At 46.4% G+C, this 224,537-nt stretch overlaps 1 protein-coding gene across 1 annotated transcript; it reads left to right on the top strand.

Annotated features, from left to right (window-relative positions):
- Positions 1-548: 548 nt before the first annotated feature.
- On the top strand, positions 549-121,559 carry LOC121272648 (tumor protein p63-regulated gene 1-like protein). The gene is made up of 5 exons (XM_041179352.1): positions 549-931; positions 13,163-13,254; positions 35,337-35,513; positions 113,507-113,660; positions 120,734-121,559. Exons 1-5 carry the CDS (start codon positions 671-673, stop codon positions 120,926-120,928), a joined length of 879 nt encoding a protein of 292 aa, XP_041035286.1. The 5' UTR covers positions 549-670; the 3' UTR covers positions 120,929-121,559.
- Positions 121,560-224,537: the final 102,978 nt, after the last annotated feature.

The following is a 224,537-nucleotide window of genomic DNA, read 5'->3' as shown; positions in this document are numbered from 1 at the left end:
CACCTGTCCAGACTCACCTGTCCAGACTCACCTGGAGCTCGGAAAGATTCACCTGCCCAGACTCACCTGTCCAGACTCACCTGGAGCGTGGAGAGACTCACCTGTCCAGACTCACCTGTCCAGACTCACCTGGAGCTCGGAGAGACTCACCTGTCCAGACTCACCTGTCCAGACTCACCTGGAGCTCGGAGAGACTCACCTGTCCAGACTCACCTGTCCAGACTCACCTGGAGCTCGGAAAGACTCACCTGTCCAGACTCACCTGCCCAGACTCACCTGCCCAGACTCACCTGGAGCTCGGAGAGATTCACCTGTCCAGACTCACCTGCCCAGACTCACCTGTCCAGACTCACCTGGAGCTCGGAGAGACTCACCTGTCCAGACTCACCTGTCCAGACTCACCTGTCCAGACTCACCTGGAGCTCGGAGAGACTCACCTGTCCAGACTCACCTGTCCAGACTCACCTGTCCAGACTCACCTGGAGCTCGGAGAGACTCACCTGCCCAGACTCACCTGTCGGTACCCGGAAGTGCTGCTCTGATTAGTGGGGACGTTCTCAGCTTTAGTGAAATATTTGCAGGAAGTTCTGCCAGAGCTTCTCCTCCTCCTCCTCCTCCTCCTCCTCCCTACACCTGCTCCCACTCCAGTCTCGGCTGGGAGTCCCTCCCGATGGCAGATTCCCGCGATCCCAGCCAGTTCCAGGCGGTGGATCTGAGCAGCGCGGCGGGGATTGACAGCGGAGTTGCGTGCGGCCCGGAGTTTCCAGCGGACCGAATGCTGAGCGCGGGGAGCTCGGCAGCGACTGGAGCTGGAGGAGGGAGCGACTCTCAAGCGGGTGGCCAGAGCCTGGCTGAGAAAGATGCTGAAGGGCCAGTTCCAGCATCCCCCTCCGTCACGGATTACAAACTGAGGAAATTCTTCGTGCTGAGGGTAAACTGCGCTTTTTGTCACCCTGACCTCCCCTTCGAACCTGAGCACCCTCCTGTTACAGCGAAGTCCGAGTGGACATCACAAGATAGTTCTCACACTCTGCTCCTCTCACTCTTGTTCTTTCTCGCTCCTTCCCTTACCCAGCTGTCATTGTTGTCCTCACTTCAATGAGAATAGGGGCGAACCTTTAATGTCAGTTGTGTGGGATTTACATAAGGCTTCTTGGTAAGTGCACAGTTTTAAAATCCTTGCCTTGATGTTGAGAAATACAACTTGTACACACTTAAGATGTGGGGCAGGAAAAGACCAGCTTGTCCTTCCCAGGATTTAGATGCGAACTTCGAGGGAAGCTTTCTAAATTACAATCAGTTTTCATGTACACGGGAACACTAATCATCCCGAGTTCCAAAGGAAGATGGAAGGGAACCAGTGTTAAAATGGTGGAATGGTCAAAGGTGGCAGAATTCAATGACAGTAAGTGTAAGATGATTAATTTTGGTTAAAGATAGGTTCATGTCTTGAGTCATTGACTCTCACAGAGGAGAAGGCCATTCATCCCATTCTTTTTCTGCCAGCCCTTTGAAAGAGCTGTCCAGTTAGTCACACTCCACCGTCCATAGCCCAAGGTGGGAGGTGATGTTTTATAGGGACCACTGCTGTTTATCACATGCATCAATGATTTGGACTCAGAAAATATTTTACCCTTTGCAGACTGCACCAGATTGGAGCGTGTGCTTAATGGAGAGGAGACTGACAAAATACAAGATATTTAACATGCAGAACCAGTGGCTAACTGGAAAAATAAAAAGCAGCAAGTTATGCTAAACATTTGTGGAACAGCTGGTTAGGCTTCAGCTGAAGGATTGTGTCCAGTTCTGGGCACCACACTTGAGGAAGAAAATACCATGAAAGTGGAAAGGGTGCAGAGGAGATTTACTGGGATGGGACCAGGGGTGAGGGACTTCACTTAATATGGAGAGACAGGAGAAGCTGGAATTGTTCTCCTTAGAGCTGAGAATTTTGAGGGGAGATTTAATAGGGGTCCTTAAAATCAAGTGTTTGGGAAAGTAAATAAGGAGAAACTGTCTCTGGTGACAGAAGTGCCTGTAACCAGAGTGCATAGATGTAAAATAATTGGCAAAAGAAACAGAAGCGACAATGAAGAGAAACTGTGTGCAGCAAGTTGTTATGATCTGGAATGCACTGCTCTAAAGGGAATTGAGTAACTACTTAATAAGGAAAACATTACCGAGCTATGGGGAAAGAGGGGTGGGGGGACTAACAAAGCATGATTTATTTTTAGATGAATACAATTGAAAACAGAGAGGTTATGTTGAACTTGTGTTGGACACGTGGAGTACTGTGTGCAGTTTTGGTCTCCATATTATTAAAAAGGATGCAGGAGTCACTGGAGAAGGTGGAAATCTGAAAGGGACCATTCTAGAAATGAAAGTTTATGACAATCATGGAAGACTGAACAGAGGGGTCCTCCTCTCGGGGAGGCTGAGGGGTGAGCTGATAAGTGTAATTAAAACTCGGCAATGGTTTGATAGGATAAATATGGAGAAGATGTTTCCACTTTTGGGGAAGTCCAAAACTAGGAGTCACTAATATAAAAATGGTCTCTAATAATCCAACCGGGAATTCAGGAGAAACGTCTTTAACCAGAGTATGGTGAGAATGTGGAACTCGCTACCACAGGTTGAAGTGAATGGCATCGATGGATTTAAGGGGAAGCTGGATAAACATATGAGGGAGAGAGGAATTGCATTCCTGCCCTTTGATCTCTCTATTGTCTCTTCAGAAATGCTTTCTTCCCAGAATTTATTAAACTCGTTTCGTTACCCTAGCTCTTAGACTTGTAAAAACAAACTTTCCCTATCTTTACCTTACTTACACCATTTACAACCTGCATGCATCCCCCTTTGAACTAAAACAACTCAATTGAAAAACAACTCCTGTTATTGCTTTATGTAAAACTCTGATTGAATTTCCTCTTGATTCATTAACATATCAAAACCATTTCTTACTTTTGGCTTTAGACTCTGGCTCTTACCCATTTACCTCAACTACTTGTTTTCCAATACATAAGAAAAATGACAGGGTTATTAACTGAAGAAGAATTTACAATTTCTTATTTTCTTGACATATAACCTTCCTTAGGTAAGGAGACCCAAGCTGTATGCAGTATTCTGGGTGTGGTCTCATCAATATCTTGCATAATTATAACTTCCTTATTCTTATATTTCAATCCCTTCGTAATAAAGACTAAGATACTATTTACATTTACAATTGCTTGCTGTACCTGCATGTTAACGTTTTATGATTCCCTCCGAGTACCAACATTTACTAGTCTCTCAGCTTTTAAAATCTATTCTGCTTTTCCATTTATTCCACTAAAGTGGATAATTTCACATTTGCCCACATTATACTCTTTCTGCCACCATCTGGCACAATCCCTTCACCTGTCTATACCACTTTGCAGCCTCTGTGTCCCCTGCACCACTTACTTTCCCACCTAACTTTGTATCAGCAGCAAACCTGGACACGTTACAATCAGTCACCTGCATTAAATTGTAAATAGCTGAAGACCAAACTTAGCCTTTAATACATTTGGATAACAAAAATCCATCAATATCAGATTTTGAATGTACATTTGATTTATCAACAGCTGATGTTTGCAGAACAGAAGTTAAAACTTCCATCACCTTTTGTGTGTAGAATTGTTTCCTAATTTCACTCTTGAAAGCTTTGGCTCTAATTTTCTAACTCTAGATTTTCCAACCAGTGGATGTGGGGTGGGATTTTCCAGTCCGTGTGGTGGTGGGTGGGAAAAGCGGTGTCTTTCCTGCCAGGTGCACTGGTGGGTTTTCTCATCACATTGTCCGCTTTCTGCCTCATTAATTATGTAACAACAGGAAATACGTTGGGTCGCAGGTGGGCAGCCTCTGATTCGTCCACCCTGCCATGACCTCAGCGCTCTGTGCTCCGAGCACCATATTTAACCTGCATCCACACACAGTCTCAATGTCCACAGGCCAGAATCCCCCCAGGCGCCGAATGGCAAGGAGAGTGTTGCTCCCAAATTTAATGACCCATTGCTGGGCCACCTGCAGGATGCTTTGGAGGCTCTCTAGGATGTCCTCTAACCCAGTAATGGGTGGAGGAGGTCAACTAATGGGAAGCGGTGTCTTTGGTGGTCAGTTCAAAGGAGGAGCAGGAAAGGTCTGCAATCTAGTGCATGAGGATGATGAAATGATCTCATCCAGTCCTGCAGGATTAAATCAACCATCTCATCACCCTCAACTCACACACTCACAAACCCATCAGGCATTAGTGGGATGACACCACAGGAATCCCACACAATGCTAGCTGAAGGCACTCACTCTCACACCTTCATATCTCCATCTGAGTTCATGTGCTGTGTAGATCGTGTCTTCATCTCATTCACTGTTCCACTCATCACTGACACAGGGCTGGCAACCTTATCCTCTGCCTTGGCATGTGTCTTGCTCACACTCTCTCCATTTGCCTTCATGCAGGACAAGCTTGCACACAATAGGAGGGAGAATGGCCAGACCAGGGACCAGGGGCCAAAATTAAGGCCCTCATTCCCTATGAAGAGTGTGTCGTCATGCTGGCTGGAGATGGCAGGGACTGTTCACATGGTGACAGTTAGCTGGGCAGTGCCCAGCCAAGTGAGGACCCTGCACCAGCTCAACACTCTGACAACCATACTGAGAGTCCATTCTGCTGAGGTGTCCATCCATCTCATCTGCATTATCGTAAGGTGAAGGTCTCATATCCATGGAGTGATGTGTAAATGCATGGAGAAGGGTCATATATCCTCACACTCCATTTACTCACTGTCATCTGGCAGGATTTTCAATCTCTGTGCCCTTACTCAGGACTGGTGTGTATGCTCCTGTCTGCCATGTGCATTGCTGGCTCTCCGAGTGTACATCTGCTAAGCTTAGTGAGGAGTGTGAGCACCATCCCAGCTTTAAGTGCCAGAGCTCTGACCCCCGGGGCCACTTCAACCTTACAACCTTCAGCCTTTCTCAGCTTGTAGTTGTCTGCATTGTAGCCACAAGGCTCTTGTCACAATATAGGGATGTGGAGCTGAGCCATGGGCCTTGAAAAGCGTCTCCTCACCTATACCCTCGCCGAGGTCATTGATGATAAATACGAATGGTGATGCGCTGTGGTCAGTGGAGCCTTGGAGTGTGCTTGATGTGGATATGGTAGCTTTTGACAATGTTGAGGGTAGCAATGGGATGCAACCCAGGATGTAATGAATCTGATGAGTGCTCTTTATTATCAACAACTCGTTACCTTGAGTGCTTCATGGTGTCTGCATTTTGCAGCTGGACAAGGGCCAGTACTGGCCATGAGGGCAGAGTGACTGTGTGAACTTTGTGATCCTCAGATGGTCCAAATCTATGGAAAGGTCAAGATGAACACTCGCCTGCACCCCTAACTGAGAGTGACATAGCTCAGTGTGATGGAGGAGAAGGTGGCAGAGAGGACCAGGTGATGTTGAAATGGAGTTCAACCTGCTTAACATCCTCCGCTGCCTCGGCCCAAACATAACTTTTCAGCTTCGCCATCGAGGGGACACAGAGTGCGCTGTTCCATTTTTGCAGATGGATCTCCTTGAGGAGCTTTGTCAGACTGAAGGCATACTGCTGCGAGTGCACTGTGGTAGAGCAGTTCCTGGCTCTACTAAGCTGCAGTAGCAATTGGAATGCTGTTGACATGCTGGAAAAGACAGTGCCTTCTGACGTGTGATGTCGGAACACTTTCCCCTAGGCTGCACCTCACCTCACCAAGGACACATGTTCCCAAGGCTTCACCATCCTTTAAAGGAACAGGGCAATGGTTCACAAAACGTGTGAGTGCTCACTCTCAGGTTGATGTGCATGGTTGCAATGGGAGGGAAAGCAACACTGGTGTTCACGTGGGCCCATGAGTGAGGACACTTGTCCAAAAGGATGCAGGCTACAACCCATCATCCTCCCCATGGAACCTGGTGGCTATGGGAGCCTCATGTGAAAGCCGGCCTCACTTGGCCCATGCCATTGCCTCTTCCCCTGCAGCCTCAACTTCATCGAACTTATCACCCTCATTCCTTTCAAGGTCCTCCTGATTGGTGATGTGCAGCCCCCCCCCCCCACCACCATGTCAGCATCTAGCAAGTCCTCCCCCCTTTGCAGCATCAAGTTGTGTAGCACCAGCAAGCCATGATGATCTGGGAGACCCTCTGCAGAGTATACTGGAGTGCTCCACCTAATCTGTCATCGAAACCACATCTTCAAGGTGCCAATACCACTGTTCAAGTAGCAATATGAGCATGGTTGTACCTTCTCTCTGCAGGATCCTGTGGCTGTCACATGGCCATGTTCAGCTAGGTCCATTGCAAGTATCCTTTATCACTGAGGAGCCAAATCCAGATTCTGTGTGGTCCCTCAAAGATGTCAGGGATCTGTGATCTACTCAAGATGTATGAGTTCTGGCAGCTTGCTGGGTATTTCATGCAAACTTGCATGAAATATTTCTCCTGGTCACAGGCCAGCTGAACATTGAATGAGTGGAATCCTTTCCTCTTGATGTATTGCAGTACTTGTTGCCAGGGAGCTTTTATGGCCACATGAGCACAGTCAATAGCACCTTGTACCTGTGGGAATGGGAATATTGCGGCAAAGCCCAGTGCTCTGGCCTGCTGGCTCTCTTGATCTCCTTCGAAGTTGATGTAATTGTGGGCCTTGGCGAAAAGGGAGTCTGTCACCTCATGAATGCATTTGTATGTGGAAGCTCGAGAGATCCCACACAGGTCCCAAATGGAGTCCTGGAAAAAGCCACTGGCGCAGAAGTTAGGAGCAGTGGTTACAATCAGAGCCACTGGCAATGGATGTCCTCCCAGTCCCCATGTTGCCAGTTCCTCGAGAATGTGGGAAATGTAAGTCAACAGATCCCTGGACATGCAGCGGCCTTGGTGACACTGTCTCTCGTTCACCTGCAGATAAGACTTGCATGTTCTGTCTTGAGAGCTGCCCACACAGATCATCCTCTGTGTCTAGAAGGGACCCTACTGCCCTGGCTCGAGGGTTTAGCTCCTCCCTTTGACTGGCCTGGCACTGCAATCGCCATCGTCTTCACCTTCCTTGCTGTCTGTTTGTGATAATGCAGGCAGCAATAAATCCAGCCTCCATCGTCCTCAAGTTCTCATCTCTGCAGCACCATTGAGAAAAAAAAAATGAGTCAGCATGAGCCTCCAATGCTCCAATTTCGGTGGATTACTATCACGTGACTCGGTTGAAGGTCTTGGATTCAGTGATGGCACCTGTTCACTACTGAAATCCTGGCCAGCGCATGGAACGTTTCAAGGTGCACCTTTCCACCCCTCCCCCACCCACCACCACCTTGACATGACCCACTGCTGTGAGATTGCTTTGACCAGATGCTGGGATCCTCAGTCACTGCAGTTATACTACTCTTTGTGATACTCATGATGTCCAATGTTCACGGAGGAAATGTAGTTATTGAGGGGCTCTGATACTTCTCACCTGTGAGCCTGCCAGTGCCAAGACTGTGATCTTGTTGGATCCAGTGCCCTGGTTTGTTGGGGCTAAAGGATCCGGGTTACACGCTTCTTTCAGGGTGACCCAGTTGGCACCATTGACAGAGATCTGTAGACCTTTCTTAGAAGAAACACATTCTGTTTATTTACAAAAGGAACTAAGCTACGTTTGTGTGCTTACAACTCAACACTCTGTCTTTACCCTTTAGACTCTAACTCAGGACTACAGAGGTAGCCCATGCTACTCTGCTATTGGGTACTAAGATCATGTGATCTTGCATTACAACATTTGTCTTAAAGGTGTATGACACATCAGATTACTGCAGATCTCCTGCTTTAAAGACGCATCTGGAGCTTGTCAAGTCACCAAAATGCGCTAGGCTTTGTTATTGCTCTGGGCAATTGGCACTCTAGCAAGGAATTCTATTATTGACTTGTCATTAATCTTGCGTGAATGCGCTTCATTGCTTCACTCTCCTGATTCTCTGCCTAATTATTGAAACATGCTCCTAACATGTCTCAGGCATGCATCTCTCCTCATTTGGCAATATACAGCCCAATTGGGTGCCTCTTTAACCAATCCACCCACTCTCCACCCCCCCCGACCCAGTGCAGTGTCACAGCCTCCAAACGGCCCCCTGAGCCTTCACAAGACAACTTATTCCCCAAATTCATTTTCAAAGGGCTGTTGATGGGCAAATTCCTCCTTGCCCTGTCACAACATTCACTGTGCTCCTCGTGGATGAATAATTAATGAGCTGAACAGTGGAAAACCGGGTCCACACTGCCCAGTGTGAATCACACCCACGTTCCCACCCACCACCACACTTAGACTCCAGGCCAGAAGATTCCATCCACTGAGTAATTATGAAATAATTATTTAAGTGTTTGCCTCTTTCAAATGTAACATGAAATTCTAATCTAAATAAAGGTACAGTTGAAACTCTGTAAGCAGTTAGGTTTCCTATTATAGGAAGTTTATTAAGGCAATTGAGACATTGAGCAACACAGTCACAAGGACTCTGGCTGGAATGAGGAAATACCAAAAAAAAAATCAAAAATTGGCTTAATTTGATTGCAGTGTTTAAACTGCTAAAGGAATGAGACAAGTGAACTGGAAGCAGATTTAGAGAGATTGAGGGGTTGTGAATGAAGGAATAGACATATATGATTAGATGTAAAAGATTGAGGCTAGAGCGTAGAAAAAATGTTCTTACACGCAGGATTGTGAGATGATGGAATTCATCACCAGAGTTAGTGATTGAAATAGAAACTGTGCCAACATTTAGGAGATGGATGGGGTGGTTTGAATGAGAGGGATTGGGGTGGGGATAAAGGGAAACGGGGACTGCGTGAGGAGGTGAGATGAGGACACTGCTCATGTGGTTGCATCAATCAGTCTGTGCTGAGTTAGCTGAGCTCACTTGGCAATTGAGTGAGTTCAGTTGGGCTCAGTGCCCTTACAGGGAGAAGATTCCAACTCCTGATCATTATCTTATGACCCCTGCTGCGAGAGTGAGGTATTGCACATAGGTTCCATCCCATCGTCCTCATCATCGAACTTCCGCCTTGACAATCACAGGACAGTAAAATCTATGTGGGTATTAATCCTGTAGGCTCTCTACATTAACCATGTCTTTTAAGTTGGTCAGACTATGCTTCCTGACAGCAATCCTTTTGTTTCCTGTGAATGGAGAACAAACAGTGAGGGATAATTTAAAAAGCGATAAGAGGAGAGTTGGGAGTTCAGTTTAAAACAGTGAGGAGAGAGCGAGAGTTCAGTTTAAAACAGCGAGGATAGAGCAGGAGTTCAGTTTAAAACAGCGAGGATAGAGCCGGGAGTTTAGTTTAAAACAGCGAGGAGAGAGCGGGAGTTCAGTATAAAACAGCGAGGATAGAGCCGGGAGTTTAGTTTAAAACAGCGAGGATAGAGCCGGGAGTTTAGTTTAAAACAGTGAGGAGAGAGCGGGAGTTTAGTTTAAAACAGCGAGGAGAGAGCGAGAGTTCAGTTTAAAAGAGCGAGGAGAGAGCGGGAGTTCAGTTTAAAACAGCGAGGATAGAGCCGGGAGTTTAGTTTAAAACAGCGAGGAGAGAGCGAGAGTTCAGTTTAAAAGAGCGAGGAGAGAGTGGGAGTTCAGTTTAAAACAGCGAGGATAGAGCCGGGAGTTTAGTTTAAAACAGCAAGGAGAGAGCGAGAGTTCAGTTTAAAAGAGCGAGGAGAGAGCGGGAGTTTAGTTTAAAACAGCGAGGATAGAGCCGGGAGTTTAGTTTAAAACAGCGAGGAGAGAGCGGGAGTTTAGTTTAAAACAGCGAGGAGAGAGCGTGAGTTCACTTTAAAAGAGCGAGGAGAGAGCGGGAGTTCAGTTTAAAACAGCGAGGATAGAGCCGGGAGTTTAGTTTAAAACAGCGAGGATAGAGCCGGGAGTTTAGTTTAAAACAGCGAGGAGAGAGCAAGAGTTCAGTTTAAAAGAGCGAGGAGAGAGCGGGAGTTCAGTTTAAAACAGCGAGGATAGAGCCGAGAGTTTAGTTTAAAACAGCAAGGAGAGAGCAAGAGTTCAGTTTAAAAGAGCGAGGAGAGAGCCGGGAGTTTAGTTTAAAACGGCGAGGAGAGAGCGGGAGTTCAGTTTAAAACAGCGAGGATAGAGCCGGGAGTTTAGTTTAAAACAGCGAGGAGAGAGCGGGAGTTCAGCTTAAAACAGCGAGGAGAGAGCCGGGAGTTTAGTTTAAAACAGCGAGGAGAGAGCGGGAGTTCAGCTTAAAACAGCGAGGAGAGAGAGAAACTTGGAGTGGGGGAGGGGAAGGATCCAGTTGTTAGGTCCACGTAGGTACCAATGACATAGGTAGACTAGGAAAGAGGTTCTGCTGAGGACTACGAACAGCTCGGGGCTAAATTAAATAGCAGAACTACAAAGGTAATAATCTCCAGATTACTACCTGAGCCATGTACAAATTGGTGTTGGGTAAGTAAAAATAGACAGGTAAATGTGTGGCTCAAAGATTGGTGTGGGAGAAATGTGTTCTGATTCATGGGGCACTGGCACCAGTAATGGGCAAGGAGAGAGCTGTTCTGTTGGGATGAGCTTCATCTGAACCATACTGGGACCAGTGTCCTGGCAAATCATATAACTAGGATTGTAGACAGGGATTTAAACTAATTAGTGGGGGGAGAGTTCAATTGAAGGGAAGTTTAAAAAATCAAAAAGAAACAAGAGAGCAGAGGTACAGGGTAGAGAAGAGGAAAACGATGATCAAAGTGTGACAGGAAGGGGTAGAACATATAAGCAGAAGAGTGCAGCAGAGATTAGAACCAGAATGAGTAATAATGATTAAAAAAATCAAAGCTTAAGGCTCTTTACCTGAATGCACACAGCATTTGTAACAAGATTGATGAGTTGACGACACAAATAGAAATAAATGAATATGACTTGATAGCTATTACAGAGACATGGTTACAGGGTGACCAAGACTGGGAACTCAATATTCAAGAGGATTCTCATTCCAGAAAAATAGGTAAAAAGGAAAAGGAGGTGGGGTAGCTTTGTTAGTAAAAGGAGGTATCAGTGCAGTGGTGAGTAATGATCTGGGTGCAATAGATCATGATGTGGAATCAGTTTGGATGGAAATAAAGAATAGCCAAGGGGAAGAAGTCACAGGTGGGAGTCGTCTATCAGCCCCCGAAGAGTTGCCTCACTGTAGGACAAAGTATAAACCAGGAAGTAATGGAGGTGTGTAATAAGGGTGCTACAATTGTCATGGGTGATTTTAATCTGCGTATTGACTGGACAAATCAGGTTGGCAGGGGTAACATGGAAAACGGATCTATAGAGTCCATCAGGGATGTTTGTTAGAGAAATACATTGCAGAACCTATCCGGGAGCAGGTAATTTTAGATCTAGTAATGTGTAATGAGGTGGGATTAATAAGAGATCTCATAGTTAAGGATCCTCAAGGGAATAGTGATCACAACATGGTAGAATTTCAAATTCAGTTTGAGTACAAGCAGCTTAAATAAGGGCAATTACCGAGGTTATGAAGAAAGACTTGTCTAAAATGGGCTGGGAAAATAGACTAAGGGGAAGGTCAGTGGATGAGCAGTGGCAGAAATTTAAACAGATATTTCATAACGCTCAGCAAAGATTTATCCTGGTCACAAAGAAGGACTCGATGAGAAGGATGAACCACCCGTGGTTAACAAAGGTGGTCAAGGAGAGTATCCAATCAAAAACTAAGGCATACAAAGTAGCAAGAGCTAGTGGTAGGCTAGGGGATTGGGAATTTTTTAGGAACCAGCAGCAGAGACTAAAAAGCTAATAAAGAGGGAGAAAATTGATTATGAAAGTAAATTGGCAAGAAAAATAATAACAAACAGAAAGATCATCTACGGGTATATAAAAAGAAAAAGAGTGGCTAAAGTGAGTGTGGGACCCTTGGAGGATGCGACTGGAGAATTGATAATGGGGAACAGGGAAATGGCAGACAATTTAAACCAATATTTTGCATCGGTCTTCACGGTGGAGAACACTATAAACGTCCCAAAGATATCAGAGAAGCAAGGAGCTAATTGGAGGAAAGATCTTGTTACAGCCTCTATCACAAGGGGGCAAAGTATTTGACAAACTAATGGGGCTAAAGGCAGACAAGTCTTCAGGACCTGATGACCTGCATCCAAGGGTTTTAAAGGAAGTGGATGCAGAGATAGTGGAGGCATTGGTCAAAATATTCCAGAACTCACTGGATTCCGGGAGGGTCCCAGCAGATTGGAAAACCACAAATGTGATGCCCCTGTTCAAGAAGGGAGAGACAAAAAGCAGGAAACTATAGGCCAGTCAGCCTAACATCTGTCATTGTAAAATGCTAGAGTCCATTATTAAGGAAGAAATAGCAGGACATTTGGGGAAACGTAATGCAATCAAACAGAGTCAACATGGTTTTGTAAAAGGGAAATCATGTCTGACAAATTTGCTAGAGCTCTTTGAGGATATAACAAGCAAGAGTTGATAAAGGGGAACCAGTAGATGTGGTGTATTTGGATTTCCAAAAGGCATTCGATAAGGTGCCACATAAAAGGCTATTGCGCAAGATAAGGGCTCACGGTATTGGAGGTAATGTATTAGCATGGAATGTCTGGAATTCTCCAGAGAGTTGTGGTGGCTTGATCACTGTAAGTATTTGATGAGGAGGTAGATAGATTTTTGAAATACCGGGGAGTTGAGGGCTATGAGGAGCTGGCGCAAAAGAGGAGCTGAGGCCTGGGGCAGATCAGCCATGATATTATTAAATGGTGGGGCAGTCTTGAGGGGCCAAATGGCCTCCTCCTGCTCCCATTTCATATGCTCTTATGTTCTAACCCAGTATCGCAGGACTTCGGTGCGAAGGTTGTGGATTCAGGAGCAGGTATTTAGCGATGCCCTCTCCTGGGCTACTAGTCAAAGAACAGCAGACAGATCCTCCATTGCACTGGACGCTGGCCACTACTGCCACTGCCAAGAAGCAGAGTAACCGGTCATGCATCCTATCACCACTAGTGGGATCTGTGTGATATAAATGGCAGTCATCCTCCAGGCAATTGATCGAGAACAGTTATTTTGAGTTGTGGAGGGCGAGTCCATGTAACAGTTACTAATCTCAATGTTATTTTAATGTCCCCACAGCCAGGAACATTTGACCAAGCATTGACAGATATTAAAACACAAATAAGCCAGAAAGACGATGGAGCTTTAAAAAGTACCTGGCTTCTGACTGAGTGAGTTTAAATACTTTGTCTGTCTTTGGAAACACTATCTCGACAACTACACTGGCAGGTTATGTTTAAGATTACAGTCCATCTTTTATAGGAAGTGGTTGGTGGACACCAGCACTGATCAGTGCTGCCTCACTGAATTCGCTACATTAAAAAATATATATATTTAGTTAATTATCTGAATCTAAGTGTCTCTGGCAAGGGCAGTATTTATTGCTTATCTCTAATTGCCCCTGAGAAGGTGGTGGTGAGCTGCCTTCTTGAACCACTGCAGTCCATGTGGTGTAGGTACACCCACAGTGCTGTTAGGGAGGGAGTTCCAGGATTTTGACCCAGTGACAGTGAAGGAGCGGCGATATATTTCCAAGCCAGGATGGTGAGTGGCTTGGAGGGGAACTTCCAGCTCATGGTTTTCCCATCTATCTGCTGCTCTTGTCCTTCTAGATGATAGAGCTTGTGGATTTGGAAGGTGCTGTTGAAGGAGCCTTGGTGAGTTGCTGCAGTGCATCTTGTAGATGATACACACACTGCTGTTACTGTGCGATAGTGGTGGTGGTGGATGCGGTGCCAATCAAGTGGGCTGCTTTGTCCTGGATGATGTTGATCTTCTTGAGTGTTGTGGGAGCTGCACTTATCCAGGCAAGTGGGGAGTATTCCATCACACTCCTGACTTGTGCCTTGTAGATGGTGGACAGGCTTTGGGGAGTAAGGAGGTGAGTTACTCATCACACAATTCGTAGCCTCTGCCCTGCTCTGGTAGCCACAGTATTTATATGGCTAGTCCAGTTCAGTTTCTGGTCAATGGCAACCCCCAGGATGTAGATAGTGGAGGATTCAGTGATGGTAATGCAATTGAACATCAAGGGGCGATGGTTAGATTTTGTTGGAGATGGTCATTGCCTGACACTTGTGTGGCGCGAATGTTACTTACCACTTATCAGCCCAAACCTGGATATTGACCAGGCCTTGCTGCGTATGGGTATGGGCTGCTTCACTATCTGAGGAGTTGCGAATGGTGCTGAACATTGTGCAATCATCAGCGAAATCCCCACTTCTGATGTTATAGTCATTGAAGAAGCAGCTGAAGATGACACAATCGTATAGTGCGTGCAACTGTAAGAATCCCAACCATGTATTGACCAGTGAAGGTAGGATGCGGTGACCGTGATAGAGAACCCCCGGCAGATTTCTCAACTACCACATTAAGGAAAGGGAGTTCATCCGACTGCTCCATTTTAAATCGGCAGCTGCAGGTAATAATTTCCTTGCATGTCTTACTGGACTCCATCCTGTGCTCAAATTCACCTTTGAAATGGAGCAGTCAATTCCACGCGCTATAAGATTGGTCTTATCAGCAAACTTGTAAATAGGGCCTGAGCCATTTGCTCACTGTGCAAACTTGATGTTGAAATAGGAGCATCAAAGGCATCCTGCAGGATAATGGCTACTCTGTTCAGATCATTTCACGCTGTATATCACACAAACTCATGAACTGACCCACGGCCATCACTTTTGGCCCTGAAAGGCACTTTGTCTACCTCAGGTTACCCTGGAAGGATAAAGTATCTCAAAAATGTGAGCAACAGGTGAGGCTAGCTGTTTCATGCTGCTACTATACAGTAACAACACAAGTGGTATTCTCCACTAACAGGATGCTGCCATCAAACCAAAAAGACATTCTGCCTATCATGCAAACGAGTAATGTGGTACATGAATTTCAGTGCCAGTGTGATGCCTGGCTCTTCGTCTCAAGGACTGGCGGATCGTATCAAACAGCATGTCCCAGCTACTGTTCGCAACAGGCAGGGGACAGACTGTAACCAACGAGCCCCTACTTGTAAAACTCAAAACACAGTGTCCAATTGTAGATGTAATTCCACGATTGGACATTTGTTAAATAATCATCAATGGGCTAAGAATAACTCTGACAACCAATTTAAGAATGTCAGCCAGGCTCGCAATGTGGTGCATTTGTGTGTACTGGAAGTTACAGATATTAATACACGGGGCCCTGTTCTTTGCAGACAGAAAGAACATGTACACACATTGCACCTGTTTCAGCTAAACAAAATGAGTGACAAAACAAAAACAGAATTACCTGGAAAAACTCAGCAGGTCTGGCAGCATCGGCGGAGAAGAAAAGAGTTGACGTTTCGAGTCCTCATGACCCTTCGACAGAACTGTTCTGTCGAAGGGTCATGAGGACTCGAAATGTCAACTCTTTTCTTCTCCGCCGATGCTGCCAGACCTGCTGAGTTTTTACAGGTAATTCTGTTTTTGTTTTGGATTTCCAGCATCCGCAGTATTTTTGTTATTAAAATAAGTGACAGCCATTCGCTGATTCATTACTTAGGGCTTGACCAACCGAGTTCAAGCTGCTTGGTTTAAATTTCAAACAATGCTTGGCAGTTAACAGTCAGTCACCATCAATTGATGTATTCTCCATGGCAACCAATCAGAGTCCACTTGCCAACCAATCAGCACTCTTTTCTCATACAGTACACATTTGTTGTTTCCCCTGATATTGGTATTTTCTTGCTAATTGTCCAGATGAGTGCAAGATGAAAAGCTTCAACAAAAAATGTCTCCCTTTTCAAAATTCTATCCAGTTGTAGCAAGAGTTTGGAATGTTTGTGCATTACAATCTTCATTTAATTACTCGCCTCCTGGGTTCTGCATTTCAAATTGCGATGTATCAGACTGAACTGGGTGTGGAGGAAGTTGAAATGTCATGACATGTAATTTGACAAGGAAGTATTCAATGAACGGCATGACACTAGGAAGTTCTGAGGAACAAAGGGACCTTGGCTTGTGTGTCCATAGATCTCTGAAGGCAGAGGGGCATGTTAGTGGGGTGGTGAAAAAGGCATATGGGACACTTGCCTTTATCAATTGAGGCATAGATTACAAAAGTAGGGAGGTGATGTTGGAGTTGTATAGAACCTTGGTGAGGTCACAGCTGGAGTACTGTGTGCAGTTCTGGTCGCCACATTATAGGAAGGATGTGATTGCACTGGAGGGGGTGCAGAGGAGATTCACCAGGATGTTGCCTGGAATGAAACATTTAAGTTATGAAGAGAGGTTGGATAGACTTGGGTTGTTTTTGTTGGACCAGAGGAGACTGAGGGGCGACGTGATTGAGGTGTGCAAGATTATGAGGGGCATGGACAGGGTGGATAGGGAGCAGCTGTTCCCCTTAGTTGAAGGGTCAGTCACGAGGGGACATAAGTTCAAGGCGAGGGGCAGGAGGTTTAGTGGGGATGTGAGGAAAAACATTTTTACCCAGAGGGTGGTGATGGTCTGGAATGCGCTGCCTGGGAGGGTGGTGGAGGCGGGTTGCCTCACATCCTTTAAAAAGTACCTGGATGAGCACTTGGCACATCATAACATTCAAGGCTATGGGCCAAGTGCTGGTAAATGGGATTAGGTAGAATTCCACAGGTTGACCACCCTCTGAGTGAAGAAATCTTTCCTCATCTGAGTCCTAAATAGCCTGCCCCATATCCTGAGACTGTGGCCCCTGGTTCTAGACTCTCCAACCAGGGGGAAACATCCTCCCTGCATCCAGTCTGTCTAGCCCTGTTAGAACTTTATACGTTTCAATCAGATCCCCTCTCATTCTTCTAAACTCTAGTGAATACAGGCCCAGTCGAACTAATCTCTCCTCATATGACAATCCTGCCTTCCCCGGTGTCAGCCTAATGAACTTTTGCTGCACTCCCTCTATGGCAAGTATATCCTTTCTTAGGCAGGGAGACTAAAACTGCATGCAGTACTCCAGGTGTGGGGCTTACCAAAGCCCTGTATAACTGCAGTAAGACATCCCTACTTGTGAACTCAAATCCTCTTGCAATGAAGGCCAACATACCATTTACCTTCCTAATTGTGCTGCACCTGCTTGTTTACTTTCATTGACTGGTGTACAAGGACACACAGATCCCTTTGTACATCCACATTTCCCAATATATCACCATTTAAATAATACTTTGCCTTTCTGTTTTTCACACTGAAGTGTGTTGAATGGCAGAACAGGCTCAAGGAGCTGAATGGCCTCCTTCTCCTATTTCTTATATTCTTCTAATCTGGAAAGCGCTGCCTGACAGGATGGTGGAAGCAAATTCAGTTATAACTCTCGAAAGATAGTTGGGTATGTGGTACTAAAGGAAAAACCTGCAGGGCTATGGGGAAAGGGCAGGGGAGTAGGGCCAATTGGTTAATACTGTCAAAGAGCCAGCAGAGGGACAATGGGCCAAATGGTCTTTGCTGTATCATTCTGTGATGACCCCCTACACCCCACCCCACCACCCACCCCCCCAACCCCCTCCACCGAGCTCCAGCCTCTTCATTCCTTCTCTTTCCTAGACAGACATTCTCAAAACTGATACAGCAGTGTTACAATTGGCCAGAGTTATGCCGTAAAAACCCATCTGGTTCACAAATGTCCTTTAGAGAAGGAAATCTGCCATCCTTACCTGGTCTCTACACGAGACTCCCACACCAACATGGCCGACTCTGAGCTCATTGGTATTTGCCTGTCCTGAATTCTGCTTCATGACACCGAGGGCAGGATGATCTTGCCCACCAGACAAAATGTAATCCCAGAGTTTCAATGGAGCATTGGCTGGAATATGTGAAAGTGAGGCCGTTCTGCTTTAACTGTACAGAGGCTTGGGCCTGAATTTTGTGGTTGTCGGGCAGACGCGTGCATGACCGGAACGAGCGTAAAATGACAGGTGATGACCTTGGGCGAGGGTCCCAACGTCATTGCGCACTCTCGTGATATTTCGGCTAGCGGGTGCGCATGCGAGTTGGCAGCTCTCCCACCAACAATGAGAAGGCCTAGTAAGGCCATTAAAGTAATAATTAAGTTCAATTTTTCGCTGTCTGTCCATACTTACAGTCGGCGGGTAGGCAAAAAGGCCAAGCGGCCTCTGGATTTTTTTAGGAAACCTCATCCTTGGACAGGGTGATATTTCCAACAGCAAATAAACATGAAATAAACATATTTAAATTTCATTCATCACACGTTCCTGCTCGTGTGACACAGCCACATGAGGGGGCATGTTTTTTAACATTTTAAAATTGTTTATTTTAATTTTTTAAATCCTCATCGCCCTGAGGCAGCTCTGTTCCTCGGGGAGATTTTCCTCTGTGTAACCGCGTACACATGCGGGAAGTTCCCCACTCACCCTCCTCTGCCCCCCCCTCACACAAGCAGTGCCCAGCGCTGCAGCACGTGTTTCATGCTGGGTGGGCATTCATAGCCCCCCCCCACCCCGGTGTGAAATCGCAGTAGCAGCTCGATCGCGGGCAGATGTTGGCTTCCCGAATGCTCGAGCAGGAGCAGGACACCCCACCCCCACCACCACCACCACTGCCAAGCCTGCCCGACAAGGGCAAAATTGTGGCCATTCTCAGGCCACATCTGGAGTCACTGTTCAGTTCTGAGCACTGCAGTTCAGGAAGGAGGTTTGATTTGGGAGAGGGTAATGCACAGATTCACCAGAATGTCACCAGGCTTAGAGGATTGTGAGTGTTGGAACACAGGAGTTAGACCACTCAGCCCCTCAAACTTGTACCTGCTATCTCTTCTGTTGGACCTGATGGTGGGAAAAAGCCTGGCCAGTCAGACTACCAGAACTCACCTTCCAGCTGCAAACAGCCCCTTATAGCCTCTTTGCCCCTGTGATCACTGTGACTCTCCTATTTGAATGCCCTTCATCATTTTAATAACGTCCATCAGTTTTCCTTCTTCCAGAGAAATTTGCTTCAACCTATTCAATCTTTTCTGATATTCACATCCTCTCAATTCTGCAAATATCTTTGTAAACCTTTTTTGTGCTTTCTCCAGTACTTCAGTGTCCTTTTTGTAATATGGACGCTGGTCCAACCACAATTCTACATCAATCTAAAATTGCCTCATTGTTTTTGTATTCTGTTCTAGAAATGAACCCTTGTTGTTTGCGCTCAGTGCTTCAGTGATTTCTGGGTCTGTATTCCCAGAACTGTTTGCTTTTTACCCAAAGTAGTTCTCCCCTTCCAAAGAATAACTGACCTCTATTATTCAGGAAGAAATATCAGGACATTTAGAAAGGTTTAACGCGATCAGACAGATTTTGCTGTCAGCGAGCTGGGGGTGGAACCCTGACATCATCCCGCCCCATTTAAATATTGAGGAAGGCGGAGGGCACAGTGAGATCAGCTGTCCCCCTGCCGACTTGTCAATGGCCAATTAAGGCCATTGACAGGGTAGTTAAGCCAATTAAAGACCTGCCCGTGCAACCTTAAGGCTGGCAGACTGGCCAGGAGCCCCAGTGGGCTTCTGAAAAATGATAAAACCTCATCCACCCGGCGGAATGAAGTTTCATGTTGGTTTTAAAAAACTTTAATAAAGGTAATGTTACATTTATTAACATGTCCCATCTCACATGAGGGGGACATGCTAATGATTTTTTTATTTTTCTACTTATAAAGTTTTGAAAACTTTCAGCAATCTCCCTGAGGCAGCACTCAGTCTCAGGGAGATTTACGATCTATCGTGCACATGTGCTGAAGATCGCACTCTCGGGTCTGGGGAACCCGACCCCCTCCCACCCACACAGGAAGCACATAGCGTTTCCCGTCGGCTGGCCGCTGGGCAGGTCCTAATTGGCCCACCCACTCAAAATGGCGGCGGGGCCCGTTTCGGCAGTGAGGATCGGCTGCCTGCCCATCAAAGACAAAATTCTGCCCCATGTTTGACAAATTTGCTGGCGTTCTTTGAGGATATAACAAGCAGAGTTGATAAAGGGGAACCGGTAGATGTGGTGTATTTGGATTTCCAGAAGGCATTCGATAAGGTGCCACATAAAAGGTTAGTATTGGGGGTAATGTATTAGCATGGATTGAAGATTGGTTAACGCACAGAAGACAGAGTCAAGATTAATAGGTTTTTCTCAGGATGGAGAGACGTAACTAGTAGAGTACCACAAGGATCAGTCCGAGGGCCTCAATTATTCACTATCTATATTAATGATTTGGAGGAGGGGCAGAGTGTAATGTATCCAAATTTGCTGACGATACAAAAATAGGTGGGAGGGCATGCTGTGATGAGGACATAAGGATTCTGCAAGGGGATATAGACAGGTTGAGTAAATGGACAAAAACTTGGCAGATGGAGTTTAATGTAGGAAAGTGTGAGGTCATGCATTTTTGCAGGAAGAATCAAAAGGCAGACTATTATTTAAATAGAGAGAGACTCCAAAAAAGTGCAACACAGAGCAATCTGGGTGTTCTTGTGCATGAAACACAAAACGTTAGCATGGAGGGGCAGCAAATCATTAAGAAGGCAAATGGAATTTTAGCCTGTATTGCTAGGGGGTTGGAGTTTAAAAATAGGGAAGTCTTGTTACAACTGTACAGGGTGTTGGTGAGGCTGCACCTGGAGTATTGTGTACAGTTTTAGTCTCCGTATTTAAGAAAGGATTTCCTGGAATTGGAGGCAATTCAAAAGAGATTCACTCAGCTGATTCCTGGGGTGAAGGGGTTGAATTATCATGAACTTCTAAACAGGTTAGGCCTTTATTCATTAGAGTTTAGAAGAATGAGGGGTGACCTTATTGAAACATATAAGATTCTGAGAGGGCTTGCCAGGGTAGATGTTGAGATGCTGTTTCCACTAGTGGGGTAATCTCAAACTCGGGGACATAGTTACAGAATAAGGAGACACTCATTTAAAACTGAGATGCGAAGAATTTCTTCTTTCAGAAGGTAGTGAATGTCTAGAATTCTCTACCCGAGAGAGTTGTGGAGGCTAGATCACTGAAAGTATTTAAAGAGGAGGTAGATAGATGTTTGAAACATTGGGGAGTTGAGGGCTATGAGGAGCTGGAATGAAAGAGGAGCTGAGGCCTAGGGCAGATCAGCCATGATCTTATTAAATGGCGGGGCAGGCTTGAGGGACAGAATGGCCTACTCCTGCTCCTATTTCTTAAGTTCTTATTTTCTTCTTCCTCCTCCCAAAAGAGCCCCTTCCATACTTTGCTACATTTAGTTTCATTTTCTATTTAGCTTGTTTTTCCTCCTGTACTGGAGTGATGAGAAACCTGCCCTGCTGTATTTGTACAGTGATGGTCATTGAGGGCTTATTGTGGAATTTAGCACTGTAGCCCAGAGAGAAAAGCGGTGAAGTAGATAAAAACAATTAATTGGCTTCAGACCAATGTTTCACAAAGTGTGGTCTGTAGTACTGCTGCTGGTCTGCAAGAGTCCACCAGGGGTGGTCTATGAAACTGCTGCTGATCCATGAGGGCCTTCCAGGGGTCTCTGACACTGCTGGTCTATGAGGATCCTCCAGGGGGGCTGTGTGCTGGTCCAAAATGCAAGTCGCTGATGCGCAGTACCACAGCTGAGGCTGGAACCCTCACCACCCACCACTCGTGTGGCACCACACAATCAGACTGGCTCCTATTGTATGATGTACATGCAGGCCAGTGTAATGTAAAGGCGCTCAACAGAACAAGGGTTAATGTGGGACTGGAGATTAGTACCGCCCACAGTGGGACTGGAGATTAGTACCGCCCACAGTATGATGTATAGAGCCACATGGTAATAGACTGAGAGAGCAGCCTAGAAATAACACTCTGGAACCAGCCTGGATGGAGCTAACAGCACCATGCATGACACTAATCTGGGATCTGTAAATAATTAAAGATTAATAATAAAGGATTCATGTTTAAACATACAAATCTGACGTTCTCATCATTGAGATATTTAAAGAAGCCATGCTACAACACCTCCAACAAGAACGGCAAGAGCTGTCTTAAGCACAAGCAACAACAATGTAATTTCATAAGCAAGATTTATGTCAGTGTAACAAAATACATCTGTATAGTTCACAGAAGGTTTACTAGAATAATACCAGGAATGAGTGGGTTGTCTTATGAGGAAAGGTTGGACAGGTTAGGCTTGTATCCACTGGAGTTTAGAAGAGTAAGAGGTGACTTGATTGAAACCTATAAGATCTGAGGGGTCTTGACAGGGTGGATGTGGAGAAGCCGTTTCCTCTTGTGGGTGAATCTAGAACTAGGGGTCATTGTTTAAAAATAAGGGGTCACTCATTTAAAACAGAGATGAGGAGAAACCTTTTCTCTCAAAGGGTTATGAGTCTTTGGAACTTTCTTCCTCAAAAGGCAGTGGAAGCAGGATCTTTGAATATTTTTAAGGCAGAGGAGATAGATTCTTGATTAACAAGGGGGTGAAAGGTTATCAGGAGGTTACAGTCAGGTCAGCCATAATCTTATTGAATGGTGGGGCAGGTTCAAGGGGCCGAGTGGCCTACTCCTGCTCCTAATTTGTGTGCACTTATGTAATTGGATGTTCAATATTTGTGGGGCTGAAAAGGAAAGGACAAGGAGTTGGCTGAACATGGAGCCTGGCATGAGCCTAACATCAGCTCTGAAGGAGGGTCATATAGACACAAAACATTAACTCTGTTTCTCTCTCCACAGATGCTGCCAGACATGCTGAGCTTTTCCAGCATTTTCTGTTTTTATTTCAGATTTCCGGCATCCGCAGCATTTCATTTTTATTGAATATGAGATTAAGGGCAGAATTTTGAGGTCATCAGGTGGGCAGTGGGTGGGTCCAGGAGCAGCCATGAAATGGTCCTCCACTCGCGATGGGTCCCCGATACGCAGGTGGGCCAATTAAGGCAAGGCCAGCGTGCAACGCCTCTCTTCACTGGTCAGCAAGCGGCGGTTGGGATCAGGGGCCTGTTGGCCCCTCTGCCCAATGACGACCTGCTGGCCAGTTTAAAACCAACACAGTCAGGCCCTAGATGGCTGCCGGTGATGAGGAGAACTCCGGTGTGTCAGCAGACGAGTGTACATTGTGGGGAGTAATGCAGCTGTATGCACCAGGCACCAAGCGGGAGGGCAGGCTGGGTGGGTGTTGTAGGGTGGCCGGTGGCCACGTTGTACTGTTAATGATAGAGTTGATTTGCAGACACTTCTTGGGTTGAAGCATTATGTTTATTTACAATATACTCAGCAGCAACTACATGTCTGCTTTCAACTCCAACTCTATCTCTACACTGACTGCTCAGGTCGCCTGTGTAACTCTACTATTGGTTACTACAGATCATGTGATCTTCCTTAACAAGTATTATTCTTAAACGTACATTACACACTAAATAAAACCATAATTACCACATACCTCCCTCTTTAGCTCGCCTACACATATTATATTTACAAGTACGTATTTTTGAAGACAACAAAATATTTACACTGGGTTGGGAATTTACAAGTTCAGTCATTCAGGTGGTTTCCTGGTGCGTGTGGAATGTCTCAGCTCCACAACTCCAGATTCTTTGTCAGGAAGCTACTTTTCCGGAGTTCCCTGATCTTCAGATGCTTTGATGGGCACGCGCAGTTCTGTATCCTCAACTCTTACAGGAACACCAGACGTGTCAGTCCAGAGTTAAGTATCCTCAACAGAAAGTGTTGGTCATGGTCACTGGTGGAACCAAATTCTGGTGATTTGTCTCTCTTACATGGTGCACACGTTTACAGATGATCTGACCTTCCACCTCCACGTGGTAAGGTAGAGGCCCAGTCACCGCATTTATTCCACCCGGTTACCACTTTAGTCCTCCCCTGAAGTTCTTCACATGTAACGTCTCTCCCACGGTAAATTTCCTCTCGCGACTATGCCAGTCATGTCTAGTTTTCTGGCTTCCCTGACTCTTTTCCACCTTCCCCTCCAAATTTGGCATTATTCAGCTCAATCTCACCCCAAGACAGCATTTCAACAATAACTCCGTAGGTGTAACACCTGTTGTTGTGTGAGGGGTGGTCCTATAATGAAAAAGAAAGTCTGCTAGTCTGATTGCTAAGGAATCACTAGTTGGCTTTTTCATGCCAGCCTTGAATGTTTGAACTGCCCTTTTGGCCAGTCTGTTTGAGGGAGGGTGGTACAGTGCAGTTTTCACATGAGGCTGATAAATTGGTGAAACTCAGCACTCGTAAATGTCGTGCTGTTATCGAAAACAACCACTTCTGGTAGTCCGTGAATGGTAAAACTCTGACCTAGTTTCTTAATTGTAGATGACGACGTTGGTGACTTCATCTCATATATGTCCATCTATTTTGATTGGGCATTGACAATGAGCAGAAATATTGTTCCCAGGAAAGGTCCAATGTGGTCAATGTGTAACTGTACCCTGGGTCTACCTGGCCACTCCCATGGGTGTAATGGAGCTGTCACTGGCAACTTTTGCACACTGGCAACTTTTGCTGACATTGCACACACTGCTTTACTAAACTCTCTATTTCGCCATCCATCCCTGGCCACCTTAGGTAACTGCGTGCTATGGTCTTCATTCGGGAAATTCCTGGATGGGCATTGTGGAGTTCAATTAAAAGTGGCTCCCTTCCCTTTGGAGGAACTATCACTCATGCACCCCACAATAAGATGCCATCCTGGCTGGTTATTTCATGTCTTCTGCTGAAGTACGGTTTCATTTCATCAGAAACGGGCTCCTGTGACCAACCATGTAGCACGTGATCTCATATTTGAGATAGGACTGGATCCCAACTTGTCCAGTCTCTGACCTGTTGAGCTCACACCGGTGAGGAATCGAAATGATTTTAACAGTAAAACAGTTTCTGTGGAACTAGGACTTGCTCATCATTTTCTTGTAAAGGCAAATAACTAAGGGCATCGGAATTTGTGATTTGATTGTCAGGTCTGTGTATGAAAGTGTACTCGTTTGCTGCCAGAATTAAAGCCTATCCTTGTATTCTTGCTGAGGCTATGGATGGTTTGGCCTTGCCCTCACTAAACAATCCTAGTAATGGTTTGTGGTCTGAAACGATTATAAAATGGCAGCCGTTTACATACTGGTGAAATTTCTTGACACCAAAGATGATGGACAGCTGCCTCAAGATCCTCTTCCTCCAGTGAGTCCCCCACTGCCAGTGCCAGATTGTGGAGAGCGCAGCATGTGACCACTGTCAGTGACACCCGCTCTGGGGGGGGGGGGTGGTATTGTAGTGCTCCCCCTGAATGGTCCAGGTATCGGAAGTGCATCTTCAGAAGACCTATAACACTGCCCTTGTGGAGGTGTGACTCGTATTGTAACACAGCTCTGCCTCTGCTCTAGGGTGGCGAAGAGGGGTCATAAGTCACCTTTTCAACAGATAGCCCTTGTCACCCAGCAGCCAATCATCCAGTCAGGTTGGAGCAGTGAAGAGCCTCAGCACCTGGGAGTATTTCAGGATGTAAGCGTCATGGGAGTTTGCAGAATCTGCATCCTGTGGTCACACACTATCTGCACCTTCATGGAGTGGAAGCCCTTCCTGTTGACGAAGGGACCGGGCTGACCCACTGGTGCCTTGATGGCCACATGTGTACAGTCTATAGCACCCTGGACACGGGGGATCCCAGCAATGGCCGTAAAGCCTCTGGCTCAGCCGGGCTGGCCTCGTCCATATGGTAAAGGTCAGTCCCCTCCTGAACAGAGCGTCTGTCACCAGCTTGACACAACTGTGGACAGCTGATTGGGAGACTCCACACAGATCCCCCACTGAACCCTGGAAAGAGCCAGAGGCATAGAGGTTGAGGGCCACTGTGACCTTCAGAGCCACTGGCATGGGGTGTCCACCCACACAGTTGGAGCTGATCTCAGGCCCAATCCTCTGACAAATGGAGACCACTGTCTCCCTGGAGAGACGAAGCCTCCTTCGGCATTGCACCTCAAACATATTGAGGTAGCTGCATCGCTGCCTGTAAACCCTGGCAGCAGGATTGTCTTCTGCAGCCCCTTAAGCCTTGGACTTCCTGCTGGCCCTGCCCCCCTTGTGCCTGCGCCTGTCCTCCCACAGGTCCCTCCCCTGGAAGGTGCATTGGGACACCCAACCTCCTCTCCCTTCTGCCCCTCTCTTCCTCCTCAGAGGAGGTGCCTCCAGCAGAGACCACAATCCCCATTCCCAGGGTAAGGGAAGGCTGTCTGATACCTGGAAGGGTCCACATGGTCTGAATCCTCCGGGAGCCTGGGAGACATTAAAAACCCTGAAATGAGGCTCGGAAATGCTAAGAATGAAGCCCTGATCAGAGATGAAGCTGCCAAGTACCAGTAAGTTACCAGCAACAAACTATCTCCAGAACTCCTCACTACTCACACTGGCAATGCTGCTGACCCTTTTATCCTGCTCTTGGATGAGGTTTTTGACATGGTCGTCTGCCCCGCCTGCCAATTTTGCTTGTGCGACGAGTCAGAAACTGCTCGGGCAACAAAAAATCACCTTCAATTGGCTTTTTAATGGCCTTAGGTGACCTCTTAACTAATGGCAGGTGGGGGTCAGGCACCTGCTTGCGCCTGCAGACTGAAATGTCGCGCAGGTGCGCGATGACGTTGGGATTCTTGCCCGAAGCCATCACTTGTGATTTTACACCTGTTTGAGTCGGGTGGGGACCCGCCTGAGGGAGGTAAAGTTCTGCCCCAACGTCCTCCAGCTCGGAAGCAGACAGCAGCACATCAGTGTCTGATCAAAAGCAGCATCATCCTTGTTATTCATTCCGATGATCTGTTTTTAAAGGTGATAAATGAAAGGATGTGGGGTCAGACTGGCAGATGGTTCACAGGGGCTTTTGCATCAGCCACGTGGCCTGTGGACAAAAAAGTTGGAAAACCATTGGCTTAGATGAGGTGAGTTAGGTCTTGTAGGCTTGGGGTCAGAGGTCAGAGACTAATATAACAGAGTGTGGGGAGTGACTGGTGAGTTCGAGGTCTATGGGTGAAGTGTGGCATTTTAGGTTCTGGATAAGTAAAGGCTGAGACTGAGCAGAGAGGTTAAAGATTTCATGGCTCTGGTGACTTCAAATTTTGGAAACCTCTCACCGGGTGAGACAGCATTGTCTATAGTAAAGGATCTTTAGGTAACAGTTTCTTTTGTGAGGTTCTCATTGTGAAAGGAATTAGCAACAGTGAGAGGAGTTAAACAGGAAGAATGCAGTCCCTTCAGTAAAGTTAAAGCGCTATTAATCCCAATATTAGATGGAGAAAACCAATAGCAAATCTATATTTTGGGAGAGCCAAGACCATCTGACAGATTCCCAGGCTGTTAATACAGCCAGGAGATATATTTAAAATATGATTTTAATTTCATTCAGTTTCTGTTTCTTATTTTCTATTTTTCACACAGAAAGAGCAAAGGGAAAACCTGATGAATCTTTTAAAAGATTCTTTCTTCCTCTCCAGTCTTAGAGCTGAGAGGCAACATCTATTTATCACATTCTTCCTTAACCGAGGTTTCCCTCAACTGTGTCCGGCCCAACTCCTGCGCATCCGCCCTCACACCTTCTCCTCCCTCACAGAAACATGATAGGGTCCCCCTTGTCCTCACTTATCACCCCACCAGCCTCCGCATTCAAAGGATCATCCTCCGCCATTTCCGCCAACTCCAGCATGATGCCACCACCAAACACATCTTCCCTTCACCCCCCCCCGGCAGCGTTCCGTAGGGAACGTTCCCTCTGGGACACCCTGGTCCACTCCTCCATCACCCCCTACACCTCAACCCCCTCCCACGGCACCTTCCCATGCAACCGCAGAAGGTACAACACCTGCCCCTTTACTTTACCTCTCCTCACCGTCCAAGGGCCCAAACACACCTTTCAAGTGAAGCAGCATTTCACTTGCACTTCCCTCAATTTAGTCTACTGCATTCATTGCTCCCAATGCGGTTTCCTCTACATTGGAGAGACCAAATGCAGACTGGGTGACCGCTTTGCAGAACACCTGCGGTCTGTCCGCAAGCATGACCCAGACCTCCCTGTCGCTTGCCATTTCAACACTCCACCCTGCTCTCATGCCCACATGTCTATCCTTGGCTTGCTGCAATGTTCCAGTGAAGCTCAATGCAAACTGGAGGAACAGCACCTCATCTTCCAACTAGGCACTTTACAGCCTTCCGGACTTAATATTGAGTTCAACAATTTTAGATCATGAACTTTCTCCTCTATCCTCACCCATTTTTTATCCCCTTTTTCAATGTTCATTTTCATTTTTTCATTTTAATTTTTAAATTTATTTTAGCCTCTTAGTTTACTTTTATTTATTTTCATTTTTATTAATTGTTTTATCCTATTTTCAATCTTTTTTCCACCACCATCCCCTCCCCCACACCCCACCCCCACTAGGACCATCTGTCACTAGTTCATGTTGCTCTTTCCAGAGTGCTTACCCTTGTCCTGCTATTATCACATTCTGCTTTCTGACCTTAATGCCACTATCAGCACCTCCTTTAGCCAGTATCACTACCATTAACATCCCTTTGTCCTTTTATCCATGACACCTTTGTCAATCTCTCCTTTGCCCCCACCTATCACTGGCCTTCTATCCAGCTTCACCTTTAAACAGTATAAATTTCATCACATTTTTACTTTAGCTCTGAAGAAGAGTCATACAGACTTGAAACATTAACTCTGTTTTTTCTCTCTCCACAGAGGCTGTCAGACCTGCTGAGTTTTTCCAGCATTTTCTGATTTTGTTTCAATATATGACAATTTCTTAATTAAGAAAGTGGCTGGAGTTTTCCGACAGTGCAGCTTCCTCACCTCCAGCATACTCATTGTGAAATGGAATGTTCCACCTGCTTCCACCTCTTTCTATTAGTGATTCAACTTTTCCAGATTTATCTTAATCCAGCTCCACCCTCTGCTAGCTCAGTCATGTTTGTTCAACAGTCTTGTCTGTGAGCCTGTTGTGCAACCTTCAGAACGACCTCCTTCGCTGCAGCATAGATTAACACAGTTCAACTCACTCGGTAGAAGCCGGTGAGCCTGCTGTAAAACAGTGACTCACACACCCAGTGCCGCTGCCCATCTGCACTCCTGCTGCTGCAGAAATTACTCAGTATCAGCAAGAAGATATCCAGAGAATGTTACAGCACAGAAGGAGGCCATTCAGCTTTTTGTGCTCATTCTGGCTCTTTGAAAGAGCAAGCCAACTCGTTTCACTTCCCCGCCCCCCTCCCAACCTCCATTGCTAGGCAATTACTTTTCCCTTTTCAGCATTTCTTCAATTCCCTTTTGAAAGTTCCTGTTGAACCTGCTTCCATTGTCCTTCCAGATCACAACAATTCATCATCAAAATATTTCTGCTCATCCAGCCCAGCTTCATAAATCTGTGTCCCTGTTCTACTGACGGACTGGGACATGTTGGTTTGAATGTTCTGTGACTGGGCCTCAAGCCCCCTTAAGGACATAGGATCGTAAGCTGAGTTGGATGAACCCCTCCATTATCCCTCATGACACCGCACTGTCTCAGAGAACTCTGACCTGTGGGGACACATCGGTTGCTGTTGGTTTAGGTAGAACCTGCTTTCTCCTGAGGCTCTGCATCTGTCTGCAGGGCTGTGTCTGTCCTCCACCCTCCACAGGCAACTGCCCCCAGCTGCCTTTGCCTCATCTCTCACCGCCTCCTGCTCTCTAGTGCCATCCTCTTCGCTCAGTGCCACACTTTCTAACCAGACACAAGGACCCACCAGTGTGACTGGGTCTGCCCTAGTGGACAGTGCATCTGTAAGATGTGATGGCTCTGATTTCAGCGCTTGTCCTCGTACAGACACAAAAACCTGTTCCCCTCAATGTCAGAACCTGTGCAGTGGGGCAGGGTGGGTGGGGGAGACCTGAAGAGATGAGAACTAGCCATAGAGAGCAAAGGTTTCTTCAGCGCTGATGTTGTCCAATACAAAGTGGAGCCTTTGACATGTCCAACAGGGAGGAGTGCACTGCACATTCTCCATCTACAGACTACAGTATGTTTTCACCCTCTTCCCCCAAGGATGCCCAACTCCCCTTCCCCAACTTGCTCAGGGGCAGCCACCAAGCCAATCTTCATGGCAGTGGTGATGCACAGATGGGGAACTCCTCCTCCTATCAGAGCCGGTCCTCGGGAATTCAGACCTTTCCGGCTGCAAGGACAGGAAAGAGAGAGAGAGTGTGATAAGACATTGGTGTCCTTAACAGCCTATACCAGAGGATCACTGACATAAGCTGTATGTCTTAGTGTTGGCAGTTCCTCAGCAGCACTAGGCGCCTAGCTGAGGGGGTCAGTAGATACCCTGGGTGCACATTGCTGCCAGGTTTAGGAGCAGCATTGACCCTCAGACTCCCCCAGCTGACATGTCTGCTAGCAAGTGAATACCCAGAGGCTGCATAGATTTTAAATGCTGTGGCCGAGTTAGGTTAGCTGATTTCTTGGATGCGGTCAGATGTAGAAGACATTGCAATTATTACAAGATCGTGGTTTGTCGGTAGGTTTCTGGTAGAGTTAGCTTCCCAAATCAGAGGGAGGCAGAGTAGCCCTCAGCCTGTTTCCTCTGCTAAAGACTTTCTTGACACCACCGGTGCCACTTGCAACCTCTCTCTAGTGGCCGGGCAGCCTTGCCTTGGAATTCTTCACCCATTGTGTATTCCCAAGAGGTTCTGGGCAGCCATTGTTTCAATATCCAGTACTTTGCATTTTTACTGTCTCTTCCTTACACAGTTACGAGTTTTGATGGGTGTTCAGATTATACAAAATGTCCCTCTCTTCACAATCCCCTGAGAATGATTTGTTGGTTTCTCACCTTCGCCCTGGAATTTGACCTTATCTTTTTAAGCAGTTTGCTCTGTCTCACTTCAAATTGTAAACATACAAACATATAAACATACAAACATATGAACAAGGAGCAGGATTAGGCCATTCAGCCCTTCTGCCCCTTAGTAAGACCATGGCTGATCTGATAGTAACTTCAAATCTCCATCACGCCTACCCTAATAACCTATCACCTTATCAAGAATCTATCCACCTCTGCCTTAAAAATATTCAGACTCTGCTCCCACCACCTTTTCAGGAAGGGAGTTCCAAAGACTCACAGCCCCCTGAGAGAAAACATTTCGTCTCATCGCTGTTCAAACGTGTGACCCCTTATTTTTAAACAGTGACCCCTAGTTCTAGATTTTCCCACAAGAGGAAACATCCTCCCCACATCCACCCTGTCAACACCCCTCAGGATCCTATATGTTTCAATATAGTCATCTCTTACTCTTCTAAACTCCAGTAGATACAAGCCTAACCTGTCCAACCTTTCCTCATAAGACAACCCACCCATTCCTGGTATAAGTCTGGTAAACTTCTGAACTGCTTCTAATGCATTAAATAAGCTGACCAATACTGTACACAGTACTCCAGATGTGGCCTCACTACTGCTCTGTATAACTGAAGCATAACCTCCCTACTTTTGTATTTAATTCCCCTCGCAATAAATGATAACATTCTATTAGCTTTCCTAATTACCTGCTGTACCTGCATACTAACCTTTTGTGATTCATGCACTAGGACACCCAGATCCCTCTGCATCTCAGAGCTCTGCAAACTCTCACCATTTAGATAATATGTTTCTCTTTTATTCTTCCATCAGCTGAAAGTTGAAAAATCATATGTTCAAAAATAACAGGGCATAGTCTTGTAACACCTACATCCACAAACATACACACTCATCCACCCTCACATCTCTTTTACTCTATGGGGTCTATCCGGTTCAGGTTCGAGTCATTATTCCAATGGGGGTTCTAAACGCTGGCAGAGCACCTGCAATCACAGTACTTATCCTTGCAATGTGCGTAATTTGTAAGTGATATAGTTGGAGGAACAAACTCCAATGAAATAGTCTCGTATTTTTTGTTTTAAATTTTTCCACACATGTTAAGGGATTGTGGCCCATATAAGATAGTGGTCTCTGAGCTGCTATTTCGGACATATATCTCAAAGTGTTTGAGAGGCAGTAATAATCCTAAGGTTTCTTTCTCCACAGTAGATTAGCATTTCTGGTGTTTGCTCAATTTCTTGGAGAAATACCTGATTGACCTCTCTATGCCTGTAGTAGCAGAGCCCCTATCCCGGGGACACAGGTGCAGCATTGATGGTTACTTTAAATGCTTTGCTGAAGTCTGGTGCTGGTTCATTTGTTAGAGTGGCCTCCAGCCCCTCAAAAGCTGTTTGGCACCTCTCTGTCCACTCCCTTTGCTTTTTTCAGTATAGGTCTGTCAGTGGGGCAGCTACAGTCCTGAAGTTAAGGACAAACTTGCAGTAGGAGCTGCACAGACCTAGGAACATGATTAGATTTTATTTGTTTTGGGAATGGGAAGATTGACCTCTGCCTGTACCTTCACAGCTCTGGGCATTGCTTGTCCCTGACCCACCGCATGCCCTAGGTAGGTCACTGAACCTTAGGAAACTTACATCTTGCAGGGTTGACCACTAGGTCAGCTGACTCTAACCTTCGGAAGAAGGTTTCCAGTTGTTCCAGGTGCCTTTCCCAGGTGTCACTATACATTAGTTGGTTATCTAGGCACACTACACAGTTGGGTAGGTCCATCACTACCTGGCTTATCAGCCTTTGGAAGGTGGCTGGAGCGTTTCTGATTTCAATGTTATGACGTGACACTGGAATAACCTAATTGGAGTTACAAAAGTGGAGATCTCCTTCACTCGAGTGGTCAAAGGAACCTGCCAGTATCCCTTTAATAAGTCTATCTTAGTGACCTAGGCTGCGTTACCTACTGTGTTTCTGCAATCCTCCTGGTGGGGAATTGGGTAGGAGTCAGCTCTGGTTACAGCATAACTCTTTTGGCAATCGGTGCAGAGCCTTGTAGAGCCATTTGGCTTAAGCACAGGCACAACTGGGGAACTCCAGCTGCTGTCACTGGGTGCGATGAGTTTGTGCTCCGATGTGTATTTGGTCTCCTCCTGGACCTGGGTCAATTTCTCTGGACCGAGACAGCAGGGATTCTGTTTAATGGGAGGGGTCTCTCCCGCATCAGGGAGAGTTAAAGTGCTGCCTCCTGACAGGTCTTTACAGATGTTGTTCAATGCAGTGAGCAGCCTTGCCAAGTCATTTCCTTGTTCTGCATTTAAATGGATGAATACGGTGTCTGATTTCTCTAAAATTTCTGTGTTTGCTAATCAGACGACAGGGACTTTGAGTTGGGCCCCGCCCAGGCCTCCCTCTAACCTGTCCTCACTGTCCCTTTCATCCTTCTGTTTATTTGCTATCTGACAGGCCATTACCCGCTTGCCAGTTTTTCGGACTGTCACTAGTCTCCCTGAGACAGCACTTAGCCTCAGGGAGCAGTGCGCACTTTAGCAGATGGGGAATCCCTCCCCTCCCCCCGCACAGGGAGCGCATAGCTCTTCCCGTCAGGCAGGCTGCTGGGTTGACCTTAATTGGCCCGCCCACTCAAAATGGCGGCAGGGCCCGTTTCGGCGGCAGAGTTCAGCTGCCCGCTCGCCGTCCGAGGGCAAAACTCTGCCCCAAGACAGATTCTTTTGAAACTATTTCCTGGGCTCACACAACGCTCCGGCCGGGATTTTTCCGGTCCCGTTGGAAGCCAATGGATTTTTCCCTGGAGCTGCAGTGTGTCTGGAAAATCCTGGCCGAGGTAAAACTCCACCACACACATTCACCTGGGCCCACACACGCACACAAGTAAAGCTGGCAGAGTAAGGGGACGGGCTTTAGGATTGTTATACTTCATGCAGGATAAAACAAAGGAGTATCTGGGTTAGCTGTTCTGCAGCTGGGCCCGATGCGGCAATCCAATGCTGCCACTGTTTTGTTCAGCTGCCCTCCTGGGTGTAGTTGCATGGAGAAGATCTCCACGGTCTTTGAAAAGATCACAGATCACAGTCGGTTTTTTCCTTCTCAGGATGGTCCCTTTGCAAACTGGGCACAGCATCTCCAAGAGAGAGAGAGAGGGCACAAAGCTCCATTAAGCCTGTCTTCAGTGCTGAATAGTCTTTTGTTCTCCCTCTCTTACTTGGTAAGGGGTCCTTGGAGTACCTCCCTGGCTGTATATTCCAAAGAAATTTCTATTAGTTCATGCCTGCTGCAGTTATTGTTTCAGAACAGGGTAACTGCATTCTGGTGCCTCATCTCAAAAACACTTGAAAGGTCTCAGGATGGCATGAATCAACAGGCGATGGGGTCTTTAATGTTCCACACGGGATTGAGTGTCCATCTTTATCCTACTTGGTGAAATGTGAAACTGTGTGTATTGCAGCATTCCAGGCAGTTTTGACATCGTCTATGGAGGGTCCCAGATTTTTTAACATCCAGCCAGGAAAAGGAAAAACATGGAAATTGTATTTTCCAAATTCACATCCTCGTAACAGGCTCCAGGGATAGAGCAGAAGAATGGGACTGATTGGATTGCTGTACAAAGAGCCAACATGGACTCAATGGGCTGAATAGCCTCCTTCTCTGCTGCAATGGGCCTATGACTCTATTACTGTCCTGTCAGAATTATCTCTTTTAGTTTTTCCCTTGATTTTAAAATTCTCATTCTTGTTTTCAAATCCCTCCACGACTTCGCCCCTCCCTATCTCTGTAACCTCCTCCTGCCTGACCACCCTCTGAGATATTGGCACTCCCTCAATTCTGGCCTCTTGAGTATCATGGATTTTAATTGTCCCACCATTGGCCACTCAGCCTTCAGCTGCCTGGGCCCCAAGCTCTGCAATTCTCTCCCTAACCCCTGTCTTTCTTTCTCTCACTCTCTCTCTCTCTCTTCATATTTAAAGGTCTCCTTAAGCCTACCTCATTGCTCAAGTTTTTATTCACCTACACTAATATCTCCTTATGTGTCTCAGTGCCCAATCCTGTTTGATAATGCTCCTGTGACATTTCATTATGATAAAGGTGTTAGATAAGTATAAATTCTTCTTGCCCACTCCCCACTTGTCCTGAGTCTATACTTGCTTAAATCCTGTTTTATCATTATCTTTTTCCAGTTGCAATGAAGATCTTCAACCTGAAACGTTAACTCTGTTTCTCTCTCCACAGATACCGCCCGACCTGCAGAGTATTTCCAGGATTATCTGGTTTTATTTCAGGTTTCCAGAACCTGCAGCATTTTGCTTTTGTAAGAGTGGTAAATGTTCCAGCGAGGCTGAGTGGGCTGAAGCACTAGCTGAACCCAGCTGCCCCTGGGCTTTGGTTTACATGTGAGTTCCCGCGTAGTGTGCGAGCGCTAAAGGTAGAATTTCTGTCCTATTGCAGGATCGATCACTGGAACAATGAGAAGGAACGTATTGTGCTGATCTGTGAGAAGTCCCTACTCATCTGCAAGTACGATTTCATGGTTCTCACATACCAGTACTGCCGGAGGGTCCCACTCAATTTCATCGACAGGATCTATTACGGAGAATTCACTTTTCCTGAACATTCCATCAGCAGGTAGGGATCTCCACTCTGATTATTTCCCAAGTTGCTGCTCTTTGCTCGGTACTGTCCCCGCTGTAAGTGTGTATCTGTTTTTTATTTCCGTTCATCCTTGAGATGTGGGTGTGGCTGGAGAAGCTGGTATTTATTGCCCATCCTGACCTGCCCGTGAGTTGGTGCAGCTGAGTGGCTTGCTAAGCAGAGGTTGGTGTGGATCTGGAGTCACATGTAGGCCCTGGTCATCATCACTGAGACTGTTTTTATTTCAGATTTATTTACTTCAGTTTAAATCTCCCAGCTACAATGGCAGGATTTAAACTCTCAGCCCTCAATAGTCAATGCTGTTGAATGCTAGTCCAGTATCCATGGTGTGGCTGCCCACGTCTTTACTGGTCCATCCTGAATGAATGTGACTGAGCTTGTTGTGAATGTAAATTCTCTCCAACTCCATTGAAGAATGAAAGAAAGACTTGCATTTATATAGCCCCTTTCACATCTGTCCCAGAACACCACAGCCAATGAGGTCCTTTTGAAGTGTAATCACTGTTGTAAAGTAGGAAATGCAGCACCAGTTTGTTCAAAACAAACTCTCACACAGACTGAGATAATGACCAGCTAATTTTGTTTTAACACTGTTAATATTAACGAATTCAGCAGGAAGAACTCCCCTGCCCTTCTTCAAATTGTATCCTGGAAAGTTTCACATCCAACTGAGAAGGCAGAAAGAACTAAAACAAAAACAGAATTACCTGGAAAAACTCAGCAGGTCTGGCAGCATCGGCGGAGAAGAAAAGAGTTGATGTTTCGAGTCCTCATGACCCTTCAGTAATTCTGTTTTTGTTTTGGATTTCCAGCATCCGCAGTTTTTTTTTCTCTTTGGCAGAAAGAACTGTTTAACGTCACATTCAAAAGAGAGCACTTGCGACAGTGCAGCTCTCCCTCAGTACTGACCCTACAACAGTACCACACTCCCTCAGTACTGACCCTCCGACAGTGTAGCACCCTCTCAGTACTGACCCTCTGACAGTGCAGCACTCCCTCAGTACTGACCCTCTGACAGTGCAGCACTCCCTCAGTACTGACCCTCTGACAGTGCGGCGCTCCCTCAGTACTGATCCTCCGACAGTGCAGCGCTCCCTCAGTACTGACCCTCCGACAGTGCAGCACTCCCTCAGTACGGACCCTCGGACAGTGCAGCACTCCCTCAGTACTGACCCTCTGACAGTGAGGCACTCCCTCAGTACTGACCCTCTGACAGTGCGGCATTCCCTCAGTACTGACCCTCGGACAGTGCGGCGCTCCTTCAGTACTGACCCTCCGACAGTGCGGCGCTCCCTCAGTACTGACCCTCTGACAGTGCGGCGCTCCCTCAGTACTGACCCTCCGACAGTGAAGCACTCCCTCAGTACTGACCCTCCGACAGTGCAGCACTCCCTCAGTACTGACCCTCCGACAGGGCAGCACTCCCTCAGTACTGACCCTCTGACAGGGCAACACTCCCTCAGTACTGACCCTCCGACAGGGCAGCGCTCCCTCAGTAATGACCCTCCGACAGTGCAGCGCTCCCTCAGTACTGACCCTCTGACAGTGCAGCTCTCCCACAGTACTGACACTCTGACAGTGCAGCTCTCCTTCAGTACTGACCCTCTGACAGTGCAGCACTCCCTCAGTACTGACCCTCTGACAGTGCAGCACTCACTCAGTAATGAACCTATAACAGGGCAGCATTCCCTCAGCACAGGACTTTGTGGAGGGTTGTAAGGTCATACTCTAGCTCATAGGGAGTGTGGGACTGACTATAAAACTGATACTTTGATGCTGTGCACAAGGAATACTAACATTTCAGCCTGATAGGAGACCACAAATGTAATGGTAACTGAAATGATATCTCACAACAGCACTGTAATGACATCTGTAATGATATCTCACAACAGGACGTTAATGATATCTGTATTGATATTTCGCAACAGGACTGTAATGGTATCTGTAATATTATCTCACAATAGAACTGTAATGATATTTCACAACAGAACTGTAATGATATCTGAATAGGTCTATAATGCAATCTCACAACAAGACTGTAATGATACCTGTAATGATATCTGAGCAGGACTGCAATGATATATGTAATAATATCTCACAACAGGACTGTAATGATACCTGTAATGATATGTATATATAGAATGATATCACAACAGGTCTGTAATGATATCTGAATAGGTCTGTAGCAATATCTCACAATAGGACTGTAATATCTGTAATGATATCTTGCAACAGGACTGTAATAATATCTCACAACAGGACTGTAATGATACCTGTAATGATATGTATATATAGAATGATATCACAACAGGTCTGTAATGATATCTGAATAGGTCTGTAGCAATATCTCACAATAGGACTGTAATATCTGTAATGATATCTCGCAACAGGACTGTAATGGTATCTCACAACAGGACTGCAATGATATATGTAATATCTCACAACAGGACTGTAATGATACCTGTAATGATATGTATATATAGAATGATATCACAACAGGTCTGTAATGATATCTGAATAGGTCTGTAGCAATATCTCACAATAGGACTGTAATATCTGTAATGATATCTCGCAACAGGACTGTAATGATATCTCACAACAGGACTGCAATGATATATATAATATCTCACAACAGGACTGTAATGATACCTGTAATGATATGTATATATAGAATGATATCACAACAGGTCTGTAATGATATCTGAATAGGTCTGTAGCAATATCTCACAATAGGACTGTAATATCTGTAATGATATCTTGCAACAGGACTGTAATGATATCTCACAACAGGACTGTAATAATATCTGAATAGATCTGTAATGATATCTCACAATAGGACTGTAATGATATCTCACAATAGGACTGTAATGATATCTCACAATAGGACTGTAATGATATCTGTTCCCGGTTTGGAACACAGTTTGTTTTGTTAGAAATGTTTCTATCAGATTCAAAAACAAGTCTGCAAAAAATGCAGTCTGTCAGGGGAGGCTGATTACATTGACTGGGGAATCATTCAGATTTGAATCCCTGCAGAGTAAAATTGAATCTTGTGTTGCTCTATGCGCTTTCTGCTGGACCTAAGCACCTTGATGTCGAGCTGCAGGAATAGAAAGATCCCAAAGAATGCTGACAGCGGCTTCAGTACAACAGGAGTTAATTGAATGCTGTTCTTGACTCAGGAAGTTGAATTAAAATATCTGAGGGATGCCTGTAGTTCTTTGACTAGCCAGCTGGGGTCAGCCTTGGACTACTTTTTGGGGAGTTGTTGCTGTTTGCTTTGTGTGTTCAGAATCAATGAGCAGCTGAGGTCCCACCTGAGGGACTGTCAGTGTGCCCCACGTTCATGGAAAAATGCAGCACCTCAGGAACAACTGTCACTGAGATTAGAAGGTGAACTCTGAACAACAAGTTGTTTTCGACTATTATTAATGCAGTAAAATATCGCAAAGGGCTTCACAGCAGAGATGTCAGACAGAGTTTGACACTGAGCCATGTGAAGAGAGATCAGGACGGGGTGACCTGGGTCAAAGAGGTGGTTTTTCTGGAATATCCCAGAGGCTAAAGTGGGCAGGTGGAGAGGTTCAGGGAGAAAATTCTGGAGTTCAGAGCCCAGGCAGCTGAAGGCACAGCCGCCAATGGTGGAGCCGTTTAAAATCAGGGATGCTCGAGAGGCCAGGTTAGAGGAACACAGAGATCTGGGAGAGATGTGAGGTGAAGGGGATGACAGAGACAGGAAGAGGGGAGATCTCCAGAGGGATTGGAAAGCCAGGGTGCAAATTTTAAATTTGGGGCATTGCTGGACTGAGATGCATTGTTAGGTCAGTGAGCACAGGGGTGATAGGAGACCTGGACTTGGTGCAAGATGAGATATGGGCAGCAGAGTTTTGGATGACCTCAAGTCTACAAGGTTAGAAGGTGGGAGAGCAGCTCGGAGTGAGCTGGAATATAGTCGAGTCTCGAGGTAATGGGTGAGGGTTTCAGGTGAATCTTTTTGCTCTCCACTTGTTTTAAGTGGATTAAAGCAATGGCTAATAGAGGTTAAGGACTGTCAGACTGTTAAACCTGCACAGGTATCGGTAGCAGAGATCGACTATCTCAGTCAATCAACCAAAATCAACCTGAGCCAGCCTCCAAATCATATTCCAGCCCCTACCCCCTACCTCACCTCCCTCCCCATGCCTGCCTCACCTCTGCCTCCGTCACTCACCCCAGCTCCCCTCACTCGCTCCCCCATCTCTCTCACTCACCCCGCCTCCCCTCACTCGACCCTTCCTCCCTCGCTTACCCCCAGTTCTCCTTGCTCACCCCTGCATCGTTCTACCCTACTTCTCTCTCTCTCTATCTCTCTCTATCTCTCTCTCTCTCTCTCTCTCTCTCTCTCCTGCTGTCATTACAAACTGGTTCCTTCATGTTGAGTTAATCTCTGATGTCACTAAACCCTGTTAAGTGTTGTTGCAGATATTTCCCAGTCAGCATCACTCCCTTTGGTGTTGCTTTAACCAGAATTCCAATGCCAAATTTCTTGATTTCTCCAGGCGCCAATTTTTAATCTGGTTGAGGTGACACGATCACAAAACCAATCCAGGTGTTTGGTTATGTTTTTAATTCCATCCCCCTCATTCTACAGAAATCCTGAATCAGCCCATTCCAATCCCTTGGTCAACACACCCTTGATCAGGAGCTGAAGCTGAAACTCTTCATGATTACATTTCCCTGAAAATCCTTTGAACAGATTCAGCCAGGCATGCTTGATACAAAGCTTGTTTGTCTAGTTACCGAATAAACAGGAAATCAGGATGGTAAAACCCAGTGAGGCAGTGAAAGGAAATCCTCTTGCTCCATAATCCAAAGTTGCTACTGGATGTAGCAGCCATTCCTTCATATCCCGTGGAGTGAGCTGAATTGGCCGGGGACCGGTATCTGTGATGCTGGGGACCTCCGGAGGAGGCCGAGATGGATCATTCACTCGGCCCTTCTGGCTGAAGATTGTTGCAAACTGTTCAGCCTTGTATTGTCACTGATATAACCCAGAGACCAGACAGCCAAGCCCACATCCCAGGAATGAATAGAAAAAATAAAAACCTGCTGGGCTCTCCCATCGTTGAGGATGGGGTATTATATTACTAGAAATTGTGGGATGAGATGCTTTTGCTGCCTGTTTAAGTTGTGTAGCTCACGGTGTGTGTGGTAATTGATGCGGAGGCTCTAGAATTGCCCCATGAGCTCTCTCACCAGCATCACCACCCACTGGCTTCCAAGAAGTCAGTTTGATGTTTCTGGAACTTTCTGATTGTGTTCCTCTTTTCCCTTGTGTTATGAGGTGGTAGGTAATGTGTATCGGGTGTACCAAATCCACAAGGGGATCTTGGTCGTGCTATCACCAAGGTTTCTCAATTTGCATTTATTACAAAATGTGTGAACAGAACTCAGAAGTAATGAGCCCACCAAGACTTTATCAAAAAATGCAAGTTCCCTGTACACCCTATATGCTAAGCTATGTTTACTCATTAGCATTTCGAGTACATTTCTACACCAAGCTTCTATTGATGATTTCAAGCTTACAGTCTGCTTCACTCCAAAGGTAATTAAATCACACAGACAGAACCACCTATACTTACACCCCTAAAACTACTTTACAATAACCAGAAAAAGATGAAAACTATTATACTTTAGTCACACTTGTCAGAAGGGCTGCTCTGTCAGAGGGTCAGTACTGAGGGAGTGCCGCACTGTCAGAGGGTCAGTACTGAGGGAGTGCTGCACTGTCAGAGGGTCAGTACTGAGGGAGTGCTGCACTGTCGGAGGGTCAGTACTGAGGGAGTGCTACACTGTCGGAGGGTCAGTACTGAGGGAGTGCTGCACTGTCAGAGGGTCAGTACTGAGGGAGTGCTGCACTGTCAGAGGGTCAGTAGTGAGGGAGTGCTGCACTGTCAGAGGGTCAGTACTGAGGGAGTGCCGCACTGTCAGAGGGTCAGTACTGAGGGAGTGCTGCACTGTCAGAGGGTCAGTACTGAGGGAGTGCTGCACTGTCGGAGTGTCAGTACTGACGGAGTGCTGCACTGTCGGAGGGTCAGTACTGACAGAGTGCTGCACTGTCAGAGGGTCAGTACTGAGGAAGTGCTGCACTGTCGGAGAGTCAGTACTGAGAGAGTGCTGCACTGTCAGAGGGTCAGTACTGAGGGAGTGCTGCACTGTCAGACGGTCAGTACTGAGGGAGTGCTGCACTGTCAGAGGGTCAGTACTGTGGGAGTGCTGCACTGTCAGAGGGTCAGCACTGTGGGAGTGCTGCACTGTCGGAGGGTCAGTACTGAGGGAGTGCTGCACTGTCAGAGGGTCAGTACTGAGGGAGTGCTGCACTGTCGGAGGGTCAGCACTCAGGGAGTGCTGCACTGTTGGAGAATCAGTACTGAGGGAGTGCCGCACTGTCAGAGGGTCAGTACTGAGGGAGTGCTGCACTGTCGGAGGGTCAGCACTCAGGGAGTGCTGCACTGTTGGAGAATCAGTACTGAGGGAGTGCTGCACTGTCAGAGGGTCAGTACTGAGGGAGTGCTGCACTGTCGGAGGGTCAGCACTCAGGGAGTGCTGCACTGTTGGAGAATCAGTGCTGAGGGAGTGCCGCACTGTTGGAGGTGGTTTGTTTGGTTGAGATCTTGAACAAACACCCATTTTCTCTCTCAGGCAAATGATCCCATTGCAGTCGTTCCAAAATGAGCAGGGAAACTTTGCCCAGTGAGCTGGGGCCAATATTACCCCCCAGGCAAATCACTGGAACAGATTAGCTGGTCATTATCACTTTGCTGTTTGAGGGAACTTGCTCTACAAAAAATGTCTGTCAGATTTCCTACATTGCAACAGTGGCTACACTTGAAAAAGTACTTCATGTAGATTAAAGGGTTAAGATCAAAGGCACATGATGCTCATGTAATGATGATGTAACATCACATGATTGAGTAACAGAGATCTGAATGGAGGAGAATTTCTAAACTCTTGCAGAATTCCCAACGTGTACAAAAAGGCTGTAAATAAAGAGAAATGCTTTTAACAAACTGAGTCTTGATCAGTTTACTTTGGGAGAATATACACAGCCCGAAAGAACCTTGTCTAGACCCCAAACATGGTGACAATGGACAGTGAGTAAAATACCCAAAAAAACTTTAAGAAGCATCTACAGACCTGGCAAAATCAAGAGATCATTGAAAGGAGGATGAAAGGAACAGATTCAAGACTCACCAAAAAGTCAGAGCATCGTGGGTGCAGCAAATGCAAGCTGAGACACAGGCCCAGAGTCCAGGCAGCAGTCAGCACAGGCCCAAAGCAACAGGCAGCACCAGGAATGCAGCAACAATGTTCAGTAGGAGCATGGAATCCACATTACCACTGCCAGAAGCATTTCCCAGCACTGAGGGCTTACAACAGCCCAGAATTAGGACAAGTGGAGAAAGAAGTTCATGAGATAGAGAACTGCTTCTGGCTTACAGAAAAAAAGAACAAAAGGACCAGGTCAGTGCACTACTTTATGCAGTTGGATCTATTGCTGATAATGTGACAGCAAGGCAAGGAAGTAATCAGGCTTTAACTTCTTACGAAGACATCCTGCACACAGTTGATTCATATTTCAGCATCCACAGAAACTTAATTATAGAAAGGGTTATATTTAACAAGAGAAAGCAAAGACTAGGCTGAGGCATGGATTCATTCATCAATGATCTATACAGGTTGGCAGGGAACTGCAATTATGGAATCTAACAGGATGAATTGGTTCATGAAATAATCTTACCAGAGTCCTAGACAAAGCGTTACCAGATCCCTTACTTACAAGAGAGGATTTAACACTCATCAAGACAGTACAAATTTGAGGCAAACTGAGCTTAGAAAACAAAATCAGACATTTGTACGCAGAGAGGGTGAGATCCTGTGGAAAAGATTGATTGAGACCATTCAATATGTAGGCCATAAGAGAGAAACTGTGCAAAACCCTTAGCCCACCAAAATTGGGGGAAAGTGCGCCAACCACCATCTTGAAATGGCTTTGGTGTGGCAGGTACAAACCACACCAATGAGAAGAATGTCCAGCAGGGGGAGCAGAGCTCCACAACTGTGGAGTAGCAGGGCCTCTTCAAACCTGTCTTTCAGGAGGCGGTGCCATAATGGTATTGTCACTGGGCTAGTAATCCAGAGACCCAGAGTAATGCTCTGGCAACCCAGATAGTGGCACGGCAGATAGTGGAATTGGAATTTAATAATAAAATCTGGAGTTAAAAGTCTGATGATGACCATGAAACTATTGTCAATTGTCATAAAAACCCATCTAGTTCACTAATACCCTTTAGGGAAGGAAATCTGCTGTCCTTACCTGGTCTGGCCTACATGTGACTCCAGACCCACAGCAATGTGGTTGACTCTTAACTGCCCTCTGAGCAAGGTCAGTTAGGGATGGGCAATAAATGCTGGCCCTGCCAGTGACGCCCACATCCCATGAACGAATAAAAAAAGAGGGAGAAATATTAAAGCAGAGCTGCATACAAGAAGTAGAAGAACCACAGAAAAAGGAACTAATCTTCCTAGTGAAGGTAAACGAAATGGAAAAGAAATACTGGAGTATTAAACCTGAGGTGGATGCACACCCCACAGAGTTTAAATTAGACACAGGAGCAGTTGTTTCAGTTTTATTAGACAAAGTAAAATGGCTCCTGTGGATTACACTGCAACCCTCATCTCTTAAATTACAGGGTCCGGGTGGGGCAATATCAAATGTCAAAGGCCAACTCATGGCAAAGTTGAAGTATAAAGATAGAGAAATCTTCAAACCTTCCTATGCCATTGAAAAGCCAGGTGTTGGCTGGAGGTTGTGCTTAAAATTGAAGCTAATCTTTAAAGTGGATGGAGTTGCTGTTGAGCATTACAGCAGTACATTCAGGAATGAGTTTCCAAAATTATTTACAGAGCCAGGGAGGTTAAAGACCGAGCACCATATCATTCTACGATCCCTTGCTCAATTTTGGGCAAAGGGCAAGGGTCAAATTGAAAAGATGCTACAGGAAGGCGTAATCTCACCAGTTACCATGCCAAGTTCACTAAACCTATGATCAAGTTTCTAGGTCACATGGTACAAGCCGCTGGAATCATGGTTAATCCACAACAAAACGAAAGTAATCGGAGAATTTGCACAACTCAGGAACATAACTGATCTTCAGCGATTCCTCAGAATCATGATCCAAGTAGGCAAGTTCCGACTAAATTTAGCAGAGACAGCTGTTGAGACAGGGTCAATAGTGAAGCTGGAACATGGATCAGCAAAACGCTTTTGAAAAGATTAAACCACTTTTAATCCCCTCTGAAACTTTGGCACATTATGACCGAGAACGACCCACCATAGGAGCACCAGATGCATCGTCTACAGGTCTGGGGGCTGCTTTATTTCAAGTATGCAAACCAGTTCACTATGCTTCAAGGTCATTACCAGAAATAGGACAAAGATACTGGACAATCAGAAAAGAAACACTGGCAACAATATGGACGGGTGAAAAATTCTCAGACTACATTATGGGATTGTGGTCCAAAATTGAAACAGGTCATAAGCCAGTAATCACTCTACTGAATATGAAAGAAATTGAAAAAATGCTACCCAGAATCCAGTAGTTCAGATTAATATTAATGAGATGTGACTCCATAACAGAGTATGTTCAAGGGAAGTATCAAACAACAGCAGACATACTCACGAATACCATCAGAAGAAACCAGACAAGGGGATTTACACTTCATCGAGTAGTTGGAAGCATATAGACCCCCGATTACTCACCATTTACCAGCTACTGCAAAAAGGTTGCAGAAAATAAAACAAGCACAGTAATGAGATATCTCTAAATCCAGGAATATTATCTGGAAGGAAGGCCAGACTATATCCTCAGTACCAGCTCAATACTTTGAACAGCAAGCAGCTCACAGTCATTGATGATTTACTGGTCTTTAATGAGAGAATAGTCATACCAAGAGCACTTCGGTTCAATATTCTTCGAAGACTTCACCATGGTCACTTAGGGATAGTGTCATAAAAGCTTTAATCACGTAACATGGTTAACCTTCAATGATTAAGGACATTCTGGAAGAATTTGTGTTTTTTAAAAGACACTGTCCCTTAAAGGGTTAATGCAGGGACTGTGGTGGCTGCTGTTACTGGAAAAGACAGCATTTTACAGGAAAAGGTAATTAAGCAGCTTTAAAGTAGCTGGAAACCTCTTGACCCCAGTGGCCTGTTTACAAAAGGGTCACATGGTGGTTTACAGCTTTGAGAAGCTGGTGAAGTTTTTGCTGGGAAAAAGAATCAACTCCTTGGGTAAATAAGACAAAAGCTGCTTAGAGACCAGACCCAGCCCAAAGCAGAAAGAGAATGGAAGCTGTTCCAATGTCATTCTAAGCTCTGAGATCGATTGCGCGCAAGCTTTCCTCAATATTCACCTGAAGTGTAGCGTGGGTGTCATTGTGTGTGTGTCTGTGTGTGTGTGTGTGTGTCTGTGTGTGTGTGTCTGTGTGTGTCTGTCTGTGTGTGTGTGTCTGTCTGTGTGTGTGTGTGTCTGTCTGTGTGTGTGTCTGTCTGTGTGCGTGTGTCTATCTGTGTGTGTCTGTCTGTGTGTGTGTGTGTGTGTGTGTGTAAAGTCATTATTATATTTTTATATTTCATACTGTATGTTAATAAGCTTTGCCTTTCTACTTGATAAGTCTGGTTTCATAATAAATTAATAATTTTGTTGTTTATTGAAGAAACCTGGGCATTGAGACTAATAGCTGGGAAAACCATTTAAATATATGTTGTGACCCGTGGAGTAGTGGAACTAGAGACAGACTGTGTACTCCTCCCAACCTGCTCATAATAATAGCAAAATGTTGTGTGAGAGCCCAGCGATCAGCCTGGTAGCCAGGCATTATTTGTTTTATCCAATAAATGATTTCTAATTGTCTTACGTGTGCAATAAACAGCCAAGAGCAAAAAGACCCACTTTCACCACCAACTTTTCCATCAAGGCCATGGGAACACCTGAAAATGGACATGTTTGATGTTAAAGGGAAAACGTTCCTTTATTCTCATTGCTAACTACTCAAAGTGGATTGAAGTGAGCAGATTGCACAGCATCGCAGCAGGAGCAGCGTTCAATCACTGATGAGGATTTATGTAACACGTACAATTTGCTAATTATTATTCCAATATTTTGCAAAGGAATACAAATCTGTACACATAACCAGTTCACCTGGTTTATCCTCAATGGACATGCGAATTGTCAAAGATTTGCTGAAGAGGAATGAAGACATTAATCCAGCTCTTCTAAGTTTCTGAACCTCACCACTCACCATCTGAGCTGTTGATGGGAAGAAGATTGAGAACATAAATTCCAGCTCTGACACAGGAACTTAAACGAAATATCACTACAAACAGCCATGAGAGGGCAAAACAGCGTGAGAAAGAACAGAGAAACAAACAGGCTGGTAACTTTAACCCCAGGCACAGAGCACATGTGTTACCAGTACTGAAACCCGGAGAGAGAGAGAGTGAGTCTGAGACCAACTGGGAAAAGGTTCAGTCATCAAAAGAACTCCACAACCAAGATCATACAGGATTGAGACAGACCAGGGTACCACAAGGAGAAATCCCAATGCCTTAATATCTGGAAAGAAAACTAATGAGAAACTGAGGCTTACTAATCCAATCCTGATGAAGCAAGAGAAATAATACATGCTCTCCAGCTACCCAGGAGAAGATCACTCCCACCGACAGAAGGGAGAGTATAGGAGACCAGAATGAGATCAGAGAGATTGGTCAAGGCACCTTGGAGACTAACCCTGTGAAACTTTGGGGGGATATTTAGGAAGATGTATATAATTGTGATAAAAACTTGAGGGGGGGATCTGGAGTAAATGGTTAACATCAGAAGCACATGATGCTGCTATAATGATGATGAAACATCACATGACTGAGCAACAGAGACCTGGAGCAAGGAGATAGTCCAACCTCATGCAGATTTCCCTATATGTACAGAGCTGATTCTCTGGTAAGTAAAGAGTAAATAAAGATTTTAACAAGTTACGGTTTCGAGCAGTTTACTTTGGGAGAATAGACAAACCCCAAAGAACCCCATCTAATCCTTAAACACACAACAAATCACTTTGTTGGCTATGAAGTGCTTTATAGAGTTAAGCTCCTCCTGTCACAGCAGACTTCCTTCCCTAAGGGACATAAATGAACCAGTTAGGTTTTTACAACAATCTTTGATCGTTTCATATGTTCATGTTCTTTTTGTTATGATGCTTCCTTGGTCAGTGTGTGAACAATGAGGTGAGAGATTCTCTGACCTTTGCATCCAGTGCACATCCAATCTAAAAATGTCAGAGTCCCTTAGAAGTAAAGAGGATTGAGGAGAGATTTGATAGAGGTGTACAAGATTCTGACAGGTTTAGATAAGGTAGATCATTGGCTGATGGTACAAGGACCAGGAGACACAGATTTACGATTTTGGGCAAGGGATACAGGGGAATGTGAGGAAGAATTGTTTTGACTTGAGTCCTGGAACTTGCAGCCCACAAGGGGTGGGTGGTGGGGTGGGTGGGGGGTGGAAGTGTAGACAATGAATGATAGGAAATTGGATGGACAGTTAAAGGAAATAAAGTTGCAGAGCTACGGGGACTGAGCAGGGGAGTGGATTGCTCTACAGAGAGCCAGCATGAACTCAATGGGCCGAATGGCCTCCTTTGGGGCCAGCAATTACTCTATGGGCAGGATTTTACCTGTCCCTGCCGGGCATGTTTTTGGCAGGGGGCACATAAAATAGGACTGGTGCCCAGTCCACCTTCCAGCTCACCCTCATAACACAGTGGGTGGGCAGACACTGAAATCAGCAGCCCACCCACCATGTTTAAATAAATAATCAAGGGTCAACTGAGCTTGTTAAAAAGCCAATTGCCCCCAATAAAACCCTGCCCACGCCATGATGTGGTTGACGTGGGCAGTTGGGCAGGAGTGGGCAGGAAGGAGGGGGTACTCAGTGGGGCTGGGGGGGGAGGGGAGTTGTCCTTTGCACAGCGAGGGTCAATCCCCTAAGCTATTATCCTCCCTTCCTACTCACCTGCTTGTTGAAACCCACCACCCCCCACTGCCCCCTCTCTAAACTGGCTGAACCCTGCCCGCCCAATACCCCGGACTTACCCAACTCCGGGATCCGATGCTGCCAGACCTGCTGAGTTTTTCCAGGTAATTCTGTTTTTGTCCGGGATCTATTGGGCTGTCTCCTTGAGACTGGTTGCAGTCCTGGCAGTGCCCACGACAGAGCCCTTGGTGCTATAGGGAATGCTGGAGGTGCCACTGGGAATGCTGGAGGTGTTACTAGGAATGCTGGAGGCGTTACTGGGAATGTTGGAGGCACTACTGGGAATGCTGGAGGCGTTACTGGGAATGCTGGAGGCGCTACTGGGAATGCTGGAGGCATTACTGGGAATGCTGGATGTGCTACTGGGATTGCTGGAGGTGCTACTGGGAATGCTGGAGGTGTTACTGGGAATGCTGGAGGAGTTACTGGGAATGCTGGAGGCGTTACTGGGATTGCTGGAGGCGCTACTGGGAATGCTGGAGGTGTTACTGGGAATGCTGGAGGCATTACTGGGAATGCTGGAGCTGCTACTGGGATTGCTGGAGGTGCTACTGGGAATGCTGGAGGCGTTACTGGGAATGCTGGAGGAGTTACTGGGAATGCTGGAGGTGCTACTGGAATTGCTGGAAGTGCTACTGGGAATGCTGGAGGTGTTACTGGGAATGCTGGAGGTGCTACTGGGAATGCTGGAGGTGCTACTGGGATTGCTGGAGGTGCTACCGGGATTGCTGGAGGCGCTGACCAACCAGAGTCTCAGAAACAACAGCAGAAGTAAAATGACAGAATGTGAGGTTGAAGGATGGCCCACAGGCATTAGGCTCTGATAGTGGGAAAAACTGCTCAGTGCAGAGAACCAACTTTCAGGGATGAAAGATGAACTTGCTAATGAATAGCGAGAATGGAGGAGAACGCCAGAGTGTCGCTCGCTGGAACTGGAACTTGGAGAAGAAGCTGAAAGATGAGATGCACACTACGGAAGAACAGATCCAGACTTTAGAAACAGAACTGGAAATAATGTAAGAAACAGATTGAGGATCTAACAAGTGAATTGAAAGAATCTAAGGAGCAGTAAGTGGCCATGGGGGAAAGATTCCGAAGGGAACTGAATGTCCTCAGAATTCCGCTGATAACTCTGAAACAAAGAGGATTGAATCACCAGAGTCGTTGCTGAGCTGAATGAAAAGATTCATAAGCTTAAAAGGAATTGGAAACTAAGACAGTAAACAAATATTTGGCTGAAACGAAGGTTCTATTTCCCAAACACCAACATCCAGGAAGGGGAGCCCAGTGGAAAGAGAAAATCCAAGTCCGCTCTGGGAATGAACGGAATGAACATTCCCTTCGGAAGGAATGTGACAAATCCACTGTGTCTGGACAAAGCAGATGGGTTGTCGATAAAGAGAAATTCAACTCAAAGGAATGCGAAAAGCAAATCAAATGGAGGCAGCCAAGTACCGGAAACACGGAGTACGACAATTTCAACACCAAACCAACAAAGTCAACCCAAAACAACTGAGACTACCATCCCTCCAAAGGCAACAGACCAAGATCTGGAAGAATTGTCAAGCCTCCAGACTATCTGAATTTATGAAATTTGAGACTTGAGGGGATGGGGTGGGCAGTGCTGCAGGCAGGGAGAAGGGGTTGCAAGTAAAGGTTGTATTATAAATAGATTTGGGTAAGGACTTGGGGGAGGTGTGATATAAGGGTGTTTGGGCAGAGTAAGGGTTAGTCTGGGCCTGCAGTACAGTACTGCCCATGTTATGATGTAGAGGGTCACATGATGGTAGACTGACTACAGTGTAGAGTCTAGCAGAAGCCAGCATGGACACAGCACCCATGTACCTTGGACATGTGCCTAGTTATGAGTTGTTAATAAGCAGTTTTTGTTCAAGTATACAAGCCTCCAGACCTCTTAGTGAGACATCAAACAACCTTACAACAACAACCACTGTCACCATGACTGCCATCATCACCACAACCACCACCAGCAGCAGCAGCAGCTACCTCTGCTCACCCACATGCCTCTGAACAGAGACTGGATCCAACTGGAAGTAGACTACCACCCCCAGCACAGGATCTACAGGCAGAGGACCAGCTCTCTTCACATGTCCGAACACCAATGCCTCAGGAGGTTCAGGTTCTTACAGCCGGTCACTGCTGACAGCTGCAGCCTCCAGGAACAAGACGTCCTTCCCAGTGCAGCAGGTGGACGTGCAGTTCCAGTGACCAACACTGTGCCTGTCGCCGAGGGGACATTTCCCCCCTTCCCTAGGTCTCTTGGCAAGTTGTGCACTCTCTTCTGTAAGGAGGGAAAGGAGAGAGGTATGAATGTTTGTCATGATTTGTGTAGGGAGAAGGAAAGGACATTTGTGGAGGGTGACTATCAGGCAATGGTGTGAGAGGGTGATAGGCAGAGGGTGCATGAGTGTTGGATGCTCAGATGGGAATGTGAAATATCTGGAGAGAGGTGTCTATTATTACGACCGAGATGGGAGGGATGCACAGTCTGTCTCTGGTTCCACTAGCCCACAGGTCACAACGTATATTGAAATGATTTTCGAGCTGTATATATAGGCAAATATATGCTTTACCTGTGAATCTCAGAATGACCTCTCAATGCTCAGGTTTCTTCAATAGACAACAAAATGATTAATTTATTATAAAACTAGTCTCATCAAGTAGAAGGCAAAGCTTATTAACATACAGTAAGAAATATGAAAGTATAATAATTACTCTTTCTAAATATGATGGCTCACACACAACCCCACCCCCCCCAAAAAAAAAATAAAATAGAGGAATTCTGCCCAAAGGTTAAAAGTCAATGGTTCCAGGGAAAAGGGTAAATGGTGGAATCCTTGAAATGGTGTCTGGGTTATACAATTGGTCTCTCAGCACTGGTGTGGTGAACAATCAATGACTCTTGCGCTGCTTTTCAGGTGGACTTCGAGGAAAACTTGCAGACACTCAATTTCAGAATGTAGAACAATTTCAAACATACGAATTAGGAGCAGGAATAGGCCACTCGGCCCCTCGAACCTGATCTGCCATTCAATAAGATGGTGGCTGATCTGTCTGTAACCTCCTGCATGCCCCCAACAGCCTTTCACCCACTTACTTATCAAGAATCTATCTAGCTCTACCTTAAAAATATTTAAAGACTCTTCCACTACCTTTTGAGGAAGTGAGTTCCAAAGACTCTCAGCCCTCAGAGAAAAAAAAATTCTCCTCATCTCTGTCTTGAATGAGTGACCCCTTATTTTAAAACAGTGGCCCTTAGTTCTAGATTCTCCCACGAGAGGAAACATCTTCTCCCCATCCACCTGGTCAAGACCCTTCAGGATCTTAAAGGTTTCAATCAAGTTGCCTCTTACTCTTCTAAACTCCAGTGGATAAAAGCCTAACCTGTCCAGCCTTTCCTCATAAGATAGTCCACCCAGTCCAGGTATTAGTCTTTCTCTGAACTGCTTCCAACGCATTTACATCCTTCCTTAAATAAGGAGACCAATACTGTACACAATACTCCAGCTTTGGTCTCACCAGTGCCCTGTACACCTGAAGCATAACGTCCCTACTTTTGTAATCAATTCCCCTCACAATAAATGATAACATTCTATTAGTTTTCCTAATTACCTGCTGTACCTGCATGCTCACCTTTTGTGATTCATGCACTAGGACACCCAGATCCCTCTGAATCTCACAGCTCTGCAATCTCTCACCATTTAGAAAATAAGCTTCTCTTTTATTCTTCCTGCTCAAGTGGACAATTTCATATTTGCCCACATTATACTCCATTTGCCAGGTTTTTTCCCATTCATTTAACCTATCTCTGTCCCTTTGTAGTCTCCTTATGTCCTCTTCACAATTTACTTTCCTACCTATCTTTGTGACATCAGCAAATTTAGCCACCATTCCTTTGGTCCCTTTATCCGAGTCACTTATATAAATTGTAAAAAGTTGAGGCCCCAGCACTGATTGGGAGGTAGAAGGGAGAGAGGAACTTGGTGAAATTACAATCAAGCAGGAAGAGGTAATGAACAAATTGATGGATCTGCGGGCTGACAAGTCCCTGGGTTCTGATGGAATTCATCCTAGGGTCTTAAAAGAGACGGCTAATGAGGTTAATTTTCCAAAATTCGCTACATTCTGGAAAGGTTCCATCAGATTGGAAAATAGCAAATATAACCCAGATTCAAGAAGGGAGGGAGGCAGAAGCAGGAATTTATAGGCCAGTTAGCTTGATGTTTCTCATGGGGAAGGTGTCAGAATTAATCATTAAGAAGGTTATAACTGGGCACTTAGAAAAACCGCAAGGGGCAGAATTTTTCCGTTGGTGAGTTGGAGGCGGGGCCCTCTCGCCGATGTGAAAATGATGCCGGATGACGTTGGGTGGAACTCCTGACGTCACCCCGCCCCATTTAAATATTCAGGAAGGCGGGGGCACAGCATGATCAGCTGATCACCCGCCAACCTGTCAACAGCCAACGGAGGCTATTAACAGGTTAATTAAATCAATGAAAGACCTGTCTGTCCAACCATAAGGTCACCGGGCAGGCCAGGAGCCCCAGGCTTCAGAGAAAACCTCAAACCTCATCCACCTGGCGGGATGAGGTCTCATAAGGGTTTTTAAAATTTTAATAAATGTAAGCTTTAAAGTGATGGACATGTCCCAACTCAGGGACAGTGTCACATGAGGGGAGATGTCAGGGAAATTTTATTTCACCATTTTTAAATTTGGTGCCGAACTACCTGAGGCAGCACTTAGCCTCAGGGAGATGAGTGTGCTCTCTCACGCGCATGTGGGAGGGAGCGAACTCTCGGCTAAGGGAACCCCCCCCAACCTGCACTGGGAGCACATTGCGCTTCCCGGCGGACATCACACTGGGTGGGCCAATTAAGGCCCGCCCACGTAAAATGGCAGCGCATCCCCGATTGGGGGCACTGATTGGAGTCACACCCTCCAGCGCCCACTCCTGCACTTCCCTCCCAATGGGGGGGAAATTCTTCCCCATGTTTAACCAATTTAATGGAGTTTTTTGAAGTAGTAACATGCACTGTGGATAAAGGGGAGTTTGTAGAAATACTGTACTTGGATTTCCAGAAGGCATTTGATAAGGTGCCACATCAAAGGTTATTATAGAAAATTAAAGCTCATATTATAGGGGGTAACATATTAGCATGAAGGAGTTTGGCTAGCTGGCAGAAAGCAGAGAGTATGCATAAATCAGTCTTTTTCAGATTGGCAGAATATGACGAGTGGAGTCCCACAGGGTCTGTACTGGACCTCAATTTTTTACAATTTATATCAATGACTTAGATGGGGGCAGGGAAGACATGGTAGCTAAATTTGCAGATGACACAAAGATAGGTAGGAAAGTATTTTGTGAAGAGGACATAAGGAGTTTCCAGATGGATATAGAAAGTTTGAGTGAGTGGGCAAAAATCTGGTAGGTGGACTATAATGTGGAAAAATGTGAAGTTGTTCACTTTGGCAGGAAGAACAAAAAAGCAGAATATTACTTAAATGGAGAATAACTGCAGAATTCTGAGGTGAAGAGGGATCTAACTGTTCTAGTGCATGATCACAAAAAGTTAGTATGCAGGTAACAGCAAGCTATCCTTTATTACGAGAGGGATTGAACATAAAAGTAAGGATGTTATGCTTCAGTTATACAGGGCATTGGTGAGACCATATCTCAAATACTGTGTGCAGATTCAATCTCATTTAAGAAAGGATATAAATGCGTTGGAGATGGTTCAGAGGGGGTTTACTAGATTGATACCTGGAATGAGTGGATTGTCTTATGAGGAAAGGTTGGACAGACTGGGCTTGTTTCCACTAGAGTTTAGAAGAGTGAGGGGTGACTTGATTGAAGTATAAAAGATCCTGAACAGCCTTGTCAAGGTGGATGTGGAAAGGATGTTTCCTTCTGTGGGTGAATCCAGAACTTGGGGGCAGTGCTTTAAAATTAGGGGCCACCCTTTTAGGACAGAGATGAGGAGAATTTTTTCTCTCAGAGGGTTGTGTGACTTTGGAATTCTCTGCCTGAGAAGGTGGCAGATGTGGAGCCATTGAATATTTTTAAGCCAGAGGTGGATAGATTCTTGCAGGGAAGGGATCAAAGGTTATCAGGGGTAAATGGGAATGTGGAATTCAAAACACAATCAGATCAGCCATGAATGGTGGAGCAGGCTCGAGGGGCTGAATGTCCTACTCCTGCTCCTGTTTTGTATGTTTGTATTTTTCCAATCTAATGCAACCTACCCCAGATCTAGGCAACTTTGGAAAATTGAAACCAATGCACCAACTATCTTACCAGCCACTTCTTTTAGGACCTTAGAATGAAGTCCATCAGGACCTGGGGCTTATCCAGCAATTTGTTCAGCACCGCTTCTCTGGTGATTGTAATTTTCCTGAGTTCCTCCCTCCCTTTCATTTCCTGATTTACAGCTAATTCTGGGATGTTACTTGTCTCCTCTATAGTGCAGGCTGATGCAAAGTACCTGTTCAATTCATCTGTCATCTCTTTATTTTCCATTAATAATCCCCCAGACTCACTTTCTTATTTAAATATCCATTGAAACTCTTACTATCTGTCTTTATATTTCTAGCTAGATTTCTCTTGTACTCTAATTTCTTCCTCCTTATTAATCTTTTGGTCATTCTTCATATGCTTCATATTCTGTCCAATCTTCTGACCTGCCACCCACCTCTGTGTAATTATACGCTTTTTCTTTAAGTTTGATACTGTCTTTAACTTTTTTAGTTACCACAGATGGTGGGTCCTCCCCTTGGAATTTTTCTATTCCATGTATCTATTCTGTGTATTCTGAAATATCCCTTTAAATGTCTGTCACTGCATCTCTACTGACCTATCCCTTAACCTCATTTTCAGTTCACTTTAGCCAGCTCTGCTTTCATACCCTCATAATTGCCCTTATTTAAGTTTAAAATAGTTGTACTGGACCTACTCTTCTCTCCTTAAAACTAAACATAAAATTAAATCATATTATGATAACTGCAACCTAAGACTGCCTTCACTATGAGGTTATCAATTAATCCTATCTCGCGTAACACCAGGTTTAGTGTAGCCTGCTTTCTGGTTGGCTCCAGAAGGCGTTGCTCTAAGAATCTATTCCAAAAACATTCTATGAACTCCTCATCTACACTACCTTTGTTCACCTGATTTTTCTAGTCTGTATGTAGATTAAAATCCCCCATAATTATTGCTGTCTCTTTATGATCTCTTTTACATTCTGTCCGACCATGTAGTTACAATTAGGGAGTTTGTACACCACTCCCACTAGTGATTTCTTGCCTTTATCATTTCTTATCTCAACCCAAACTGTTTCCACATCCTGGTTTCTTGAACTTGGGCCATCCCTCTCTAATGTGCTAATACCATCATTAATTAACAGAGCCACTCCTCCACCTTGTTCTAACTTCCTGTCTTTCCTAAATACCACGTCCCCTTCAATATCCAGGTCCCAATCCATGTCACCCTGTAGTCGTGTCTCTGTGATGACCATCACATCGTACTTATTTATTTCTATTTGCACAATCAGTTCATCTGTTTTTCAAATGCCACCTGAATTCAGATACAGAGTCTGTAGTTTTGTCCTTTTATTATTTCTGTAGTGTCTAGCTTTACCTGCTAATTCAGTCTTAGATTTGTACTCGTCCCTTCCTGTCATGGTCTGTTTATAATTTCTCATATTAGTACCTTTCTCTTTTGCCTTTCTTTACTGTTTGATTTACCCAAATTTAATCCCTTGCCCCTACTGTTTAGTTTAAAACCCTCTCTATTTCCCTAGTTATGCGGCTCACTAGATCACCAGCCCCGGCGCAGTTCAGGTGTAGACTATCGCAACTACAGCCCCGACTTTCCCCAGTACTGGAGCCAGTGCCCCATGAACCAAACCCACTTCCACACCAGCCTTTGAGCCACACATTCATCGCTCTAATCTAATTTACCCTATGCCAATTTGCACATGGGTCAAGTAATAATCCAGAAATTATTACCTTTGAGGTTCTGCTTCTTAATTTGGTGCCTAGCTCCTCAAACTGACTATGTAGAGCCTCCTTCCACATCCTGCCTATGCCTTTGGTACCTACATGGACCACAACAACTGGATCCGCTCCATCCCACTGCCAGTTCCTCTCTAGCCCTGAACATATATCCCGAACCCAGGCACACAACACAGCCATCTGGACTCTCACTCTTTGCTGCTGAGAACAGTGTCAAGCCCCCTCACTATATTGTCCCATACTACCACTACATTCCTTTTTGCTCTCCCCACTTGAATGGCTTCCTGAGCCATGGTCAGTTTGCTCATCCACCCTGCGGCCCCCACTCTCATCCAAAACAAGCTGAGAGAACCTCAAACCTATTGGACAATTGTAGAGACTCACACTCCTGCACTCCTGCCCTCTGGGCCCCGTTACCTACCTCAGCTGCAGTCAGACCCTCCTGGCCCTGACCATCTTTCAAATCAGAAGGCCCTATCCTAATGGGTGTGACCACCTCTTGGTGCAAAGCATCCAAGTAACTTTACCCTCCCCCCCACCGCTGTGTCGCAGTGTCTGCAGCTCAGCCTCCAGCTCAATGATTCTGAGCCGAAGCTCCTTGAGCCGCCAACACTTACTGCAGACATGTTTGTCCTGAATCACAATGTTATCTGGGAGTTCCCACATCCTGCAACCATGACACATCATCTTCTCTACCATCTTTATGTGTTTTAATTTATTACTTAATTGTTTTATTCCATTATTTCATTTTATTATTCTATTAATCTTACCACAAATTCCTGTACTATTTTAAATCTTAGGAATAGAAGAGACCTTAAACACTCACCAGATGCTTACCAGATACTCACTAAACATCAAGCTTCTTCCCCTGTGGTAGAGCAAGAACCAATCCCTACTGCATGAAAAAGTTAGGAAATGCAAAAGAGCACCACCCTCCCTCCCCTCCTCGCCGAACTCCCTCAACTCACCAAACTCCCAGCACTCTGTTGAGATCACATACCGGTGTTAGTTTGTACCGAGATGTCTGCAATTAAAGCTGAGCCTAGTTCTAGAGAAAAAAAAACAGTTCAAGCTAGTTTCCTTAATTAATTATCTACAGCTGATCCTCAGTGGATAGCTTCTATCTCCTTGCTAGGGCCCCTGGATGAGATTTAGAATTTAAATAGTGCTTGCTGTTAAATGTTAAATGCTAAAAACAAATATTCGGTTTTTAGAAAGAGACTTAAGATTCATTCAACTCACCAAATCCCAACACTCAGTGAGTCGGAGCAATTTCCAAATTCACTCTTTACTTTGGGATTGGGTCTGGAACTTCAGGAGCTGCTGTGTTCTGGATCCAAGTGGTTGATCTTTTACGTCTCCAAAGCAAAACTAAAACTAGCTTTTAAACACCGTTTTCCAGATATGGTTTTTTGCTTCAAAGCCATAAACCACATTGTGACCCTTTTGTAAACAGGCCACTGGGGTCAAGAGGTTTCCAGCTCCTTTAAAGCTGCTTAATTACCTTTTCCTGTAAAATGCTGTCTTTTCCAGGAACAGCAGCAACCACAGTCCCTGCATTAACCCTTTAAGGGACAGTGTCTTTTAAAAAACACTAATGCTTCCAGAATGTTCTTAATTCTTGAAGATGAATCATATTGTGTGACTAAAGCATTTATGACGATGCCATGTGTTGGCATGGGTGGTGTGAGGGGCCATTGGGGTGTGCTGTGGGCACGGGTTGACATGGAGGTGGCATGGGGACTGGATGGGGTGTGAGGGGTGAGGCCTAAAGGGCCTAAAATGTAAGCTAACAACTAGGACAAAGCCTTTTAAACAGCCCATCTCAGCACTCAGACACCTCTGTGGCTGCCCTCCACACCCTCGTAGCTGGAGCACCAATTGGGTCTGACGGGGCACTTTCCACTGAAGCTGGTCTGCCAAGTCGGGGAATTTCCTGACTATGGTTCAGGACTCCTCCGAGAAGCTGGTCCAACTCCATAACAATTGCAGGGGGTGGTGGGGAGGGGGCTGATTGTGCTGGCTGCCAGGGGGATGCCTACCTCTGGAATAGAGCTGGCCAGGTGAGGAGTGCCGGACGTGAGCTCGACACGTGCACCCTTGTCCCAGCCAAACTGGGGAGGCCCAGTGGGGTGGGAATCCTGGAATCGGGTGCTGACTGCATTCGTTAAATCCCCCACCTCTGTTCCAAAATAGCCGGAGGCATGAAAATCCGGTCCTTTGTGTCTGTCTTCATATTCAAAGACACAAAGGACACTTCATAGAGTGTGAGGAACTGAATCAGGAATGTTAAGCCATTAATATTCATAAAGAAAATGTGCAGGAGAAATTAATGGAACTAATAACTGACCAATCCCCAGCAACTGATGGCCGACATCATCGAGTTCCAAAAGGGGTAGCTATAGAGATAGTAAATGCACTGGTTACGAACTTCCAGTATTCCACAGATTCTGGAACATTCCCATGTGGATTGAAAGTTAATAAATGTAACTGTTATTGAAGAAAGGGAGGAGGGAGAAAACAGGAATACAGACCAGTTAACCCGACATCAGTCATCAGGAAAAGGTTCGAATCTTTTAAGCACGTGGAAACATTACACTTAGAAACTCGTAATATGGTTAGGCAGAATCAACATGACTTCATGAAAAAAGAATCATGTTTTGTTGATGGCATGTCCAGCAGGGTAGCTCAGGCGGAACCAGTGGATGTAGTATATTTGGATTTTCAAAGTGCACTAAATGTGATGAGGGTTTACGCCTCTACACCTCTTTTAGGCAGCGAGTTCCAGTGTCCCAGCATCCTCTTGGAGAAAAATATTTCCCCTTAAAATCTTCTGCCAATTGCTTTAAATCTCTGCCCCCTGGTTATTGGTATCCCCACTAAAGTAACCAGGTAACTATTCACTTTATTCAGGCCCCTCACAATTTTATACTCCTCAATTCAATTTCCCTTAAGTTTCTTCTGTTCCAAACAACCCCAGCTGTGAAATCCTGTAATGTGGTGGCCAGAACTGGATGCAGTTCTGTAGCTGCGGTCTAACTAGTGTTTTATACAGCTCCACCATAACCTGCCTGCTCTTATACTCAGCCTCGGCCAATAAAGGAAAGTGTCCCATATTCCTTCTTGACCACTTTATCTTCCTGTCCTGTTACTTTTAAGAATCTGTGGACAGTCATCCCAAGGTCCACCTGTTTCCCTACACTTCTCAGCACTCTCTATATTGTCGATCCCTCTGCCCTATTTACTCTCCCCAAATACATTACCTCACACTTCTCTGGATTGAATGCTATTTGCCAGCTTTCTGCCCCCTGCCCAGTCCATTGATACCCTCCTGCAGTCTGCTGGGTGTGTGAGAGCCCTCTGCAGAGCCCCACTGAGGTTCAGAGCCAGAACGGGAATGAGAGATTCAACACCGAGCAATGTATGAAAACAGCAATCTTTATTAGGCAACTATTAAACAATTATTAACGATTAAAAGAAAATGAAAGAAATAAATTTATTAAAAGGAAGAAAGACAACTTTACAAACAAGTACATGTTACAAATGCTAACCCCAAATTGATCGATCCATGACAGCTCCCCAAAATGGTGAAATTCCCCTTGGCTCATACTTCACCAAGTCTCCGAATAACCTTGCCTGAGTGTGGACACTCCGATCAGTCACTCCATCAATGACCTTTCCTCCCATGGTCTTGGGTGGTTGACTAACCCACTCTAGTTGCAGCTTTGAATGTTAGAGGCTGTGCCCCTTTCAGTCCAATTTCTGGTTCCAGTCCATCCTTTTGAGGCTTCAATGCAGACATTCTCAAAACAAAGCTTTGTTAGACATGAATCCTTGGCCCGGATTCTATGTGCCCACCCCCCCCACACCACCACCACCACCACCACCACCACGGCATTGGGCCTGTTCAGTGGCGTGAGTGGACAATGTGGCGCGATCGATTTCACAACGGCATGAAATCAGTTTACGATTGTCCATCAGACGTTGGGAATCTCATTGTAATACATCAGCACATCATTATTAGGCTTGCTCGCCAGAATCATCCTTCCCCTCCACCCCATCCGCTGGATTGTCTGCTCATGTTGGTGGGAAAACAGGCCGATGTGTTTCACAATAGCACGTAAGCAATGTGCACCTAATGGGCTGCACATCACACGGGACTTCAAGATTTGTTTGCCTACCTTGCTTCAGTCAGCACTCACAGTCACCAGCGCCAGGATTTGCAGACAGCACTACATCACTTTTGGGGGGGGGGGGGGGGGCTCTTGGGCAGGTCTCGATTCACAATATATATAAATGACTTGGATGAAGGAACCAAACGCAACATTTCCAAGTTTGCTGATGACACAAAACTGGGCGGCGTTGTGAGTTGTGAGGAGGATACAAGGAGGCTTCAGGGCAATTTAGACAAGTTGTGTGTGTGGGCAAATACATGGCAGATGCAGTATAACGTGGATAAATATGAAGTTACACGCTTCGGTATGAAAAACAGAAAGGCAGAGTATTATTTAAATGGTGATATATTGGGAAACATGGATGTACAAAGGCATCTGGATGTCCTTGTACACTAGTTCATGAAAGTAAATAGGCAGGTGCAGTAAGCAACTCAGAAGGCAAATCATATGTTGGCCTTCATTGCAAGAAGATTTGAGTTCACAAGTAGGGATGTCTTACTGCAGTTATACAGGGCCTTGGTAAGCCCCACACCTGGAGTATTGCGTGCAGTTTTAGTCTCCCTGCCTAAGAAAGGATATACTTGCCATAGAGGGAGTGTAGCAAAAGTTCATTAGGCTGACACCGGGGATGGCAGGATTGTCATATGAGGAGAGATTAGTTCGACTGGGCCTGTATTCACTAGAGTTTAGAAGAATGAGAAGGGATCTGATTGAAACGTATAAAGTTCTAACAGGGCTAGACAGACTGGATGCAGGGAGGATGTTTCCCCCTGGTTGGAGAGTCTAGAACCAGGGGCCACAGTCTCAAGATACGGGGCAGGCTATTTAGGACTGAGATGAGGAAAAACCTCTTCATTGAAGGTGATCAACCTGTGGAATTCTCTACCACAGAAGGCTGTGGAGGCTGGGTCACTGAGCATATTCAAGAAAGAAATTGATAAATTTTTGGATATTAGGGGCATCAAGGGGTATGGAGAGAAAGCGGCAAAATGGCATTGAGATAGAGGATCAGCCACGATCGTATTGAATGGCGGAGCAGGCTCAAAGGGCCAAATGGCCTACTCCTGCTCCTAGTTTCTATGTTTCTACCAGATCAGCCGTATGTCGGGGGCTTTTCAACAGCTGCAGGTCTAGGTCTTGCTTGGGGAAGGGGGAGAAGTGGCCTCAGGCAAGGGGAGAGGCTGCAGGGCCAGGGCTGTACTGGGGAAGGGGGGTATCCCAGGGTGTGTGTGGGGCAACTGTTCATCTGTGCAAGTGGCCTCAAGATGGTGAGGGCTGAGGAGGCAGCCTCCAGAGGAGATGAGGCCAGATGGAGATGTGAGGGTGTGTGTGTGTGAGAATGGGTGGTGATGTCCCTTGAGCTGGCAGTGAGTGAGATGCCAGTGAATGTGTGATCACAGAATCACAGAATTGTTACGGTGTAGAAGGAGGCCATTCAGCCCATCGTGTCTGCACCAGCTCTCTGAGCATTTTAACTTTGTGCCAATCTCCTGCCTTTTCCTCATAACCCTGCACATTGTTTCTTTTTAAATAATCATCTAATGCCCTATTGAATGCCTCAGTTGAACCTACCTCCACCACACTTCCAGACAGTGCATTCCAAACCCTAACCACTCGCTGTGTGAAAAAGTTTTTTCTCACTTCACGTTTGCTTCTTTTGCAAAACACTTTAAATCTGTGCCCTCTCGTTCTCGATCCGTTTATGAGTGGGAACAGCTTCTCCCTCTCTACTCTGTCCAGGCCCCTCATGACGTTGAAAACTTCTATCAAGTCTCCTCTTAGCCTTCTCCTCTCCAAGGAAAACAGTCCCAACTTCTCCAATCTTTCCTCATAACTGAAGTGTCTCATCCCTGGAACCCCTTGTAAACCTCGAGATAAAAACAAAAAAACTGCGGATGCTGGAAATCCAAAACAAAAACAGAATTACCTGGAAAAACTCAGCAGGTCTGGCAGCATCGGCGGAGAAGAAAAGAGTTGACGTTTCGAGTCCTCATGACCCTTCGACAGAACTTCGACAGTTCTGTCGAAGGGTCATGAGGACTCGAAACGTCAACTCTTTTCTTCTCCGCCGATGCTGCCAGACCTGCTGAGTTTTTCCAGGTAATTCTCCCTTGTAAACCTCATCTGCACTCTCTCCAATGTATTCACATCATTCCTATAATGTGGCACCCAGAACTGTACACAATACTCCAGCTGAGGTCTAACCAGTATCTTATATAAATTCATCATAACCTCCCTGTTCTTGTACTCTATGCCCCTATTAATGAAGCCTAGAATACTGTATGCTGTAGAAACAGCTCTCTCTACCTGTCCTGCCACCTTTAATGACTTATATACATATAAGTCTCTCTGCTTCTGCACACCCTTTAGAATAGCATCCTTTATTTTATTCTGTCTCTCCATCTTCTTTGTACCAAAATGCATCACCTCACACTTCTCCACATTGACCATCATCTAACCCCTATCTGCCCACTCCACCAATGTGTCAATGTCCTTTTGAAGTTCTACACTGTTCTCCTCACAGTTTACAATTCTCCCAAGTTTTGCGTCATCTGCAAACTTTGAAATTGTCCCCTGCACACCAAGATCTGGATCATTTATATATATCAGGAAAAGCAAGAGTCCCAATACTGACCCCTGGGGAACTTCACTACAAACATTTCTCCAGCCTGAAAAATACCCATTAAACATCACTCTCTGTTTCCTATCCCTCGGCCAATTTTGTATCCATGTTGCTACTCCCCCTTTTATTCCATGACCTATAACTTTCCTCACAAGTCTGTTGTGTGGCACTGTGATGGGTTTGTGTGTGTGAGTTTAGAGTGATGAGATGGTTGCCTTAACCTGGCTGCACAGATGAGATCATTCATCCTCTTATCTGCACTGGATGGCCAACCTCTTCTGTGCAACATTGGCACTGATCACCACTGCCACTGCCTCCCACGCCTCTCAATGCTACAACTGAGTCACAGCTGACACAGACCACAAAGAAAAAGTCTTGAATTGCATCACAGTATGTCAGAATGTCAAGGTCAAGAAGGCTAGATTAGCACAACTGACAAAAACTTTGTTAAGTGAGTTTTGGGAGGGCATAATGGAAGAAAAAGAGGTGGCGATACAGAGAGGTTGAGGGAGGGAACCCCGAGATCAGGCCGAGGCAATGGATAGCACACTCACTGGAGTTCCAGGGTGACCCGATTGTCAAAAATCAAAACTGGGAGATGTGGAATAGCTTTGGGAAAGTGGGACTCTGTGACAATGCACATGTTGGACGGCCAGTGACAGGAGTCTAGGGGAGGGGCAGGTAGGAGATCATGTGATGACATCTTCCGGAATATGTCCAGCCAAATTTGGCAACCCTAAAACACCCAATCATTGAAGTCAGCAATTGTGTACCACAGACTTTTATTTTAGTGACATTTTCTTAAAAAAAACTGAGCCAAAGATTTGTTTGTTACAAGCCCATAGCCAGAATCTTCTATTCTGCTCTAATGATAAGACCAATCTCCATTTCAAAGCCTTGTTTATTTTAATTTGCACACCAGGTTCTAACAATTAACCTTTCAGCCAGAGTTTGAAGTTTAAACTATCGAACGTTCCTCAAAAGTGGAAGATTTTGTTTGCACTCAGAACAACAAAAAAAGCACAAAACCTATTAATGAGAAATTTGGTTGAATGGCTCATGGCGCAACTGGACTTGCCCATCACCTTCCTCATCACTGATTGGTGGTTTACCGATGGGCGCCGTCCAACTGTAGCTTGCGATTGGCCGACCCTGCTGCCAATCTCCTGTTCTTCCCCCAGAGGTTGGTTCTTTCCCGGCTCCGGGTGCTGGTAAGAAAGGTTTCCACGCATCGAGGGAGACTGCTGGCACAGCCACTTACCGGCTGGTGAGCGGGCGGTATTCCAGTTCCCGGCTGCAGCTCAGCGCAAGAGCAGCTTTTTTGGATATGTCGACAATAAATGGAACGTGAGAGGCAGATTAAAAGGGTGGGGGCTCAGGGGCTGAAAGCTGCAGGGACGCCGGGATTTATAGTGACAAACAGGTACTGACCCGGCAAAACCCGGACATCCGACAACACAAGGAGCCCTGAGTGGAAAGCTCGGAGAGAGCTGTGTGGTTGCAGCATGGAGAGGAGGTGACAGGAAAATGCACGAGTGGGAACATGGAGGGATTTGAGCAGGTCACCTGAAGCTGTACCAGCCACTTTGTCTGAACTTCATGTAATCATTTCCTGAGTCTAGTTACAGCTTTTTAAATGGTCAGTAACATGTCTGTCGTATGTGGAAATATCCTTTAAAAAAGAGCTCAGGTTGGTTTCGGGAAGTCACTATCGGAGGGAACAATATTGTGCAATCTGGGGAGGATCAAGCTTATTCCTTGGCTGACAGCCTAACTGGTAACACATCAGACTGGCTGGTTGCTGAGGCCCAGGCTGATACTGAGCGGATATTTTAATTGCAATCCTGCAGCATTAGAGTCTTTCTGGGTTGTCTCTTTCTGCCTCAGGATGTTCTGGCTGAAACACAAACAATTCAAATTCACAGCTGGACCCTGAAAACAGGCTGAAAAATCATCACCTTTAAACTGATTCCCTAGCTTTGTCAGGTATATGTGTGTGTCTGAGAGAGAGCGAGAGGGAGAGTCAGAGTGGGAGAGCGAGAGGCAGAGACACACAGAAATTTGGATGGAGGAAGGAGACAAAGGGCACAGACAGAGGGATGGAGAGAGAGGGACAGATGCAGACAGGCAACCTTAATAATTCAGACACTGTATTTTGAGCAGGCAAATTGTGCCAGAGCTGTAAGTGGAATTTTAGAAACACTCCTATTGAATGCAGCCTGGTCTAACCAGCTGCTGGATCTAATCCCAATGCTTGGAATTTTGTGGTTTTGTTTGCTAGTTGTTGGAACAGTGAGTATAGAGCAGGCAATTCCACCTTTATCATTAACCTATTGTAAACCAATGTGTACAATATTAACAGGCACCCCGAGACCCCCTTCAAATATTAACAAACGCCCCGAGACCCCCTTCAAATATTAACAAACGCCCCGAGACCCCCTTCAAATATTAACACTCACCCCGAGACCCCTTTTAAATATTAACACTCACCCCAAGACCCCCTTCAAATATTAACAAACACCCCGAGACCCCCTTCAAACATTAACACTCACCCCAAGACCCCTTTTAAATATTAACACTCACCCCAAGACCCCCTTCAAATATTAACAAACACCCCGAGACCCCCTTCAAATATTAACACTCACCCCGAGACCCCTTTTAAATATTAATATTCACCCCAAAACTTCCTTCAAATATTAACACTCAGCCCAAGAGCCCCATCATTTGTGAACACACTTTCAGTGTATGTGATCCCAGGTGATGATGCTGAGATAACTTTTCTTTGAACAACACAAATTTCATTATAGTTGCATTTCTAACACAGTTAAGTACCCAAGGAGGTTGGGTCCCACATCATTGAAGGCATGGCCACAAATAATCCTCGTCCTCCTTCAGGTACCATGCTGTAAGAGGGTATTGGAAATCATAGACTTCCATTGGATTGGTCCTCCATTATGCTTGGCAGAGTACTGCAGTGTTTGGCCATTGCCTTCTGCAGTATGGCTGACCAGGAATCTCTCCCTCTCTACAGCCATCAGGCATTCTCGGAGGATTGGCAGGCTGAGAATCAACCTGTTTGACCACGTTGTGAATGCATCTTCAGTGGCCATCAAGTTCTGAAGTGGGACTTGAACCCAGAGCTTCTGTCTCCCTGCAGCACAAGGACCTCCTGCACAAAGAATAGAGTATTTCAGATTGGGAACAAGGAGGCCAGCATTAGAGGGGAGCAGATATCCTGGAAGGTTGTAGGTTGGAGGAGGTTGCAGAGATAGGGAGGGGTGAGGTCACGGAGGGACCTTAAAGCATTGATGAGAATTATAATTATCATTCATTTCTGGGCAGTGACTGGCAATAATTGTCCATCCCTAGTTGCCCTATGAAGGTTGTGGGAAGCCACTTTCTTGAACTAATGAGCAGTTGGACGCAATTGAGTGTTTTCTCCACCACTTCAGAGCACAGTTAAAATTCAGGAAAGCCAGAATGCACTTTCAGGATGAGGTGGCCATTTGGTGTGAAGTGACCATTTGGCCAGATACTGAAGGATGAAGAGGGCCCTTGGATTTGCCCCCATTCTGTGCATTGCTGAATTTGGTGGGGGGCGGTGGGGGGGAGTTGGGGGGGAAGAAACAAACCAGAGAGAACAAGAAGTTTGATTTCTCCATTAATGAAAGTGTTATTGAGATGGGATTCAGTTAGTGCAGTTACTCCTCCTCCAGCATCCATGCGCCCAGGAGGATATAAAACAAAATCTAATAGCGAGCCACAGGAGGAGATATTAGGACAGGTGACTGAACATTTGGTGAACATGATATCTTTTAAGAAGCATCTTAAAGGAGAACAATCAGGTTCAAAGCAGTGGAAACAGTCCACAAATTCTGCTAACTCAGATCTACGGTGAAAACCTGTCTCTTGATGAAGAGCTCAGCACAGGCATTGGAAAGGCAGCCAGCAACTTTGGCCGACTAACAAAATGGTCATGGAGAAACAACAAACTGACCCCAGGGCCAGGCTGCTTATCTATAAGGCCTGTATCCTCCGCAGATTGCTGCCTGCCCTGCACAGCCTAGACAACCCACACCTACCAAGAAAACAGACTCAATAACTTCCATCTCCAGTGTCTATGACACATACTTGGCATCACATGGAAAGAGAAAACACCAATGCCACAGGCTTTTGCCACCACCTTTCTTGGGCAAACGTGCCAAGCATTCTAGCGTTAATCAAACAAAGAAATCTTCACCGGTTTGGGCATGTGCACAGGGTGGAAGATGGGCACATCCCCAAGGATACGCTGCACGGGCAGGTAACCCATGCCAAGAGGCCAGCAGGGTGCCCAAAGCTCTGATCCAAGGATTCTGTCAACAGAGACGTGAAAGTTCTGAACCTGAACCACAACAAGTGGGAAACTCGAGCTGCCGACCGATGCAAATGGCATCACCAGCTCAGGACGGGACTTTGCCACCAGGGTTGCATGTGGCATCAGAAGCTACAAAACAGATGTCAACTCTGAAAAGAAGGTGTCAGCAGAGATCACCCTGCATCACTGGCAAAGGTTCAAAAGCTGCGAGATAGTGTTGGTGTCGTCAGTGTATATGTGGCTCCTGCCTCATGTCGATGAGAATTAGGAGAGAGCCAAGGATAGAACCCTGGGGCACACCAGAGGTAACGATCTGGGAGCAGGAGGAGAAGCCATTGCAGATGATACTCTGGCTACAATTCAATAGGTAAGAACAGAATAAAAACAGAAATTGCTGGAAATGCTCAGCAGCTCTGGCAGCATTTGTGGAGAGAGAAACAGAGTTAACGTTTCGAGTCCAATATTCTTAATACTCAAAACATTAACTCTGTGTCTCTCTCTCCACAGATGCTGCCAGACCTGCTGAGTTTCTTTTTCCAGCATTTTCTGTTTTTATTTCAGATCTCCGGCACCTGCAGTATTTTGCTTTTTTTTAGATAAGAATAGAACCACCCAGCGTAATGACAGTGGAGAGATGTTGGAGGAATATGGTGGGTCAACTGTGTCAGAGGCTGCAGACAGGTCAAGAAGGATAAGGAGAAAAAGTTTATAAAAACAAAAAAACTGCGGATGCTGGAAATCCAAAACAAAAACAGAATTACCTGGAAAAACTCAGCAGGTCTGGCAGCATCGGCGGAGAAGAAAAGAGTTGACGTTTCGAGTCCTCATGACCCTTCAGGGTCATGAGGACTCGAAACGTCAACTCTTTTCTTCTCCGCCGATGCTGCCAGAAAAAGTTTATCTTTGTCACAGGGTGAAGTACTGGGCCTAGAATTGATTTTGCTTTGCTGGTATCTGTCACATTGCTTCTCTGACATCCAGTACAGGATGAGCAGAAATTTCCTCCATTTAATATTGGGAAGACTGAAGCCATTGTTTTCATTCACAAACTACATTCCCTCACCATTGATTCCATCGTTCTCCCTGGCAACAGTCTCAGATGACAAAGATGATCGATGATGGAAGGGCAGTGGATGTTATATACGTGGATTTCAGTAAGGCCTTTGACAAGGTCCCTCATGGCAGACTGGTACAGAAGGTAAAGTCGCATGGGATCAGAGATGAGCTGGCAAGATGGATACAGAATTGGCTTGGTCATAGAAGACGGAGGGTAGCAGTGGAAGGGTGCTTTTCTGAATGGAGAGCTGTGACTAGTGGTATTCCGCAGGGATCAGTGCTGGGACCTTTGCTGTTTGTAGTATACGTAAATGATTTGGAGGAAAACGTAACTGGGCTAATTAGTAAGTTTGCAGATGACACTAAGGTTAGAGGAGTTGCAGATAGTGAAGAGGGTTGTCAAAGGATACAATAGGATATAGATCGGTTGGAGACTTGGGCGAAGAAATGGCAGATGGAGTTGAATCCAGACAAATGCGAGGTAATGCATTTTGGAAGGTCTCATACAGGCAGGAATTATACAGTAAATGGCAGAACCCTTAAGTGCATTGACGGGCAGAGGGATCTGGGTGTACAGGTCCACAGGTCACTGAAAGTGGCAACGAAGGTGGATAAGGTAGTCAGGAAGGCATATGGCATGCTTGTCTTCATTGGCAGGGGTATTGAGTATAAAAGCTGGGAAGTCATGCTGCAGCTGTATAGAACCTTGGTTAGGCCACACTTGGAATTCTGGTCACCACATTACCAGAAGGAGATGGAGGCATTGGAGAGGGTGCAGAGGAGGTTTACCAGGATGCTGCCTGGTCTGGAGGTTATTAGCTATGAGGAGAGGTTGGAGATACTCGGATTGTTCTCACTAGAGCGACGGAGATTGAGGGGCAACTTGATAGAAGTTTACAAAATTATGAGTGGCATGGACAGAGTAGATAGTCAGAAGCTTTTTCCCAGGGTGGAAGAGTCAATTACTAGGGGACATAGATTTAAGGTGAGAGGAGAAAACTATAGAGGAGATGTGCGGGGCAAGTTTTTTACACAGAGGGTAGTGAGTGTCTGGAATTCGCTGCCAGAGGAGGTGGTGGAAACAGGTATGATAGTGGTGTTTAAGAAGCAGCTTGACAAATACATGAATAGGATGGGAATAGAGGGATACGGATCCCGGAAGTGCAAAATGTTTTAGTTTGACGGGCAATATGATCGGCGTAGGCTTGGAGGGCTGAAGGGCCTGTTCCTGTGCTGTACTTTTCTTTGTTCTTTGTTCTTTGAGATTAAACTAGTCTTGTTGCAGCCTTGGGGCAAAATTTTACCGCCTGCTCACTGACACACAAAATGACGCAGGATGATGTTGGGCGGAATCCCCGATGTCATCCCAGTGGAGGAACACAATTTAAATTTTCAGGAAGGCGGGGGCTCAGCAAAATCAGCTGCGGGCCCGCCGACCTGTCAATGGCCAATTGAGGCCATTGACAGGATCATTTAACCAATTAAAGGACCCGCCCGTCCAACCTTAATGTTGGCTGGTCGGCCAGGAGCCCCGGTGGGGAGTAGAAAAAACACAAAACCTCATCCACCGGCGGGATTAGTTTTCATGTAGGGTTTTAAAAAGTTTAATAAAGTTATTATGTAAATTATGAACATGTCCCATCTCATGTTCACATTGTCACATGAGGGGGACATGTTAGGGAATTTTCTTTTTTCTGTTTTTAATCTTTTTCAAAGTGCAAGCGATCTGCCTGAGGCTGCACTTAGCCTCAGGGAGATGTGAGCTCTGTTGTGTGCATGCGGGAAAGAGCACACTCTCGCTTTTGGGGAATCCACTCCCCACCCACACAGGGAGCGCCTAGCACTTCCCACCGGATGTCACGCTGAGCGGGCCTTAATTGGCCGGCCCACTGAAAATGGTGGCAGGGCCCGCTTCTCCGGCTTCAATGGAGGCTTCTGCTGCAGTGAGGAATTTAATTTCTGCCTTCAGCTTCCAAGCCTTTCTTTGGATCTTTCCTGTGACCGTTTCCTTCCGCACCTCGAGCTTTTCTTCACGTTAGAATGCTCCTTTGATTTTTCCTTCAGTTTTCCAGGATTTTAATTTTCTTCTGCAGTCCCTGCAAGGTTTTGAATTGTTCCATTCACTGCCAGCATGTTGTAAAGTGTTCGGTGTTGAAAGCCTGATTAAACTCTCTGGTACCAGCAGTGTTTTCAAAACTCGAAGCCAGCAGAGACTTTTGGCAACTTCCCTGAGACAAAGAGTTCAGTTTGCTGACCACATTCATTACCGCCTTTGGTAGATCCTGCTTCAACCACCCGCTGTTTGGAATAATCTTGGCACTGGTAATATTTCAATGAACAAGGCCCAGAGGCTGTTATCTGCTGCTTGGATGATGTTTTGGTTCATGGCTCAACAGTGGAGGAACACAACAACAGGCTCACCGTGGTCCAGGAGCACCTGCGGGAAGCGGGGTTGACCCTGAATGAGAAATGTGAGTTCTCCAAAACATCAGTTCGGTCCCTGGGCCTCATCATCAGCAGGACCTAGACAAAACAAACGCTGTTAGTCAGCTCCCAACTCCACCCTCAATTCCAGAGCTCCAGAGATTCCTGAAGATGGTGAGCCAGTTGTCAACATTCTTACCAAATCTGGCAGCTTATGATGTGATGTGGCAGACGATGTGTACCAGGTGCACCAAATCCATGAGGGAAACCTGGTCATGCTATCACAAAGGTTTTGCAATTTGTTTTTATTTTGAGATGCATGCACTGAATTCAGATGTAACAAGTCTACCAAGACTTTTAGAGATTCTTTTAAAAAACTAAATTAAAATATTTATTAACAAAAGAAAAGATTTCAAGCACACACATAGAAGTACAAATTACTCTATAATAACTCCTAAAATTCCTAATTAACCAGGCTCCCACTTACACCCCCTTTAAGGCAATGGTCCAAAAATGGATTTTGAATGTTAAACAGATTCAGCAAGTTAACACAGTACCCTGGACAGTGGAATTCCAAATGACTTCTCCCCAGCTTGAGTTTCAGTAGATAGCAGGCTTATGCACAAATTCTGGAGACTTCATTAAGGCTACTTCACACACTTCTACTAGATCTCACAATGCTTTCTCCTGACACATAGCCTCATTCTCCTTTATATATGTTTCGCTCTTTTTAATATGTAAATTTGATTGTTTCATATGTCTTTGAAACTGTATCATCCTCACAATATAGAAACTTTCATGATGCCAATATTGCCAGTAACTTTTGGGAAAAATAAACCCATTCCTTAGCCTTGCTTATCTGGCTAGTTGTAAACAGACTAAAATCCCTTTGAAATCCAAATTCCCCTTCATCCATCTAGAAATGCAAATTCCCTTCATACCTTACATGCTAAACCAGCATTCATGTTTACTCATTAGCATGTCAAGCACCAAGCTTTTTAATAATGTAAAGCTTGCAGTCTACTTGAATAAAAAATGTAGTTAAATCGCACACAGACAGACCTAGCTATACTTACCCCCAAAAGTCTACTTTACAATAAACCAGAAAAATATGAAAATTATACTATACCTTCATGACACAAATTATGCTTTAGAGTGGTGGACTACTTTTCCAGATGAGTTGAAGTGATGGGCCTACCACAGAGGCAGTAATTAAGGTGCTGAAAGAGACATTCATGAGCCAAGGCACCCTGGATGCGACTGTGTCCAATAACGGACCCACAATTTTCAAACAAGCACCTTGCCCAATTTGCCATCACATCCCCAACTTCCACCGCATACCAGCTCCCCAAGTTACCCACAGTCAAACAGGGAGGCCGAAAGAGGGGTCCGCGCTGTAAAAGCCCTGCTAAAAAAGAACAAAGACTTTCAAACAGCACGGGTAACCCACAGGCCCACCCCGTTACAACGCAACCTAGCCCCTGTCCGAATTTCGACAGGCAGGAAACTCCGCACACAACTCCCAATCCTGCCAAAGAAACTAATCCCAGGGTTGGTAGCCAAGGATTACTAGGACATCCAGAACTGAGAGCAGCCCTACAGGCCGAAGCAGGCTTCTGTCCCCAACAAAGGGTACCATGCCAGACACTCGTCACAACTACAACAAGGATAACAAGTTCTGGATTAAAGACAGCAGGAGAGCTGGCACTACTATCAGGAAAGACAATGACCAGAGTTCTGTTGAAGGGTCATGAGGACTCGAAGCGTCAACTCTTTTCTTCTCCACCGATGCTGCCAGACCTGCTGAGTTTTTCCAGGTAATGCTGTAGTTGTTTAAGACAAAAACCAGCCCTGGTCAGACCTGGTTGGCACTCGAGGGTACAGTCAGGAGAAACAGGAGGAGCCTCCTCCTCATCCTTGAAGGATCCTTCCCACCATACAGCGGAGAAGAATTGAGGAAGACAGCCTGATGTCTGAACAACCTCCAATGCAACCAGGTTTACCTGCAGCAACAGAGCCTCCCACTCCTCCGACTGCAGTGTGAACAAGATAGGGAAGGGTTATAGGGGCCTTCATACCACCTGAACCTATGTACTCAGAGACTTGTGGTGGGGGGCAGGGGGAGTAGTAATGACATAAAACATGGGGATAAACTGGGATAACTTGTAAATATGTTGGATAAAGACATGGGGGAGGGTCTAGTACATAAAGGGTTAACATGGGACTGAGTACAGTGCCACCCACACACTAATGTAAGAGAACAAAGGTGTAAACAGACACTTGCCTTAATCAATCGAGGCATAGAACAAAGAACAAAGAAAAGTACAGCACAGAACAGGCCCTTCGGCCCTCCAAGCCTGTGCCGATCATATTGCCCGTCAACTAAAACATTTTGCACTTCCGGGGTCTGTATCTCTCTATTCCCATCCTATTCATGTATTTGTCAAGCTGCCTCTTAAACACCACTATTGTACCTGCTTCCATCACCTCCTCTGGCAGCGAATTCCAGACACTCACTACCCTCTGTGTAAAAAACTTGCCCCGCACATCTCCTCTATAGTTTTCTCCTCTCACCTTAAATCTATGTTCCCTAGTAATTGACTCTTCCACCCTGGGAAAAAGCTTCTGACTATCTACTCTGTCCATGCCACTCATAATTTTGTAAACTTCTATCAAGTTGCCCCTCAATCTCCGTCTCTCTAGTGAGAATAATCCAAGTTTCTCCAACCTCTCCTCATAGCTAATAACCTCCAGTCCAGGCAGCATCCTGGTAAACCTCCTCTGCACCCTCTCCAATGCCTCCATATCTTTCTAGTAATGTGGTGACCAGAATTGCACGCAATATTCCAAGTGTGGCCGAAGCAAGGTTCTATACAGCTGCAGCATGACTTCCCAGCTTTTATACTCAATACCCCTGCCGATGAAGGCAAGCATGTCATATGCCTTCCTGACTACCTTATCCACCTGCGTTGCCACTTTCAGTGACATGTGGACCTGTACACCCAGATCCCTCTGCCCGTCGATGCACTTAAGGGTTCTGCCATTTACTGTATAATTCCTGCCGTATTAGACCTTCCAAAATGGTCTGCATTTCGCATTTGTCCAGATTAAACTCCATCTGCCATTTCTCCGCCCAAGTCTCCAACCGATCTATATCCCGTTGTATTCTTTGACAATCCTCTTCACTATCTGCAACTCCTCCAACCTTAGTGTCGTCTGCAAACTTACTAATTAGCCCAGTTACATTTTCCTCCAAATCATTTACGTATACTACAAACAGCAAAGGTCCCAGCACTGATCCCTGCGGAACACCACTAGTCACAGCTCTGCAATCAGAAAAGCACCCTTCCACTGCTACCCTCTGTCTTCTATGACCAAGCCAATTCTGTATCCATCTTGCCAGCTCACCTCTGATCCCATGCAACTTTACCTTCTGTACCAGTTTGCCATGAGGGACCTTGTCAAAGGCCTTACTGAAATCCATGTAGATAACATCCATTGCCCTTCCATCGTCGATCATCTTTGTCACTTCGTCGAAAAGCTCAATCAAGTTAGTGAGATACGACTTCCCCTTCACAAAACCATGCTGCCTCTCACTAATACGCCCATTTGCTTCCAAATGGTAGTAAATCCTGTCACGAAGAATCTTCTCCAATAATTTCCCTACCACTGACATAAGGCTCACCAGCCTGTAATTTCCTGGATTATCCCTGCTACCCTTATTAAACAATGGAACAACATTGGCCATTCTCCAGTCCTCTGGGACCTCACCCATAGCCAGTGAGGATACAAAGATTTCTGTCAAGGCCCCAGCAATCTCCTCCCTTGCCTCCCTCAGTACTCCGGGGTAGATCCCATCTGGCCCTGGGGACTTATCCACCTTAATATCTAACACCTCCTCTTCTTTGATCTCAACATGATCCAGGCTATCGACACACTCTTCCCTAGACAAATCGACCGCTAAGTCCTTCTCTTTGGTGAATACTGATGGATAGATTACAAAAGTCGGGAGGTCATGTTGAAGTTGTATAGAACCTTGGTGAGGCCACAGCTGGAGTACTGTGTGCAGTTCTGGTCGCCACATTATAGGAAGGATGTGATTGCACTGGAGGGGGTGCAGAGGAGATTCACCAGGATGTTGCCTGGGATGAAACATTTAAGTTATGAAGAGAGGTTGGATAGACTTGGGTTGTTTTCGTTGGAACAGAGAAGACTGAGGGGCGACCTGATCGAGGCGTACAAGATTATGAGGCATCGACAGGGTGGATAGGGAGCAGCTGTTCCCCTTAGTTGAAGGGTCAGTCACAAGGGGGCATAAGTTCAAGGCGAGGGGCAGGAGGTTTAGGGGGGGATGTGAGGAAAAACTTTTTTACCCAGAGGGTGGTGACGGTCTGGAATGCGCTGCCTGGGAGGGTGGTGGAGGCGGGTTGCCTCACATCCTTTAAAAAGTACCTGGATGAGCACTTGGCACATCATAACATTCAAGGCCATGGGCCAAGTGCTGGTAAATGGGATTAGGTAGGTAGGTCAGGTGTTTCTTATGTGTTGGTGCAGACTCGATGGGCTGAAGGGCCTCTTCTGCTCTGTGTGATTCTGTGATTCTGTGATTCTGTGAACACATGACCCACACCTAGGGCTCAGTGTTGTGTTGGAAAGAGCTGTGTGTATAAGCAAGCACGTAGACAGCTTTACTGTAACTATGTATCTAGTTTCTAGTAGTTAATAAGTACTTACTGTTCAACTATCTGAGACTACCAATACCTTAATAAGACCCACCAAACTATGCCCAATAACTTACAACAGATGTTAAATTTGATCCCAAAATGAGCTTTTGATCACATATTCATGCCATCACTTCGATCATTTATTTCCACACACTTTAACAAGGCACAAATTCACCCCAGTCAGCTCATCCGCTGCTGAAACCCTCATCCCTGCCAATTCCAGATCCTGAACACCAATCTTAAAGCTGCTGAGCAAACCTGGACCCCATGTCGGGACAAGAAATTCCGAACGATGACTCCCTGAAAGCTGCTGTCTGACCCCAGTCCAGTACCTACCTTCTCTGATGCCTTCAGGAATGATAAATGATGTCAGTTTTGCCAACAATACACACATCCCAACAACAGCAACATTTAGAGCTGTGAACTTGGATCGTAACCAGTTCTTTTCAGCTCTGAGCTCCACACCCCATTCCCAGAAAAAGTGACAGCTTCAATCACGCCGTCATCTCTTTGTTTTAACAACTCACACAGGTTATGCTCAAATGATTCTGTTTGGAAGCAGCCTCAGTAATTGTGGGAAGCTGTGGAGTGGCAGCTCAGAAGGACAAGGAACAAATTGAGCAAAATGTTTACATCATAACAATAGGTTGAAGCACCGTCGGAGGGTCAGTACTGAGGGAGTGCTGCACTGTCAGAGGGTCAGTACTGAGGGAGTGCTGCACTGTCAGAGGGTCAGTACTGAGGGAGTGCCGCACTGTCAGTGGGTCAGTACTGAGGGAATGCTGCACTGTCAGAGGGTCAGTACTGAGGGAGAGCTGCACTGTCAGAGGGTCAGTACTGAGGGAGTGCTGCACCGTCGGAGGATCAGTACTGAGGGAGTGCTGCACCGTCGGAGGGTCAGTACTGAGGGAGTGCTGCACTGTCAGAGGGTCAGTACTGAGGGAGTGCTGCACTGTCAGAGGGTCAGTACTGAGGGAGTGCTGCACTGTCAGAGGGTCAGTACTGAGGGAGTGCTGCACTGTCAGAGGGTCAGTACTGAGGGAGTGCTGCACTGTCAGAGGGTCAGTACTGAGGGAGTGCTGCACTGTCAGAGGGTCAGTACTGAGGGAGTGCTGCACCGTCGGAGGGTCAGTTCTGAGGGAGTGCTGCACCGTCAGAGGGTCAGTACTGAGGGAGTGCTGCACTGTCAGAGGGTCAGTACTGAGGGAGTGCTGCACTGTCAGAGGGTCAGTACTGAGGGAGTGCTGCACTGTCAGAGGGTCGGTACTGAGGCAGTGCTGCACTGTCAGAGGGTCAGTACTGAGGGAGCACTGACTATCAGAGGGTCAGTACTGAGGGAGTGCTGCACTGTCAGAGGGTCAGTACTGAGGGAGCACTGACTATCAGAGGGTCAGTACTGAGGGAGCACTGACTATCAGAGGGTCAGTACTGAGGGAGCACTGACTATCAGAGGGTCAGTACTGAGGGAGTGCTGCACTGTCGGAGAGTCAGTACTGAGGGAGTGCTGCACTGTCAGAGGGTCAGTACTGAAGGAGTGCTGCACTGTCAGAGGGTCAGTACTGAGGGAGTGCTGCACTGTCGGAGGGTCAGTACTGAGGGAGTGCTGCACTGTCAGAGGGTCAGTACTGAGGGAGTGCTGCACTGTCAGAGGGTCAGTACTGAGGGAGTGCTGCACTGTTGGAGGGTCAGTACTGAGGGAGTGCTGCACTGTCAGAGGGTCAGTACTAAGGGAGTGCTGCACTGTCAGAGGGTCAGTACTGAGGGAGTGCCGCACTGTCAGTGGGTCAGTACTGAGGGAATGCTGCACTGTCAGAGGGTCAGTACTGAGGGAGAGCTGCACTGTCAGAGGGTCAGTACTGAGGGAGTGCTGCACTGTCGGAGGATCAGTACTGAGGGAGTGCTGCACCGTCGGAGGGTCAGTACTGAGGGAGTGCTGCACTGTCAGAGGGTCAGTACTGAGGGAGTGCTGCACTGTCAGAGGGTCAGTACTGAGGGAGTGCTGCACTGTCAGAGGGTCAGTACTGAGGGAGTGCTGCACTGTCAGAGGGTCAGTACTGAGGGAGTGCTGCACTGTCAGAGGGTCAGTACTGAGGGAGTGCTGCACTGTCAGAGGGTCAGTACTGAGGGAGTGCTGCACTGTCAGAGGGTCAGTACTGAGGGAGTGCTGCACCGTCGGAGGGTCAGTACTGAGGGAGTGCTGCACTGTCAGAGGGTCAGTACTGAGGGAGTGCTGCACTGTCAGAGGGTCAGTACTGAGGGAGTGCTGCACTGTCAGAGGGTCCGTACTGAGGGAGTGCTGCACTGTCAGAGGGTCGGTACTGAGGCAGTGCTGCACTGTCAGAGGGTCAGTACTGAGGGAGCACTGACTATCAGAGGGTCAGTACTGAGGGAGTGCTGCACTGTCAGAGGGTCAGTACTGAGGGAGCACTGACTATCAGAGGGTCAGTACTGAGGGAGCACTGACTATCAGAGGGTCAGTACTGAGGGAGCACTGACTATCAGAGGGTCAGTACTGAGGGAGTGCTGCACTGTCGGAGAGTCAGTACTGAGGGAGTGCTGCACTGTCAGAGGGTCAGTACTGAAGGAGTGCTGCACTGTCAGAGGGTCAGTACTGAGGGAGTGCTGCACTGTCGGAGGGTCAGTACTGAGGGAGTGCTGCACTGTCAGAGGGTCAGTACTGAGGGAGTGCTGCACTGTCAGAGGGTCAGTACTGAGGGAGTGCTGCACTGTCGGAGGGTCAGTACTGAGGGAGTGCTGCATTGTCAGAGGGTCAGTACTGAAGGAGTGCTGCACTGTCAGAGGGTCAGTACTGAGGGGGTGCTGCACTGTCAGAGGGTCAGTACTGAGGGAGTGCTGCACTGTCGGAGGGCCAGTACTGAAGGAGTGCTGCACTGTCAGAGGGTCAGTACTGACGGATTGCTGCACTGTCAGAGGGTCAGTACTGAAGGAGTGCTGCACTGTCAGAGGGTCAGTACTGAGGGAGTGCTGCACTGTCAGAGGGTCAGTACTGAAGGAGTGCTGCACTGTTGGAGGGTCGGTACTGAGGGGGTGCTGCACTGTCAGAGGGTCAGTACTGAAGGAGTGCTGCACTGTCAGAGGGTCAGTACTGAGGGAGTGCTGCTCATTTAGAGGGTCAGTACTGAGGGAGTGCTGCACTGTCAGAGGGTCAGTACTGAGGGAGTGCTGCTCATTTAGAGGGTCAGTACTGAGGGAGTGCTGCACTGTCAGAGGGTCAGTACTGAGGGAGTGCTGCTCATTTAGAGGGTCAGTACTGAGGGAGTGCTGCACTGTCAGAGGGTCAGTACTGAGGGAGTGCTGCTCATTTAGAGGGTCAGTACTGAGGGAGTGCTGCACTGTCAGAGGGTCAGTACTGAGGGAGTGCTGCTCATTTAGAGGGTCAGTACTGAGGGAGTGCTGCACTGTCAGAGGGTCATTACAGTTGGTTGTGAAATGTGTTGGTATCTCCGAGGATGTGAAAACTGCGATATATTTGCAAGTTTTAGTGATTTTCAAATTCTGGTTTGAGCCACTTTATGAACAGGTGCAGTACTGCTCGGCACCTCGTGGGGGTGCTGGTGTCCCATGACAGATCTCCATGCTCCGTGGTGCCACCATGAGGCGACCTGTAGTCCTGCAGCCCATCTCTAAATTGTTGATCCACTTGATGTGAGCGCATCATCTAGATCACACCCTCTCTGGTGTCTCATTTTAATCAGCACTTTGATATGGACATTAGTCAGCGCTATAGAGCACAGCACCTAGTTACTGGACTTAGCAGTCGACAGGTCATGAGTTTAAATCCCATGATGACAAATTGGAGTTAATGCTCTGAGGGCAGTTGTGTGATAAATGGAATCTTACCAGCGCCCAGGGTTTAGAATGGTCACAGCAGTCACAAGATTCGGAAAACAGCTAAATTTGCACAACAAATTCCCACAGGCCTGCATAGCCCCAGGGTGCAGCGAGGTGGGGGTGTTGGGGGGGTGTGGTGGGTGGGTGCGCCCACTCCAGGGCTGATACTCCCTTGAAACCTAATGTAGAACCACCGGGGGGATTTGTGATGGGGGCTGGGGATGGACTCCCTGGTCTCTGTACCACAGTGGGTGGCGCACTGACTCACCAAAGTGCATTATCTGTACTTTCTGATAAAAAAAGAAGTTATTGTTAATATGAAGCTGCCCCTGGGGTGGCTGACTGAACATTCCAGAGTGATTATTCAAACTGTGCCAGAGTGGATTATTACAGAAAGATAATATTCAACACATGAATCACAGAGTGAGGTAAACCACAGAATCCGCTCAACACCTGGGGAGTGTGTGAATTCAGGTAAAAAAATGTTGTGGTCTTTTAGTGTTCAGATTTTGATGGGAAAAGTACCGAACAGAACTAAACGACCCCAAGCAGGAGTTTGCTGGGGGGAACCGTTTATTGGGATCTGACAACGAGCCAGTGATTCCAGGGAAGCAGGCTGCGTTAAGGCCTGTTGGAAGTATTGAGCTTCCCAAATAGAGGATGTTAGAGTTGTGTTTGGCCAATCTCCTCCCTGTGTCTCAGGGGGAAGATGAGTGAGAGGCAGTTTGGGTGCTGAGTAACGTTGGTCCTGTGCCCATGGCTGGACACTTTGCAGAATCACAACCCATTCTTTAAACTGCTCTGTCACTTGGTTAGAGCTCAACCGGAAACCCTTTTCACTTCTTTATCCCCAAGTCCACCCACTGAAATAAATATTCTTTTCCCACAGTAACAATGTTGTGACCTTTGGAGAGTTTGAGCTGAGGAGCTGACCATTGCTCAACTAAATGGGAAAGAACTTGCACCCTGTAGCGTCTTTCACTGCATTAAGAATGGCCCAAAGCGCGTTACAGCCAATGAATGCGATAAGGTAGGAAATGCAGCAGGCCACTTTCACACAGCGAGATCCCACATACAGCAATGTGATAATGAGCAGATATTCTGTTTTGGTGATGTCTGTTGAGGGATAAATACTGGTCAGGACAGGAGCGATAACTCACCTGCTCTTCTTCAACCTAGTGCAATGGGATATTTTGCATCCACCTGAGAGGGTCCACCTCTTTCAGGTGATAGATGAGACTGTTTCCCATTAACCTGGGATGTGTTTTACTGCAAGTCCCTGGGATGAAAGAACAGTGAGCCAATCACTGAGCCCGAATCTCCAAGAGTGAGGGAAGATGCTGTTTATAGGAGCTCGTTTGAGCAGCGATGAAATGTTGCCTGCTTGTCCAGTCACTGGACTCAGTGATATGTTGTTTGTCAGCTCGGTGCCTGCAGTGTGAAAGATCCATAGAATACACAGCTGTCATAGTCACACGGGTCCCTCTGATATCACCTCCCAGAACGCTGACCTCTACCCATAACCCACCAACAAATGCAACAGCAATTCTGTTATTCGGGTCAAAGTTCATGAGGTCATTCCTAAAGCCCCATCTGAAAAATGAAGTAATCCTAAATCTGAAATTCCCTGAGGCTTGATATTTCATTGGAGAACACTTTTGATCACCATAAAAACCAGAGCACTCCCTGTCCAGCCCTTTGTAAACGATCTGAGTTATTCTGAAATATAAGTAGAATTTCGGAGGTAACCCAGGGGGAAAATCGAACGTTCAATGGGCTGAACAGGGTTTGAGAGATGTTGATGTGAATGGGGAAGTCATTGTGCTGCCATACTTGGGTTTAAAGCCTATTGATTGTTGAAGGACAAGGAATCTGAGGGAGGTGAGGAATCTGAGGGAGGTGAGGAATCTGAGGGAGGTGAGGAGGAGTCTGAGGGAGGTGAGGAATCTGAGGGAGGTGAGGAGGAGTCTGAGGGAGGTGAGGAATCTGAGGGAGGTAAGGAGGATTCTGAGGGAGGTGAGGAGGAGTCTGAGGGAGGTGAGGAATCTGAGGGAGATAAGGGCCGGGATTTTCCGTGCCCGCTGGTGTCAGGCGTGTTTGGTGGTGTGAATGGTCAGTATGGCGCCATCAGTTTCACAACGACTTGAAGCAATCGTCCGTTTAGCACACCGATGGGTCACCTTTCCCACCATCGGACCTCGGGAACCTCAGTGTAACACACCTGCATATCATTGTTAGGCTGCTCGCCACCCCCCACCCCACCCACCCCACCTACCCTCCCACCCCACCTACCCCCCCACCCCCCCACCCCACCCCACCTACCCCCCCACCCCACCCACCCCTCCCACCCCCCCACCCACCCCCCACCCCACCTACCCCACCTACCCCCCCACCCCACCCACCCCACCTACCCTCCCACCCCCCCACCCCACCCCACCTACCCTCCCACCCCACCTACCCTCCCACCCCCCACCCCACCCACCCCACCTACCCCCCACCCCTACCCCCACCCACCCACCCTCCCACCCCTCCACCCCACCTACCCCACCCACCCCACCCACCCCTCCCACCCCCCACCCAACCCCCACCCCACCCACCCCACCCACCCCACCTACCCCCCCACCCCCCCCACCCCACCTACCCCCCACTCACCCCCCACCCCCCCCACCCCCCCCACCCCTCCCACCCCACCTACCCTCCCACCCCACCTACCCCCCCACCCCCCCACCCCACCCCACCTACCCCCCCACCCCCACCCACCCCTCCCACCCCCCCACCCACCCCCCACCCCACCTACCCCACCTACCCCCCCACCCCACCCACCCCACCTACCCTCCCACCCCCCCACCCCACCCCACCTACCCACCCCACCCCACCTACCCTCCCACCCCCCCACCCCACCTACCCCACCTACCCCCCCACCCCACCCCCCCACCCACCCCCCACCCCACCCCCCCACCCACCCCCCACCCCACCCCCCCACCCACCCCACCTACCCCACCTACCCTCCCACCCCCCCACCTACCCCACCTACCCTCCCACCCCCCCACCCCACCCCACCTACCCTCCCACCCCCCCACCCCACCCCCCCACCCACCCCCCACCCCACCCCCCCACCCACCCCCCACCCCACCTACCCCCCCACCCCACCTACCCTCCCACCCCACCCACCCCTCCCACCCCTCACCCCACCCACCCCACCCCTCACCCCACCCACCCCCACCACCCCTCACCCCACCCCACCCCTCACCCCACCCACCCCTCACCCCACCCCACCCCTCACACCCACCCACCCCTCACCCCACCCCACCCCTCACCCCTCCACCCCCCCACCCCTCACCCCACCCCACCCCACCCACCCCACCCCACCCCTCACCCACCCACCCCACCCCTCACCCCTCCCACCCCCCCACCCCTCACCCCACCCACCCCACCCCTCACCCCTCCCACCCCACCCACCCCCCCACCCCTCACCCCTCCCACCCCCCCACCCCTCACCCCTCCCACCCCACCACCCCCACCCCACCCACCCCACCCACCCCCCCCACCCCTCACCCCACCCACCCCACCCACCCCTCACCCCACCCACCCCACCCCACCCCTCACCCCCCCACCCACCCCTCACCCCTCCCACCCCACCCACCCCCCCCACCCCTCACCCCTCCCACCCCCCCCACCCCTCACCCCACCCACCCCACCCACCCCCCCCCACCCCTCACCCCACCCACCCCACCCACCCCTCACCCCACCCACCCCACCCCACCCCTCACCCCACCCACCCCACCCACCCCACCCCACCCCTCACCCCTCCCACCCCACCCACCCCACCCCACCCCTCACCCCTCCCACCCCCCCCCACCCCTCACCCCACCCACCCCACCCACCCCCCCCCACCCCTCACCCCACCCACCCCACCCACCCCTCACCCCACCCCACCCCTCACCCCTCCCACCCCACCCCACCCCTCACCCCTCCCACCCCACCCACCCCTCACCCCACCCACCCCACCCACCCCCCCCACCCCTCACCCCACCCACCCCTCACCCCACCCACCCCACCCACCCCTCACCCCACCCACCCCTCACCCCCCCCACCCCACCCACCCCTCACCCCACCCACCCCTCACCCCACCCACCCCTCACCCCCCCCACCCCACCCACCCCTCCCACCCCCCCACCCCACCCCACACCACCTACCCCCCCACCCCACCTACCCCCCCACCCCGCCCACCCCACCTACCCCCCACCCCCACCCGTCTGGATGGTCTGCCCATGCCGATGGGAAAACACACCAACATGTTTCAAAACAGCACATTAGCGACGTGTACCTGGCGGGCTGCACTTCTCTCAGGACTTCGAGGTTTGTTTACCTACCTCGCTTCAGGCAGCACTCACAGTCATCAGCGCCAGGCTTCACAGACAGCACCACATCACTTTTAGGGGGGCTCATGGGCAGGTCTCTACCTACCAGATCAGCCATATGTGGGGGGCTTTCCAACAGCTGCAGGGTTAGGGCTGTACTGGGGAAGGGGGGTATCCCAGGGTGTGTGTGGAGCACATGTTGATCTGTGCAAGTGGCCTCAGGATGGTGAGGGCTGAGGAGGCAGCCTCCAGAGGAGATGAGGCCAGATGGAGATGTGAGGGTGTGTGTGTGTGAGAATGGGTGGTGATGCCCCTTGAGCTGGCAGTGAGTGAGATGCCAGTGAGTGTGTGATGGGCTTGAGTGTGTGAGTTTAGAGTGATGAGATGGTTGCCTTAACCTGGCAGCACAGATGAGATCATTCATCCTCTTTCTGCTCTGGATGGCCAACCTCTTCTGTGCAGCATTGGCACCGACCACCACTGCCACTGCCTCCCAAGCCTGGTTGGTCACGCTGCTGCCCACCCTGCGGCCAGGGCAGGGGCTGAGAACATCACGCTGAGCCTCCACAGCATCCAAAAAGCATTTCAGTGACGCATCAGTAAACCTAGGGCTGTGGTCCTTTTGCCTTTTGTGGACATCTTTCCTGCAGTAATCCTGGGCTGGAAGCACTGAGGTGTTTGCACACGGCTGTACTTTAAATATGGCGCTCGGCGTGATGAAGCGGTGAGGTGATAGCATGGCAGGTGAATGAGAGCCCACCCGCCATGGAAACGATGTGTTTCCTGGGGAGTGCATAACTAATGCAGCGGCCCTGGGACAATACAGGGTGAAAGCCCGCCATTGAGGCCGGCGGGTAATACGATGCACTTAGTGTAAACCTGGGACGATTCCACCCGAGAAGTTGGAGGGAGGTGAGGAGTCTGAGGGAGGTGAGGATTCTGAGGGAGGTGAGGATTCTGAGGGAGATGAGGATTCTGAGGGAGGTGAGGATTCTGAGGGAGGTGAGGATTCTGAGGGAGGTGAGGATTCTGAGGGAGGTGAGATTCTGAGGGAGGTGAGGATTCTGAGGGAGGTGAGATTCTGAGGGAGATGAGGATTCTGAGGGAGGTGAGGATTCTGAGGGAGATGAGGATTCTGAGGGAGGTGAGGATTCTGAGGGAGATGAGGATTCTGAGGGAGGTGAGGATTCTGAGGGAGGTGAGGATTCTGAGGGAGATGAGGATTCTGAGGAATCCTGCAGGTTTGAGGTCTCGGAGTGAGTTGGAGTAGGAGACAGTAAATCTTCACTTCAACACAGTGAGGGAGGAGGGAACGTTTTATAACTAAGTTTGGAGGGGACCCTAAGAGTGAAGGTGCGGTGAGCTGTGTGGATAGAAGCAGGAATTTGTAGAGGGGCACAATCAGATTATATGAGTCAGCAAAGAAACGGCCAACAGGAGAAATGTGAGGTTCTAAAAAAGGAGCATCTCAATGTATTATTAACGATGAGAGACCAGGAGCTGTGAGGGAGCTAAGGGATTTAGGTGTTCGTGTACACACATTATTAAAAGCTGGTACACAGATACGAAAAAAAATCAAAACAGTGAAAAGAAAATTGACCTTTACCTGAAGGTGCTTGGGGTACAGAAATGAGGAAGCGATGGTCATTTGTCCAGTTTTGGGCCTGGATTTTCATGTCTCCATCTATGGTCACAACGGAAGTATGGGGTTTGCGGTTTACAATGGTAGGAGGGACCCAGTTCCAGGATTCCCACCCCCATTCTGAGACTGTGGGATTGTTATAGCCCCAGGATAATGGTGTGGTTAACGAGTCTATGCTCAGAAATCCCAGCTTCCCCATTCCACTCTTGGGGTGGGCATTTTAGACAACCCACTATCTTCATGGAACCCGACAGGTTTTGTTGGGAAAAGTGGTTCATGGGCCTTTCAGAGAACCTTGGGGGAAACCCCAGGCCCAAGTGGGGAAACAAAAGACAAGTCACCTGCTCTGGGATTTCTGTCATTGACAGGCTTTAGAATACTAAAAAAATGTCCTTTCAGTTTCAGTAGTTAGATGCTGTATTGTACGGTACCTTCCCATTCGGAAAAGTCATAGTCATAGAGTTATACAGCACAGAAACAGGCCCTTCGGCCCATCGTGTCCGTGCCAGCCATCAAGCCCCTATCTATTATAATCCCATTTTCCTGCACTTGGCCTGTAGCCCTGTATGCTGAGGTGTTTCAGGTGCTCATCTAAATACTTATTAAATGTTGTGAGGGTTCCTGCCTCTATCACCCCCTCAGGCAGCGAGTTCCAGATTCCAACCACCCTCTAGGTGAAAAAATCCCTCCTCAAAACCCCCTCTAAACCTCCTGCCCCTCACCTTAAATCTAAGCCCCCTGGTTATTGACACCTCCACTAAGTGAAAAGTTTCTTCCTATCTACCCTATCTGTGCCCCTCATAATTTTGTTTACCTCTATCAGCTCCCCCCTCAGCCTTCTCTGCTCTAAAACAACCCCAGCCTATCCAGTCTCTCTTCATAGCTGAAGCGCTCCAGCCCAGGCAGCATCCTGGTGAATCTCCTCTGCACCCTCTCCAGTGTATTCACATCCTTCCTATAGTGCAGTGACCAGAACTGCACACAATACTCCAGCTGTGGCCTGACTAGCATTTTATACAGTTCCAGCATAATCTCCCTGCTGTTAAATTCTATGCCTCGACTAATAAAGGCAAGTATCCCATAAGCCTTCTTAACCACCTTATCTACCTGTGTTGCTGCCTTCGGTGATCTATGGACATGTACACCAAGGTACCTCCGATCCTCTGTACTTCCTGGCGCCCTACCATTCATTGTGTATTCCCTTGCTGTGTTAATCCTCCCAAAATGCATCACCTCACACTTGGATTAAATTCCATTTGCCACTGTTCTGCCCATCTTACCAGTCTGACTATATTGTCCTGTAATCTAAGGCTTTCGTCCTCACTATTTATGACACCATCAGTTTTCATGTCATCTGTGAACTTACTGATCATTCCTCTTATATTTATATTTAAATCATTAATGTACACTACAAACAGAAAGGGTCCCAGCACCAATCCCTGTGGTACACCACTCATCACAGGCGTCCAATCACAAAAACAACCTTCAACCATCACCCTCTGCCTCCGAAACCAATTTTGGATCCAATTTGTCAAATTGTCCTGGATCTTATGGGCTGTTACCTTCTTGACCAGTCACCCATGCGGAACCTTGTCAAAAGCCTTACTGAAGTCCATGTACATCACTACATCAACTGCATTTCCCTCATCTACACACCTAGTCACCTCCATGAAAAACTCAATCAAATTTTTTAGAAATTATCTCCCCCTGACAAAGCCATGCTGACTATCCCTGAATAATCCCTGTCCCTCCAAGTGGAGATTAATCCTGTCCCTCAGAACTTTTTCCAATTGTTTCCCTACCACTGATGTTAGACTCACTGGCCTGTAATTACCTGGTTTATCCCTACCACCCTTCTTGAATAATGGTACCACATTCACTGTCCTCCAGTCCTCTGGCACCTCCCCTGTGTCAGGATCAGTGTCAGAGCCCCTGCTATCTCCTCCCTTGTCTCACACAGCAGCCTGGGATACATCTCCTCTGGGCCTGGGGATTCATCCACTTTTAAGCCAGTTTAAAACATTCATACCTCCTCCCTTTCAATGCTAATTTGTTCAAGTATATACAGTACCCTTCCCTGATTTCTACACCTACATTGTCCTTCTCCATGATGAACACAGCCGAAATGTAATCATTTAAAACCTCACCTATGACCTCTGGCTCCACACAGATTGCCACTTTGGCCCCTAATGGACCCTACTCTTTCCCTGGTTATCCTCTTGCCCTTAATATATAAACTGCCTTGGGGTTTTCATTTATCTTGCCCACCGGTGTTTTTTATGCCCCCTCTTCACTCTCTTAATTATTTTTTTAAGTACTTCCCTACACTTTCTATACTCCTCCAGGGCTTCTGCTGTTTTCAGCCCTCTGTACCTGCCATAAGCCTCCATTTTTTTCCTTACCCAATCCTCTATATCCCTTGACATCCAGGGTTCCCTGGATTTGTTGATCCCACCCTTCACCTTAATGGGGACATATTGGCCCTGAACTCTCACTATTTCCTTTTTGAGTGACTCCCACTGTCTGATGTAGAATTTCCTACAAGTATCCACCCCCAGTCCACTTTGACCAGATCCTGCCTTATCATATTGAAATTGGCCTTCCTCCAATTCAGGACCTTTATTTCTGGTCCATCTTTGCCCTTTTCCGAAACTACCTTAAATCTTACAGAGTTATGGTCACTATCCCCAAGATGCTCCCCCACTGACACTTCTACCACTTGCCCGACTTCATTCCCTAAGACTAGGTCCAGTGCCGCCCCTTCTCTTGCAGGACTTTCTACATGTTGGCTCAAAAACCCTCCTGGATACATTTTAAGAAGTCTGCCCCCTCTAAGCCTTTCACACTAAGACTACTCCAGTTAATATTGGAGTAGTTGAAATCCCCGACTATTATTACCCTATTATTTTTACACTTCTCTGAGATTTGCCTACCAATCTGATCCTCTATCTCCCACTGATTGTTTGGAGGCTAATAGGACACTCCCAGCAAAGTGACTGCCCCCTTTTTGTTTTCAAGTTCTACCCACATGGCCTCATTTGAAGAACCTTCTAAGATACCATCCCTCCTTCCTGCAGTAATTGACTCCTTGATCAATAGTGAAATGCAACCTCATCTTTTACACCTCCACTCCCAGCGAGGGGGCAGCACCAAGACGTAGCACCTGGAAACATAAACATAAGGCACTTTAGGCACACCACGGGCTTCTCACTGGTTCATTTGTGTTGGTCTGAGATGAGGTCTTTATGAGTTGGTGTGATTTTTAATACCTTTGTCATTTTGTTTCATTAAGTTTCTTTAGTTGTCATATTAAATTCAGACATGTCACCATGGCTGAGGGTGTCTCTTTTCTTCTGCAGTTGGATGGTTTCCAATAATGTAATGAGCATTTTGTGGGTCATTCAGCTTTATTAACAAGGCTGTTAGTTAATGTTCCTAACCAGGCAGGTTTTGCACTCAGGTATTGAATATGGAGCCCAGGCTTGTCCTGGAGGTCCATCTGTGGTGTGCTAGCTGAAGGTTCATTGGATTAAAACCTCCTGGATGTCCCTGCCTCCCTGGGGTGAGCCCAGGTCAGCGTCTAACCCCTCAGCATTTCCCTGTGTGTGCTCATCCTTAGACTCACTGCTGGACTCATCGTGTGCAGCCGCAACCACTGCATCTACACCTTCATCATCCACTGTGCCCCCCACTTTCCAGTGCCAGATTGTGGAGAGCGCAGCATGCAACCACTATCACCGAGACACACGATCTGGGGGGTACTGGAGTGCGCCCCCTGAGCGGTCCAGGCATCGGAAGCACATTTTGAGAAGATCGATGGTTCTCTCCACCACAGCCCTTGTGGTGCCGCGGCTCCTATTGTACCGCTGCTCAGCTTCTGTTCTTGGATGGTGGAGAGGCGTCGTGAGCCACCTTCTGAGGGGATAGCCCTTGTCACCCAGCAGCCATCCATCCAGCCGGGCTGGAGCACTGAAGAGCCCCGGCACCTGGGAGTGTCTGAGGATGTAGGTGTCGTGGGAGCTGCCTGGGTACCTTGCACAGACTTGTAGAATCAGCATCCTGTGGTCACACACTATCTGCACGTTCATGGAGTGGAAGCCCTTCCTGTTGGTGAAGGCACCAGGCTGACCCACTGGTGCCTTGATGGCCACATGTGTACAGTCTATAGCACCCTGGACATGGGGGAAGCCAGCAATGGCCGTGAAGCCTCTGGCTCGGTGTATCTGGCTTGCCTGGTCCCAGCGGAAGTGGATGAAGGTGGATACCCGTCTGAACAGAGCGTCTGTAACCTGCTTGACACAAGTGTGGACACCGTAAAGATCACCCACCAAGCCCTGGGAGGAGCCAGAGGCAAAGAAATTGAGGGCGGCCATGACCTTTAAGCTACTGGCATGGGGGGGCCACCCACACAGTTTGCGCAGATCTCAGGCCCAATCATCTGACAGATATAGTTGACTGTCTCCCTTGACAGTCGGAGCCTCCTTTGGCACTGCACCTCAGACATATTGAGGTAGCTGCTTTGCCGCCTGTAAACCCTGGCAGCAGGATAGTGGCATCTTCTGTGGCCCCTTCCACCTTGGACAACCTCTTGTCCCTGCGCCCCTTGTGCCTGCGCCTGGCCTCCCAAAGGTGGCTCCCCTGGAGTCTGAATGTGCACCGCTGGCCTCCTCCCCCTTCTAGCCCTCCCTTCCTCCTCAGAGGAGGTGCCTCCAGTAGAGAACATAACTCCCATTCTCAGGCTAAGGGAAGGCTTCCTGAAACCTGCAGGCCCAAAAAAGATTCCTCACTACAGAGTGCTAACCTGAAGGCAGTGACCAGGCAGCTGGGATGCGTTTTGAAGTATTGAGGATCACACAGGCAAGTATCAGCAACGTTCAAACATTAATATTTGACAGAGCACACTCGTGACCCCACTGAGCCCTCTTATCCTGCCCGTGGATGAGGTTAATAAATGTCTCCTACCCGCCTGCCCATTGTGCCCGTGCACCAACCCGAAGATCACATGGGCGCCAAAAAAATCGCCATCGATTGGCACCTCAAGGGCCTTAAGTGGCCCATTAATTAATGGCGGGCACGCATCTGAGATCATCACACACCCACCCAACGAAATATCGCAATGGCGCGTGGTGACATCTGGACGCTCACCCAACATCACAGCCCATCATTTTATGCGCAGGTGTGAGGGTCCTGTCCCCTCACAGCAACAAGAAAATCCTGGCCATAGTTTCTGAGGTTAGCTCGTTGTGGATATTGAGTGAAAATGGGGGAGATGTGGGGGCACAGAGGAGGCAAGGGAATAGGATGGGGCATGGAGCTGGCAAGGGGAATAGGGGAGTTGTAGAGTGCGAGGGGAATATGATGGGAAGTGCAAGGAGGGTGGGGGTTGAGAGTTGAGGGTTTGAGCGTCAGATGTTCATCATTAAAACAGGGCCAATGTCCCAGTAAATGGAGGCGGGTGGTCTAGCCTGCCAGTCTAGTCATGTGCCCACCTCCATTGCTACCTCAGCTGGCCTCCAGAGGTGGTGTGGGCCTTATTCCGTCCTACCCCCACCTCGCTGACAGGTCATGTGGGTCAGGATGTTTCCCAACTCGATCACCCCACCTCCTCCAGGAAAATCTGGCCTAACTGTGTTCAGTCTGGACACTGTACCTCAGGAAGGATATATCAGCTCATGACGGTGTGCAGATTCACCAGAATGATATCAGGGCTTAAAGAGTTAAACTATGAAGACAGGTTGTATAAACTTTGCTTGCATTCCCTTGAATTTAGAAGGTTGGGGTGATTTAATTGAATTGGTTAAAATATATTTTTAAAAAACAGACAGGTAGATAGGAGAAGCAATTTGCTGGGATGGAGAAATGAAGGGGAAAAACTAGAACCAGGCTGTTTAGGGGCGATGTCAGGAAACACTTACAAGAAGTGGAAGGGAAATCTGGAACTCCCTCCCTCAAAAGGCTGTGGATGCTGGGAGCTAATTGGGGTTTTCAGAGATTGAGATTGATTGTTGGGTATGGGAGGGATATGGAGAAAAGGCAGGTAAATCGAGTTAAGATACAGATCAGCCAAGATCCAAGTAAGCAGACTCAGGAGATTTACATTGGATTACGTAGGATTACATTACAGCACAGAAACAGACCATTCAGCCCAACCAGTCCATGCTGGTGTTTATGCTCCACTCGAGCCACCTCCCATCTTTCCTCATCTAAATCTACCACCATAACCCTCTATTCCCTTCTGCCTCATCTGCTTGTCTCCGTTTCCCTTGAATGCATCAATACTATTCACTTCAACCACTCCCTGTGTGAGTCAGCTCCACATTCTCACCACTTCCCACCAGGTGAAGAAGTTTCTCCTGAATTCTCTATTGGATTTCTTGGTGACTATCTTATATTGATGGCCTCTACTTCTGCTCTTCCCCACAAGATTAAACATTCTCTCTGTATCCAGTTGGTCAAAACCTTTCAGAATTTCAAAGACATTTATTAGGTCACCCATCAGCTGTCTTTATTCAGGAAAGAAGAGCTCAGCCTGTCAATCCTTTCCTGATATGTAAACCCAAAAACTCCTGCGATCACGCTTGTAAATCTTCACTGCATCCTCGCTAGTGTCTCTATATCCTTTTTATAATATTGCGAGCAGAACTACACACAGCACTGTAAGTGATTTATCTTCTCTTGTTGTTAATATGTCAGGAGGTCACAATGGATACCTGTGAGTTCTGCTGTTAAGTATTTGAAAAGTACAGCGGAGTCTAGTCATGAGCTACTTTGGTAAGAGACGAGTTAAACTGGCTTGATAAATGATGTTGTTCATCACTGAAGAGAGCAGCTGCCTATGGCTCTGCGATTGCCTGAGGTCATGCAGAATTGTAGACACATAGCGGAGTGTCTGACACTGTGCCAGTGTCACTCCTCCTCATTATAGAGCGTATAAATCTGGGGTCAGTCACTCAGCATGATACCTACTCCCCTCAGCAGCTGTTTTTGGGGCTCCTTCCCTATTGTAAATTGACAATGAATAAACTCTGTTCGGAGGAATTTGAAGCAAGAAATTAACAAACAAATGGATTTAGCTCTTTGATTTCTTTTTCCCAGGTAGCTGTAGGATTGTTTTGGAGTTGGGCTGGGAAAGTTACTGTACAGTGAGTTTGTACATAAACATCCCCGCCCAGGATTTAATTGGTGAGATTTATGTGTATGCTTTCTCATCAGTCACACACACCTGCTCCAGGCAGAATCTCAGCTGTGTTTTACGCTGAAAATTGAGCTGATTGCCAACAGGCAGATAACAATGCTCCGTGCTTTCAGTAAATCGCCTCTCTCTTTTAAAAAAGACTTCACCTCCCAGTTCGATCTGAGCGAGAGTATTTAAGATGGAGCAGGAACTGAGAGCAGTGACCAGCCTATTTCCTTTACAGCACCAGCCACAATTGGTTAAGATGCATACAAATGTTTCATCTCAACTACTGTGGCTGCACACCCTGACAGCAAAGACATAGAAAAAGACACGGCAGGGCTTAAAGGGTTAAATTGCAAGGGCAGGTTGAGGTAATCATTTCAGTTACGTACCACCATTGATTAAATCACAGAATGTTCCATAGGGAACAGAGAGAGAAAGCATTTTCTGAAAATAGCTCCCATAAAAATATTTAGTCTTTTATATCCCATCCAGTCTAATCCCACTCTCCCCCTCACTCCCCGCACCCTTTAATATCCCACCCAGTCTAATCCCACTCTCCCCCTCACTCCCCACACCCTTTAATATCCCACCCAGTCTAATCCCACTCTCCCCCTCACTCCCCGCACCCTTTAATATCCCACCCAGTCTAATCCCACTCTCCCCCTCACTCCCCGCACCCTTTAATATCCCACCCAGTCTAATCCCACTTTCCCCCTCACTCCCTGCGCCGTTTAATATCCCACCCAGTCTAACCTCACTCTGAAGCCACCTTTATGCTTGGTCAAGTGTAACTTTAAGAGTAAAATAAATATTAGTTGAGTAATGACAACCTTGGCTTCACTCAGCATTCACCGGTGAATAACCTGACCCCAGGGGTGTGTGTTGCTTTGGTCATCAGTGCCTCTTGGTTCTCAGGGCATCTGCTCCTTCTCAATATCCAGTTAGGCCTGGTGAAAGAGGTGTTTGGTTTTGGGAATCGGGGCCAGAGTGTGGGCAGGCCCGAACCATGTTGAGTGACTTGTAACACTAACTAACAATGAGTGTGAGGTGTAGGAGAGTGACTCTTCCCCAGTGAGCAGTGAACACCATCAGCTCACAGAGTGGCTGAATTAAGCCCCGGAGAAAACCAGGCCATTTTGTTAGAATGACAAGCGCAGAAGGAGGCCATTCGGCCCATCATGCCTGTGTCAGCTCTTTGGCAGAACTAACCAGTCAGTGTCACTCAACTGCTCTTCCCTGAAATTTCCTAAAGCCCTGAAATATTTATTTTGCAAGCATTTCTCCAATTTCCCATTTTGAAAGTTCTGATTGAATCTGCTTCCACCGCCCTTTCAGGCAGCGCCTTCCAGATCACAACAACTCGCTGCGTATTTTACACTCAATCTGTGTCCTCTGGTCACCAACCTCCCATCACTGGAAATTTTCTCCTTGTTTATTCTATCAAATACCTCCATCATTTTGAACACTTTGATGAAAACTCTCCTTGACCTTCACTGCCCTAAGAGGAAACAAGCCCGTCTTCCACAGATTATCAGTGTATTTGCTGCCGTTGTGTTTAATGCCTTGCTATTTCAGACTGGGGTAAACTGATTTGTACCCAAGCTGTAATGTGACACTTAACCAGTACAGCAGGTAAATGTACTACACACCCGGGGAACGCGTGCTGTGAGCTGAGAGCTTTATTTTGTTTTGCCTCAAGCTTTCTTTTGGTACAAAGGTTGAAATCAAATTTCATTTTGTTTATGCAACACCGATCTTTCTGTGAGGGAAGTCTCAAATGATGTCATGCACAGCACCACAGCAATTCCTTTATACATGGGGCCCCTGCCCATCACTGTAAAAAGCAATGCCCAGTTTAGATCCACGCACACACATCGAGCAGCAAGATCCCATGACGACTGCGTTAATTAATCTCAGCTCAGGAGTTAAGGACCACAAAGCAGAACCATCCACATTGGCTCAATGGAGCCAGGAGATAATCATTTAATGCATGTGTGAGAGACATTCACTCATTGTGTTCCTTCTGACCTTCTCTCTCCCTGTCTGTCTGTTTCCCACCCTCTCTGTCTGTCTTGCTTATGTGTGTCTGTCACTCTCTGTCCCTCCGACACTGCAGCACTCCCTCAGTACTGACCCTCCGACAATGCAGCACTCCCTCAGTACTGACCCTCTGACAGTGCAGCACTCCCTCAGTACTGACCCTCTGACAATGCAGCACTCCCTCAATACTGACCCTCTGACAGTGCAGCACTCCCTCAGTACTGACCCTCTGACAGTGCAGCACTCCCTCAGTACAGACCCTCTGACAGAGCAGCACTCCCTCAGTACTGACCCTCTGACAGTGCAGCACTCCCTCAGTACTGACCCTCTGACAGTGCAGCACTCCCTCAGTACAGACCCTCTGACAGTGCAGCACTCCCTCAGTACTGACCCTCTGACAGTGCAGCACTCCCTCAGTACTGACCCTCTGACAGTGCAGCACTCCCTCAGTACTGACCCTCTGACAGTGCAGCACTCCCTCAGTACTGACCCTCTGACAGTGCAGCACTCCCTCAGTACTGACCCTCTGACAGTGCAGCACTCCCTCAGTAATGACCCTCTGACAGTGCAACACTCCCTCAGTACTGACCCTCTGACAGTGCAGCACTCCCTCAGTACTGACCCTCTGACAGTGCAGCATTCCCTCAGTACTGAGCCTCTGACAGTGCAGCACTCCCTCAGTACTGACCCTCTGACAGTGCAGCACTCCCTCAGTACTGACCCTCTGACAGTGCAGCACTCCCTCAGTACTGACCCTCTGACAGTGCAGCACTCCCTCAGTAATGACCCTCTGACAGTGCAACACTCCCTCAGTACTGACCCTCTGACAGTGCAGCACTCCCTCAGTACTGACCCTCTGACAGTGCAGCACTCCCTCAGTAATGACCCTCTGACAGTGCAGCACTCCCTCAGTACTGACCCTCTGACAGTGCAGCACTCCCTCAGTAATGACCCTCTGACAGTGCAGCACTCCCTCAGTACTGACCCTCTGACAGTGCAGCACTCCCTCAGTACTGACCCTCTGACAGTGCGGCACTCACTCAGTACTGACTTTCTGACAGTGCAGCACTCCCTCAGTACTGACCCTCTGACAGTGCAGCACTCCCTCAGTACTGACCCTCTGACAGTGCAGCACTCCCTCAGTACTGACCCTCTGACAGTGCAGCACTCCCTCAGTACTGACCCTCTGACAGTGCAGCACTCCCTCAAGAATGGGAGTTTCATCTTAGATAATGGATTCAAATCTCTGGTGCTTAATTTTATGCTGTAAGGGGATGGGGAATGAGGAAGTTGGCCACCATAGCAACAGCACCGCACCCACTGTCTGCCTGCCCTCAGGTATCTTACCAATAGCATGGGGGGCAGCGAGTGTCATGTTCCATGGTTGGCCAATTATGACCTTTGACCCTTAATGGTCTCCTGCTGCTGCCACTGAGGTTTTACCCAGGACACAGAGGCCAGGGCTAAGTACCCAGGCTGCCTAGTAAAAGTTGGTGAGCCTTGTGGGCTAGTTCGGGCGGGTGCCTCCTGTTTGGGAAAGCTGCTCCCCCCTTTCCAAGGTATTCTTCACCCTCATGCCTGCATTCTCTCCACCACTGCCACCACCATCACCCCCGCCCCCTCCCCAATCACCCCCCCGCCCCCTCCACAATCACCCCCCCTCCCCAATCACCCCCCCGCCCCCTCCACAATCACCCCCCCTCCCCAATCACCCCCCCTCCCCAATCACCCCCCCCCCTCCCCAATCACCCCCCCCCTCCCCAATCACCCCCCCCCTCCCCAATCACCCCCCCCTCCCCAATCACCCCCCCGCCCCCTCCACAATCACCCCCCCTCCCCAATCACCCCCCCGCCCCCTCCACAATCACCCCCCCTCCCCAATCACCCCCCCTCCCCAATCACCCCCCCTCCCCAATCACCCCCCCTCCCCAATCACCCCCCCTCCCCAATCACCCCCCCCCTCCCCAATCACCCCCCCCTCCCCAATCACCCCCCCTCCCCAATCACCCCCCCCTCCCCAATCACCCCCCCTCCCCAATCACCCCCCCCCTCCCCAATCACCCCCCCCTCCCCAATCACCCCCCCTCCCCAATCACCCCCCCTCCCCAATCACCCCCCCCTCCCCAATCACCCCCCCCGCCCCCTCCCCAATCACCCCACCCCCCCTCCCCAATCACCCCCCTCCCCAATCACCCCCCCGCCCCCTCCACAATCACCCCCCCCTCCCCAATCACCCCCCCTCCCCAATCACCCCCCCCTCCCCAATCACCCCCCCCTCCCCAATCACCCCCCCTCCCCAATCACCCCCCCCCTCCCCAATCACCCCCCCCCTCCCCAATCACCCCCCCCCTCCCCAATCACCCCCCCCCCTCCCCAATCACCCCCCCCCTCCCCAATCACCCCCCCTCCCCAATCACCCCCCTCCCCAATCACCCCACCCCCCCTCCCCAATCACCCCACCCCCCCTCCCCAATCACCCCCCCTCCCCAATCACCCCCCTCCCCAATCACCCCCCCGCCCCCTCCCCAATCACCCCCCCTCCCCCTCCCCAATCACCCCCCTCCCCAATCACCCCCCCCTCCCCAATCACCCCCCCTCCCCAATCACCCCCCCGCCCCCTCCCCAATCACCCCACCCCCCCCTCCCCAATCACCCCCCCCTCCCCAATCACCCCACCCCCCCCTCCCCAATCACCCCCCCTCCCCAATCACCCCACCCCCCCCTCCCCAATCACCCCCCCCTCCCCAATCAACCCCCCTCCCCAATCACCCCCCCCTCCCCAATCACCCCCCCGCCCTCCCCAATCACCCCCCCTCCCCAATCACCCCCCCGCCCCCTCCACAATCACCCCCCCTCCACAATCACCCCCCCTCCCCAATCACCCCCCCCTCCCCAATCACCCCACCCCCCCCTCCCCAATCACCTCCCCCTCCCCAATCACCCCCCCCCTCCCCAATCACCCCACCCCCCCCTCCCCCCCTTCCCCAATCACCCCACCCCCCCCCTCCCCAATCACCCCCCCCCTCCCCAATCACCCCCCCTCCCCAATCACCCCCCCCCCTCCCCAATCACCCCACCCCCCCCTCCCCCCCTTCCCCAATCACCCCACCCCCCCCTCCCCAATCACCCCCCCGCCCCCCCTCCCGCCCCTCCCCAATCACCCCACCCCCCCTCCCCAATCACCCCCCCCTCCCCAATCACCCCCCCTCCCCAATCACCCCTCCCCCGCCCCCCCCCCCTCCCCCCCCCCTCCCCAATCACCCCTCCCCCGCCCCCCTCCCCCCTCCCCAATCACCCCCCCCTCCCCATCACCCCCCCTCCCCAATCACCCCACCCCCCCTCCCCAATCACCCCCACCCCCCCCCCTCCCCAATCACCCCCCCCCTCCCCAATCACCCCCCCCCTCCCCAATCACCCCACCCCCCCTCCCCAATCACCCCACCCCCCCCTCCCCAATCACCCCCCCCTCCCCAATCACCCCCCCACCTCCCCAATCACCCCACCCCCCCCTCCCGCCCCTCCCCAATCACCCCCCCTCCCCAATCACCCCCCCCTCCCCAATCACCCCCCCTCCCCCCCTCCCCAATCACCCCCCCCTCCCCAATCACCCCCCCTTCCCCAATCACCCCCCTCCCCAATCACACCCCCTCCCCAATCACCCCACCCCCCCCTCCCCAATCACCCCACCCCCCCCTTCCCCAATCACACCCCCTCCCCAATCACCCCACCCCCCCCTCCCCAATCACCCCACCCCCCCCTCCCCAATCACCCCACCCCCCCCTTCCCCAATCACCCCCCTCCCCAATCACCCCACCCCCCCCTTCCCCAATCACCCCCCTCCCCAATCACCCCCTCTCTCTTGGTTGACCCAGGCGAGACGCCGGACTTACCGATGTTCGTGTTCTTCATTTTTGGGGGCTGCTGGCGTTGCTGGGACAGTAGATAAAAGACCGGGGGCTCTTGGAGACAGGATGTCCTCCCTGAGTGGGGGGCTGGAAATCCCGCCTCGAGTCAGTTAAAGGCCTGAGGGCCATTAAATAGCTGCAAGGCTTGGTGGCCAAGTGCAGGCAGAGTCAGCCCCAACGTTTATACCTGAGACCGGTGACCTGACCCCCGGGGAGAATTCAGTGTTTGGAGTGGGACTTCATTCCTGACCTTCTGACTCAGAAACCAGTGCAGTCACTGACCCCAGGTGGACATATAAGAGAAGAGAAGTGGAGATTGGTGAGAATAGGAAACTTTACCCACCATCACCACAAGGGAAACTCTCAGCCCCTCCCTTGCTGCCTCATAGACATGGCCAAAGGGCACAGATACTGACAGTTAATTGCCCTTTCCATTTTCTTGGAGAGCAACATGGCACCTAGGTCATCATAATCTACATGTAGGTTGGGTAAATCAGACTGGCAAAGCTAGCCTGGAAAATGAGCTCATAGGGTGTATTTGGGGGAATTTCTTATGGTACATTCCAGACCCAAACAGGGAACAGGCTGTTCTAGACCTGACAATGTACAATGATACAGAATTAATCATTATTCTCAAGGGAAAGCAGCCTCCAAAGGACAGCAATCTTAACATAATAGAATTTCACGTTCAGTTTGAAGGAGAGAAGTGTGGGTCTAAGACTAGTGTTTTAAACCTAAATAAAGGTAATTATAAGAGTATGAAGGCAGAGCTTAGCTAAAGTGAACTGGGAAGTTAGTGTAAAAAGTAGGACTGCAGACCATTAAGGAGATATTTAATAACTCTCGGCAAAGATTTATCCCAGTGAGAAAGGAAAGAATCATGCATCATCCATGGTTAAATAAGGAAGTTAAGGATAGTAACAAATTGAATTAACACTGCACAAATCTGCAAAGATTAGTTGTGGGTCAGACGATCGGACAGATTCTAAGAACCAGCAAAGAATTACTAAAAAAAATGAAGAGGGAGAAGGTGGAGCATGAGAGAAAGCTGGTGAGTAACATAATGATAGTAAGTATTCAAATAGGAAAAGAGTAAATAAAGCTAATGTTGGTCCACTAGAGAGTGAGTCTGGGGAATTGATAATGGAAAACAAGGAAATGGTGGAGGCCATTTTTTTACACAGTGAGTTGTTGTGATCTGGAATGTGCTGCCTGAGAGGATGGTGGGAGCAGATTCAATGGGAACTTTCAAAGGGAAATGGATAAACATTTGAAGAAACATTTGCAGGACAATGGGAAAAGAGCAGGGAGAGTGGGATTAATAGCTCCAATGGCCTCCTTCTGTACTGTATGATTTTATGATTCTAAGACAAAGCTATTTGCATTCCTGTAGCTGGTTATCATATCTCTTGGAAATATTTCAAAATTCCACCACAGAAGGATTTGCCATGTGGCAAACATTGGCAGCTTCCACTCGATAATGAATGACCAATCCACCTGTTTAGATTGGTTGAGGCCACCGGATTGCTTTTGTTCCAATAATGCTATGGGAACATTAACATCCACCTGAACAGTCGGGACAGTAAGGTTCTCAGACTAAGGGGAGCTGGTGACATAATGGTATTGTCACTGGACTGGTAATCCAGTGACCCAGGTTTATTCTCTGGGGACCTGGGTTCAAATCCCACCACAGCAGGATGGTGAAATTTGAATTCATTTGAATGATGACCATGAAACAATTGTTGTAAAAAAATCTGGTTCACTAATGCCCTTCAGGGAAGGAAATATGTGACTCCTCACCCACAGTGGTTGACTCCTAAATGCAATGAGGGATGGGCAATAAATGCTGGCCTAGCCAGTGATGCCCACATCCCATGAATGAATTTTTAAAAAAACCTCAATCCTGAAGTGTCTGGCCAGCTTACATGGTGTCTCTGTCAACACTCCTCTCTCAGTTAGCAGTGCCAGAATGCAGTTTGGTTTATGACTTAATGAAAAGCTTCATTAGGTCATTAGGAAAAAGTACTCCATTTATAAAAGGCCCATACACTCATGTTCCTCCCTAAGTTATTTCAGATATTTGTCTCGTGTTCTAAACTCTTTTTACTTTCATAACTCCTTCAGGGCTCTGCAGTCACCTGCTCAGACTTCTAACAGAGATTGTTTTCCATCAGGTGAGGTGTGTAGATTTCTATGGAAACCTCGACTACACTCAGAGTAGAGGGAATGAGCTGTGGCTGTGCCTCGATTGGCTCAGTATTCATGGAAATTGACTTGCATGTAAAGCTGCATGAATGGGCTAGGGAAGCAGATTCTGTAACTTTCAAAAAGGGATAGATACTTGAAAAAGAAAAAAATTGCAAGGCTAAGGGAAAAGAGCAGGGGAATGAGATCAATCGGATAGCTGTAACAAAGAGCCAGCACAGCTATGAAGGGCTGAATGGCCTCCTGTGTTGTATCATTCAGTGATTAACATGGTCTGGGTTGCTAGGGCAACAGCAGAGCCATTACACAAATATACAGACACTTGGCTGCAGCACTGCATCTCAAACTGATCAGCAATTTCCTTGAGATGGGGCAGGAATCCATGTTATCACTTGGCCAGGACATTACCTCATGTCATCAGGTCTCCTCACTCACTTCCGGGGAGCCACTGTTCAGAGTGTTTCCTCCCTGTCCCAGCAGCAGCTTCATTTGGATCCGTCTCTGGATCAGGAGAGTTGCCAGGAGAAACCTGTGTTGGGAAAGGTTCAAACTGTTAACTCCCTCCCTGTAATATTTCCTCTTTCCAAACCATCGTTCTCATCAGGTACATATAAATCAAATTCCTGTGGGAACGGACTTTTCATTGTTATTGCAGTGGGGTTCATTCAGGAATAGAGGCTGTTTTTAGCAGCAATTCCCCCTCCCCCACCCCCACCTCCAACCCCACCTCCAACCCCACCTCCAACCCCCTTTATTCTCCTCCTCAACTAATCCTCCTTCTCATCCTCGCCACCAATTTACTCCCCCTACCCACCCCACCCCCTCACCCCACTCCCCAACCCTCATTTCCCCTCCTCTTCCCCCTCCCCACCCCTTCACTCCCCCTCCTCACTCTTTATTTCCTCTCCCCTTCCCCCTCACCACAAATTCACTCCTCTTTCTCCCACCTCCTCATTCCCTCACTCCCCCTTCACCCTGCCTGACCTCCTCCACACCCTCACTACCCCCCCCTTCACCCTGCCTGCCCTCCTCCACACCCTCACTACCCCCCACTCACTACCCCCCTCACCCTGCCTGACCTCCTCCACACCCTCACTACCCTCCCTCACCCTGCCTGACCTCCTGCACACCCTCACTACCCTCCCTCACCCTGCCTGACCTCCTCCACACCCTCACTACCCCCCCTCACCCTGCCTGACCTCCTCCACACCCTCACTACCCCCCCCTCACTACCCCCCTCACTACCCCCCTCACTACCCCCCTCACCCTGCCTGACCTCCTCCACACCCTCACTACCCCCCCTCACCCTGCCTGACCTCCTCCACACCCTCACTACCCCCCCTCACTACCCCCCCTCACTACCCCCCCTCACTACCCCCCTCACCCTGCCTGACCTCCTCCACACCCTCACTACCCCCCCTCACCCTGCCTGACCTCCTCCACACCCTCACTACCCCCCCTCACTACCCCCCTCACCCTGCCTGACCTCCTCCACACCCTCACTACCCCCCCTCACTACCCTCCCCTCACCCTGCCTGACCTGCTCCACACCCTCACTACCCCCCCTCACCCTGCCTGACCTGCTCCACACCCTCACTACCCCCCCTCACCCTGCCTGACCTCCTCCACACCCTCACTACCCTCCCTCACCCTGCCTGACCTCCTCCACACCCTCACTACCCTCCCCTCACCCTGCCTGACCTCCTCCACACCCTCACTACCCTCCCTCACTACCCCCCTCACCCTGCCTGACCTGCTCCACACCCTCACTACCCCCCCTCACTACCCCCCCTCACTACCCCCCCTCACCCTGCCTGACCTCCTCCACACCCTCACTACCCCCCCTCACTACCCCCCTCACTACCCCCCCTCACCCTGCCTGACCTCCTCCACACCCTCACTACCCTCCCTCACCCTGCCTGACCTCCTCCACACCCTCACTACCCCCCCTCACCCTGCCTGACCTCCTCCACACCCTCACTACCCCCCCTCACTACCCTCCCTCACCCTGCCTGACCTCCTCCACACCCTCACTACCCCCCCTCACTACCCTCCCTCACCCTGCCTGACCTCCTCCACACCCTCACTACCCTCCCTCACCCTGCCTGACCTCCTCCACACTCTCACTACCCCCCCTCACTACCCTCCCTCACCCTGCCTGACCTCCTCCACACACTCACTACCCTCCCTCACCCTGCCTGACCTCCTCCACACCCTCACTACGCCCCCCTCACTACCCTCCCTCACCCTGCCTGACCTGCTCCACACCCTCACTACCCTCCCTCACCCTGCCTGACCTCCTCCACACCCTCACTACCCCCCTCACCCTGCCTGACCTCCTCCACACCCTCACTACCCCCCCTCACCCTGCCTGACCTCCTCCACACCCTCACTACCTCCCCCTCACTACCCCCCCTCACCCTGCCTGACCTCCTCCACACCCTCACTACCCTCCCTCACCCTGCCTGACCTCCTCCACACCCTCACTACCTCCCCCTCACTACCCCCCCTCACCCTGCCTGACCTCCTCCACACCCTCACTACCCCCCCTCATCCTGCCTGACCTGCTCCACACCCTCACTACCCCCCCCTCACTACCCCCCTCACCCTGCCTGACCTCCTCCACACCCTCACTACCCCCCCTCACTACCCCCCTCACCCTGCCTGACCTCCTCCACACCCTCACTACCCCCCCTCACTACCCCCCCTCACCCTGCCTGACCTGCTCCACACCCTCACTCCGTCCCCTCCTCCCCTCACCCTGCCTGACCTCCTCCACACCCTCACTACCCTCCCTCACCCTGCCTGACCTCCTCCACACCCTCACTACCCCCCCTCACTACCCCCCCTCACCCTGCCTGACCTCCTCCACACCCTCACTCCCTCAGCTTCCCGCCGGGGGTCTCAGTCTCAGTCTCAGTCCTGCTGTTACATTGACTGAGGGCAGAATGAGACAAGCTGGTGGCCGTAATCCAGCAATGTCTATTCAGCAGCAGCATTGAGGAACTGGATCAACTTTCCAATAGGTTTGGGGCAAAATGAGGTCCAGAGAAATTGGAATAATCCACCTCACGAAAGCAGACGTGCATCTCATCCCATTAAATTTGGCCACACGTTTCAGCTGTTCTTACAGTAACAGTAAAATCCAGGATCACTGCTTGTTGTGTTTCTCTATGGATACTACATGAGGAATCAGTGAAGCGGTCCATTGAATGGTTTTATATGAATCATTCCCAGGCAGTGGTTAACACAGAGCTGGAATGAGCAAGCTCAGATGGAAAGTACATAGTTTCACAGCATGTTGAGACCTATTCAGCCCTCGATATTCGCCTCGTGTAGATTCTGTTCACTCCTTTCTGGTAAATGTTTGCAAAACCCTGTACATTCAATCAAAGCAATGTTGGATTAGGAAGTGAGTTTACTCTGTAGCCAGAAACAATACGAGCTACTGCACTTCACTCAGACAGACAAGGCAATAAAATAACAGATTCTTTGATTCAAATCCAAGATGGGAACTGTCGACACATTCCACATTTTCGCCCTGAATTTACCAGTGAAGGTGGACAAACAACTGACCTGTCCGAGTGGGTCACCAACAATCATTAAATATTAAGATAAAAACAAAAAACTGTGGATGCATTAAATATTTCCAGCTGACTTCAGAAAGATGGAAAGACCATTAGGCCCAGTAAGACCCTCCCTCCACCCCCTCCCTTGACACCCTCACCCCCTCCCTTGATCCCCTCACACACTCTCTCTATCCTCTCATACCTTTCTTTGACACACATCCCCTCTCTCGATCCCCTCGCGCACTCTCTCTATCCCCTCACACCCTCCTTTGACACACTAATCCCCTCTCTCGATCCCCTCACGCACTCTCTCGATGCTGCCACTCCCTCCCTCGATCCCCTCATTGCCTCCCTCGATCATCTCACACCCTTCCTTGATCCCCTCACACCACCCCCCCGATACCCTTACCCCCTCCCTTGATCCACACTTCCACTCCTTCAATCCACTCATCCCTTCCCTCGAACCCCTCAACCCCCTTGATCCATGCATTCCCTCCCTTGATCCCATCACTCCCTCCCTCAATCCCCTCAGTCACTTCCTCAATCCCCTCATCCCCTCCCTCAAACCCTTCATCCACCTCCCACAATCCCCTCATCCATCTCCGTCAACCCCCTCACCCCCTCCCTGGATCCATTCACATTGCTCTCAATCCCTTCTCCCACCCTTGATCCCTCAATCACTCACCCTGTCCTCCAGCCCTCGAGGGGTGCAATTGTATCACGGTGGTGTTGTTGGATTAGTAATCCAGAGGCCTGGACTGTAGATCCAGAGACATGAGTTCAATCCCAAATCAGCTGAGGAATTTAACCAATTAAATAAAATCGGGATTATAAAGCTCGTCTGAGTGATTGTGGCTGAACAGGAGGAGGTTACTAGGCCCCACAAGCCAGTTCTGTCATTTAATGAGATCATAGCTGACCTGTGACCTAACTCCATAAACCTGGCTTTGCCTGATATCACCTTTGGTGAACAAAAATCTATCAATCTCAGATGTAAAGTTGACAATGTAGTGAGCATCAATTACTGTTTGTGCAAGAGAGTTCCAAATTTCTATCACCCTTTAGGCTGCATTCAATGGAATTGATGGGGATCTCTCCCACCAAAGGAGAGGTGAGTCATGTCTTTTTGGGAAGGCCCACTACATGAGGAGCCACTCAGGCCACTAAAGTGGATGGTGGGGTGGTGGTGGGACGAGGGGGTGCCTGGATCAAGGGTCCCAGATCTAAGTCCTGCCCGCCGAGAGTTGCCAGCCAATCAGAGGCTGGCAGCTCTTCTGTACTCAGCATTGCCACTGGGGAGGTCGTGGCTACTGCTGGTACTACAGCCATCCCAGGCCTCAGATCAAGAAGGGTCCCAAGCACAGGTGAGTGATGGGGGGATCGCAAGTAGAAAGGTCAGCTGCAAGGGCAGGGGGTTAGCTTTCAGCAGGCTCCCCCTTCCTGATGCTGGGTGCCTCGATCAGGCACTGAGTGGCTTTGACTGAGGGACCACCACAGGAGCCCACAGCATACATGCCAATGTTTGCTTGTGCTGTCTGCATGGCAAGGCTCCCACTCGCCACTGGGTTACTACCATCCACAGCAGGATGAGGCTTTTAAGTGGGCATCAATTCCTGGCCGTTCACAGTCCTTCCCACATGGACACAATCGAGGTGGAGGCAGGAAGGGAGCAAGATTGCCAGCCTCCTGCCTGACTAAATGACCCCTCTCCCCACCACCAAATTCGCCAAGGGGGAGGGTACATGATTCCAGCCTGTGTGTTCAGGAGTGTTTCCTAATTTCACTCCTGAAAAGTCCAGCCCTAATTTTTAGTCTCTGTCGTTGAGCCCTGGATTCTCCAGCTAGCTGAAATGGTTTCTTGCCACTTACCCTATCTGTTCATCTTCATGTGTCAAAAATGTTAATCTTCCAAATTCTAAGTTCCAGGGACCAAAACCCTAATTTGTGTAATCTTTCCACGTAATTTAACTCTTGGAGTTCATAATGGTAAATGCTGCACTCCCTTCACGGCTAATCTGTCCATCCTAAGCAGTGCCCACAACAGCTCACAGGAAGTCCAATGAGATCTAACTTGGGCTTTGTATAGCGGATACAATCAGATTGTTGTAAAAAACCATCCAGTTGCCTAATCTCTGTTAGGGAAGGAAATCTGGCATCTTTACCCAGTCTAACCCTGGTCCTTAATCCTCTCATCTAAGCCCATTATTGTATCCCTCGGTCCATCAAACCTTCAGCGTGTCCCTCAATTCCTTAATTCGCAGACCCTGGGCCTTGCTGGCTGGGTCAGCATTTATTGCCCATCCCTAATTGCTCCTTGAGAAGGTGGTGGTGAGCTGCCTTCTTACACCATTGCAGTCCATGTGGTGTAAGTACATCCACAGTGCTGTTAGGAATTGAGTTCCAGGATTTTGACCCAGTGACAGTGAAGGAACAGCGATATATTTCCAAGTCAGGATGGTGAGTGACTTGGAGGGGAACTTCCAGGTGGTGGTGCTCCCATCTATCTGCTGCCCTTGTCCTTCTAGGTGGTAGTGGTCATGGGTTTGGAAGGTGCTGTCGAAGGAGCCTTGGTGAGTTCCTGCAGTGCATCTTGTAGATGGTGCACACTGCTGCTACTGTGCATTGGTGGTGGAGGGAGTGAATGTTTATGGATGTGGTGCCAATCAAGTGGGCTGCTTTGTCCTGGACAGTGTCAGGTTTCTTGAGTGTTGTGGGAGCTGCACTCATCCAGGCAAGTGGGGAGTATTCCACCACACTCCTGACTTGTGCCTTGTAGATAGTGGACAGTTTTGGGGAGTCAGGAGCTGAGTTACTCGTCACAGGATTCCTAGCCTCTGACCTGCTCTTGTAGCCGCAGTATTTATATGCTGTTCCAGTTCAGTTTCTGGTCAATGGTGATAGTGGAGGATTCAGAGATGGTAATACCATTGAACATCAAGGGGCGATGGTTGAATTCTCTCTTGTTGGAGATGGTCATAACTTGGCACTTGTGTAAAGCAAACATTACTTGCCACTTGCCAGCCCAAGCCTGGATGTTGTCCAGGTCTTATTGCATTTGGACATGGGCTGCTTCAGTATCTGAGGATTCGCAAATGGTGCTGAAAGTTGTGCAATCATCAGTGAACATCCCCACTTCTGACCTTATGATGGAAGGAAGGTCATTGATGAAGCAGCTGAAGATGGTTGGGCCGAGGACACTACCCTGAGGAACTCCTGCAGTGATGTCCTGGAGCTGAGATGACTGACCCCCAACAACCACAACCATTTTCCTTTGTGCTAGGTATGACTCCAACCAGTGGAGAGTTTTCTCCTGATTCCCATTGACTCTAGTTTTGCTAGTGCTCCTTGATGCCACACTCGGTCAAATGCTGCCTTGATGTCAAGGGCAGTCACTCTCACCTCACCTCAGGAGTTCAGCTCTTTTGTCCATGTTTGAACCAAGGCTGTACTGAGGTCAGGAGCTGAGCGGTCCTGGCGGAGCCCAAACTGGGCATCAGTGAGCAGGTTATTGCTAAGCAAGTTCGCTTGATAGCACTGTTGAGACCCCATCCATTACTTTACTGATAATCGAGAGTAGGCTGATGGGGCGGTTATTGGCTGAGTTGGATTTGTCCTGCTTTTTGTGTACAGGATATACCTGGGCAATTTTCCACATAGCCGGGTAGATGCCAGTGTTGTAGCTGTACTGGAACAGCTTGGCTAGAGGTTCTGCAAGTTCTGGAGCACAAGTCTTCAGCACTATTGCCAGAATATTATCAGGTCCCATAGCCTTTGCAGTATCCAGTGCCTTCAGCCATTTCTTGACATCATGTGGAGTGAATTGAATTGGCTAAAGACTGGCATCTGTGATGCTGGGGACCTCATGAGGAGTTGAGATGGATCATCCACTCGGCACTTCTGGCTGAAGATTGTAGCAAATGTGTCAGCCTTATCTTTTGCACTGATGTGCTGGGCTCCCCCATTAATGAGGATGGGGATATTTGTGGAGCCTCCTCCTCCATTGAGTTGTTTAATTGCACCACCATCAATGATGTTGGGCTCATGCAGCGAGGCAATATGGGTAGAGCTCCGGAAAAGGAAGAGTGCAGTCACAATGTTGGGGGTTTACTATAGGCCTCCCAATTGCCGGTGGGAGACTGGGGAACAGTTATGTAGGCAGATTGTGGAAAGATGTAAGAGCAATAGGGTTGTTGTGGTAGGTGGTTTTAACTTTCCCTATATTGACTGGGAATCACTTAGTGCTAGGGATTTGGATGGTGCAGAATTTGTAAGGTGTATCCAGGAGGGCTTCCTGAGACAATATGTAGATAGTCCAACTAGGGAAGGGGCAATACTGGACCTGGTATTAGGGAATGAACCCGGCCAGGTGGTCGAAGTTTCAGTAGGGGAGCATTTCAGGAAAAGTGACCACAATTTAGTAAGTTTCAAGGTACTGGTGGATAAGGATAACAGGAGTCCTCGGGTTAAGGTGCTTAATTGGGGGAAGGCTAATTATAACAATATTAGACAGGAACTGAGGAATCTAGACTGGAGGCGGATGTTTGAGGGCAAATCAACAACTGACATGTGGGGGGCTTTCAAACGTCAGTTGATAAGAATTCAGGACTGGCATGTTCCTGCTAGGATGAAGGATAAGCATGGCAAGTTTCAGGAACCTTGGATAACCAAGGATATTGTGAGATTAGTCAAAAAGGGAAGCATTCGTAAGGGCTAGAAGGCTGGGAACAGATGAAGCCCGTGGAGAGTATAAAGAAAGTAGGAGGAACTTAAGCAAGGAGTCAGGAGGGCTAAAAGGGGTCATGAAAAGTCACTGGCAACCAGGATTAAGGAAAATCCCAAGGCCTTTTATACATATGTAAAAAGCAAGAGGGTAGCCAGGGAAAGGGTAGGCCCACTCAAGGACAGGGGTGGGAATCTGTGTGTGGAGCCAGAAGAAATGGGAGAGATACTAAATGAATACTTCTCATCAGTATTCACCAAAGAGAAGGACTCAGCGGTTGATTTGTCTCGGGAAGAGTGTGTAGATAGCCTGGATCATGTTGAGATCAAAAAAAAGGAGGTGTTAGGCATCCTGAAGAATATTAAGGTGGATAAGTCCCCAGGGCCAGATGGGATCTACCCCAGAGAACTGAGGGAGGCAAGGGCGGAGATTTCTGGGGCCTTGACAGAAATCTTTGTATCCTCACTGGCTACAGTTGAGGTCCCAGAAGACTGGAGAATTTAAGAAGGGTAGCAGGGATAATCCAGGAAACTACAGGCTGGTGAGCCTTACATCAGTGGTAGGGAATTTATTGGAGAAGATTCTTTGTGACAGGATTTACTACCATTTGGAAGCAAATGGGCATATTAGTGAGAGGCAGCATGGTTTTGTGAAGGGGAGGTCGTGTCTCACTAACTTGATCGAGTTTTTCGAGGAAGTGACAAAGATGATCGACGATGGAAGGGCAGTGGATGTTATATACGTGGATTTCAGTAAGGCCTTTGACAAGGTCCCTCATGACAGACTGGTACAGAAGGTAAAGTCGCACGGGATCAGAGGTGAGCTGGCAGGATGGATACAGAATTGGCTTGGTCATAGAAGACGGAGGGTAGCAGTGGAAGGGTGCTTTTCTGAATGGAGAGCTGTGACTAGTGGAGTTTCGCAGGGATCAGTGCTGGGACCTTTGCTGTTTGTGGTATACATAAATGATTTGGAGGAAAATGTAACTGGGCTAATTAGTAAGTTTGCAGACAACACTAAGGTTGGAGGAGTTGCAGATAGTGAAGAGGATTGTCAAAGGATACAATGGGATATAGATCGGTTGGAGACTTGGGCAGATAAATGGCAGATGGAGTTTAATCCGATCAAATGCGAGGTAATGCATTTTGGAAGGTCTAATACAGGCAGGAATTATACAGTAAATGGCAGAACCCTTAAGTGCATCGACGGGCAGAGGGATCTGGGTGTACAGGTCCACATGTCACTGAAAATGGCAACGCAGGTGGATAAGGTAGTCAGGAAGGCATATGGGATGCTTGCCTTCATTGGCATGGGTATTGAGTATAAAAGCTGGGAAGTCATGCTGCAGCTGTATAGAACCTTGGTTAGGCCACACTTGGAATATTGCGTGCAATTCTGGTCACCACATTACCAGAAGGATATGGAGGCATTGGAGAGGGTGCAGAGGAGGTTTACCAGGATGCTGCCTGGTCTGGAGGTTATTAGCTATGAGGAGAGGTTGGAGAAACTCAGATTGTTCTCACTAGAGCGACAGAGATTGAGGGGCGACTTGATAGAAGTTTACAAAATTATGAGTGGCATGGACAGAGTAGATAGTCAGAAGCTTTTTCCCAGGGTGGAAGAGTCAATTACTAGGGGACATAGATTTAAGGTGAGAGGAGAAAACTATAGAGATGTGCAGGGCAAGTTTTTTACACAGAGGGTAGTGAGTGTCTGGAATTCGCTGCCAGAGGAGGTGGTGGAAGCAGGTACGATAGTGGGGTTTAAGAGGCAGCTTGACAAATACATGAATAGGATGGGAATAGAGGGATACGGACCCCAGAAGTGCAAAATGTTTTAGTTGACGGGCAATATGATCAGCGCAGGCTTGGAGGGCCGAAGGGCCTGTTCCTGTGCTGTACTTTTCTTTGTTCTTTTCTTTGAATGTGGCAGGATTGCAGTGCTTAGATCTGATCTGTTTGTTGTGGGATCGCTTAATCCTGTCTATCACTTGCTGCTTAAGCTGTTTGCCATGCAGTAGTCCTGTGTTATAGCTTCACCAGGTTGGCACCTCATTTTTAGGTATGCCTGGTGCTGCTCCTGGCATGCCCTCCTGCACTCTTCACTGAACCAGGGTTGATTCTCTGGCTTGATGATAATGGTAGAGTGGGGGATATGCTGGGCCATGAGGTTACAGATTGTGTTTGAGTACAATTCTGCTGCTGCTGATGGCCCACAGCACCTCATGGATGCCTAGTATTGAGTTGCTAGATCTGTTCGAAATCTATCCCATTTAGCATGGTGGTAGTGCCACACAACACAATGGAGGGTATCCTCAATGTGAAGGTGGGACTTTGTCTCAACAAGGACAGTGCAGTGGTCACTCCTACAGACAGACGGATCTGCGGCTGGCAGGTTGGTGAGGATGAGGTCAAGTATGATTTTCCCTCTTGTTGGTTCCCTCACCACCTGCTGCAGACCCAGTCTAGCAGCTATGTCCTTTAGGACTTGGCCAGCCCGGTCAGTAGTGGTGCTACCGAGCCACTCTTGGTGATGGACATTGAAGTCCCCCACCCAGAGTACATTCTATACCCTTGCCACCCTCAGTGCTTCCTCCAAGTGATGTTCAACATGGAGGAGCACTGATTCATCAGCTGAGGGAGGGTGGTACAAGGTAATTAGCAGGAGGTTTCCTTGCCCATGTTTGACCTGATGCCATGAGACTTCATGGAGTCTGGAGTTGATGTTGAGGATTCCCAGGGCAACTCTCTCCCGACTGTATACCACTGTGCCCCCACCTCTGCTGGGTCTGTCCTGCTGATGGGACAGGACATTCCCAGGGATGGTGATGGTGGTGTCTGGGACATTATCTGTAAGGTATGATTCCATGAATGTGACTATGTCAGGCTGCTGCTTAACTTTTGTGTGAGACAGCTCTCCCAGTTTTGGCACCAGCCCCGATGTTAGTAAGGATGTCAGTAATCATCAGCAGACTGAACTGGTTTCACAGGTAATAGTGTCACAGCTCTATGACAACTTCATGCAGACTTTATCCTTTCAGAATCAGTTTGTTCAGCCATCAAAAGAAATGCAAATGATCTCATCTGACCTTACCAAAGTTCTGACGCTGCATCCCCATCACCTCTCACAGATGGAAGATGCCAATCAGTGTGCCCAGCTCAGAGCTACACTTTATTGTTACAGCCTCTGCTTTTCTATTGCATAAATAAACCAGAAACATGTGTGTGACATTCAAAGCTATCTTGAACACGTCGCTTTCTCCCTCAGTCCGTTGATCCCATCACCAGTCCCTTGATTCCCTCTGCCATTCAGATCAGATAACCTGAGCCCATGTCTCTCATCTCAGGTTTTTAACAGAACCCATGACACTTTTTGAAGAAGAATAATGAGGTCTTCCGGTGTCCTGCCAATATTCCTCCCTCAACAAACGCCATAACATGGATTATCTGGCCAGTCATCCATTTGCTGTTGCTGGGATCTTGATGTGTTGTGTTTGGCTACATTTTAAGAGTAATTGTTGGCTGTCAAACACGTTGGGATATTCTGAGACTGTCTTGTCCTAGTCCTTTATTTTGACGCAATTTGAGCTAATAAGTAACATACCTGCTCCCTATACCAATCTAATTATTCATCTATCCACAATCACAGAATTGTTACAATGCAGAAGGAGGCCATTCGGCCCATCGTATCTGCACCAGCTCTTTGAACAAGCAATTCACCTAGTGTCAATCCCCCACCTTCTCCCCGTAACCCTGCACATTCTTCCTTTTCAGATAACTATCTCATTCTCCTCTGAATGCTTCAATTGAACCTGCCTCCACCACAGTCTCAGGCAGAGCATTCCAGACCCGAACCCCTCGCTGTGTGAAACGGTTTCTCCTCATATCACTTTTGCTTCTTTTTCCAATTACTTTAAGTCTGTGCCCAGCTGTCGGTTCAATTGCCTGCGATGCTGTTTGTTTCTGTAGGAGAGACGGTAAAGGAGTTCGTCTTCAGTGGGACAAGCTGCGGGAGGCATCCTTCATTTCCCGCTGGAATCCTTGGAGTGACGAGATTCCATACACAACCTTCGCTGAACATCCAGCCATAGCTGCCAATGAAAGGTTCACCAGCCTTTGTAAGGTAACAGTGAATTTGGAAGTGAGGGAAGAGTTGTATTTTCTTGTTCTAAGTTTTGAAGATTGCCAATGTGCCTTTTCAGCCGGCGTCTGTGAGGAACTCGAGGCCAGACAGACTCTGTTCACCAGCTCTTGGAATGACTGCATGCCTTGGCTGGTATGGTACTGAGCACAACACCACAGGATGATCCCACAGTCTTTCCTTCCAGCCAGTCACTCCGCGGTCTGCTCCTGATGTACGGAAGTTGTATGTAGAGAGAATCACTTTCTCCTCAACCCAGTGACACTCTCAGTTCAAACCAACACCTGAACATTGTCCACTTGGGTGAGAAGTCCAATAGCCAATCAGTGCTGCACAGAACCAACTCTCAGAAAGAGGCCATGATAAACAATCTGCTCTCAGGATCCCAAAGCTGCATTCATCAAATCAATACACAGGCAATTTATTAATCGTATTCCCTGACTCTGGCTCCCAACCCCTGTGTATTCTCACTCCCTCTGAGTCCCCACAGAAAATGCCATTTCATTCCTACTCTCTGGAACCCCCTTCCCCCACCTTGTCACCCCTCCCCTCACCTTGTCACCCCTCCCCCCACCTTGTCACCCCTCCCCTCACTATGTTATGCCTCTCTAAAGCCCCCCTCGATCCCTGTGCATCAGAGTTCTCTGTCTGGCCCCCTGTGCGCTGTTCTGTACCATGCTCTCCTCTGTCAAAGCTCTTGAGCCAGTTTGTCACCGTAAAGACACTGAATATGTATATTAATGTATGATATTGATTTTCCTTAACAAAGATATGGTGACTGTTCAATATCCAACCTGATTCATTTTATTATGTGACATCAGTGAGTGTGTGATATAAGCACCAATACCAAAACAAACTACACTGTCAATATTAGGGACTATTTCAGTGTGATTATCGAACTTAGTGCAAGTACTGAACCAACTGGGTCACAGAGATAATGATGTTGCCTCTGGCAGGAGGGTTGATAACCAAAGAAAACAGATTTAAGAGAGCCAGATGGAAGATAACAATCTTTATTTTCAGTGAGTTGTTGTGATCTAGAATTTGCCAAATGAAAGGGCGATGGAAGCAGATTCAATAGTAACTTTCAAAAGGGAATGACCATATTTGCTGAACCATAAAACACACTTTTTTTCTCTAGAAAAATGTTGCCTAAATTGTCTAGCATTCTATGGTCAGATTATTATACCAAAAATATTTCCTAAATATTCCCTTTTAAAACCTAATACATCATACAGTCCAGCAAAACTGGTACAAAAATACTTAAAAAGAGAAATTTGCAGGACCGTGAGGAAAGAGCAGGGAAGTGGGGCTAATTGGATCACTCTTACAAAGAGCCAACACAGGATCTCAATGGGCTGAATGTACACCTTCTTTGATCTGTGATTCTATGAGTTCTTTATTTAACATGGATAAATGGATAAAGCCTGTCCACCATCTACAAGGCACAAGTCAGGAGTGTGATGGAATACTCCCTACTTGCCTGGATGAGTGCAGCTCCCACAACACTCAAGAAGCTCGACACCATCCAGGACAAAGCAGCTCCGCTTCATTGTCACCACATCCACAAACATTCAATGTCTTCTCCCTCCACCTCCGACACACAGAAGCAGCAGTGTCTACCATCTACAAGATGCACTGCAGGAGCTCACCAAGGCTCCTTCAACAGCACCTTCCAAACCCCCAACCTCTACCAACTAGAAGGACAAGGGCAGCAGACACATGGGAACACCACCATCTGCAAGTTCCCCTCCAAGTTACTCATCATCCTGACTTGGAAATATATCACCATTCCTTCACTGTTACTGGGTCAAAATCCTGGAACTCCCTCCCTAACAGCACTGTGGGTGTACCTACACCACATGGACTGCAGCAGCTCAAGAAGGCAGCTCACCACCAACTTCTCAAGGGCAACTAGGGATGGGCAATAAATGCTGGCCCAGCCAGTGACACCCACATCCCATAAATGGGTAATAAAATGATGAGCTGATCAAACAAACCACAATTACTCTTTGTTGGCTGATCTCTGTTTGAAGAATTCAATAGAATTACGTGACTTGTTTTACTTTGTGGAGGATCTGACCCATGCTGAATTCTGCCATATAACCTATGGCCTACCTGGAGTTACTGACAAGGTCCAGCTGAGAGCATTCAGTGACCTCATGGATTCTGTTCTCCAACAAGACTGCACTAGGGAGAGCCGAAAGTGAATCAAGTGTAGCGCTCACAACTCACCCCCTTACCCTAACCATTCTCTCTTGTTGTGTCAGGTTATTATTGTCAATTTTCCAGGATAATTCTTCAGGAATTAAAGATTAATTGTTAGTGTCAATTACATTGTTGAGGTTTGTTAATGTCAATTACATTGTTATGGAAAATAAGTGGTGGGTATTTGAACACGTATTAATAGGGGATAGCTGGGACACTGGTATGATATGGAGAGTTAACACTGAACAAAATCAATAAACTCCCTCAGCAAGGAAATGCTCTGGGTCTTAGTTTTGACTTCACCGACTGGTATGGGTCCTATTAACATTAATATTCAGAACACTGTTGCCAACAAACCCAGGCTTCTTCCTTTTAGGAAGGAAATCTGCCAAACTTATCTGCTTTGTGACTCAGCCCTACACCAGTGTGGTTGACCCTTAACTGCCCTCTGAAATGGCCAAGCAAACCCATCAGTTGTAACACCATTTACTGGGGGCAACTGGACATGAGCAATAAATGTCAGCCATATCCCAAAAATGAATTTTTAACAGATGGTGTTAAAAAAAATCACTTAAAGTCTCCTGTTTTTTTCATTTTTCTAAATTTACTGATTCACTGGCCAGTGGAAATGTTTATTTTTTCTCAAAAAACTCTTCATAATTTTTAATACTTTCATCTAACTTTCACTTAACCTTCACTCTAATCACAGGAGCCTCATTTTCCCTGGTCTCTGTTGATAACTGAAACCTCTGATCCTTAGGATTATTTCAGTGACTCTCTCTTGTTGCATCTCCATGGCCCTTCATAAATGTTCAGCCTCTCACCGCTGACTGACCGATGCTTTGTACAGATTAGCCTTACCTCTGCATTAATACTCTGTCCTCTCACTTTTAAGGACTTATGTCCTTTTGAAGTTTTGCTATTTATTATTTATTCTCTCCTTCACTTCAGAATGTGTCCCCCCCATATGTATCCAGCACATTAAAGTCCATCCACCTCCCTGTTCTCCTGAGATCTCTTGCCGTCCTCTTCACAATTAGCCACTCTCCATTTTAGTCTTAACTCTGCACAAAACAGCAGTGTTCCTTAGCCTGAATTGTCATGTTCTACAGACACTTGACCAACAATAGTTTGTACAAACTGTCACCTCAAGAAGAGCCAAACCTTTATACTGATTACTTAGCTGTTAATTACTGTCGTTCCCACAATTTAAACCTGTGCTCACATTTCCCTCAGGCAGATAAACTTTAATGAAATGATGATGCTTAATCTCTGTCTTACGTTTTTATTGGTGTACAGTCACTAAACCAGATTTGGTTCTCACAACATTGAAAAGAACTGGCTCACTTTCCTTCAGTTCAGGCAATGCCCCGGGCCGTTAGTGTTTTAATAAGACACCTGTAGAAGAACAGACCCTTTCCATGTGAGTTCATCCCAATTAAACTCAATTATATCTCAGTCTTCAGAACTAGTGGGGGCATTGCTTATTTCATTCACCCTCTTCATGAAATCCTGGAATTTCCCCCTCCCCCAGCCAGTGAGCGCACCACCCCCAATTCTCATGGTTAATTACAATAACTAAAGCAAAGCCTAAGAACAGAGTAGGTGAATTCCAACTCTTTTCTTTTCCACTCATGCGATGTGGGCATCACTGGCACCTTATTGTCCAATTCTAATTCCCCCTGAGTCAACTGAGTCACTTGGCTCTGCCAATTCAGTGGTCAGTTAAGAGTCAACCACATATAAACCAGACCAGGTAAAGGTGGCAGATTTCCTTCCCAAAAGGACATTAATGAACCACATGGGTTCTTACAACAATCCAACAGATTCATGGTCATCATTACTGAGACTAGCTTTCAATTCAAAGAAACATAGAAACTAGGAGCAGGAGGAGGCCATTCGGCCCTTCGAGCCTGCTCCACCATTCAATATGATCATGGCTGATCCTTTATCTCAATACCATACTCACGATGCCTCCCCATTCCCCTAGATGCCTTCAGTGCCTAGAAATCTATCTATTTCCTTCTTAAATATATTCAGTGACTTGGTCTGCACAGAATTCCACAGGTTCACCAACCTCTGAGTGAAGAGCTTTCTCCTCATCCCAGTCCTAAATGGTCTACCCCATATCCTGAGATTGTGACCCCTTGTTCTAGACCCCACAGCCAGAGGAAACATCATCCCTGCATCCAATCTGTCCAGCCCTGTCAGAATTTTATATGTTTCAATGAGTTCTCCTCTCATTCTTCTAAACTCCATGGAATACAGGCCTAGTTGGCCCAATCTTTCCTCATACAACAATCCTGCCATCCCAGGAATCAGTCTGGTGAACTTTCGCTGCACTCCCTCTATGACAAGTATATCCTTTCTTAGGTAAGACGACCAAAACTGCACATAATACTCCAGGTGTGGTCTCACCAAGGCCCTGTACAGCTGCAGTAAGACATCCTTGCTCCTGTACTCAAGTCCTCTCACAATGAAGGCCAACATACCATTTGCCTTCTTAACTGCTTGCTGCACCTGCATGCTTGCTTTCAGTGACTGGTGTATAAGGACATCCAGGTCCCTTTGTATAACAACATTTCCCAATCTATCACCATTTAAATAATACTCTGCTATTCTGTTTCTCCTACTAAAGTGGATAACTTCACAATTATCCACGTTATACTGCATCTGCCTTGTATTCGCCCACTCACTCAACCTGTCTAAATCACCTTGAAGCCTCTTAACACCCTCCTCACCACTCACATTCCCACCAAGTTTTGCGTCATCAGCAAACTTGGAAATATTACATTTGGTTCCCTCATCCAAATCATTGACATATATTGTGAATAGCACTGATCCCTGCGGTACCCCACTAGTCACCACCTGCCACTCCCAAAAAGACCCATTTGTTCCTACTCTCTGTTTCTCTCTGGTAACCAATTCTCAATCCATGCCAATATATTACCCCAATCCCACATGCTTTAATTTTTCACACTAACCTCTTATGTGAGACTTTATCAAAAGCTTTCTTAAAGTCCAAATGCAGCACATCTACTGGTTCTCCCTTATCTATTCTGCTAGATATGTCCTCAAAAAACTCCATTAGGTTTATCAAACACGATTTCCCTTTCATAAATCCATGTTGACTCTCTCTAAGCCCTTTGATACTTTATAAGTGTCCTGTTATCACATCCTTTATAATAGACTCTAGCATTTTCCCTACTACTGATGTTAAGCTAACCAGTCGGTAATTCATAGAACTCCCTCAGTACTGACCCCTTGACAGTGTAGTGCTCCATCAGTACCGCCTCCTCTGACAGTGCAGCACTCCCTCAGTACTGACCGTGCAATAGTGCAGCACTCCCTCAGGACTCACCCTCTGACAAAGCAGTACCCTTTAGGAGTATAGGATAGTCTTTGCTGGTGGGCTAAGGTGCAGAGTGTAGCTGTCATGAGTGTAAACAATCAGTACTGTCATTAAGCAGGAAGAGAAGCCAAGTTTTGCGTAATGTTAATGTTTGGTCAGTAACCTGATCAAAGCTTCCTTCAGTTTTTAAAGGGTGTTTTCCTCAGAAGAAAATAATTATTGGCTAAAAATCAGCTTTGCTTGTTTGGGCTAGGGTGGATTTGTGTTTCACGTACAAGTGACAAACCCTTCAGTCCAGCTTTCATGGTTTGTCTTGTGTTTGCCAACTCTTAGGGGTGAATTTACACTTTTACTTTTGAGTTGAACTGAAATGAAAATCGGATTAGAAATGAATCAGGGGATTCACTGCAGGTAAACTTGAATTGATTGGGGTCCAGGGTGGGGTGAATCTGGGAGTCGATTGTTGACTGAAAGTTGAGGAGCTTCCTGTTGGAATCCTATTGGGCTAGAATGCTGACATGGATTTCTCATGGTTTTACACTGGACCTTGGTTGAGATTCTTCTATTTGGAGATTCTGGAAGGCTGAAAATTGTCAGGTTTTTAGTCCATTGATTGAACTGGACAGTAAATATGTCAGCTGGTCACTTCTGGTCAGCATCTGCTACCAGCCTGGTTTCACTTGGTACAAACTGGTAGCATGCTGTTGGTGTTCAATAGAATCCTGGAGATGTTTTCTTGATGTTTAATAAAACCTTGTACATGTGGCATACTTGCTGTAGTGGGACCTTGTACACACTTGGTGTACAATGGGAACATGTTGGTCTTGGTCAGTGGTATCCTGTCGAATATCTTCATTCATTCAGTGGATGTGAGTGTCACTGGCAAGGCCAGCATTCACTGTCCATCTTTAATTGCCCTTGAGAATATACCACCTTCTTAAACCACTGCAATTGTTGTGATTCTGATACAACCTGGTGTCTTGCTCGGCCATTTCAGAGGGCAGTTGAGAGCCAATCACATTGCTGTGACCTGGAGTCACATGTAGGCCAGATGGGTAAGGATGGCAGATTTCTTGCCCTGAAGGACATTAGTGAAGCAGATGGATTTTTACAACAATGGTCACCAGCACTAATACTAACTCTTAATTTCTGACTTATTTAATGAATTGAACTTAAATTCCCCAGCTACTGTGGTGAGATTTAAATCAGTGTCTCCAGATATTAATCTAGGCTTCTATATTCCTAGTCCAGTAACATAACTACAAGTATAATAAAAACAGAAAATGCTGGAAATAATCAGCAGGTCTGGCAGCATCTGTGGAGAGAGAAACAGAGTTAATGTTTCATGTCAATGATCATTCATCAGAAACAACATAAACACTGTATTATCGCACCCTTTTTTCAATATCTGTTCCTGATCAGTGGAGGTTTATACATGTATGTTCTCAATGATTTGTTCTCCTGGCTAATCTTTTCTCAAATCTCTTTTTTGCAGCTTGAAAGCTTCAAAGCAGAGCTTGCTCTGGCTGTCCAAAGAGCCTATCAAATGGAGCCAGTTCCTGGCAGGGCTAATGGAGCGCTTGTATTGGATTATCCAATCCCCATTGATAGTTATGTTGGGGTTGTGTCTCTCATCAGCAACCAGAACAAGCTGGGGTATTCACTGGCTCGGGGCTCTGTGGGTTTCTAGTCTGATTGTATTTCCTTTTGTGTGTGTATTTAATTTTGAAGGTTTCCTTTTCATCTTGTGATTGTTTCTTCATTCTGATCTGGTTTATAATTAAATTGGTTGAAATTTTGAGAACACATATCAAAGCCCCAAAACCACTGACATCATGGCACATGAAGTTCTTATCGAAACAATCATTAAAACTACCGATTTTACTCTATAAAGTGAGTGCGGAATCCTATCGAATCACACAATTCTATAAATAGGAGATGATTGAGAATATTAGACAGACAAATACAGATGTCCTAAGACAGTAACACGACACAAGAGTTAAAATAACATTGATAAAGAGCTGAGCCATTTCTTGTGGTTTATTATTTTATGTTGCTTTATTCCTGGGTGTATTAGTGTGTCAGTACCAAGACATTTACAAAAGCTTCTGTTAAAACAACGTACTGTGGATACATTTCTTGTATGATTCTCTTAACTCTGCCTGAATCCCTAAAGGATTTTTTTACAGCAGTCCTTCATGTCTCAACCATCTGATTCTTAATTTATTGTCAGTGTGCTGTCTCTGTAGGTTGTGACTTTTTAATGTCTTTGACTAATGAATGTATTTCTGGACAGGGCTGAATAAAAGAGGAATCTATGATCTTGCCTGCGTGTTTCACATTGTCACAGGCTCAGTTTTTGAGGAACTGGGGGTTAACAAATCGCCGAGGGGAAAATCCTGGCCCTTGTTTGTTATCTCTTTAAAAGTAACACTGATCTCCCTGAGGCAGCACTTTGCCTCAGGGAGATCTGTGCGCTCTTCCGCGTGCATGCATGAAAGAGCACTGGCCCCAAATCTCTCTCCTCCCCCTGCCCACTCCCGCCGAGCCCACCCACCAACTGAAAAGATCAGGCCAAAAGTTCCCATTTTCATTCTGAATTATCACTACTCTTGGCAGCTTTAGAGCAGTATTAAAGAATGCCTGACTATAGGTGAATGGTCCAGGTTTTTAAGACAACAAAAACGGAAAATGCTAGAAAAACTCAGCAGGTCCAACAGCATCTGTGGAGGGAAAAAAAACAAAGTTAACTTTTTGAGTCCATATGACTCTTCTTCATATTTCCAACATCCACAGTATTTTGCTTTTATCTTAGATACTTAAGGTGTTGTTATTGGCTTAGTGGATAGCACTATCTCCTCTGAGTTAGAAGTTTAAATCCCATTCCAAAGAATGAAGCACAGAACTTAGGCTAAAATTTCCAGGGCAGCACTAAAAGAGAGAACAGATTGCATTTGTATAGTGCCTTGCAGGATATCCCAAAACACCTTACAACCAGTTAAGTTCTTTTGAATGTGAGGAAGAGCCAGACTGTAACTGTGGCAATCCAAGTCAGACTATCACCCACAAACTGAACTCCCACCCTGAGAGATAACCTTCCCGGTGGCATCACAACCATTCACCCTGTGAGATGCTTTGTTAACCTCGACATCAAGCTATAACAGCTTCATCAGACATATAGATAAGAACTTGCAGCAACATAGGAAACTCGAGGGAGTGCTTGGAGGTTGCCACCTTTCAGATGAGATGGTACACCAAGGCACTGTCCATCCTTTCAGATGAGTGGAAAAGATCCCATGACGCTAGTTAAAGAAGAGTGGGAGAGTTATTTTCCATGTCCTGGTCATGTTTAGCTCACACCCAAAATGATTAAGCAGACAACCCAGTCATTTTCCTATTGCTCTTTGTGGAAACCTGCTGTGAACAAATTGGCTGCCACGTTCTCCACATTACAACAAAGACTAAACTTCAAAAACCACATCATTTGGCCTAAAGCATTTTTAGGTATCCTAAAGTTGGGAAACGTGCTATAGAAATGAAGTTATTTCTTTCTTCTTTAAAGTTGAGAGTAATCCAAGGTGGATGCTTACTGCTGGGTGCACATAGTTCAGAGAATGGGATAGCTTAGCATAGCCTGAGTCCCCAGGCTGCTGAGTGTAGGCAGCCTTTTCCAGTGAAACCCGTTCTAGCGTTCAGCCTGACTTGGCCCTAATGTCACACATGATGCAACATCACGTAAACCGGTCTCTTTTTTTGCTTACTGAACACTCACCCATCACAGCAACAGGAAATTCTACGTCACACTGCTACTATGCAGTGGATGAGTGGGTGGTATTTTCCACAAACAGGAGTCTGCTGGGTCAGTCCAGGAAGACGTTCAGCCTACCCACGCAACTGAGCAGCGTTGAGTATGAATTTCAGTGCCAGGGCGATGCCAGGCATGTAGGCCATAGGTCTCAGTGATTGGCTGATCAAATCAAACAGCATGTTCCTTTTCACAGAGATAACACTGCGGATGCTGGAAATCCAAAACAAAAACGGAAACAGAAATACCTGGAAAAACTCAGCAGGTCTGGCAGCATCTGCGGAGAAGAGCACAGTTGTCGTTTCGAGTCCTCATGACCCTTCAACAGAACTAAGTAAAAATAGGAAAGGGGTGAAATATACGAAAATCCTGATGGAGAGTAGAACAAAACTTGTCCCTTTTCACCCCTTTTTGATCTTTTTTCAAATATTGATTTTTAAATTTATATATATATATATATATATATACTCCCCCTTATTTCTATTATTATTATTTTAAAAACTTATTTCCATTCATTGTTTTATCCTGACCTTTTGGTTTATTTCGAGCTGTTCTCCCACATCGTCCCCTCCCCCCACCCCACCCCCACTAGGACCATCTGTCACGTGCTCACCCTGTTTTCTACTCTTAATGTCAGCATTAGCACCTCCTTTAGCCAGTATCACCACCATCAACACCCCTTCAACCTTTTGTTTATGACATCTTTGTCAATCTCTCCTTTGCCTCCACCTATCACTAGCCTTCTATGCAGCTCCACCTGTCCCACCCCGCTTAAACAGTATATATTTCACCACATTTATATTTCTCTTTAGCTCTGAAGAGTCATATGGACTCGAAACATTAACTCTTTCTTTCTCTCCACAGATGCCGTCAGACCTGCTGAGCTTTTACGGCAATTTTTGGTTTTTGTTTCAGATTTCCAGCATCCGCAGTATTTTGCTTTTATCTCAGCATGTTCTTTTGGTTGTTCATAATAGGCAGATTACAGATCATTCTCAACCAGCTCATGCTTGCAAAACCCATAACAAAACCTCTACTATTAGATGTGATTCCGCAATTGGGCAGCACTTGCTGAACAATCCTGAGTGCGCTAATAGCTACACTAACAACCAATTTAAGATAATCAGTTGAACTCGAGACACAGCTCATTTATGCTTGCTAGAAGCAACATACATTTATGCACATGCACCCGTTCTCGGCTAACAGTAGGAATATGTTCAAGCCTTGCAATTTTTTTAATTACCTGGGAACTTGGGAAGCCTATAGCCGGTTTGAAATTTGGCATTCTTGCATTTGTCCTGATGAGTACCAGATGGAAAGCTTTGGCAACACATATCTTTTCAGTACTATTCCAATTCAACACAAGCAAGTGTGTGATTTGGTTTTTGTTTAGAGGGCAGTGTTCAGTCAGTTTGAGAAGATTCAGGATGGAGCTGTTCTTGTTCCTCACTAAATAGGGCAGTTTTTATTTTCTATTTGTTCTTGGGATATAAATGTCACTGGCAAGGCCTCATTGGTTTGTCCTTAGTTTCTCAGAGATTTTAAGAGTCAACCACCTAAGTCATATGCAGCCCAGAGTAGGGGAGGAGGAGGAGTATGTTTGGGTATGTATGTGCATCCTATACCAGGCCTGCTCGATTCTTTAATGACTGGCCTAGACTGGCATCCAGTCTCCCTCAAATTGAAAAGATACATATTAATGCTTAAATCACTCCATGGCCTCATCTCTCCCTATCCCTGTAACCTCCTCCAGTCCCTGAAACCTCCCTTTCTATAGTCTCCTCCAGCCCCTAAAACTCTGCCTATGTGTGTAACCTCCCCCAGCCCCTACATGGATTGTCCATTCCTCTGACGCTGGTTTTTGGCTCCCTCCTCCCACCATTGCAAGCTGTGCCTTCAGCTGCCTGAACCTCTATTCACTTTCTAAACCTCTCTGTCAATCCTCTTCCCCTCTTTTCCTTAATGATCTGTTTAAAAGCTATTTCTTTGACCATGCTATGTAGCTGTCTTTGCTGATGAGTGTGACCCTGTGGATGTGAGCATGAGTTTACAAGAATTAAAAACTAATCATCAGGACACAGTTGCCAGGGAATCTGGGAGGTAAATCATAGGGTATTTTAGAAAATGTTTTATTCACATTCTTTGGACACTCTTTAAAATTATTTGAAAGGGGGAATGACTAGAACCATTTAATGAGACAACCTCTGTTCCCTTTCCAGTTGTGTGGGGAGGTCGAACACAGTGATAATAAACATGTCAGACAACCAATGACGCTTGGAGATAAGTGGTCATGTAATAATGTTCAGCAAGATTTGGGATTCGTAATGCCAGATGAGAACAATGCGCTCGGCTCTGATGCAACCACCTGCCCCCGCCCCAAAATTAATTGCCCCAAAACACTAACTGCCCCAGTTGAGATGTGAGGAATGGCCTCATAGAGGATGGTGCCAGAGGGACAGTCGGTATTGTGGAGTCAAACCTGAGCAAGAGTCAGTGCTATCAGTGGAGGAGGGCAGAAAGTATTTATACACAGCAATTCACCAGAACGTAGACTGAGAAAATGGGTTTGATGGCAAATAAAGCAGGAGAGCAATGAATTTCCTGGAATCAGTGGAAGGAGTCAAACCAGAACCTGAGCCATTTACCTCGAGGCTTCAGCTACATCGCTTACATTAATCAAAGGATCTTACAAACCTTCTTGGGAAACAAATATAATTATCATATGGACCCAAGCCAAAAGGGCCTACTATTTGGTGGGCTCAACATGACACCACATGACTGAAAGAGGTTTAAAGTGACATCATTTATTTTGCCTGTGGCCATCATAAGTTCTGCAAATGTGAAGTTCAGGCTTCAGGTGAAAAGCAGAATAAGCAGGTGGCAAAGTTTGAATTCAAATTGGAAGAGGTTACTTTGTTGGGATAGGCACACCTGGTAACCAGTGTTTGCTTATTTAGCAGTGAAGCCAATCCTGGGAGCTGCCATGTGCATTTATAATTACCCAGTGCTGAAAGGTTCACTTTGGCCTTTATTCCTCAGGTGTGGCTGATAATTTCTCTGACCCGCATAAATCCAGCATCATTTTTTAACACGGGTGACTGATTATCTCGTGCGTTTGCAGAATTCATCTAAAAAAAATCACACCTGGCGATTGACAGGTGCAATACGTGTAGATAAAAGTCAGACATCCGGGCTGCTTCTTTCAGTTATGCAGAGAGGACACTAAGCCCTGTATCCCACCAAGAGGAGATATCGCTGCTGATGTTCAGCTCTGTATGCAGACATTACAGGAGGTGGGCACAGTGGAATTTGGGCTTATACACTTAAAGCAATACCCACCCCATAAGAATGTCTGAAGCAAGCTGAGTTATCTTATTCCAGTGAGAGGTCAGTGATGATTAAGCTACCCAATAAACTTGGAGGTGGCTGTGGTCTCCCACAGAATGACAGGCAGCACACAGTACACCGTGAGACATGAACTCTGTTGTTAAATGTGCCTCCTTGAAAAAACACTCATGCTTAGTCCCACACCCCCCAGCTTAAGACCATGGTCCTAGTTTTGTTCTGTAGTAGGGGTTTAGACAGGGTTTGGGGATTATCTAGTCTCCTAAAAGTATGCTGCTCGAGTCCATAGCCTTTTTAACCAAAACTATTTATCTACAGCAAGTATTGACACATTTGGACCTCCACCTGAAGTAAGAGTTTCTGCTCTCTTCAACATGTCGCTTACTTCTCAGTCATGTGATCTGATATCATTATTACATCAGCATCATGGATGCCTCTGATATTAACCCTTTGCACTCCTGTAGGTTCATCATTCTCAAGCCCCTGGCCAACTCTCTTCTCCAATGCTTTATGGATTCAGCTTCCACCAGCTTCTCAGGTCAAGAGTTCTAGACCCCGATAACTCTGAGCGAAAAATTCTCCTCATGTTCCTCTAGATCTTTTACCAATAATTTGTAATCAGTAAACTCTGGTTATTGACTCACTCACCAGAGGGAACATCCTTTCTCTACCTATTCAATCAAAACCTCTCATTATCCTGAAAACCTCCATGAGGTCACCTCTTAACCTTTTCTGTTCCGAGTCGGAAATTTTCCAACCTCTCCTCATAACTGGAATTCCTCATTCCTGGTAACATCCTGGTAAACTTCCTCTCGAACCATTCTAAGACCTTCATATTTCTCCTGAAGTGCAGAGCCCAGAATTATCCATAGCCTCCCAACTGAAACCTAACTCGGGAACTTTATAAAGTTCTAGAATGATCTCTTTGTTTTTATATCCTATTCCTGTATAAAAAAGCAAGTAACTTGTGATATTTAGCTACTTGACCTGCCTATGTACATGAATATTAAGGTCTCTGCATCTACACTTTACAAAAGTGTGCTATTTATAGGATATTATTTTTCCGTATTAACCCTTCCAATGTGTATCAAACTCTCCATTTTGAATTGCTATCTGTCCTGCTTCTGCCCCTTTCTACATCCTGAGTAAGTCATCCTGAAGCCTATAACCAGGCCCATCACTACCGATTACAATGTCAAGTTTCATATCATCTGCAAAGTTTATAATGCTCTCCCTATGACTGAATCTAGATCGTTCATAAAAATTGAAGAGAAATGGACCCAAAACTGATCCTTGGGGAACACCACAGCAAAGCACCTTCCAGCCTGAAAAACATCTGTCCACAACTCCCTTTGCTTCCTGTCACTGGTCCAACTGTGTATCCATACCACCATTTCCCCCTTAATTCTGTGGGCTTCCGTCTTAATTTATCTTCTTAAGCCTCTGATGTGGTACACGTCAAATGCCTTCGAAAACCTTTCATTTTATCCATTCAAAGGATGAGGCACTGCTATTATGGCCTTCATTTATTGCCCATAATAGCATTTGAGATGGTGCTGGTGAGTTGCCTTCTTGAATACAACTGAGTGGCTTATTAGGCCATTTCAGAGCACAGGTAAGAGTAAATCTTTGTTGTGCTGCACTCCCTCAGTACTGACCCTCTGACAGTGCAGCACTCCCTCAGTACTGACCCTCTGACAGTGCAGCACTCCCTCAGTACTGACCCTCTGACAGTGCAGCACTCCCTCAGTACTGACCCTCTGACAATGCAGTACCCACTCAGTACTGACCCTCTGACAGTGTAGCGCTCCCTTAGTACTGACCATCCGACAATGCAGTACTCCCTCAGTACTCACCCTCCGACTGTGCAGTATTCCTTCAGTACTGACTCTCCGACAATGCAGTACTCCCTCAGTATTGACCCTCTGATAGTGCAGCACTCCCTCAGTACTGAACCTCTGACAGTGCAGCACTCCCTCAATACTGATCCTCCGACAGTACGGTGCTCCCTCAGTACTGAACCTCTGACAGTGCAGCACTCCCACAGTACTGACCCTTTGTACCGCACTGGGAAAGTCAGCTTGTATTATGAGCTACAATTCTCTGAATCGGGGGAGAGTATGACCCACTGAGCCACACTGACACTTTCACAATACTGCTCAGGCATTGGCCTCAGCTCTTGAGCTGTAATTTTTGGCTTTCATTCACTCAAGTTTCACTTTGCTGTTGCAGAGCCAAGCTTTTACAAAAACATGTCAGTCAGTGAGCATTCCCATGTGAGACTGGATGAGGGAGTTTAGTAGTGGCTGGGTACATGCCAGGGAGAGATGACAATACCAGCATCCACTTTTTTCGATAGCATTTGCAGTCAAACATGACCCTCTGTGGTTGAGTGTTTAATCCTGTTATTTACTACGCCACATTGTATTACAGGTTTAGCACTGCTGAGATTTGCAGTTAATCAGCAACACAAAAGAAGGAGAAAGAGAAATAGAGAGAGAGGGAGATAAAGAGATTGATAGAGAAGGAGAAAGCTTGAGGGGGATCGAGAGAGTGAGGCAGGGAGTGAGGATGGTGATGTAGTGGTAATGTCACTAGGCTAGTAATCCACAGGGGGACAGGGGTTTAAACCCCACTAATGCCCAGGGGAACAAGGGTTTAAACCCCACTAATGCCCAGGGGACAGGGGTTTAAACCCCACCATAGCAATTTAATTAATGAATTAATCTGGAATTGAAAGACAGGGGCCACATTTTCATCTTGGAGGTGGGAAGTGTGCTTAGGTATTTTCCAGGCTCAGGGTGCCAGCCTCTGGAGAAAGCACCAGCAAAAACAGGATTAATATTCCTGGGGGGGAGGGAGGGGGTCTGGCGGTGGTGCTACAGGAGTTGGGCCTGCTGCTCCCAGAAAGCGTTCGGAGGCAGTCACAGGAGCTGCCGAGTGCCCAGGCCGGCTGGTTAAAAGGTTCACCTCGGAACTCTGGGACTTCATCCCAATTGTAATAATGACAGCAAAACAAAGAACAACGGTTTCTGCTATTGATACTTTAAAGGACCTGGATGACTGATGCTTTTATAGGGCTATAGTGAAAGGAGTTTGATTTTAAGAAAGTGGAAAGTTATTAATGAATGACTTTTTTTTAACCTTATCACATCTTATTGTTGCTATAGGGTTTATTAGCTCTCTACAGAGTGGCTGAATGGGTATGGAGGTGCCATACTGGAATGGAGGGGGTGAGAGGCCGTTGGGGGAAATGTGGGCATAACTTGACATGGAGGGTATGAGGAGCTATGGGGGTTGGGTAAGGGGCAAAGCTTGGCATGGGAGCATGGGCAAGACCTTTTGAACTCATCTTTTAAAAGGCTCCCTCATCCAGACTGCAGTTCACAACAGCTCTGAGGCACCATGAACCATGAGTCCTACCAAAAGTGGCCTGATGCAGTGAACATTACAGAGGACAAGGAGATGCCTATCCCTGCCAGCCAGCTCCAGAGTGCAGCGTGCAGGTCTGCAACCTGCACCAGCCCGCAACCTTAAGCTGTTGAAAATTGGGGGCGCCGGGAATGGGGTGGGGAATCCTGGACTCGGGTCCCGACCACCAGTTTTGCATCTCAGTAACGGTGACCATGGAGCTATCACCTTTTGTTGCAAAAACCCACCTGCTAATGCCCTTTAGGGAAGGAAATCTGCCATCCTGACCCGATCTGGCCTACACATGACTCCAAACCAACAGCAAAGTGGTTGACTCTCAACTGACCTCTGAAATGGCTGAGCAAGACAGTCCATTATCGCAAACAACCACAGAAAAGTTGAAACCATATGGAATGCATCGATTCAAGAAGGCAGCTCACCATCAAACATTTGGGGGGGGCGGGGCCACGATTCAGGTAGGGTGGGTGGGGGAAGTGGCCACGCATTCAGGAAACCTGTAGAAAGTAACTATTCTCTGCAGCTGAGACAGTTCAGGCGGAGCCACATTGATATGATTGGGGCTGGGCTCCTAGCTTATCTGCCCACTCAAGCAACGCAGAGGCATCAAAGTGCCACCAGGTTCTCCTGAGCCCCCCCCGCCACCTCTCCCCCCACCAGCACAGACTGCAAATTCATGAGTACTTTAGTGGACTGCAGAGCAGTTGGACTGTACATATTGTACAATCACCTCGCTAAAGCTGGCCATGGAGTAGTCACTAATGGAGGCGCTCTCAGCCCCTTACAATGTAAGCATCCCAGTTTGGACCAGTATCTCCCATGGTTCAAGCTAACAGGGCAGCCCATATAGCACACTCATCTCTGGCCATCTTACTGGTGGCCAGCACTCTCCAGGAAGTGTTAAGGGGCCTGCACACTTAACCAGGGCAGTTTCTTAGTACACCCATTCCAACCACGTGTCTGTCTCCTTCACCTTGCAGGAAGGGTACATCAGGATCATGGAGCCTGGTGAACTAGCTGTATGCCCGATGGCCTACAGAGCATGAAGAAAATGGAGGAGGGAGCGACTGAGGCTCCTGGCTGTACAGAGGCAGGAGCAGCAACCTGGAGGGGCAGCTGGGGCTCCCACATATGTCACCCAAGAGCCACAGTGAGCCATCGCAGGCCAGTGCCTGGCGACACCCAGAGTTTATAGACACCGGCTTTCATTCCTGAAGATGACCGACAACCAGTGTCGCCAAAGACTGTGCATGTCTAGGGAACTGGTCGCTCACATCTGCCGTGGGGATACAGAGGGCATCCAGTGCCAGTGGCTGTGAAAGTGACCGTGTCACTCAATTTCTATGTCAGTGACTCCTTTCAGGGCTCTGCAGGTGACCTCTGTGGGACCTCACAAGCCTCCACCCACAAATGTACCCATGAGGTCACAGATGCCATCTTCACGAGGACCACACAATTTTGTGCATTTTGCCCGATCGGCGGCCTCAGACTGCAGCAGAGCGACGCTATAATGAGGCTTGTGCTGCAACTTGCACCTTGGTGGTACAGCTCAACGGGATGTTGAAGATGAGGTTCCAGTGCCTGGACCGGTCTGGTGGAGCCCTGCAATATGGTCCCCAGAGGGTGTCACACATCATCGTCGTCTGCTGCGCCCTTTACACCCTGGCACCCCAACAGGGAGAGGAGCTGGCTGAGGAGGAGATGGAGGAGCTGCGTGTGTTCTCTGATGAGGACGGCGCTGACGGAGATGAGGGTGAAGGGGTCCTCGGAGGCAACGATGATTGGTATGAGGCCCTCACATTGGCTGGATGAGGCAGGCACACTCGGGAGGCCCTCATAGCTGCTAGATTTGTGGAGGATGTTGACAACATGCAATGAGGTGACCCCATAAATCCTCACGTCATATCTATGAACGTTTGACTCCAGTCTGGCTTATGGCAGCGTGAATACCCTCTGTGATAATGGTCCTGTCATAGAGATGCAGTGGAGGCCCTAATAGTCTCTCGATTGCAAGAGGATGATGACAACATGCAGTAAAGATACTCCATAAATCTTCACATAGCCTCTGAGAATGTCTGACTCCTGTCTGGTCGAGGGCAGCTCACTTATGCTTTGTGATCAGATCATTTCATAGCAAAGCAGCCATGAAACTTTAGATGTATCTCATCCTTTGTCAGTCTTCAATAGCTGAGCCTTCAGGAGCTGGTGCATGGCATCAGTGGTCACAGATGCTGAAGAGATGGGGGTCAGCCCTCCTTAAAGGTGCTGAGAGCACACAGAGAGAATGATGGAACTCTGTGACTCCTGCCCACTACATTCTGGCAGCAATGACCAGCACCACCGAGGTGCAGGCATCAGTAATGTCTCCAGGGAGTGTGAGGCTGGACCATCAGTTTGGTCTGAAGGCTGCACAGACACAGGGAAGAGGCCATGGACTGAGACACCTGCCTTTATCTTGTGCAGAAAGGATTCACATCTGAGTGACAAGAACACTGCTCATCAGAACAAGGAGCCACAGGCAGGGAGACATTCTTGGGAGTTTATTGACAATAGCAAACATTATGTACAAAGTGAATTCTCCTTAACCTTCCTAGCCCTGCCTCTATGTCTTGGTGCTCCCCAGACACCCACAGTGGAGGTGGAGGCAGCCTGCTGACTGCTACCCCCTGTCTGTGATGACCTTGGTGGGCATTCTCTGGGTGGCCCCAAGCCTGCTTTCAGGGGCCTGCCGTGAGGCAGTGGCACCCTCCTCGGCCTGTGGAGCTAGAGCTGCTGAGGTCACAGGAAAAGGGGTCGGATAGGCTGGACAGTCTCGGAATCATCTGGATTGGTGGGTCTGGAATTTGATCCTCCTCTCTATGGGAGTGACCGAGGGCCCCAACCTGACTCCTTGAGGAGCAGGGGTAGCTGCAGTGAGATCGACCTGCCTGCACCCCTCTTGCGTTAGAGGCCAATTATGGCTACAGCAATGGAGTTGAGCCCGTGCAGCAGTGCAGGGGTGAAGTCCTGGACCAAGGTCTCCATGGTGGCTGCCATCCTACCAGCATTGACCTCAGTGCATTGGCATGCTGACGCTATCACCTCAGCCTGAAGGTGGACGGACTCCTCCATCGTGCCTTGCAATCTGAGGAGTGCAGCGGACATCCCTTCCTGATGTTCCCCAGCCTGTCTTTGCAGGTCCAGCAACTGTGACATGACTGAGTCCAGAGGTTCATCATCCGACTCAGACTCAGCAACATTCTGGCCTCCAGCAGCTGCTCCGAGTGTCGGGGACCTGGGAAGTCCCTGCCTCCACCTGCTGTGGATCAGACAGTGCGATGTACTCACCAGATTGTGATCCTGAGGCTACTCTAAAGCTCGGTCCCACTGAAGTGCTCTGCACTGGTGCAGGGTGTGGGTGAGCACCGTGATGGGACTTCAGGGAGGGTGCCTCCAGATACCTCTTCAGAGGTTTCTTCGGGGCTTGATTGGAGGCCCTGGGTCATGGACTCTGTTGGCTGTTTCCCAGATGTGCCTGTGGAAGCAAGGGGAGATAATTAGTGCATGGCAGGGGCCTGTGAAACAGGACACGTCACTCACAGCATGGTGGTCTGATGGATGTTGTACTGCTGGATCCTCACCTGGTAGAGTAGCGCCAACCTAACTGTCATATTCTTGTGGCACTGGGTGGCTGTCCTCTTTTGAAAGGCATTGGCACTGACCACTGCTGCCACCACCTCCCAAGTCGGGTTAGTGCTGTTGCTGCTCATCCTGCAGCCAGAGCAGCGGTAGAGGACATCCTGGCAAGCCTCCATGGATCCAAAAGGGGCTCGAGAGACACGTGGCTGAACCTGGGGGCTGCTGTCTTCTTCAGTTTCAGGGCCATGCCTTGTGTGCAGCAGTGATGGTCTAGAAGCGCTGAGATGTGGGCTTGCGGCTGGACTGGTCTCCCTCCAGTCATATTTTTTAAAAAGACAGAAAGCTAAGGCCTGAGTACTCCTCCCTGGCTGTTGCCTGATGCTGTGCACCCCTCCTGCCCATGAACAGACTGATCCAATTTCACCGGTAATAGTGTCACAGCTCTATGGAAATTTCATGTAGGGCACTTTGGCAGACTTTATCCTTTCAGAATCAGTTTGTTCAGCCATCAAAAGAAATGCAGACGATCTCATCTGATTTTACCAAAGTTCTGACGCTGCATCCCCATCACCTCTCACAGATGGAAGGATGCCAATCAGTGTGCCCAGCTCAGAGCTACACCTTATTCTTACAGCCTCTGCTTTTCTATTGCATAAATAAACCAGAAACCTGTGTGTGACATTCAAAACTATCTTAATGTAGACAGATTAAAGGCTCACTTTGTATTTCATTATAGAATAAAAGGAAACTCTGAATACATAGAAATTATATATCATATGAGATCTTGCAATTTTATCCTACAATTACAAATTCATTTTTGTTATGCTTCCCTCTCCAAGACTCGTTGCAAATATTTAGTGTTGTGTTTATATTAAGCTTGATTCGAAAGGGATTTGTTCCTCAGAGAAAAATGTCAACCATTCCATAGGATCACGTTGCACAGGAGGCCGTTTAGCCCATCATGCCTGTGCTGGCTCTTTGGTAGAGTTATTCAATTGCTAATTCAATCCAATTCCCTACTCTTTCCACACAGGCTTGCAAATTCCAGGAGAAAATTGTTCTAGGGTGTTGGTTACTGTTCAGTAGGTCTGAAGATGTCTTCATAATTATGCACAGGTTAACTGTAAATTTTTATTGATTCTTAGAATAATTTACAAATATACAGTAAAGCGTCCAAGCTGGGAGCTGTCTCCAATCTTGCTGGTACACACAGCTCTGTCCAACGTTAGATTGACCCAGGGTATGGGTCATGTGCTCTCTTACATCACTGTATGGGCGATACTGTACTCAGTCCCACATTAACCGTATAAGTGCCAGACCCTTTATACTGCACCTCCCCCCAAGTCTTTATCCAATGTATTTTAAGTGATGATAGTTTATCTTATGTCATTACTAACATATGTTTATATTGTCATTACTACAGTATCACTACCCCATCTCACCTCTTGACTTCAAATGTTCAGGTGGTCTGGAGGCCTTTTAACCTCCCATATCTCATTCACAGAGGAATGGTAAGCTCTGTCACTGCTGCTTCTTCCTGGCTGTTTGGAGGTTGTTCTGGCATGTGGATATGTTTTCATCCTTCTCTTCCATTCTGTCATGTTGAACTGCACTTGGTACGGCTGTTGCACTGGTCAGTGGTTGCTGCGACCCTAACTCTTCTTGCAGGGTGGACGAACATTGTTGTTCATCTCCTTGTCATTTCTTTCACTTCTTCCGGTCATTGTGTAGGTCGTGATGGTGTCCTCTGTGGTGGAGGATGAGTATTCCTGTGACTAGAATGTGATTTGATGATACGCTCACCTCTGTGTTTTGCTGACTGCAATGAGTGGCTGCTACCAGGTTCCTGCATTTTTGTGGATTTGACATACTGGCTGGAAGTTGCAGCAGACATTTGGTGGTTGCAGAGTTGACCTGCTGTACTGTTGTCGGAGCCAGAGGATGAGACTCATCAGTCTGCTGGTCGCTCTCTTTTACATCCTCCACTGAAGGCATTATGGTTACCTCCTGGGTGGTTGGCTGGTCTGACTATTCAGGGTTTTCTGGGACCTGTAATGAGAACAAACCTGCTCTTCAAAGAGAGAAGAGAGTTCAGAGCTGAAGTCCCAAGCAGGATATTCCTTTTCCTTGAATACTCGGGAATGTGCAGGTCTGTCTGATTAACCATATTGATTGTCTTGACATCTTCTGTTGTTTTTGAGGAGATTCAGGGCTACACAGGCATCTCTGCTCAAGAGAGAGAAAGGCTGGTTATGGATGATTTACATCAGCTCAAAGATTTGTTTGCCACCGTACCTTAGTGGTTCCAGAATCATGCCAATAACTGAAAGTCAGATTTCTCTGGGCCCAGATAGTGGTGTGTCTGTTGTCCCAAGCTGAGCAGATGTCATGCTGGACGGGCCTCAATTGGCCCACCCACATAAAATGGCGGCCCTTCCCCAACTGGGGCCACTGATCGGGAACCCGCCCGCCCGTGCCTGCTCCTGCACACCCACCCCGATGGGGGGATAATGTTGCCCAGGCACTTACAAGCAGTTACCAGATGGGTTGCACCTAAATGGAGCCAGGACTGAGTTCCTTGCGGGGAGGTTTACTAGTGCTATTGGGATGGGTTTAAACTAACCTGCCAGTGGTATCGTAAGGTGAGTGCCAGTGTCCAAGCTGACCCGGGAACAGATGGCCCATCATGGGCTTTGTGTGTAGAAGCATTTCCTAATTTCACTCCTGAAATGTCTGTCTCTAATTTTTAGATTATACCCCCTAATGCTAGAATTCATAATCAGTGGACATAGGGTAGATTGGGAGAAACTATCTGTTCGCATTAAATGTTGAAAACTTCAATCAAATAACCTCAAAATATTTTAAATTCCAGGAAATAGTTTGTCATCTCTTCTCCTATCATTCTAGTAAATCTACTCTGCACTCTCTCTCTTAGACGAATAGATCCTTCTTAAGATGTGGTGCCCAGAATTGTTCACAATACTCCAGGTGTGGTCTATCTAGAGCTCTGCAAAGCTGCAGCATATGAAGCCTATAAATGCGGACATTAGTGAAGTAAACAAGAAGTTGATTCTGTTGGAGGGTGTTAGCTGCAAAATTAACACCGGTTTAGGCATTTCAAATCATAGAACCTCACAGTGCAGAAGGAGGCCATTCAGCCCATTGTTTCTGTGCCAGCCCTTTGAAAAAGCTACCTAATTAGTCCCACTCTGATCTTTCCCCATAGCCAATAAATGATTCCTCAAGTAATAATCCAATTCTCTTTTGAAAGTTATGACTGATTCTGCTTCCACCATACTATCAGGCAATGCATTCCAGATCAGAGCAACTCACTACACAAAGAGATGTCTCCTTACCAAACCCTGGATTTTTGTGTGCCAATTATCTTAAATCTGCGTCCTCTAGTTGCTGAACCACCTGCCAATGGAAACTGTTTCTCTCTATCTATCTATCTATCAAAACCCCTGATAATTTTGAACACTGCATTGAATCTCCCTCTCTGCTCTAAGGGGAGCAATCACAGCTCCTGCAGTTTCTCTTTGTGTAACTGATGTGTCTCATTCCTGGTACCATCCCAGTACCTCTCCCAGCATCCTCACTAAGGTCTTGACCTCCCTCCTAAAGTGTGGTGCCCAGAATTGAACACATTACTCTAGCTGAGGCCTAACCATTGATTTATGAATGTTTAGTATAACTGCTTTCCTTTTGTACTCTCTTCATCTGTTTATAAAGCCAAGGATCCCAAATGTTTCTCAACAGCTCTGTCAAGCTGCCACTTTAAGAGCCTATGTACACGCACCCCAATGCTCTCTGTTCTTGCACTTCCTTTAAAATTGTGCCAGTTCGGTTATATTGTCCCTTCATCCTCTAAGTGTGAAAACAAATCCAAACTAACAGTGGGCATGGGTTACAAAGTCCCGGTCAGCATAAGGAGCATGACAATTTGTGAAGTGGGATGTGATGTGAAAAGAGGAGCATTCTAATATATCAACCAAGATTTTCACTTCTGTATTTCACTCCTGTAGTATGACTAAAATAATAGTGCTGGAGAAATTAATGGGACTGAAAGCCAATTAATCCCCAGGGCCTGATAATCTGCACCCCAGGGAGGTGGCCATGGAAATAATGGATGTGTTGGTTGTCACTTTACAAAACTCGGTAGATTCTGGAACAGTCCCAGCAGATTGGAGGGAGGCAAGTGTAATCCTACTGTTTAAAAAAGGAGGGAGGAAGAAAACAGTGAATTACAGACCAGTTAGCCTAACATCAGTCGTAGGGAAAATGCCAGAGTCCATTATAAAGGATGTGATAACAGGACATTTAGAAAATATCAACAGGATTAGACAAAGTCAGCATGGATTTATGAAAGGGAAATCATGTTTGACAAACCTACTGGAGTTTGTTGAGGATGTAACTTGTAGAATAGATAAGGGAGAACCAGTGGATGTGGTGTATTTGGATTTTCAGAAAGCTTTTGATAAAGTCCCACATAAGAGGTTAGTGTGTAAAATTATGGTAGGGGTCATGCTTCACTTCACTGAGCACAGAGGGATGTTAGCATGAGAGGGAGTGCAAGGATGGGGATGAGTCACATAGGCAGCGCGAGCATGGTTAAGGCAATGACATGCACCAGAGTGTGCCTTCACTATGAGAAGGGCTATATCTAAATAAATCCTTTTGTGTCTCACACAGGTCCCAGCCCTGCTCCCTCACCTTCCTCACCACACACCCCTCCCCCCAGGCCAGATTATCCCTCAAGCAACAAGAGGAGGAAGAGATGTCCAAGGGGGCAGCATCACATCTGACTATCCCACCCTCAGTCAACTCAAATACGAGTGCATCAGACAGATGTAACATGTGTGGAGTCAGTGGCACAGGGTGAAAGTCATTGCACCAGAGTGCAGGAGGAGGTGTCAGAGTCAGAGACATCTGAGCACTGTCCCCTCTGAGGATGGAGGGAAGTCACGATGATTATTCAGTGGGCAGGAATGTGGAGCCTCAGGATTCACCTTTTAGGGCACAATATTTAACAGATAAACAGCAGACATGTGGATATCTGGTGGAGTTCCCTGTGGCAATGGCAGCTCTAGGACTGCGAATGCAAGAGTCCATCACCTTCATGAGCTCCACATTGTCCTGAGAGCTCAACATGAGCTCTGACCATGAGAGATTAGTCAATCTTACAGAGAGACACGTGCAGCAACACTCGGAGTGGATGCAGGAGCAGTGTCTCACCAGGGAAAGGTGTAGCCTTCCTCAGTAACCTGGATCAGTCCACTCAGAGTATGAGCACTAACATCCTCGAGACACATGAAGGGCTGAGTGCCTGTAACAGGACAGTCACACTGTTGGCACAGCGGCTACTGGAATGCACGAGCAGCCAGCCCCATCAACCCCATCTGAAGGCCGACCCAGGGCTGTGGAGGTCACTGAGGAGGAACAAAGGAACATGGGGAGGTGGCGGCATGTGGTATTGTCACTGAATTAGTAATCCAGACACCCAGGGTAATGCCCTGGGGACCCGAATTTGAATCCCACCATGGATGGACGTTGAATTCAATCAATAAAAGTCAAATGATGACCAAGAATCAATTGCCGTAAAAACCCACCTGATTCCCTAATGCCCTTTAGGGAAGGAAATCTGCCATCCTTACCCAGTCTGACCTACATGTGACTCCAATGTGGTTGACTCTTAAATGCCCTGTGAAATGCCCTAGCAAGACAGTCAGTTGCATTGAACCACAAGACAGTCAATGCAATGAGACCAGACAGACATCCTGGCATCGACCTAGGCACCGGAAACGACAGCAGCAAATTTAGCCCTGTTGACACTGCAAAGTCCTCCTTACTAACATCTGGGGAATTCTGCCAAAATTGGCAGAGCTGTCTGACAGACTAGTCAAGCAACAGCCTGACATAGTCATCCTCATGGAATCATATCTCTCAGGTAATGTCCCAGACACCACCACCACCACCACCACCATTGCCATGGCCATCGCCATCCCTGGGTATGTCCTGTCCCACTGGCAGAGATGGTGGCACAGTCATACAAGTGGCCTTTGGATTTTTTAGGTAACCACATCCATGGGCAGGATGAGGTTTCCGTAATTAAATTTAAAACAAAATTTAGGGGCAGAATTTTTCAAACATACATCTTAAGGTGAGTGAGTCCACTGTGTGTACATTTTTTCCGGATTTTTAAAGACTTTATTCATTGGTTAAAAATTCTTCAGCTCCCTGCCTTCAGGGAGCTTTCAGTGTGCACTCCCCAGCACATGTGCAAACTCCTCCTGCCCCCACCCGGTCATCAATATGGAAAAGGACAAAGATAGAACAGGAGTGAAAGTTTTAAATTGGGGGAAGACAAATTTTACAAAGCTGAGAGATGAACTGGCGAGAGTGGATTGGATACAGCTACTAGAAGAAAAAGCTGTGTCAAAGAAGCAGAAAAAGAAAGTTAATCACAAAAATCTTAATACTGTAGAAAGCCTAGAGGAGTATAGAGAGTACAGGGGTGAAATAAAAAATGAAATTAGGAAAGCAAAGAGAGGATATGAGAAAATATTGGCAGGTAAAATCAAAGAAAACCCAAAGATGTTTTACCAGTAAATTAAGAGCAAGAGGAAAACTAAGGAAAGGGTTGGGCCTATCAGAGATGTAGATGCTAACTTGTAGGTTGATGCTGCAGATGTTGGCAGGGTTCGCAATGAGTATTTTGTCTCTGTCTTCACTATGGAGAGGGATGATGCAGATATTCTAGTTAAAGAGGAGGAGTGTGAAATATTAGATACAATAAGCTTAATGAAAGAGGAAGAACTGGAGGGACTGACATCCTTGAAGGTGGATAAATCACCAGGGCCGGATGGATTATACCCCAGGCTGTTAAAGGAAGCCAGGGAAGAAATAGTGGTTGCTTTGAGAATAATTTTCCAATCCTCACTAGATATAGGCGAGGTCCCAGAGGATTGGAGGTCTGCGCATGGTGCACCATTATTTAAAAAGGGAGTGAGGGATAGGCTAGGAAATTATAGGCCGGTCAGTCTGACTTCAGTGGTCGGCAAATTATTGGGAACAATTCTGAGACTGAGGATAAACTGTCATTTAGAAAGGCACAGATGGATCAGCGATAGTCAGCATGGTTTTTTTAGGGGAAGATCATGTCTTGGTATCTTGAATGAATTTTTTGAAGAGGTAATGAGGGTTGATAAGGGTAGTGTAGTGGATGTTTCCTACATGGATTTGACAAGGACCCACATGGCAGACTGGTCAGAAAAGTGGGGTCCCATAGGATCAGGGGAAGGTGGCAAGTTGGATCCAAAATTGGTTCAGTGACAGGAAACAAAGGGTAATGGTTGATGGTTGATTTTACAAGTGGAAAGTGGTTTCCAGTGGTGTTCCACAGGGCTCAGTGTTCGGGCCCTTGCTGTTTGTTGCATATATTAATGATTTGGACGTAAATGTGAGAGGCATGATTCAGAAATTTGCAGATGACACAAAAATTGGCCGTGTAGTTAATAGTGAAGAGGATAGCTGTTGTCTCCAGAATGATATCAATGCTTTGGTTGATTGGGTGGAAAAAGTGGCAAATGGAATTCAAACCCGAGAAGTTTGAGGTAATGCATTTCAGGAGGGCAAACAAAGCAAGGGAACATTCAATGAATGGGAGCATATTGAGGGGGTAAAGGAAATGATAGACCTTGGAGTGCATGTTCACAGGTCCCTAAGGGTGGTAGGACAGGTGGACAAGATGATCAAGAAAGCATATGCAGTGCTTTCCTTTATTGTACAAGGTATTGAATACCAAAGCAGGGATGTAATGCTGGAACTGTATAAAACGTTGGCTAGGCCACAGCTGGAATTTTGTGTGCAGTTCTGGTCACCACATTACAGGAAGGACAGAATTTCCCTGGAGAGAGAACAGAGGAGATTTACAAGAATGTTGTCAGGATTTGAAAATTGCAGCTATGAGGAGAGATTGGACAGGCCAGGCGTGTTTTCCATAGAACACAGGAGGCTGAGGGGTGACCTAATTGAAGTGTTCAAAATTATGAGGGGCCTAGATAGAGTGGACAGGAAAAACTTGTTTCCCTTAGCTGAGGGGTCAATTGTCAGGGAGCATAGATTTAAGGTGATTGGCAGAAGGATTAGAGGGGACAAGGAAAAACTTTTTTACCCAAAGGGTAGTGGGCTTCTGGAATTCACTGTCTAAATCAGTGGTTGAGGCTGAAATGCTCAACTCATTTAAAAGGTACTTGGATCGGCATCTGGAACCTGCAAGCCTATGGATCAGGTGCTGGAAAGTGGGATTAAAAATGAGGCGGCTAATTTCTTTTCGCTCTTTTGATGGCTGGTGCAGACACTATGGGCTGAATGGCCTCTTTCTGCACTGTAACTTTTCTATGGTTCTTTAGCATTAAAACAGCCAAGATCCAGGACCATTCAATAAGTTGGAGAAAAAGAAACAGAAGTACCATTCTTGGGAAAAATCAGAGGATCAATTGGATACTATTGGAATGAAGACATTATGGTCAATGGATATAAAACAAGCTTTAAACTAGACACTGGAGCAGGAGTTTGAGTTCTCTCAGATACACATAAATGGTTAAAAGCAGATTTCTTTCAGCCGTTGACCATAAGTCTCCATGGTCCAGGAGGCATTCAGCTGAAAGGTAAGGGACAGTTAACTACTAAACGCCAACACAAAGGAAGACAACTCACAAAAACTTTGTATGTGATCCACAACCGAGAATGTTCACTGTTAGACTGAAATGTGTGCACAAATCTACAACTCATCTTTAAAGCAAACCTCGAGGAACCTGACAGAAGATTTCCCTAGAACAGTAGTTGAAGGAAACAGACGAATATGTCCAAGGCAAACAGCAAACATCAGCAGATGCATTGTCACGCATTCCTGTTGGTAAGTCTGAATAGGAGGACATCAATCTTGTGGAGGATATAGATTCACACAGCTCACTGACTATAACATTCCTACCACCAACCACTTGAGAGCTGAATGAAAAACATCAGGCACAGAAAGCAGATGAGGAATGGACTAAAATTAGAGAATACTGCAAAAATGGATGGCCAGAACATGTTCCAAACAATTTCATACTGCAACCAAACATCCAAACAATTTCATACTGCAACCATATATCGAGCAACTCAAACATCTCAGTATTGTTAAAAACATCTTAATGTATGATAAGAGATTGGTCATACCAAGAGTCCTCAGACTCAAGACCCTTCAAAGAATACACCAGGCACTCCTCGTGCTAGCGTAGGAAATTCAGGAATCTCAAAATCACTAGAAGACATGATTTTTAGCATTAATTGTGCTATCCATCACCAAGAGGAGAAAGAGCCATTGATGGTATCCTCAATATCCAGAACCTGGGAACATCTTAGAATGGACCTTTTTGAGCTCAAGGAGAAGACATTCCTCACAATTGGTGAATATTACTCCAGATGGATTGAGGTTAAATGTCTTTATGGTATTATCTTGGAAACAGTCATGAATTCACTAAAAAAAATTGTTGCTAAACATGTCATACCAGATCCTGTCATTTCAGACAATGGTCCACAGCTTGTCGATGAAAGGTTCAGAATGTTTACGGAAGGCTATGGCCGGATTTTTCCCAGGTCAGGTAGAGTCGTCGGGAGCAGGTGGGGTGGTCAGGAACCTGACTGCTGCCCGTGATCGGGTGCGCGCTGCCATTTTATGCCCGCAGGCCAGTTAATGCCCACCCAGTGTAATGCGCGTCTCCGGCATCACCGTAAAGGGGCGGGCGGGGACAGGAGCTCAATGCCCGCCGGGTCCAATGGCGACCCGACTGCCTATTCAAGAATGGTGCAGGCAGCTGTGCGAAGGCTGCCATTGAATTTGCAGGTGCCGTATGGATGCAGAACGTGGTTACGGAACAGGGCAGGTGGGAGGGCAGATCAACGGGGCAGTCAGCCCCGAGGTTTCCAGACAAGTGGAAAGAAGACTATGGACTCAACTTCCTGGAGGCTGAATAGGGACACCTGGCCTTCTCCCTGTTCTGGCCCTCTCTTCCTCCTCAGAGGAGGTGCCTCCAGCAGAGACCACAATCCCCATTCCCAGGGTAAGGGAAGGCTGTCTGATACCTGGAAGGCCCCAAGTGTTCTGACTCCTCCGGAGTCCTGAACTGAAGCCTATTATTTCTGTTAAAGCAGCTCTGAAGTGAAATGAAGTTGTCCTGTTCACACCAGCAAGTAGCAGTAAGTAATAATCTAAAGTTCTAACAACTCACATTAGCGTGCCCACTCATCCCTCTTATCCCGCCTGTGGATGAGGTTTTTGAAAATGGCCTACCCGCCTGCCCATTGTGCCTGTGTGATGCCCTGAAAATCATAAGGGCTGCGCAAAATTGAATTCAATTGGTGCCTCAAGGGCCTTAACTAGCCTGTTAATTAATGGCGGGCTTGCCTCCGTCCTCATAGTGTGCCCGCTTTCCGAAATATCACGATGGTGCAGTGACATTGGGACGCACGCCTGACATCATCGCGCATCATTTTATGTGCCAGCCCCCGCACTCCGACTGTAAAATTCTGGCCTATGGATTTGTCCACACGACAAGTTCACCCAGGCACCCACAAGTAAATGCTGAGTCCGACAGAGGGGTACAAATGGTAAAAGATTTGTATAAAAAGAATGACGATATCAATTTAGCCCTGTTAATCTACCATTCCAACCAATTCAAAATGGGTTGGCTCCGTCAGAACTTCTAATGGAAAGAAGACACCTTCCTGTTCTTTCACGTATGCTCATGCCATGTCTAAAAAACCTTTAACATCGAGAGGGCAAGGGAGAAGGAGGGTGAATATTGTGCAAATCAGACAAAAAATTAGAATCACCGCCATAGATTGCATGAGTTACCAGAACTCCAGCCAGGTGAATCAGTCTGGATTAGAGACTAGTATAGAGAAGGCCAAGTACTGGAAAAGACACAAAGTCCGAGATCTTATCTTGTAGGGACTGAGAATGGGGTAGTGAGAGGAAATAGAAGGGCACTCATACCTACAAGAAGAAAACCATCAATGGAATGAACTATCTACCCATATGATCAGGAAGACAATCTGAACAGAGAACCGATCGTTTCTGAAGATTCACGTGCTACTCTACAGAGTTCGAGAGAAAATAAGAGACCTTGAAACTTATGCAACCTCTGAGAGAGATGTGAAAAAGCTCATAGAGAATGGTTATCTCTGTAAACAAGAGATGAAAGCACAGATTTCGGGGGGGAGATGGAGCATAATATACATAGTATTTATTAGGGTCAGAGACTCGAGGGGAGATGTAGTATTAAAGGTTAATGTTAAATATGTAAATATATAGGCGATATCATCAGTGACTTAAGGTTACATGACAACAGAGCGTGGAGAGACATAACTCCATGTAGAGTCTTGTGCTGAATCTATGTTGTATATACTTAGTATAATTTTCAATAAATGGTAGAGTTTACCAACAGTCCAGCCTCCAGCATTGGCTGCAAGCCCAGATCCACGACTACCACATCTAAGACCCACACAACAAAACAGAAGTGCTGAGGAAGCGCTGCTCTCTTGAAGCAACAGTACCAAGGAATACTGCATTGTCCGAGGGTCTGTACTGAGGGAGTGCTGCACTGTCGGAGGGTCAGTACTGAGGGAGTGCTGCACTGTCAGAGGGTCAGTACTGGGGGAGTGCTGCATTATTGGGGGGTCAGTACTGAGGGAGTGCTGCATTGTCAGAGGGTCAATGCTGATTGAGTGCTGCACTGTCAGAGGGTCAGTACTAAGAGAATGCTGCACTGATGGAGGGTCAGTACTGAGGGATTGCTGCACTGTCTGAGGGTCAGTACTGAGGAAGTGCTGCACTGTCAGAGGGTCAGTACTGGGGGAGTGCTGCATTATTGGAGGGTCAATACTGGGGGAATGCTGCACTGTTGGAGGGTCAGTACTGAGGGAGCATTGTGCTGTCAGCGGGTTAGTACTGAGGGTGTACCACACTGTCAGAGGGTCAGTAGTGAGGGAGTGCTGCACTGTCAGAGGGCCAGCACTGAGGGAGGGCCACACTATCAGAGGGTCACTACTGAGGGAGCATTGAGCTGTCGGAGGATCAGTACTTGGGGGTGCCGCACTGTCAGGAGGTCAGTACTGACAGAGTGCTGCACTGTTGAAGGGTCAGTATTGAGAGTATGCTACATTACTGGAGGTGCCACTTTTTTCAATAATATGTTAATTGCGACCCTCTCAGATAGATATAAAAGATCCCAGAGACACTATTTGGTGAAAAGGCAGGAGGTTCTCCCCAGTGTCCTGGTCAATAATTATCCTTCAACCAAATAACTGATCATGAATTAATTTGCTCTTTTTGGGATCATTCTGTGCACCAACTGGTTACTGTAAAACTACGTATCAAAAGTGATTGCACTTCAAAAAGTGATCATTGCTTGTGCAATGCTTTGGAGTAGGCTGAGAATGGGATAAGAGAAATGCAAGATCATTCTTTCCTGGTTTGTTTCTTGCCTGAATATTTCCAACTGAGCAGAGGGCCCTGCATAGACCCATGGGAAGATTCATTGTGGGGTGTTCAAACTGAACCATCCAGATTAGGGAATTGTGAGGTTCTGTGCTCATCTGCAACCGGACGATGCTGGGAGTGTGACCATTAGCTGCAGCGCCACTGAACTAGAGAATGAAAACCAGAGGCTCTGAGATGTCACTCACTATATCTACTGGCTATATCTGCTGCTCTATAGCTGATTCTGGACAGATCCAAGTCTTGGCTGAAATGAGGATGTGACTATCTGAGAGAGAGAGAGAGAGAGAATGAATCATGACGACTCTCAGGGGTGGGCCAAGGTCCAACTCAAAGTTTGGAAGTTCACAAAGGCTAAAGTTTCAGATGAGAGTCCATTTGAAACATTACACAGGATATAAATGTAACCTGTTGCAATATCAGGAGAGCTTTGCTGGCAGACTGATAACAATGAGCTAATTATTTGAAACACACTGTCCCAGGGCAGAGATGCTCTAGATTACGTTGTTAGTGGTGTTGCTACGTTATTGGACACGACAAGAATGATATCTGGGCAGGTGTCGAGAGGAAGCCAGTCAGCCTTAGCATGAACACTACTGGGGACAGAATATCTCACGTTAAACCGTATTTTTTTAACATAATACCTGTATTCAGGAATGCTCATGTCAAAGCATTATTGGTATCTTTTGATTAGAAGGATGGATTTATACTCTTTGTATGCAGGATTAGTCTTTACTTGGACAAAGCAACAGAGGTTTTCAGATTTTAATGCAGAATAGTTTGTGTTCTGAAGATTGATCTCTCCTCTAGAATTGTCCCAGTAGCTGAGACATTGCTCGGACTCATCGTGGCAATGAGATGGTGCCTTTGCTCCACTGGGTGAGGGGATACGTATTGAGCTGCTCTTCATTTCCTCCTGTCTCCTGTTCACTTCCCAATCTCTGTTACGTCAACATCAGAAAGGATATTGTGTCGGCTGGGTGATTCCCCAGAGGAAAGGTTTTCCTTCCAGCCTCTCCCAGCTTCACAGAGGAGGCTGAGTAGAAGCAAAACCTGAGGAGTAAAACATCACGGAGAAGGTGAAGTAAAGGGGTAAGATATCCTTCAAAACAAAGAGTGAACTGATATCTTCCAGCCCATCCTATACTGCAGGTCTCATGGTTGCTGTTTGGTAAACGAGGCATTAAATATTATTCCTGGGAACAGGATGGCTTCATGTGTCAGTAAGTGTCTTCCATTAAATATTCGGAAAAGAGAATTCCACTTAGTTGTCCTGATCTCCAATCGTAATTTCGTGGGAGAATCAATGGAAATCCTGGAAAATTGCTGCCAGCAGCCATATTTTATTCCTTTTTCCGGAGGGTTCCATTGCCTTCCTGTGGTCAGAGCAGGAGATTCCAGGAATATCGACTGTAACTGAGTTAGAAACCCAGAAGCCCTAGTTAATAGAAAGGCTCACCACCACCTTCTCAGGGGTTGACAATAAATATCGGCCTTGCTAGCGACACCAACATCCCAAACGTTAACTTAGAAAGGTCTGATATCCTAACACAGCTGCTCAAGAACAGCAGTGACAATGCCTACAGTGTGGGAGATTCACATGCAGTAATTTCTGAAAGGTTCTACTTTATAAATTCATCATATTCCACATGTGCCTCAAAGTCATCGGCAATATCATAAATATGGCCTAACCAATAAACTCTGTGATTGATGCAGATTCACCAATTCTTTCAAAAGAGAACTGGACAATTGGTGAAAAAGTGAAATATTCAAGAAATGGTAAGTGAGTGAGAATGGGATTAGACTGGGTGGGATAATAAAGGGTAGGAGGAGTGAGTGAGAATGGGATTAGACTGGGTGGGATAATAAAGGGTAGGGGGAGTGAGTGAGAATGGGATTAGACTGAGTGGGATAATAAAGGGTAGGGGGAGTGAGTGAGAATGGGATTAGACTGGGTGGGATAATAAAGGGTAGGGGCAGTGAGTGAGAATGGGATTAGACAGGGTGGGATAATAAAGGGTAGGGGGAGTGAGTGAGAATGGGATTAGACTGGGTGGGATAATAAAGGGTAGGGGCAGTGAGTGAGAATGGGATTAGACTGGGTGGGATAATAAAGGGTAGGGGGAGTGAGTGAGAATGGGATTAGACTGGGTGGGATAATAAAGGGTAGGGGCAGTGAGTGAGAATGGGATTAGACTGGGTGGGATAATAAAGGGTAGGAGGAGTGAGTGAGAATGGGATTAGGCTGGGTGGGATAATAAAGGGTAGGGGGAGTGAGTGAGAATGGGATTAGACAGGGTGGGATATTAAAGGGTAGGGGGAGTGAGTGAGAATGGGATTAGACTGGGTGGGATAATAAAGGGTAGGGGGAGTGAGTGAGAATGGGATTAGACTGGGTGGCTCATGTTGAAGAAAACTTGTTTGTGCTAAATGACCAGTTTTTATGTGACTCCGGTTTATGACCAACTGCCTGGTTTCACTGCAGATGATCAGATTATTCACTTGCCTCACGAAGAGTAAAGCGACATTGATTGGATAAATTCCATGAATGTGAAGCCATTCTATGATTAGGGTGGAAGATCTACATGGCGATGATACACCCTCATCTGGGTTTTCTAGTGAAGACCCCAGGCTTTTTCTATTTCAGGGTCTTTCATTAGTTCAGCATTAGGTACCTTTGCTTAACAGGCTAATCTTGTTGGATATCTTAACCATATGATTTTTTAAAAATATCCTTTCATGGGATGTGGGCATCACTGGCTAGACCAGCATTCATTGCCCATCCCTAATTGCCCTTGAGAAGGTGGTGGTGAGTTGTGTCCCTGAACCGCTGCAGTCCATGTGGTGTAGGTACACCCATGGTTAGGAAGGAAGTTCCAGGATTTTGACCCAGTGACCCAGAGATTCCACGGTATGAGACTGATCTAACTTGATTTTATTGACTTATTCATTTTTATTTTTTGGTAAGTTTAAAACTCATTTTGCCAGTTATAAATTCCATTTTAACAGTATGCTTATTCTAAAGGTTAGCAGTGGATGGAGTGATATTACCCAATTATCCATGAGCCTGTAACCTAGGGACTTGAGGTCCTTGCGTCACTTAGCAGGGAAGTGTAGCCGAGATGGTTATCTTTCACTTCGTCTCCTCAGAGCACCTTGTCCTAGGTGGGCTGCAACCAAGGCTAGAGAGTCCTGCCTACCCTTTACGATCAGTGAGGGCCACCCACACCCATTGACCATGAGGATGCCTGCTGATTATCAACCCGGTATTCAGTGATGATGTTCCAGTCTCAAGTTGCTGGGGCAGACTTACTGTGGGAGCCCAGCAAGTTCTCCTGCAATATGGGCTTTTAGGAGAAATTCCTTCACACAGGTTATCAGAGAATTCTTTGCCACAAAAATGGGTAGAGGCAGAGACCAGCGCATCTTTCAATAGATTAATATGTAGAGCTGAGGAGCATGAAGGGGGAAAGATCAAAGCATTGGAATTAGTTTGAATTGTTCTAGCGGGCAAAGACATGATGGCCAAAGTGGGATCTTTCTGTGCTGTAAACTTGTCTGATTCTGTAATCTTACATTTTGCATGAGTATACTGTAATCTTTGGCTTCAGATGTTAATCTGTTATTAAGTGAAACCCAACAGATGTTGAGCGATACAATATGTTTATTGCTTTGCATCAGTGGTTTTCAATTCTGTTTAGTATCATTTAGTTTTACTGTAATCTCTGATAGCGAACCCTATGGTGGTACTATCAAATAGTACATCAAATGCGGTCAGATAAAATAACTCTAGTGATATGTCTGGCAAATGCTTTAATCCCTCAGGCAATTAAGAGTCAAGTTCATTTCCCTCAGTAGTTGGAGACAGATGCACCTTATTCATTTTTTGAATTGTTTTAGGTAGAACAGAGCAAAACAGGCAGCTTTTCACACAAAGACCAGTGGAAATTGGGTACTTTCTCCTCCAAAGGCCTTGGGTGATGGCAGGGTTAACAATTTCAGGATTGAGAACGACAGTGTTTTGTTAGGTAAGACACTGCAAAAGAGATTTCCATGGATTATACTAAAACTGAGAGGTTATATAGAAACATAGAAAATAGGAGCAGGAGTAGGTCATTCAGCACTTTGAGCCTGCTCCACCATTCAATATGATCAAGGCTGATCCTCTATCTCAATGCTGTACTCCCGCTCCCTCCCCAACCCCTTGGCACCTTTAGAGTCTAGAAAACTATCTATTTCCTTCTTAAATATATTCAGTGACTTGGCCTCCACAGCCTTTGTGGTAGAGGTTCACCTGAGTGAAGAAGTTTCCCCTCATCTCAGTTCTAAATGGCCTACCTCATATCCTGAGACTGGGACCCCTTGTTCTAGACCCCCAGCAAGAGGAAACATCATCCCTGCATCCAGTCTGTCCATCCCTGTCAGAATTTTATACATTTCAATGAGATCCCCTCTCATTCTTCTAAACTCCAGTGAATACAGGCCTAGTTAGCCCAATCTCTCCTCATACGACAATTCTGCCATCCCAGGAATCAGTCTGGTGAACCTTTGCTGCACTCCCGCTATGGCAAATATATCCTTTCTTAGGTAAGGAGACCAAAACTGCCCACAATACTCCAGGTGTGGTCTCACCAAGGCCCTGTACAGCTGCAGTAAGACATCCTTGCTCCTGTACTCAAGTCCTCTCGCAATGAAGGCCAACATACCATTTGCCTTCTTAACTGCTTGCTGCACCTGCATGCTTGCTTTCAGTGACTGGTGTATAAGGACATCCAGGTCCCTTTGTATATCGACATTTCCCAATCTATCACCATTTAAATAATACTCTGCCATTCTGTTTCTCCTACCGAAGTGGATAACCTCACACATATCCACATTATACTGCATCTGCCATTTATTTGCCCACGCACTCAACCTGTCTAAATCACCTTGAAGCCTCTTAACACCCTCCTAACCCTCACATTCCCACCAAGTTTCATGTCTCAGCAAACTTGGAAATATTACATTTGATTCCCTCATCCACATCATTGATTTATATACTTATCAGGAAAAGGTTCTTACCTGGTAGAAATGTTAAAAATTATGCAGCATTTTGATATGGTAGACTTCTCCACTTATGGAGGAGACCAGAACTAAAGGCCATAAAGATAGTCACGGATAAACCCAAGTGAAAATTCAGGAGAATATGTTTATCCAGAGAGCGGGGAGAATGTGGAACTCGCTACCACAAAGAGTGGCTGAGGTGAATGGTATAGATACATTTAAGGGGAAACAGAAAAAGTACATAAGGGAGAAAGGGATAGAGGGTTCATCCTGCTCCAGATCAAGCTCCCTCAACTCTTCAGACCTGCAACCAGATTTAAGGGGTGGCTGCTGCAGATAAAGGTGCTTCAAACTTGGCAGATGACATTCATCAGAAATGAACCCTTACCATGCTACAATGAATGCCAAATTACTGGAGAATCTCCAGAACAGTGCTGCATCCTGCACAACATTAAGGGTTTGAACCGCAAGAGGAACAAGGTGTATCACCTTGAATAACATTTCTGTCATTGACCAAAGAACCTAAACATCGCGATGTTGCATTTTCTCATCCATCAGTTGAAAACAATTGCGCAACTGACAAAGCTTTAACATGTCTTTTTCTCCAGCTTCTATCTGTTGCTTTTAGCAGAGTTAGCCAGTAAGAAAGAGCGACTCCATCAAACATCAGATGAGAGGCACCCTCTACATGGTCATACACCTACACCCAGCCACCTAAAGTCAAGGAAGAGCTTCATGAACAGTGTTGTTCCATTACAATCAACCACATCTGAAGTCCGCATCACCTTGTGGAAAGACTGGCTCGCCAGTCTCGAACAACCCCCAGCGATGGAAATTCTACCGGATGAAAGCCTTCCCCAGGAGCTAATTGCAACTGGGCAACCTGGAAGTGCCTTAACAGACTTAGAACTGGTGTAGGTCGTTCAAAGATGTCACTAAACAAATGGAGATATACAACCTGCCCGACAACTTGTGAATGTGGAACTGAGCCACAGACTATGCAACATCTCCTGCAATGCCTATCACTAGAGGAACCCTGCACTGTTACAGATCTTGCCGAATTCAACAACATGGCACAAAGATGAGTCCAGTTCTGGCTGGGCCATGTATAGACTGTCTGTGGACACGATAAGAAGAAAAAGCAGAGTTAGAGCCTCAGAGCCTGCTACCTCACATTCCTAATCTGACTGTTCACATTCCCAATCTGACTGTTCACATTCCTAATCTGACTGTTCACATTCCCAATCTGACTGATCACATTCCCATTCCGACTGCTCACATTCCCTCTCTGACTGCTCACATTCCCACTCTAACTCTCGCATTCCCTCTCTGACTGCTCACACTCCCAATCTGACTGCTCACATTCCCACTCTAAACTGTTCACATTCCCAATCTGACTGCTCACATTCCCATTCTAACTGTTCACATTCCCAATCTGACTGCTCACATTCCCATTCTAACTGTTCACATTCCCAATCTGACTGCTCACATTCCCATTCTAACTGTTCACATTCCCAATCTGACTGTTCACATTCCCAATCTGACTGTTCACATTCCCATTCTAACTGATCACATTCCCAATCTGACTGCTCACATTCCCTCCCTGATTGTTCACATTCCCACTCTAAACTGTTCACATTCCCACTCTAACTCTCACTTTCTCAAACTGACTGCTCACATTCCCATTCTGACTGATCACATTCCCACTCTGACTGATCACATTCCCACTCTGACTGATCACATTCCCACTCTGACTGCTCACATTCCCACTCTAACTCTCACATTCCCATTCTGACTGCTCACATTCCCATTCTGACTGCTCACATTCCCAATCTGACTGCTCACATTCCCACTCTAACTCTCACATTCCCTCTCTGACTGCTCACACTCCCAATCTGACTGCTCACATTCCCACTCTAAACTGTTCACATTCCCAATCTGACTGCTCACATTCCCATTCTAACTGTTCACATTCCCAATCTGACTGCTCACATTCCCATTCTAACTGTTCACATTCCCAATGTGACTGTTCACATTCCCATTCTAACTGTTCACATTCCCAATCTGACTGCTCACATTCCCATCCTGACTGATCACATTCCCACTCTGACTGATCACATTCCCTCCCTGATTGTTCACATTCCCACTCTAAACTGATCACATTCCGAATCTGACTGCTCACATTCCCACTCTAACTGCTCACATTCCCATCCTGACTGATCACATTCCCATCCTGACTGATCACATTCCCTCCCTGACTGTTCACATTCCCACTCTAACTCTCACATTCCCTCCCTGACTGTTCACATTCCCACTCTAACTCTCACATTCCCTCCCTGACTGTTCACATTCCCATTCTGACTGAGAATATTCCCAATCTGGCTCCTTACATTCCCAATTTGACTGCTGACATTCCTCTTCTGACACACACATTCCCAATCTGATTGCTCATAGCCCCACTTTGACTGATCACATTCCCAATCTAACTGCTTACATTCCCTATTTGACAACTCACATTCCCAGTCTGATTGCTCATATTCCCATTGAAACTGATGACATCCTATTTTAACTGCTCACATTCCCAACCTAGTGCTCATGTATCCACTCTAACTCTCACATTCCCATTCTGAGTGATCACATTCCCACTCTAACTCTCACATTCCCATTCTGAGTGATCACATTCCCACTCTAACTCTCACATTCCCATTCTGACTGATCTCATTCTGAATCATACTCTCAAATTCTCTTTCTGAGTGCCCAGATTCCCATTCTAAATGCTGACATTCACATTCTAACTATTCACATTCCTGCTCTAACTGCTCACAATCCCATTCTGGCTGCTCAGATGCTCTTGGCTGACATCCTCTGGGCTTTTGAGCCCCGTGGTGAGATCTCCATCAAAAGACTGCTCCTCCTGTACCTGTGCAGGGATGGACTCAGCCATTGGCACAGGAGGCAGCATGGGATGGGAACAACAGGTGAGAATTGGACTCACTTTGAGTCAAGCCTCACTTCCACGTCTCCTTTCGCCATGCTCCCTCTCATGGCTCTGCCACACTTCACTGCTGACACTATTGGAGAACACTTCGCTGTTGCTCTGTGGGGCTCTGTAGGACCAAGGAGAGGGATCTGTTGTGCTATTTAAGGTGGCAGATTTCATCTTTGAAGACTCTGTCAGTGATAAAAGATGTTAATTCGTTCCTGCAAGATAATGTCATGCCTGTGAATTATAGCCCCAAATTACTTATGGGCATATTGAACTTATTAAGAAAGACATGTGTTTTTTAAAAAGACATGCATGCAAAAATACTGAGCAAAAGATTGCTGAGAATGTAAAGTAACCATTTTCTGGGAAATTCCTAGGTGGATTATACTTGACTGACTAGCCCTGAGATAACATGAAATGTTGCACATAAAAAGGTGTCAAGGCCTATTTCGGGCAGAGACATTTGAAAGGAAGAAATGAAATGAAAAGGACTGAACTTTAATCCCCTGTTGTTACGGAGACAATAGAGGCTGATTTCCACATCTCAGCAGACACCCAAAACCATCTCCTGTTGAGTTGTATCTCAGAATGTGAAAATGATCTGAGTTGAAAGAAAATGGACTCCGGGCGAAAGGCATGTTTGTTTTTTCCCTCCCAGGGATACACAACGAAATGGGTTAAAAGCTAGGTGTGTGCTAGTGTGCTCTAGTACAAGAAGATCAACTAGGCATCCCTGCAGGTAAAACACTCACTATTTATTTTATTCATTCACAGGATGTGGGCTTTGCTGGCTGGACCAGCATTTATTGCCCATCCCTAGTTGCCCTTGAGAAGGTGAGTGGTGAGCTGCCTTCTTGAACTGCTGCAGTCCATGTGGCGTAAGTACACCCACAGTGGTGTGAGGGAAGGTTCCAATGCTTTGACCCAGTGAGGATGGTGTGTGGCTTGGAGGGAACTTGCAGGAGGTGTTGTTCCTACGTATCTGCTGCCCTTGTCCTTCTAGGTGGTATAGGTCATAGGTTTAGAAGGTGCTATTGAAGAAGGCTTGGTGAGTTGCTGCACTGCATCTTGTAGATGGCACACACTGCTGCCACTGTGCGTTGATAGTGAAGGGTGTGAATATTTAAGGTGATAGTTGGGGTGTCAATCAAGTGGGCTGCTTTGTCCTAGATGGTGTCGAGCTCCTTGAGTGTTGTGGGAGCTGCACTCATCCAGGCAAGTGGGGAGTGTTCCATCACATTCCTGACTTGTGCCTTGTAGATGGTGGACAGGCTTTGGGGAGTCAGGAGGTGAGTTACAGGCCACAGGATTCCTAGTCTCTGACCTGCTCTTCTAGCCACAGTATTTATATGATTAGTCCAGTTCAGCTCCCTCCCAGCCCATTTTGCACTCTCTTCCCCTGTAATGAGGGAAAGGACAAACATATGAGTGATTGTAGTGGCATGTGTTCATCCACTGGATGAACATGCAAACATATGAATATACAAACAAGAAGCAGGAGTCGACCATTTGGCCCCTCAAGCCAGGTCCGCCATTTAATAAGATCATGGCTGATCTGAAAGTAACCTCAAATCTGCATCCCGCCTATCCCCGATAACCTATCACCCCCTTGCTTACCAAGAATCCATCCACATCTGCCTTCAAAATATTCAAAGACTCTGCTTCCACAACTTTTTCAGGAAGAGAGTTCCAATGACTCACAACCCTCTGAGTGAAAAAAAACCACCTCATCTCTATTCTAAGTGGATGGCCCTTTATTTTTAAAAAGTGACACCTAGTTCTAGATTCTCCCACAACATCCACCCTGTCAAGACTCCTCAGGATCTTTTGCATTTCAATCAAGTCGCCTCTTGCACTTCTAAACTCCAGAGGATACAAGCCTAGTCTGCCAAGCTTTCCCCATAAGACAACTCACCCATTCCAGGTATTAGTCTGGTAAACCTTCTCTGAACTGCTTCCAATGCACTTACATCCTTCCTTAAAAAAGGAGACCAATTCTGTACACAATACTCCAGATGTGGTCTCACCAGTGCCCTGTACAGCTGAAGCATAGCCTCCCTACTTTTGCATTCAATTCCCCTCACAATAAATGATAACATTCTATTAGCTTTTCTAATTATTTGCTGTACCTACATACTAGCCTTTTGTGATTCATGCATTAGGACACCCAGGTCCCTCTGCATCTCAGAGCTCTGCAATCTCTCACCATTTAGATAATATGCTTATATTTCATTCTTCCTGCCAAAATGGACAATTGCACATTTTCCCGCATTACACTCCATTTGCCAGATCTTTGCCTACGCACTTAACCTCACAGAATCACAGAATTGTTACGGTGTAGAAGGAGGCCGTTCAGCCCACCATTTCTGAACTGGCTCTCTGAGCATTTTAACTTAGTGTCAATCTCCTGCCTTTTCCCCTTAATCGCACACATTGATTTTTTAAAAAAAAATCATCCATTGCGCTCTTGAATGTTTCAGTTGAACCTGCCTCCTCAACACTTCCATGCAGTGCATTCCAAACCCTAACCACTCGCTGTGTGAAAAAGTTTTTTCTCACTTTACATTTGCTTCTTTTGCAAAACACTTTAAAACTGTGCCCTCTCATTCTCGATCCATTTATGAGTGGGAACAGTTTCTCCCTCTCTACTCTGTCCAGGACACTCATGATTTTGAAAACTTCTATCAAGTCTCCTCTTAGCCTTCTTCTCTCCAAGGAAAACAGTCCCAACTTCTCCAATCTTTCCTCATAACTGAAGTGTCTCATCCCTGGAACCATTCTCGTAAACCTCTTCTGCACTCTCTCCAATGCATTCACATCCTTCCTATAGTGTGGCACCCAGAACTGTACACAATACTTCACCTGAGGTCTAACCAGTGTCTTATATAATTTCATCATAACCTCCCTGCTCTTGTACTCTATGTCCCTATTAATGAAGCCTAGAATACTGTATGCTTTAGAAATAGCTCTCTCTACCAGTCCTGCCATCTCTAATGATTTAGGTACATGTACCCCCCAGTCTCTCTGATCCTGCACATCCTTTAGAATAGTATCCTTTATTTTATACTATCTCTCCATGTTCTTTGTACCAAAGTGCATCACCTCACACTTCTCTGCACTGAACTTCATCTGCCACTTATCTGCCCACTCCACCAATGTGTCAATGTCCTTTTGAAGTTCTACACTGTTCTCCTCACAGTTTACAATTCTCCCAAGTTTTGTGTCATCTGCAAACTTTGAAACTGTCCCCTGCACTCCAAGATCTGGATCATTTATATATATCAGGAAAAGCAAGAGTCCCAATACCGACCCCTGGGGAACTCCACTACAAACATTCCTCCAACCTGAAAAATACCCATTAACCATTACTCTCTGTTTCCTATCCCTCAGCCAATTTTGTATCCACATTCCTGCTGTCCCTTTTATTCCACGACCTATAACTTTCCTCACAAGCCTGTTGTGTGTCACTGTATCAAACGCCTTTTGGAAGTCTCTATACACCACATCAACAGCCTTGCCCTCATCACCCATCTCTGTTACTTCTTAAAAAACTCCAGCAAATTAGTTAGACAGGATTTTCCTGTAACAAATCCATGCTGATTCTTCCAAATCAATCCAAATCTTTCCAAGTGACTGTTAATTCTATCCTGAATAATTGTTTCTAGAAGTTTCCCCACCACCGAAATTAAACTGACTGGTCTGTAATTGCAGGGCAGGTCTTTACATTATCTTTTTTGAACTAGGGCGTAATGTTTACAATTCTCCAGTACCCTGGCACCTCCCCCGAATCCAGGGAACATTGAAAGATTATTGCCAGTGCCTCTGTAATTTCCACTGTCACTTCCTTCAATATTCTTGGATGTATCTCATCCGGTCCCAGTGCCTTACCAGCTTTAAGTACCGAAAGCTTATCCAATACCTCTTCCTTATCAGCTTTAAACCCTTCTAGTGACTGAATTCCCTCCTCTGTCAACAAGGCCTGGGCAGCACCTGCCTCATTGGCAAAGACGGATGCAAAATATTCATTTAACACCTCAGCCATGCCTCTTGCCTCTATGTGTAAATCCCCTTTATGGTCCCTAATTGGCCCTACTCCTCCTTTTACCACTCTTTTACTATTGATATGCTTATGGAATACTTTGGGATTTCCTTTTATGTTAGCTGCCAGTCTTTTTTCATAATCCCTCTTTGCTTCTCATATTTGCTTTTCCACATCCCTTCTGAACCTTCTGTGTTCAGCTTGGTTCTCGATTGTATTTGCTACCTGACACACTTTTTCCTCTTTAAATTAATTTCTATCTATATCCTTTTGTAGCCTCCATATGTCCTCTTCACAACTTATTTTCCTACCTCACTTTGTGTCATCAGCAAATTTGGCAACCATCCCAACCCTCCCTTCATCCAAGTCATTTATATGAATTGTGAATAGTTGAGGTCCAGCACTGATCCCTATGGCACACCGCTCATTACATCGTACTGAAAAAGGCTCATTTATGCCCACTCTCTGTTTCCTGTTAGCTAGCCAATCTCCAATAAATTGGTAAAACATGATTTCCCTGTCACAAAACCATGTTGACTCTTCCTGATTACCTTGAGCTTATCCAAGTGCCCTGCTGTAGCTTCTTCAATAATAGCTTGTTACATTTTCCTAACTGGCCTATAGTTTCCTGCTTCCTATCTCCCTCCCTTTTTGAATAATGATGTTACATTTGCTATCTTCCAATCTAATGGAACCATCTCTGAATCTAGGGAGTTTTGGAAAATTAAAACCAATGCATCAACTATCCAGCGAGCTGCTTCTTTTAAGGCCCGAGGATAAAGCCCATCAGGAACCGGGCACTAGTCAGTTCGCAGCTCCAGCAATTTACTCAGTCCCACGTCTCTGCCGATTGTAATTTTCCTGAGCTCCTCCCTCCCTTCCATTTCCTGATTTATAGCTGTTTCTGGGATGCTATTCGTATCCTCCATAGTGAAAACTGATGCAAAATACCTGTTCAATTCATCTGCCATTTCCTTTTTTTCCATTATCAATTCTCCAGACTCTCTTTCTACAGGACCAATGTTCATTTTGTTAACTCGTTTCTTTTAAAAATATTTATAGAAGCTTTTAAGAAGTGTTTTTATATTTCTGGCTAGCTTTCTCTCATACTGTAACTTTTCCCTCCTTATTCATCTTTTAGACATCTTTTGCTGTTCTTTATATTCTGTCCAATCTTCTGGCTTTTCCCCTATCTATACACAATTATATACTTTTTCTTTAAGTTTGATGCTATCTTTAACCTTTCCAATCAACCACGGAAGGTGTTTTCGTCCATTGGATATTTTCTTACTCATTGGAATGTTTATATTCTGAGTATTCTGAAATGTCCCCTTAAATGTTTGCCACTGCATCTCTATTGACCTATCCCTTAACCTTATTTTCCAATTCACTTTAGCCAGCTCTGCTTTCATACCCTCATAATTGCCTATATTTAAGATTAAAAACATAGTGTCAGGCCCACTCCACTCTCCCTCAAACTGAATGTAAAATTCAATTACCTTATGGTCACTGCTACCTAGGGGTGCCTTCACTAGGGGCTAAATTAAAAAGCAGAACCAAAAAGGTAATAATGTCCGGAGTACTACCTGAGCCGTGAGCTAATTGGCACAGGGTCAATAAGATTAACGAGGTAAATACGTGGCTCAAAGATTGGTGTGGGAGAAGTGGGTTCGAATTCATGGGACATTGGCACCAATACTGGGGAAAGAGGGAGCTATTCCGTTCGGACGGGCTCCACGAATCAGGCTGGGACCAGTGTCCTGGCGAATCACATAACTAGGGCTGTAGATAGGGCTTTAAACTAAATAGTTGGGAGTTGGGGGGTGTTGGCGGTGGGGGGTTCAGTTGCATGGAAATATAAAAAATCAAAGTTTAAGGAGAGGGTAAGAGTGCAGGTTAATGACGAGGCTGATTGCTATCAAAAAGTGAAAGGAAGGGACATAGTGTGTGAACACCATATTGCACCAAAGAATCATATAAGAGTAGGGAAATTGACAATAGGGCAAACTTAAAGGCTTTGTATCTGAATATGCATAGTATTCGGAATAAAACTAATAAGGTAACAGCGCAAATAGAGATAAATAGGTATGATTTGGTGGCGATTACTGAGATGTGGTTACAGGGAGAACAGGTTTGGGAGTTGAATATCCAAGGATACTCAGTGTTTTGGAAGGATAGTCAGGAAAGAGAAGGAGGTGGTGTAGCTTTCTTAGTAAAGGAAGAGATCAGTGCTATAGTGAGGAATGATATAGACACTGGAGAGCAAGAGGTAGAGTCAGTCTAGGTAGAAATAAGAAATAGCAAGGGAAAGAAGTCCCTGATAGGAGTAATCTATAGGTCCCCAAACAGTAGTTTAGCAGTAGGGCACAGTATAAACCAGGAAATACTGAGAGTATGTAAGAAAGGCACAACAATAATCATGGTGATTTTAATATGCTTATAGACTGGACCAATCAAATTGGCAAGGGTAGCCTTGAGAGAGAGTTCATAGAGTGTATTAGAGATTGTTTCTTGGAGCAATATGTTGTGGAACCAACCAGGGAGCAGGCTATTCTGGATTTGGTTTTGTGTAATGATATGGGATTAATTAATGATCTCATAGCAAAGGATCCTCTAGGGGAGAGTGATCATAGCATGCTAGAATTTCAAGTTCAGTTTGAGAGCGAGAAACTTGAGTACCACACTAGTGTTCTGGAGTTAAACAAAGGTAACTACATAGTTAAGAGGGCAGGTTTGGCCCTAGTGGATTGGGCAGGAAGACTACAAGGTAGGAACAGTGGCAGATATTTAAGGAGATATTCAATTCCTCCCAAGTAAAATGTATCCCAATGAGGGAGAAAGATGTGAAAGAGGGAAAAAGCATCCATGGCTAAGCAAGGAAGTTAAAGATAACTTAAAGGCAAAAACTAAGACATACCAAATTGCAAAGGTCAGTGGCAGGCTGGAAGATTGGGAAACTTTTAAAGATCAACAAAGGGTTACTAAAAAAATAATAAAAAGAGCAAAGGTAAATTAAGAAAGAAAACTAGCACAAAATGTAAAAACTGATAGCAAAAGCTTCGACAAGTATATATAAGGAAGGAGAGTAGCTAAAGTGAAGTTGGTCCCTTGGAGGACGAGACTGGGGAGTTAATAATGGAGAACGCAGAAATGGCAGTGATGCTTAATCAATATTTTGCCTCCCTTTTCACAGTGGAGGACACTAGTACCACCCCAATAGTAACAGGTAGTGCAGAGGGTATAGAGAAGGCAGAACTTAGAACAATCATCATCATTAGAGAAACGATACTGAGCAAACTATTGGGATTAAAGGGTGACAAGTCCCCAGGACCTGATGGCCTACATCCCAGGGTCTTAAAGGAAATAGCAGCGGAGATAGTGGATGCATTGTTTATAATATTCCAAAATCCCTGGATTCTGGAAAGGTTCCAGTGGATTGGAAAAATGCTAATATAACGCCCTTATTCAAAAAGCGGGGGAGGCAGAAAGTAGTAAACTATAGACCAATTAGTTTAACGTCTGTTGTTGAGAAATTGTTGGAATCCATTATTAAGGAAATAGAAATGGGGCATTTGGAAAGTCAAAATGCAATCCATCAGAGTCAGCATGGTTTTATGAAAAGTAAATCATGTTTGACTAATTTGCTAGAGTTCTGTAAGGATGTGACAAGCAAAGTGGATAATGGGGATCCTGTAGATGTAGTATATCTGGACTTCCAGAAGGCCTTTGATAAGGTGCCGCACAAAATATTAATACATAAGATAAGATCACACAGAGTTAGGGGTAATATATTAGCTTGGATAGAGGATTGGCTAACCAACAGAAAGCAGAGGGTGGGGATAAATGGGTCTTTTTCTGGATGGCAAGCTGTAACTAGTGGGGTGCCACAGGGTTTGGTCCTTGGGACTCAACTATTTACAATCTATATTAATGACTGGAATTCAGGGATAGAAGGTACTATAGCTAAATTTGCAGATGACATCAAAATAGGTGGGAAAGTAAGTTGCAATGAAGAAATAAGAAATTTACAAATGGATATGGACAGTTTAGATGAATGGGCCAAAATTTGGCAGATGGAGTTTAACCTGGATAAGTGTGAGGTTATCCATCTTGGTCGGAAGAATAAAAAGGCGACTTATTATTTAAATGGAGAGAATCTTCAGAATGTTTCAGTGCAGAGGGATCTGGGTGTCCTTGTGCATGAATCGCTGAAAGCTAGTATGCAGGTACAGCAGGTAATAAGGAAGGTAAATGGAATTTTGGCATTTAGTGCTAAAGGAATAGAGTATAAAAATAGGTAAGTGTTGTTACAACTGTACACAGCATTGGTGAGACCGCACCTGGAGCACTGTGCACAGATTTGGTCCCCTTACTGAGGAAGGATGTAGTTGCATTGGAGGTGATTCAGAGGAGGTTCACTAGATTGATTCCAGAGATGCAGGGCTTGTCTTATGAGGAGAGATTGAGCAGTTTAGGCCTATACTCGCTAGAGTTTAGAAGCATGAGAGGAGATCTAATTGAGGTATATAAGATGCTAAAGGGGATGGACAAACTGGACGTGGAGTGGATGTTTCCCCTTGTGGGGCATTCTAGAATGAGAGGCCATAGTTTTAGACTAAGGGGTAGTAGATTTCAATCAGAGATGAGGAGGAATTACTTTTTTCAAAGGGTCGTGAATCTGTGGAATTCACTATCTCAGAGTGCTGTGGATGCTGGGACGCTGAATAAATTTAAGGAGGAAATAGACAGGTTTTTAATTAGTAATGGGGAAAGGGTGGGAAATTGGAGTTGAAGCCGAAATGAGATCAGCCATGATCGTAATGAATGGCGGGGCAGGCTCGAGGGGCTGAATTGCCTACTCCTGCTCTTAATTCTTATGTTCTTATGAGATCATTAATTAATCTCATCTCGTTGCACAATACCCAGTCTAGTTTAGCCTGCTCTCTGGTTGGTTCTAGAACATGCTGTTCTAAGAAGCTATCTTGGAAATGTTATATGAACTCTTCATCTAGGCTACCTTTGCCCATCTGACTTTTCCAGTCTAGATGTAGATTAAAATATCCCATGATTATCACTGTGCCTTTCTGACACACTCCCATTGTTTCTTCCTTTATGCTCCATCCTACCATGTGGTTACTATTAGGGGGCCTGTATAGAGAAACATAGAAAATAGGAGCAGGAGTAGGTCATTTGGCCCTTCGAACCTGCTCCACCATTCAATATGATCACGGTTGATACTCTATCTCAACGCTGTACTCTCATGGAACTCCCGCAACTCCCACAAGTGACTTCTTACCTTTACCATTTCTCATCTCTACCCAAACTGTTTCCACATCCTGGTTTCCTGAATTTAGGTCATCCCTCTCTATTATGCTAATACCATCATTAACAGAGTCACCCCTCCACCTTTCCCTCACTTCCTGTCCTTCCTAAATGTCCTGTACCCTTTAACATTCAGGTTCCAATTCATGTCCTCCTGCAGCCATGGCTCTGTAATAGCTATCAAATCGTACTTATTTATTTCTATCTGCGCTCTCAGTTCATCTGTCTTCTTTTGAATGCTTTGTTTGTTCAGATACAGAGGCTTTAGCCTTTTATGCCTTTTATAACCTCTAGTCTCATCTATTGATTTACTGCTAGATTTGTTCTCTCTATCCCTTTCTGTCACGGTCTATTTTTCATTTCTCATAATAATACTTTCTCTTTTGCCTTGTGTCTACTCTTTGATTTACATCTTCCCAAATTTGTACCCTTGCCCCCACTACTTAGTTTTGAACCCTCTCTACTTGTGGCTTGCATGAACACTGGTCCCAGTATGGTTCAGGTGTAGACCATCCCAATGGTACAGCCCCCACTTTCCACAGTACTGATGCCAGTGTCCCACAAACCGGAACCAACTTCTCCCACACCAGTCTTTGAGCCACACATTCATCTCCCTAATCTGATTGGTCCTATACAAATTTGCACGTGGCTCGGGTAATAATCCAGAGATTATGACCTTTGAGGTTCTTCTTAATTTGGTGCTTAACTCTTCATACTGACTATGCAGAGCTCCTTCTTTGTCCTGCCTATATCGTTGGTACGAACATGGACCATGGTAACTGGATCCACCCCCTCCCACTGCGAGTTCCTCTCCAGCCCCGAGCAGATGTCCGGAACCCGGGCACTGGGCAGGCTACGCAGCCGTCTGGACTCATGCTCTTTGCTGCAGAGAACAGTATCAATCCCCCTCACGAGACCATCCTCTATTACCTCTACATTCTTTGTAACTCCCCCAACTTGAATGGCTCCCTGTACCACGGGGCCACGGCCAGTTGACCCATCCACCCTACAGCCCCCACATAGTGAGGGCAGCTGCCAGGGAGAGGCATGAACTGATTGAGGGTGAGTGTAGCAGTGATGGCTGGATGGGGTTATGAGGGAGTTTTTTAATTCATTCGCGGGATGTGGGCTTCGCTGGCTGGGCCAGCATTTATTGCCCATCCCTTGTTGCCCTTGAGAAGGTGGTGGTGAGCTGCCTGCTTGAACCGCTGCAGTCCATGTGCTGTAGGTACACCCATAGTGCTGTTAGGGAGGGAGTTCCAGGATTTTGACCCAGTGACAGTGAAGGAACGGCGATATATTTCCAAGTCAGGAGGGGATCTTCCAGGTGGTGGTGTTCCCATCTATCTGCTGCCCTTGTCCTTCTAGGTGGTAGTGGTCATGGGTTTGGATGTCATGTTAAAATTGGGGCTTTAATTCCGTGGGGGTGTGGTCAATTTCTGACCGTCTCTTTGGTGAAAATGTTGGAAGCAGTTAAAATCGATCCATTCAAATGCAGGTTAAATAAATTTGTTTCAGAAAATACTATTTTTGGATCCAGTATAAAAATAATTTGAGGGGTGATGGGCAGTGCATATAGCGAGCTTGGGAGGAACAAATTACTTTGGACCCCTGGTTCCCAAATCTTTCCATCACTGGGGGTTTTCCTCACCTTGAGTGGAATTTTTGCAGTCCCGCGGAGTTGGATTAGGAGGTAGGATTGTGCACAGCCTTGCCATTGAACGTGGAATTCCGGAGGATGGATGTCTCCGATCGTCATGATCCAAATGAGATCCCAGCCACTCCACTGATACTGACGGTGACCTCAATGTTTCACTAGTGTTCCTGCTGCTTTGCCGTCAGCACCGATCCCACTGGTCACACAGAGCAGGCTGCTGCAAGCAGATTCACAACCTGGAAATGACCCCGACATCAGCTTCCCAATGCTCGGGGCAAAATTCAGCCCATCAGATGGACTGTGACTTTGTGTGATTGTGTAAAGTGACTGCTTGCGAGACACAGTGGCTCGTTTGAAATCCCTAGGTTACTGATTTCAATGGAAGTCAAAATGGAGAGAGATGTGAAACAGGCAGCTGACTCGCTAACAGTTATGTAACAGTGTTGCACAAAGATTCAACTCATTTAGAGACTGATCACTGTGATTAATTAACAACTTCATTATCATTGCATGATGGGATTAATTAGAATGGTTGGTGAGGAACCAGATGAAGTTTAGTCTTATATCATCCAGTAACTCTTAAATCGTATGGCCGAAATGAAAGCCGCTGGTGTAGTTGTGGAAAAGTACAAGATACTGGTTTTAGCAATAGGTGTGTATGTGTGTCAGATGCCTGTGATTAAAATAATAGAGTGAATGGTTGGCAGGTGGTAGCAGAACAATTTCACATGTACTCAGAAAAACTCCAGGCTTTGCATGTTGGCACATGTATAAATACTTCCAAGGATGCTGGATCAATGTTTACTCTCTCAGATTTGATCTTCTGGCATTGCAATGACAGAATGATTGAGGTGTGGATAATTTAATTGTGCTTTACATTTACTTTGTTTTCATTCTCCTGGCCTCCTCCCAACCCACTTGGAGTTACCTTCCATAATGTTGCCCAACTTGTATTATTTCTTGATGACAGTCGCTACTGCATCACCTGACAGGTGGCACACTTCTCTACCGGGAAGAGGTCAGAGAGACAATAGCAGATTTGCCCCCTGCCCCACCCCCCCACCCCCCACAAAGTAGAAAAGGCCATTTTGAGATATTCTTTGTCTATAACCACTTCTGACATGAGCTTTAGTGTCTTCAGCTGCTGTACACTGAGTCAAATGGCAAAGTTGCCCATTGACTGTACAATTCACAGCTTTTCGATGGGGAATCGAATCCTATTCCCCATGTTGTTAAAAACTGTTGGGTGATCTGGAGATTTCATTTAATTCTAAGTTTTAATTTAGTATTTTTTGGATGATGCCTTTACAGAATTCCGTACTAACCCTGCGGAACAAACCTGCAAGGTGAAATAATGGGAAAATGTTCAGGTCAGAGAATTGTTTGGTCTCGAATCAGAAATGGACAAATGGCATTCCTCCTGAATGGCTGGGACAGTAAGAGTCAGTGAGGTGCATGTCCTGGGAGGAATCATAGCCAACCGTGTTCTGTTTTCACCTGATGGCTGCACAGGGGTACTCTTACCTTCGGGTGAAGGGGTAGCGATTATGCACTTGCTGGATATCTCTGGCTCCAGGCCGTGGGCTGAATTTTTCCCTCCTTGGGCACACACAATCTGCAGGCCCAGGAATGGTCGGGAAATCAGACCCCGACTACGATTGGCCCCCGAAGGCAATTTCACGCTGGCTGGCCAATTAACATCCGCCCAGCGTGGAACGTGTTTTGCCAATGGTCAGGAAGGGCTGGCCGGGGGCGGGGCCTGTCAGGTGCCGGGTCCAATGGTGACCCGGTGTGTGCAGTGTAAAATCAGCAGAGGCAGCTCCCTGAAAGCTGCCAGGGGAGGATCTGTATTCGGTCCGGAGACTGGGGCAATGGCCTCACCAGCGGCAGCAAACGTCAGGCGGGAGGGCAGGTCAGTGGGCACTCGGCCCCCCTGTTTCTCGGACCAGTGTCTCATGGTTCTTGTGGAGGAGGTGGGAGTCAGGCAGGATCCCTGGTTCCCAGGGGTGGCAGGAGGAGGCCACCACACAAGATCAAAAAAGCCTGGAAGGAGGTGGCAGCCGAGGTCAGCGGCCACGACATTGTGCGGCGCACACGGGCGCAGAGCCACAAAAGGTTCATTGACCTGCTGCACTTGGCAAGGGTGAGCACCGTGTTGGCATGGATCAGTGTAGAGAAGTGTTAAGGGCTGGTCGTGCCCCCCACCCCGTGGAGCTCAGGGGTGTTAGAGTCTGAGGGCTAATGGTCAATGATGCCGGAGCTGGTCAAGGGGGTGAGCCTTGGCTGCTTGACCTGAGCACCTCGCGGCTCGAGGGCCACGACTCGGATGTGCCCTGTGAGGTGCTCCTCAGCTGGGGTTGGCCAGGCTGCAATGATGCTGCAGGTAGAGAGTGGACTAGTCAATGTTCCTCTGTCCTTTCAGGAGAAGAGGAACTAAAACACCATCGAGAGTCAAGGATGGGCAGAGGCCCCCCCCAAACCTCCTAATCACACCAAAGTTAGAAATGGACGTTTTGCAGCTGGAGAGTTTCCAACCACCTCAGTCAGCTGGTCGTGGAGAGGCTGGGGTGTCAGACGAAGGTAAGAGTGCAGTGCGCAGAGGTGAGAGTTTCAGATGGTGCAAACATTCTTGTGCAGTCTTATCATTAATGGGAGCCTCAAACCTGGAGTCCCCATTTTTCACTGAAAGACGATGGCATCATGATGCAGATCTCCATGGTCTCACCAGGGTGCCTGGCATACACAGTGACAATGTGATGACCTTAACTAATGACATGTCCTTTCTCTCCCTTAGATTTGCCAGCTCACACTCAAATGCAGGGACCACCCTTGACCCCAGAGGACTGCCAGGCTTCAGCTGCACCTGCATCACACCCAGTCTCTGAATCAAGCACCACTGCAGATACCAACACCTCGGTTGGCATTAGATCTTCAGCTAGAATGTCAGTGCGTAGCGGTGAGGGCACTTCATACTCACTTGAGGAGCAGGCGAAGGCAGAGAGTGCTCAGGGCGCCAGAGGCCAGGATGATGCTCAGTCGAAGGCAGATGTTGAGCCTCTGGAGTCCATTAGGTGGCAGATGCTGGATGCCCAGCGGGATGTGCAGGAGGATCTGGTGGAGATCCATGAGGGTACATGGTCTGTGTTATGGAGGAGTCCATGCAGAGCAAGAACACTGCATTGACCCTCATGGCCGAGTGCACTGCCTCCTCCATTGAGAGAGTGGTGACTCTCATGGAGAAGCAGCTCCAGGAACAGAATCAGAGCTTCCTGAGGTTGCGCTTGGACCTGCAGCCCTCACACAGGCAATGGCCTAAGGTGGTCAGTGTCAGTGTGGGAGATGGATGAGGCACCCAGTATCCCAGCTAGCTGCCCGTCCATCAAAGGCTCATCGAGTCTACACTGACACATGAGAAACACCTGACCTACCTACCTAATCCCATTTACCAGCACTTGGCCCATAGCCTTGAATGTTATGATGTGCTCATCCAGGTACTTTTTAAAGGATGTGAGGCAACCCGCCTCCACCACTCTCCCAGGCCGTGCATTCCAGACTGACATAATGTTGGCACGATCTGTTTGTTGTCTCTGCGGGCTCCTCTGGATGATGGCAGCAGCTGCTACACCCCTCAGCCAGTGACCGAGGCATCTGATGAGGCTGCGGTGACTGGGGAGGTGCCAGCTGTGACACTGGCCGCTCCGTCCCAGGCGGGGCCAGTACAGGCTCCACTGGCCAGAGGACGACCACCAAGGTTATCAAGGCCAACAGGACAGCAGAGTCAGCAGCTGTCTCCAATGCCAGTGCCAGCGAGGGGTGGGCACCAAGACTTGGCACTCGTAAATGTACATTGAAGGCACCGTGAGCACAACACGGACTGTTCATGGTTGATCTTCTGTTCTGCCATGTTTTCTTAATATATTTACTGGTGTAGCCATTAACACCAGAGATGATAATGTTCATTTGTTGTGAGTGTAAAAAGAGAAAAATTTTGTTTTTATCGTCATGGCCTGAGTATGCTTCACCTTTTTTTTGGTGCAGGGTACGCCCGTATGTAATACTGGGCGTGAGTGGCTTTAAAATTTGTTGCACGGGCACTGAGTGGACTTTGGGTTTAGATGAATGGGTCCTTTCAGACACCGGGGATGGAGGCGACAGGCCTGACTGCAGCTGAAGCTGATCTTTGGAAGTCTAGCTGAAGGAGCATTGGATCAAGGTGTCACTGCCTGCCTGAAGGATACAGAGGTCTGTCTCCACACCCTCAGAAATCGCCTCACTCTTCTCCTCTTCTGACTCACCACTGGAGCTGCCTCAAGATCCTCTTCCTCCAGTGGGTCCCCCACTGCCAGTGCCAGATTGTGGGCAGTGCAGCATGCAATCACTGTCGGTGACACCCGGTCTGGGGGGTAGTGTCGTGCTCCCCCTGAATGGCCCAGGCATCGGAAATGCATCTTCAGAAGACCTATAACACTGCCCATGTGGAGGCTTGACTCATATTGTAACGCTGCTCTGCCTCTGTTCTTGGGTGACGATGCTGCTGACCCTTTTTATCCTGTCCTTGGATAAGGTTCTGTAAAAAGCAGCCTGCCCGATTTGCCTGTGCGGTGAGCGCAAAATCACATGGAGAATGTAAAGTCACAAACAGTTGCCTTTTTAATGGCATTAAGTGGCCTTTTAATTGATGGTTGGCGCGGCTCAGACACCAGCACATGCCGCCAACCTGAAGATTACTCGCGTGTGGGACGACATTGAGACACTCGCCCAACGCTATCTTGCACGATTTTACACCCGATCGGGGTCGGGTGCACACCTGCCTGCAGAACTTAAAATTCTGCCCCATGAATTGTATCAGCTTCATCACTACCTGCTTGAGAACTGATTCAGCCCAGACTGCAGTTTGTGGATTGGTATTTTAGCACCTTGGTAACTATATGTACTGGACTATAGAGTGGTGGGCTAGGGTGATTCTGTTCATAGCTCCACACCCACCACCCACCCCTCACCAACCCACTTGAACAAGTGCCAGTATTGAGCTCAAGTTGTATTGGCACTGCCCATTAACAATGCAAATACCCAGCATTGGGGGAGTAAGGAAGGTAGGAGGGATGAAATGAAATGGAGAACATAAGTAAATTCATATATAAAAATTAAATTATGCTGTTATTATCCTGTTCCTTGGATCTAGCATACTCTAGTGAGTATCAAACTGCTTGTAGGGACTGAGCCATTGAAAGGGCTAAGATTATCTTTCAGCTCGCTCTTCATTGGCTCTGAGTCCAACAACACACTCATATTAAATTCTTAACATGTTCAAATTCTCCATGGCCTCTCCCCTCCCTAGTCCTGTAACATCCTCATACCCTACAACCCTTTGAAAATTCTGCACTTCTCCAATTCTGGCCTCCTGTGAACCACCCCTCTCTGTTCACGCTAACAATGGCGGCCATGCCTATAGTTTCCTATTCCATAAATCTGTAATTGCTTCCGTAAACCCCTCCAACTCTCCTTCCTTCTTTAAGACCCTTCTTAAGTTCCAAATCTTTGACATAGCTTTTCATCCATCCTAATATCACCTTCTTTGGCTCAGTGTCAATTTTTGTCTGATAATCAACCTGTGATGTGTCTTGGGATATCTGATGTTAAGGTAGCTATTTAAATACAAGTTGTTGTTGATGGTGGGGTATTGTAAACAGTGGCCCAGTTGTAGCATTCTCCACTCTTACTGATCATAGATTGGCGATAGGCGTGGTCATAGATTCAAGTCCCATTCCAAAAACTTCAGCAGGCATTCCGGCCTAACAGCTCACGCTGCTGAGGGAGAGCTGCATTGTAAGGGTGCTCAATATTGTGAAGTAGATAGTTAACTCTTTAAAAGCAAAATAGTGAGCAGCATCTTGCGGAAGGTAAAATTTGTGCAACTTGTAAATTCAACCAATTTACTCCTGAGCAGAGGGGACTAAGGAAGAGATACCACGGGATATAAAATTCACAGCTTTTTAGTGCAATCCTGGAGTTAATCTCCTGGAGTCAGGGGACTGGTTACGGCCTCCAGCTGTCCCAGACAAAACCAGTGCTGTAAAAGGGAGTATGGATGGAGAAGAGCTCCCAAGACAGGAGTTCCTACATTCCCATTAGAAAGCGACCTTGAATGGCTGTGAGAGACCGGGTGTTCCAACTCACCTGACAGCAGATACAAGGGGGCTCACATTGGCAGTGCAGACCTGAAAAATTCAACCCTTTATAAAGAGTGAATCCTGCTAGTGAAACGCACCTCATTAACTGGGGGAAGAACTGAGAGCTGATTGGACACATCAGAAGACCCAAAAGAAAACAACTCCCCTCACCCCAGTGGTTTCCAATGCCCATTTAGTCCTTTGCACATCAGAACATTTGGGCCAGAACTTTCCCATCACGAATCAAGATGGATGTTAAACACTGCAGGAATTCACCAAGGCTCTTTAGGCAGCGCCTTCCAAACCCATGACCACTACCATCTAGAAGGACAAGGGCAGCAGGCACATGGGGAACACCACCACTGGAAGTTCCCCTCCAAGTCACTCACCATCCTGACTTGGAAATATATCGCCGTTCCTTCACTGTCACTGGCTCAAAATCCTGGAACTCCCTCCCTAACAGCACTGTGGGTGTACCTACACCACATGGACTGCAGCGGTTCAAGAAGGCAGCTCACCACCACCTTCTCAAGGGGCAATTAGGGATGGGCAATAACTGCTGGCCCAGCCAGCGAAGTCCGCATCCGATAAATGAATTAAACAAAATGGCCATTTTGCAGAGTATGGGAAAGGGCCCAGGCAGCAAACCAGATGCGCTTCTATTAAAGCAAAAATGAAGTTCATTGAGGCCAAGTTAAATCACCTAACTTCTGACACCACACAGTTTCCTGGGAGGTGGGTGGGAATCGGGATCTCTTCAGCAATCACAGCTAGTGAGTGGAGGCGTGAATATTAAAGGTGAGTCATCAGACAAAGAAAGTCTTTGAAACTTCATTGGAAATGTTGCAACTGGCTGAAAGGTCTCACCACATGTACTGAAAATTTGCAATAGTTCATCAAGGAGAGGTAGTGAGGCCCCTGCTACTTTGGGAATCGGGGCATTGAACTAGGATGCTCAGACATCATGCGGGCACAGGCAGGGTGCACCTGGCTTCCTCACACATGGAGATTACTGAGGCTCCACAGCAGCAGCTTGCAGGGTGAGGATGGGTCCCCATGCATCAGGAACACACAACCACAAAGACAGAGCCACGAAGGAGAAGGCAAGACTACTCAGAGCGCAGGAATCTCCAGGGAGAAAGTCACAGGCATCTGTGCCCTTGTTAATCAGTAGCTCATACCCCGCTCCACTCATAGCCAAGCCCTGCCAGTACAGTCAAGGTAACCTTGGCCTTGAGTTTTTTCTCCTTTGGGTCATTTCAGGGCTCAGCCGTGGACCTCTGCAATATTTCACTGTCGGCTGCACACAAAGGCATCATTCCTCATTCGTGGGATGTGGGTGCCATTGCAAAGACCAGCATTTGTTGCCCATCCCTAATTGCCCTTGAACTGAGTAGCTGGCTTGGCCAATCCAGAGGGCAATCAGATTGCTGTGAGTCTGGAGTCACATGTGGGCCAGACCAAGTAGGGGTGACAGATTTCCTTCCCTAAAGGACATTAATGAACGAGATGGGTTTTAACAGCAATCAATGACAGTTTCACAGTCACCATTATTGAGACCAGCTTTATATTCCAGATTTATTATTTTTTAAATTTAAATTCCACCAGCTGCCAGAGTGGGGTTTGAATTTATGTCCCCCGAGCATTATCCTGAGCCTCTGGATTACTAGTCCAGTGACATTAACCAGTACACCACCACCTCCCCCGAATATCACAGATACCCTCCTGCAGTACTACATCAAATTGCCCACAGATGGGGCCTCCTAGACTCAGAGGGAATTTGGATTTGCCACAATCGCTGGGTTCCCACAGGTACTGGGCATCAGTGGGCACACGTGCAGCCATTGTGGGGAGATGGTGACATGGTGGTAATGTCACTGGACCAGTGACCTCGAGGCCCAGGCCAATGGTTCAAATCCCATCAGCTGTTGGAATTTTAACTCAATTAATAAACTTGGAATTGAAAGCGAGTCTCAGTAGTGGTGACCATGAAACTACCATCGATTGTTGTAAAAACCCATCAGGTTCACTAATGTCCTTTAAGGAAGGAAATCTGCCATCCTTGCCTGGTCTGGCCTACAGGTGACTCCAGACCCACAGCAATGTGGTTGACTCTTAAATGCCTCTGAAATGGCCTAGTGAGGCACTCAGTTCAAGGGAAGTTAGGGAACAGCAACAAATGCTGGCCTTGCCAGCGACACCCACATCCCATGAAAGAATAAAAGGAAAAAAAAGTGCCAGGCCAGAGAGGGTCATCAACAGGGAGGTTTTACCACCACATGAATGTACAGCTGGTGTGTGACCACCACAAGAATTTCCTGCACACCATTTTGTGTGATGGGCTGCAGCCTGCACTCTCCACTGTCACCGGTGAGAAGCTAGTGTTTTATTTACAGGCTGTTATTACTCCTGGGCACAAAGTTATAAAGAAACTGCATCACTTTGTAACAAAGAGTGAACTTATTCACATGCTGCATCAAAACTTAAGTGCATGCAGCCTCTCCAACACGCCATGGTGACCCACTTAATGATCTACCCAACATGGTGCCCTACGCATTTGGGTACTCCGACGTTGTGCTCCCTGTTGTTGGCTCTGTGGAGGTCGAGGCAGCTGCTTGTGCCTCTGACTTTGAGGTCGTGGTGGCTGTCTTCATCTTGAAGGGAGTTGTTGGGGCCTCTCCTGCTATTGCTCAGCCTTCTTTACAGAGGCAACTGTTGTCACCAGGAGCTGCTACATGGATGTGACCTTTGCCAGAGATGCTGGGGGTGAACAGGGCACTGCCAGCATTATGGGACCACATCCTCCTCCAGCATATCTTCATCCCATGGCAGATAGGCTGGCATTCTCCCCAGGCATCCCGGAGCCACTGGTGCAAATGTCCTTTCCAGTCTGCTGTTAGGGAATAGAGAGCTTAAGTAAGTTATATTTATATTTGTGGGTGTTAGGACTGAGTTTTAGCTTTAAAGTTTAAGTTTGATTTGTATTTCTGTATCTGTGTTAAGAAAGATCAAATGGAGTTTTAGTTTCACTTTAGAAAGAGTGCTTGCATTTCTAATGAGGAGTTTTACCACCCCTGAAGTAAAGGTGAACATACAAGTGTAGAAGAATTGAACTGTTGCCTAGCAACAGTGGGGCCAAAGAGTCAGGTCCCTCCCACAGAAACATACAAAGAAGGAGGAAAACAGCAGTTTGTTTTGGAAGCTGTTTGAGTTCAGTTGATTTGAAGATATCTGTGAAGCAGAAGCAACCTAAGAGGGGACAGATAGCAAGTCTCAAGCTAAGGAAAACCCCACAAATCCAGGGGAATGGAAGAAGAGAAAGTCTAAAGATGACCTTCTAGTCAAAGGAAGGACAGGAACATGGAAAAGGTAATGTTCCTGAATTTGAAAGTGAGGGGCAGAGAGAAAGGCTCCAAGCTTCAGATTTAAAGATACAAAAGCTGCAGAAAGCAGATTTAAAGCGAGAGCAGCTTGCAAGAGGCAGGAAAGTTCAAAGAGATGGCTGAAGGTCTGTAACTCTTTGCTATGGGCATGTGAAGCAGTGGTATACTGCTGACAGCTGAGTTGGTGAGAGTGCATGGAAGAAAGCTTGAGTGCATGTGGTGACCCAAGGAAGAGGGACATCAGGAGAGTTCGAAACCCTGGAGGTGAACCCTTGCGGAAGGTGTCTGAGAGAAAGCATCAGTTTGGGAGAAGATTCCAAAGCAAGGTATTAGAGAGTGGAGATTGGAATCCCTCATGTGAAAGACAGAGTTCAGTGAGACTAGTTAACTCACTGTGTGACAGGGAGAGTTGAGAAGAGATCCATAGTATCCATTTAAGGTGTCCCTCTGTCAATTAGTTTCAGAATGTGATGTGTCTGACCACAGGGCACAATTGCTTTACATGGGCTGCGTAAATATTACTGTAAATATTAGAGTATAAGATAGCTTTTGTAACTTGTGTTATCCTTACAAATCTGTGTACAGTTGTAAAGGTGCAGGTGTAGGTGAAGGGATATTATAATATAGTTCATCTTTTCTTGTTGAATAAATGTTTTATTCTTTTATTAAAAGTTCATCAGCTGACTCCTGTGCCTCTGTTCTGTAGCCACTCTCCGTGTATCTAAATAAACAAGTAAAAGTTGGGTTCCACTCTGGGATCAGACTTGTCCAGGGGTAACCTCAGCTGGGATCATAACACTGCTCAGTGCTTCATCTATTCAATGCACATCAGCGCTTAGGTTCTGAACTGTCTGCTCCAGGCTACATAATGCATTCTGCATCCTGTGCAGAACATCGCCCTTCCTCATTACATAGCGGAGCATCACTGACTGCGCTTCCCCCACCCCCATCGACTAACTGCGCTTCCCCCACCCCCATCACTGACTGCGCTTCCCCCACCCCCATCACTGACTGCGCTTCCCCCACCCCCATCGACTGACTGCGCTTCCCCCACCCCCATCACTGACTGCGCTTCCCCCACCCCCATCCACTGACTGCGCTTCCCCCACCCCCATCACTGACTGCGCTTCCCCCACCCCCATCGACTGACTGCGCTTCCCCCACCCCCATCACTGACTGCGCTTCCCCCACCCCCATCACTGACTGCGCTTCCCCCACCCCCATCACTGACTGCGCTTCCCCCACCCCCATCGACTGACTGCGCTTCCCCCACCCCCATCGACTGACTGCGCTTCCCCCACCCCCATTGACTGACTGCGCTTCCCCCACCCCCATCACTGACTGCGCTTCCCCCACCCCCATCGACTGACTGCGCTTCCCCCACCCCCATCGACTGACTGCGCTTCCCCCACCCCCATCGACTGACTGCGCTTCCCCCACCCCCATCACTGACTGCGCTTCCCCCACCCCCATCGACTGACTGCGCTTCCCCCACCCCCATCGACTGACTGCGCTTCCCCCACCCCCATCGACTGACTGCGCTTCCCCCCCCCATCGACTGACTGCGCTTCCCCCACCCCCATCGACTGACTGCGCTTCCCCCACCCCCATCACTGACTGCGCTTCCCCCACCCCCATCCCTGACTGCGCTTCCCCCACCCCCATCACTGACTGCGCTTCCCCCACCCCCATCACTGACTGCGCTTCCCCCACCCCCATCACTGACTGCGCTTCCCCCACCCCCATCACTGACTGCGCTTCCCCCACCCCCATCGACTGACTGCGCTTCCCCCACCCCCATCGACTGACTGCGCTTCCCCCACACCCATCGACTGACTGCGCTTCCCCCACCCCCATCGACTGACTGCGCTTCCCCCACACCCATCACTGACTGCGCTTCCCCCACCCCCATCGACTGACTGCGCTTCCCCCACCCCCATCGACTGACTGCGCTTCCCCCACCCCCATCGACTGACTGCGCTTCCCCCACCCCCATCACTGACTGCGCTTCCCCCACCCCCATCGACTGACTGCGCTTCCCCCACACCCATCGACTGCAGGAGTGTCTTCAAAACATCCCACTCTCCAACAGTTCTGAATGCCGATGCAAGTGATGGTTTTCTGGGGGATGCAGCCACAGCCAAGCCCTTGGCATCAAGGGTGGCTCAACTGGACAAGGGGCTACATGGAAGTCTGGAGGAGAAATAGTGATTGGTGATTCGATAGTTAGGGGAACAGATAGGCGCTTCTGTGGCCACAGAGTTGAATCCAGAATGGCCAGAGTCAAGGATGGCACTGAGTGGCTGCAGAGCGAGTGGGGAGTGTGAACAGCCAGCAGTCCTGGTCCACATCAACATCAATGACATAGACAGACAGGGGGGCTTGAGAGTCCACACATTGCTGTAGGTCTGGAGTCACAGGTAGGGTGGCAGATTTCCTTCCCCTAAAGGACATTAGTGAACCAGCTAAGGTTACCCCTGGATAAGTCTGATCCCAGAGTGGAACCCAGTTTTTATTTGTTTATTTAGATACGTGGAGAGTGGCTACAGAACAGAGGCACAGGAGTCAGCTGATGAACTTTTAATAAAGGAATAAAACATTTATTCAACAAGAAAAGATGAACTATATTGTAATATCCCTTCACCTACACCTACACAACTGTACACAGATTTGTAAGGAGAACACAAGTTACAAAAGCTAACTTATACTCTAATATTTACAGATGGGTTTCATGGTCATCAACAGACTTTTAATTCCTGATTTTTATTGAACTCAAATTTCACCCGAACCTGGTTTCATTTGAACCCAGGTCCCTGGGATATTACCCTGGGTCTCTAGAATGCTAGTCCAGTGACAATAACACTATGCCACCACCTCCCCATTTGATATCATAGCTTTTAGAGAAACATAGAATCAGAGAAACATAGAAAATAGCAGTAGGAGTAGGTGATTCGGCCCTTTGAGCCTGATCCACTATTCAATATGATCATGGCTGATCCTCCATCTCAACAGCTTAGTCCTGCTCTCTCCCCATACCCCTTGACACCTTTAGAGTCCAGAAACCTATCTATTTCCTTCTTAAATATATTCAGTGTCTTGGCCTCCACAGCCTCTGTGGTAGAGAATTCCACAGGTTCACCACCCTCTGAGTGAAAAAGTTTCTCCTCATCTCAGTCCTAAATGGTCTACCCCATATCCTGAGATTGTGGCCCCTTATTCTAGACCCCCTAACCAGCGGAAACATCATCCCTGCATCCAGTCTGTCCAGCCCTGTCAGAATTTTATATGTTTCAATGAGATCCCCTCTCATTCTTCTAAACTCCAGTGAATACAGGCCTAGTTAGCCCAATCTCTCCTCATCCGACAGTCCTGACATCCCAGGAATCAGTCTGGTGAACGTTCGCTGCTCTCCCTCTATGGCAAGTATATCCTTTCTCAGGTAAGGAGACCAAAACTGCACACAATATTCCAGGTGTGGTCTCACCAAGGCTCTTTACAGCTGCAGTAAGACATCCTTGCTCCTGTACTCAAGTCCTCTCGCAATGAAGGCCAACATACCATTTGCCTTCTTAACTGCTTGCTGCACCTGCATGCTTGCTTTCAGTGATTGGTGTACAAGGATATCCTTTGTACATCAACATTTCCTAATCTATCACCATTTAAATCATACTCTGCTACTCTGTTTTTCCTACCGAAGTGGATAACTTCACAATATCCATGTTATACTCCATCTGCCATGTATTTCTAAGTGGCCTGTTATCACATCCTTTATAATAGACTTTAGCATTTTCCCTAAGACTAAGGCTAACTGGTTTGTAATTCATTGATTTCTCCCTCGCTCCTTTTTTAAATAGTGAGGTTACATTTGCCGGGACTGTTCCAGAGTCCGCAGAATCTTGGAAGATGACAACAACACATCTACTATTTCTGTGGCCACCACTTTCAGTACCCTGGGGTGTAGATTATCAGGCCCTGGGGATTTATCAGCTTTCAGTCCCATTAATTTCGCCAGCACTATTGTTTTAGTAATACTAATTCCTTCAATTCCTCCTTCTCACTAGGCCCTTGGTTCCCTAGTATTTCTGGGAAGTTATTTGTGTCTTCCTCTATGAAGACAGAACTAAAGTTGTTTAATTGCTCTGCCATTTCCTTGTTCTATATTATAAATTCTCCTGTTTTGGACTATAAGGGACCTACATTTGTCTTCACTAATCTTTTTCTTTTTACATATTTATAGAAGCTTTTACAGTCCACTTTTATGTTCCTTGGAAGTTTACTCTCATACTCTATTTTTTCCCTTCTTAATCAATCTCTTGGTCCTCCTTTGCTGAATTCTAAACTGCTCCCAATCTTCAGGCTTGCTACTTTATCTAGTAACTTTATATGACACCTCTTTGTGTCTAATATTATCCTTAATTTGTTTTGTTAGCCATGGTTGGGCCACTTTTCCTGTTGTGTTTTTGCTTCAGAAAGGAATGTATAAATGTTGCATTCATTCATACATTCATTCCTAAAATATTAGCCATTGCCTATCCACCATCATGTCTTTTAATGAAGTTCCCCAATCTATCTTAGCCAACTCACACCTCATATGTTCATAATTTCCTTTATTAAGATTTAGGGCCCCAGTTTCAGATCGGACTACTTCACTTTCTATCCTAATGAAGAATTCTATCATGTTATGGTCACTGTTCCCTAAAGGACCCAGCACAACAAGATTATTAATTAAACACTTCTCATTGCACAATACCAAATCTAGGATAGCCTGCTCCCTAGTTGGTTCCTTGACATACTGATCTAAAAAAAACATCTCATACACATTCCAGGAATTCATCCACCACAGTATTATTGCTAATTTGGTTTGCCCACTCTATATGTAGATTAAGGTCATCCATGATTACTGTAGCACCATTGTTTAATGCATCTCTAATTTCCTGTTTAATACCATCCCTACCTTATCACTACTGTTTGGAAGCCTATATACAACTCCCACTAATGTTTTTCACCCCTTGTTGTTTCTCAGCTCCACCCAGACTGATTCTACATCTAGATTTTCTGAGCCAATATCCTCTCTCACTATCGCACTGATTTCATCCTTAACTAACAATGCCACCCCACCTCCTTTTCCTTTTTGCCTGTCTGAACTAAATATCGAGTACTCTTGGCTATTCAGTTCCTAGCCTCGGTCATCCTGCAACCATGCCTCCAGAATCCCAATCATATTGTTCCCATTTACATCTTTTTGCTCTTAATTTGTCTACCTTATTGTGAATGCTCTGTGCATTCAGATACAGTGCCTTTAGTCTCGTTTTTTTAACATTTCTACACATTTTTTGTACTATGGCCCTACTTGCTGCTAGCCCTTGTTACCTCTGTCTTCCACTTTTACTTTCTACTTATCTGTCTTTCATTCCTATCTTTGGTTCCTTTTCTTGTACCTCTCTGCTCAGGTTCCCACCCCCTGCCAATCTAGCTTAAACCCTCCCCCACAGTACTAGCAAATACCCCTGTGAGGATATTGGTCCTGGTCCTGCTGGGGTGCAACCCGTCCAGCTTGTACAGGTCCCATCTTCCCCAGAATCGGTCCCAATGCCTCAGGAATCTAAACCCCTCCCTCCTACACCATCTCTCCAGCCACACATTCATCTGGTCTATTCTCTTATTCCTGATCTCACTAACATGTGGCACTGGGAGTAGTCCTGAGATCGCTACCTTTGAGGTCCTGCTTTTTAATTTATTTCTTAGCTCTCTATATTCTACTTTCAGGACCTCATCCCCTTTTACCTATGTCATTGATACTGATATGGATCACAACCTCTGGCTGTTCACCCTCTCCCTTCAGAATTTTCTGCAGCCGTTCAGTGACATCCCTGATCCTGGCACCAGGGAGGCAGCATATCACCCTAGTGTCACGTTTGCAGCCACAGAAATATTTATCTGTTCCTATTAAGATAGAATCCCCTATCACTATTGCTCTCCCACTCTTCCGCCCACTCTCTGTGCAGCTGAGCCAATTATGGTGCCACGGACTTGGCTCTTGCTACGTTCCCCTGGGAAACAATCTCCCCCAGCAGTATCCAAAATGGAAAATCTGTTAGAGAGGGAGGTGGACCCAGGGGATTCCTACACTACCTGCCTAGTGCCTTTATTCTGTCTGGCAGTCACCCATTCCCTTTCTGCCTGTGCACTCTTTACCGGCGGTGTGACTACCTCACTTTATGTGCTACCCACAAAGATCTCATCCTTGTAGATGCCTCACAGCAACGCCAGGTACAGCTCAATGGATTTCAAGTAGCTGCAGCTGGCGACACTTCCTGCGAACTTGGTCACCCTGGACGCTGGAAGTGTCTCTGGCTTCCCATATCACACAGGAGGAACATTCCAATTGGCCAAGGTGCCCTGCCATGACTTGCCTTTAAATTACTCCCTTTACTTGTACCTCCTTTAGCTTAGAGAATACTAAGGACAGAAGAAATACTTACCAGGTCTTACTGACCAAGGCCTCTGCTCTTCTTCATGAGGAAACGTAGAAAATGAAAGGATCACCTCCTTCCCTCTTCACCAAACTTCCTCTTTCACCAAACTCCAACTAGAACACTAATGCAGTCCAAAGGAGCACTTCAACGCAGACAAATGCAGCACTGTATATGGTTTGCTTTTATGCTGTTTGAATCTAGCCTCTGAAAACTTGTTAAAGCTAATTATCTAATTAACTAGCTGCAGCTACAAGCAGAGCCTGTATAACCCCTGTTTTAAAGCTGAACTAAAACTCACCTTCTCCCAACCCAAAGGTTTAGTTAGCTGCTAAATATAAGAAACATTAGATTTCAGATGGAAGTTAACCCTTAGAAGTCTGTCACTCACTATACTGCAACTGAAGCACTCTACTGCAGCCCAAAGCAGAGAGATTGACTGAATAATTACAGGTCAGTCAGTCTAACTTCAGTAGGGGGCAAATTACTGGAACCAATTCAGAGAGATAGGGTAAACTATCACTTAGAAAGGCACGGATTAATCAGGGACAGTCAGCATGGATTTGTTAAGAGGAGATTATGTCTGACTAAATTGATTGATGTCTTGCAGAGTTATCCTGAGAGGGAGGTCTGATTTGAGGGAAATAAAACTGGTAAAAGGAAGTAGAAAAGTAGAAAGCAAAAATAGAAGCAAAGACAAGCATCAAATAGGATCAGAGTAGAGAATAAAAGTTAAAAAGCAGCATTAAAGGCATTATATCTGAATGCACATAGCATTAGCAAAAAGATTTATGATTTGAATGTACAAATTGAGATAAATGGGTATGATTTAATTGCCATTACAGAGACGTTACTACAGGGTGATGGGGAGATGGCGGTGTAGTGGTATTGTCACTGGACTGGTCATCCAGAGACCCAGGTTCATGCTCTGGGGACCCAGGTTTGAATCCCACCATGGCTGATGGTGGAATTTGAATTCAATAAATATTTGGAATTAAAAGTCCAATGACGACCATGAAACTATTGTCAATTGTCATAAGAACCCATCTGGTTCAGTAATGCCCTTTAGGGAAGGGAACCTGGCTTCAGGCCCACAGCAATGTGGTTGGCTCTTCAAATGACCTCTGAACAAGGATAAATGGGGAGGGGCAATAAATGCTACCTAGCCAGCGATGCCCACATCCCATGAGTGAAAAAAAATTGGAACGCATTTAGGAAGGGATAGCACAGTTAGGGGAATAGATACTGTTCTCTGCAGCAAAGACAGAGAGTCCCGAAGGCTGTGTTGCCTACCTGGTGCCAAGGTTAAGGACATCTCTTCTGGGGTAGAGCGGAACTTGGAGTGGGAGGGGGAGGATCCAGTTGTTGTGGTCCACGTGTGGGTACCAATGGCATAGGTAGGACTTGGAAAGAGGTTCTGATGAGGGACTACGAGCAGCTCAGGGTAAAATCGAAAAGCAGAACCATTAGGTATTAGTCTCCATGCAAATTGGTATAGGGTAAATAAAATTAGAGAGGTAAATGCGTGGCTGAAAGGTTGGTGTAAGAGAAATGGGTCCCAATTCATGGGGCACTGGCACCAGGAATGGGGAAGGAGGGAGCTGTTCTGTTGGAATGGGCTTCATCTGAACCATACTGGGGCCAGCATCCTGGCAAATCATATAACTAGGGTTGTAGATAGGACTTTAAGCTAATTAGTGGGGGAGAGGATTCAATCGAAGGGAAGTTTAAAAATCAAAAAGAAACGAGGGAGCGGAGATGATGAGGCGAACGATAATCAAAGTGTGACAGGAGGGGCAGAAAACATAAGTAGGATAGTGCAACAGAAATTAGAACCAGAATGAGTAATAATGGTAAAAAGTCGAAGCTTAAGGCTCTTTATCTGAACGCACACAGCATTTATAACAAGATAGATGAGTTGATGGCACAAATAGAAATAAATGCATATGACTTGATAACTATTACAGAGACATAGTTGCAGGGTGACCAAGACTGGGAAATCAATATTCAAGAGTATTCGACATTCCAGAAAAATAGGCAAAAAAGAAATGGAGGTGGGGTAACTTTGTGAATAAAGGAAGGTGTCAATGTAAAGATGAGCAGTGATATAGGTGCAATATATCATCACATGGAATCAGTTTGGGTAAAAATAAGGAATAGCAAGGGGAAGAAGTCACAGTTGGGAGTCGACTATAGGCCCCTGAAGAGTTGCCTCACTGTAGGACAAAGTATAAATTAGGAAATAATGGAGGTGTGTATTGTCATGGGTGATTTTAATTTGCATATTGACTGGACAAATCAGACCGGCAAGGGTAACATGGAAGACAAATTCATGGGATTGTTTCTTACATCAATACGTTGCAGGACCTACATGGGAACAGGCTATTTTAGATCTAGTAATGTGTAATGAGGTGGGGTTAATTAGGGATATTGTAGTTGAGGATCCTATAGGAGGTAGCGATCATGACATGATAGAATTTCCAATTCAGTATGAGGGTGAGAAACAAGGTCCTCAACTTAAATAAGAGCAACAACAGAGGTACAAAGAAAGAGTTGTCTAAAGCAGACTGGGAAATGAGACTAAAGGGAAGGTCAGTGGATGAGCAGTGGTAGACATTTACGTAGATATTTCATAACGCACAGCAAAAATTTATCCTGGTCAAAAAGAAGGGCTCGATGAGAGGGATGAACCACCCGTGGTTAACAAAGGCAGTCAAGGAGAGTATCCAATCAAAAATTAAGGCATAAAAAATGGCGAAAACTAGTGGTAGGCCAGAGGATTGGGAATTTTTTAGGAACCAGCATCAGGCAACTAAAAAGCTAATAAAGAAGGAGAAAATTGGCAAGAAATATAAAAACATACAGCAAGAGCTGCTACAGGTATATAAAAAGGAGAGAGCTAAAGTGAGCGTGGGACCCTTGGAGGATGTGGAGAATTGATAACGGGGAACAGGGCACATAATTTAAACCAATATTTTGCATTGGTCCTCACGATGGAGGGACACACCAAATATCCGAAAGATATTGGATAAGCAAGGAGCTAATGGGAGGAAAGATCTTGTAACAGTCTCTATCACAAGGGACAAAGTATTTGACAAACTAATAGCAGTTTGTCATTAAAAGGTAGACAAGTTGCTAGGACCTGATGTCTTATATCCAAGGGTTTTAAAGGAAGTGGCTACAGAGATAATGGAGGCAAAAACAGAAAATGCTGGAAAAACTCAGCAGGACAGACAACATCGGTGGAGAGAGAAACAGAGTTGACGTTTTGAGTCCATTTGACTCTTCTTCAGAGATCCAGAGTCAAATGGACTCGAAACATCAACTCTGTTTCTCTCTCCACAGATGCTGTCTGTCCTGCTGAGTTTTTCCAGCATTTTCTGTTTTTGGTTCAGATCGTCAGTATCCGCAGCATTTTGCTTTTATCTTGAGATAATGGAGGTATTGGTCGAAATATTCCAGAATTCCCTGGATTCCGAGAGCGTCCCAGCAGATTGGAAAATCACTCATGTAAGGTCCCTGTTCAAGAAGAGGGGGAGACAAAAAGCAGGAAACTCTAGGCTAGTCAGCCTAACATCTGTCATTGGGGAAATGCTAGAGTCCATTACTAAGGAAGAAATAACAGGACATTTAGAAAAGCTTAACACAATCAAACAGAGTCAACATGGTTTTGTGAAAGGGAAATCATGTTTGACAAATTTGCTAGAGTATTTTGAGGATGTAACAAGCAGAGTTGTGATAGGGGAACTAGTAGATATAGTGTATTTGGATTTCCAGAAGGCATTCGATGAGGTGCCACATAAAAGATAGGAGCTCACGGTATTGGGGGTAATGTATTAGCACAGATTGAAGATTGGTTAACACACAGAAGACAGAGAGTCAGGTTTAATGGGTCTTTTTCAGGTTGGAAAGACATAACTAGTGGAGTGCCACAAAGATCAGTCTTAGGGCTTCAATTATTCACTATCTATACTAATGATTTGGAGGAGGGGCAGAGTGTAATGTATCCAAATTTGCTGATGATACAAAAATAGGTGGGAGGGCATGTTGTGATGAAGACATAAGGAATCTGCAAGGGGATATAGACAGGTTGAGTGAGTGGGCAAAAACTTGGCAGATGGAATTTAATGTAGGAAAGTGTGAGGCCGTGCATTTTTGTAGGAAGAATCAAAAGAATTAAAATTATTTAAATGGAGAGAGACTCCAAAAAAGTGCAGCACAGAGGGATCTGGGTGTTCTTGTGCATGAAATACAAAAGGTTAGCATGGAGGTGCAGCAAGTTAAGGTGGCAAATGGAATTTTGGCCTGTATTGTTAGGGGGTTGGAGTTTAAAAATAGGGAAGTCTTGTTACAACTGTACAGGGTGTTAGTGAGGCCACACCTGGAGTACTGTGTACAGTTTTAGTCCCTGTATTTAAGAAAGGATATACTGACATTGGAGGCAGTTCAAAAGAGATTCACTAGGCTGATTCCTGGGATGAAGGGGTTGACTTATCAAGAACAGCTCTACAGGTTAGGCCTTTATTCATTAGAGTTTAGAAGAATGAGTAGTGATCTTATTGAAACATACAAGATTCTGAAAGGTCTTACCAGGGTAGATGTTGAGAAGATGTTTCCACTAGTGGGGGAATCTCGAACTCGGGGACATAGTTACAGAATAAGGAGACACTCATTTAAAACTGAGATGCAAAGGAATTTCTTCTCTCAGAGGGTAGTGAATGTCTGGAATTCTCTAGCCCAGAGAGTTATGGAAGCTAGATCACTGAAAGTATTTAAAGAGGAGGTAGATAGAGTTTTGAAACATTGGGGAGTTGAGGGCTATGAGGAGCTGGCACGAAAGAGGAGCTGAGGTCTAGGGCAGATCAGCCATGATCTTATTGAATGGCGGGGCAGACTTGATGGGCTGAATGGCCTACACCTGCTTCTATTTCTTATGCTCTTATGACAGGCAAAGAGGAAAAGGAGGTGGGATGGCACGATTAATAAGGAACAAGATCAGTACATTAGTAAACGAGGATCTTAAATCAAAGGATCAAGATGTGGAGTCAGTTTGGGTAGAGCTAAGAAATAGCAAGGGGCAGCAAACATTGGTAAGTGTTGTTTTTTGTCCACCAAATTGTATTGGCAATGTGGGGCACAGTATAAATCACAACATTAGAGATGCATGTAACATGGGTAATACAGTAATAATGGGTGACTTCAATTTACACATAGACTGGGTTAACCAAATCAGCACTAATGCTGTGGAGGAGGAATTCCTGGAATGCGTGGAGATAGGTTTCTGGAGCAGTACCTTTGAGGAGCCCAAATGAGGGATTTTCTGTATCTTCTTCCTTGATGACAGCTACAAAGTAACTGTTTAGCTTCTCCACCATTTCCCTGTTGTGGAGGAATAAAATACGTGTATAATTGTGAATGAAATAAAATACACGTATAATTGTGAATGAAATAAAATACGTGTATAATTGTGAATGAAATAAAATACGTGTATAATTGTGAATGAAATAAAATACACGTATAATTGTGAATGAAATAAAATACGTGTATAATTGTGAATGAAATAAAATACGTGTATAATTGTGAATGAAATAAAATACGTGTATAATTGTGAATGAAATAAACTACACATATAATTGGGAAAGGAAATTAAAATACATGTATAATGAAATTACTGTAGAATGTCCCCAAACAGTCACGCAGCCAGCACATAAATTAGCAAATCAAAGGCCCAGTGCTACCTTCCCAGACTAAGGGGCTCCGGATGTCAGATACGGTTGCAAAATCCAAGAGAAAAAAAACTATTGTGTGTGCATTGCCCAAGATATGTAGCCATTAACACTCTCTATTTCCTGAACCATCGACATTGTCCTGTCTATTTCCTGAACCATCGACATTGTCCTGTCTATTTCCTGAACCATCGACATTGTCCTGTCTAATCATTAAATCATTAACACTGATCGCTATCCTTTGAAGCCATTTGAAACTATTGTAATTGCCCAAGTTTCTGTCATGAACCTTTTGCTATATCTATGTGTGTAAAGAAGTGTTAGTCAGAGAATGGTTCGCTCCATTGTATGCGACTAGGCTCTCCATGATATCACAATTTTAATAAAGACTTCCTAGACAAGCCTCCAGGGTCTTAGTTAAAAACAAAAAACTGTGGATGCTGGAAATCCAAAACAACAGAAGGGTCATGAGGACTCGAAACGTCAACTCTTTTCTTCCCCGCCGATGCTGCCAGACCTGCTGAGTTTTTCCAGGTAATTCTGTTTTTGTTCTCCAGGGTCTGAGTGTTCACTCCGTTTTTCCGCAACACCTGTTCTCTACTATAAATTCTCCTGTCTCCACTGTAATGCGCCCACATCATCTATCTTCAAAGAAGAAGATGCAGAAAATTTCCCAGAAGTGCTAGGCGACAAAGGGACTTGTGAAACTGAGGAACTAAAAGGAATTAGTATTAGTAAAGAGGTAGTACTTGAAAAGTTAACTGGATTGAAGGTTGATAAAACCCTTGGACCAGAGTGCTGAAGGAGGTGGCTGGCAAGATAGTGGATGCATTGGTCATTATCTTTCAAAATTCTATAGATTCTGGAAAGATTACTGCAGTCTGGAAAGTAGCAAATGTAACCTCATTATTTAATAAGGGAGGAAGAAGGGAAATGGAGAAAAACAGGCCTGTTAGTTTGACGTCAGTAGTAGGAAAAATGTTAGAATCTATTATAAAGGATGTGACAACTGAACATTTAGAAAGGGATGGTAAATTGGGCTGAGTCAACAAGGATTTATGAAAGGGAAATCATGTACCAACAAACTTGTTGGGAGTTTTTTGAGGATGTCACTTGTAGAATAGATAAAGGAGAACCAGTGGATGTGGTGTATTTGGATTTTCAGAAGGTTTTTGATAAGGTCCCACACAGGAGGTTAGTAAATAAAATTAGAGCACATGGGATTGGGGGAAATATACTAGTATGGATTGAGAATTGGTTATCAAACAGAAAGCAGAGTAGGAATAAACGGATCATTCTCAGGATGGCCAGCTGTTGCTAGTTGGGTGCCACAAGGATTAATGCTGGGGCAACAGCTGTTTACAGTCTATATAAAAGATTTGGATGTGGGGACCAACTGTAATATTTCCAAATTTGCTGATGACACCAAACTGGATGGGAATATAAGTTGTGACGAGGATGCAAGGAAGCTCCAAGAAGACTTGGACGGGCTGAGTGAATGGGCAAGAACATGGCAGATGGAATATAACATGAATAAATGTGAAGTTATCCACTTTGGTTAAAGAAAACCCCAGTAGGTAGGGTATTTCTCAAATGGTGAGAGGTTGGTGTCCAAAGGGACCTGGGTGTCCTTGTTCATGAGTCATTAAAAGCTAGCATTCAGGTGCAGCAAGCAATTAGGAAGACAAATGCTACGTCGACCTTCATCATGACGGGATTTGAGTACAGGAGTAAAAATGTCTTGCTGCAGTTGTATAGAGCCTTGGTGCAGTGCTGTGTACAGTTTTGACCTCCTTATCTGAGGAAGGACATACTTGCCATAAAAGGAATGCAACAGAGGTTCACCAGATTAATCCCTGGGATGGAGGGATTGTTTTATGAGGAGACTGGGTTGTATTCCCTGTAGTTTCAAAGAATGAGAGGTGACCTCATTGAAACTTACAACATTCTTACAGGGCATGACAGGGTGGATGTAGATAAGATGTTTCCCCAGGCTGGAGAGTCTAAAGCCTGGGGCAGGGCATTTAAGACTGAGAGGTGGAGGAATTTCTTCACTAAGAGGGTGATTATTCTTTGGAATTCTCTGCCCCAGAAGGCTGTGGAAACTCAATCATTCAGCACATTCAAGACAGAAATTGATAGATTTCTGGAAACTAATGACATCAAGGGATATGAGGAGAATGCGAGAAGGTAGCATTGAGGTAGATGATCAGCCATGATCTAATTGAATGGCGGAGCAGGCTCAATGGGCTGAATGGCCTACTCCTGTTCCGATTTTCCTATGCAACAAGGAGGGTTGATGAGGGTGGTGCAGTTGATGTAGTCCACATGGATTTTAGCAAGGCTTTTGACAGGATCCCACAAGGAAGACTGGTTAAAAAAGTAAAAGCCCATGGGATCCAAGGGGATGTAGCAAGCTGAATACAAACTTGGCTCAGTGTCAGGGAACAAAGGGTAATTGTTGATGGGTGTTTTTGTGGCAGGAAGGTTGTTTCCAGTGGGGTTCCACAGGGTTCAGTACTGGGTCCCCTGCTTTTTGTGGTATATATTAGTGATTTGGATGTAAATATAAGGGAATGATCAAGAAGTTTGCAGATGACACAAAAGTTGGCCGTGTGGTAGATAATGAGGAGGATTGCTGTAGACGGCAGGAAGATATCAATGGACTGGTCAAGTGGGCAGAAAAGTGGCAAATGGAATTCAACCCAGAGAAATGTGAGGTGACGCATTCAGGGAGTCAAACAAGGTGAAGGATTACACAATAAACGAAAGAATACTGAGAGGTGTAGAGGAAGTGAGGGACCTTGGACTGAATTCCCACTGATACCTGACTGTAGCAGGTCTTTTGATAAGGTGGTTAAGAAGGCATATGGAATCCTTTCACTTATTAACTGAGGCATAGAATAAGAGCAGGGAGGTTATGCTGGAACTATATAAAACATTAGTTAGGCCACAACTTGAGTACTGTGTGCAGCTTTGGCCACCTCATTACAGAAAGGATGTAATTACACTGGAGAGGGTACGGGGGAGATTTATGAGGATGTTGCCAGGACTGGAAAATTGCAGCCAAGAGGAAAGATTGGAAAGGCTGGGGTTGTTCTCCTTGGAACAGAGGAGGCTGAGGGGTAATCTGATTGAGATGCACAAAATTGTGAGGAGCCTGGATAGAGTGGATGGGAAGGGCCTATTTACATTAGCAGAGAGGCCAGTGACAAGGGGGAAGAGATTTAAAGTGATTGGTAGAACGGTTAGAGGGGAGATGAGAAAAACATAGGAATCTAGAACTCACTGTCTGAAAGGGTAGGAGAGGCAGAAACCCCCAGCTCAATTAAAAGGTCAGAGAGGTCTACAGCACAAAAAAGGCCCTTCAGCCCATTGAGTCTGCACCAGTCAAACAAGTGGCCAACTATTGTAATCCCATTTTCCAGCACTAGGCCCATAGCCTTGTATGCCATGGCATCGCAAGTGCACATCCAAATACTTCTTAAATGTTATGCCTCTACCACCCTTTCAGGCAGTGAGTTCCAGATTCCCAACACCCTCTGGGTGAAAGATTTCTTCCTCACATCCCCTCTAAACCTTCGGCCCTTACCTTAAATCTAGGCTCCCTGGTTACTGATCCCTCCAGGAAAAGTTCCTTCCTGTCTATCCTATCTATGCCCCACATAACTATGTCTGGATATACACCTGCAGGGCGATGGACCAAGTTCTGGAAAATGGGATTAGGCTCGGTGGCTGTTTATCAGCCAGACATGATGGGCAGAGTGGCCTCTTTCTGTGCCATAAACGTTTCCACATTTTCTAAATTTCCTAAATATCTGAAAAGGAAGAATATGCAAGGTTGTGGAGAGAGGGTGGGGGGAGTAGCAGTGCCTGAATTTCTCCTTAGGAGAGACCATAAGACCATAAAACATAGGAGCAGAAATTAGGCCATTCGGCCCATCGAGTCTGCTCCACCATTCAGTCATGGCTGATAAGTTTCTCAACCCCATTCTCCCGCCTTCTCCCCGTAACCTTTGATCTCCTTAGTCTAGTCTAAAATAGTCTATGCCTCTATTCTTCCTACCAAAGTGCATGACCTCACACTTCCCCACGTTGTATTCCATCTGCCACTTCTTTGACCATTCTCCTAACCTGTCCAAATCCTTCTGCAGCCTCTCCACCTCCTCAATATTACCTGTCCCTCCACCTATCTTTGTATCATCTGCAAACTTAGCCAGGATGCACTCAGTTCCTTCATCTAGATCATTAATGTATAAAGTGAAAAGTTGTGGTCCCAACACTGACCCTTGCGGAACTCCACTAGTCACCGGCCACCATCCTGAGAATGACCCCCTTATCCCCACTCTCTGCCTCCTGCCAGACAGTCAATCTTCTATCCATGCTAGTACCTTGCCTCTAACACCATGGGCTCTTATCTTACTGAGCAGCCTCCTGTGCGGCACCTTGTCAAAGGCCTTCTGGAAGTCCAAGTAAATAACATCCATTGGCTCTCCTTTGTCTAACCTACTCATTACCTCCTCAAATAATTCTAAGAGCTTTGTCAGGCATGACCTCCCATTGATGAAACCATGCTGACTTTGCCCTGTGTTACCATGCACTTCCAAGTATTCTGAAATCTCATCCTTAATAATGGACTCTAAAATCTTACCAATGACCGAGGTCAGGCTAATCGGCCTGTAATTTCCTGTCTTTTACCTCATTCCCTTCTTAAACAGGGGGGGTTACATTAGCGATTTTCCAGTCCTCTGGGACCCTCCTCGACTCGAGTGATTCCTGAAAGATCACCACTAACGCCTCCACTATCTCTTCAGCTATCTCCTTCAGAACTCTAGGCTGTAATCCATCTGGTCCAGGTGATTTATCCACCTTCAGACCTTTCAGTTTTCCTAGCATCTTCTCCTTGGTAATGGCCACCATATTCACCTCTTTCCCCTGACTCTCTTGAACTTTGGGGATGTCACCAGTGTCTTCCACCGTGAAGACTGATGCAAAGTACCTATTCAGTTCCTCCGCCATTTCTTTGTTCCCCACTACTACTTCTCCAGCATCATTTTCCAGCGGCCCAATGTCTACTTTTGCCTCTCTCTTACCCTTTATATATATAAAACAACTCTTGCAATCTTCTTTTATATTACTGGCTAGCTTACCCTCATATTTAATCTTCTCCCTCCTTATTTCATTTTTAGTTGTCCTCTGTTGGTCTTTGTAGGCTTCCCAATTCCCTCGTTTCCCACTGCTCTTCGCCGCATTATTGGAAACAGTGGGCCGAATGACCACCTTTGATGCTGTAATGATTCTATTCAATTCTATTAGGAGAGGCACTTCACTTCAGCGATGTGGTGGAAGCAATAGCTGAAGTGGGCTGCTGTGTTCAATTCCAGCACTCTGTTGGGAACTGCTCCAACTGCATATGACAGAGTGCAGAGAAATGCAGCGGGGAGCAGACTTCAGTATACTGGTGAGGGAGCTCTGAAGCAGCAGAGCAAAGGCTCCAAGGAGCCTGCAGTGGTTTGACTATAATTGTGAGGGTTCCATGATGCTTGGCCACCTTTCACAGAGGCTCTCACATATAGGACAGCAAGGAGAGAGAAAGTATGGAGGTCAGTCCTCACAAGCTGAGCTGCAAGCCAGCACTTTTCAGCAACCTCAATACCTTCAACACCAATTGAAGATGAGTTTCCGAAAAGAGAGCGGCTGAAGCAACCCTTTCATTGGACACCCCCACCCTCCGGAAGCGACCTATCCCCATGTCTGCCTCCAGAATGCTGACACACCTCGAGGCTAATGAAGGTCCCGGGGGCTGCAAAATAGCGCTTGACAGCGGGGTGGAGACAGAGGTCAGAACACGATGTGGGATCAATCACAGCTCCTAATTCCCACTTCCGATGGGAAAATCCAGCCCTTATGGTTTGCAGTGGTGGTTAATCGGTTAAAATGCTTTGGATCTGTCAGTTTTGTGGATATACAGCGGACTGTCTGTCTCACATGGAGCAGTTTTGCAAATTTCCCACACACACCCATTTCCTTTCTCTGGAACCTGTTGTAAATGTGCAACAATAAAGTCATTATTATTTAAAGTAGAGTTCAGCTGACCTCAGCAACAGGTTAATAGACCCTTCTGTCAATTTGCCTGAAACTTTTTGTAATCTCAGCATGTTCATTGTTTGGAGTGTGACGCAGTGAGTTTTGCATACTGGTTTTGTGCCTATGAAGTGTGAGCAGTGCTTTGGTTGCACCTGTACAATCTGCTAAAACAAAATTACAGAATTGTTACACTGAAGGAGAAGGCCATTTGGCCCATCATATCTGCACCGGACTCTCCAAATGAGCCATTCCCTTGGTGCCACTCTCCTGCCTTCTCCCCATAACCCTGCACATTCTTCCTTTTCAGACAACAGTCCAATTCCCTATTGGATGCTTTGATTGAACCTGCCTCCACCACCCTCTCAGGCAGTGCATTCCAGGCCCTAACTACTCGCTGCATAAAAAAGATTTTGCTCATATAATTTTTGCATTGTTTCCAATTATTTTAAACCCTCTTATTCTCAATCCTTTCATGAATGGGAACAGTTTCTCCCTATCAACTCTGTCCAGACCCCTCATGATTTTGAACACCTTTATCAAATCTCCTCTCAATCTTCTCTTCCCCAAGGAAAATAATCCTAACTTCTCCAATCTATCTTCATAACTGAAATTCCTCATCCCTGGAACCAGTCTTGTGAATCTTTTCTGCACTCTCCAATGTCTTCACATCTTTCCTAAAGTGCGGTGCCCAGAACTGGACACAATACTGCAGCTGAGACCAAACCCATGTCTTATACAGGTTTAACATAACCTCCTTGCTCTTGTACTCTATGCCCTATTAATAAAGCCTAGAATACTGAATGTTTTATGAAGTACTCGCTCAACCTGTCCTGTCACCTTCAATGATTTATGCACATATACACCCAGGTCCCTCTGCTCCTGCACACCCTTTAGAGTTGTTCTCTTTATTTTATACTGTGTTCTTCCTGCTAAAATTAATCACTTCACATTTCTCTGCCTTGAACTTCATCTACCACCTATTGGCCCATTCCACTAACTTATCTATGTCCGTTTGATGCTCTACGCTATTCTCCTCACAGTTCACAATACTTCCATGTTCATATCATCCACAAATTTTGTAACAGTGACTTGTACACTAAGGTCTAAATCATTAACATATATCAGGAAAAGCAAAGGTCCCAACAGTGACCACTGGGGAACAACACTACAAACCTTCTTCCAGCCCAAAAAAATCATCTATTAACCACTACTCTCTTTTGTCTGTCATTTTCATATCCTTCTTGCTACTGTCCCTTTTAGTCCATGAGCTATAACTTTTCTCACAAGTCTGCATGTAGCACTGTGTCAAATGCCTTTGAAAGTCCATGCACACCAAATCAACAGCATCGCACCTCATCTAGCCTTTCTGTTATCTCTTCAAAAAAACCCCAGCAAGTTAGTTAAACATAATTTTTTCTTAAGAAATCCATGCTTGCTTTCCTTATTTAACCTGCATTTGTCCACGTGACTATTAAGTTTAACCCGAATTATTGTTTCTAGAAGTTTCCCCACCAATGAAGTTAAACTGAATGGTCTGTAGTTGGGTTTATTTTTACACTCTTTTTTGAACAAGGGTGTAACGTTTGCAATTCTCCAGTCCTCTGGCACCACCCCTGAGCCTAAGGAAGACTGAAAAGTTATGGCCAGTGCCTCCTCAATTCCCACTCTTAATTCCCTCAATATCGTTGGATGCATCTCATCTGGTCCCGGTGCCTCGTCAACTTTAGGTACTGACAGTCTATCCAATACTTTCTCCCTATTAATTTTTGTGTCTGACTTACCTCCTCTTTCACCGTTTTTCTTTGATAAAGACCAATGCAAAATATTCATTTAACACTTCAGTCATGCCCCCTGCCTCCATGTGTAAATCCCTTTTTTGGTTCCTAATCACCCTACTCCACCTGACATCTGTCATTAGCACACTTTTACTTCTTTATCTTAATTTCAATCTCTTTCATCATCCAGAGAGCTCTGGAATTGTTTGCCCTATCTGTTCCTTTTGAGGGAATATACCTTGATTGTGCACAAACTATCTCTTCTTTGAAGGTAGCCCATCAGCTACCTTTGTTCCTGCCAATCTATTAATCCAGTTTCCTTGACCCAGATCCATTCTTACCCCATAGAAGTTGGCTTTTCCCCAGTTAATTATTCTTACTTTGGACTTATCTTTGTCCTTTTCCATAGTCAGCTTCAACCTTAAGATACAATGATTAATGTCCCCTAAATGTTCCCCCACTGTCTCTTGATCTACTTGGCCCACCTCATTCCCAAGAACCAGGCCCAGCAGTGTCTCCTTCCTCTTTGAAGTGGACACATACTGCTGTAGAAAATTCTCCTGAACACACGCTAGGAACTATTGCCCCTCTCTGCCCTTTACCACTGTCCCAATCTATATTTGGGCAATTAAAATGGCAATGAAGATTCCATTGTGGAAAACAAAAGATTTGTTCCATATTTTTCTAAATTCATTCTCGAGATGTGGGTATCGCTGGAACTTCCAGCATTTTATTACCCAGTCTGTAGTGACATTTCCAGACAGGTTCACGGTGGGAGATTTCATTCACCAAATGGGTTTTGTTAGTTTCATGATAACCATTATTAAGACTGGTTCTTTATTCTGGATTTACTTAATGGAATTTAAATTCCCCAGCTGTTGTAGTAGCATTTGAACTGATGACTTTGAATTATTAATCCTGGCCTCTGGATGACTAGCCCATTAACTTGACCATGAAGCTACATACCCCTTGTCTGCTATTATCTGAGTTGTGACATAGGAACATAGGACTTAGGAGCAAGAGTAGGCCATTTGGCCCTCTGAGCTTTCTCCGCCATTCAGTAAGATCACGGCTGATCTAGTTGCGGTCGCAACTTCGCTTTCCTGTCTGTCCTCTACAACCCATGACCCCTTGTGTAACAAAAATCTGTCTAACTCAGCCTTGAATAAATTCAATGGCCTCCACTGCTGTCTGGGGAAGAGAATTCTGCTGACTGAGGACCCTCTGAGAGAAAGAAATTCCTCATCTCCATCATAAAAGGGAGACCTCTTACTCTTTAACTGTGTCCCCTGGTTCTGGTCTCCCTCATGAAAGGAAACATCCTTCTGGTATCCACCTTATCAAGTCCCCTCAGACCTATTTATCCCTACTCTGTACTTCCTGTTAGCTAACCAATCCTTCTCCATGCTGATATGTTACCCCCTACACCACGTGCTGTTATATTATGTAGCAACCTTTGATGTGACACCTTGTCAAATGGCTTTTTGAAATCCAAATACACCACATCTACAAGTTCCCCTTTATCCACCATGCTTGTTACTTCTTCAAAAAGCTCTAATACATTACTTAAACACAATTTCCCTTTCATAGAACCATGTTGGCTCTGCCTTATCCCATTATGATTTTCTAAGTATCCTACTATAACCTCCTTAATAATGGATTCTAACAATTTCCCTATGACAGATGTTAGGCTGACTTGCCTGTAGTTCCCTGCTTTCTGTCTCCCTCCTAAAAGGTTTTTCATTTGTTATTTTCTAATCCACCAGGACCCTTCCAGGATCTAAGGAATTTTGGAAGATTATAACCAATGCATCTATAATCACTGCAGCTTTTTTTTAAGATCCTAGGATGCTGGCCATCTGGTCCTGGGGAGTTGTCAGCCTTTAGGTCTAATAGTTTTCTCAGCACCTTTTCCCTGGTAACAGTGATTGTTTTAAATTCCCTTCCGTTCACATCTTGACTTTCAAGTATCTTTGGGAAATTTTCTAAGTCTTCTACAATGAAGACAAACACAAAATACCTGTTCAATGCCTCTGCCATTTCCTTGTTCTCCATTGTTAATTCCCCAGACTCACTCTCTAAAGAACCAACACCAGCTTTAGTTACTCTTTTCCTATTTAAATACTTGTGGAAACTCTTCCCATCTGTTTTTGTATTATGAGCTTTCTCTCATTCTCTGCTTTCTCCCTCTATTTTTTATTTCTTTGCTGCTTCTTAAAATCTGACCAATCTTCTAACCTACCACTAATCTTTGCAGATTTGTACAGTGTTTTCTTCATTATTTTGATACAATCCTTAACCTCCTTATTTAGCCACAAATGATGCCTCCTTCTCATAGTTTTTCTCACTGGGATAAATGTTTGCTGAAAGTTATTAAATATCTCATTAAATGTCTGCCACTGCATCTCGACTGACCCACCTTTTAACCTAGTTTCCCAGTTTACATTAGCCAGCTCTGCCCTCATACCCTTATCTTTATTTAGGTTTAAAACACCAGTCTTAGCCCCACACATCTCTCCTACAAACTGAACATGAAATTCTGTCATGTTATGATCGATGTCACCTAGAAACTCCTTTACCATGAGGTTATTGATTAATCCTATCTTAGTGCACATTGCCAGGTCTAGGATAGCCTACACCCTGGTTGGCTCTAGAACATACTGCTGTAAGAAATTGTCCTGAACACACTTGATAAACTCATTTTCCCAGCTACCTTTGTCAATCTGATTTACTTTTAGGTTAAAGTCACCCATGATTATTGTGGTACCTTTCTTACATGCCCCATTTATGTCTTCCTGTATACCCTATCCTGTAGTGTAACTACTGTTAGGGAGTCAATAACTACTCCCACAAGTGACCTCTTACCTTTCTTATTTCTTATCTCTGCCCAAACTGATTCTACATCTTGCTCTTTTGAGCCAAGCTCTACACTTGCTACTGAACTAATGACATCATTAATCAACAGAGCCACCCCACCATGTCTTCCTAGCTTTCTGTCTTTTCAAAATGTCAAATGCCCTTCATTATTCAGATCCCAGCCTTGGTCGCCTTGCATTAATGTCTCTGTAATGGCTGTCAGGTCATACATATTTATTTCTATCTTTGCTAACAATTCATCCATTTTGTTATAAATGCTGTCTGCATTCAGTTACATAACCTTTAACTCTGTCTTTTTACTATTTTTGAAATGTCCGGCCTTATTCGCTCGTGCACACTTAAGTTTGTACGCGACGTACCTTCCTGCCACACTCTGGTTATCATTACACTATTTGCTATCCTGCTCTATCAACTTGCTGTTTCCTTTTGATTTACCACACCTCTTCTCACATGATCCCTTCCTCCCAATATTCGGTATGGGCTCCAGAGACACACACCTCAGAAAGAGCTGAGGGACCCTCAACGACATAATACGATTTGAAACACAGAAGGTGCTGGGGAGAAGGTGGGGAACATTAGAAACAATAAAACAGGAATAATTCATCAGTCACTTGGCCAAATATGGATTAATTAAGGAAAGTCGGCATGGATTTGTTGAAGACAAATTATATTTAACAAACATGGTTGAGTTTTTTGATGAGGCAAAGAGAGGTTTAAAAATGGTACGGACAGTGGCGGGGGCTTCAGTTTAACTTCAATACAGAGAGGTTAAAACAGAGAGACTTTAGGAGAGAGAGGCTAAAACTGTAGAACTTCAGGACAGAGAGGTTGAAACAGCAAGACTTCAGGAGAGAAAGGTTAAAACAGCAAGACTCAAGTAGAAGTAAGAGTAAAATAAAAGCAGGCATCCATATTCTTTTACGTTAAGATATGTCTGGGGAGCTCAGTCCCATGATTTGCATATCCTGCATTATGTGGGAAATCCTAGTCACTCCTGGCGGTCTGGATGACCATGTATGCAGGAGGTGACTCCGAATGGAGCAACTCGAGCTCTGGGTTTTGGAGATTGAGCCGCAGCTGGGGGCACTACGGTGCATTCACGAGGCTGAGAGGTTTGTGGATAGGATGTAGTTACCTCGCAGCTTAAGGAAGTGCAAGCAGAGAGGGAATGGGTGATCACCAGACAGAAGAAGGGGACCAGGCAGGTAGTGAGGGAATCCCCCGAATGCATCTCACTCGCAAACCATTTCTCGGCCTTGGAAAACGGTGAGAGTGGCAGCTCCTCTGTGGAGGCCAATCAGAGCCAAGGCAATGACACTGTGGGTGGTCCAACTGCTCAGGGGGGGGAGGAAGAAGTGTGGAAGGGCAATAATGGTAGGAGATTGGTTAGTGAGGGGAGTAGACAGACGCTTCTGTGGCCGTAGACGTGACTCCAGGATGGTATGTTGCCTCCTGGGTGCCGGGGCCAAGGATGTCAGGGAACAGCCGCAGGGCATTCTGAAGGGGGAGGGTGAACAGCCAGAGGTTGTCCTTCATGTTGGGACCAATGACATAGGAAGAGAGAGAAATGAGGTCCTACAAGCAGACTTTAGGGAGTTGGGTAGGAAATTGAAAAGCAGGACTTCAAAGGTACTAATCTCTGGATTACTCCCGGTGCCACACAGTAGTGAGTATAGGAACAGAAGGATGGAGCAGATGAATGTGTGGCTGGAGAGATGGTGCAGGATGAAGGGCTTTAGATTCCTGGGGCATTGGGACCGTTTCTGGTGGAGGTGGGACCCGTACAAGTTGGACGGATTACATCTGAACAGGAACGGGACCAACATCCTCGCGGGGAGGTTTGCTAATGCTGTTGGGGAGGGTTTAAACTAAATTGTCAGGGGGATGGGATCCTGAAAAGTAGTTTAGAGGGGAGAGAAGCAGAGATGGAATTAGAAGTTAAAACACTAGTGAGTGAGTCTGCAAGGCAGAGGAAACATAGGCTAGATAAGAAAGAAGTGAGTTTAGCAAGGCTAAATGGAATATATTTTAATGCAAGGAGCCTGAGGAATAAGACAGAGGAGCTAAGGGCACAGGTAGGCACATGGGAGTATGATATCATAGCTATGACTGAGAACTGGCTAAAAGGGCAGGATTGGCAGCTCAACATTCCTGGTTATCAGGTATTCAGACGGGATAGAGAGGGGGGAGATTGCAATATTGATCAAGGAATCAATTATAGCAGTGTGGAGGGATGATATCTTGGAAGGATCATCAAATGAGGCCATATGGGTAGAAGTCAAAAACACAAAAGGAGCAAACACACTGTTGGGTGTGTACAATAGGCCCCAAACAGTCAGGGAGAGATAGAGGATCAAATATGTAATAAAATTTCAGAGAAGTGGAAGAATATTAAGACAGTAATAGTCAGGGATTATAATTACCCAAATGTTAACTGGGATAGTTTTAATGTGCAAGGTAGGGAGGGAGAAAAATTCTTACATTAAAAGCAAAATGCTGTGGATGCTGGAAATCTGAAACAAGAACAGAAAATGCTGGAAAAATTCAACAGGTCTAACAACATCTGTGGAGAGAGAAACAGAGTTAACATTTCAAGTCCGTATGACTCTTCTTCAGAGCTGAAGAAGAGTCATACGGACACGAAACGTTAACTCTGTTCCTCTCTCCACAGATGTTGTTAGACCTGTTGAATTTTTCCAGCAAAATTCTTAAGCTGTATCCAGGAGAACTTTTTTAGCCAGTACGTAGAAAGTCCAACAAGGGAGGGGGTAGTTCTGGACCTAATATTTGGAAATGAGCCCAGGCAGGTGGAAGGCGTATCAGTAGGGGAGCATTTTGGAGATAGTGACCATAACTCAGTTAGATTTAGGATAGTTATGGAAAAGGATAAGGTTGGGCTGGGAATAAAAGTTCTAAACTGGGGAAAGACTAATTTTACTAACATGAGATACGATTTGGCCCAAGTGGACTGGGAGCAGCTACTTACAGATAAAACTGTGTCAGAGCAGTGGGAGGCATTCAAGGAGGAAATAGCGAGAGTACAGGGCAAATATGTTCTCATAAAGACAAAGGGGACAAGTCTGGAGAGCCATGGATGTCAAAGGACATAATGGTTAGGATTAAAATAAAAAGAGAAGCTTATGGCAGATACCGAGGGCTCAATATGTCAGAGTCCCTAGAGGAGTATAAAAAGTGCAGAGGGGGAACTTAAAAAGGAAATTAGGAAAGCTAAGAGAGTGCATGAGAAAGCATTGGTGGGTGGAATAAAGAAAAACCCAAAGGGGTTTTAAATATATAAAGAGCAAGAGAATAACTAGGGTAAGAGTAGGGCCAATTAGGGACCATTGAGGTAATCTGTGTGTGGACCTGGAAGAGGGGGTTACAGTCCTCAATGAATACTTTGCATCGGTCTTCACAATGGATAGACATCAGGGTGGACGACTGTGAAATATTAGAGGAAATTAACATAGAGAGAGGAGGTACTTGTAGGTTTAGCAGCCTTAAAAATGGATAAATCCGTAGGCCCGGATGAGATGTATCCCAAGCTGTTGAAGGAGGCAAGGGAAGAGATATCAGGGGCCCTGGCAGTAATTTTCAAATCCTCTCTCACCACAGGTGAGTTGCCAGAGGACTGGAAGACTGCTAATGTTGTCCCATTATTAAAAAAGGGAGGAAGGGATAGACCAGGAAATTACAGACCAATCATTCTAACCTTGGAGGTGGGGAAGTTACTAGAAAGAATTCTGAGGGACAGAATATATCTGCACTTGGAGAGACATGGATTAATCAGAGATAGTCAGCACGGATTCGTTAAGGGATGGTTATGTTTGACAATTCTGATCGAATATTTTGAGGAGGTAACTAGGAGTGTTGATGAGGATAATGCATTTGATGTGGCCTACATGGACTTTAGCAAGGATTTTAATAAGGTCTCTTGTGGCAGACTGGTCAAGAAAGCAAGAGCCCATGGAATCTAAGGCAAAGTGGCATTTGATAAAGTATTACAAAACAGACTTAACAGATAAGTTGAGTCCATGGAATAAAAGGGACAGTAGCAGCATGGATATGAAGTTGGCTGAGTGACAGGAAACAGAGTAGTGGTGAACGGTTGTTTCTCGGACTTGAGGACGATATATAATGGAATTTCCTGTATTCAGTGTTAGGCCGACAGCTTTTCTTGATCTATATTAACCTTAACTTGGGTGCACAGGGCACAATTTCAAAATATGCAGATGACACAAAACTTGGAAGTACTGTGAACAGTGAGGAAGATAAAGAGAGTTCAAGAGGAAACAGACAGACTGGTGGAATGGGCGGAAAAGTGACAGATGACATTTAATGCAGAGAAATAAGAACTGGTTCATTTTGATCGGAAGAGAGGCAACATAAAATAAAGGGTACAATTCTAAAGGGGGTGCAGGAGCAGAGGACCCTGGGAGTTTATGTGCGCAAATAATTGAAGGCGGCTGGACAGGTTGAGAAAACAGCTAATAGGGCATTCAGGATCCTAGCCTTATAAATAGGAGAAAAAAGGTCATAAACAAACACTTACTGTGTTAAACATTTCTCCACATTTTGCCTTTGGTCCTTTTGACATTCACCTTAAATTAGAAGCAAGAAAGTTATGCTGAACTGTTATAAAACACTGGTTCAACTTCACCGGAGTGTTGTGTTCTATTCTGGGCACCGCACTTTAGGAAGGGTGTAAAGGCATTGCAGAGGATGCAGAAAATATTTACAAGAATGGTTGCCGGGATGAGACTTCAGTTACATGGATATTTGGAGAAGCTGGGTCTGTTATCCTTAGAGAAGAGATGGTTTAGAGGAGATTTGATAAACACATTCAAAAGCATAAGAGACCTAGACTGGTCAATGTTGAAAAACCTCCATTGGCAGAAGGATCGAGAACCAGATGACATTGATTTAAGGTGAGTGGCAAAAGAACCAAAGGCGACATGTGGAGAAACTTTTTAATGCAGCAAGTGATTTTGATCTGCAAAGCTCTGCCTGAGAGTGTGATAGAGGTAGATTCAAACATTGCTTTCAAAAGGAAACTGGATAAATATCTGAAGGGAAAAAATTTGCAGGGCTACAGTATAAGGGCAGATGAGTTGCTCTTTAAGAGAGCCAGCACCGACAGGATGGGTGGAACAGCCTCCTTCTGTGCTGGAACCATTCTATAACATTACCTGTGTGGAAAAACAACTGGGGGAAGGGTCACATCCTCCTTATTCCCTGCCCATGATGGAAACTAAGCATGACGTATTTCAGAAATTTGTGTTGTTCCATCTCTACATCTCAAGGGACCAAGCAGATGGTGCATTGCTTCTTTCTGTTCTGGCACATTTCTGCACTGTAATTATTCAACATTTCAGCCCCTTGGTGAATGTCGTGAGCATTTTTCAGTAAGTCTGTCTTCCCCGTGTGTGTTCCTATGGCATCATCATCAATTCAACTGTCAAAATTAAATCTATCAAATTTATTTGGAGAAAATTTATCTTTATTTAACATTTATAGAGCAGTTTTCACATTCTCAGCAATAACAGCCAGTGATGTACTTTTGAAATGAAGAGCGTAATTGTCCCAGATTGGCACTAAATGCTGCAGTGGATAGGTAACCCGCCGGCCACAATGGCGGCTTTTCATGCCATATTGTCCCAAACCCGCCACATTAATTATGCATCCTGGGAAGCACACTGTTTCCATGGTGGGCTGGCTCTCATTTGCCTCACCGGTTCATCACGCCGGGCGCCATATTTAAAGTCCAGCCATGTATGCAACTCTCAGTCCTTCCAGCCTACGACAGCTGCATAGAAGATATGGCCCTGAAAGGCAAGAAGACAGCAGCCCCTAGGTTTAGTGACGTGTCCCTCGAGTACCTTTTGGATGGCATGGAGGCCCGCCATGATGTCCTCTACCCCGCTCTGGCCGCAGGAGGGGCAGCTGCATCACCAATCCAGCATGGGAGGCGGTGACAGCGGTGATCAGCATCAATGCCCTGCAAAAGAGGACAGCCACCCAGGATGAATGGTCTAATCTGTTCCGCCAGGGTAACTCCCTCTTCCCTTCATTCTCAACTCACACACTCACAAACCCATCACACATCCACAGGGATCTCACACCTCAAGGGACAACACCACTAACTCTCACACACACCCTCACATCTCCATCAGGCTCATATCCTCTGGAGTTCACGTCCTCATCCTGTCCCTGGCTCCACTCACCACACAAACATTCCACACGGAGTCATGTGTCCTGCTCACACTCTCTCCATCTGTTTTCATGCAGGAGAAGCTGGCTCACATCAGCAGGGAGGGGTCCCAGGCCCGGGGGTGGAATAGCCAACATTAGGCCCCTCACTCACTTTGAGGAGCGTCCCAACACGCTGACTGGAGAGGACGTGGACTGTGCTTGTGGTGACGGCGAGGTCAGCAATGAACACCCATGTGAGGATCCTGCACCACATCGTCCCTCTCTCAATGCAAATACTCTCTCTCCCTCTCTCAATGCAAATACTCTCTCTCCCTCTCTCAATGCAAATGCTTTCTCTCCCTTTCTCAATGCAAATGCTCTCTCTCCCTCTCTCAATGCAAATGCTCTCTCTCCCTCTCTCAATGCCAATACTCTCTCTCCCTCTCTCAATGCAAACACTCTCTCTCCCTCTCTCAATGCAAACGCTCTCTCTCCCTCTCTCAATGCAAATGCTCTCTCTCCCTCTCTCAATGCAAACACTCTCTCTCCTGCTTTTGACTCTGCTGCCAGGCACGAATTATCTCTATTTTGGTTCACAGGGAGCTCTGCCAAGCAACCAACACCCTCAGCCAGCCAGTCCCTCAGCTCCATCCACATCCTCACCTCCAGCCAAGAGGACACCTCTTCCAGTGAAGAGCTGGAAATAAGCAGCCTGGAAGACCCATCACAGCCCTTACCCACACCCTCCACCAGCGCAAAGACACACACCTCAGTGAGACCTGGATCTAGAGCAGGCTCGGGTTCACAAGCTGGTAGTCACTGCACAGACACATGTCCACAGCAGAGGAGGCAGGTTCAGCCAAGTTCCACAGCACTCAGAGGACTGCTGGAGATCAGGCAGCTGTGAGGTCTGAGTCTGATGAAGAGCCTGTGGATTTGGCCTTCCAGCCCATCATGGAGAGTCAGCAGAGGGTGTGGGAACATTGTATAGGCCTGTTGGAAGACCTCAACAGAGTGGCGTACAAATCGGGGGAGTGTGTTCGCCTGCTCTCTGATGAAGTGGTGCCGACATGTGCCCATATGGAGGTCTCCATAGGGAAGATGGCAGATGCCATAAAGACCCTGGTCCAGCAAAATGCGGAGATGGGTACAGACCTGCACTCCATCGCGGGAGCCATGGGTGAGTTCCTGTAGTGGCAGCGTGAGAGGGAAACAGGGAACCTCGACATCTCCCCAGGTGCTCCTTCCCCTCAACAAGTCAGGCCGGGTCCCCTGGGCACCCGAAGGGAGGAGGAGCAGCAGCTGGGCAGCCTTGGATTACCCACTGAGCAATCTCAGAGGCTGTCCACTCTATCCAAGTCCACTTTGTCTGTGAGACCCTCTACCTCGTCCTCTGTCACCGCAGAGGGAGCAGCCGGCCAACGAGTGATTCTGGAGGGAGAAATGTGTGTGGCAGGGCCTCATGCAAGCACTATCCCACACACACGGATCCTTCACATATAACACTCACCTCAATGTCCTGAGCATTTTCAGTGCTGCCTGCTGGGGTTTGCTTTCATTTGTGTATCTGAGCTGACCCGCATCTCCGCCCACCCACTGATCACACTCTCATGCAGCAATTGATCTTGCCCAACACAACTCTCGTTTCACTTATGATTGGATAGCATGGTGCTAATTCGGTTTTACTTTCACTCTTCCATCTCTTTCCCCCATCACAGTTGACCCCTCAGCATCACCTTCCACCTCCCCCCTGACTTACCAGTCACAGCCCTTTTCCATGGGGGATGTCCAGGTGGAAGTGCACATTCCCTTCCTTCCCGAAACTCCCACCCCCATCCCCCCTCGTGGACTACCCCCCCAGCCCATCGCTTAGTCCCTCCCCATTCCTGATTTCCTTGACACCCTTACTTCTTTCACCACCCGTAGTTCTTTCCCCCTCCTGACTCCTTCCTCCAGCCTTATCTCTTCCTCCAGCTTCACTCCTTCCCCCTGCCCGACTACTTCCTCCATCCTAACTTCTTCCTCCACCCTTACTCCCTCCTCTCTCCATCCACCCCCTGGACTCCCTCCTCTCTCCACACTCTTGCCCCCCCCGAACTCCTTCTCTTACACCTTCCACCCCCATTAAACCTACCTCTCCCCCGTTACTCCTTCTCAACCTCCCCCCGACACCTTGATTCTCCCCTCTTAACCTCACCCCCAACACCTTCATTCCCCATTTCCAACCTCACCCCCGAACACCTCTTCTTCTCCCAGTTGATCCTAAACCTTCTCTCCACCCTCTCAACCACCATCCATTCTGAGCAGAGCCTCAGCGGTGATTTTCCACCTTCCTGAGCTGCTTGGCGGTGAAGCCATGTCCATGAGAATCCACCCAGCATGCCATGGACGTTCCTCCAGGGTCCCGTTGGTGTTGGGTTCCAGCACTTTCTGCTCCCCGGATCTCTGCCATGTGAGCAAGGCCCTGGCAGTAAGTCCCGATTCGGCACGTCACGCTTGTCAAGATGTGTTCTGCATCGGCGTGTCGAGGGTTGATGATCCAGTGTTGGGATTGGGGTGATGAGTCTGGCAGGCTGGCCTTATGGCGATGTGCTGATGTATTATAATGGAGGTTGCTGATGTACAATGGCAGGAAACGTAGCCCGCCATCGATGGGCTGAGCGGATAATTGCAAACTGGTTTCACAACATTGTGAAACTGATTTTTGGCCTTCTCGCCACAATTCCCACTCACACCACTGAACACGCCTGATGCCAGTGGGCACTGACAATTCCACCCGTAATCACTGTAGTAATATAGGAAATGCAGGTAAATGCTGTTAGGCCACAGATCAGCCATCATCTAATTGATTGAAGCAACAGGTCTGAAGGGCTGACTGATCTACTTCAGTCCCTTTGCTCCTAACTCTGCAACTATTTAGTGCACATTGTGATCCCACACACAGTGAATTACCTAACAGAAGGTCTTGTGGTGCAGTTTGAATTTCAGGACTTGATGACTATACAAGTTATATTCATAACGCGGCCAAACCGACTGATTATCAGCCTGTAAATCCTTCCAACATATCTTTGGCAGGGTGATAAGAGTGGGAGAATTTCCTTGTCAGCCAGGAATGTGTGGTAGCTGCAGTGCAACAGCCTCCCCATATTAAAAAACTCCACGTGCAAGCCCATGACACAGGCTGTACTCCATGGCTACTGCCCACCTTGCTTTGAGAGATGGCCAGAGAGATCAGGGCTTCAACTTATATGGATCGATGCTATTTAAGTGGAGCTGGTGGTGCAGTGGTACTGTCACTGGATGAGTAATCCAGAGGCCCAGACTAATGCTGTGGGGACATGGGTTTGAATCCCACCATGCAGCTGGTGGAATTTAAATTTAGTTAACAAAATCTGGAACTGAAAGCTAGTCTCAGTAATGGTGACCATGAAACCACTATCGATTGTCCTAAAATCCCATCTGGGTCACTAATGTCCTTTGGAGAAGGAAATCTGCTGTCCTTACCTGGTCTGGCCAACATGTGACTCCAGACCCACAGCAATGTGGTTGACTCTTAAAATGCCCTCTGAAATGAGCTAGCAAGCCACTCAGTTCAAGGGCAATTAGGGATGGGCAACAAATGTCGGCATTGCCAGCGACACCCACATCCCATGTGAGAATTTGAAAATGACAAGGTAACCTGCTTTTAGTGATGGATATTAATCACCTGCATCATAGCATCTTTCTCATCCATCTGAACAAACCAGCTGAGCCATAGTCTGACATGTCATCTTCTGACAGCACTGCTCTGAAGATTCAATTCAGACTTTTTAAAAATTCATTTTTGGGATGTGAGCATTGCTGACTAGGCCAGCATTGAATGACCATTTAATGCCCATCTTCAGCTGCTTCATCGTTGACCTTCCTTCAATCATAAGATTGAATGGGGATGTTCACTGATGATTGCACAATGTTCAGCAGCATTTGTGACACCACAGATACTGAAGCAGTCAATGTCCAAATGCAGCAAGACCTGGACAATACCCAGGTTGGGCTGACAAGTGCCAAGTAACAATGATGGCACAGAAGTGTCAGACAATGACCATTTCCAGCAAAAGCTAATCCAACCATCGCCCCTTGGTATTCATTGGCATTACCATCACTGAATCCCTCACTATCAACATCCTGGAGGTTACCATTGACCAGAAGCTGAATTAGACTAGCCACATAAATACTGTGGCTACAGGGAAGGTCAGAGGCTAGGAAATGTGCGAAGGAGTTTGCCTGGTGCAAGCTGTAGCAGAAACACAGCAACCAACAGATGTTAAGGCAGTGCAACAATTTGATGGATTTGTACACTACCTAGCAAAGTTCTTGCCCAATTTGTCATCAGAGTGTGAACCTCTATGCAAGCAAAGCTATTGGGGCATAGAACATGAAGTAGATTTCATTCACATCAAACAACTGGTCCACCATCTACAAGGCACAAGTCAGGAGTGTGATGGAATACTCCCCATTTGCCTGGATGAGTGCAGCTCCCACAACACTCAAGAAGCTCGACACCATCCAGGACAAAGCAGCCCACTTGATTGGCACCCCATGCACATACATTCACTGCCCCCATCACCGAGGCACAGTGGCAGCAGTGTGTGTACCATCTACAAGATGCACTGCAGGAACTCACCAAGCCTCCTCAGACAGCATCTTCCAAACCCACGACTGCTACCATCTAGAAGGACAAGGACAGCAGTATATGGGAACACCACTACCTGGAAGTTCCCCTCTAAGCCACACACCATCCTGACTTGGAAATATATCACCGTTCCTTCACTATCGCTTGGTCAAAGCCTTGGAACTCCCTCCCTAACTGCACTCTGGGTGTGGCTATGCCACATGGAATGCAGCGGTTCAAGAAGCACCACTTTCTCAAGGGCAATTAGGGATGGGCAATAAATGCTGGCCCAGCCAGCGATGCCCACATCCCATGAATGAATTTTTAAAATTGCCCTTGAGAAGGCAGTGCTAAACCAGTTTCTTGAACCTCCTATACTATGCTGCAGTCCATGTGGTATAGGTACACCCACAGTGCTGTTAGTGAGGGAGTTCCAGGATTTTGACCCAGTGACAGTGAAGGATATAGGCATGGACTGCTTCAGTATCCGAGGAGTCGCGAATGGTGCTGAACATTGTGCAATCATCAGTGAACATCCCCACTTCTGACCTTATGATGGAAGGAAGGTCAATGATGAAGCAGCTGAACATGGGTCTAGGACACTATCCTGAGGAACTCCTGCAGTGATGTCCTGGAGGTGAGATGATTGACCTCCAACAACCACAACCATCTTCCTTTGTGCTAGGTATGACTCCAACCAGGGGAGAGTTTTCCCCCTGATTCCCACTGACTCCTGGTTTGCTAGGGCTCCTTGATATAACACTCGATCAAATGCTGCCTTGATGTTGAGGGCAGTCACTCTCACCTCAAGCTGGATTTTACCAACCCTCTGGAGAGAGGGTGGGAGGCTTGGGGCCTGTAAAATGGTGCAGAATGTCGGGGTGCTGTCCCATTCCATTGTCATGTTGCCTTGTCAGTGGCAGGGAAGATGGTGGATGGCCCTCCTAGCTGGAGGTCCATTCAGCCACTTGAGTGGCCAATTAAAGGCGTCTTCCCACTTTGCCTGGCATTTTCCCACTGGTGGGAGATATCCCTCCACCAGATGGTGAACCGTGGTGGCTTCCCATTTGGATTGTGAGGCCTTCCGTTTTGGCTCTTGGAGGAGCCATTGGCAGCAACGGCTGCCATTGCGGCAACAGCACTACCTGTCTTCAGCAATGCTAGCCCTCCAGCACATACGGACACTACTTACCTGTTTCTGAGGGTGCACATGCATCATCGCATCCTCCTCTTCATGGAGCAGCCACAGCAGTAGCCATCACTCCCGGTGGCGCAGCTGAGCTGCCAGTCCTCAGATTGGCCGGCAGTTCTTAGTCACCGCCTACACCCCACCCCCCACCCCCCCACCCCCCCACCCCCCCCCACCCCCCCCCCCCCCCCCCCCCCACCCCCCCGCCCCCCCACCAACACTGCTTTCAGGCCTGTCAAAGGGAGTCCCAGCTCCAGCACTAAATTCAGCCCCTTATCCTTGAGTTCAACTCTCTTGCCCGTGTTTGCACCAAGGCTGTAATGATGTCAGGAATTGAGTGGTCCTGGTGGGACCCAAACTGAGCATCGGTGAAGAGGTTATTGCTGAATGAGTGCTGCTTGATAGCCCCTCTGCTGTAGTTTCACCAGATTAACACCTGATTTTAATTATGCCTGGCATGCTCTTTTGCAATACTCATTGAACCCTGGCTTGATGGAAATGGTAAAGGAAATGGGGTTACAGATTGTGATTGGATACATTACTGCTGCTGTTGATGGCCCATAGATGACCAAGTTTGATCTGTTAGATGTTCTGAATCTATTCCATTTAGCACAGTAGGAGTGACAAACAACGCGATGGAAGTGTGAAGATAGACTTTGTTTCCATAAGGACAGTGAATGGTCACTCCTTCCAACCCTATCTTAGACAGGTGCATCTGCGACAGCCAGAGCGGTGAGGATTAGGTCAAGTAGCCTATTCCTTCTTGTTGGTTCCCTCACCGCCTGGCGCAGACCCAGTCTGAAAGATAAGTCCTTCAGGACTCAGCCAGCTCGGTCAGTAGATCCAGACCAGGTAACGATGGCAGATTTCCTTCCCTAAAGGACATTAATGAATCAATTGGGTTTTTACAGCCATCTGGAAATTTCATGGTCACAATTACTGAGACTTGCATTTTATTCCTGATTTATTTCATTACTTGACTTAAAATTACTCACCTGTCATGGATTTGAACTTATATTTCTAAATCATTAGTCCAGACCTCTGGATTGCTAGTCCAATATCAGAGCCTCTACATATTACTGAATGCCTGGTGTGGGACTTGAACCCTCAACATCCTAACACAGGCAAGAATGCCAGCAGTGAGCCAAGGCTAGCACTTTAAAAAATACAATCCTTCCCCCATCCACTGTTTCTGTTTTTTTGGCTTCTTTCTCTCTTTTCTTTCATGTTTACTTTGCCACGCACTAATTTAAATATTGTCCAGAGGTACGGGAGAGAAACCTGGTGAATCAGCCTCCAGTTTGAATCCTTCACTCAGAGAATGAAGGAAATGCAGTCAGCATCTCTCTCCCTCTCTCTCTTTTCCACAGTCTCTGCTTTGCTTTGTATCTCTGTCTTGCTCTCTCTTTGCCTTTTATATTCTTGTTTCTTTCTCTAGAAATTCCAAACTCCAACTGGAGTGCAGCTAACTAACTGAGTGAAGACTTGGAGTTTGGTGAGAGGGAGAGTTTGGGGAGGAGGAGTTGTTCGTTACCTCTTTCGATCTTTCTCATCCCATAAAAATTGGTTCTTGCTCTACTACAGGGAAAGAAGGTGGCTGGTGAGTATCTGGTAAGTGGGTAAGTTCTATTCTGTCCCTAAAGTTTGAAATAGTAAATAATTTGGTAGTAAAGTTAATAACATTTATAAGAAAGCAACATAATTAATTAATTAAGTAATTAATATAATTAAGTAATTATTTAAAACACATTAAGGATGGCAGGACAGGTGATGTGTCAAGGCTGCAGCATGTGGGAGCTCCTGGATAACATTGTGACCCAGGGCAAACACGTCTGCAATAAGTGTTTACGGCTTGAGCAACTTCTACTGAGAGTCATTGAGCTGGAGGCTGAGCTGCAGACACTGCGACACATCAGGGAGGGGGAAAGTTACCTGGATGCTTTATACCAGGAGACAGTCACACCACTTAGGATAGGGTCTTCTGATTTGGTCAGTGGTCAGGGATAGAAGGGTGTGACTGTGAATGAGGCAGGTAAGGGGACCCAGAGAGCTGGAATTTCAGCCTCTACAATTGTCCAACAGGTTTGAGGTTCTCTCAGCTTGTTTTGGATGAGAGTGGGGGCCGCAGGGTGGATGAGCAAACTGCCATGGCTCCGTGGTACAGGAAGCCATTCAAGTGGGGAGAGCAAAAAGGAATGTAGTGGTAGTATGGGACAATATAGTGAGGGGGATTGACACTGTTCTCTGTAGTAAAGAGTGAGAGTCCAGATGGCTGTGTTGCGTGCCTGGGTTCAGGATATATGTTCAGGGCTAGAGAGGAACTTGCAGTGGAAGGGGGGAGGATCCAGTTGTTGTGGTCCATGTAAGTACCAACAACATAGGCAGGATGAGGAAGGAGGCTCTACATAGTCAGTTTGAGGAGCTGGGCACCAAATTAAGAAGCAGAACCTCAAAGGTAATAATTTCTAGATTATTACCTGAGCCACGTGCAATTTGGTATAGGGCAAATAAGATTAGAGAAATGAATGTGTGGCTCAAACACTGGTGAGGGAGAAGGTGGTTCCGGTTTGTGGGGCACTGGCACCAGTATTGGGGGAAGTGGGATCTGTCCCATTGAGACGGTCTACACCTGAACCGTGCTGGGGCTGGTGTCCTCAAGAGCTACCACAACCAGTGAAGTAGAGAAGGTTTTAAACTGAATAGTGGGGGCTAGGGACCCCAAATTTGGGAAGATGTGGTAAACCAAAGAATAGGGACAAGGCAAGAGGGACAGGTAGGAGATGATAAGCAGACTGTGACAGGAAAGGACAGAGAGTTCAAATCTAAGAGTAAATCAACATATATGGCTGGACGCTACAAAAATAACAAAAGGACAAAAGTAAAGGCTCTGCAACTAAATGCAGGTAGCATTCGAAACAAAACAGATGAAATGATAGTGCAAATACAGATTATTAAGTACGATCTGATAGCCTTTACAGAGACATGGCTGCTGGACAACATAGATTGGGACCTGAATATTGAAGGGTACATGACCTTTAGGATGGACAGGAAGTTAGGACAAGGTGGAGGGGTGACTCTGTTAATTAATGATGTTATTAGCACATTAGAGAAGGATAACCTAAGTTCAGGAAAGCAGGATGTAGAAATGGCTTGGGTAGAGTTCAGAAATGATAAAGTCAAGAAGTCACTTGTGGGAGTGGTGTACAGGCCCCCTAATTCTAACTACACAGAAGGACAGAGTATAAAAGAAGAGATAATGGGAGTTTACAGCAACAATTATGTGGGATTTTAATCTATATATAGACTTGAAAAATCACCTGGGCAAAGGTAGCACAGATGAGGAGTTCATAGAATGTTTTTGGGATAGTTTCTTATAACAGCGTGTTCTAGAGCCAACCAGAAAACAGGCTATACTAGACCTGGGATTGTGCAATAAGATAGGGTTAATTGATAACTTTCTAGTGAAGGCACCCCTATGTAGCAGCGATCATAATATGATTCAATTTTACATTCATTTTGAGGGAGAAACGAGTGCAGCCAAGACACGTATTTTAAACTTAAATAAGGGTAATTATGAGAGCATGAAAGCAGAGCTAGCTAAAGTGAACTGGCAAATGAAGTTAAGGTACAGGTCAATAGAAGTTCAGTAGCAGACATTTAAAGGGATATTTCAGAATATACAGAATAGATACATTCCAAAGAGAAAGAAAAATTCCAAGGGAGGACCCACCATCTCTGGTTAACTAAAAAAGTTAAAGACAATATCAAACTTAAAGAAAAAGCATATCATTATGCAAAGGCAGGACAAAAGATTGGAAAGAATATAAAGAACAACAAAGGATGACAAAAAGATTAAAAGGAGAGAAAACTTAGAGTATGAGAGAAAGCTAGTTAATACTATGAAGATGGATAGTAAGAGTTTCTACAGCTAATTAAATAAAAAAGAGGTAACAAAGTGAGCATTGGTCCTGTTGAGAGTGCGCCAGGGGAATTGATAATCGAAAATAGGAAGATGGCGGATGAATGAAACAGGTATTTTGCTTCGGTCTTCACTATTGGAGGCGCAAGTAACATCCCAGAAATATTTGTAAATCAGGAAATGGAAGGGAGGGAGGAACTCAGAAAAATTACAATCACCAGGGATGTGGTATTGAACAAATAGTTGGGGCTGTGGGGCTGACAAATCCCCAGGTCCAGATGGACTTCACCCTAAGGTCTTGAAAGAAGTGGCCAGTCAGATAGTTGATGCACTGGCGTTAATTTTCAAAAAATTCCCTAGATTCAGGGTATATTCCATTAGGTTGGAAAATAACCAATATAACTCTTTTATTCAAAAAGGGAGGGAGACAGAAAGCAGGAAACTGTAGGCCAGTTGGCTTAATACCTGTCATACAGGAAATATCAGAATCTATTATTAAGGATGTTACAGCAGGGCACATAGGAAAATTTAAGGCAATCAGGCAGTGTCAACATGGTTTTGTAAGAGAGAAATCAGCTTAACCAATTTGTTGGAGTTCTTTGAAGGAGTCACATGAGCTGTGGATAAAGGAGAATTGGTGGATGTGCTGTACTTAGATTTCTAGAAGGCATTCGATAAAGTTCCACTTCAAAGATTGTGCAGAAGATAAAAGTTCGTAGTGTAGGAGGTAAAATATTGGCATGGATAGAAGATTGGCTAGCTAACAGGAAGCAGAGAGTTGGCATAAATGGGTCTTTTTCTGATTGTCAGAGTGTATCGAGTGGTGGGTGCCACAAGGATCAGTGCTGGGGCCTCAACATTTTACAATTTATATAAATGACTTAGCTGAAGGGACCGAAGGAATGGTGGCTAAATTTGCCGATGACACAAGGATAGGTAGGAAAGTAAATTGTGAAGAAGACGTAAGGAGGCTTCAAAGTGACATAGATAGGCTAAGTGAGTGGAGTAAAATGAAGTATAATGTGGGCAAATGTGAAATTGTTCATTTTGGCTGAAGAATAAAAAAGTTTATTATCTAAATGGTGAGAAATTGCAGAGCTCTGAGATTTAGAGGAATCTGGGTGTCCTAAGTGCATGAAACACAAAAGGTTAGTATGCAGATACAGCAGGTAATTAGGAATGCTAATAGAATGTTATCGTTTATTGAGAGAGGAATTGATTACAAAAATAGGGAAGTTATGCTTCAATTGTACAGGGCACTGATGAGACCACATCTGAAATACTGTGTATAGCACTGGTCTCCTTATTTAAAGAAAGATGTAAATGCATTGGAAGCAGTTCAGAGTAGGTTTACTAGCTTTAATACCAGGAATGGGCAAGTTGTCTTATGAGGAAAGGCTGGACAGATTAGGCTCGTATCCACTGGAGTTTAGAAGAGTAAGGGACGACTTAATTGAAACCTTTAAGATCCTGAGGTGGATGTGCTGTACTTAGGTTTCCAGAGGGTGGATGTGGAGAGGATGTTTCCTCTTCTGGGAGAATCTAGAACTAGGTGTCACTGTTTAAAAATAAGGCATCACTCATTTAAGACAGAAATGAAGAGAATTTTTTTCTCTCAGAGGGTTGTGAATCTTTGGAATTCTCTTCCTCAAAAGGTAGTGGAAGCAGGATCTTTGAATATTTTTAAGGCAGAGCTAGATAGATTCTTGCTTAACAAGGGCCTGAAAATGATTGGGTATAGGCAGGAATGTGGGGCTGAGGTTATATTCAGATCAGCCATTGAATGACAGAGCAGGCTCGAGGGACTGAGCAGCCTACTCCTGATTCATATGTACATATGTATGTTCATAGGTTGTACTCTGTCTCTACCCTCTTCTTCCCTCTGCTCTCTCACCATCTCTCTGTCTCTCCCTATCTCTAGCTCCCTCTCTTTGTCACAGTATCATAGTCATCATTCAGCCCACTGAGTTCATACTGACTGTAGGGGAATACAGCCATTCCCATTCCCCTGCCCTATCTCTGTAGCCCTGCAAGATTATTTCCCTCAACTGCCCATCTCATTCCCTTTCAAAATCGCTCATTGTCTCCGCTTCCACCTCCTTCGTAGATGCAAGTTTCAGGTCATTTCCACTAGCTTTGTAAAAGGTTCTTCCTCACATTCCCCCTGCCCAAAACCATAAATCTATGTCCCCTAGTCCTTGTACCATCAGCCAATGGGAACAGTTTTTCTTTGTCTACCTTATCTAAACCTGCCATTATCTTGTACACCTCTATCAAATCTTCCCTCAATCTCTTTTCACCAAAGAGAAAAAACAGTTTCTTCAACCTAACCTTATAACTAAAATCAATCATTCTGGTAAATCTCCTCTGCACTCTCTCGAGGACCCTCATATCCTTCCTAAAGCATTGTGACCAGAACTGGACGCAATATTCTAGTTGTGAACTAACCAGAGCTTTATAAAGGTTCAGCATAATGTCCCTGCTTTTTGTACTCATTGCCTCTAATTATGAATCCCGGGATCGCATCTGCTTTGCTAACTGCTCTCTCAGTACTGCTACCTTCAAAGGTCGATGCACATGAACCCACAGTCCCTCTGTCCCTGCACAATCTTTAGAACTGTCTCAGTGATTCTATATTGTCTCTCCATGTCCCTTCTGCAAAAATGCATTACCTTGCACTTCTCTGTATTAATTTCCATCTGCCCCTTCTCTGCCCATTTTGCTAGTCTATCCATGTTCTGTTGCTGTTGTTTGGTATCATCCTCACTGTTTGTCACATCTCCAAGTTTGGTGTAACTGGCAAATTTTGAAATTTTACGCTGTATTCCAAAACTCAAGTCATTTATATATATAGAAAAAACGGTGGTCCCAGCACTGACCCTTGGAGAACGCCATTCTCTACCACCACCCAGTCTGAAAAATAATCATTTCGCACAACTCACTGTTTTTTGTCCCGAAGCAAATTTTTATCCAAGCTGACACTGGCTCTCCTATTTCATGAGCCCTGAGTTTGTTAACCAGCCTTTTATGCGATACTTTGTAAAACACATTCTTAAAATTCATTTGGACAACATCTATTGCATTCTATTCATTAAACTTCCCTGTTACTTCATCAAAACATTTAATTAGATTAGTCAAGTTCAGCGGATGACGAGGCTAATAGACTGTAACACCCAGCCACTGTTTAACGAGACACTAACCGAGTTTTAGTGATGAATTTCAGGCCTCAAATCCTCACCCCTCTCACCACCCACCCACATGCCCCCTCATGTTCCCCATGCACCTTCCATGCTCCTTCATACCCCCATCTCCCTCATACCCCAATTACTTCTCCATTCCCCCTCGTTCCCTTTACCTCCTGCATGTTCATTCATAGCCCCATTCCCACCACATACACCCATGCTCCTTCCACGCCCACATTAGAGTACTTTTCTTACAGGGAAAGTGCTCTTATGCACTCAAACCTGAAGAAAATACTGCTTGGGATTTCTAGTGCAGTAAGCTGAAGTGATTTAAATACCCAGATCCATTTAAAATGTAAAAAAAAACCCTTTAGTAGCTATCACTTAAACAAATAAAAAGTTCCTTACTCCATCTCCATTTTCCCTCATATTTCTATGCCTCCTCATATTCCCCATTCACCATCCATGCTCCCTTAACTCCCCATGCTCCCTCATTCCCCCTCCCCCCACCAGGTGTCCTTCATACTCAACCAGTATGCACTATGTGCTAATCTCAGGAGTCATTTGTTGAAATTGAGATGAAAAAGAATTATATTTCTAACAATCTAATCAAGCACTCACTCAAACATAATTCATTCCGAAAACACTCACTCATAAAACCCATTCAAAAATGTAAATTCGCGCAAGTGGTCAATCCGTTGTAAAAACAAACACATTTATTTCTCTAGCAACATCCAGGACAGATAATCTGTTAATAACCTCTTAAAACTGTCGATTAAGATGTGAACACAACCCTTGGTGAGATAGGCGGTTCTGGACTTTTTGAAACTCAGTCAAGCATTCATAATGGGCTCAGCTATTGGAGAAATGTAGACAATGTTGTCTGTTGAAACTGAAAAAACAGATGGCCCTTCTAAGCTACGCCAGATGTCCTGTCAATCAAAGTACTTGAGGACCAGGTGGGAACTTTTTGTTTAAGTGATAGCTACTAAAGGGTTTTTTCTTTTCATTTTAAATTGATCTGGGTATTTAAATCACTTCAGCTTACTGCATTAGAAATCCCAAGCAGTGTTTTCTTCAGTTTTGAGTGCATAAGAGCACTTTCCCAATAAGAAAGGTACGCTAATGCATCTCAAAACCTCAAGGGCAAAAGTGGGTTGACTGCCCACACCCTTACATGCCAGTGAAAATTGCTGAAAACAGGAATGAGGGCTGGAATCGGGTCCCACTCTCATTTCCAAAGGGCTCCTGAGTCATCCGGACTTGGTGAAAATCTGGGACTCCCTGTCTCTTCCTTTTTCCGTCACCCCATATCTCTCACAATTGTTCCTTTTTCTGTTTCAAACTAAAATGATATAAAGACCAGATTAATTTGTTAATCAGATTAATTTGTTAATAATTAGATAGTGTCTCCTGCAATTGCCCCTGTCCAATAAACAGCCATAACCACACAGTAAGGAGGGCTGTCAGCCTACATATTCATGACAGTTAGTGTCGGATTGTGGAATGCCTCGCCTGCTTCCATCCCTGGGCTGTGTTGAGTTTACTAAGCTCTGCCAGGGTAGCCCATATGGTCATTACAACTGCTGGTCTCAGCATTTCTGTAATAGAGAGATGAACTAACACGTGGATTTGTTTGTGTGGGGGCTTTCCTCTGTGCACTGGATGGAGAAAGATGTTACATGGTGTTCATCAAGAACATAATTTAAATCTCACAATACCCAGGGCACAACAGAAATCTCCAATCACCAATCAGCAAGGTTATGAGAAGGTTGACAAAATAAACAGCTTTCCTGAGACAGGAACACTCACTGTCTGTGTTCCTACACATGTGGAAACTTTTAATGGATGCGATTAAGAAAAATGCCAATTAGAAAGCTTCAGTTAAACCTGATGCATTTAACAGGCCAGAGGCAATATCATTTTCAGACTCAGCATCTCACTGTGCGGACTCAACTGAAGGTTACTTTATAATTAACGAGCAGGCTGTGAGAATTTAACTTTGGTCGTGCTGTCATTACTTTGTATAGACACACCTTTCAGAAGCTGCACCCAGTGTGGAAAAAAAAACACATCTGAATTATTTTTTGTTTTAATAGCTGCACCTCTTTGGAAGGGAGACTGACATCAATTATTAGGCGGAATGGATGGGTGCTCAAACTCAGACAGAGATCTTTTCTTCTTTTGTTTGTGAGTTGGGTTGCTCTGCAAGGTGTGACTGCCATTTTCTTTTGTCAGACTGAGGGCTGTTCCAGGTAATTGTTCAATTATGATTTAGAATTGAAAAAAGCCATTGCAGTTAAACACCGTGTGGTAGGTGACTGTTAATTCATTTGTTCAAAAAATTCTTACTGCAAAAGGGGTCCATAAATTTAAGAGCAAAATTAGTTTTATTAGAATTACTGACTAGATTTTGGTTCTTCCAGATGAAAGGTCTAGGTTCAAACAGCAGGATCCCATCAAAGTTAAAAGCGATGTGGTCATGTGACATTAGGTTGGGTTTTAAAACTATAAATTGTAGGAAGAAGCTAAATGAGAGATGGAAAGGAGCTCCTTTAATACTCCACCCAGTCTAATCCCAGTCTCCCCCTCACTCTTTAATATCCCACCCAGTCTAATCCCACTCTCCCCCTCAATCACCACACCCTTTAATATCCCATCCAGCCTAATCGCACTCTCCCCCTCACTCCCCACACCCTTTAATATCCCAGCCAGTCTAATCCCACTCTCCCCTTCACTCTCCGCACCCTTTAATATCCCACCCAGTCTAATCCCACTCTCCCCTTCACTCTCCGCACCCTTTAATATCCCACCCAGTCTAATCCCACTCTCCCCTTCACTCTCCGCACCCTTTAAAATCCCGCCCAGTCTAATCCCATATTGCCCACCACTTCTCAATCTCTTTAAATATCCTCTTTCCCATGCAGCTGTCTCATTTCGTTTTAAAAATCTCCTTTGAGTTGGAATATTCCATTTACTGTTTAATTCCTTTCACTTTAAATAAGATTTACTGAGTTGTTTCATTGTATTAAAGGAAATGTGTGTGTCATTGTTGAGAAATGGATGAGTTGATCCAAACTCTTACACTTAGGATGATTGCTGAACACAAGAGAGAGAGAGAGAGAGAGAGAGAAGAAAGTCTCATTGCATCAGTTGTAGCTGGATTAGAACCAGATTCTAGGTTAAACCAAGAATGTTCAAACATCTTTTGGCACAGGGCCCGACAGGAAGCTGTGTAATGAAGAAGTGTGCCCACAGCTTCCCAAATATTGTGACAGAAAAGCCTGATTACACGACAGCCTACGGACCCTCCAGGAGACTAGATATCAAAGCCTCGGGAACCCCATGGGCCATTTCCAGGCTTTACTCTGAAACCAGGCCTGCTGCACAGCTTGGCTGTCAACCTCAGTTTCAGTGCTTGGACATACAGGGTGAACCATTATCTTAGCCATCTGATGACCTACATGACTCTATCTCACTGGCGCATTTGTCCCTAACCTTACAGCAAGCTCCACTGGTGCCTGGAAAATGGAAATTCCCGAATTATTAAGCCAACCTCCCCTTCCATATGAGGAATGATAGGGCGATGAGATTACAACCACAAAAACAAAGCCACAGGAAACTCCCAGATAAGGGTCAGCTCCAGCAAGTATCAGACTGACCCCACAGCAGGAGTCGGGAATTCGCCATTTAGGACCAATGAACCAATCATCGGAGCTTGTGCTTTCAGTAGGAATTTTCAGGCATCGCAGTGCATGGTTTCCAAGGAGACGGTCAACGGCGACCCCTCCCCCAGCTGACACCAGTTAACCTTCCGACCGCAGAGCCACCCCGACCCCTCGATAATAAACTCACTCTGCCCAAGTCTTCCCCCATATTGTTGGTAAACTAAAGCTGCTCACTCCAACCGATCATGATATTTCTTCCTAAATTTATGGGACGTACCGGGAACAGTTTTCATCCCTGCTGCTGGATTCCCAATGCAATGCTCTTGCTCAGCACTAGGGGCTTTATATTTACTCTGGGACTGACAGAGCGGATCAAACTCAAGGTTAATTGATGTCTGGCTGTGATAGTCCTGTGATATCCCAATGCATTGTAACTCTACCATTCTAGAAACAATTCACCAGTTGCTGTGTCCCAGGTTCCTGTGCACACCTCTTTGCCCATTAACTCTTCTCCCACCAGCTGCAGAAGCAGGTCTACATCAGGCCAGACACTGACAGCTCCTGAAAGGCCCCATTGACAGACACAAGCTGACAGCATGTTACACATAGCTGTCTAACAAGTAGCTATTTTCATTGCTCCGTCAAAGTCCTATTGGGTGACAGCTGTGACAGAACAAGACTTCCCTGCTGGAGAAGATAACGTGTGATTGTTCATGTTGTTAATGTGCTGCTTCTCCCAGGGCTAGAACACCATGTCAACCATAGACTGCTGCAATCCAACATCGCCGGGACACTTTCGATGTCTGGCATTTGCTTGCAACTTTCTTGCTAACTGGGCTCAGGAAATACAAAATTAAAGTAGATTTTAGGTGACTTTATCTTTGTTTCGGGTGTGAAAGGGTCAAATTCAATGTCTGTGGAGTTACACCCGTCCATGTGACTCAAATTCTTCCAAAGGTTGCCCTTCTTAATTTTCAGATTTTTTGGTAAACATTCTGCACCTGTCCCAGATCTGGCTGGATAAAGTTGCAGCAATGCTCCCATTTGGAAAATGTGTTTCTGCCCAGCTCAGTTGTTGTACGGTTCAGCTGTTAAACTAAACAGCTGCAGCTTCAGGAAGTGAGACCACAAACCCAGTTTGTGAACGAGAGAGGGCAGTGTAAGCAGCCATTCGAGTCAGACCAGTCACAAAATATCTGCCAAACTCAAGCAGTTCAGGGTTACATCTCTCAAAGTAAGGATAAGAACAGTAAACAGATGAAGACCCCAAGAAATAAAAAACACGACAGAGTGGAGTCTTATTGTATACAAAAGTAAAGCTGTCCACACAACACTGTATCCCCCCGCCACTCAGGTAACACTTCATCTGACCACCAGCAACACGTCAGCTCCCTACCCCCCACACCGTCCCCACCCCCCAGCTGCACTTCACCCCAGTTAACACTGTTTCTCCACCCCAACCCACCCCCTCCCCCCAGGTGACACTGTATCTTTCCCCCAGCAAACACTGTATCCCACCTTAGGTAACACTGTATCTCCCAGAGCTCTGTATTTGAGAAATAATCTGTGTGAGAGGGAACTCTGTGTGTGTGTGTGAGAGATAGTGAGAGGGGGAACTGTATGTGTGTGTGTGTGTGACAGAGAGAAAGAGAGAGGGAGAGAGAAAGGGATGTGCCATCTGTGTTTGAGAGGAAACTCTATGAGAGAGAGAATTTGAACTGTATGTGTGTGTATGAGAGGAAACTGTGTGTGTGCGAGGGTGAGAGAGAGAAGAAACTATGTGGTGTGTGTGAGGGAGAGAGAAAGAATTTGAATTGTATGTGTGTATGAGAGAGGGAGCTGTGTGTGTGTGTAAGGGAGAGAGAAAGAGACGGAACAGTGTGTGTGTGAAAAGGAATTGTTTCTGTGTGTGTGAGAGAGAGGGAACTGTGTGTGTGTGTGTGTGTGTGAGAGATAGAGAGACAAAACTGTGCTGAGTGTATGTATCTTTGTGCAGGGCCATGGAGAGAAATCATGGGTCTAGTGCTTTTCCTGTTTCCAGCACATTACCTCCCACCATCCCTTTAACTCTCTTTCTTTTATCCTTCAGGTGCCCAAAATTGGGAACCACAGTAACAGTGGGGTCAAACTGCTTCATATAGGTTTAGCAAAACTTACTGGCTTTTGTACTCTATGCATCTATTTATAAAGCCCATTGAAAGCTCAGGTTTCAGTATGATACACTTTACATTCATGGTTTTGTTAAGACAATTAAACACAACTTGGTCATTCATATGTGTAACCAGCTCAGTTTCTTCGAATCTGGTCCTGTGCAAAATCTGGACAGCAACACCAAAAGACTTGAAACTCACAAGTGCTGCAAACGACAATCCCATGTACAAATTAGAATATCCTGAGCTAACAGTGACCTATTCTATTGGTGCATGACTCCTGCTTTCACTTCCAAGTTTAAAAATGGCAAAACCTTCCAGTAAATTAGCACCAGCCAATTCACCAGCAATGATGTGCTATTTCCATCTACAAAAGTGAACTTTGTTAACAGAAAAATGACACTTTGCATTGAGTGAAAAATATTTTCTCGTTTTAAAGTGAAACTAACCACACTTACAAATGCCCAGCCGGAAGTGTATTATAGGAGAATAAAGTACTGTGGATGCTGGAAATCTGGAATATAAATAGAAAATGCTGGAAATGCTCAGCAGGCCAGGCAGCATCTGTGGAGACAGAAACCGAGTTAATGCTTCATGTTCACGGTCTGCACTAATTCTGATGAAGGGTCACTGACCTCGGCTTCTCTGCACAGACACTGCCAGACCCGCTGAACATTTCCAACACTTCCCAAAATAACCCCTTTTACCATCTCTCCAAAATCACTCAGACTCTTGTGAGCCCCTCATTCCTCTTCAGCATGGAACCAGCCCCAGGTACCGCCCATCCAGTTCAGCACAACATTAAACATGAATTTCAAATAAAATATTAAGGTACAAAGAAAACATAAACCACTTGCTAAGAAAAAAAATCAATGTCAAAGCAATAAATTGATAATATTAAAAAAAGTACTTAATAAAAATATCCATTAAAAGGTGCCAAGCAGCAGAGCTAACTAATAAAACGTGTTTTACCTTTTTGCTTAAGAAGCAGAGTTAGACACAGACAGATGAAGCCTCAAGTCCTGGTCACCAGGGAAGGGGGAGGGGACCAGGGCCAAGCTAAGGAGTTGGGTTTAACTAACACTGACCTTGTGTTCACTTCTGGTGGCTCACATGCTGAGCTGCCCTTGGCAGAGTTCAGACGGAAGTGAGGGTTGGAAGTGGGTTGCCTTTCAGCCTGGGTTTTCCTCCTCTCCCGACCTGGTATGTGGACAGGTTGTTGGGAAGTGAGGAGGAGGAGAGCACGTTGTGTGTGTGTGTCCGCACTGAGCAGCTTTTGTCTGTCTGCGTGTCCTGCTCACTCCCAAACACAGGTTTCTCTCCGATACACACCCACTCACACTCTCACATACACCCTTGAACACACTTTTGCACACTCTCTTGCACATTCTCTCACACACTCCCTCACTGCTGCAGACTCATGCACTGACACTCTCATTCACATCCTCACAATCTTTCACTCACACTCATTCATACTCACACACACTCTCACGTTCACACTCACACTAACTCGCTCAATCTCACAGAAAAATGCACTCACTCACACTCTCACACACACACACACATACACACTCACTCTCTCTCACACACACATACTCACTCCCTCACACACACTCTCACATTCACCCTCACTCACACTCTCTCACTCTCACACACACACTCTCACACACTCACTCTCTCACACTCTCTCACACACACACACTCTCACACACTGTCACACACACACACACTCACTCTCACACACACTCACTCTCACACATACACTCACTCTCTCACACACACACATACACTCACTCTCTCACAGACACACACACATACACTCACTCTCTCACACACACACACATACACTCACTCTCACACACACTCACTCTCACACACACTTACACTCACTCTCACACACATACACTCACTCTCTCACATACACTCTCACATTCACCATCACTCACACACTCTCACTCTCACACACACTCTCTCACACACACACTCTCTCACACACACACACTCTCTCACAAACACACACTCTCTCACGCACACTCACTCTCACGCACACTCACTCTCACGCACACTCACTC

The sequence above is a fragment of the Carcharodon carcharias genome, chromosome 2 (genome assembly GCF_017639515.1).
Source record: "Carcharodon carcharias isolate sCarCar2 chromosome 2, sCarCar2.pri, whole genome shotgun sequence".
Lineage (NCBI taxonomy): Eukaryota > Metazoa > Chordata > Chondrichthyes > Lamniformes > Lamnidae > Carcharodon > Carcharodon carcharias.
This window is presented reverse-complemented; position numbering and strand designations above follow the sequence as displayed.

Bases quoted from the DNA above. Each gene is read 5' to 3' on its own strand.
- LOC121272648 (XM_041179352.1), top strand. From the start codon at position 671: ATGGCAGATTCCCGCGATCCCAGCCAGTTCCAGGCGGTGGATCTGAGC. The intron at 932-13,162 runs GTAAACTGCGCT...ATGTCCCCACAG, and splicing joins GGAAATTCTTCGTGCTGAGG to CCAGGAACATTTGACCAAGC. The intron at 13,255-35,336 runs GTGAGTTTAAAT...GTCCTATTGCAG, and splicing joins AGTACCTGGCTTCTGACTGA to GATCGATCACTGGAACAATG.